The sequence below is a fragment of the Triturus cristatus genome, chromosome 1_1 (genome assembly GCF_964204655.1).
Source record: "Triturus cristatus chromosome 1_1, aTriCri1.1, whole genome shotgun sequence".
In the NCBI taxonomy this organism is placed as follows: Eukaryota; Metazoa; Chordata; class Amphibia; order Caudata; family Salamandridae; genus Triturus; species Triturus cristatus.
The window spans coordinates 70,244,249-70,532,606 of NC_140579.1; the positions used below are offsets into that span (position 1 = coordinate 70,244,249).

The window sequence follows — 288,358 nt, forward strand, 5'->3', positions numbered from 1 at the left end:
AAGCAAGTGGAGAGAAAGTATGGGTAAGTTGGATGAGAATGGTTGTTGGATTGATCTGACAGAACATAGGCGATGGTTGTTGCCTGACGCATATGTGCTCCCAGTAGTTACTATGGCACATGGAATGGCACACATCAGTACGAAAGGAATTTGTAAGTTGTTGGCTCCAGTATGGCAGAATGCTGGGATTCCCAAGTGTGCAGAGAATGTGGTCAAGAATTGCATGGTATGCTTGAAGTATAACCCTGGTAGGGGAACCCCAACTCCAGCTGGTCACTTTGCACCCCCATCATGTCCATTCGAAGTTTTGCAGCTGGACTTTATTCACATGGAAAGATGCAACAACCTGAAATATGTACTGGTGGTTGTTTGTGCTTTCTCAAAATGGATAGAGGCTTATCCTCTGAAAGATAACACTGCCCTATCCACAGCCAAAGCCCTTGTGAAAGAATTTTTCCCTAGGTTTGGAATGCCAAGAATGGTGTGGTGTGATAATGGAAGTGAGTTTGTGGGTAAAGTGATGAAGAATGTATGTGAAGGGCTAGGGATAAAGCAGAAGTTCCATGCTGCAAATCACCCCCAATCAGCTGGACTAGTAGAGCGCTACAATGGAGCCTTAAAGCTCAAGCTGGCCAAAATCCAGGCGAGCACCGGTCTTAAATGGCCTGACGCTCTGCCTTTAGCACTCCTGTCCACCAGAATGACCATACACTCACGAGTGGGACTTAGCCCTTACGAGGTCGTCTTTGGCCGCCCAGCCAACGTATGGGGTGTACCGAGGCCTACGAAGTTTAGTGAGATTGAGCATCCAGTACTACTCGATTACCTGTATGATTTGACTGTTAAACTGCGTGTTTTGCACCAACAGGTACATGATACTCTTCCCCAAGCTTCTGAACCTCCCGGACACCCTATCAACCCTGGCTCGTGGGTCCTGGTCCGAAATTTCCAGCGTAAGAGCAACGACGAGCCTCGCTGGATCGGCCCTCACCTTGTACTTCTGTCGACAAGGTCAGCGGTGCGAGTAAAAGGGAAGAAGCACTGGATCCATGGTACCCACTGCAAAGTAGTCCCCTTGCCTCTGCCATATGACCAGTGGGTCCAGGAGGGTATCGCCGACTCTGAGACAGACACTGTGCCTCGTTTTGTACCATTCAGTGACGCACGCCTAAAAGACACAGTTTCAAACCAAGAGAGTGACAATATTCTGCAAGAAGCTGTGCCACTATCAAATCGACTGGACACCACTGAGCCTGAACTTTTGTTTCAAGACCAAACAGCACCTGGCCGTCTCCGCTATAATTTGAGACCAAGACCCATGGACAAATAAAGATTTCCTTACTATTTCCTTTTTGACATTTTTTTTGCTCTCCCATCTGAAGGACTTTCTTGATTTTTGTTTTTCGAACCACCATCCGGGTTCTGCCGCAGGGTCGCGGTGCCAAGACTTTGGGGTACAGGCCGAAGACATTAGGTCAACGGTTCTGGTTGGTCTAGGGCGTTTCCCTGGACTGACAGGCGTACTCCTTAGCAGAAGAAACTCATCCGCCGCGAGCGGCCCGTTTAGAGGATGGAGTTTTTTAAGATGGAGAGACCCGTTGAGGAAATGAACTTCAAAGCAAGGATGTGTAGAAATGTTTTGTATTTTTGTGCCTTTTTACACTGTGTAGTATAATGATGTTTATTGTAGGATTTGTGTTCTTCTCCGCTCAAAAGCCCATTGCACCCACTGAACAGCCTACACCTCTTTCTACTGCCTCCTCTCACTCTTTTCACCCTTTGCCTGAGCACGAACAGACCAGACGATCAGAGTTTGTAAATAACTCGTTTATCCAGCTCTTGCACCAGCACCAACTGGTAATGAATACGACTAATTGCTGGGTGTGCGGGTTAATGCCACATACCATTAACAAGGGTATTCCTTATTTGGTGCTGCCGTATAGTTACAATGGATCGTCATGGGCATTCCAGACCATGTTTCTCTATGCTCTAGATACGTACTCCCCTCGCCAACCGCGTTCCATTAGACCTATCACCAATAATAAGGCTTTGATGAAAGGAGTTGCCGATATGAGTAGGGATATTGATGCATACTCATCCATTCCCAAAGAAGAGCTGAGACCTTATGTAGGATGGAACGCGACGGGGTATAGTATTAGTCTGGGTGAAAGACAGCGAAAAATCTCATCTCCAATCTGGGTCGTACCCCACATGGGTCGGTTCTGCTTACAGGGTAATGGTCAGAATCCTAGAGCTCAGCTGGGAAGAAGTGACTGTACTGAAACGTACACTTTCCCGTCACAGTTCTCCCCTGCGTTTTTGGCTGCCAAGGGCACATATTTCATCTGTAATGACCGAGCATATACATGGCTGCCCCCTGATTTCTCGGGCACATGTTATATTGCGAACTTGCTACCGCCGACATTTACTGCTGCCTCTGACTATCACAAGACCAGAGTTGTGAGAGGTGTGATTAGTAAGGAGGATACTGCCGGTCAGGAAGCGGGAGACTTCTTCTTGGGTTTCCTGCCGTTTTGGGGACCTATGGTAAATAGTAGGAACCTGAGACAACTGACTCGTGTGGTTGAATCCACTGTAAATGTAACGGCTGGTGCCCTTGGTAATCTGACGGCTGAGCTCCAAGCGGATCGCCTTATGACTTTGCAGAACCGCATGGTTCTAGACGTTATTCTTGCAGACCGCGGTGGGGTATGTAAGGTTATTCAATCTAGTTGCTGCATTTTCATACCAGATAACGCTCCAACAGTATATCAAGCCATCTCCAAACTCCATAAAATATCTGAATCCATACACGTGGATAAGGGAGATTGGTCACTGGTGGGGTGGTTCTGGGAATTGATATCTGCCTGGGGTTGGAAAGTTCTGATGGTCATTGGAATGATCTTAGCCATTCTTTTCCTGTTCTGTCTGTGCATACAGTGTGCTCCTGCGATATGTGGCCTCTGTGCTACCTTATGTGTAAGGAAACCTGTATCGAGGGACGAGCTAAGTAATAGGATGATGCTACAGCAACATCTCCATGACTTCGTGAACATTGACCTAGACTCGGATTAAGATGAGTATAGTGATTGCCTATGTAAGGGCAAAAGGAGGGTCTGTCGTACTTTAATCTCTGCCACCGCGTAGGGGACAGGGCCCTACCCCTGTCTATCTTGGTATTAGCAAACCGCAAATGGTAGATGCGGTATGTACGAGTGCTTTATATATCGTTCTAGCTATGAATGCACTGTGTACACGTTATTCTGCTTCACTACGCGGGTTCCATTTTGGAAGCGGTGGCCATCTTCTCATTGCCCTCACATAGGCTATAATGGAACAAATACGGGCCTCACAGTACATGTGCTTTTCCTTTGACTTCTCTGTGACCTGGGCAGCTGGCTCTGCTGCCCCGGGTCAAACTGGTCTCACGAGCTCCCCTTCCTCCGTCCACCTGTGATTAGCATCAGGGCTTGACCCGTCATAAAACCCTTTCATTCTACACAATCCTCCGGCTAATCTCTTTCACACCTGCTTGTTCCTGCTTTATGACTTGTTTCCCAAAACAGGAGATGCTCATGTTTATTGGGGGGTCTATTGACATCCGATGTGGGATCTGAACCTTACTGTGTAAATCATTGTGGGCTGTCCGAACTGGAATGTGGGATGGTCATCATGACTCTGCTTTTTCGTTTGTAATGTATACTTGTAATGGCCATATCATAAACCTAGGAATGTATGCTTGAGGCAGGAAAAAGTGTATTTAAGATGAAGTCCGTTCCTATGATTTTCAGCAGTCTCCTGAGAACATACACGCTGTTGTACTTCTAGGATACCTGTAATTGGTCTGCAGCCAATAAACGAATCTTTGACTTCACCCAGAAGACTCTGTGTTTCTGTAGGTCTGGAACAGGGTGAACCCAGAAGTCATAGGGTGTGTGCCCCTGCACCGCTGGGACTAAAATACCCAGTACTTCAATGGGCCGAGGCCATCCACTCAAAAACCGAGGAGAGGCACCTCTGCACAAGGGCCACCGAGGTCCCATGCTTATCCCAGGTAAACAAAAGCTGTGTGTCGTCGGCATATGCAATGACCTTAACCCCCAACCCTTCTGCTAGGAAAACCAGAGGAGTGAGGTAAATATTAAACAGGAGGGGGCTAAGGGAGGAACCCTGAGGAACCCCCGTGCTCACTTGAAGAGGTGACGAGGCCACCGGGGGTATCCAGACTTGCTGGAGCCGGCCATCTAAGAAGGATTTAATCCAGCCCCAGGCCAAGCCCGACACCCCAATCTCCGTCAGTCTGTCAAGCAGCAGTGGGTGGGGGACAGTGTCAAAGGCCGCGGACAGGTCGAGCAGCACAAGGGCTGCCTTCCCGCCGGCGTCTAGACACTCTCGAATAGCTTCTGAGACTTCCACAAGAGCACCTTCCATGCTAAAGGAGGGGCGGAAGCCAGACTGGGCAGGGTGAAGAAGACCCGCACTCTCGACGAACTCCGACAGCTGTCTATTCACTATTTTCTCACAGACCTTAGACAAGCTAGGGAGGAGAGAAATAGGTCTGTAGTTTCCTGGAGCTGAAGGGTCGAGGGTGGGTTTCTTCAGTAGAGGGAGGATTTTGGCCTGCTTCCAGCAACTCGGAACCCTAGCTTCCTGCAAGGACAGGTTAATGATGTAGTTGACTTCCACATTCACTGTCTCAGCCACAGAGGCCAGAAGTCTTGCCGAGCATGGGTCGTCCGGAGAGCCGGACTTCAGGCGTTGAAGGATTCTGAGAGTGCAGGACAAATCCACCGGGGAGAAATTAGACAGGGAATGATTGGAGGGCCGAGCTGCAGGAGCGGTAGCCGCTGAGTCCAGAAGAACAGTGGGCCCATCAGAGACAACCGGGCGAGAGAAGCTGCTTTGTATCTTAAGAATCTTATCCCGAAAGAATGTAGAAAGTGACTCGCACCAGTCCACTGTTGCCGGCAGGATACTGCTCTGCGCTGCAGGGGACATAAAACTTTGAACAATAGAGAAAATCTCCTTGGAGTTGGTCTGGGCCTGATCAATCCGGGTGGCAAAGAACGTCCTTTTAGCAGCGGAGATAGATTTATAATAAGTTTTCTGACCCTGCCTGAGCTGAGCTTTAGCTGCCGGACAATAGTTACTGAGACACCAAGAGCGCTCCAATTTCTTGCAGCCCTGCTTGAGATGACGCAGGTCCTCCGTGAACCACGGTTTGGAGGGTGAATCCCTTGTTTGTCTAGCCGAGGTCGGTATTGCAATTGCCGCCAAAGAGCCCAAAAGGCAGTTGGAGAAGGCAACAAGACACCGATCTTGGTCTTGTGGCAGGGATGGCCTGTTATCATCCAGTGCCCTGGTGTAGAGGATTGGGTCAGCCTTCTTGAACGCTGGTTTATGACTGACAATAGGTCTAGTACTGGGCGAGGGCACAACCCATGAGAAGCCAATTAAAAAATGATCGGACCAAGAAACCGGAAGCGGAGCTTTGATTGAAATAGGAAAGTTGGAAAGGATGGGATTGAGAATATGGCCCCCAAGATGGGTGGCCTGATCGACCCATTGAGAGAGCTGTGCAGAATGGCAGATATCAAGAAACTCGCATGAGTCCCTTGAGTTCTTTTGGTCAAGGTGGATATTAAGGTCGCCTAGAATCACATAATGGGAAAAATGCAGGGCTCTCATGGAAACCGCCTCCACACAGGTCTGGAGGAAGGCATGAGCCACTCCCGGCGGGCGATAAATCAGAGAACCGCCCAGAGTGAAATGGGCAGAGCAGCGGATACTGAAATCCAGAACTTCGCAGCCGACCCAAGTGCTGAGAGAACACTCAGTCAGCTCCCACATCTCTTTAAAGATGACAGCCAACCCCCCTCCTCTCCCTGTCGTCCGGTCTAGCCTACTGATTTTAAACCCCAACGGGATAGCCATGGAGACGATAGGATCAGAGGTGTTGTCAAGCCAAGTTTCTGTGACAAAAAGCAAGTCCAAAGAATTGTCAGCAAGGAGCTCGAACACCTCAGAATGATGCTTTTTCAGGGAGCGCACGTTAAGCAGCGCCGCCGAAATGACAGAGGCATTAGGGTATTTAGTAACGACTGTGGAACCCAACTCAAGTTGAAAGCCACACGTCCCACACACAAAGTTTCGAGCCCCGTAGAGGTTGGGGAAGCTCAGAGAGTGACAGCACGACCACCGCAGCTGTTTAAGGCACTCACTTGAGTACGGCCGGATGCGGGGATCAGCGAACCTGAGTTGGGCAGCATGACTGGCCCCGGCTCCCAACGAGCTGCTGACGGGCGCAGATGGGCTTGCCTTAGGCGCGCCAGCGGCGCGAACGCACAGCGTGCATTTAAATGTGGCAAGCAGAGCTTTCACTAGGAGGCTGACTGTGCTCATATGTGAAGCGCAGCGACAGGTAATGGCGTTGAACACCACGGATCACCTCATTAACTAAAGAAATTTAAAAAGTAAAGAGGAGCAGACAACACTGATGTGAACACAGTTCAGGCTTTCCTAAGGACTGCACCTAAATAGTTGTCACTGGTGAACTTGAGTTGAACAACAACTGAGGAGCTCATGACATCTCCACAATACAGTCCAAGAACAAGATTCCCCTGGAAGATCTCCTTCGATTCATCCAGAGCGGAAGATGAGGTTTGGACCAACATCAATAGGGCAGGGGCTATCTCCCACCAATATGGTTCAGAATTTAGAGATCATGAAAGATTCTAAAGTCTCACTAGCTTGGTGCACCTCCAATTTGGTGAAAGAAGTTCTTGTTGAAAATGTGACGATTTCTTTCAGCGTTCCTCTTTTTACTGTGTTAAATTAAGATATAATAGGAAATGTTTTAACACTCATTTGATATTTGCTATGATTTCTCAATTAAAGTAAGGGAAAGGTTAAATATTTTTAAAAAGTCAAATGAAGGAAATTAAAAGGCTACGAACTGTCTGCAGGGAGCTTTCTTTTATTTCTACCCTGACCAGTGCTGCAGTGATAAAGAGGAGGCAGGGAGCAGAGCCAAGGAAGGCAGGGGTAAGAGGGCAAGGGAGGGAAGGAATAGGAGTGGGATCTGAGAGATGGCCATATGCGGAGCAGGAGGAGGTTTAAAATAGGAGAGTGGGGGTTATGTGAAGGGAGGATGGTGGGGACATGAGGATAGGGATGGTACCACCTTTATTACAGGATTAAAGTTTAGTTTCAAAAATAGTAAAACAGCAAAGAAAAGGATGGAGGGAAATAAAACAATAATTGGAGGAGAGGGAAAGGAAGATATCATCTCAGGGGTAGAGAGGGGCAAAAGGTGAGCAGTTCAGGGAGTCACGCCTCTACAGGGGTATGGAAACAAGCATTGAAAAAACCAATAGGTGTGGTTTTAATATGCTACCACTTGCAAATACTGAGATTCAAAAGACTGTTTGCATGTGTTCACAAAGTAATGTCTAACATTCAACAAGGTGGGCTAGCTCCATTCAACATTTATAAGATGGTTATTGAGATCTTCTGAATATAGACTGAAAAACCCGATCCAGCCCTCATGAACACCCTAGATCAGGAAATTAAAGCCAGACTTATTGCTTTGCAGTGCTTGTTACATGAACATTACTTCTGTCAATGCTGGAGAAAAGACATAAGTCGACCTTAGCTTTAGAAATAGGGTGAATATAAGAGTGAGTTATACTCATTAGACATTAAACCACTTTACAGTACTGTAAAGCCAACTTGAACAAGCCAGTTATCAAGCGCCCAGCCATACTAACAATTAATAATTTATTGAAACAGGCTTTTATACTTATAACTGTTGTACGTAACTTTCTCTGACATGAGTGTACCCATCAATAGTGCAGCAGGTGGAGTGGTACCGAGCATAGCCCTATCTAGGGCCCCGCCACTTATGGCTGTCTTTTACTACCCAATCAGTCGAGTGGGCATTTTTCTTCCTTCCTTCTTAGCTGTCTCTAGGCCAGACCTAAAAAGGGCAGAGGGACCGACAGCTGAACTAGTTTATGATCTGTCCACCCTGGTTTCCAGTGACTACAAAGATCCCAAGAGATAACCACTATCATCTATGGTATTGACCATCTAACTGTCCTCCCATGTTAGACCTTCTTCAGGACCCACACGCGCTCATTCAATTCTATGCAGAGCAGATGACACATACTTATGCTTAAGTTTTATTACTAACTACTTCCATCACAGAATTGTAAGAACACATATCAAAGGTGGAAAGTTGGATGCATGACAGCAAGTTGCAGCTTGGCAACTCAAAAACATTGCTTTCGATTTAGAGTTACAGATCATGGCAGAATTAGCATTTTGTGTGGCAGCAAAATAGTACCCCAAAATTTAGACCCCCACAAATTTACTTCATTCAGTCGTCCCACAGATTACTGGATCAGAGACGGTATTAAACCACATTTTCGTAAGGTAATGCATCCCCGCGTTCAGGCACCTCCCTTAATATCAATTTAGCAAAGTACAGTAATTTTATAAAATAATGGGGACCCCTCAATAAATGAGTTTGAGATCAATGAAAGCTAAAGAGTTTTGTTACAAAATTCAAAAATATGCAATACAGAGTAAACACCATGAGGGCTCTCAAAAGCAGAATTATAGAGAGCATGTTAAATAAGAAACTATTCCCAGATGGGCAGCAAAATCAGTAAATAGTCGTGCAGCATCCCTAGTACAATAGGAAAGTCTTCAAAAATCTCTGGGTCACCCCCCAAATCAAGTGGCTTTTATACGCAATTCTTGCATAGAATATTATCATTTTAGCACATTCATCATAGTGTGAGCAAAAGAATCATTTTTTTAGCAAATCAGAACATAAGAACAATAAATGTCATTACCTTAACACATAAGCACCATCTAATTTCTGTAAAATATTATTCAACACCCTCAATAATAATGTCATCCGGAGGCATTCTAACAAATATGAAACATTTAATAATAAGACTTTCTGGGGGGCGTGGCTTGGAAGGCCAAGATGGCAGATGCGAGTTAGCGTTGTTGCCAAGGGACCGTTATCCTGGGTGCGGACGTAGTCCGGTGGGTCGGCACAGGCCTGTGGAGCTCCCCGACCTCACAAGAGGGGCCTGGTGGATGCAACTCTTGGGAGGCTTGAGAGATGAGCTGTACGCAAGTTGTGTCATACAAGGGCCGTGGGGTCTCACAATCGTGGCCCAGGAGTGTAGTGCGGCCTTTATGCCCGGTACACGGTGAGTGTAAGAAGTGCAACGAGAGGCTGCCGCCCTGGCATACCAGCATGGGGCCAAGGGATTGAGGTGGTGTAAGGCACAAGGACTGGACAGGTTGGCCTGCGACCTCTGAGGGCAGAGGAGCCGTATTAAGCCGGGCCATCAGGCTATGTGGTGACATAGTAGAGGGCTCCAGTTGGGCCCGAGGGCTCTGTGCACCCTGCCTTGTCTGAGGGTACCTCAAAGAGGGGGGTGCCCACTGGTCCCCCCAGTGCTCTCTTTGGTGCCAAGCCAGACCACGAGGCCCCCACAGAGGAATTGCAGCCAGGAGCCTGGGAACAGTGCTGGGGCAAGCGCTGATGCAAGGAGTTGGATTCTTGCCCCAGTCACTGCCTGCAGAAGATCACCTGAGTGGGCGGTGGTGAGGCCTATGGTGCACTGTGGAGAGAGGAGGCCTTGGACTCGCTGGAGGAGCCCGACTGCTCGTGCTGTCCTGGTGGGTCTTACTTGGGCAATCGGTTTGGGATCTGGTGACTCCTCGCTGAGGGCGGCTGAACGGAGGAGTACCTTGGGCCCAAATCTCCAACTACTTAATCAGCAGATGGGCGAACTACGCACTTGGACAGGATGGCCTGTGAGAAGGCCCCACAGGCTCAGGCAAAATGGACAGGTTTACAGTGCCAGTGGTAGAGCAAAGGGGACACCTGGTGGCGAGCATGAAGCTGTACATCCACAACAGCAAAAAGAACAAATGATGGGTGTAATGCTGAACAAATCAAACGTTCACCCCTTGCCACAGATCTGTGTTTAATTCATCGTTTTCTTGCTCACCATGCCACCCCAGTTTGGACCGGACCATATGCTAATTATTTATGACCCTGCTCCCCATGGAACAGTCCAGCCCGAACTGGAATGGCACGGTGAGCGAAAAAACATTGGATTTAGGTTCAGATCTCTGTTCTGCAAGTGAATGTTTGACATCGTTCAGCATTCCGTCCATCAATTGTTCTTTGTGCAAATACAAGACATTTACAGTATAAATAATAAAAAGTAAAACTCCCTCCATGGCTTGCACATTTTGGAACAAGAAATAAGTTAAAAATGACTTACTGCTAAAAAGTTGAAATAAGAGATTGAGCTGCAAGCCTTGAATGTGAAGTGGACTTATTTTAAGATGGACGTGACAGAACAACATGTTGTCATTAACAATAACGGAGAAGTGGGCTGAGGCATTGTTCTATGCTGTAGGCCTGGGTGGGCAAAAACGAATAGTAATTGACTGTTGGACCAGTCAGCCTTAGAGTGGTCTCCCCTGAATGTTCTGCCTTTCTCCCCCCTTTTTGATGATCTTGTTGTTGTTGGCCATAGGACTCTGTGCTCTTTACCACTGCTAAGCAGTGCTAAAGTGCTTGTGCTCTCTCCTCTAAACATGGTAACATTTGCTTACACCCACACTGGGTGCATTTAATTTACTTGTAAGTTTCTGGTAAAGTGGTACTACATGTTTCCAGCCCTGTAAATGTAATGGTACTAGTGGGCCTGCACTGATTGTGCCTCCCACTTAAGTAGCCCTTTTTGAAACATGTCTCAGGCCTGCCATTGTAGCCTGTGTGTTTAGCTTTAAACTGCCATTTGGACCTGATAAAATACACCTTTTGCTAGAAAGAAATCTTCATTTTGAGGTCACTTCTCAGCCTCCAGGCAGAGGGCGGGCTCCTGGACAGAGTGGGCGGACTAGGGTATGTTTTTTAAACATTGATGAATTGCGTTTCACTGTTTATAGGGCCACTCAGGCTGTTATTGTTCCATTTACACCAGTGACTGTCCGTAGAACCTTCTCATAGAGAGAGTGACATTTCTACCCCAGGTGGCGAGCATTGACCAGAACATGATCACCCACACGCAGCTTGGCATGTGTTGCTTGTCAGCGCCTGTTCATTGGTTTTCCTAGTTTTCTGCTGCAGTCACTGGTGTTTAGCAAGTGGATTGCCACTTGGGGGGCACAGATGGTGTGCCTCGGCAGCCTACCAAATAACAGGGTCTCAGGAGCACTTGGAGTGTTCATATTCTCATTAAAAGCTATTGGCATTGTCAATGATAATGCCTTTATTTATGTTTTAATTAGCAAAACAGATAAATAAAAGGAATTGTCATTTACAATGCCAATAGCTTACACTCTTACAAATGCAACGCCTATTGCATGGCAAATGCTTTTCATACATAGCTCATGGTGTACGCTAGTGGCGAACATTCCGATGGCTGTTTTCGAAAGCAGATACTGGTGCACGCTTGTGTCACAGGCTGCACAGCACACATTCCGGCACTAGTTCCATTACTGCCTTTGTTCGTGCATGGATCCTGGTGCACGCTGGTGGCTCACGGTACACATTCTGGTGCTGGCTTCCTATGTGGCAGGTTTTCATACAGGGATTCTGGTGCATGCTCATGTCGCATGCTGCACAGTACACTCTAATGCTGGTTTTCCACATGTCTGGTTTTCATGCACAGATGCTGGTGCATGCGTGTGCCTCAGACTGCACAGTACACTCTAATGCTTGCAGTACTGCATCCAGACATTCAGTGCTGTTGCCTTACTCACTAGGGACCCCTAGGAGCAGCTTGCTGTACTGCACCAAGAAATACAATGCTGGTTCCTGGCTCACTACGCAAGCATTTGCAATGCACTAGGTCTCGCATTACTGAAAGTATGAGCTATTGGTGTTGCCATATTATTCGCAATGACAATACCTCAAACTATCAATAATGCAAGACCTATTGCATTGCAAATGCATGGTAATGCATGTAAGTCACCTATAGGAGAGGCCCTACACCGCCCATAGGGCACTTAAGGTTGGGCACGTACTTTTAACTCTTACATATCCTGATAGTAAAAAACTTTTTAATTCATTTTTCACAACTACAAGGCTTACCTTTCCTATAGAATAAAATTGGGTTACATTATTACATTTAATAAGTGATAACTTTCAAATTAGAGAATGTCATGTTTGGTGTCTGAGAATTTGTAAATAAAAATTCTCTTTAATGGTCAGATTTTAAGTAACAATGCTGATAAGGTCACTTTTAGAATGCTGATATTTTCCTGCCCAAACTGTTTGGTGCTTTAGTTACCTGAAATCCTTAAAGTTGCATATCTACAGTTGATGTCAAATTATTAAATTGTACTTTACTTTTCTAAATTTATGTGGGATTTTTCTTATGATGTGTTTTGACTTTATTACTGTTTGAATAGCTGCATAAATACTCTATACATTAACTCTAGGATAAGCCTGTCTGCTCTTGTGCCGAGCTACCAGAGGGCTAAGGACAGGTTAATTTGAAGTTGGCTTGTGTTTCACCCTGCAGAGACTGGGGTACTGCTTGAGTAGTGTTTCACTCACCACAACCAGTAACTCAATTTACAACAATGACATTTGAACTGACTCCTGGATGAAGAGATCTCACTGAAAGGCGTTCTATGCATATATGTTTAGGCCATTTTATTATGCATTTGCTGAAAATTTGAAGATGGCGAAACAGCTAAAGCCATCTGTAGTACAGACATAAAAAAGGTGGAGGGAATCTGAAATAAACAGGAAAAATGCCCAGTCATAAGAAAGGGGTAACTCAAAGCACTCTATATATATATATATGTTTTGTATTGTATTGTAGTCAACAGCTCTTCGACAACAGGCAGGTAAAACTGTCTGTGGATCAAAACCGGATAATAAAATCATTTTTACTTTGCGCACAATATATAACTGTCTCACAAGCTATAGTACATAGCTGGAGTCAGGATTAAAATCAAATCTTCATTTTCTATGACAAAAATATTAAATAATTTAGTGCCCATTTTCTGACAGTTCTGCTGAATTTATTCCACTTATGAGACTAAGGTAACCTCCATCCCTCCTCACACATCCCCACTAGGCATTGGCCTTTGCCTTTTGCCTCTCTCATATGAATAAAAATCTCCTTGCAGAACACAGGCCCTCTAACCACTCGACCGGACAAAACAGCAGATCACCTCTCCCCCATATAAGCCAACAGAAAAGCAATCGCATAAACAGCCGAGACCACTGACCCACCATAAATTACATTACCTGATTTTAATTTCCAAATAACGGTATGTACATATCGCCTCCCTTACCCCAGCCCACAGACCTAAAAGTCAACCGGCCCAGAAACTTGAGTAGTTTGCTTAGCAGTTAAACATCCTGAAAGTCTATTATTGATTCGCGTGCCAGAGTGTAGTGTTAGACACTACTACTACATGTGAATCAAGTGTGAAAATGAAGTGTAAAAATTACGAGAGAAACTCTTCAGTGTCAAGGATATGGAAAAAGAAGATGGCACAAATACAGACAGTAAATGTGTCATTGTAGTTGTTCCTATGTTAGCCTAACTGTGCATGATATATGCCGCATTTGCTCTGATCATGTTACAAGACAAACACGCTTATTTTTATGCTACATTGTACTTTCACACAGAACTTGCAGTGTTTTCGCTTTCTTTTCTTTCATGGGATTCAGTCTTGAACACAGCAGACAAGGTCAGACAACAATGTCCCTTGTAATTTTGTTCTAGTCAGGCACTAGCAACTAGACACAACACATGAGTGCAGCTGTTATTTGTAAGCATATGAGCCTGGCCATATAGGTATGCACAGTAATATAATTTACATAGAGAGAGAGGGACTTTCTGAGAGGAGATCACAGCTGTACCTGAGATGTAGAACAACCACCTGTGTACCCTAAGTTACGGGGTCCGCTACCAATCCCAGAGTTCTTTCTTGTATAATCATTCTGCTTCTGTAAAAGGGGAGGGGGGTAAGCTAATCTGTTTTATAATATGACAGGACTTTTCATACTATATGGTTTACTGACGAGGCAGACTGTATTTTCGTTAAGCATTTGTTTTCTGATTGTGGCAAAAATACTGGATACTACAGCAAGATAGTTTAAATAAACATTTCAAACTTCCTTTGTCTCTCGGTTATATCTTATTGTGGATAAGTAAGAGGGTGAGAGTGAAAGTGGGTGTCCTGTGACCGCGATCCCTGAGAGTGTTGTGTTCTGGGGTGTCAATTCACTTTTCTCTCTGGTTATGGCAGGAAGGCAAGTAAGACACTATAGCTAGTTGGATTCAGGCTCATGGTTACTGAGGTGATATGGTGACTCACTCCCTGCCTACTGATGTTCAATGGTCACAAGCATGGTTCTGTTCCTGAGCAAAATACCTGCAACAAAAGTAAACAACTGCCTCTAAACTAGCATCAGCTCTGCTTCCCCCCAAAGGCAGAAAAATGGGAGTATCTTCTCAGAAAAGGAGGCCTGCGTAAAAGTGTAGAGATGCCCCTTGCTGCCAGCATTGTATAATGACAATTGTCCACCCTCATAGTCCAAATAAACGCCTATCGTCCTGGGACTCTCACTCAAGGATAGAACAGTGGGAGGGTTGGTTAGAGCCTCATATAGACCTTTACATGTCACACCCTTACAGTAGTAACAATCAATAGCCCAAAGACCCCCCTCTGGGAACCACTGAACCTCTTTCTTCCTGTTCACACTTTCTCGAATGACCCCGACACGCCATCCTCCCTTCTTTAGTTCCTGCACCTCCCAGTAATGTCTCCCAGAGGTGAAGCCCTGGCTTCCCAGCACACAGGGGGAGTACTCGTCAGTGAATCTCTTAGGGTTGCCCAGCACCGCCTGCTCTGTTTCTGTGCTTCTCATGTGCCGATGGTCCTCTGAGATGATCAGCCACTGACTTGCTGTGTCTGGATCTAGAGTCATCACCACTGCAGAAAGAGGATAAAGAGGTGATTGGCTGTGTGTGTGTGTTCAAGGCTGACATCTACAACACATTATACATATGTTCCCAATCTAGTAAAAGGACCAACATAATTGATCAATCAGATATATAGTTCCTAAGAAAGATGCTCTCGTCACTACAAGGGCAGACCTCAGTATTTTAGACTCTCTAAAGGGAACTTCGGCAAGCAGTCAAGGCTTACTATAGGAAGTGGCGATTCATACACAGTAGGCCTACGGCACATACAATTATGCGGCAATGGAGAGCCAAGTTACGAGGCAGGAATGATTAAATTATGAAGGAAGGAAAATATCAGTATGTGGCAAGCAAAGGCAAGTTACAGCAATTTTGACATTTTAACATACAGTGATAGAACAGGGATTCCAATTTTGTAAAACAAAAAACCCACAAGTATCTTGATAAAATGATATTCGGCAGATCTTACTCAAGATGTTTCGAACTAACAATCATTTTGTTTTGGCAGGGAAGCAAGCATATGAATACCACTTTATTACCCCTGATGTTTTTACCTCCCACAGTAAAATAGCTATGTAAAATTCTGTGGCACCCTTCAGAAAAGAATCCTACAAACACATGCTTCTTGTGAGAATATCAACAAGGGAGGTGGATTACAACGGATGCCATTGATGGCCTTTTTAAGATGGGAACAACAGTCATATGCCTGGGAACTAGACAATGTAACAGTAGAAAAACACAATGGTTCCTGTGGGAAGAACCGCTACACGAACATGAAGAGTAATTAGGTAACTAAAGAATGATTTGATTGCATACAATAATTTGATGCCCAGCTGTTATTTGCAGACGCTATAAAAGACACAAATTAAAAAACAGCAATGTATCAGATTCCAGATATTTTCTCATTGATTCAATCATACATTAAATATATTATGAATACATAACTGATAAACCAATGTGCTACAGAGAACGACGCAGTGAATCATGCAGTGCATGGTGTACAAGAACAATGCAAAGCAAGTTTTAAAATGATGGTCCTTCACATGGAAATGAATATTAGAAGTTTGCGTCAACGTTTCGACCCCGTGGCAAACTAGGCCAAGGTCACCCTCAGGACTGTCGGTTGCTTTTGTGGTAGCAACTTAATGGAAAATGGGCAAAATTCCAAACATAAATACAATCGGGTGTACTAACATGGGTTGGAAAGAATTCACAAATTCTTATGTTCTCACGAGAGGCTTACATACAGACACCTTGCTTAAAAGCAATTAGTTATTTGTCAGAAGTAAACTGAATGAACACAGTCTTTGTAACGGTGAATGTATCACTGACAGAAGCCCGTCTGCCTTCCTGCAGGCTCTTCAATGTCCAAGGTAAAGAAGGAAAATCCTAGAGTGTAGGCTGTATTATGTATCTAGAGTGCAAAGTATTTAATATTTGTTGATCAGACTTGAAATGGTTTAGGCAAAAACTACAAATTTTGCAACAGAAGGTTTTTTTGCTTTTTTTTTGGAAGGGTGGCAAAACACTATTTGCAGGTAAGAATTCAGCCATGTAGTTACATAGTTCCAGTCATCGTGACTATGACAGCACTCACACATAATAAATTCAATGTCCAGTCAGTGCAATATCTTATGAAAAGACTACGTCGTTATTTACAGTAGGAAAGGGTATATTAGGTAAATGCACTCAAAACTAAATCAGAAGGCCTTACCGTCTTCTGGGTTCAGATACGTTCCCAAAGGTCATTCAATGCTTACACAGTTAGATGCAAATATTAATTTACCACTGCAGTCTATAGCCTATGCTATTCTGCGGTCAGCGGATCCACAGGCCTCAGCAGACTTCAGATCCTCTGCACCATTCGTTTTTCTATGGGGATCCATCTTCATAATCCAGTCAATGGAATCCAGCTATCAGGAAGGGGTAGAAGACTTCTCATGGGCCACAATTCGTCTGCCCTTTGGGCTAGTTTCTCCGCTACACAACCTGTGTCAACCCTAAAAATGAAACATAAAAAAGTGTACGCAGCCCTCCAAGGCAACTGTAAGACATTGTTAAAGGGATGTCTGCTTTATAAGGGTATGTAGTGATGTGTAGTTAAAAGGGCACAGTTCTTTGGACCCGTACAGACTCCAAAATGGCCCAAGCCATGTGTGGGCTACCAGAAGGCAGGACAGTACTTTGCGCATGACACTCAACAGTGTTTTAGATCTTAAGGAACATTAATCATGGTACAAATCAGTCATGTTTAAGATGCTCTCCATGAGCAGACATCCATGCGATTGAAGGTATTTCCATATAGAATGATTCCCTCCTCAAGCAGGAACACCATATTTTGTGGCCAAGGGACCCCAAAAAATCTAAGCACAATAACTCTGGATTTATGTGCTTATGAATTAGGTCTCACCAGCCAGACAGTGCAAGCTGTCTGGCGGCGAAAATCCTATTGTGGAATTAGAGTGGGTCTAAGGCCTGCCCATTGCTTGGCTTTATTGTCACTCGTTTACTTGCTTCTCGTTCAATGGATTGCCTTCCTCATCTTTTGTTCGTCCCTCCCTTGAAGCATTGCCTCTAAATCCTTTTGATTGACTGACTTGTATCCTTCCACTGCTCACATTAAGGAAACTTATTTTTCTTTTCCATTCAGCACTCCATGACAGTGCATATGTTCTCTAGCTCTCTCCTGCATGTTGCTCCTCACCCCTTCCCAAACTGTCAGCAAAAGTACACCCACGCGGATATTGGTGCTGGGGGTAAGGGCTAAAGAGCAGACTTTCAGGGTGGTTTTCCTTTATCTCCTGTATGTCACATAATGCATGAAAGCCCAGGCTTTGGCAGGCAAATCCTTTGTATCACCGGGGAAAGGGCCATCTGCTGCACTAACTTAGCTGGTGTCTGAGGGAGAAAGTGGACTTATTATGACACTTCTCCAGGAAGCCCATAAATCGGCTTCCTGGACCATTACAGAAAACTAAGTGGCTGAATCCTATGGAACGTAAATTAGGCCTTGACCAGCATTTCCTTTTACATTCTGACACTTCCTTATCCTTTTTTAATTCTATTTTGAAAAACAAACAATATCACTTTTACAGATTCGAACATTGAATTAAATTTACAGTTTTGGGATACCATAGGATGTGTGCTTGCTTTTCACCCAGTTTTTCTGAACCTTCTTTTCTTTTACTTTTTTAAAACAATATTTTACAGACAAACATTGGAAAAGCCAACAGCTCATCTCCCTCATTATGAAGGTGCAACCTGTTGCCTTTGTCAATGCTTGTTTACCTTTACTGTCACCCGAGTCAATTGTCGCTTGTGGACTCTACTACTGAGAGGCGCTGCGATGTCATTGTATGCAGCCTCGGTGTTGTGATTAACAGCTTGCTTTGTCCTCCATTGATATGTACCTTACTGTTAATTTTCCACAGCAGTGTGGCAAGTGTGTTCTGCTGCTCCCACTGACACTCTCGTAAGAGCCCCACTTGCTTTCATTCAGTCTTCTCCAAGGAGTTGCTCGTGAGCTACTGGAAGCTCACTGCTATCTGTATGTAGCTCTGCTGTGTGCAGCCTAGTCTACTAAATGCTAAGCTTTTGATTGGTTGAATTAATAGATGTGTATAACTAAATTGAAAATGGTGTTTTCAAGACAAAAATGTGTATATTATCAGAAATCATTAGCTGATGATTGGAGAAAATGGACTGAATCTTCAAAATACATTTACAGCTTCTATTTGTGTGATAAATCATGTGGCGTTGGGGAGACCTATTAATAATAATAATATTATTACCTTTTTAGGTCGAGCCTCGATCGACCTGTTGTATCCTCTTTTATGGGCTCTGGCAAACCCACCAATTGCCATTGGCTGTTATCTGTGTCCTTTACAAATGCTAGCATGTTATTGGTGCATTTGTTTAAATGTCCCTTCTTTGTGGGCTTAGCTCCCACACAGGCGATTTCAGAGAACAGTGTGTGATGGCCCCTCCTCCCTTCTGGGCATTGCGAGATAGACTGTAGGAGGCAGTTCCTGGCAGGTGGGGGCCGTGCAAGGGCCGCATTTCACTCTACGGTGCTAGGAAACTACTTTTCTTTTTTACCAGTATCTGAGTTTTATGCCATTGCTTTTTAAAAATAATTATTAGTATTTCTTAGAAAACACGGTTTTCCAACAAAGAATGGCCACTGTTAGGAAACGTAAGTGGTTCACTTTCAAAATGGCCGATAAGATTTCAACCTCCTAAAAGCTTCCTTTGCTTTTATAGTTCTCTTTTCGTTTCTTCTTTCGGCATTACTTGCACGGGTAGCCTTGCAGCAACATGTTGCCGTTCGCACCTTAGCATTCAAACTGAAACTTTCATTTGTCTACACTAGCGTCCAATAAATATGGTGACTTTGAAGGTAAGTACCTATCAGTTTTTAATTTGACGTGTCATCAAATAGCATGCTTCCCCAGTGCAATGCCATTTCCTGTTCAAGCCATATGTCTTGATCTAGTAGTCTCAATATAACGGTACTTAAAGAAGCCGCAAAGCTGTATGAACCGTTTATTTCTGTTGTTTAGAGGGTCTGTGAATCAAGAATTAAAGAGTCGACTGAAAACTCAGTATGTGGTATGCACCATTTCCCCTGACTCGCTGCTGCCGAATACTGTATGGTTCACTTTGCCTAGCGTTGCTTCACTTTTTTTAACACCAGCTCAAAGTTGTTTTTTTCCATTTCACTGATGCCTCCTGTGACAAGTGTGATTCAACTGAGAAGGATGAAAATTATAAGTTTGTATTAAACTCCTTTTAGAACAAAGCGCCCCCATGGCGCACTAAACATTCTGAGAAAGTGGAAATGTAATATGTCTGATTGTGAAGCATTGATACGTTTTTTTCTTTTTTGGTTCATACGAGTATGTTAATAGTGTGCATTTTATTGCTCTTCTGTCAGTCTTTGGACTTGTTCTGATACTCTGATATTGTGTACTTCACAAAACACACACTTTTTGAAACGTGCAGCAAAAATAGCAATTACTACTTCCCAAATGTTGAAGTGTAAGTGATCCATGTTTTACTTGCTGACATTCTGTTAGGTGCTTTAAAATAATCTCTTACACAAAATATTTTTCATAGTTAAGAGATGCCAAATTGCTTTAACATTGCCTATAATCTTGAAAAGTACCGAAGAACAGGATTACAAATGATATAGTGCAGATCATGGCCCACAATTATTTGCATTGTAGTCACGTGCATTACAAGAGGTTAGAGCACTGGCATATAAAGCGGACGTAATTTTGTTATGTGCATTTATGAAGCATTAAGACGCCACAGGAGCAATCAAGTACTTTATAACAGGAGACTTCCAAACTCAAGAGAAGTGGTCTGTGACTAGCTATGTCTTAAATGGCTTTTTAAAGGCTAGTCGCCCAATGCTGTTTGCAGGGCTCCTCTGCTCCAGGTGCCAGCAGCTACAGGGATTGCCAGCTTGTGGGGGATTTGGAGAAACACACTTTAGTGAAGTCACCAGTTATGCAGTATCTCATTGAAGAACATTTCGTCAAAAATTAGATTTGAAATGTGACAATGGTTGATTTGTGATATAAGCTCTTTAGTTTATTTTTCAAATTGGAAACAAAGCTCAATAAATGTATACGCGGAGAGGTAAACAGACTACACGAGCAAATCAGTAAAGGAATTATAGATTACATGAGAGTAACTCAGAAATATCTATGTACAGACCCTATAAAACCTGAAAGTCACGTTCATTTTGCCCTTGCGTTCGTGCAACGAGTGCACTGTAAGCTGAGCGTTCATTTATTGTATAAAACCTGAAAGATGCGTTCATTTTGCCCTCGCGTTCATGCAACGAGCGCACTGTAAGCTGTGCTTTCATTTATTGTATAAAACCTGAAAGTCGCGTATATTTTGCCCTCGCGTTCATGCAACGAGCGCACTGTAAGCTGTGCTTTCATTTATTGTATAAAACCTGAAAGATGTGTTCATTTTGCCCTCGCGTTCATGCAACGAGCGCACTGTAAGCTGTGCTTCCATTTATTGTTATAAAACCTGAAAGTTGCGTTCATTCTACCCTTGCGTTCATGCAACGAGTGCACTGTAAGCTGTGCTTCCATTTATTTTTATAAAACCTGAAAGTCGCCTTCCTTACCTGCACCCATCTGTTCAGGGGTCAGTGGGTACAGGGTATGTGGGGACCTCTGCTTCAGAGTACCTGCGGCCATCTCTGCAGGAGCCAGGTGGTGCCATGTGCAGCTCAGTAGCTTTGTAAAGCGACGGAGGACATGTGGGTGCCAAGTGTTGCTCATTACACATGTGAAGCTGTGCAGGTGTGAGTGTGGCAGGGCCGTATTGGCCTATATGGCAATTAGGAAGTGAACGATGGGCTGGTATGAGGGATGAGTGTGTGGACCTGTTTTTTTTTTAGCAGTTTGAGGGCCTGTTTTATGACGTGGTGGGCCGGGTTTTACTTTTGATTTCCCAAATACTGCCACAGACATTGCCTGCAGCGACTACACATGCATTCAGTATCCCAGGCCTTACAAATACCCATACAGTGTGACTTTACAAGTTCAAAGCTGGCTTGCTTTGCAAATGTGGGCCACTTTTTAAGCTATCTGGTTTGGTAATGGGGGTCCGGGTGTGTGCGCAGTGCAGTGCAGGTGCCAGTCGGTGCCAATGACAGCTCAGTATTTGTGTGCAGCTGTGTGGAGAAATCTGGGTGCCATATGTTGCTCATTGCCTGTGTAAAACTGTGCTGGGGTGTATGTGTAAGGGGGGGGCGTCTATCTTTTCCATTGTGTTCATCTGTGCAGGGGGTCAGTCGGAGCCATGAGCAGCTCAGCCCTTGCGTACCGTTGTGCAGGAGATGTGACGGGCACCTTTGCAGGGGGTCAGTCGGTGCCATAGTCAGCTCTGTAACTGTGTAATGGTGTGCAGGGGGTGTGAGAGGCACCTGGCAGGGGGTTTGTCGGTGCCATGGGCAGCTCAGTGCCTGTGCAAAGTTGTGCAGGGCACGTGAGAAGCACCTGTGCAGGTGGTCGGTCAGGGCATTGTGCAGCTCAGTACCTGTGTAAAGTTGTGCAGGGGGCGTTTGGGGCATGTGTGGGGGTAGGTCGGGGCATTGGGCAGCTCAGTACCTGTGAAAAGCTGTGCAGGGGGCGTGAGTGGCGCCTGTGCAGAGTTCAGTCGGTGCCATGGACAGCTGTCTATAGTTGTGCGGGAACTAGAGGGGCATAGCCAATAGGTCTCGTCTTTGGGACCTTATAAGTGTTTAGCCATGCAACACTTGTTGTTGTTGCACCAAGGATATTGTGCTGGATAACTAAACACTTATATCAATCAATCAATCATAGCATTTGTAAAGTGCACTACTTATCCGTGAGGGTCTCAAGGTGCTGGGGGTGGGGAATGCTGCTACTGCTCGAAAAGCCAGGTCTTGAGGAGTCTTCTGAAGGTCGCCGAGCTGGCGAGTGGGGGGTGTAGAGGCTGAGTCGTCTGTTGAGCTACACTGGTCCGGTGTTGTGGGGTGCCTTGTGTGCGTGGGTGAGGAGCTTAAAGGTTATTCTCTTGTTGACGGGGAGCCAGTGCAGGTCTCTCAGGTGGGGTGTGATGTGGCTGCGGCGAGGGATGTCGAGGATCAGGCGTGCAGAGGCGTTCTGGATGTGTTGAAGCCGCTTCAGGAGTTTGGCCAAGGCTCCTGTGTAGAGGGCGTTTCCGTAGTCCAACTGCTGACTAGGGCCTGGGTGACCGTTCTTCTCGTTTCGGTGGGGATCCACGTGTAGATCTTGCAGAGCATGCGGAGGGTGTTGAAGCAGGAGGAAGAGATGGTATTGACCTGCTTAGTCATGGAGAGGGTGGAGTCGAGGATGGCCCCTAGGTTGCGTGCGTGGTCGGTCAGTGTTGGAGCTGTTCCCAGTGCGGTCAGCCACCAGGAGTCGTCCCAGGCCAAAGGGGTGGATCCGAGGATGGAGACCTCCATCTTGTCCGAGTTCAGCTTCAGTCGGCTGTTCCTCATCCATTCGGCTACGGCCTTCATTTCTTCGTGGAGGTTGATTTTGGCGGTGTGGGGGTCCTTGGTGAGGGTTGAGGATCAGCTGGGTGTCATCGGCGTAAGAGATGATGTTGAGGTCGTGCAATCGGGCGACGTGGGTAAGCGGTGCCATGTAGATGTTAAACAACGTTGGGCTGAGGGATAAGCCCTGGGGTACGCCGCAGATGATCTCAGGGGCTTCAGAGCGGAAGGCGGACACTCTGTGTTCTGCCAGAGAGGAAGGAGGTGGTCCAGTCCAGGGCCTTCGCCACTCAGCTGATTGCTTGCTGACGTGGACAAGGTCTTACCAGCTGCCGCGACGTGATTGGCCTGTTGCCAGGACACGCCCACTAGCGAAGCCACGCCCCCTTTCACACAAAACGCGCGCTGACTACGAGCGCAGCGTTTTGCTAGCTTTAGCTCCTGAGGCACAGCCGGGAGCAGGGACAAACAGCTAATTTTACTTATTTCTAATAACTATTGTGAATTGTTTTAAAATCGCCGATTCTGTTGATCCCTCGCCACTCAGCTGATTGCTTGCTGACGTGGACAAGGTCTTACCAGCTGCCGCGACGTGATTGGCCTGTTGCCAGGACACGCCCACTAGCGAAGCCACGCCCCCTTTTAACCCCTCCCCTCCTCCGCCACAAAGCATGAGCCCCCACCGGAAGCGCAGCGGACGAGCGCAGCGGGCGCGACGATTGCGCGCCGAAGGCGCGCCTAAGGCAAGCCCGTCTGCGCCCGTCCGCGACCAGACGGGGCCAGGGGCCATAAACCCTGATCCCCACACTCTTCTGGTCAAGACCTATTCCTCGGCGGCCCTTCGTAGCATAGGCAGTGGAGTCGGTGCTCACTGTACCCATATCTACGCCCCTACAGAGCTTCCTACTCAATGCCCATTCTGTAAATATTCCTTCCGCCATCCCTATAAGTCTATTTTGGCACAAACATATCGCATGTTTGCCCTAAATTGCCGCTCCCTACCCAAACATAGCACGCAGATTGCTATGTTGCTAGAGGAACAAAAACCAGACGTCCTTTTCCTGACGGAGACATGGCTTAAGGCGCACTCCGAGCCAGACGTCGTATCAGCTCTACCTACAGGGTATCATATTGTCCGGCTAGACAGATCGGAGGGGGAGGTCTGGCGATCGTATTGAAGACCCAGTACCAATGCCGCACCTCAACAGAAACCATTCCCGAGTGTGAGAGCATGGCTTTCTGCATCGAGATGAATGCTAATAGCTCTTTCTCCGGCACCCTGATTTATCGCCCCCCAGAACAACCTAAAATGTTCCACAGATCTCTTCCAGAGATTATAGCAGAAAGAACTATGGCTGCGGCCAACCACACGGTTTTAGGGGACCTTAATTTCCACTTTAACTCCCCCTCAGACCAATTCGCTAAGGAAATAACAGAGGACCTTGGAGCTCTTCAAATGTCCCAGCTGGTGTCAGCTCCAACTCACGAAAAGGGCAATTTGCTGGACCCCATATTCAGCAACTGCCCGGGTCTGACGGTCGATTTACCTATTCCCATCCCATGGTCGGACCACTTTCTGGTCCCGTTTACTTGGACCACACAAAAAGTCCCCCAGTTACCACCCCAATCCACGACCAGAAGAAATTGGAAAAAGCTCCCTTTGCATGCCTGGGTACACATTCTGGACGCTACTCGTCCACTACCCTGCCCAGACCCTAATGTGGCAAATAGTAATTTTGTAGACTGGATTACAAATTCATTGGACCCGATCCTCCCTCTTCGCAGATCCTCCTCAAAGAAAATACACAAATCTGCACCCTGGTTCTCCGAATCCCTGAGGGAACTAAAACGCCGTTGCAGGCAACAAGAGAGAGCCTGGCGACTAGATTTCCTTCCGGACAAAAAGGCCGCCTATAAAGAGGCGATTAAAACTTATAAAACAGGAATCAGGCTCGCCCAAGCAACCTACTACTCAGATAAAATTTCTGAAGCTAAATCTAAGCCGAAGGAAATCTTTAGTATAATAAAGCTATGCACCAGCCCCAATACAGCAACCCCGCCCAATAAAACCCAGGACCAATGTAATGAGCTTGCTAACTTTTTTCATGACAAAGTTGTAAAAATCTACTCTACATTCCCATTAGTAGCTACAAACCGGGACGCGACTGCCTCACCTCTTCCTAGATCGCACCTTCATCCCGAGCAGCCCTCCCTTGAGCACTTCCCTCTTCTGGATCTCGACACCTTAGATAAGGTGGCACGCCAAGTTAAATCAGGCTCCCCATGTGACCCTGCCCCCCCAGATGTCCTGCTGCAGGCATCTAAAACCACCTTGCCAATAATGCTGGAACTTCTCAACTCGTCCATCTCTGCATGCGTAGTCCCCACGACATGGAAGCAAGCCATGGTGCGGGTGCTGCTAAAAAAACCTAGCCTAGATCCCGATGATAACGCTAGCTATCGCCCCATCTCACTTCTCCCTTGGGTCAGCAAGGTCCTGGAGAAGTTTGTAAACGCCCAACTCGTTCAGTTCCTGGAGAACCATTCTCTGCTACACACATCGCAGACAGGCTTTAGACCAAAGCACGGTACTGAAACCGCCTTGCTAGCAGTCACAGAAGAATCTCGAAGGGTACTGGATCAGGGGGGATCAGTGGCAGTGATCCTCCTTGATCTAAGTGCCGCATTCGATACGGTCAGCCATAACACCTTGCTGAACCGTCTCCATGACATCGGAGTATCTGGCGACGCACTAAGGTGGTTTGAGTCTTTCCTGTCGGAGAGATCCTTTCGGATCTTTGATGGCGAGACAATGTCCTCCAGGAAAACCCTCAGCTGCGGAGTACCACAGGGCTCTTCCCTGAGCCCTGTGCTGTTCAACGTATACATGAGGCCGCTGGCGGGTGTCGTCGAACCGTATGGCATCAAAATTGTGTCATACGCCGACGACACTCAACTAGTGGTCTCATTGGCCGCTAGCAACAACAGGCAATGCCCGGCAGATCTGCTAAAATGCTTAGAGGATGTCAAGGGATGGATGACCTCCTCCTCCCTAAAACTGAATGGGGACAAGACGGAGCTAATGCTCCTAGGCCCAACCCCCCCAGTACCTTTCACCTCTCTATGGCCCTGTACTCTGGGTCCCCCCCCCACCCCCAAGGAAAGTGTGAAGAGCCTAGGAGTGTGGCTGGATAACAAACTCTCGTTTACCACCCAGGCCACGAAGTTGTCCGCCACATGCTTTGGCCTACTAAGAATTCTCAGAAAGATCCTTCCACTTCTACCGTTAGAAGCTAGAAAGGTGGCGGTACAAGGCCTCATTCAGTCTCGTCTGGACTCGAATAATGCCCTGTATGTTGGGGCTCCTGAAATGACCCTCCGGAAATTACAGATCGTGCAAAACTGTGCAGCTCGCACCCTGCTACAGATTCCACGATCCCAGTCAGCCAGACCTGCTCTGAAGAGTCTCCACTGGCTGCCAGTGAGGCAGAGAGTAGCATTCAAGGCGTTATGCATGGCACATCACGCCTTTTGGAAAACAGGCCCACCCATTAACAACGACCTTGTAACCCCCTATCACCCAAACAGGAACCTTAGGTCGATGGAAGCCTTTCTTGCTGTTGTTCCCAGAGTGAAGAGAGCCAGGTCGGGTGGCAGGCTGTTCTCTCTAAACACTGCCAAACTCTGGAACGCCCTTCCCCTCTTACTCCGATCGAATCCAAATCTGCTTTCATTCCGGAAAAACTTGAAGACACTACTGTTCGCTAAATCCTTCGTGTCTTAATTCCTCCGTTCCTGGTCTCTCCGCCTCAGCACAACTTAGCGCTTGGACGCCCCCGGGCAGCAATCGCGCTCAATAAATTTATTTTCATTTTCATTTTCATTTCCTTCTCTTGGATACCGGCGTCGTGGAGGCATGTTCGTAGTGTGCGGTATATGGTCCCAAAAGAGAGACCTATTAGCTATGCCAATGCTTGTTATTTTTGCACCAGTGGAAACGTTGTGTGGAAGGGCGGCCTCTTGTACCATCACTACTGGAATTTGTTTGCATCCACTGTTTTCGTGTGTGGGGGGCGAAGGAGGAGCGTTTCTAGGCAGACGTGAAGTGGTGCTGAGTGGCAGACTTTGCACAAAATTGTGAGATTTCCTTCAGAGTATCTACTTTCATGGAAAACCATTTGTTTCTAGACGTCCTAAGGTCGCCACTCGTGTCCTCCTTAATAGAAAAGCCCAGCTTAACTTGCAAACTTCGCATTATCGCATAGACTCAAGATACAGGATCAATCCCTGCACTTTTGAAACAGGCCTTCATCCTTCTAAGGTCCATCATGGAGTTTCATGAGCTGGAGATACATAGCATGGTTACTCCGGCACTTTCTGAATGTGGTGATTTACGATTCTGTCTTGATTGGCTGAGAGTCGAATGCCCCCTGTTGGTACCTGCCGTGACCTGTATGTCACTAGTACAAAGTGTACGAAGGCTCAATAAGTGTATCTGCTTCTGAGGGAAGTGAAGCGACTAGAATTCAGTTTAGAAACATCTGCTGTTCACAACGATTAGAAACAGTGAAATTGTGCACTTCAGTGTTAGATCAGTATAAAAGATCAGTATAAAGTTAATACTGTTATTGCTATGAATTCCACTATATTCATTATTGTTATTATCATTATTAATAATATTATAGGAAATCAGGAGTTTAACGATGTAATTAGATTTAGCTGCACTTTATGTGGCGGGCTGTGGCAACTCCTGGGAGGATCAGGCGAGCTGTGCCTGTCAGATGCAAAGGCTGAGGATCAGGCGAGCTGTGCCTGTCAGATGCAAAAGCAGAGGACAAGGCGAGCTGTGCCTTTCAGATGCACAGGCCGAGGACAAGGCGAGCTGTGCCTTTCAGATGCACAGGCCGAGGACAAGGCGAGCTGTGCCTTTCAGATGCACAGGCCGAGGACAAGGTGAGCTGTGCCTGTCAGATGCAAAGGCCGAGGACAAGGCGAGCTGTGCCTTTCAGATGCACAGGCCGAGGACAAGGCGAGCTGTGCCTTTCAGATGCACAGGCCGAGGACAAGGCGAGCTGTGCCTTTCAGATGCACAGGCCGAGGACAAGGCGAGCTGTGCCTGTCAGATGCACAGGCTGAGGACAAGGCGAGCTGTGCCTTTCAGATGCACAGGCCGAGGACAAGGCGAGCTGTGCCTTTCAGATGCACAGGCCGAGGACAAGGCGAGCTGTGCCTTTCAGATGCACAGGCCGAGGACAAGGCGAGCTGTGCCTTTCAGATGCACAGGCCGAGGACAAGGCGAGCTGTGCCTTTCAGATGTATAGGCCGAGGACCAGGCGAGCTGTGCCTGTCAGATGCAAAGGCCGAGGACAAGGCGAGCTGTACCTGTCAGATGCAAAGGCTGAGGATAAGGCGAGCTGTACCGGTCAGATGCAAAGGCTGAGGAAAAGGCAAGCTGTGTCTTTCAGATGTACAGGCCGAGAACAAGGCGAGCTGTGCCTTTCAGATGCACAGGCCGAGGACAAGGCGAGCTGTGCCTTTCAGATGCACAGGCCGAGGACAAGGTGAGCTGTGCCTTTCAGATGCACAGGCCGAGGACAAGGCGAGCTGTGCCTTTCAGATGCACAGGCCGAGGACAAGGCGAGCTGTGCCAGTCAGATGCAAAGGCCAAGGACAAGACGAGCTATGTCTTTCAGATGCACAGGCCGGGGACAAGGCGAGATGTGCCTTTCAGATGCACAGGCCGAGGACAAGGCGAGCTGTGCATTTCAGATGTACAGGCCGAGGACAAGGCGAGCTGTGCCAGTCAGATGCAAAGGCCTAGGACAAGTCGAGCTATGTCTTTCAGATGCACAGGCCGAGGACAAGGCGAGCTGTGCCTTTCAGATGTACAGGCCGAGGACAAGGCGAGCTGTGCCTTTCAGATGCACAGGCCGAGGACAAGGTGAGCTGTGCCTTTCAGATGTACAGGCCGAGGACAAGGTGAGCTGTGCCTTTCAGATGTACAGGCAGAGGACAAGGTGAGCTGTGCTTTTCAGATGCACAGGCCAAGGACAAGGGCGATGTGTCTTTCAGATGTACAGGTCGAGGACAAGGCGAGCTGTGCCTTTCAGATGTACAGGTGGAGGACAAGGCAAGCTGTGCCTTTCAGATGTACAGGCCGAGGACAAGGTGAGCTGTGCCTTTCAGATGTACAGGCCGAGGACAAGGCGAGCTGTGCCTTTCAGATGTACAGGAAAAGGACAAGGCGAGCTGTGTCTTTCAGATGCTAGGCCGAGGACAAGGCGAGCTGTGTCTTTCAGATGCACAATCCGAAGTCAAGGTGAGCTGTGTCTTTCAGATGCACCGGCCGAAGACAAGGCGAGCTGTGCCTGTCAGATTCACAGGCTGAGGACAAGGTGAGCTGTGCCTTTTCAAATGCACCGGCCGAGGACAAGGTGAGCTGTGCCTTTTCAAATGCACAAGCCGAGGACAAGACGAGCTGTGTCTTTCAGATGCACGGGCCGAGGTCAAGGCAAGCTGTGGAGGTCAGATGCACAGGCTGGGGAAAAGGTGAGCTGTGCCTTTCCAGATGCACAGGCTGAGGAAAAAGTAAGCTCTGCCTTGCAGATGCAAAGGCCGAGGACAAGACGAGCTGTGCCTGCCAGATGCACAGGCTGACATCTCATTTTCAGGGCCTGGATGTCCCCTGCATGGTCCTGGAGAGTGTACACCTCCATCCTATGTTCCAAGTGACTCAGTGTTTTGAATTTTACTTCAGTGAACACAGCAATCACATGTTGTCTTAGGGATTTCCCATTTACAAGGGCTGTGACCCCTCTGTGATCGAAGGAGCACCCAAAAAGCACCCTTCTTTTGCCCTCTCTACAATTTGTGGGACTAGTAGTAATAGTAGTTCTCATTTGGATCTTCATCGGGGTAAGCTGCCTACCTTCCTCCCCTATTTAAAGGGCTCTGGCAGTTTCTCATAGCTGGCGTCTTCTACTTCCATCTATGAACAAGCATTGGCAATGGCAACAGATTTCATCTTTTCGACAGCTATTGGCTTTGCCACTGTCTTACAGTCATGTTGGAGAGGAGTGGGGCTCTTGTGCAGCATGGCTAACAATTAGAAAAAGGTGCTACGACATGGCCAGTGCTGGCCGTGTCAGTCCTTTTTTTTCTTACGGTGTGTGGGGGTGGACAACATGGACAACAGCAGATAAGATGGGAGGCAACAGGTAATCAGACAATAAAAAACTATGATGCATCCAGCGCTGGCTAGATCACAGACATTTTTCTTCTTCTTGTGGGTGTGGGGACAACATAGACAAGGGGCGAGAGGGAGGGAGGAAGCAATACGGGCAATGGGAGGGTGGGGGGATTAAGCAATACAAACAAGAGTGGGAGAGGAAGAGGCAACACGTAAAAGGGGGAATGGAAGAAGCAGCATGTACAAGGGGGTGGGAGTGGAAGAAACAACACAGAAAACGAGATGGGAGTAGAAAAATCAACAATGGGGGGCGAGAGATGAAGAAGCAACACAGACAAGGGGGCTTGGGAGGGGAACAGGGAAGCAAGCAACATTAAAAGGGGGCATAGGAAGTGGAAGAAGCAACACGGACAAAGATGACAGGAAAGAAGAAATGGAAAATGGTACCTCAATCACAGCACAAGAAGCAGAAGGACATAAAACAAGATGAAGCAGTCAGTACTTGGTCCATGCACCACACAAAGAAAAGGAGGTGAGGCGGACACGCTGGTCAATTAAGGGACAGTAGAGAAGAATGACAATGAAGCCAACAAATGGTAAACAATGGGTAGCAGTACTGTATTCCAGCACTTCAAGGAGGAAGGTGTCTCAGCTTCTGAGTCTTCTTGAGCTACCAGAAAAGGTGAGTACGTCTGCTCAGTAGCCGGAATTGCTGACATAAATGGTCTATAAGACTAGAGAGCAGGATTTAAATTCCATTCTGCATGTTATGGGGAGCCAGTGGAGGTCCTTAGGTATGGGGTGATGCGACTTAATTTGATAGAGTAGAGGAAAATCTAGACCACTGAGTAAAGCGGGGGAATCGCAGGGGTTTCTGAAGGATGGCGTTTCCAAAGTTCAACGGGTGGCTGTTTAAAGATGGGCGACTTGAATGAGGTAGTTGATTTTCTTCAAGAATGGATATACAAGTTACCTACCTTTGCCTCATTCTTAACGTGTAAGAACCGTGGGAACGTTTATAGTGATGTTACGGTGTCTTTAAGAATTATCCTTGCGGGAATCCATTTGTGAGGGTAATGGACCTCACTTTGGACCCCAGCCAGACTCCAGTGACTGCTCCTTCCCCTCTTAACACACCCTTTTCTGTGCCTGGGGAGCGGAGGTGCTTTGAGGATGGGGTCTTTGGATCTATTTTGGGTGCAGGGTTGTTTTTGGGCCCGAAGAAGACTTCTGCAGGGCTGCGCAGGGGTCTGGCTCGGCCGTGGTGCACAATCCCCCAGGAAGCCGCTCTACCGCCAACCACGGCAGCATGCTGTGACTACACGGCCATTTAAAAAGAACGTGGAGTATGCATACCGGTAAACCATCAGGGCCACGCTAGCGACCCACGACATCTGAAGTATCAGCATGTCCAGAATTGGAAACAATGAACAGACGTCTTATGGGTAAGCCTAAACGTAACTTATATATTGAGGTTAACATTAAATAACGGACGTGCTGTAAAGCTATTTATTTCCTGTATTTATTGTGCTTTTCTGAATTTTGAGTGGTTAACCAACATCACCTTCCTGAATAAGCCTCGAACTCCTGTGTCTTGTTACCCACAGTGTCAAGTGCTAAAAGGGTGAACATGGTATTCAGCTCAGATCCAGTAGTAAGGAAGCTGAGGAGCGCCAGTGATAAACCACCCTAATTATTACAGTCCGGTCATCACGGAGTGTCCTGGGACCCCCACCAACCTGCTCTTACCTTCATCAATCAGTGTCTCCCCCTTCCTCCCTTAATGGTCTCACAATGAAGGGTTTTGTTCACCTTTAAGTTCTCGCATCCACTCCTGCAGGCTGGTATCCGGAGTGCTGCGGCTCTGCAGACCCCGCTCCTTGTCAACAGCTTCATCCATGGGAACGAGTTCCTTCCCAATCCAACACCTGAGAGTAATACAAGGAGATTTAACATCAGTGTCTGGCTCCAAAATGTAAGCAGGAGAGGAGGATTGTATGTCGGAATCACACAAGCGTTTAGAGCGCATGCCTTTTTAACACCAGCATTAGTACGAACGCGTCGTAATGACACATTCCTTTCGCACGCAAGTTGTTACAAATACTTGCCTTAGGGGGGCGCTGGACTTTGGTTTAGTATAATTCACTAACCAAACTCCAGTCTGCGCAACAGTAGGGAAGGTGTTGGACTTTACATGCAGCACTTCTCCAACACTGCGCCCCCTTACAACAAGTCGTTGTAATGACTAGCCTGCTAAAATAAGACGTGTTAACGATACATTCGTTCTATTGCCGGCGCAGTAAAGGCACAGTGTCCCCTGAAGAAGGGAGTGTGATCCCGAAATGCATTGGGCACCAGACATGTGATTGGACATGAAACTTTCATTTGTCTTATAGGCCACATAATGTTGATGTGGAATCTAAAAATCAGTGAACAAATGTTAGTAATTTGATAAATTGTTTGATTAAAAACAAAGACTGAAATGAACAGTAATGTTGGTCATAATATTAATGTTTAAATTTGTGATGAAGAATTGTTGATAAATTCATCAGCTGTACAGCCAGGTCACAAGTGATGAGTGACACTTGAGGTATAGTTGCATTATCGTACGTGTGCAGAGCAGTTACACATTCCTGACCAGCACGCTATACCTGAAAACTTAGGTTCATTAATTAATTCATTTGCAGTTGTACTCAGTGAACACATAAAGAGGTGTGTGCAATACACATACAGCTTGTGTGCCATGCTTGCAGACACTGCGTGCAGTATAGGTAAGTAACGTCTACAGCAGGCCTTACAGCACTAATGCATGGTGCACTATACTACATGTGAGAGCATTACTGCACGAGTTAGATATGCCCCTGTGCTAGTCAGTTCCATTGTTGACAGTACAAGTGATCAACGACGCCATTTTAAAAGCATGTGCTGGACACTGGTGAAAACAAGTTCCCAAGCTACACGATGGCTTCACTGAAAATAGGGATGTTTGGCATGAAACATCTTGTATTAATAAACCCACACTTATGTCAGCCTTGGATTTAATAATACATGCACACAGAGGGCACTTTAGCGGTGCTACTGGTTTTCGCCAGTCATCCACCAATGATAAAATGTCTGAACCCCAAGGCTGAGGGCCTTTGATCTCAGGAGGTCAGAAACAAAGCCTGCTCGGGCAGAGGGTGTTTACACCCCATCCCACTGGATGACCTGCAGAGTAGCATTCCAAGGCAGGCAGCTTCAAAGAGCCCACCAGCTTTGGTATGCAAATCTGGCTTCCCTCACAGGAGAGAGTGCCGCCCCCTTTGTCCAGAGCCCTTTGGCACCTGGACAGGCGGGAAAATTAGCTAGCCACATAGAAGTGTTCACCCTCAGGCTAGTACCACCCCTAAGGTGGGCTACCTGAGGTGGAGGCAACTTTTCAGAGTTAGCCATCTTGGTGATGGCAAATTTAGGATCTCTGGGGCAAGGTTAAGCCCTATTCCCACAGGAAGTGGTAATATAGGCGGCATAGTGACCCCAGGAGTAGGTAGCCCAAACTCCCCTAAAGCCCCTAAGTTCAGTATTCAGGGGAGACCCTGGTGCCGGAAAATCTGATCCTGCCGACCAAAAGAAGAAGAAGGATCAAAGAGCTGGGAAAGCAAGAACAGCAGAAGAAGCAACTCACTTGGCACCAGCCCTGCCGGCTGTTCACGTCTCCTCGACAACTGCCCCAAAGTTGACTCACCCTGCAAGCTGCTAATCCTCCAAAACCTGCGAGGACTGCCAGCCCTTCTCCAGAAACACAGGAACTCTCGTGGAGTAGCAGAGCTGCTTCCCTACATCCCGCAGATACCAACAAAAGAACTGCGAGACTCCAAGAAGGCAAAAACCAAATGCCAGAAAGCACTAATGCACCCTTGCTGCCTACCCCTTGCAGGAGTGGGCCAATGGTGCCAAAGTGGTCCCTAAACCCTCTAAACCCAAAGCCCACCTTGAATTTCCACGCTGTGGACTACGACGCCACCTGCAGTCTCTGTTTGTAGGCCCCCTCTACCACGACTGCTCCCAGTGACAAAAAACCGATGCCTAAGGACACCTCTATACCTGTCGCCTGTGAAGAAGAGGACCAAAGGTGTTCCTACGTCCCCAGGCATCGTGAGCCATGAGCCCCCCTGTTGGTGCAGCCCGACTGGCCTCCCAGTCCACACCTGCAGCCCGTTTTCACGCAGACAGATCCCCGTTGACTTACATCGGGCAGCCGACGCTGCATTGCACCCCTGCACGTGGCTACCATAGTGCTGCTCGAGGTGACTTGCAGGTGCTGTCTGGAACCTTGCCCCATACTCACCTTAAGACCAGGAGATTGGTCTTGTTAGGTCGCTGTACTCTACCTGAATGCCGTACTTGGTTTTCCTCCCATAGGATAACATTGCAGCTTCTGAAAAAACGTTGTCAACTTTGTAAAACGTAAAGTATTTCTCTTGCAAAACATACTTACCAGACCGTATGGATTCTAGTATAGTATAAAGATATGTGTTATTTTTATAAATTGGTGTGGATCTCCTTGAGTTATGTGCATCATTTATTGGCTGTGTGTGTATTCTGCAGATGTCTAACACTCCTCTCTGGTAAGCCTAAGGCTGCTCGACCACACTACCCCCTAGAAGAGCTCTGTGTGATTGCTAGAGCAAGCCCCTGTCCACTGATAACAAAATACCTGGACTCTGTGCATGCTATACCTCTTTTTGGCATATCATATAAAGAGTCAGCTTTCTAAAGTGGTATGTCCTGGAACCCCTATCTTTACAGACACGATGGCCAAGCAGGAGTGGTGATGTGCAAGGTGTCTCTAAGATCAAATATATGGACAACAGCACCTGCTCCAGCAGTGCAGATGTACAGTGGCACTGCCTGTAGGGTGATGAATGCTGAGGGAGACGTACAAAAGCTAATATATCTACTGTAAGATACATAAAGAACGAGAAACCACCCAGATCAAGGTTGGGCCGGGAGCTTCTACTGTCAGATGAAGCAGTGAAGATGGGCAGGGAAATGTAAGTCAAAGCCTCACAACCACAGGGCAAGGAAAGAAAAAAAAGATGCTGACGTGTTTGGAGTACACCACCGTGCCCAATGGAGAGGAGATTTGGTGCCCCCCGCCCAACCAATGCCATCTGGTAAAATGAAAATACATCAGTGGGGCAGCTGTCCTGACCCACTTGACTGCACAATGGTGTGGGCAAAATAGTACCCAAACTGGTGCAGCTGCCCAACGGGCATGTATTAGCTATTCTGGTCCTCCCGACATTCCTTTTTTGAGAATGAATAGAGTTGGCTCAGATGGCAGCAGCTGCATTGCCAGTTTGCAATTATGATCACACCATTAGGCAACTGTGACCTGCTCCAGCATTTTATTTTTATTTTCAGAATCTTCCACCCTTAGGCAATGCAAAAGTAGTTTACAATAAACCCTGGAACTAGGCAAAGCAGGGTCTATTAAATACCACAGTTTTCAGATAACGAGAAGGAATTAGGGGGGGTGGGGGGCTATATAGCCCTCCGCACATGGACACTGCGGGCATACACAAGAAATACCATTCTGCATTTGGGCAATGAAGGGGTGTCAGAATCCATTCAGGGGGGCCACAGGGCAGACAGAGACTGCAGAGACCCAAGTTTATCGGTTGAGGCCATTTATCAATGGTGTTCTGAGCCTGTCCTTCCACGGCTCTACAAACTGGGCCAAGTACAACTCTTTTTGCAATTGACTCTCATAGTAGCAAGAGCGAACAGTCTAGAGCTTCTCAGAGAGGGAGGGGGGGCAAAAACTCTGATCTTTCTGAAACCCTGAGAATAGGCCAACTATTGGCCAATTTCACAGCTGCGGGAAAAAGCTATCTTTATCCAACTTTCTAAGTTCATCGAAGCTAACCATCTTTAATCCTGCTCATTAGTGTTTTTTGCCCTGGGTTTAGCACTGAATGAACCATTTTATCGGCCTTGGACGTCCTTCGCCGCTGTGCCGACCAAAAGATCTCTACAGTCCTGATTTTATTAGATCTTTCAGCAGCTTTTGATACCATCTCACGTCTGGCCCTTTTATCAAGACTATCAAAACTGAGATAAAGGAAGTAGCTCAATTTTGTTTCACTAACTTTCTATCAAATTAATCCTTTGAGATATCTCTAATCACATTAAAATCTATCTTTCAGATCTTGTCTGTAGGGTGTCCCCCAAGGATCCATTCTTTCACCACTACTATTTAACAATTATATGTCCCTGCCAGTTTAAACTATTGCATCTCCATATACCTTCATCTTCCATCCTGTAAGATTCAAATGTTGTAACTGATTCAAAATTGGACAACAAGACTAGTTTCCTAGGTTTAGGCCCCCAAGCTCATATTTCAAGACCCGGGTCGGCTCCAGCTTTGGACCCTAAGATGATCTCTCTTTACACCTCGCTGTCATCAAACTTCCTGAAGAAGTTATCACGAACAGACTGGCCCTGCCTACAAAATTCCTCACCTTGTACAACTGAAACTGCAGCCCTCACTCCTACCATCTACCAGATGGCAGGGCTCAGGAAGAACTAATCAGCCGTCTTTTGCTAACCAGGACTTCCTGGACTGTCTACAATTCACCCTTCAGCCACAGGAATGCATGCACTATATTTCCACTATGCGGGGAAGATATTCTCATCCTCCTTGTGTTACGCTTTACCAGGCGCATCCAAATGGATCCCACTGGCTTCAGTGCTCAAGAACACACATGCGCCATGCACTCACTGCACATCAAGCACTCGGCATGCACATAGGATGTGAGTGCAAGGCTCTGGGTTTCAGATCAGAACTGTACATGAGACGGGTCAACAGACCATGTTCTCTGTTGATGCATAGAAACAGGCCTGATAACATTAGAGAATCACAAACCACAGTCCGCTGCCATCGGTGCTTTATGATCAAAACCCAAGGCGCGGACAGGAGCTCACTGCCCTCTCCAAGGGTAGGCTTGGTGCATCCCTCCAGATCATACGCTAGATCAACGTGATGCCATGGCCAAATCAAAGTGTCTATACCAGTACTGCACTCAGGGTAAGGGAAGATACCCGCTTAAAGTGCAAGGACATTCCTGTCCCGGGGGGAGGGGGTGGGGGCGTATAATAAATTCCCTCCACCTTTGCAAGCACATGAGGGCAACAACTTGAGAAAGTTAGAGGCACAAAATACCCCCCCCCCCTCCACACACAGACACTCTTTGGCAAGGTATCCAACAACTGCCCTCCACCCCCTTTTAAGCAAAACGTGAAGCCTCTCGGGGCCACTCGCTCTGCCAATGACAAGGCCCCACCAGCAAAACCATAAGGTGCCCCAAAATGGACTTTTTGTGAATTCGCAACACTTACATCAATAAAGAACCTGACAATACACAACTTTATTAAGTAATGAGAAATATCCAATCAACGACATTATACTGTGTTCATAGCGCTGAATAAGTTATTCTGTGTGTCATGGACTATAACTGGTGACGGTGAGGAGTTTTCAGGTTAGGTTTTTAAACCATAACTTCGATTTCAATGTGTTTTTGGTGTGAACCTCCAAAGTTTCTGTTAATAGGAACATTAGCATCTGGACGGATGGCGTCCACCTGTACATTAAGGTCCGGCTGCGGCCTGGGCGATGCATGGCATGGCTGGACGCAGGACCCGCACTCGCCCGCCTGGGCGATGCATGGCAAGGCTGGACGCAGGACCCGCACTCGCCAGCCTGGGCGATGCATGGCAAGGCTGGACGCAGGGCCCGCACTCGCCCACCTGGGCGATGCATGGCAAGGCTGGACGCAGGACCCGCACTCGCCCGCCTGGGCGATGCATGGCAAGGCTGGACGCAGGGCCCGCACTCGCCCGCCTGGGCGATGCATGGCAAGGCTGGACGCAGGACCCGCACTCGCCCACCTGGGCGATGCATGGCAAGGCTGGACGCAGGACCCGCACTCGCCCGCCTGGGCGATGCATGGCAAGGCTGGACGCAGGACCCGCACTCGCCAGCCTGGGCGATGCATGGCAAGGCTGGACGCAGGGCCGCACTTGCCCACCTGGGCGATGCATGGCAAGGCTGGACGCAGGACCCGCACTCGCCCGCCTGTGAGTTCAGCCCTAAGGGTGTCGATGTGATGCTGGGCCTAGCCTTTGGTGGTTTGTGGTACCACAATGTTTGGGCTGTGCCTTTCTTCGTCCGCCCGCACTCTCTCGGTCTTTCAGTCTGGCTGGCAGATGGACCTTACATGTGCAATTGTTTTTTGTCTTCATGAGCCTCGGGCTCGGGGAGAATGGTTTATTGTGGAATGCACTGTAGAAGGGATGTACCCTCATATTATTTTGTAATTCGCAAGTTTATTATTGACCAAATGCAGGTCTCTCGTTTCTTCGTGCGATGATAACATTCCTATGGATACCTGTACACCCACTTTTCAGGCCCGTCAATAATCAGTCTTATTACAAGAAAAATTCAAATGTCATTGAAAGAACATGCAAAGTTTCTGATTACGACTGTAATAGCCAAGATATACAACAAAATTAAACCTACTAAGGCCACCTGATATATTTTTTTAAAACACTTTTGTATCAGAAACTAGTAAACAGATTTATGGATTTAGAGCATTTGCCGTATAATCTGCCACATCATTTTCAAAATGTGCAGATTTCCCCAAAGATGTTATTTCTAGCCCAAATAGATGAGCATAGAATTGTCAGATAATTTTCATTTTATGCCCAATAATTTAGATACCTTTACCGCATTATTTTTTCCACAATGGCACAAAACTCTAGTAGTCTTAACAATGCTGATTGGTTCAGGAGGCTGACATTATGATGATGAAACCCGTATTCGACAGGCAACGGTGAAATATTTGCGTAATTCATTGTTCACGGAGATAAGCAGTTTTTGTTTTGTTTATACCACTACATTTTTTGCAAGAAAAGCACTCAAACGCGGGTGTGGTGTACTGTGACGGTAAGCCATCTTGAATGATTTATGTTCTAAAGAATCCCGAAGTAATCAAGCATTGGCAGAGGCAGTAGGTCTAAGGTTAAATATTAAAGGCAAGATTTTCTGTCTTTGCCTGGGTTTGTTTTTTATTGCACCCAGTGGCCATTAATGGGACTGGGGCTGCAATCACTGCATTTTGCAAATGTGGAGGTGGTGATGGGTGTCTGAGGTTCCTCGTAGTTTACTATCTCTGCATTTGCAGACTGTAGGTCCCGGGTCATAAGATGTGCGGAACCGTCTTCCTGAGTGCGGTACCGCTCAATTCGAATAAACGCTACTGGTTCTCACACTGGCCCTCCTTCTAGAATCAGGTGGTAAACCAGATATTGACCCGGTACATCTGGGTTCTCATGTTATTCCTATTCCATGGACACATACTCCCCACAGCTGAGTTTACGTTCAGGGAAAGCTGCCAGTGTGTATCTGGGGGTCGAAGAAAGATTCGTAGAATGAACCCGGCTTCATCAATGCACATGAGACAACATTTCTTTAAATCCTACCGAACGGCCGTTTCGGGTTGTGACGGATCAGCACAAACAGAATGGGATTATTGCATCGCAGCGCTGTGAAATAACCAGGTCTTCACTAATAAAGGAGCGCTACCCCTCTAACCAAGGGGTCGGGGTTGAAAGAAATGCCCCCCTTGCCGCCGTAGTCCTAATAACTGTATCTGCCGTGCTGCCCACTCGTTTATGCATCAGTGCCAAAATCTTTTACAATCATAAGCAGACATTTTGTTTTGGACCAAGGGCCTTGAACAGCTCTGTTACGCGTACATCTGTCGTTTACAGAACTCTTAACTTGAAAATCTGTGCGCTGAATTTGGAAGTCAAATTCGCAAGAGCTGCTGGCAACCTCCCGAGCGTCTCTTGTCTTCCAGGCGCTTTCGAAGGTGGGGGGTCAAACTCCAAATCCCAGAATGCAAAGTGAGATAGGTCGAAAGGCACTACTGTCTAATAATCAGCAGGAGCGATTCCTGCGTAAAACACCATGGGCACCCCGCGGATTAACGTCTCAGCGCCCCGTCAGGTGTAGTAAGCACTACTTAAATGCTGTTACCTTTAGGGACACAACATCGGCCGTGCTCCTCATTGTTTGGTTGTGCACAGCCATATGTAGAATTAGAAACGTCAAACTACAACTACTGCGACGCAATCCGAGCCATTTGTAGGATTAGAGAAGTCAAACTGCAGGCCCCAGCATACTTATTCAGGCGAGTTGAAAAAAAAACAGAACTGGCTGTAAGAAGCAGACGCTTGACAGATGTGCAAGATCACACTGTGCGCTGCACCTCGATGTCAAACACCATCAGCCTGTCCTGGCTTTGTAATAAACAGCATTCGCATGCCTGGGATTTCTAAACTTAACTATACTATGTTAAAGGCGAAACTACAAGTCCCGCAATGCACCTTACTGTTGTACGTGATGTAACGTACTAGTCGGCATCAAACCCCGTAGTCCTGTTTCTGCTTGCACGCCGCCTGACGTCACTGGCCAATCCCGTGTCGAGGATGGCTGTGACGTCGGGGGGCGGGTAGGCAGAGGAGAAGAGCGCGAGGACGCGAGCCGGCGGTTTTGTCTCCCGCTGCTCCTCGTGGGCCGTAACTTTGGATATATATTATAATACACGTTCTGAAGCACATAATCCTGTTTCGCCTCCCTCTTTGGTTCCACTACAAATGGCGACGAGGGTTAAAACGAACGTTACGGCCCGCGAGTGATTTAATTGCTGCCTGATGTCCCCATGTGCTGATTCTACACGCTGGTCTCGCCTCGCTGATTCCCATGCTCAAGATTCCTTGCTACTGATTTCTGCTGCCTGCCTTTGCCTCCTGCCTCGAGGCCCTGCTGGTGTGCTGCTGGGTGCTGCCTGCTGTCCTGTGGTGCTGTCTCGCCCCGACGACTCCGTGAGCTGCACTGGTGAGCTGCTGTGAAGGGAGCGCCTTCTCTGCTGGTATTGGTTGCTTCCATCTCCTGAGGCTGCGTTGATTGCTGCGGCGCCTGACCTCTGCCTCCCTGCGATCGGGGTGTCCTTCCGAGCTTGGTGGGGAGTGTCCAGGATCTGCGCCGCTGTCCCACGTGTACCTGCTCTCCTGCTATGGCGCAACCCATCAACATATGTGTGCCGCCCCTCTTTCTGGACTCACCTGGTAAGCCGTGTATGAAGTGGAAGGGGTGGCTGCGCGCATTTGAGAATTACATCGTCTCCATTGACGGCGAGGGATATAGCGCTGCACGCAAGAAGTCGCTTCTGTTCGGACTGTTGGGGAAAGCAGGCCAGGAGGTTTTTGACAGCTTGCCCGTCTATACGGACCCTCCGGGGGCCCTTGCCCCTCTAGACGTGTACCAGGAGGCGGTTAAGCGGCTCGAACTACAATACTCTGAGGAGGGTAACATCATGGTGGGGCGCCATAAATTCGCTTTGCGGAAGCAGGAGGAAGGTGAGACTATCGAGGAGTATATTGCCTGTCTACGTGTGTTGGCACAAGACTGTGAATTCGGGGAGATGACTGATACTTACCTCAGGGACCAGGTGGTGTTCTACTGCCATTCCAAGAAGGTGCAGGAACGGTTACTTTCTTGCAGGAATCCGTCGCTGAAGGATGTGGTGGCCATTGCGAAGGCCGTTGAACGTTCCATGGTGTCCACCAAAGAACTTGCGAGCACGAGCCAGGCTTCTAATGTGTTCTTTGTGCAGGACAAACATAGAGGTGCATCCAGAACCCCAGACAGGGTGGCGAGCGAGAAAGGGGGGGGGGCAGGAAGCCACTCGCTTGTTTTAGGTGTGGGTCAAGGGATCACCTGGCGGATAGCAGGACATGCCCAGCGCTGTCCAAAAGTTGTTCTAAGTGCAGGAAAGTGGGCCACTTCGCGGCAGTATGCAAAGCCAGGAGACCTGGTGGGAGCATGAAAGTGAGCTCGGTGAGCGACTGCGATGCTGATACTGATGCGGACATTGTATTGTCCATTGATGCTGAAGATGGGAGAGTGAAGGGGCCTATTGGCTCCGTTCTGATTGGTGCAGTTGAGCTGCCATTTACGGCCGATTCTGGTTCCCCCATTACCCTGATTTCTGACACCACGTATGAGTTGAAGTGGCAAGGTGTGAAATTGCATGAGACGGATGTGAACCCGAAGGCTTTTGGGGAGAAAGACATAGAGATGATGGGGTACTTCTGGGACTTCCTCACCTTCAGGGGGCGAACAGTGAGAACGAAGATCTATGTGGCTGAGAAAGGGAGGAGCCTGGTGGGGTGGAAGGATCTGGCCAAGCTGGGGGTGATGCTAGTCCCGGGGGCGGATGATCCCATAGTCCTGAGGGATGATTGGGTCGGCTACGTGCAGCCGGATGATTTACATGAGGGCTTAGCTGAGGTCATCGGCAAATTTGAGTCTGTGTTTGAAAACAAAGTAGGGCGTGTGAGAGGATTCGTGCACGCTATACGACTGAAGGAGGATGCCGTGCCGATAAAACACAAGGTCAGGTCTGTTCCCCTCTCTGTCAGGGGGGAGCTAAAGACTGTTCTAGATAGGTTGAAGTCGGAGGGAGTGATAGAGGAAGCAGGCGCATCAGAGTGGGTGTCCGCAATCGTGGTGTCCAAGAAGAAGAGGACAGGGGACATTCGGCTATGTGTGGACCTGCGATCTTTGAACAGAAACATTCTGGTGAACTGCCACCCTCTACCCAACATCCAAGAGATCCTGTCTTCTACATCTGGGTCGCGATTTTTCACCTTGATAGATCTGAAGTCCGCATACCACCAGGTGTGCCTCACGGAGGAGTCCAAGGCACTTACCACCTTTGTTACCCCGTTCGGAGCCTACAGGTACGTCCGCCTTCCGTTCGGCCTCGCCTCAGCTTCCGGTGTCTTCCAAAGGTTGATGGATTTGCTCTTCGGCGACATGAAGGGGGTTGAAGCCTTCCAGGACGACATTCTAGTCCACACGGCGGGTGAAGAGGAGCACCTGGAGCTGCTGGGAGAAGTGCTGGGGGTACTACGCGACAAAGGGATGACAGTCTCCAAGGACAAGTGCAAGTTCATGGAGGGCAGGATCGACTACTTGGGACACGTGCTGACCGCGGAGGGCATTGCGCCTAAAGATGATTTGGTGAGGGCCATACGTGATGCCCCGTGTCCCGGAGACAAAGACGCCCTACGATCGTTCCTGGGGCTCAGCGAATACTACTCCAAATTCATGCAGGGATATGCGACCATCGTGGAGCCCCTAAGGAAGAACGAAAAATTCACGTGGGCGCATGCCCAACAAGCTGCTTTTGATGCCGTCAAGCAGGCCATCGTGGCTGCTCCCGTGCTACAGCCATACAACAGGGCATTCCAGAATGTGATCACAGTCGACGCAAGCGCCAAGGGTATCGGTGCGGTGTTTTGCCAGTTCCATGGGAAGACGGAGAACACGGTCGCTTTCATTTCCCGGTCACTGAGTGACGCTGAGAAGCATTACAGCACCATTGAGAGGGAGACGCTTGCATGCGTATGGGCCGTGGAGAAACTGAGGAGCTATTTGTGGGGCATGGAGTTCGAACTGGTCACGGACCACAAGCCTTTAATCTACATGATGGACGGCGAAGGCCGCGGCAACGGGAAGGCCAGCTCAAGGCTTTTGCGGCTGATGTCCAGGCTGCAGGAGTATCATTTCACCATTAGACACATCAAGGGCGGCCTCAATTGCAGGGCGGATTGCTTGTCGCGCTTGCCGGTCAGCGGCGAGGGGGACGGATCCATGGATGACACGGAGTGCGTAGTGGCGCTGGTGGACGCTACGGCCATCTGCGAAGGATCCATTTCGGAGGAGGAATGGATGGCGGCCCAAGAGAAAGACACGACTATGCGTAGGGTGATGGATCACATAATGGCTCGCTGGCCCCCGATCCGGAACTTGAACGGTGCGCTCAGAAGTTTCCAGCAGGTTAGCCCCGAACTCTCCATCGAGGGCGGCTTCGTGAAAAGACATGAGCTGTTTGTGCCGCCGGAAGGGTTGAGAGATAAACTAATCCGGTTAGCTCACAAAGGTCACCCGGGCGCTACCGCCACAAGGAACTTACTCAAATAATACTACTGGTGGCCAGGGATGTGCGGCGATGTCAGCAGTTTTATCGACCGATGCGGACCATGCTTGAGGGCCGACAAGCACTGGAAGACGGCGAAAAGTGCGCTGCAGCTGGTGGACATTCCTGCTGGTCCATGGATCAAAGTCGCTATTGATTTCGCGGGCCCGTTTACCCTGCTGCCTGACGATTGCAGACATCTCATTGTCCTTACGGATTACTTTTCCAAATGGATCCACTACAAGTTCGTCAGGTAGGTTACCACTGAACGAGTGATCAGGGAGCTGAAGAGGGTCTTCGCTAGTGAAGGACAGCCGAAGATTTTGATGTCCGACAACGGCACACAGCTGGTCTCCAGGCAGATGAAAGACTTCCTGTCCAGATTGGGGATCAAGCAGGAGAAACCCCCGCTCTACAGCCCTAAGAGCAATGGGCAGGTCGAGCGCATGAATAGGTTCCTGAAGGAGGGTGTGCAGCAGGCAATTGCCTCCAATTTGGATGTAAAGGCATTTCTGGCGGACAAGGTACACACATTTCACAACACGCCCAATGCTGTCACGGGGCACACTCCGTTCTACCTGATGAGGGAGAAGGTGTATGAGCGAGCTTACTCCCAAACTTGATAGGTGGTATGACATGAGGGAGGAACCTGAAGATGTATCCGATGAGAGGCTGAGGGTCAAAGAAAGGATTGTGGCCAAACAGGAAAGCAACAAGCGGTACGCTGATGTGGTGAATAGAGCCAAAGTCAAAGAGGTAGCGCAGGGGGATTGGGTGTTGGTGAAGAAACCAACCAAAGTGTTGAAGGGAGAGTCTGTTTTCCAGACCCCTGCACGAGTGCAAGGAGTGACTAAGGGAGCTGTCTGTTTGGAAGGTGGGGGATGGCGGAGCAAGGACGACATTGTCAGGCTCAAGGCAGGTCAAGAGGAGATCATCATGAGAGGCAGCCAGGTGCATGAGAATGAGGTCGATGATAGTATGTACGAGTGGCAGGTGCAAGAAGACATTGATGGGACCACTGAGGACGGTACGAGTGCGTGCCATGGCCTAGCGGATGCTGAAAGCCATGGCGACAGCAGTCCCATGTCAGTGAGGAATGACAGTCGCAATGTGATGAGTGCAAGCCAAGGTGGTACGGGCAACCGCAGCGCGGGGGCCAATCTGCAAATCACTCCCCACAGACCTACAAGGCATATCAGGGCACCAAAAAGGTTCGAAGATTTTGTTATGAGATGATTGTTATGTATAGTTCTCTATTTTGTTAAGAAAGGGAGATGTTGTACGTGATGTAACGTACTAGTCGGCATCAAACCCCGTAGTCCTGTTTCTGCTTGCACGCCGCCTGACGTCACTGGCCAATCCGGTGTCGAGGATGGCTGTGACGTCGGGGGGCGGGTAGGCAGAGGAGAAGAGCGCGAGGACGCGAGCCGGCGGTTTTGTCTCCCGCTGCTCCTCGTGGGCCGTAACTTTGGATATATATTATAATAAATGTTCTGAAGCACATAATCCTGTTTCGCCTCCCTCTTTGGTTCCACTACACTTACTGACTGCTAATTACGGGTCTCGCTTGCGCAGTAAGACACACCCACTTCATAAAGAGAGAAACTGACACGTTACTTCCTGCATTTCTGCATCATGGCGGCAGCGTCTCAGCTCCGGAAGCTGCAGGAAGAGGCCACGTGCTCCTTCTGTTTGAAGTATTATACTGATCCTGTAATGATAGATTGTGGGCACAGTTTCTGCAGATCCTGCATCACCCAGAGATGGGAGGAAAAAGATGAAAACTTGCCCTGTCCAAAGTGCAACGAAATATCTAAAAAGAAAAAACTCCGCCCAAACTCTCAACTGGAAAACATGGTGGAGATTACTAAACAGCTTGATCTGCCCCCCATGCAGCCCCAGGAGGAGAATCTTTGTCAGATCCATCATGAGAAACTAAATCTGTTCTGTGCGGACGACGAGAGGCTGATATGTGTGGTGTGCTGGGAGTCGAAGGAGCATATAAAACACTCCGCAAGTCCTCTAGCGAAGGCTGCAGAGGAGTACAAGGTATGTCTATAGGCAGTGCTCAGGGGCGTAACACAGGCCCCCCGCAGTGCGGGGGCCTCCCACCCTCCAGGGGCCCCCTCATTCAGAAACCAGCCGCCTTCCATGCAATCACTTACTTAGGCATGTAGGTCAGCAACAAAAGATCTCCACTTCTGGCTGTCTTGGACAGATTTATGTACAGTGCCCCAGCTGTAGTTCAGGGTCCTCGTTTGTTTTCACAGTTCACTCCTTGGTGTCCTTTGGCCTGCTTTCTTCCATTTGTCTTCTGGAGTCCAGTGGAGAGCTGTTTTTGTGATGGAGTCTTCTGATGAGCGCTGCCTCACGCCCTGAGTTGTCACCAGGAGTGTAGGCATTTATTCCCGATTCAAGACGGGTACATCATGAGAACCCCTGCAGTTCCACTTACCAGTAGATGAGTGGGTACATCTGCTGGAGGTATCGTTCCGATTTTATTCGGGTTTAGACTTTTCTCACCTGGTGTTGTGAATCCAGAAAAAGCTCGTGACACATACCTGATCCCCGGTGCTTCTCCTGGCTTCCCACAGAGCCCTCCTGCCGCCGCCGCAACAACACCACCACACCGCGGCCGCAGAGCGCAGGACCACAGCCCCCAGGAGCCTCAGCGGCGGAAGTCCGCCTACGCAATCAGCGCGCACGGAGGCGCATAAATTTGAACCTCGCCCCGGCAGAGCGGGTGAATCCAGAAAAAGCTCGTGACACATACCTGATCCCCGGCGCTTCTCCTGGCTTCCCACAGAGCCCTCCTGCCGCCGCCGCAACAACACCACACCGCGGCTGCAGAGCGCAGGACCACAGCCCCCAGGAGCCTCAGCAGCGGAAGTCCGCCTACGCAATCAGCGCGCACGGAGGCGCATAAATTTGAACCTCGCCCCCGCGACGCGGGACGCGCGCGGGTGGGCGCCGGGCTAAGCCCGGGCAAAGGGCGGGCCGTCTGAGGCCGTCCGCGGTTGGACCAGGTTGGGTTGGGCCAGGGACTCTGCCCGAAACTTCCTCTGTACCATCTACGTACACACGAGCTGTGCGGTCTATATAGGGTAATTATCACATCTATCTGTATACTGTGCTCTAAGCGTACTGATTATTGTGGCCACTTTTTTGGTTTTACTCATGCCTGGGAAAAAACAAACCCCAGCAAATAATACCTTAGACAACTATTTGATTCAAGTTGTGGCTAAAATTAATAATGACAGGAGATCCTCATTGGGACTGGATTCATCTAATCAATCCCATATGGCCGAGAAAGAGTATGGGGATTCTCTGGCTCTACACAATAGTAGTGTATCCTGTGTGGCTCATGTCCCTCTACTTGATACTGACCCCATCCTGCCTAGTGGTGTAGTCGCACTTACAGAAGCCAATAGCGATAGTGAAGAGGTATCAGTTATATCTACTAACATCGAGTCCCCTCCTTCTATAATTCCTGTACCAGCTCCGAGGGTCACTCGAGGTAAAAGCAAGGTTATTCAGAAAAGAGGGGGTCTAAGATCAGGCAGAAATAAAATTGTAACCCCTTCGAGGAGAATATCAGTGGATGAGGAGGAGGAGGTTGATCTGTTTAGTGAAGCTCATGTTACCCTTTCTAACGCTCAATTTACTAAACTATGGAGTATGATGGATACAAAAATTAAAGGTATAGTCAAACCCCTGGTTAGTAAAATTGACAAATTAACCGCCGAGGTCAATAGACTAGGTGGTTTATTAGAGAAAACTTTGGCGAAGGTAGGGAATATAACTGAAGTTGTTGCAGAGCCAGCAACGAGCAAAACAATTCTTGCTGAGAATAGGGGATCTGTCTCCAACCCTGTACCACTGCCTAATGTATCTAGTGGTGCCTTTGCTGATTCACCCCCGGTCGCTTCCACTAATGATTCTAATATGGGAAAAGGGTCTTCCGAGCTTGTAGTTGAAGCCTCTCCATTAGTTCTTGTTCTTGCAAATGTACCCCCTTTGGCTTCTGGCGAGGTCGAATCTGTTCCTTCTCTATTAAACATATCTTTATCATGGCTTACTAACAACATGATAATAACACCGCGGGGGAAGCAACAATTAGCTGTTGAACTCGCTAATGCCAGAAGAGTTGAATGGATTGGTAACAGCACCAAAAGGTTCAGAGGGGACTGTGTTATTTTAACCTTCACTGACCCTGAGGTTTTGTCAAATATTTTACCTAACATCTTGCCTCCACAGCGAAGGTCAACTTCAATTGTACCACTGACCCTGGACTTTTTTTATTCACGGAAAGGAAGAGGCATGAACCCTAATATTCTAAGAACTAAATGGAATGTTGTGACCAACAGGAGTTGTAATGATGTCAGATTTCGTGATTGGGGTCTATGTGTGATAAATAGGTTTTCTGCTCTGTCAAACCTGAATGCTTGCGATTGACAACCATCCCTCTGTTTATCTGATTCACTCTACATTGTTGAGCTGGGCCAACGAGAAGGTTCCTGTCCTGTGGCTGTTATGCCGGAGGCCATAGCTGGCTTAACATCTGATAATCTAACACATAATGGTTTAAATGATAATGTGATGTGTACTTACTCCTAGCCCCAATCCCGTAATGGCACATGATTCTGGAAACTTATTATCTTGGAATGTGGCCGGGCTAGGCTCAAAGCAGGGTTTCGGTGATTGGTCTAATTTTGTTAGTAATTTTGATGTTTGCATCTTTCAGGAAACATGGGCTTGCGACCCTGTTTTCGCTTTGGGGTACCTAAACTTTTGTGTTCCAGCTTCTAAGGGCCCTAAAGGGCGCCCGATGGGGGGGTCTTACCATTTGGATTAAACAATCTTTAAAGGCCGTTGCAAAAAACATAGAGACCGGGCAGAAAGATATCCAACTCATTAGATTCACGAGTGATTTATCCTTATCCATCGATATTTATAATATCTATGTCAGAGGTGGAAATGTAGGAAAATCTGAGGTTCTTCTTGCCCTGTATAATCTCCTCGAGACACACTCAGATGGTAAAAACATAATAATTGCTGGGGATTTAAACCGTACGTTTGAACCTCTTGATACAGGTGAAGCCTTTCTAGGTGCAGAGGAAGATAAACAATGGGATATCCCCTCAATAGACACCATTCCAGTAACTCGTTGGACAGAGGATATTTTGGGTTTGAATGCAATGTGTCTTGAACAAGGATTAAGAGCTTTAAATGGGAGGACAAAGTCAGACAGGGTACCAGCTATGACTTTTGATAACGGGAGAAGCAAAAGTCGCATTGACTATATTATCTGTAGCTTTTCCCTTTGGCCTACTGTTAGAGATATGGTCGTGACAGAAATGCCAGAGAGTGACCACAATCCGTTATGGGTCACTCACAAATGGTGGCTGTCTGAATCTAACGCCTCTATTTCTCTTGATGATCGCCTACCCCCGCTTATTGTACCAACGAATGATATGCGCAGGTTAAGATGGACTAGTGTTAGGACAGACCAGCAAGCTATCGATAATATAGGAGCTGCGACCGATAAGGCCATTATGGCCCTAGATGGCGAAGCAGGGATCACCACAAGCAAAGTTAACATCATTGAAGTTCATGAGTCCCTTTTCCAAGAAATCAAACATTATTTCTTGAAACCAGTCAACCCTAAGGTGACTCGAGTTCACAGAGTGGCCAAATGGTATAATCATGCTTGTAAGGTGGCACGAACTTCTCTAGGTGCTGCAATTAAGTGCAAAAACCTGGGGGCTATTCGCTCTGCAAGAAAGTCATATAAAACTTGCATTGCTAAAGCGAAAAAAGATTGGGATGAAGCCCACTGGGAAAAACTGAAGTGTGCTAGTGATCGAAAAGATTCCAGATTATTTTGGCATATTGTCAAATGGGGGCAAGAAAGGCCTGAAGAGGCTTGCAATAATTATGTCCCGCAGGAAGCCTGGGTAAACTTTTTTAGTGATCAATATGCTAATAGGGTTCAGATTGTAAATAACATTAGCCCTATCTATATAACTCCTGAGGACAATGTCTTTACGATGGCCGAAATTCTGTCGGCCCTTAAAACTGTACACAGAGGACGCGCTCCTGGCATCGATGGAGTGCCAGCGGACGTTTTCTTAAACGACACTGATAGGTGGTGTAAATATATTCACTTACTAATTAACCACATTGCGAGGGGAGCAGCTATCCCGGCTTCATGGCGGGGTGCTGTTATCATCCCTGTGTACAAAAAGGGTGATCGTTCCCAGCCTTGTAATTACCGCCCGATCAGCCTGATCGACACAGTGCAAAAAATCGTTGGGCGAGTGATTGTTAATCGATTGCTCGATTGGGCGGAAGAATTTGATATTCTATCTCCATTTCAGGCTGGGTTTCGTAAGGCCACTAGTACCGTGGATCAAGCTTTTCGGTTCCAGCTGATCCAGTGGAGGACTGTGGTGCTAGGCGGGGGCAGTCTTTATGCGGCATTTGTCGACTTGAGGGCTGCCTTCGACCTGGTTCCTAGGACGAAACTGTGGGAAGTACTTGCGGCCCTGGGGGTCCCAGGAGTCCTGTTGACAATGATCATGAGATTACATGAAGGCACCTATGCTAAAATTCAATGGGGGGGGAATACGGTAAAGACACTGCCGATTTTCCTGTTGAGCGTGGGGTTCGGCAGGGGTGCTCAATGGCACCTACCTTGTTCACCCTTTTTATTAATGGCATAGTCTCCTGTATTCAATCACAGGCAGTTGATGCTCCCTCTCTTGCAGGTGTAAAAGTTCCGATTTTAATGTTTGCCGATGACACGTTAATCTTATCTAAAACTCCAAGTGGATTGCAAAAAGCATTGGATATTTTTGATAAGTTCTGTGGGGATCACGGTCTGGAGGTGAACGCATCTAAAACAAAACTCATGGTTTTTAATCCGTATCGTAATTTTAAATCTAATATTACCATGAGTGGACGAACTCTCGAGGTCGTATCATCTTTCACATACCTGGGAATCCTTATTTCTAATGATAATAGGTGGAACCAGCATTTAACCATTGCAACTTTGAGGCACAAGCAACTGGCCGGAACTATCTTAAAGGAGCACAGGAAATCATTAACTAAACCGATTAAACCACCCCTGATCATATATGAGGCAAAAGCAATTGGGTCGGCATTATATGGGGCTGAGTTATGGGGGCATGATAACCTACAGGAGTTGCAAACCTCAGAGAATAAATTCCTTAGGAAATTAACGGGTACACCCCAAAGTAGTCCGTTATTACCCCTGAGATATGAGCTTGGAAGGAAGAAAATCTCGGAAATGGCCAAACTACGACCAATTTTATATTGGCGTAGGTTATGGACTACACCTGAGCTCATTCATTATGCATCCGGGTTCATTGACGTTGTTAGAGCAGATTGCTTTAACAAAATCAGATGGTTCAAATCATTAAAATCAATATTATTTGAACTAGGCCTGAATGCACTATGGTCCGACCCAGCAGGGGCATCATTCCCGACCAAGGCAACCCTAAAAAATATTTTTTGGGATAATGTCGATAACAAAAGCCTCCTCAGTATCAATTGTGGGGTCATGACTGCTAGTTTTCTCGAGGTCAAATTGTACCCCATGTATGAACTGTATTGGGATTATATATCCAAACCTTTGGATAGGAAATTTCTTTTTCAATTAAGGGCGGGCTCTCTCCCTCTTCGTTACCTAACATCTAAATGGAGGGAAGGAGGCCCTGCTACATGCCCAGCTTGTGGGGAAGGTAATGAAACACTTGGTCACTTTTTGTTTTCCTGTAAACCATACTCTACTCCAAGGCGTGTATGGTTGGCACCTATGAGTAGGAATTTGGGCACCAGGAGTAGTATGGTGGCTTTGCGCATAGTAAGATCGACTACTTTAACTTGGATTATAATCGCCACCGCCAAGTACTTGGGGTGGGCTTGGACAATCAGGCAGAGATTGCTAGTCCGGTGATTACTCTCTGCCTAGTTGAACAGAGACTGCTAGAGTATTGTCTATTCTCTGTGTGATGTATCTCTTCGTGTCATCGGGACAAAACAATTTTAAATGCTTTTTTTTAGAATAATGATTTTATAAAATTATATTTAATTGTACTAATTACATTAATGAACGTTACACCTGCGAACTGTATGTCTAAGAGGCTCTGTCACTAGCACAAAGAATATATAAATTGTATATAATTGCAGTACCTCCAACTATGAATTGTATTATTGTGATGAATTTTAACTCTTCTTTGTAAATAACTTGTATTCTTTTTTTATGAACTGTGCGTTTGTCAAAATGACATTTCAGATTTAATTGTTCTTTATTATATGTTTGTTTGTCTGCTTTTATGAGTAAATCTCGAATAAAGCACTTTTTGAATTGAATTTGAATTGTATAGTTCTCTATTTTGTTAAGAAAGGGAGATGTTGTACGTGATGTAACGTACTAGTCGGCATCAAACCCCGTAGTCCTGTTTCTGCTTGCACGCCGCCTGACGTCACTGGCCAATCCGGTGTCGAGGATGGCTGTGACGTCGGGGGGCGGGTAGGCAGAGGAGAAGAGCGCGAGGACGCGAGCCGGCGGTTTTGTCTCCCGCTGCTCCTCGTGGGCCGTAACTTTGGATATATATTATAATAAATGTTCTGAAGCACATAATCCTGTTTCGCCTCCCTCTTTGGTTCCACTACACTTACTGACTGCTAATTACGGGTCTCGCTTGCGCAGTAAGACACACCCACTTCATAAAGAGAGAAACTGACACGTTACTTCCTGCATTTCTGCATCATGGCGGCAGCGTCTCAGCTCCGGAAGCTGCAGGAAGAGGCCACGTGCTCCTTCTGTTTGAAGTATTATACTGATCCTGTAATGATAGATTGTGGGCACAGTTTCTGCAGATCCTGCATCACCCAGAGATGGGAGGAAAAAGATGAAAACTTGCCCTGTCCAAAGTGCAACGAAATATCTAAAAAGAAAAAACTCCGCCCAAACTCTCAACTGGAAAACATGGTGGAGATTACTAAACAGCTTGATCTGCCCCCCATGCAGCCCCAGGAGGAGAATCTTTGTCAGATCCATCATGAGAAACTAAATCTGTTCTGTGCGGACGACGAGAGGCTGATATGTGTGGTGTGCTGGGAGTCGAAGGAGCATATAAAACACTCCGCAAGTCCTCTAGCGAAGGCTGCAGAGGAGCACAAGGTATGTCTATAGGCAGTGCTCAGGGGCGTAACACAGGCCCCCCGCAGTGCGGGGGCCTCCCACCCTCCAGGGGCCCCCTCATTCAGTCTCAGCGGAGCCATCGAAGCAAGCCTTAAGTCTGTGCGAGAAAACGCGCACCATTTAATTCATGATTGAAGTTCAATCATAAATTAAATGGTGCGCGCCGCGCACGCCAAGGTCAGCCGCACGGCTTCTTCATTATTTAAAGGGTACCGTTTTTAGTACCGTGGCGGCGCGGCCTCTATTTGGTTGGTACGCACGCGCATGCCCGCCCCCGAGGGACTTTCATTTCTTGCCGCGCGCGGGATGATGAAAACTGTGAAGACTACAAGTGGAAATAAAACAAAAGCGGACCTGGGGGGCCCCTGGAATTGTTGCTGCTTCGCAGGTAAGCAGGCCCGGTTCTAGAGAGGGGGCCGGGTAGGCCAGGCTCACCCCACCCAAACGTGAGCCTCTGCCCTCGCAGTGACATCGCAAAGGCCAATACAAAATGACATCTTTCATTTAAAACGTTACTCCTAACGTTGTTTTCTCTCCTGTTCTGGGGGTTGAGTGATTTGGGCTGCGCTCTTTCTCACACCCATCCCCAATCACCCAACTCCTTTTAGAAATGTGGGCGGTGTCCTGCATGTACAATAGGGGCATAGCGAAGGGGACACATTCTTTATTTGGCACTTTTGCCTACCATCCTGCTGTATGGATATTTCCTTTTCTGTTCATCGCTAGAGAAAACACGTTTGTTTATTCCTATTCACGTTTCCTGACCCCTGCAGCTGCATACCAGATCAGGCTGTGACACAAAGTTTAACCAATGGAGTAGGTAAGAGAATGTGTTACTATTTGCTTTTATTTTTTAAATCTGCACATGCTTCGTGTATGCTTCATTTAAGTAGTTTTTATCATCATCATGGCCATGGATGCAAGACAACAATAAAAATTTCCAGATAACTGGTGATTAATGATCCTGCTGGAAAGCAATCTTTTGCCTATTGGTAGTTTTAGAATGCAAATAGGCTGTATTTTATATGGATAGCTCAGTGGGTTACTGCTTTTGTCACAGAGATTCTTGTGTAAAAAGAGTTTGGCCCGATATACATTTTTATTAGTAAAGCCAACACCCAACCACTGGGGTATGCTTTCTATCCTGAGTTTGTGCCTCCCTAGCCCAAACCCTCTTTAAGTATACTGCCCACCAGTATGGATGACATGTGATTCTTACACCTTGTAATCCTCATTGGCTTATGTGGCATTCCCTATAGACTGATTTACATATGATTTATTGTCTCTGTATAATGTGTGCGTGGTGTAAAGTACTGTGACACCCTAGACTGATATGAGTAGATAGATAGATATTGAGCTTTATTCGATATGTAAATACAATATCAAAAAAGTACACATGAATAAAAATCCTTAAAACAGCTAAAATTACATGCAGTCAATAACGTAAGTAAAATCACAAAAGTTAAAAAGATAGGTACAGCTAAGCAACAAAATTTAAAACAGGTTAGGGTTGCATTGATGACCTCAGCCTCATCGTCATTTTCAGGTAAGATGACATAGCTGCCAGGACTAAAGGGGTTTCCAAAGATTTTAATTTGCAGTATGCCAGTTTGCATGTGCGTATACCCCAAGATCTCAGCAGTGGTTTTAAAAAGTAGTCCTTGGCAGGTGATAAAATCTGCAGAAAAGGATGCAATGGATGTTGGATTGGGGCGAGAGGCCATCACAGGGGCATTTTTGTAGGTCCTGTGTCCCAGCAATTTGGATTAGGGAAAGTAAGGAGTCTGAAGAAAGTGTTAGTGCGAAGACGGGTCAGGAGCATACGAATGAATGGAGATGGTTCTAGTAATAAGTATTGCTGTATGCCAGTCACAGTGATCGAATTTTGGTAATCAACAGTGGTGGACTTCTGTGATTCTAAGAGCCAGCGTTTACGGTGCAGATGATTTAAAACAAGTCGCTTAAGCTCGGCTTTGGATATGTGAGATAAGGTTGATGGATCAGCAAAAAATTCCGGATGCCCGGTGTCAGTGGATAACCCTTTTACATAGTTCAGCCATTTAATGTTCCTGACCTCTGTCAGTTTTAGACAGTCTACTATGATTTCCCTGTTAAATGATGTATCTTCGTTGATCCAAATTTTATGCCATAGGATGAGGGGAGAGGAGTTAATTGTGTCTGCAATGTATGTGAGGCCCAGTTCTGTATGCACCATATGGGTAGAGGTGCCGGGGGGAACAGCCAAGAGATAACGTAGAAAAGCGTTCTCGAGGCGCTGAGGATGTTCGACAGATTCAATCCCCCAGATTGAATCGGTCCGGTCTGTGCCGGTTGAGGTGCACTTCGCCCGATAGATCTGGAGTAAGGGGCGTAATGGGCGACCCCCTAATTTTTTTGAAAAGTTTGTCAGTGCACCTATTGCTTTAGTCATTGCTGAGCCTCTGGCTTGGGCCGCAGCTCTCCAGGTGCCCCTCTTATTAAAAGTAATGCCCAGGTAAAGGAAGCTATCGACATTGGATAATTTGTTGCCATTCAAAAAGATAGTACATGGCTTTTTCCCAATCCCTGGGCCACAGGACATACTATGGGTTTTGGAGGTGTTAACTTTTAGGCCTCTCTTTGACATAAAGTCAGAAAATTCAGAAACAGCCCTCTGAAGCCCCATGGGAGTCTGGGACATTATTGCCGCGTCGTCGGCATAAAGCAAGATGGGGATCGATTTACCATTAATTGTTGGGTAATCGTGGTAAGTTCTAGACAGGTGGTGACTGACAGAGTTGATATAAAGGGTGAAAAGTAAAGGGGCTAATATACAACCCTGTCTTACACCTCGCCTAATAGCGAAACTGTCGGAGCATTCCCCGTTGATGCCATATCTCACGCGGGCCGATGCATCCCTGTACAGCTCTTTAATGAATAATATAATGGTAGGGTCTAAGCCAATTTCTGTGAGGGAGTCCCATAACTGCCCATGATCAACACAGTCAAATGCTGAGCTGAGGTCAACAAAGGTTATGTAGAGGTTACCTTTTTTTGCCTGAGTATATTTGGCTATAATAAGGGACAGATTAAGACCCTGTTCAATGGTACCTTTGCCTTGCCTAAAACCATATTGCATTTCGGAAATAATATCTTGAGTGCTTAGCCAATCGTGTAATCTATTTAAAATAATTCGCCCGGCTACCTTCATGAGGGAGTCTAAAAGTGAGATAGGGCGGTAATTGGCGGGATTATCCCTCGCGCCTTTTTTAAAAATCGGGACGACAACAGCCGATGGCCAGGTGGAAATGAAACCAGTGGAATTCAGAGAGTTCAAAGCGTTAGTGAGCAGTGGGGCCCATAAGTCAGGGTGTGACTTAAAAACGTCTATAGGGACGCAGTCAGGGCCTGGGGCTTTCCCGGAGGGGCTGTCATTTAAGGCCATTAGTACTTCATCATGGTCAGAAACAATATTTAGGGGAAAAGAAAAGGGGGTAGTTGAATCAGGAGGGGAAATGGATACAGAATCAGTTTCAGAAGGTAGAGTGACCAAGTTAGTAGGATTGTATAGAGAGCTGAAATGAGTGACCCAGGTTTCGGGGGTGATGGCTGAGTCCAGGGTCGAAGGCTTGGAAAATCGGAAAAAGGGGGCATTGACTGCCCTCCAGAAGGCGGTGTTATCTTTCTTTTCGGAGGCTTCCACCAGGGCTGCCCAGGCCGACAATTTCAGCTGTTTTTTCCTTGCCTGGCGTTTGGTACGGTAGTTATGTCTAGCGATCTGGATCTCATGACGGTTTCTAGGGTTGGATTTCAGAGCTGCTTTCAACACGCGCAAGGCTTTAGAGCAGTCCCTGTCAAACCAACCGTGGGGGGAAGGGGCAGATTTCTTTGGCGCGCGCGCAAGAAGGTTTTTGATTTCTGTCATGATTACGGAGAACGAGCTGGATATTGTCTGTGGGGTTTCCGTAGATGACAGGCAAATTTGGAAGTGATCATAATTATTGGTAACCAGGTTTATTAGGAAAATGGAGGGGACTACTTTGTCCCATTTGAGGAAAAGGCCCATGGTGGTGCCCAGCTGCAGGGGAGGGGAATAAGTGGTGTTCTGCCTGGCCGGGACTTTAATATTCGGGGTTAGCTTTAAGGTAACCTCGATGGGGTAGTGGTCACTGATAGGAATTTCAAGGGTCTCCCAATTGGTTATCAAGCCTGAGTACCTTGTGGATATGAGTAAGTAGTCGATCGTGGTATGACAACCTCTCCCATTATAGGTGGGTTTAAAGGACTTAGGGGGAGAACATAAATCATTAACAAAGGATAGATTGAAATAAAATAATAATCCGTTTAACAAGTCTCCCAATTTAGAGTGACAGAAATGGTTAGGGGAATCATCCATTTCAGTCATCCGACCACAAGTGCCTCTGATATTCTGAGAACAAAGCGGGCAGTTGAAATCGCCTGCCAGGATAATTAAAGTATCAGAGTTGTTTTGGGACTCTTTGTTTATTAGGTCGGATTTTAATCCATTAAACACCGGGTCCAAGTATGCATTTGGGATGTTATTATAGAGATTGACCAGAACGACATTATGAATGGAGCCGCCGGACAAACTGATTAATTGGTAGTAAGAAGACTGTGTAATATAGGTTGGTTTTAATCGGAGTTCTACAGAGATGTAGGTCGTGAGTCCTCCCTTGTGTCTGCCATAAGGACTGGGGGAGGCTGGGGTGTGAAAGGTCTGATAACCTGGAAGATGGAGCTCTGTAGGGGTCCAGGTTTCCTGGAGGCAGATTATACTGTATCGGGAGACGATTTGAGTCCATGCAGGGTTAGACAGCTTGTCAAGGAGACCTGCCACGTTCCAAGACAAGAGACTGTCTCCCTGCAAGGGCTCAAACGTCCAAAGAGTACCAGGCAGCGAGTCTGTTACAGCCTTGGCAGTTTCTATAAAAGGCGGGGAATTTATCAAGAGATGAAGGTCCCTGTGGATCAAATGGGGGGAATGGAAGGTGGTAGTCAGGGCAACCGGCGGAAACGGTAGCACTGGAAGTGAAGGATGGGAAACAGTGGCAAGAGATGATTTCCACCCCATGGTGGTACTAGGCAACGTATTAATCGTGATGTTAGGGTTGTCTGGTACTAAGGAGGGTGACTGAATACTCATTTGAGATGAATTGTCAGCCATCGGTCCAGGGTGAGAGAGTCAGTCCTGTTCGTTTAAACCCGAGAGGGTAGCGTAGCTGTTAGAAGTGGGAATAGTGAAGTGACATATCTCGGGAGTGGCCCTCGATAAGAGGTATGAAGGTGTGGGATGTGTCAAAAGGGAGCGGGGGTAAAAATAACTTAAATCGGCCGTTGAAATTCCGGAGCCCCTACGCGGGGAGTACCAGTCCACAATATGAGGGAGCACTCTATGATCTCGAAAATTAATGATGATGACGTCTCCCTGTTTGTCCTTGGGTCTAGGGCCCAGCCAATTTAATCTCCTGACGTGTAGAATCTCACCATTGATTTCAGGGGGGAGCGGTCTATTCTGAGTCAGCCAGTGTACTACTTTATTTTTGAGTTCCTGGAAGCTCTCCGTTTTACCCTGGGCAAGAACTGGGACGCCAATGAGGGTGACTACATAAGGTGCTGCTGCAGGGGGCAAGTCAATGTGTGAGCTTCTATCTAATTTGTCAGCTGAGGAGGACTGCCTATAGAAGTTAATACCCCGGGGGTCTGTGGAAATGGGAGTTGGATCTTCTCGAATTGCTCCTTTGACGGAAGATTGTATCTGTAGGGTAGACAGGGAAGCTTGTGAGTTCTGTATTTGGTTGGATGGGTTGGTCTGGGTAGTCGTTAGAGTGTGAGGTAGAGAATGGGTGACCGAGGGGTTTTTACGTAAATGGGAATTCAATTCTGTGTTTGAGGCAAGAAGAGACGCGTGCGAGACTTCCAAAGGACTGATATGAGTAGCGCTATACAACAAATGAAATGCATATGAGAGAGGCTACGGAAAGATGAATGGCAGTGCTGGAGGGTGGTAGTAATGGTATCTGCAGAGAAAGAGGTAATTGGTGGGGCGCCATAGAAGACTTTCGCACTAGCGCTAAAGCCGGCCCTGTCATGGCCTTTCTGGTTTTATTTAATTAGCAGTCAGGTCATTAGTGCAACTGTGGAACATGTTAAAGTGAGTGCTAATTATATTTACTACTATAGTCAATGTTTTTCAAGTTTGAAGGTGATTTTACTAAGGTTTTATATGGGAATAAGGCAAGTGGAGCTGGGTGGTGGCTGATATGGGGCTTGGGGCCCAAGGTCAGCTGTGAGATAAGCTGCACAGGAGAGGGATGGTAGAAAAGTAGATAATCGGGCCTGGAAGTACTTGTTTTGAAGCCGGGCCTGTTGGAATTTGAGGGTTTGCACTTAGGTCCAGACATTGCTCTTACTTTCAAATAACTCTCCACATGCTCTGTATACACACAGAATCGATCCATTGTATCAATCCATTGTAGCATGGTGACTGTTTGCAAGTAGATATGATGTAATCTAGGGCTTGTAGGCTACAACAAGAAGCGACAAATTGGGCCCGGAGTGGGCCCAACTAAATGCATCCTTGGCCCACCCAAAAAAAGAAATCCTGGAGCCGGGCCTGCAGGTAAGACTGTGGCATTGGCTGATGTGTCGCTTTCGACACCTACCGCTGGCTGCAATGTCCGTGTCCTGCTACTGTTGTGTACAACCGTTGCTGCTGTGCTACCACGAAACTGTAAATTTCTAGAAAAAACTCGCCAGGGTTTGATGTTATATCACCTTTACGCCCTGTAGAAATATATTTACTCCATTGTCTGTGCAATCAAATATCTCTTAAAAAAATTCCGGCCTGTAAAAAAGATCTTTAAAAAAAAGTTTGTTCTGCAATGGGGCTGCACTGATGTAGCAGGCGTTAGCATGTATTCTTTCACTCTTGCTTCTATCAGTGTAAACAGAGCAGATGGTGCAAAAAATGTGTGACATCAAGATGTTTCTTGGTTTCCAGACTGTAGTGTGGACAGTATCAACACATTCTTTCACTGGCCACTAAAGACACTATCACGTGTGATGCAGGAACAGGGCTACTGTAATTCTGCAAAAATTTCCAACACTGCAGGTGTTCAGTAATTCTGTAATGTAAATGTAACATGCTATTACAAGTCTTCGAATGAGGAAACCGAGGTTGTGGACCAAGATTCTGACATTTCAGATATCATTTATGGACCCATTCTGTCAGGTTTCATCTGGTGAAATCTGTGTGTGGAAATCCCAAAGTGTGTGGAAATCCCAAAGTGTGTGGCATTACCGCACTTCTAGTAATACCAGCGTGGGTAGAAATTCACGTTTGCGCCCAGAACCATATTAAAACAAAACCGGGGATGAGGCCTGGGACTGTTCCAGTTTCTTTCATGTTTGCTATTTGGACACTAGATGAAATTGGCCATAAAAGTAGACTCCTGCAGTGTAGACTTTATTTTCATCACCATGTGTGCCTTGAACCCTGTTGCCCGATATTTTCTAATTCCACAACACAACGCACACATTTTGGCAGCTATTGCACCCTTAATAAAAAAAAAATCACATTTCATTCAATTTGTAATTACCTCCCTGTGTAGCTGTAGCTCAGCTCTAAAGCTAAATTATCTCCCTCGCCCAATCCCACTTATCATATCATCCCCAAGCCCCCCTACCTCCTTCCACCCTTACTCTTGCCTCTTGAGATAATACAGCACGTCAAGCCAATTCACTGTAACTATCTGGGGAAGGGTCTCTTTGCCCCTAGTAGCCAATCTACTACACAATCTTTCAATTACTTGCTCCACTAAAAGGTATGATAATCTCCACGGAACCTGCTACCATTAAACGAAACGGAGAGCTCTGATTGGTAGTTAGCTCATCTGAAAACTACACTAATAGGAAAGCACCTACGAAAGATAAATGTCTAAGTACACTTTGGTTGTCCATAATTTTAGTGTGGGCAGCTCTGTGTCCTTTTGGTCTAAAAAAAAGAAGCTTTTTATCCTGTTCCAGGAATATGTTTAAAAACGAACAAACCTGCTAATGCATACCTGTGGAATTACGTTGTATACATTGTTTTTTTCTTTATTTTTCTTCTCAGGCAGCGCTAATAAAACCTCATGCCAATCCCGTGCAAAATCAATCATGTCTTTCAACAGAAAGCGTGAGACCCGAAGTGCTCGAAATTAGAAAGGCAGGACATTTCTGGTTTTGCCGCTGGATTATGTTAGGCTGACACATTAATTCAGGTTTTATTTCGAAGCTGCTTGTCTGTTTAATGTGGAAAGGTTAGAGAGGTTGTTTGTGGCTCATCGTGTTGCAAGCTGTGCTCTTTGTAGGAGAGAGGTGGCTTTGCCCAGAGGGCCGCTTCATAATGCTGCTGCTGAGGAAATAAAAAGTCAAATCCAGAGGTATTCTAGCAGTAACAGTAGTTTAACGCAAAACTATAGGCCCCCCCAGAATGTGAGAGGGGCCCCTAAATCTCCTATAGCTCCTAGATAATCATGGGTTTAGGTTGAATGGGACTTCCCTGAAGGGATGCGGACCCTTGAAGGGTTGGAGTTTCCTGCACCACAGGGGTTATCCACCCTGTGTTATGCTCCTGAGTGGGAAGGAAGGGAGGAGAACAATCTTTTTAATGGAGAAGGGCAGTTGTCCACCAGGGTTCCTCCAATGTTTCAGTGTTAATTACCACCACCACCGATAATGCCACCACCCCCATGGAACATCTCAACTTCAAGCTCCACACGGACAGCAGGAAAACCATCAGACGCACCCTGGCATTTCAACCTCTGGACCCGCAATCTAACGTCTGCAACAGCATCACAGACTTCATTGCACCCCTAGCCATGGACTCCAAGGATTACATCTTCCTTGGTGACCTCAACTTCCACAACAATAACCCCAAAGACAACAACACCGCCCACCTCCTCGACAGCATGAGCAATCTCGGGTTGACCCAGATCATTGACGACCCCACGCACACTACGGGACACACACTGTCTCAAAGATACTTTGGCCTTTACTTACATCTGATCGGCCAATGTACTGACTTTATAGTTACTGGCCGAGATCGCTGACCCTGACCCTTGGATTTAAACAAGCCGTGTCTGGTTTCTCCTTCAAGCATACCACCTGGCCTATCAGCGCCTTGTGTGGTGAAAAACATAGCTGCATCTATGCAGTGTGTTGATTGGCCCCTTATTGAGCCAGTGGACAGCAGCTTCCCTTTTCATTGCTGCACCCACCACCCGTGCATTATAGTCCTGAAGGGTAGCTGTGGAGGTCTGGTTCATTTTGGCAGTATGTAGCCCGAATGGGTCTTTTGTTCTGAGTTTTAATGATGATTTCCCCGATCTTACAGCAAAGCCTGAAGCAAGCTCAAATGCATGGCGTGATTACTGAAAAGTGAAAACACCTATAATGTGTATGAAGTGGTAGAAGGCAGCTATCTTATTTTCTTTCTTCACCCACTGCCGATAATGTCCGTCCACAAAGGCTATGTGTGACAGGTCACAGTGTAGGATGATTTGTTTTGGCTGTTTGTGGGCATGTAGGGTCTTGTGCATTGAGTTTTCTTGCTTATTTCTCTGCTATATAAACCTTGCCGGAGCAAGCTTAAATGCAGAGTCGACATCTCTCATACCCAAGTTGTGAAACATATATAGAGCATATGGGTGGCAGCTTCCTTTTTCATTGCCGGCCTGCCACCTGTGCCGTACAGTCCTATGGGGTAGCTTTGCAGGTCAGTGTGTCAAGTGTCTTATTTCAGCCTGTATGGTCTGGTGCTCTGGGTTTTAACAGGTGATTTTTGGATAATACAACAAACCTTGCCTGAAGTATCCTTAAATAAACTCAGTCGCACATTCCTTGCTAAACAAGTGGCAGCCTTCAGCTAAGAGCTTTCTTTTTCCTGGCCTCTCCCACTGCTAGTACTGTCCCCAAAAGAGTAGATGTGACACCTCAGAGAGTGGGCTGAATTGTAGGCTGTTTGTCGGCCTGTTGAATCTGGCATGATGGGTTTTACTGTTGATATCCATTATATTACCACTAACTTTGCACTGCAGCAAGCATACATTCATGCAGTCTACCATACCTTGAAATCACATATATAGCATGTCTTGATGAGATAAAAATGATATCCCTATTTGTAAAAGGGCTGCTCTTTTAGCTGTCTGATTTGCTAATGAGGGCCACTTTTATTTTCGTGCCAGGCTTACTTTCTGTCCCAGTGAGTTGCCAATCTATGAACACTTAAGGGCACGCTGGATGACAACAGGAGACGCTGCGACAATATGTACATTTATAACCGGAGGCAGTAAAGTACAGGAAGTCCCTTGGGAGACTGTAAGGCTCCGCAATCCATTGGTAAGGATGGCATTTAATGTGGTGAGAACGGGGGGCCTCTACATGCAGACATTCAGGCCAGCAAGCAATTCAGAGTAAGATGGGGTAACACAGGCAAGGTGATACCATGAAAGGAGGAGCAGAGAGAGAGAGGGGGGTAGAGACTGAGAGAGAGAGGGAGGTGGGAGAGAGAGAGAGGGAGGTGGGAGAGAGAGAGAGAGAGAGGGGAAGAGAGATAAAGAGAGATAGACATGTTGATTTCTGAGACATATGCAGGGTAATGCCGTGGACGAACATGAAAGATACAGTATCCGTACAACCAAGGTAGCCTCAGCGAGTGCAGGTAGGTGGGAGTAGGAGAGCGTAGGCTAGTAAGGCATGACTAGAGAAGGCAAGCAGCGCAAACCATGGGCCTAAGGCAGGTTGACACCCGGAAGCCTAGGCATGCTGTGACCAAAAAAAAGAGGGCCCCCACTCTGCCTATTCCTTACATTTGAAATTTACATTTACTGCTGTAGGGTGAGAATGCATTTCATGAAAAGGAATACAAAGTAGGGTTGCCACAAGAAAAATGCCAGCCATGTGTTGTTTAAAGACCCTGAAAGACCTCGCCTTGACACTAAATAGGGGTATAAATAAAAAGGTATGTATTTATTTGTAATGTGACTTTTCTGTCTTAGTTCCGTTTAATTATCAGTCATGGATCCTTCAGGCAGCCCTAGAACACAATTAAAGCGCATCCTATTTCTATTTGCTGTTCGAAGTATGCGCAGATAAGTGCTGAAAATACGGCTTTAGGCGACTGCTTATTTTTGGCAGTGGGGCAAAGTGGTAGGTGGTGGGCCGGGCCGCTGGGGGGGCCCCCTCATTGTGCTTTGCAGGGGGGCCCCCTCAAGTTTCGTTACGCTACTGCCCTCCTGTAGTTACCTGTACCAGTGCAGGATTTAACTACAATGTAGCTGTAGGGTCCCCAGCCTCCTTTAAAAAGAATCAGTCACTGCATTCAGACGCCATCCACCCAGTCCTCCATGCCGCTGTCTTAGGTCAGTGACCAAGCTTTACACTTTTTTCTCGGTGCCTCTTAAGCAGGATTCTAGTTGTTCGTCAGTAGTTCTACAAACACAGGGTCCAGCTCTCACCTCAGACACACACTGATAGAAGACGGTGGTTCTTCGAGTGAAGAAATCAGGAGCCTCGTCACAGAGGGAGCCCGCTTAGCATAAATAAACAAACATTGGCAAAACCAATAGGCCGCGCTTATGAGACCTGTGGGCTTTGTCAAACGTGTTTAGCCTTGTTGAACAGCGATACAATTGCCGTGCAGCATGACAAAAAATAATAATAATAATAAACTCTGTGACACGACTGGTCTGTCATATAGATGCGGCAAAAGACGTGTGCCTGCAAAATGAGTTATACATGTGTTTTCCCTTTTAATGACCAATCTGAGATGGATAGGTGAATAAAAGCTAACGTCAAAAGTGTTTTCTTTTTTAATGCACAAAAACGCTTAAAAACAACAACAAAAAACAGTGGAGTGGGCTGGGGTGCGGAGCGGGTGGGGGCCCAAGCAACATGGAGAGAAGGCCGGTTAGGGGGGGAGAAGAATGTATGAGACAGAACATGGCGGCGGCTCAGGGCAGAGAAGGACATGGGGACAACGTATTATCAGGGAGTAAGCTGTGCTCCGAACTTACGGATCACTCGGACAGTCCGGCTCTGCAGCCCTCGATCTCAGCCCAGCCACTGACACTCCCTGCTGCGCTGCAGACACTCCCAGATCAGCCTCACAGGTACGGGCAGTTCTGTATATGTGCAGGAGCCAATGAAAGTTGGAGGGTGTATAAGGAAGGAGAGACAGACACTCCCCCTTTACAAAACAGAAAGAAACGAAACTTAACTTCTCGTGTACCTATTCGGGACGGGCGACATGGCTACGGCAGCTCATCACCGGAGCCTGAAGGAGGAGGCCACCTGCTCCATCTGCCTGGAATATTTCACAGACCCCGTGTCTGTGGAGTGTGGACACACCTTCTGTCTGTCCTGTATCACTCGATGCTGGGAGGGGCTGCAGACAGACTTCCCCTGTCCTCAGTGCAGAGAAATATCTCAGAACAAATCCCTCCGGCCCAATAGGCACTTGGCGAACGTGGTGGAAATCTGCAAACAGCTTCAGGTACCGAGTGCCACCCCCCAGGAGGCGAATCTGTGCCGAGAACACGAAGAGAAACTGAAACTGTTCTGTGAAGATGACCAGGAGCCCATCTGTGTGGTCTGCAGCATGTCACGTGATCACAAGCAGCACACGGTGCTCCCCATTCGAGAGGCTGCCCAGGAGTACAAGGTATGTGTGCTGCAGAGCTGGGCCAGGGGTGGACCCAGTACACATGGCACTCCAAGAGGCAGCCAAAGAGGTATGTGTGCTTTAGAGGTGGGGCAGAGGCGCAACTAGAGCCACATTTCGGGGGGCGGGGGGGGCTAATTCTTCCAGCAATAGGCAGAGTGGAGATGCAGGGGCTCTAAGAAGGGGTGAATAAACAACAAACCCTCGTTATCAAGTGAATGGTCGTTTAAAGAACTGTGAAGTACTGGGGTGCGGCTGCCAGCTCAACAAGCATTAAAAATGCAATAGATCTCGCCTTTGATTAAGTTAAAGCCATTTGCTTTGCTATACAATACCATTAGCAAAGCAAATGGCTTTCTTAATCAAAGGCGAGACCTATTGCATTTTCAATGTTTGTTTGAGAAGGCTACAGTGTAGGAATGTGCACACGTTGTTTCCTGTCCTGGGGCAGAAACTCTGCTGTTCCCAGGCAACATTTGGAGGTGCAAACCTGCTTGCTTAATCTTGGCTTGCCTTTATTTCTCGTGTATTTTTTCACCTGACTTTCTCGTCCACTCCAAGAAGTCCAGAAGATGGCAAAGGATTGCCCTGTGCCTTAAAGTGACCAAACGCCAGATACTGCGCATAATGACTTCTGCCACAATAATGTACAGGCGAGGAGACCCTGCAGCAGTGACGTCTGCAGGGAAACACTCCAGCACCACCTTGTAACTTTTTATTAATATGGCAAACACCTCTGTCTAACCCCCCAGAACTCCTAGAACCCCTACACCCCCCTAGATTTGACTCAACATGATGTACACATGGACCTCTGCCAGCCTTGCGTCTGCATGCCAGTGTCGCCACACGAGCTCCATACCTTGCAAGGCCCCCGACACCCCCCTAGATTTGACGCAACATGATGTACACATGGACCCCTACCAGCCTTGCGTCTGCGTGCCAGTGTCACCACACGAGCTCCATACTTTGCCAGGCCCCCTACACCCCCTAGATTTGACTCAACATGATGTACACATGGGCCCCTACCAGCCTTGCGTCTCCGTGCCAGAGTGTCACCACACGAGCTCCATACCTTGCCAGGCCCCCTACACCCCCCTAGATTTGACTCAACATGATGTACACATGGAACCCCTGCCAGCCTTGCGTCTGCGTGCTAGAGTGTCGCCACACGAGCTCCATACCTTGTAGGGCCCCCTACACCCCCCTAGATTTGACTCAACATGATGTACACATGGACCCCTACCAGCCTTGCGTTTGCGTGCCAGTGTCGCCACACGAGCTCCATACCTTGCCAGGCCCCCTACACCCCCTAGATTTGACTCAACATGATGTACACATGGGCCCCTACCAGCCTTGCGTCTGCGTGCCAGTGTCGCCACACGAGCCCCATACCTTGCCAGGCCCCCTACACCCCCCTAGATTTGACTCAACATGATGTACACATGGACCCCTACCAGCCTTGTGTCTGCGTGCCAGTGTCGCCACACGAGCCCCATACCTTGCCAGGCCCCCTACACCCCCCTAGATTTGACTCAACATGATGTACACATGGACCCCTGCCAGCCTTGCGTCTGCGTGCCAGAGTGTCACCACACGAGCTCCATACCTTGCCAGGCCCCCTACACCCCCCTAGATTTGACTCAACATGATGTACACATGGACCCCTGCCAGCCTTGCGTTTGCGTGCTAGTGTCGCCACACGAGCTCCATACCTTGCCAGGCCCCCTACACCCCCTAGATTTGACTCAACATGATGTACACATGGGCCCCTACCAGCCTTGCGTCTGCGTGCCAGAGTGTCACCACACGAGCTCCATACCTTGCCAGGCCCCCTACACCCCCCTAGATTTGACTCAACATGATGTACACATGGACCCCTGCCAGCCTTGCGTTTGCGTGCCAGTGTCGCCACACGAGCTCCATACCTTGCCAGGCCCCCTACACCCCCTAGATTTGACTCAACATGATGTACACATGGGCCCCTACCAGCCTTGCGTCTGCGTGCCAGAGTGTCACCACACGAGCTCCATACCTTGCCAGGCCCCCTACACCCCCCTAGATTTGACTCAACATGATGTACACATGGAACCCCTGCCAGCCTTGCGTCTGTGTGCTAGAGTGTCGCCACACGAGCTCCATACCTTGTAGGGCCCCCTACACCCCCCTAGATTTGACTCAACATGATGTACACATGGACCCCTACCAGCCTTGTGTCTGCGTGCCAGTGTCGCCACACGAGCCCTATACCTTGCCAGGCCCCCTACACGCCCCTAGATTTGACTCAACATGATGTACACATGGACCCCTACCAGCCTTGTGTCTGCATGCCAGTGTCGCCACACGAGCCCCATACCTTGCCAGGCCCCCTACACCCCCCTAGATTTGACTCAACATGATGTACACATGGACCCCTACCAGCCTTGTGTCTGCGTGCCAGTGTCGCCACACGAGCCCCATACCTTGCCAGGCCCCCTACACCCCCCTAGATTTGACTCAACATGATGTACACATGGACCCCTGCCAGCCTTGTGTCTGCGTGCCAGAGTGTCACCACACGAGCTCCATACCTTGCCAGGCCCCCTACACCCCACTAGATTTGACTCAACATGATGTACACATGGACCCCTGCCAGCCTTGCGTTTGCGTGCTAGTGTCGCCACACGAGCTCCATACCTTGCCAGGCCCCCTACACCCCCTAGATTTGACTCAACATGATGTACACATGGGCCCCTACCAGCCTTGCGTCTGCGTGCCAGAGTGTCACCACACGAGCTCCATACCTTGCCAGGCCCCCTACACCCCCCTAGATTTGACTCAACATGATGTACACATGGAACCCCTGCCAGCCTTGCGTCTGCGTGCTAGTGTCGCCACACGAGCTCCATACCTTGCCGGGCCCCCTACACCCCCCTAGATTTGACTCAACATGATGTACACATGGACCCCTACCAGCCTTGTGTCTGCATGCCAGTGTCGCCACACGAGCCCCATACCTTGCCAGGCCCCCTACACCCCCCTAGATTTGACTCAACATGATGTACACATGGACCCCTGCCAGCCTTGCGTCTGCGTGCCAGTGTCGCCACACGAGCTCCATATCTTGCCAGGCCCCCTACACCCCCTAGATTTGACTCAACATGATGTACACATGGACCCCTGCCAGCCTTGCGTCTGCGTGCTAGAGTGTCGCCACACGAGCTCCATACCTTGTAAGGCCCCCTACACCCCCCTAGATTTGACTCAACATGATGTACACATGTACCCCTACCAGCCTTGTGTCTGCGTGCCAGTGTCGCCACACGAGCCCCATACCTTGCCAGGCCCCCTACACCCCCCTAGATTTGACTCAACATGATGTACACATGGACCCCTACCAGCCTTGTGTCTGCGTGCCAGTGTCGCCACACGAGCCCCATACCTTGCCAGGCCCCCTACACCCCCCTAGATTTGACTCAACATGATGTACACATGGACCCCTGCCAGCCTTGCGTCTGCGTGCCAGTGTCGCCACACGAGCTCCATATCTTGCCAGGCCCCCTACACCCCCTAGATTTGACTCAACATGATGTACACATGGACCCCTGCCAGCCTTGCGTCTGCGTGCTAGAGTGTCGCCACACGAGCTCCATACCTTGTAAGGCCCCCTACACCCCCCTAGATTTGACTCAACATGATGTACACATGTACCCCTACCAGCCTTGTGTCTGCGTGCCAGTGTCGCCACACGAGCCCCATACCTTGCCAGGCCCCCTACACCCCCTAGATTTGACTCAACATGATGTACACATGGACCCCTACCAGCCTTGTGTCTGCGTGCTAGAGTGTCGCCACACGAGCTCCATACCTTGTAAGGCCCCCTACACCCCCCTAGATTTGACTCAACATGATGTACACATGTACCCCTACCAGCCTTGTGTCTGCGTGCCAGTGTCGCCTCACGAGCCCCATACCTTGCCAGGCTAAGCTGGAGTCTGACAACAGGGAAACCGGTGAAGTCCCATCTTTGATACAACTCCAGAGTCTTGGACAAAGATCCTCCATTCTTTGTAGCGGCCTTATGGGGGAAAGGGCTGTAGAATGGTGACTGCCACTGGACAGCAGCCTCCCTGTTCATTCGAGGTGGGATCATGTGACTGCTGGGGGGTGGCATACAGTCCTAGAGTCTGGTCCGTCTCTTCCCAGATTGTTGAGATTCTTAAATCAAGGCATCACTAGAAGTATCTCCTAGCCGTCCATGTTCAAGGCATCACTAGAAGTATCTCCTAGCCGTCTGTGTTCAAGGTATCACTATAAGTATCTCCTAGCCGTCCATGTTCAAGGCATCACTATAAGTATCTCCTAGCCGTCCATGTTCAAGGCATCACTATAAGTATCTCCTAGCCGTCCATGTTCAAGGCATCACTATAAGTATCTCCTAGCCGTCCATGTTCAAGGCATCACTATAAGTATCTCCTAGCCGTCCATGTTCAAGGCATCACTATAAGTATCTCCTAGCCGTCCATGTTCAAGGCATCACTATAAGTATCTCCTAGCCGTCCATGTTCAAGGCATCACTATAAGTATCTCCTAGCCGTCTATGTTCAAGGCATCACTATAAGTATCTCCTAGCCGTCCATGTTCAAGGCATCACTATAAGTATCTCCTAGCCGTCCATGTTCAAGGCATCACTATAAGTATCTCCTAGCCGTCCATGTTCAAGGCATCACTATAAGTATCTCCTAGCCGTCCATGTTCAAGGCAACACTATAAGTATCTCCTAGCCGTCCATGTTCCGGATTCTGAGCTCCTTTTCTAGAAAGCTGAATGGCTGACCTATGTCTCAAGGGCTCATATAAATCACAAAACTAAACATGCACATGGGAGTTGAGTTGTAAATGGGGAAATGCATTTGAGTTTGCAAAGTTTTTTTTGTTTTTTCCCTTTTGTTAACTTCCTTTGATTCTTGTGAACACTGTGGTTATGTCTGTAGTTTGTGAAGTTATGTGCCCGCTGGTTAGCATCAAAATCTGGAATTTTCGGCAGCTTTTAAATTGTTTCAAGTTAAAAAAAGTTACCAGTATCCGCACAGTTTTAAAGTTACCTCATGAGGAAACCGTGCACCCCTTTTTCAGCGCTAGCGAGCATTTGTGATGAAACGCAGCCCCTCTGTGGGAGGAGAACCGTGCTAGAGAGTGAGACCAAAACCAGGAAGACTCATACTTGGGATTTTGTCAGATTTTGCTCCTCTGGTGCTTGAACCATTGATGGCGAACACATACACATTCCACTCATACTTTATTGTCCCTGGTTCAGGCTCCTTCAGCCATCGATGGTGAACACATATACATTCCACTCATACTTTATTGTCCCTGGTTCAGGCTCCTTCAGCCATCGATGGTGAACACATATACATTCCACTCATACTTTATTGTCCCTGGTTCAGGCTCCTTCAGCCATTGATGGTGAACACATATACATTCCACTCATACTTTATTGTCCCTGGTTCAGGCTCCTTCAGCCATCGATGGTGAACACATATACATTCCACTCATACTTTATTGTCCCTGGTTCAGGCTCCTTCAGCCATTGATGGTGAACACATATACATTCCACTCACACTTTATTGTCCCTGGTTCAGAATCCTTCAGCCATTGATGGTGAACACATATACATTCCACTCATACTTTATTGTCCCTGGTTCAGGCTCCTTCAGCCATCGATGGTGAACACATATACATTCCACTCATACTTTACTGTCCCTGGTTCAGGCTCCTTCAGCCATTGATGGCGAACACATATACATTCCACTCATACTTTATTGTCCCTGGTTCAGGCTCCTTCAGCCATTGATGACTCTGGCTTAGGAACCCTTAGCTCTTTGGCTGCGGCTCTGTTATTTGCATCTTTAATCCATTTCAGAATAGTTTCGTTTCAGCTGCTTTCTATTCGTTTTTTGGGTGTATCCTTCTAAGGCCACTGGAATTCATGACATTTGAAAAGTACACTCTGTCATCACACACTTATTTCATATTTTTTCCTTGCATTGTACAAACAAAATTAATATTTTGGGGGTTTTGCGCTGCAGCAGGCATTTTTGAGTTGCTTTTGTCAGGACTCGAATGCAAGCGTCACATTTATTGGCATTGTCAATGCTGGTTTTTAATTTAATAATGCACACATCACCAACTAAATCCTGTGGCTCAAGCCAACCTTGTCAATTGCAACGTCATTGCCTTTAGAATGCCTTATGGTATTTGAGGGGAAAGTTGTATAAGTTAAAGGCTGCTTTGTAACCTGCATGAAAAATAACGGATGTCTGCTTCCTGCACCTTCAAGGGTGAGCAGGCACCAGGCCAGGAGGAGCTTTTTTGTTCTGTGGGACCCCTTGGACACAACCTGAGGTACTTAACGCAACAGGAAGAGGAAGATAGTTGCGCTTGTTTTATAATGGACATGTTCCGTTATTCCTTAAACTATGCGTGCTGAGCTCGTGGCCACATCTGCGGAAATCCATGTACTAATGTGTGCTCGTCGAAAAACATTAACAGTAGTAGAGGATACAGTACAACTGTTGCTGCGTTTAGTCACGCGAGGAAAACAGTTGCATTTGTTAAACAACAAAATTACAGTAGCTTTAAATGGATTTTCGCTCTGACAGGTAGGAAGTGTGAGGTATTTAACTGCAAACACCGCTGTGGCCTTGAGGGTGGCAGGAGTTGAATAGGTTGCCATTCCACGCTTGTCAAAAAGGGTCACGCCTGTAGTGCACCGCGTACACTCAGGAAGTAACAATGAACTGGAATTTACAAAGTGTCTTTTGCATGAAAGTACTCAATGCTGCCGGACACGCTGCAATTGTACAAGGCTCGCGCCTACACGGATATCCGAGGAAGCTCGCACGAGCCTTTTAGTACACTGTGGATTTCTCGTGCGTACCCAGTCTTCTTTATGCATCGGAAACCTGCATCAGACAAATCATCACACACACATCTACCAACCAGAGCACGGATATCCCACTTAAGTGGCTATTCACGATCTTGCAAGAGCACTTACGATGCACCATCTAGCAAATGCAACGGTACATTATGATACGTGCACGCCAATGAGGTGATTTATGCATAACATTTTAGAACAAGCGCGGCCTGTCATGGGACGGACAGAAGATGTGCACGCGGGGACTGCCTTTACTGGCGGCGAAAAAAAAAAATGTCCCCAGTGTATCACACCGCCAGTAAAGCATCCAATCCCCGCATGCACATCTTCTGTCTCTTTTGTCTCCCTGCGTGCACCCTGGAATCGTATCAATTCCAAAAGGCCTCTGCATAGCAGGGCAACGCATGCGCTGCTTTCGCCAGGCCGAGACCTAAAAACTGTCTGTGTGTGCCCGTGAAGCTGTCTCAGCCCGGGCTGACACCCACGGAGAGGGGTGGGGGTGGCTGAAGCCCTTTGAGCCCTATGGGCGTTGTGCACCTGGTCAGAGGCCGGGACAAGCTATGTGCTACTCTCCATTCGAGAAGCTGCCCAGGAGCACAAGGTAAGTATACATTAGTTCTAGAGATGGGGTGATCCAGCCTCATACTGTGCTTCTGGTTGCCAACTGGCATGACCAATAGTTTATTATCCCAGCCGGTACAAAACTTGAGAAAATAACTTCTGTGTGTGTTTTTGTTTTACCCGTATTAGTACACACTTTAACCAGTAAACATAAGAAGAGAGCACTTTTAAAATGTCACTCAGCTGCTGTAATGATCCCTGACTGATGATAAAAGTAAACAAAGACAGAAAGGCCCTGAACATAGACTATTTTCTATAAAGGTGTGTGTGGGCCTTTGCAGAATATTACAACATGAACAAATGGCCGGTATTTTTCTCTGAGAAAGGTGTCAACCCTAACTGTGCTCCCCACTGGAGCACAAGAGTATAAGGAGTGTGTGCTTCTAGTCTGAGCCAGAGGCTGGGGAAGGATACGCAGCGCTCCCCACTGGAGCACAAGAGTATAAGGAGTGTGTGCTTCTAGTCTGAGCCAGAGGCTGGGGAAGGATACGCTGCGCTCCCCACTAGAGCACAAGAGTATAAGGAGTGTGTGCTTCTAGTCTGAGCCAGAGGCTGGGGAAGGATACGCTGCGCTCCCCACTAGAGCACAAGAGTATAAGGAGTGTGTGCTTCTAGTCTGAGCCAGAGGCTGGGGAAGGATACGCAGCGCTCCCCACTGGAGCACAAGAGTATAAGGAGTGTGTGCTTCTAGTCTGAGCCAGAGGCTGAGGAAGGATACTCAGTGCTCCCCATTCCAGAGGCTGCAGAGGAGCACACCGTGTGTATACAATACGTCTTAGGAAGGTGTAGATCCGCCTCTCACATAAGGTTGGGTGGAGCTTGCAAAGTGGAACTCCGCGGAGTTTCACAGAGATACTAGAAAACTCAGAGTAATTCCGTGGAGTTCCGTGACCTGGTGGAGTTACCCCCCCCCCCTCCCCGTCCAGGTAAAGCCCCAGCCCCTCACCCCCCCATCCCGCATAGTCTAAGTAAGGAACTAAAGAAGACTTACCCTCCTCCCATATCGGTGTCCTCTGTCCTGCACCTGCTGCTGGGCCTTGTCCACTTCCGCTGCTCCGGGAGAATTACACTGTTCCGGGAGGATTGCAGGAAGAACTGTAATTCTCCCGGAGCAGCGGAAGTGGTGCCAGGCCCAGCAGCAGGAGCAGGACAGAGGACACTGATCTGGGATGAAGGTAAGTCTACCACTACTGCACCGGTGAACTCCGCTCCACTGCGTAGGTGGAGTTTTGGAAAACGTTGCACTCCAAACAGAGTGCGGAGTTACTAAAACTCTGCAAACTTTGCTGGCGGAGCGGAGTTCACCGCCCGCCCTTACTCCCACAGTACTTCCCTTCAGTGGTGCTGGAACAGTATCCAGAGTGGGGGTGCTCCCATCAATGTTTCATCACTAAAGTCCTAGGGATTGTGAAAAAGCCAAGCTTCACACAAAGAACAAGTGTAGCAAATGAGCCAGACCCATTCAGCAGGGGAGTGGTAAGGGTGTGGTGTGTAGCTGGTGGTGCATTGTTACAAATATATTACTAAAGCATGGGGTGGTAGTGTGTTGTCACATGAAGACAGCATGTTTCCAATTGAAATGGCCACTAAAACGGCACAGAACTAAACTAAATTCATTAGATTAAGATACCATCTAACACGCAACTGGTCAACCGGAATGTCAAACACGGATTCAAACTAGGGGATCTCAAACTACTGTTTACTTATAAAGCAACCCTTGTGTAATTTTTCATGACAGTCTTTAGTATATAAACATAAAACAAACGACGGCATTTAAAACACACAGAGTTAACAACATACCCCACAATACTGAAACCATGTTATCTCTTTTTACATTTTTTTTTAGTGACACTGGGTTTTAATGAACCCGCTTTGAGGAAAACTTGCTTCTCCATCTGCCTCTACATCGCTCTCCAGCTCTTTGCTGCTGCCCTCCACCCTGTCCTCCTTGTTACTTCCTCTGACCCACACTCTCTCTCCATTGTCCGTACCTTCTCCTCCCCCCACTGCCCTGTATTGTGGTAAATAAAATTCCTTTACCTGGACTTAATTTGATACAGAAACATAATAAAATAGCTCAGTAAAATGAGAGGCAGAATCCGTGGTATTAGAGGTTCGGAATGGGCTTTATTCCAATGATCGATTATAATCGGTTGCTCCAAGTTCCATCACCACGGGGGTTCAGGAAGTGAAGTACATACATTATTGACATGAAATGACTTTTATAGTACATACATTACAATGAAGCGAATGCAGTAGGCGTAATAATTGATAAGGAAAATGACGATTTATCTGCGTAACCAAAAATGGGTGTAATAAGGAGTAAAAAGGAACATAATTGGTTATGATGTCATATATAGGTGGATCTATAAGATAATACTTGGCATAGATGCGCGCGCAGCAGTATGACGTGTAATTGACGTGCAACTAGGGGGTGAAGGGGACTTGACATTTAGCTCTACATGTGGAGACAAAAAGTCTGGGGGGTCAAGTCAACCTAATCCCAAATCATATCTAACATCCTATGTTTAAAGAACTATGTTATCCACAAAAGAAGGACTCTCGGACAGAATCTATTCTATACTGACTGTGCGTGTGTGTACAAGCGTCTAAGTGTCTACACTGAATGCGAGGGGGTAGAAATATTCCATGGTAACAGGACTATGAATTACTTGCATAAGGGCAGAGAAGCCGGGCCTTTCGCTCGGTAACTGGAAGAATGTTTACTTAAACTACTAGGCAGGAATGCATCGGCTGAGGGGGAAGCAGATAATTCGAAGGTGAAATACAGTTCTTGGCAGAGAATAGGCTGATGTCAGGCTTCGTGAGTCGCGCAGAGAATGAGACAAAGTTCATGGTCACAGATGCAAGCTCAGACTGGAGCTTTCAGAGGCAGAAAGCAAGAGGAGTTTGATGACAGAATCAGGGCCTACTTGCCTGGACTGTAAAATGGCATAAGTGAACCATATAAAGCCGGTGGCCTTTCATATTTAGGAATGGAATATCCGGCCTATTCATGGCGGATCTGACAGAGGACATGTTGACGGTGGACGCACATGTATTTGCGTCTTCATAACTGGAACTGGAGGGAACATACATGTACTTGTGACATGCTCATAGAACCGTTGGGGTCCAAGATAGGGGACATAACTGACCAGAAAAATCCATATTTCCACATTCCCTCCTTGTCCCCTACTTGCCCGTTAAGAGATATCAATCTTCATTAATCCATTGATCTGTTCATATAGCATCATTTGTTCTTCTTTCTTCTTCCGGGATCTTGAATGAAATCTTGGTGGTGGAATACACGATGTGGCACACAGACCACAGATCGCTGGTCCACATTGTAGACATAGACAGCAACTGAATAGTATGAGAAGGCCAATACCTAGGAAGGATAGAACTCTCCATCCCCAGGCTGATATCACACTCCAAAACCAACTGGACCAAGTCCAAGTGCCTGGGTTCTGGTGTATCTGGTTTACAATCTTATGAAGGCGAGTGATGGCTTTATATACAGATGGCGAATTTTCTGGTATGAATACGCAGCAGCTTGATCCGATGACCCTACAAGCTCCGCCCCTATCAGCCAGGATGACGTCAAGGACAAGACGATTTTGAAGCACAACAATCCGCATAGCAGACTGCTCTTCTGTTAAATTGCCTAGGGCGGAAATAGTTTCATTCACTACTGCTTCAAGGGTTCTAGTTAATCTACGTATCAGTTTACTATTAGTAACAGTACCTATATAGGGAAAGATGCCTTTATTGAAATCTGTGTATTTTTCCCATGCTGTTTCAGTGTAATCGGCAATTGGGAGATCTCTCCGCTCTCTGTTGTGTACTAAATGAATATTTCTGTAATAATCAGGAGGAGCTAGGAAAACAGGTGGCAAAAGGAATGCAATGTAGCAGGTACCATCCCAGTCTAGAGGTAGACGCATATATGCGGTCTGACCACATATAAAGTAGGAGTGGCGATAAGCTCTAAATGAAGATTTGCCTTGATCACTGAATTCTACTATAGTGGTGCATTTACTATGGCCCATATGTATGGAACCAACCTTTCTTACACACAATTCACCCTTCGCTGGGAATACTGACATGGTGGGTAAGACTAGTTCAACTTCGGATTCGACATTTAGAATCATGAGATTAGGTATAAAATTACCTAATCCATATACTTCATTTTCTAGATCAGTTCCTGTTCTTTTGGGGCGACCCTCCTTGTCAGGGTAGCAGACCTTGAGTAAAACTAGGTTCAGGTTTCCCCATACCCAATGATCTTGGTAAACTGCTGTGTCTGAGTCTATGGAATTGATTAAACTGAACCATGCTCCACAGGAGCCATTATGTGTAAATGGGTGTGGAAAGAATGGCAGGACTCCTTCATAATTCTGATAGGGAGGGAGCCGACCACACACCCAACAATTGGTGGCATTACTAGTCTGATGGGAATGATGTAACATACTAATGAAAGTGTTATTGCGCAGCGCAAGTCTATAAGACAATTCATGCGGAGGTAAGTCACTAAAAGAATGTTCTACGGTAACATTGTAAACATGTCTAGAAATAGGGTAATATATGTGCAACAATATACTTGCAGTAATTATTAAAAGACTCAAGAAAAACAAGATTAATAATGTCACTATACAATGGCTACGCAGTGATTTACAATACGCCTGTCGTTTCAACATTTTCCGCGACTGTCCATGATTCAGGTCTAGAGGATACATGTCAGAGACAAATTCAACCGCTTCACCTAGGAGAGGACTTAAACAATCAAATTGTCTGACGTTCTAGGCCTCAATTTTACTTTATAGAGTTCGGTTTCAGTCTTTTCAACCAAAGGAAGTTTTGAATCAGTCTGTGAGGGAGTGCAGGGCACAATGTCTATATCCGGGGATAGTCCATGAAATTTCTTGATATGACTTGAATGAATCCAGCCCTTGCGGCCCTCGATCTTCACGGCTGTTCTTGTGGTCAGCAGAACCAACTTGGGTGTCTTCCACCTGGGCTCCAGCTGAGTCTTTCGGTCGAAATTTCTCACAAACACGAGATCACCCGGGACTACGTCATGGGGTTTCACCTCAGTGTTGTCGGGAAAGGCTGCAGCTACCTGTGAACGACAAGATTGTAGTGCAGACATCAAGGAAGCCAAGTAATCTGTCAGCATATTACAGTCAACATCAGTTATTTTGCGTGGTATAGGCGTCCCCCACATATTTGGTGGTCTGCCGAAGATCACCTCATACGGGGATAGCCCTGTTCGAGAGTGTGCTACCATTCTCATGTAAAAGAGTGCAACTGGTAACGCTACTACCCAGTCGACACCTTTCTCTCTGCATATTTTGGACAATCTGATTTTCAGTATCTGATTATGTCTTTCTACGAGACCTGCTGCCTCGGGGTGTCGGACACAGTGGAATTTCCACTGATATCCTAACAGAAGTGAAACATGTTTCATTAATTCGGATGAGAACGGCTGGTCGTTATCTGAGTAGACAACACGTGGTAAACCGTATCGTGGGAAGAATTCTCGAACCAACTGTTTGGCAGTAGTCGGGGCAGTGTAATCTGAAACCGGGTATGCCTCCGTCCAACGGGACAGAGCGCAGACAACTACGAGAACATATTTGAATCCTCGACATCGTTCCATCTGGATATAGTCCATCTGGAGGGCTTCAAAAGGGTGATCAGGAGGATGAAATCCACCCTGTTCTACGGGAACGCTTTTTCCTGGGTTAAACTGGCAACAGATCATACAGGTACGGACTTTTTGTTTGGCTGCTGCTCGTAAATGTTTATTGAACCAAATGTGTTGAATGCTGTCTAGCATAGCTTTTTCTCCTAGATGTGCTGGACTATGTATAGTGTTAATTATAACTTGGACCATTGAATCAGGAAGGAACCACACAGACTTTTCCTTCATCATCCATCCTTGATCCGTTTGGATCCCTCCTAATTCAGTCCATTTCTTTATTTCGTCTGGTGTAGCATGTGTCTGTATGTCAATTACGTCAAGAGTAGGATCTTTAACTGTCATACACTGTGTCGGTGTCGGGACTATTGTCTTTATCATGTCGGGGGTTTGAGTTTGAGCAGTCTGTTTAGCTGTTCTGTCGGCTAGATCATTGCCTTGGGAAATGATATCAGTAACCTTCGTATGAGCTTTACATTTCATAATTGATATTGCCGTGGGTAGATGTATTGCATCTAATAAGGCATGAATGAGGGGTCCGTGCTGAACGTGGGCACCGTGGGAAGTTAAATAACCTCTCTCTCGCCACAGCACGCCGAAGTCATGTACAACTCCGAATGCATAACGTGAATCAGTGTATATGTTGACTTTTTTATTTGTGGCTTGAATACAGGCTTGTGTCAGAGCGATGAGCTCTGCGGCTTGAGCTGACAAAGTATTTATACGATTAGTTTCAATGACTTTAGTATCTGTGGTGACTGCGTAAGCAGCCACTAACTCTCCTGTACTTGTTCTCATACATGAACCATCTACATACAATGTCAGGTCTGGATCTGACAATGGAACATCTGTCAAGTCTTGTCTGGGTTTCGTCGTGATTGTAATAACTTCAATACAGTCATGAGCTAGTGGGTCTGTTCCGGTTACTGGCAAAAGTGTGGCAGGATTCAATGTGTTACAGCGTCTGATTTCTATATGTGGCTGAAACAATGTAAGTTCGTACCCTGTAAGTCGCGCTATAGTCAAGTGTTGTGTTTGCGTTCTATTTACAAGAACCTCTACTGCGTGTGGTACTTGTACTGTCAATGGATGTCCTAACACTATGGCATCGCTTTGTCTGATTGCTAAAGCTGTCGCTGCTACTGATTTCAGGCATGCAGGCAAAGCCTGAGCTACGGGATCTAATGTACTAGAAAAATAAGCACATGGTTTGTGTGCTCCTGCTTGTTCCTGTGTGAGTACCGACAAGGCAGTACCTTCGCGTTCTGTAACAAAGAGTGTAAACTGTTTTCTGTAACATGGCGTTGCTAAAACAGGTGCTTGACATAAAGCTTTCTTTAGGCTTTCAAAAGCTTGTGTATGTTCCTGAGTCCAAGGGAGAACAGTCGATGTGGCTGCCTCCTGTGTGGTTAACTGAATGAGTGGTTTTGCTAGAAATGCATACTGAGGGATCCACTGCCTGCAATATGAAGTGAGGCCTATGAAAGCCCGCACCTCCTTTTGTGTCTTGGGTATTGGCATGTTAGCTATTAACTGAATGCGGTCGGGTGTAAGCTGCCTTCCCTCCTTGGACAGCGAGTGTCCAAGATAAACAACTCGCTGGACACAGAATTGCAGCTTAGAAGGGGACACCTTGTGCCCCTTTTCGGCTAGAAATTGTAAAACTGTCAGTGATGCTTTTTCACATTCCGGTTCGCTTCTTGCGGTGATCAGCAGATCATCGACGTATTGAAGCAGGGCAGTGTTAACTGGCATGTGGATACTGTCGAGTTCTCGTTTTAGTGCTTGGCTATAGATGCTGGGGCTTTCTGTAAATCCTTGAGGTGCGCGTGAGAATTTAAAGCTACGCCCATTTAAACTAAATCCGAACAAATATTGGCTCTCCGGATCTATTGGGACGCTGAAAAAGGCATTCTTGAGATCGATTACAGTAAAGAATGTTGCTTCGGAATCAATGGCTGTCAGTAATGACGAGATATCTGGGACCACAGGGAATTGTGGCACAATGCATTTGTTTAACTCGCGCAGATCAATAACCAATCGATATACTGGCGGGGCCTTAGGATCTGTTCGTTTAAGAATCGGAATTATCGGTGAATTACATACATTGGAGTCTGTTTCCACAACTACTCCTTGGGCAATGAGCTCGTCAATGATTTGTAGTAAAGCCACTACAGCATCTGGTGGTAACTTGTATTGTCGCATTCGTGGTAGCACCACTCCTGCCTTTAATGTGACTCTATATGGTGTAATATTCATGCAACCAACATCAGTAGGGCCTCGTGCCCATAGATGTGTAGGTAAAGTCTGCAGTCGGGGATCCATGTCTCTAGACACATAGTGACCTTTAAAATCACGTAAAAACAACCTTACTCCTTCCGGAGAACAACATATTATGGCTCCTAGAGCTTTTAATGTTTTTATTCCTAGCAAGTTTTCTGGACATGATTTAGTAAGCAATAAATCTGTAGTTCGGGTCAGAGGTCCTATCGTAAGTGGCAGAGGTTGTGATACTTCATTAACAATAGGTTTTCCTGAAAAACCAAGGGAAATATTCTGTGAGCCTGAGAGGGGTGCCCCTGGAACTTCACTACGTTTTATAGTTGTTCGACTTGCCCCTGTATCGAGTAAAAATTTTCTATCTTGGCCTAATAATTCACTATGTACATAAGGTCCTTCTTGATCTACAGGAATCTCGATAAGGGGTAAGTCAACTTCCCTCTCTAGGCTAGTTCATGCGTAACGCTGATACTCAGGATATTCATACTGTGCGGTCTGATACATTTGTCGTGTTGTTGTCTGTGTGGCAGCAACAGGCAACGGTGGTGCAGCTGGCACAAACTGTATTGGCTGTTGTGCGGCTGGCATGGCCTGTGCATGCTGCGGAGCTCCTTGTTCATTCTGCTCTTGTCTAAATGGCCGTGATCTTTCTTGTGTTTTACCTATGGCGATATTATGTTTTAAAACTGGACAATCGTGTACGTAATGACCTGGCTTTTTACAATAATTGCATGTCCCTTTTACAGGTCCTGTTGAATCGGAATGTGTCATACCCTTTTTATGTCCTTCAGCTGGAACTGTCTGGGAAACTAGCATTTTCATTTTCGTGTCTTTCATGCGTCTGTGTTCATGTTCTTGTTCCTCTCTAATTCTATTGTGATGGTACTGTAACATTTGTAACATTTGTGATGGAGTGTTACCTTGCCAGGTACTCTCGAATTTTAATACTCTATTCTTTACTGGGGGCAGGGCATTTTCCACTAATTTTGTCACAAACAGATGTGGGTATGATTCGCTACTTGCTTTTATGCCACTATTTATACCAAAACATTTTTCAAATCGGGCATAGTAATCACTAGTGTCTTCATCTTGCTTCTGCTTACAGGCTGAAAATGTACCCCAATCTTCCTTTTTCGTAGTTAATAAACGTGGCAGTACCTGTACTAATAAACCTGGTAATGCTTTAGTTTTATCCCCCAGTCCTGCTCCTGCAGTTCGGGCCTTTTCTTCCGCTTCTAACACTGACCATTCTATCTTTTGGTCTCCTACCTCCCACTCTTTTTCCTTGAGTTTCTCATAAATACCAGCAGGCATCAATACCTTTAATATAGTCATAATGTCGGGATAGGTATACTCTCCCATGAGTAACATGTCTTTAATTTCTCGGTGAAAACCCGCTGGATCTTTGTCATGACTGGGTACCACTTTCTTCATTTGTAACAATTCTATTTTTGATATGGGCGTATATACAAATACGCGCTTAAACTCGTTGTCCTCGCCCTTTATTGGGTGCACTTCTCGTAAGGGATTCTGTCTATCCATGTGATACGTGGTTCTTTCCTTGACGGGCAATGAGACATGCTCTGCGCATACAAAAAGAATATACTGCTTTCTTGATTCTAGAATTTCTTTAATTAATTTAGTACCTGCACCTCTCCATTTATTCATAAGCAATTCAGTCAATATGTCAGGTAAGGGACCAGGGTCCGAACGCTGACTCCGATATAGTATAATGAGTTGTTGAATCATATAAATCCCAGCTAACCTCTGTTCATCTGGGGTGAGATTCAAAAATGTGCGTACTACTGTATCATCACTATATTTTCCGGGACTGTCCACCCAATGGACAGCTGCCCTGGCTAAATCTTGTTCATCCATAGAATCGAGAAAATGATAACCCCTTCGTTCTCGGAGTAGTTTGTCGGCGGTTTGGAACGAATGCTCGTTAGACCTTATATTAATTATAGGTATTTGGAAATTCCTGTTATTATCTGGACATATCGGACGTATCGAGTCAGTAAGACGTCTATTACTATTACAAGATCTTCCTCTTCCTACATAGGCTATGGTGTCTGACTGTCCTGTGGGCAGTCCTGACCCTTCTTCCTCGCTTTGTTCGAACTCGTCTACCTCTAATCTCTCTTCGTGTAGGCGTTCTATTTCTTTACGGATCTTTCGGCACATGGCTATTATACAATTTTGTTTATCATGTCTCCCTTCTGATATATTCTGGCTCCATCTGGTAAGAATTTGCATTGCTTCCGGGTCTACCCCCGGTCGGTCTTGATTTCTGATCACACAATTTATGAGGAAACGTAACAGTTCCCCCTGTATCTCTACTTTCTGGTATTCCATAGCTCTGTTAATACATTCTGGATCTCGCCCTGTTTGGACAAAATGATATATTTTATCTAGATGCGCAGTCATTCCTGGTAACTTCCCTAAATACACTGCGGCTCGTCTGATACGCAATGATGCCAGGGTCATTTCGTCCTCTTTACCGGGCACAGGGTCATATCTGCAATCTATAAGAAGTTCCTTAAGCGTACGGGCACTTATGAGTTTGGGTGTACGTGAATGTGCTGACTCTTGAAAAGTAAGTTTATTTATTCTGGGTGGCGTAGAAAAAATATTGGTAGCACCTCCCGTGGCCCCATCTGGGCTATCGGGTGTGAAAGGATTCGTTGAACGTGACACAGCTACTACAGGTGTGGACACAGCTATAGAAGTAGCTGTAGGAATGGATGCAGAAACAGATGTGCTTGCCGGAACTTGTGACTCGATTTGTTGCTGTAGGGATACGGGTACTGGATCTTGGCGTTGGATCTCCCTGGTATGCGGTCTATGTGGGGCGGAATTAGCATACTCGGGAGCTGCGTCATCTAAATATGAGGAAAGAAAAACATCTTCTGCGGTTCTAGGATGCCCCTTAGGATGTACCTTGATTGGGAATAATGGGGGTGGCAAGTCTTTCGGTATTTCTGGAGTAGCCTTAGGTAATCCTTCGGCCAGAAGGGGATACATACCATTCATAAGGGCATTTCTTTGTCTGTCTACTTGTTCTGATTTCACTCGGATACCTTCCTCAATTAATAGATTTTCTCGAACTTTGTTTGAACTCTCTTTACTCTTCTCTTCCTGTCTACGTGCTTTTTCTGTACGTCTATGAGATTCTTTACGCCATAACTCAACGGCGTCTTTCTGTGACTGTCTGACTTTCCTTTTCCATAACTCTTCCTCGACTTTCATGATGCACTCTGCATCCCAGGTTCCCGCTGCGGGCCACCTCTGACTTTCTGGTAATCCCTTGGTGTAATCTACCCATAAATCAAGAAATAATATAGCGTCTAAGCCATGTTTATGATACATGAAGTGCCCTGGAGTGTCCCTAGGAGGAATAGGGACGGCTTCTTCGAGAACCCCTTTTCTAGTAGTGATCTGTCTTAATTTCGAAAAGAGCGGCATATTGACAACTGATCCGATACTTAATCTTGAACACACTTAATACAAAAGCACAATAATGAACAACCATTCATACCACAATATGCAAAACGTTTAACACATTAAACATTAAACAGTAAACATTTTTTCTACCCTTTAAAATAACCAACAATGATGATCGTCTGCATAACTAATCACCAAGCTTAATTCTTGACAATAACTAGATACTTCGGAATACTTGATATACTGCTAAACAGTACAGATACACTGCTAAAACAGTGCAGACCGGATTTGTGTACCCAAACCCGTCTTGACCGGCACAACCTATGTGCACGTCAGAAATGCCTCCCCAGTAATGGTACTCACCGGGTAGCTTCGGAAACGGAAGGCCTCGGAAACTTGAACTTGAACCGGACTGGACTCGACTCGACTCGTCGGAAACTGGGCTTGACTTCGAACTGGTGGGTCTCTGTATACCTCGGATCTTGCTCTCTCAGCTAGGCTCTGGTCGGGATACTTCGCACTTCTCACCGCCTCGTCTGGGTGTTGATCGCAGTCTCAGTCGCCCCCGCTTGACCGGAGGGAGATACAGGAAATCCTGTTGGTACGCGTTATTGTCCGTCCAGCTGTGGCAGGAGACCGGGCCTGCAACTCACCGCCGGCGCGTGAGATGAGAAAGTGTCCCTGTTCGGGCGCCATTCATGTGGTAAATAAAATTCCTTTACCTGGACTTAATTTGATACAGAAACATAATAAAATAGCTCAGTAAAATGAGAGGCAGAATCCGTGGTATTAGAGGTTCGGAATGGGCTTTATTCCAATGATCGATTATAATCGGTTGCTCCAAGTTCCATCACCACGGGGGTTCAGGAAGTGAAGTACATACATTATTGACATGAAATGACTTTTATAGTACATACATTACAATGAAGCGAATGCAGTAGGCGTAATAATTGATAAGGAAAATGACGATTTATCTGCGTAACCAAAAATGGGTGTAATAAGGAGTAAAAAGGAACATAATTGGTTATGATGTCATATATTGGTGGATCTATAAGATAATACTTGGCATAGATGCGCGCGCAGCAGTATGACGTGTAATTGACGTGCAACTAGGGGGTGAAGGGGACTTGACATTTAGCTCTACATGTGGAGACAAAAAGTCTGGGGGGTCAAGTCAACCTAATCCCAAATCATATCTAACATCCTATGTTTAAAGAACTATGTTATCCACAAAAGAAGGACTCTCGGACAGAATCTATTCTATACTGACTGTGCGTGCGTGTACAAGCGTCTAAGTGTCTACACTGAATGCGAGGGGGTAGAAATATTCCATGGTAACAGGACTATGAATTACTTGCATAAGGGCAGAGAAGCCGGGCCTTTCGCTCGGTAACTGGAAGAATGTTTACTTAAACTACTAGGCAGGAATGCATCGGCTGAGGGGGAAGCAGATAATTCGAAGGTGAAATACAGTTCTTGGCAGAGAATAGGCTGATGTCAGGCTTCGTGAGTCGCGCAGAGAATGAGACAAAGTTCATGGTCACAGATGCAAGCTCAGACTGGAGCTTTCAGAGGCAGAAAGCAAGAGGAGTTTGATGACAGAATCAGGGCCTACTTGCCTGGACTGTAAAATGGCATAAGTGAACCATATAAAGCCGGTGGCCTTTCATATTTAGGAATGGAATATCCGGCCTATTCATGGCGGATCTGACAGAGGACATGTTGACGGTGGACGCACATGTATTTGCGTCTTCATAACTGGAACTGGAGGGAACATACATGTACTTGTGACATGCTCATAGAACCGTTGGGGTCCAAGATAGGGGACATAACTGACCAGAAAAATCCATATTTCCACAGTATATTGCTTTCCATCCAGCTGAACGCTGACCCCACCCACCACCATATTACTTTTACAACACTCTGGCCATCCTTGTTGCTCGCCCCACCATCCTGCAATTTGCAATGCAATAGGTCTTGCATTTTAGAAACTTTGACCTATTGGAATTGTAAATGAAATGGCCTTTTAGGTGTGTTTTAAACACATAAACAAAAGGCATTGTCATTTAGAATGCCAATAGGTTAAAATCTCGCAATTGCGAGACCTATTACATTGCAAATGTTTGTTTTAAAGAGTGCCAGCAAACACAGACTCTGCTCTTTGGGGGCTGGGCGATTCCAGCAATAGTCAGAGTGGAGCTGCAGGGGCTCTAAGAAGAGGTGAAATACAACAAAGCCTTATTAACAAGTAAATGGTCTTTTAAAGATCTGTGAAGTACTCGGGTGTGGCTGTGTGTGTGCCCGGGAAGCTGTCTCAGCCCGGGCTGCCACACAAGCAGGGTGAGGTGACAGAGGACAGCAGGGTGTGAAAGCCGGGTGAGGTGACGGAGGGCAGCAGGGAGTGAGAGCCGGGTGAGTTGTGCGTTAAGAGCCCGTGATGTGATGTTTCCCGCCGGTCTGTAGTCAGAGGGTTGAGCCAAGGCCAGGGAGCTCAGGCCTGGTCTCCGCTCTCGCAGCGCACAAATGCTCGCCGCCAGGTTGGCGCTATATGTAATTGATGCATGCATACCTACACGGACGGGTGACTGGCGCCAAAGGGGGGCTTTGATCTGACAGCTCGGGGGTGAGTGTCAGAATTAAAGCCAGCGACAGATGTGACCCCAGGCCCAGTGGTGGGACACACACCCCACGAAGCAGCAAATTCAGAGCGAAAACGAGTTTGCTTTTACATTGTACAGGGAGAGGGGGGAAGTGGGGGGGAGCTGTCTCTGGGCTGCTGACAGTGACATGTAGACGCAGTACGTGTGCACTGCCCGAGGCACAGAGCTAGAAACAGGCAGACAGATGGAGATAGAGACAGAGATAGACAGGGACAGACTGACAGATAGAGGAAGAGACAGATAGAGGCAGAGACAGATAGAGACAGATAGAGGCAGAGACAGATAGAGGTGGGCAGACAGATAGAGGCAGAGACCTGGACAGATAGAGGCAGAGACAGATAGAGACCGAGACAGACCGCGATAGAGACAGAGGCATCTCCATTACGAGTAATTCCATAATTTACTACATGTGAGTATTCTTTCCTTGTGTAAACACATTTCATTTTTCAAAATTGATTGCTGCTCGGATATTGACCACTTTCTCAAGGTGACTGGTATCCACTAGGACTCTTCTCTGTCCTCAAGCAAAGAATCTAATTCCTCCTTCACACACAGCAGTTGTGTAAGAGATAGAATGGTCTGCTGATAAAGGATATCCAGGTGCAGTGCACACTCCTCTGCTGGTAATCGTATACAAGATTGGGAGAAATTCAACAAGAAACCTCTTCAGCTGTATCCTAACACCACTTCCAACACAGCACCATTTACTTGTTTGACAAACAATGAAATTCAATGAATCACTCAGGTCCTCAAATAGAGATAAAAAAGATCAACTGAGAATTATGAGTGATAAAGAAAAATCCATGTCATCTACCACAAGTAGTGAAACGCAAGGAGATAAGACAAAAAAACAAAAAAGAGGTTTGGGCAGTAAAAAAAAGGAATGCTATGATCAATTCAGCTTGAGCTGTATACGCCAGCCACAGTAAATGTTTGAAGGAATTTTGGAAAACTATCAACCCTATAGAAAGAGGAAGTTTCTCTGCAAACAACTCTGACATCTTTACAGGGGTAACTTACCTCCGCTCGCAGTACATTGCAGAGTAGCACGATACCAATGTACTTGCTGGCAGAGAAGACAAACGGTGTCATTCTCCAGAAAAGTTAGTCCTTCTTTAGGAGCGAGGTCAACGACAAGAAGTATTTTCTGCGCACATCAGAATAACAACGTCTTGATGGCTTCTAAAGAAAGACAATTGACAAAAATAAGACTAAAAAGCTCTGCAGAGGGAGCTCCAGGACCCAATGGGCCTCCTCAAGTTCTTTTAAAACAAACCCTACATTCTGGTCGTCAAAATTGGTGTTGATGTATAATCGCGTCTTGGAAAATGAGCAAATACCAGACTCCTGGAGGGAGGGCAATCCTACACTCAATATTTACAGGTCAACTCAAGCAGACGATCTATGGTAACACATCAATCATCATAAATTCTGTAGAGAACTAATCCTCAAAATTCCTTTTCCAACATGTCATGATCAATCATGTGCCCTATAAAATGCCCATTATGTTGTGGGATGTTACCTGAATTTATAAAGCGCAAACAATTACCCAAAGGTGTCAAGGGGCTGGCACCATGGAAGAGGAAACCAAGGAAACCTGATGGCAATTACTTACGGAGCGCCACATTTTTAAGGCGTTTCTGAAATTTAGTAGGTTATAAATGGATCTGATGTGGGGCAGAAGCATATTCCATTCCTTGGCTGTGGTGTTGACAAAATGTCTGCATCCCCAATTTGTCCGTTTATACCACTGGATTACCAGTTGCCCATAGCCACTGGACCGGAGGTTCCTGCCTGGAAGGTACCACTTGAAAGATTTTTGCAGACAGTCTTGGCCAATCCCATGGAGAGCCTTATGGGCCACGCAGAGGGATTTGCATTTTGCCTGACAGGAAGCCAGTGAAGCTGTTTGATGGCAAGGGCAACAGAATTGTGTCTGGGTGTCCTAGTAAGGGCTCTGGCTGCCGCATTTTGTAATACCTGAAATTTATTGAGATGTTGTTCCTGCATGTTTAGGTATAGAGCATTGCAGTAAACTAGTTTGGCCAATACAAGAACAGAGATAACTGTTCTCTGGGCACAGATTGGAATACAGCCAAATATATTTTTAAGCTTTCACAGGACAAAGAAAGTGGATGTGGTGACCTCCCTGATCTGTGGTTTGAAAGTCAGGTTAGTGTCCAAAACCGCACCCAGATTTCTGACGTTCTTTACTGGAGCGGGAAGGCATGTTGCAGGGATTCTGCTCATGCACAGAAATATGTGCAGGAAACCAGGACCTCAGTGAATTGTGGTGTACCAAAAACTCACCTCAGAACCCAGAACCCCTATACGACCAGCATCAGTGTCCCATTCGTTATCCATATCATCTCGGAGGTCCCGATGTATAGACAACCCAGAACAAGCGACTTAGAGTACTCTCAGGAATGGTGGGAATTAGAAATACCTGTTTGTTATTATTCTCATATTTGTCCACAACAAGAGTAAACAAAGACACTGTAAAGTTTAAGGAGTTTATTTTATAAACCTTGTGTCCTAAGATGCAGTACTTTGGCTAACATAAGCAGGCAAACGATTAAAATGAAAACCATCAGCATTGTTACAATACCATAGAAAATGAAAGGAGAAATCATAATACAAATGATAGTGGAATACAACCACCTTCCTTTCGCTAGTAAACTAATATTATACTAATAAAAGGTCTCTAGGCTTGAATGGGGAACCCCATACCGTAAAGATCAGCTTAGTGAGATCACATCACAGGATCAGGTGTGCTCTGCTCCTGGGAAAGCTCTTCTTCAGAATGTGTGTAAAGCATGCAGACTGCAATATTAAAAGCATTCGACTTTCAGGTATTTGCAGCTGCGTGCGTGTTATGGCTAAATAGTGGGTCGATCAACCTGAATTCAAAAACATGCATTGTCTGGCGACCCAGACTGTTTCTGTACACAATGTTCAGACCAAGGTCGCAGCTCACGGCTAGGGATGTGAACAACAGACAGTTCTCATGCGAGCAAGCAGTTTTCAAATGACAACATGTAACTGCAGTGTTGTGTGCAAAAGCAGCAAGATGGCTTTCTAATATCGAACGCGGTTATGCTAACTTAGCAATGTATGTAAAGGGCAGCCCTCACTACACCCCCCTTTGATCGGACCACTAGCCAATAGAGATACAATCAGGGAACACAGAGTTCAAGTTCGATAGAACGGAATCAAGTGCGCTAGTTGGAAATCCATATAAAGGGTAGTGAAAGTTCGAAGAGAAAAAACCAAGAAAAGGAAAAAAAAATTCGAATGGGAAGATTAATGGCAAGGCTCAGAGAGCCTCAATGACGGAAAAAAAATTTAAAGAAAAAAATCTGTGCAAAGAAAAGTCGGATGACCTCCAGTTAATCCATCAACGTGTATGCACAGTAAGTAGCAACGGCTTTCAAGAGGAAATCATTGGAATGTTCTGCAAAAGTGTCTGCCATCCAATTCAATAAGGGAAACGAACATACATGTTCCTCAACAATCGGAGCCTCTAGTACCATCAGAGGACAACCGATGTGTACTTCAAGATAACTTCTTGCCAGAAAGTCATATGCAGCCGTACCGATGTCCCAATTTCCTAGGACTCCATGTGCCGCTCCACAGGCAATAATCCTGACACCAGAAAAGTCCAACTCATGAGCCACTAAGGGACTCATTAGTCGATCATAATCCGGGAAGGGAGACACCGAGTTTGACAAGCACAAATCCAGAGCCCATTGGAAGGGACAATCTAGGCAGTGAAAGACAGGTTGTACGCACGTAAAGTAGGAAAACCGGAAGGACAATCCATAGGCTATGCTTAAAGTTGCCAATGGTAATGTACCATAGTATTGAAGCATCCGGTCACGGAGATGTAGCAGCCGAGGCAGGCTGTCGTGTGACACAAATCGTGCATCCATTGCGAAGTAAGCAGAGTAACAACAGCACTCCTGCTACGAGGGCCAGAATCAACGGGAGACCGCCAAAGACGCTGGAAAAAATAGAATGAAAAAATGCCGGGATCACACCAAAAATAGTTTGGAAGGAGGCCACGAGGCCAGAGCCCACAATTTTGAAAAAATGTGCCAAGCCACTTGTTGACGAGGCATTAAAGATAGTTTGAATCAGGGCCCCAAAATGCAGGGGGAGATCAGTATTCAAAAGCGCCTGCACCTCGGTGCGCGTATTTGCTACGTGAAGGAAAAATGTTTCTCGGGAAGAAGTCAGCGCGACTTCTTTTTGAGACAATAGAGCCCTTATTCTGCTCATCTTGTTGAACTCTGCTTTTGAGGTTGGAATGGAAGGCCAGATGGATACATCCAGCCGTCCATGCGGGGGTGGGAAAAGGACGTTGTTACAGCAGACCACTCTCTGTGATACAGTCACTATGTAGGGAATTCCCACTAACATCCCACAGCAAGCTTCATTATTTAAGAGTAAATAACTACCGTTAGCCAGCAATGTGAAAGAGGGTGTAATAACTGGTACAGGAATCCCTTTCAGGACGCAAGCTAAATTAGGAGCGTGCACATTGCATGCGCCATGCAATTGAATGTGCCTACACACCACAGAGTGATCAGGTGTGGAAGTGCATTCCTCACCCTTTAAGTAGACTTCTTTACCGTCTCTAGTACACCTGTATGTAAATGGGAGTGACCAAACTTCATGCAGGAAGGCAGTACCCAGTTGTTCATATCTACCTACGGCATAATGTTTCATGCATGAACTGAATTTAAACAAAGGAAACGGCAATGTGATTAACCCGTGGATAAGCCACACAGCAGAATTCAATTTGGCTACTGAGAAAGGTAAAGGTTCTAACTTTTCAATATGCAGCAATGAGTATGTTGCATCTTTCATGGACATAAATTGTTGTTTTGCAGTTAGATTAAAGGGAAGAAACAAAGATAAAGTATTCATGTAGTCCCATGGGACTTTCCCAGCCTTTAACGTTTGCAATGTCCATGCAAACTGCATTACAGAACGCAATTGATTTTGACCATGATACAAAACAGACACATCGTCCTGTACAATATCAACAACAGAAGAAACAATATTGTCTAAAGTGTAAATTCTGGAAGAAAGGGTGTTAATGCTATTATCTATAACAGCTAGTACTTTTTCCATATTGGCTTGATCAATAGCCCTCAATCTGGAAGCAGCTTCAATTTGTGACAATTTCCAAATTTCGTTATAAACAGCATACACCCATCTTTTGAACCTGCCACCCACAGGACCTTTAACAAAATCATTCAAATCTATTTTGTCATGTAATTTAGATAAATGAAGTTTAACAGACACCAGGGCGGAATGTTGCAGCCAAGATTGGCACAACTTCCCTACAGAGTAGGTAGTAACTGAATGAGAAGATTCAAAACGAGGATCCACGCGAACTTGCGTATATCCAGGTCTTAAACCCAAAAAACGATGCTGACAGGAATCTGAGCTCGTCTGCCATACGAACCATCCTTCCGGATCTAATTTGGAAATATTGAAGGATGTATTCGAGATAGATGACTGCAACGCATTAAGTTAAAGATCTGTATGATTATCCCAATTCGGATAAGCACCCAGATCCGGAGTAGAGAGAACATTTAGTTTTTTCGATGTAGCCAATCCAAGGCAGGTGGTTTGGAAGATTGTTGAATTTAAAAACAAAATGTGATTTGGTATAAGGCAGGCACGATGCAAAGCTTCTCTTCCTTGTACCTGCCACGGTTTGGTGCCCCAAACCAATTTAAGATCAATAGCAGCCTTCCACAGATCATAACCTCTGATTGCCAAATCATCCATAAAGGATTTAGAATATAATAATTTTGTGTGTGTCAGTCCAACCTTTGAGGCAGATTCAGCTGCCACTTTGAAATAAAAGGAGGCAGGATTTGAAACACTGAAATCAGAAAAATATGTGAATTTGTCCACCAACGTGGTGGAGCTACCCTGGATTGGCGTTGGACAATGTTCCCATTGGGTAAAATTTACAAAATTTCGAAACGTATTTGCTTTATGTAGGAAATGATTGCCATAATGTTGATAGCAAAACTGTTCACCGTAATTAGCAGTGTCTAAATACAAATCCTCTGCCTCAAACGCAGCACAATATTTCAAATCAGAAAATAGTGCTTCTATGGCCTGAACATCCCAATCATCAGAACGGATGTTTTGTGTAACTACATCCCCCATAGAAACACGAAATACATTTGGTACATTGATAACCTCAGTTGGACCATGTATCTGAAATTTAACAGCATCCCACGCAATCCCATCTAACACTGGCCAGGCAGTAATGTTCACAAAAGTCTGGTCCCTTTTCATGATGTGTGATGAGGAGTGGGGGGCCAAAGTTCCATCAATTAGTCTAATTGTCGATCTTTCTTTGAGGTAGTGTCCATTCACAAGTTGAAAAAAGACCACCACAAATCCAATGGACATGAACAAAAAAATACATATGAGCAGCAGCCAAATGCAAGTCCAACGGGGAATCAAAAAATGTCTTTTAAACCAGACAGCAAAAATAGAAACTTTCGATGGGGCATTGGAAGTCATGGAGTTAGTGTCAAAGAAGAAACGGGACTGATTAACTGCTGTGGATTGTAAAGCAGGCAATTGTACATCCGCAGGATAAGCATACTCAGTATCTTCAGGCAGACCACCAGCTGGAAGTAGTAACAAAGGTTCAGTAACTGTATGCATCTCGATGGCAACATCAGACAAGGTGGTAGAAGCTGGAGCCAAAACAGAGTTTCTCAGCATCGCAGGGCAAGAAACAGCTGGAGTCCTACTAAGAAGAATCGGCCACTCGCTGTAGTTTGACATTGTCAATGGAGATGTACCTGTTATCCTTGCGACCAGGAAGTGGAGGTAAAATGACTGTTCATTTACCCTGAACGCCAAGCACTGGAACCGGGGCACGATAAGAGGGGCCGAACTCCTTCTTGTTCTCCACCTTCTCACAGACCAGGTCACCAACTCGAGGTAGCCAGCCGACTACCGGAATCTGAAGCGCAGCCTCAGATGTGGAGGGCATATGTTCCTTCGCGAGACTGTCTCTGGCTTCTTGTAGAGTCTGCAATACAGCACAGTGATCATCTACGTCAAAGGGTGCGGCTAACGCCGCCATGTCTAGACCATCAAAGTCCGGGACAAACATTCTTATGCCAAAGAGCATCATGTATGGGGTCCGCCCACCCAGAGACCTTCTAGGGAGATTATTATGTGCACGTTGGACGTTCTACAAATGGGCTAGCCAGTTCCGGCCAGTGCCTAAAACCCTAGCTGTCAAAGATTGCTTTAAGTCATGGCTCATTCGCTCCACCACACTATTGCCCTCAGGCCGGTATGGAGACGAAAATTTGACTTGGACCCCCAAATTTCTCATGGCTTCTTTGTACGCCTTCGAGGCAAACGCAGGGCCCTGAATCAGCAAAACTTCCCACAAAGACACGCAAATCCCTGATGACAGTACGGACATCAGCACTCCTTTGTGGCCATACCCACAGAAAACGTGTGCACGAATCCACTGCAACCAAGATGAACTTGAAGAACCGGGGTTTAACCCAGCGGCGTCAGGGGCACGCCTAAGATCTTCGAGTTCACCTGTCTTGGTATACAGAGACACGGAATACTTCTGGATGGCATCAGAGACCAAGTTTATTAGCTGCAGCTAGTAACAGTGATCCTAGAAATACATCAAAGTGTAAATTCTCAGGAGACTGCTCATTTTACTAAGGCAAGACGTCTCCTTTTATACCGAATATTCACATTATAAATGTACACCCACTGCACAAAATTCTAGCCAATAAGGCACATTTTCAAGCAAAGTGTCACATAACAAAAACTCAATTTACAGTATCCCAACCCAAAAGTTGATTATTAGGAATGTCCCAAATTCAATCTCCACAAGCCGGACAAACCTATAATTGAAAGCATAACCCATGTAATGAAGAAACATAAAAAAGAAACTGTAACAGATGCTGAACAAGATAAGGCATGTGCAAGGAAACTAAAAGTTAACGATGTCCTGAACATTGATTGGCAATCTCAGACAAAGATCGATCAGGGAAATTGGCTTTGGGGGGTCAGTTTAAGGTGCAGAGGTCAGTTTCTTACAGTTCATTTCGGAGTCAAAAAGAAACCTAGTTAATGTATACATGAACTAAGAAGGCCAGGCCACTTTATTCGCCAGGCTACCTTCACAGGCCTACGTGAGGGCAACACAAAATGGTGGCACAGAACAAAATGGAGTCAGACTCGAGAATTACAGAACCTCAGACTTGTACGCAGTATCAGAGAAAAAAGGACCACAGTGATCTAAATAAACGCACCCAAGTGGTTTATTAGATATATACAACTGAGTTTGTGGTGGGCGCGCAGCAGTTGAAGGTTTAATCTGCTGGCAAATGTCACAAATAAGAACATAAGGGCGAGCTTGTGAGGTTCTGGACTTTTAAGAGTCCAGAGGTGTCAGGGAAACAACACCCGAAGACCCCTGAGTTCCACCTGTCTCGGTGCACAAATAAACAGAGACACGGGCTTCTCGATGGCGGCGTCAAAGACCAAGGTTTATTTACTGCAGGGACACAGAAATCATAGGAACCACACAGAGGCAGAATCTACGAGACTGTTCAATTTGTATCAAGTGGGTAGCGCCTTAAATACAAGAAAAATGTCTCGGGGCAACATTACACAAATATTTCTCATGCCCAGCCCGGTATCCCAAACAGACAATAAATAAATATCAAACAATGATTAGTTGTAGGTTTTCGGTATTCGATCAGGTTCCCTCGACAGTTCTCCATTCTTCGCCCGATCCTCCCCATCATAAAAATCGTAACCTCCCCATTGTAAAAGCCCAGAAGGAAAGGAGCAGAGCCAGGTGCAAAGGATTGAAATGTAGGATAAGAGGTGTTTATGGATCGTAAACGGGCAGGGCAATCGTCTTCGGCCTTTCAGTCAGGACAACGGACACAAGAACCAGTATAGCAGGACTGGCCTCAGGCAAGGGAGGCAGCTTGATTCTGCCTAGTCATGCAGCGTCAGCCTTTCTCGGGCTCGAGCTTACGTGTCCTTAACAAGGTGACTCTGCCGGGGTCATCGTCCGTTCATTGACTATGTGAGGGCAAGAAACAAGATGGATGCCGTAACTAAAATGGATGCCACGGCTTTACAACAGAATGCCCTACTTCTCAGTGAATTCATGCTAGTTGCGCAGCGTAAACACTGTCACGTATACAATGGATCATTTGCGGTTCATTGGTACCAAAATCGTGTCAGTACTACGATACCGAATTCACGGGTTCGGATCGCTACAGAACCTCAGACCGTCCTTTTGCCCTTACATAGGCAATAACTCATTCTATGTCAGAGTCCAGTTCTATGTTCATCAGGTCACTGATATGTTGTTGTAGCATTACTCTATCCCGTGGCATATCTCTGGAAACAGGTGGTTTTCTTATGCATGATGAAACACAAACGCTACATAAGGCAGGGCCACACTGAATAATGAGACAGCATGAGAATAAAAATACCAACGCAACACCAATGACCATTAGAACCTTCCACCCCCATGCAGATAACAGATTCCAGAACCATCCCATAAGTGACCAGTCACCTTCCTCTACATGAATGGAGTCGGAGATTTTGTGTAACTTAGAGATGGCCTTGTATACTGTTGGCGCATTATCTGGAGTAAAAACGCAGCAACTTGATTGGATCATTTTGCATACCCCACCTCGATCTGCAAGTAACACATCAAGAACCATACGGTTCTGTAACGTCATGAGGCGATCTGCTTGAAGCTCAGCCGTTAGGTTACTAAGGGCACCTGCAGTTTCGGTAATGGTGGATTCAACTACTCGTGTTAGTTGACGCAGGTTTCTACTGTTGACCATAGGCCCCCAGAACGGAAGGTAACCTTTGAAAAAGTCTCCTGCTTCTTGGCCAGCAGTATCTTCTTTACTGAATACACCTCTCACAACTCTTGTTTTATGATAGTCCGGTGCAGCAGTGTATGTCGGAGGTAACAGTCGAGCGATATAACATGAGCCTGAGAAGTCAGCGGGCAACCATGTATATGCTCTGTCTTGACAAACAAAATAGGTACCCTTAGCGGCTAAGAATGCTGGGGAAGATTGTGACGGGAACACGTATGTTTCAATACAGTCACTCTTCCCAAGTCGAGCTTTCTGGTTCCTCCCATTCCCTTGCAAACAGACCTGACCTTGGTGGGGTACGACCCAGATCGGAGTTGAGCTCTTACGTTTGTTCTCGCCCAGAGTAATGCCATATTCTGTAATGTTCCACCCCATGTAAACTCGCAACTCATCCTTGGGAATGTACGGAGTATTATTGACATCTCTCACCATGTCAGTGATTCCTTTTACCAAGGCTCTATTAGCAGAGTTATACCGGGTGGAACGCGGAGGTCGTGGAGGGTAGGTCTCTAGAGCATAGGCGAACATGGTCTGAAATGCCCAGAATGATCCATTATAACTGAAAGGCAGAACCAAATAAGGGATGCCCTTGTCCATGGTATGTGGTATCAGACCACATACCCAGCAGTTTGTTGTGTTAACCACTAGTTGATGTTGGTGCAAGAGCTGAATGAAAGTGTTATTTATAAACTCAGAGCGTCGAGCTTGTTCGTGAGCAGGAAAAGGGTGGAAAGAATGAATAGTACCAATAGTTGGGGAAGCAGAAATATGGGGAGATACTGTAGACATAACAGGTGCAAAGATCAATTGAATACCAAAAATAATTCCGCCTACTAGAGTTATAAAAACAATCAGAAGTGTCAGAGCACATTGCATTAGGAAACATTTGCTATATAGTATATCATACAGTTTGGTCTTGTGCACATTTATGACTTCAACCCGTCGTAATTCAGGAAGCTCCATCTTCTATAACCGTTCGCAACGGATGGTTTGTACCTGTTAAAAACTTACCTCTGTCTATCCTGGGAGTTCCCAAGATAAACAGAAGAAACCGACCTAATGTCTGATTCCCTGTAAATTAAAACAAGGCACACGTTACGACCCTACGGTAACCCAGACGGCAAGGTAAAAGGATAGCAAAAAACAAAAATTAAAAAAAGGCAAACTTCCTGACAGTACGGGATGTAATGCAATCAAAACAGTTTTACAGTTTCCAAACAAAATGTAGTAATGCAATGTCATCAGTTCTTCACATGAGAACGAAGATTGTATCTGTACTTTCCAGGTCTGGTTTGGTCTGGAAATAGCTGGTCCACAGGTGCAGAAATGTTCGACTCCACAGATGACAAATGTTCACTTTGTGCAATACTTGGTTCAGGGTTCAACGGAACGGTTTCTGCTGAAGTGTCAAAGTTCTGCGTTTCAGTTCGTGGATGGTCCGTTAGATACTCTGCATCACTGAATGGGATGTGTCTAGGAACAGGTTCTGTCTCGGATACACCAATTCCTCGTCTAACCCAGTTGTCATAGGGAAGTGGAAGAGGGACACGCTTTGTGTGGCTGGCATGCACCCAATTCTTCCTGCCGGCCAGGCGTACTGCAGTTCTGGTTACAAGGAGGACCTGGAACGGGCCTACGAATCTCGGCTGAAGGTTTCGGGTGCGTTCGAAATTCCGCACCACGACCTGGTCCCCAGGTTTCAACGTGTGGCCTGGACTCTCCGGCAGTTTAGGCAAGGATTCGAATACCTGTTGATGAATAAGGCTCAGTTTAGCAGTCAGATCATAAAGGTAATCAATCAACATTGGGTATTCAATTTGCCTAAATTCCTTTGGCCTAGGGACTCCCCAAACATTAGCAGGGCGGCCGAACACAATCTCATATGGGCTAAGCCCTACTCGAGAGTGTACAGTCGCTCTTGTGGACAGTAAAGCTAAAGGCAGGGCGTCTGGCCAAGAGAGACCAGTGGAAGCTTGAATTTTCGCAAGCTTCAGCTTCAGGGTGCCATTGTACCCTTCCACCAAACCTGCTGACTGTGGATGATTCGCACTGTGGAATTTCTGTACAATTCCTAGACCTGCACACACACTCTTCATAACTTTCCCTACAAACTCACTTCCGTTGTCTGACCAAACAATCCGTGGCATACCATACCTAGGGAAATATTCTTTGAGGAGGATTTTGGCAGTGGACATGGCAGTGTTATCCTTTAATGGGTATGCCTCAATCCACCTTGTAAAGGCACATACTACCACTAGGACATACTTAAGATTGTTACACCTGTCCATGTGGATATAATCCAACTGAATCACTTCAAAGGGACAAGAAGGGGGAGCAAAATGACCAGTTGGGGTTGGGGTTCCCTTGCCAGGATTATGCATCAGGCATACCATGCAGTTTTTCACCACTCTTTCCGCACACTTTGTAATTCCATCATTCTTCCATACTGGAGCTAACATTTTACAGATCCCTTTCGAACTAATGTGCGCCGCTCCATGCGCCATCGTGACTACTGCAAGTACATACGCATTGGGTAACATCCAACGTTGCTGTTCAGACAGATCAACCCAACATCCACTCGAATCCATTTTACCCGTTTTCTCCTTCCATTCATTCTTCTCATCTTCAGTTGACTCATTTTGGATTGCTTTCACACTGTCAATCGTATTCTCACACATTCCTGATTCAGCAATCCATCTTGCAGACGTTGCAATATACATTCTGCTCATCATGTTCTTGGCCGTTTCTTTAGCGACCTCATCAGCAAACGCATTCCCTCGGCCAACATCATCCGTAATCTTTCGATGTGCACTGCACTTCACAATCGCAACTTCATTCGGTAGGGTCAGGGATTCTAATAGATCGCTGACTAACTGTCCGTGTTGGATCTTAGTTCCATGGGACGTGAGAAAACCTCTTTCTTTCCAGAGACGTCCAAAACTATGTGCAACGCCGAAGGCGTACTGGCTGTCAGTAAACGCATTCACTCTCTTTCCCTCAGCTAAAACACACGCTCTTGTCAATGCAATTAATTCTGCTGCTTGGGCAGAATTCTGACTCACTCTTGCAGTCTCAACAATCGTACTCAAAGTCGTAACTGCATACGCGGCCGTTACATCACCATTCTGGAGTTTGAAACAGGACCCATCGACATATAACGTGCCGTCTGGGTCTGATAACGGAGTATCTTTTAAATCGATTCTACCTTTTGTCTCTTCCTCAGTTCTGAAACAACAATCATGGGGTTCTGAATCACTCGACTCCTGGGCAATCGGCAACAGCGTTGCTGGATTCAATATGTTGCATCGCTTGATCTGAATGTGACTTGCCAAAAGTGTCAGCTCGTAGCCTGATAATCTAGCACTGGTGAGGTGCTGAGTTTTCGTTCGATTCATGAGTGTATCCACAGCATGAGGAACCATGACTACTAACATGTTGTTCATGACTAATCCAGCAGACTGTCGAATAGACACTGCGGCTGCTGCTGTGGCTCTCAAACAACTTGGCAATGCTCTGGCTACCGGATCTAACGTGGATGAAAAATATGCACAAGGCCGCTGTTTGTCGCCAAATTGTTGCGTTAAAACACTCAACGCACAACCTTCTCTTTCATGGACATATAGAGTAAATGGCTTACTGTAGTCAGGAGTACCCAACACAGGAGCTGAACACAGCGCATCACGTAAGTCAGAGAAACTCTGTTGACATTCATCAGACCATGGCAAAGGGCTCGGAACACCTTTTCCAGTCAGGGCTACCAATGGTTTTGCCATGAGAGAAAAATTTGGGATCCATTGCCTACAGTATGACGTAATACCCAAAAACGCACGCACTTCTCTCTGTGTGCTTGGTACAGTCATCTGCGAAATTGCTTTGATTCTCTCTGGGGTCAACCTTCTTCCCTCCTTTGACAAAAGATGACCTAAGTAGGTCACTTCTTGGCAACAATATTGCAGTTTAGAAGGTGACACCTTGTGATGTAAGTCTGACAAATGACGCAGTAAAGAAATTGTAGCTGCTTTGCAAGTTTCCTTGTCATCAGCGGCTAGTAGGAGATCGTCTACGTATTGGATCAGAGCAACACCAGGAGGAAGTACAAGAATATCTAGTTGACTCTTTAATGCTTGGCTGTAAATTGAAGGGCTTTCACAATAACCTTGTGGAGCGCGTTTGAATCTGAAACTGCGTCCTCCTAAGGAGAAACCAAAAATGTCTCTACTTTCTTCGGCTATCGGGATGCTGAAAAATGCATTTTTCAAGTCAATTACCGTGAACCATGATGCCGATGCAGGAATCAACGTTAATAATGCAGTGATATCTGGTACCACTGGAAACTGTGGAATCACAATTTTGTTAACCTCTCTGAGGTCGATCACAAATCTGTAGATTGGAGGTTTGGAAGGATCAGTGCGTTTCAAAATCGGCAGAACAGGACTATTACAAACGTTTCCTCTAGTTTCCTCAATCACATCTTTCTGTATCAAGTCCTTTACAATCAGTAAAAGTGCTTGTTCACCTTCATTTGAAATCCGATACTGTGGGATTCGTGGAAATTTAACATTCGCTTTTAGACTTACCACGTAAGGCGGAATTTCCAATAGACCTACATCGTTAGGACCAGTTGCCCAAAGAGTATCAGGGAGAGAACGCAGCTCCGGTGGGAGCTTGTCCATCGACATGTACATCGGAGAGATGACTCTTTTGCCTAATGTGAGCTGTACTCCCGAAGGAGAACAGTACAGTGTCGCATGCAGGCGTTTCAACAGGTCTAAACCAAGCAGATTCTCATTACAACCAGTAGTTAGGATAAGGGGTGCTTCTAGCTTGCATGGCCCAACAGAGATAGATAAAGGACTAGACACAGGATTGTGAACAGGGGCGCCTGAGAAACCTACTGAAATGTTCGTTAAGCCGGACAAAGGTGCGCCAGGGAGTTTTGCACGCATGATTGAACTTTTTGCCGCACCATTATCCAACAGAAACGGTTCGACCACGCCTGAGGTAGCTACTGCGACATAAGGTCCACTCTGATCAACTGGAACTGATACTACTCCCTCTCTCTGTCCTCGGCTGTCCTCTTGCTCACTTCTATGGATATCTTCATTATGATCGTAGTAATCTTCAACATGGTACTGTGGAGATCTACCTAGTTGCGTAGGTTGTATATTTCGCTGGTCGAAATAATTCGATTGGCGATCAGCCTGTGGTGTCATCGTACCACGCCCTCTACCTCTAGGAGCTTGCGTAAATCCAACATTTCCTCTCTGAGCTGGGATACCACTAGTTTGAGGGTGTAGTACTGGACACTCGTTCTTATAATGACCCTCCTTTTTACAATAGGCACACTGATTCCATGCTAATTGTTGTTGGGGAAAGTTATAATTAAATCTTTGGGCCGTCCCTTGCTGAAATTGTGGCTGCGGTTGAAACTGAGGTCGCTGCTGTGAATCTGACTGATTCGAACGAGGCGGATATGCTTGTTGCAACAGAACTTTGGTTTTTAAATCTTTCGTTTTCTTTTCTGATTTTTCCTTCTCTTCTTTCTCTCTATTCTCGTAATACTGAGCAGTTGCAAGTATCTGTGCTGTCGTTGACACTGCCCATGCACTTTCAGAATCCTTTAACTTATTACTAAGCTCAGGTAATAAATTAAACACAAACTTATCAACAAACAACCTCTGACCTCCCTCGGTACTCATATCTTGCCCACTGTGATCTACGAAAGTCTCTTCAAATCTAGTGAAGAAGTCCGAGACGCTTTCGTCCTTCTTTTGCTTACATGCTGATAGTTTATCCCAATTTACTCGCAACGCTGGCATCAGCGTTTTCATCAGATTAATTATTCTGCCAGGTAAGTCAGCAATCAGGGGTTCAGGTTTGGCTCCGCCAACCTGTTGTGCGTCTGCCGCTACGATAGCTGGCCAATCACCTCCTAAGGCGACTGGGTGGTTCTCTTGCCGAATCTTGGCCCATATAGGCTGTGGCACTACATTACCAAATAGCATTTCAATGTCTGCCAAATTCATGATACATGCTTGAACTGTCTGCGTTAATTCTTTGTAATAACCAGCAGGATTTTTACGAGGATCTGGCAATGCTTGCTTTACTGCTAATACTTCAGCTCGCTTCCAAGGGATATGTATCCATACTCTCTGGAATTGCGCTGGGGCAGCTGCAATACCCAAATTCCCGTCAGCGGCAACTGCTTCGCGCCATATGGGCGGAACTTCCCTCATCGGATACTGACCTCGTCTTTTTCTAGTTACCGGTGTACCATCAGGGTCTCTTGTCACCCTTAAGGGGGACTCATCCCTATAAGCTAAAACCAATTCTACCGCTCTCCCTACTTCTGAACCTATCACCATTCCTGCGGCGAATTTCTGCTGAATATTTATTAAATCAGAGGGAACTGTATCTAAGTCATCATTTTCCCATTCTTCACGCACAAGAGAACACATCACGTCAAAAACATAACGTTGAGTCGGTTCATTCCATTGCATAAATGTGTCTAACACTCTTCGTGCATCATACTTCGCAGCTTTCGACATCCACCTAAGAGCTGTCGAATCTAACGTGTCTCGTTCCTCGGGACCAGGAAGCTGGCTACGTCTCTGTATAGAGTCAGAAACGGGGGTCCCAATTAAAGACCTGTAGAGAGGAGTTAAGATATTAGTCACAGAGTCGGTTATCTTCCGACGAACGGAAAGCGGAGTCAAAATGATAGGGCTCGGGGACAGGGCAGCTGAGGCAGATGAAATAGTAAGGGTGGGAGTAGTAGGTAAAGCAGTTTGTGAAACGATAGGCAAAGGCGGAACAGGCAACCCGGGGAGAGGGGGTGCCGTAGGATCATTGATCACGGGAAAGACAGGAGCTGGATTCAAAGGAAGTGGAGCACCTATTCCATGCTGACCAGCAGCTGGCTGTACAACAGGTAGTAACTGTGGTGCTGTAATACCCTGTGCATACGGTGGAGGTGAACTCAACAGATAAGACAACAGGGGATCCTTTTCGGGATCCTCTATCGGCTTAGCAGGACAAGATGGCAAGACAGGGTAGCATTTATCGATCGCCAGATTATGTCTTCTATTCGCTATTTCTATTGCTTTTTCGGTCTCGTTGACATGCAGCTGCCTAGCAGACTCCATTAAGGTCAACCCTTTCTCTTTCTGCTCTTTCTTCGTTTTCCTAATTTCTCTCTGTTTGGCTTCTTTGCGCCATACGCGAAAAGAATCAAACATTGCCGGCCGGGCTTTTTTCTTGAACAACTTCATTTCTAAATTATCTAGAATTTCACTTTCAAAACTACCATGCGGTGGCCAACTAAGGACACCATCTTTCTTGGTATAACGGACCCATACTTCATTGTACGTAATAGGACCCACGCCATGTTTACAATAGAGCTCATATGTAGGAGTTCCAATCGGAGGAACCGAACACGAATCCTCCAACCGGGAATCCCCGTTGCAACGTAATAAGGACAAGAAACAATTTTTACTCTTAATCATGATTATAAAGACAAATTCCAACCAAAATGCGCAGAGAACTTAGGCCTACCAAAATGAACCAATACCAAAACAAAGATTATCCTAACAAGAGCAACCAATGATAATCTACAAATCCAAAAACAAACGTATCCAAATGACCAGACTGAGCACTACCCAATTAATACTTAACTGAAATGTGGAAGACGTCACCAAGGAGAACCCGTCTACGTCTCGCCGTACTAAGGTCTGCACCTCGGGTCCAAGACAGGGCGACAGTCAAGGCAGCGGTCCTCTGTAGCCGTCTGGGAACGGGAACCCTCGTGGAAGAGATCGTCGGGCCACTTTTACGACATGCAGGGATCGATGAAGCGGGGTACCTCCCTCCGGAATCTTCACACGAAACTTCTCGAACTTTTCAGGCTTTGGACCGGTACCGGATGACGCTGCCCTACGTTGGGCGCCAATTTGAGGTTCTGGACTTTTAAGAGTCCAGAGGTGTCAGGGAAACAACACCCGAAGACCCCTGAGTTCCACCTGTCTCGGTGCACAAATAAACAGAGACACGGGCTTCTCGATGGCGGCGTCAAAGACCAAGGTTTATTTACTGCAGGGACACAGAAATCATAGGAACTACACAGAGGCAGAATCTACGAGACTGTTCAATTTGTATCAAGTGGGTAGTGCCTTAAATACAAGAAAAATGTCTCGGGGCAACATTACACAAATATTTCTCATGCCCAGCCCGGTATCCCAAACAGACAATAAATAAATATCAAACAATGATTAGTTGTAGGTTTTCGGTATTCGATCAGGTTCCCTCGACAGTTCTCCATTCTTCGCCCGATCCTCCCCATCATAAAAATCGTAACCTCCCCATTGTAAAAGCCCAGAAGGAAAGGAGCAGAGCCAGGTGCAAAGGATTGAAATGTAGGATAAGAGGTGTTTATGGATCGTAAATGGGCAGGGCAATCGTCTTCGGCCTTTCAGTCAGGACAACGGACACAAGAACCAGAATAGCAGGACTGGCCTCAGGCAAGGGAGGCAGCTTGATTCTGCCTAGTCATGCAGCGTCAGCCTTTTTCGGGCTCGAGCTTACGTGTCCTAACAAGGTGACTCTGCCGGGGTCATCGTCCGTTCATTGACTATGTGAGGGCAAGAAACAAGATGGATGCCGTAACTAAAATGGATGCCACGGCTTTACAACAGAATGCCCTACTTCTCAGTGAATTCATGCTAGTTGCGCAGCGAAAACACTGTCGCGTATACAATGGATCATTTGCGGTTCATTGGTACCAAAATCGTGTCAGTACTACGATACCGAATTCACGGGTTCGGATCGCTACAGAATCTCACTTGTTTATATAAACCGCACCACCAGTAACGTTGTTGTAACAGATATACAGTAGCTGCAACGCCGGCGTGGGCAGAGGCCATACCCTTGTGAGCTGCTAATATCAAAGATGGTCTGCAGTCCGCGTTGGGAATCAATCTGTCACCAACATCGTTAATCCTCACTAACGGGACGTTATCAGGACTTAAGTGATAATGGTAACGAGAAGGGAAACCTCTCGGGTAATTAGTTCCCTTCTCCGTAGCAGCGATAGCTGCCAAGAAGTCATCATCGATCTTAGTTTTGGATCTTGTAACTGCTGCTACTAAGTGCGTCGCCACTGCTGTTTTTGCTGCCTCGTCAGCCAAGCTGTTTCTGACAGCATGGACACCAAATTTTTGGTGACCAAGAGTGTGAATTACATTCACGAGTGGCAGTCATTCTTTAAGTTCTGCCACTCGAACCCAAAGCATTTTATGGTTAATAGTGCTACCTTTCGAATCCCGATATTCATTTTTCGACCCAAAATGTAGATTGTCGTTGTAGGATTGAACACAATAAAACGAGTCACTTACTATAAGAGTAGTCACACGAGGGTCAGCTAATTCCAGTGCAAGCACCAGAGCACGAAGCTCCGCTAATTGTGCGGTACAATCACCCAATGACTGCGTATGCACGACATCAGATTGGAATTCACCATTTACGAATGTACCCACCACAATTGCGCAGGCTGCTGAATAGGCATGTAAATGACACAATGGTAATCTTCGAGCGGGCGCAAAGACAGAGGAGCTGGATGAACGAATTCATACTGCAAGTACTCCTGAGTCTGTAATGAGGCATCAAAGATATAGGTGACATCAGGCGATGTCAAGGAAGTGGCCCATTGTATCCACCGTGGATGCAAAGCTTTAGAATTTGGTACACTCGCTTTTGTCACTGCCTCAAGGGCAGGATATGGTGTGACAACCAACATGCGTTTTCCTTGCGACAGCGCTCGTTCTTTAAGAATCGCCATCTGCACCGCCGTTAGAACTTTCTCGACAGAGGAAAAACGCAGTTTCAGTCGAAGTGTACAGGTGTGATTTGTAGGCAATGGGGACGGTATCGCCCTCATTGAACGTTAAGTACGTGAAACCCACTGTGCCTGGCACAATTCTTTTCACCAGGCTAGTGCAGTTGTCACGTGTCAGTAAGTATTTTGAAGCAAGAAGATCTGCTTGCAGTAATTGCAAAATAGCTGAATGCGCCGGCAGCCAGCACGATTTGGAAAAAGTAGGTTGTACCAAGGCATAAAGCGGCTTGATACGCTGGGCATAATCAGGAATGTACGTACGACCGAAATTCAGAAAGCCCAGCAAAGATTGCAATTTCTTCAGTGTTGTAGGAGCGCGCAGGCATGCGCACTTCTCTAGAAAGTGAGGAGCCAAACCTCGACCTTCATTGTTGAGCTCATAGCCCAAGAACAGCACTGTAAACTCTGCAATGTGAGACTTTGCAAAGTTAAATTTGTAACCGAAGTCTGCTAACATAACAATGATGCGATCAACGCGACTCAGATGCGGCCAAAACTCGTCGTCTGTGAGATCGATATCGTCGACATACGAGTACGCATCAGGGTCAATGCTCTCTAAAAGAGAGACTACACGTGCGGCAAAGATGCCAGGGCTATTTTTGTAGCCCATGGCTAGTTTTTTAAACTGTTTTTGTTTGCCGCCCGAAGTAAACGCTGTCCACTGACTGCTAATAGAGGCTGTAAAAGCCATTGGAAATGTCAAGTGTGGTTTTAAACTTTTTTTGCATGAGACTATCGACGAGAGCCGAACTGTGAGTATTCTGTACCGCACAAGTCCGGCAATGAGAGTTTAAATGCCGGTAATCTAAAACTAGGCGGTACGACCCATCAGGCTTCGTCACAGTGAATAAAGGATTATTCATTGGTGACACACATGTTTCAATAACTCCTTGATATTCCAATTGTTCAAGGATTTCCGCGACGTGAGGTCTAGCTTCTCGGCGCATGGGATATTGGGGTTGTGGCTGGGGCTCAGACCGCAATGGAATCTCATGGTTGGGGGACAATTTATCCCAGCCGACTTGAGTACGATATAACTCTGGTGCAAGCACCAGAGCCCACTCCTCAGCGAACTTTTTAGCTTGGTCATTTGGCACTGTGTTCGCAAAGGACGGGAGGATTACCTCCTCCCCTCTAGGAGCATCTAAAATGAAAGCCGGGGGCCAGTCTGCCTCCGCTAAGAGTATATCATAAGAAGAGGTCAGATTATCAAAAAAAATCCCTTGAATTGTACGTTTTATGTCACCTTCAATTAAGAGGACTATGTCATATAGTCGGTCAGGGGGAGCCACTCTAGTGTCAGCAGTTTCAACAGTAATCAACGTGTCAGTGCTGTCGCCTCCAGATATGGACGCAGTGCTTGTCGCACTACTGTAACTTCCGCCGCGCTGTCGAGCAGCGTTATCGCCCATGTCAGCTTCAGAAGCTGCGTCCGCTCTATTTGTAGCATACCTCGCTGTTAGTGGAGCAACCTTCTTCTTTTGAAACGGGGGCCGTTGATGTGCAAACTAGTCTTGCTTGCCTTTACCGTCAGTCTGACGGGGTTGCTCACGTCCTTGTTGGGCACCCCGTCCTTTCCCACGGTCTCCGCCACCAGACTGTGAAGCCGATGTTTCCTGTGAAGAACGAGGAGAACGTTGTTCAGAAACCTGAAATCTGTCAGGTGACTTAATACTAGAGCGATCGCGCAGATCATATGTGCGTTCACTAGTTGACTGAACGGGTGAGGCAGGATGAGACCCCTGTTTCTGTTGCTGCTTCCCCTGTTTCTTTGAACGCCAATTTTGTTTCGGAAAATTTGGGCGTTTGTCGTCACCAGACGAGCTAACCGTAGTTTGCTGTATCAAATCAGGAACTTTCACTGTTGGTTTAACACCCAAGGCACTACGACCAACAGTTCTATAAGCTTCCGCAATAATTTTTGCGAATCGCTTGGGTCTGTCGAGTACGTCCACGGCGTCTAATTTATTAGCCACCTGGAATTGCATAGCATCTCCCTTGAGGTTGCCCATTACCATGGATGCAACCACATCGAACATCCCGACAAGTTGCATTCCCAATTCCACAGCTGCCTCCGCTCCGTTATTGTCTTGAACACGCTTAATGACGGAGGGGAGCACGGACATAGACGGAGTGCCAAAGCACTTCGAGTAGGTCGCAGCAAAGACCTTGCCCCAGTTGTCGCAATCGGCCATTTCTGGGACTAAGTCTTTCGGCAAACTAATGGTGAGTATCCTGTGTTTCTCCACAGGAGTAGTATTCGGAAAAACTGCTTCCAATTGGTCAAATTTCTCAGCAAGCCAAGGTAATTGATCCTTATTTTGGTGGCGCTTGCCCATTACCGAATTAACCATAACAGGACTAATAACCACTGCGTGGTGATCAGTCGGTTGTCCCGCAATAGCAGGTGCCCCCACCTGCACGTTGTGTGACACGTACTGCACTAAAGCCCTATGCACTGTAATAAGGGCTGTGTGGAGCACACGCCACTCAGCCACCGCCGCATGTAGATAGCGGGGATGAGGCGTAAATCCGGCTAGCACCGGCCATGTGGCTCCTGCTATGGACCAAGGGCCCATTCTAGCCGGTGTAACCGCATGGGGAAAAGGGCGCCATTAAACCAAATACTATGCTGCCAGGCAGAAATAGGAATTTCTTGAGTCCAATATGGCGTATAGTTTGCAGGTAGCTGCGTGGCCGTATAGGAATGAAACGTATCATCGTCTTCATCCACCGCCGGAAAAGTCACCCAAGAGTAAAACAACTCATAAGGAAACGCTGCGTCGGCACTAACCACAAAAATTACAGCCATTCCTTCGTCCGGCACCCCATACTGCGTCAAGTCACGTCGTAGAGATGCACGACTATGTGCCGGAATATCGACCGCCATATGGACACAGAAAGATGATCTACAACGAGTTTAATCAGTAGCACTAGAGTTCAGACACCTTTTGAATGATCAAGCTTGAATGAACCTATTACGTCAGTAATAGGTAGGTTAAAATCCATCACTCCCGTCATCTGGAAACAAGAGTGAGGGTGTCATGGACTAATACAAGCACTACTAAGGTGTTTCAAATCAATAGACCAAACGTTAGGTGCGCCATGTTGCAGGGATTCTGCTCATGCACAGAACTATGCGCAGGAAACCAGGACCTCAGTGAATTGTGGTGTACCAAAAGGTCACCTCAGAACCCAGAACCCCTATCCGACCAGCATCAGTGTCCCATTCGTTATCCGTATTATCTCAGAGGTCCCAATGTATAGACAACCCAGAACAAGCGACTTAGAGTACTCTCAGGAATGGTGGGAATTAGAAATACCTGTTCGTTATTATTCTCATATCAGTCCACAATAAGAGTAAACAAAGACACGGTAACGTTTAAGGAGTTTATTTTATAAACCTTGTGTCCTAAGATGCAGTACTTTGGCTAACATAAGCACGCAAACGATTAAAATCAAAACCATCAGCATTGTTACAATACCTTAGAAAATGACAGGAGAAATCCTAATACAAATGATAGTGGAATACAACCACCTTCCTTTCGCTAGTAAACTAATATTATTATACTAATAAAAGGTCTCTAGGCTTCAATGGGGAACCCCATACCGTAAAGATCAGCTTAGTGGGATCACATCACAGGATCAGGTGTGCTCTGCTCCTGGGAAAGCTCTTCTTCAGAATGTGTGTAAAGCATGCAGACGGCAATATTAAAAGCATTCGACTTTCAGGTATTTGCAGCTGCGTGCGTGTTATGGCTAAATAGTGGGTCGATCAACCTGAATTCAAAAACATGCATTGTCTGGCGACCCAGACTGTTTCTGTACACAATGTTCAGACCAAGGTCGCAGCTCACGGCTATGGATGTGAACAACAGACAGTTCTCATGCGAGCCTGCAGATTTCAAATAACAACATGTAACTGCAGTGTCGTGTGCAAAAGCAGCAAAAGTGGCAAGATGGCTTTCTAACATCTAACGCGGTTATGCTAACTTAGCTATGTATGTAAAGGGCAGCCCTCACTACAGGGAACCCATTTCTTGGGGCCACCAAGCTGGGTCCCATAAAATCTGGTTATTCCCAAACAAGATGTCTTAAGTTTTCGCGAAGTTACGTTATTGACAATTTTGGCTCATCCAGTGACCAATTGCTACCATGCAATTACTTAAATTTACGCCAGTGTGAATATTTTCGGGAGACATGGCAACCACAATCTGAGTGTAATCGATGTAGGAGGTCAGGTCAAAACCAAAGGATCTCATCAAGGCTGCCAGAGGTTTAACATGTACGTTAAAAAACGTGGGGCTAAGGGCTGACCCCTGCTGAACCACACAAGGCGGACTAAAGGGTTCTGATACAAAGGGATCAAGGGCCACCATCTATTTCCTTTCCGAAAGAAAGGATCCTAGAAGTTTGAGGGTAGACCCCTTGATACCGACAGCCCTGAGACAGTTGATCGAGATGTTGAGGTCGACCTTATCAAAGGCTGCTGATAAGTCAAGGAGCACCAAAGGTGCGCGACTACCGCCACCCACTCTAGTTCAGATTTCATTGGTAGTCTTTATCAGGGCTGTTTCGGTACTGTGACCACTCCCGAAACCGAATTGAGTGGTATCTAGCAACAAATGATGAAATAAGAATTGACCCAGTTGCTGATTCAATGCTTTTTTAATAATCTTGGCAGGTTGGGGTAGGCGGGAAATAGGTCTATAGTTGTTTGAATCCCCAGAATTGAGATTGGCGCTTTTTTAGCACAGGATGGGTGTAGGCCTCTTTCCAGACCAAAGGAAGAGTCCAGAAGACAACATAGCTTTAAAAATCATGGTCAAGTATTCTGACACCATTTCCGCAGCCATGTTAATGATAGAGGGAGGACACGGGTCCAAGGGAGAGCCTCATTCAGTTGTTTTAATAAGCGAAGTTACTTGCTGTGGAGTTAGAGGGGATACATTTGAAAAATATGGATTTTCCAGAATAGGCATATTTAGGGGGTAATCGTCCAGACTAACTGGTCCATTACAATGGCCACCGTAACGGTACACAGGACCGACCTCCAGAGTTGCGGCGGTCCCGCCATGGAAATTAGGATGCCACCACCACCCTGGCGGTGACATCCCGCATATATTACATTGTGGCGGGCGGTGCTGTAAGCAGCACCCGCCGCAATGCAATATATGCATGTTGTGCATTGGAATGCACAACGTGACAGGCACCGCGCAGTGCCTGCCACCTTGTATATGCCAATGTTGGGGGGTACCATGGGTACCCCCCAAGTGCAGCCCTCCACCCCCCCCCCCCCCGGGGGCCCACAACGCCCCCCCGAAGTGGACTCCGCATTCTTTTCCATGGCAGAGTCTCCGCCATGGAAAGGCACTGACAATGCACCACCATATTGAGGGCCTTTTCCGCCCGGCCGGGAATCCAACCGGCGGAAAAGCGGCGGACGGTCTTTCCGCCGTGATGCCCCTCCCCATACTAATATGGCGGGGGGAGAAGATGGTTAATTTGGTGGGTGGATCGCCACCGCCGGCCCGGCGGTGGCGATCCGCCCGCTATGCTAATAGGCCCCTAGATTGCTGCTTCTCTCCAAAAATGTTGTATATTTGGACTACTCTTATCCATGAAGAAATGAGCCAAAGTATTACAGAAGTCCTGGAAGTTGTTGTTCCGGGTACTCCTGGGAGGTGATGCCATACTAACCACAACCTTAAAAAGCTCTTTTGGAGAATTATTGGCATCAGTTATTTTTTGGGTAAAATATGTTGACTTTGCTTTAAGCACAAGGTTTTTATACATGGCTTGGCAGGCCTTATATTTGTCTTTTTCAGAGGAATTGTAGCCCTTTCCGCAGAGTCTGTCTTGTTTTCTGCGTTCTTGTTTCTGCTGCCTTGGGTTTTCAGAAAACCAAGGGGCAGTGGGTTTGTTTCTTCTAGGCTTCAAGGTTTTTAAAGGGGTGGATACTGCTAAGGCTGTTGTATTTATTCTGTGCATTTGCGAGAAGAAACTTCTGCATTCGTATGCCAGAAATATAAAATCATCACAGTGCGGCACCTAAGAACATGCCAGTAACTTAAAAAAATCCTGTACCCAGATAAAATGTCAGATGTACTGCCAAAATAGCATGCTTTAAAAGTTACTGCCCAGGTAGTGTACCCTTCTGGCATGCCTTTAGATGTGTTGCTCTGATAACTGCAAAAGGCATCTTCATGTACCTTTGGCACTAACACACTTTTTTGAAAAGACAAATATAAAATATGTATCTTAACCTATGCAGTGGCGTAGCAAGGTCAAGTGGTACCCGGTGCGGAAAATTTCTGGTCACATCCGCCCCCCCATTGCACCCTCACCCATTCCTTATCCAGAGGCTCTCCACTACACAGCCTCAAGTTCAGCCGCGTTTTGTTGCATTTGTTGACTGAGCTAGAGAATGGGTGGGGAGAGAGCTTTTTATTTTAAAACACATATTTTTGTCATTTTGTCACCCCCCTCAGTGATGAAACTCTGGGCGGCCCGCACCCCCCTTCCTACACCAGAGAACCTATGTAGGCAGTTGCGTAATATGTTTACGGTTTTGAAAATATAGACTTTCTTCTTTTAGGAGAAGTTTCAAAGTTATCTAGCATGTTTGAAGAAAGAACTGGAGAATACGCTAGAACTGCATCGCAAAGAGGAGACGAAAGTGACACAACGGGAGGTAAGAGAAAACTAATTGATAGACCAGTAGCTGGAGCAAGCACTCTAAATATTGTCTTGCTTTACAAGTTAACAGCAAGACCAAAGAATATGTGTCTGGGGGTGGGGGGGGGGGGGGGGGGGGGGTGTTTGCCATACCTAGATTTGGGTTTTCTTGACTGTACTTTGAAACTATCACCTGCAGCGTGCACACATGTAAAGGCATAAAGTCACTTTAAGACCTCGGAGTATTCAAGAGTTTTTCTCGGCTGTTGTGTAAAGGTGAGAAACTGTTATCCTGATTTGTCCTTAGATGTCTTCTCTGGAGAGGCGACCACTGTCCAAGGGGTGATGGTAACAAGGATATTATTAAAGTGCATTACTACCTGTTAAGGCAGAAGTCTCCATCCTTTGCTATAACAAGAGCTACTTCTGATCAGTGAAAATATTCCCAAGCTGCAAATGGCTTTGGCCATTGTTACAGTAGTGACCATGATCCAGTGGGAAAGGCAAATTTACATATTCTCCCTGTGTCACAGACTCGTCGTCACAGACACTAATTCATACACTTATTCATTGGTGGGGTCCATAACACCAACATGCACTCGCCTCACTTGAATCCGCACACAGGAGAAAAAGCACTGGACAATGTGGTGGGTACCTTATTATCTATCAGGATTACATTTCTTTACCTTATATACATCTGCGCCTATCAAATCCTGAGCTTAACATCAAGACACTCCACCACTTGGTCGACGGACCAATTAGTTGGACTGGTTGATGGTGATTTAGAACCTGTTAAAACACAGTTAAAGCCTAGGAAACATTTAATTAATTTTCAGTACTCCATTAAAGAATCACAAACTCATTTCTTATTAATTCAGGTCTCATTTATCCTGTATTAATTTTTCTCTACATTAGCTTTCAGGCTCTACAGTATTTAAATTTTGACCATTTATTCCCGGGAACAATAAACCTTAAAACCTAAGCATATATATAGATAGATATTATCTACTGGTGGTCGCCAGTAGATAGTTATAGTTAGGACCGAGTTTCCATAGGAAATCAGAAAATTCTATTTTGAATAACTTTGGCGCCGGTTGACAAATCCTCGTGAAATTTTCAAAACTAATGGGGCGCTCCACTCAGCTCCTACCCTGAAAGTCTCGGGGTGATTTGTCAAGCGGGGGCTGAGAAAAAAGGGGGGTCCCAAAACGCGTTTTCCCCATGCATTTTCCCATAGGACCTTTAGTCGAAGGTACAGCCCGAACGGCTGAACAGAATTACTTGAAATTTGGCAAAGAGGTAGTCCTCAGGTCAGGGATGTGCCTCTTGCATATATGGAGTCAATCTGTTCAGTAGTTCCTGAGAAAATTGCAATTAAAAGTACATAAATATCTATAGGCGTGCACCGTGCGCGCACCGTGCTCGCGCACCTTAACGTGCTCGAGCATAATTCTGATTGGTGGTTACATGTCAGTCAACGTTCGAATCGGTCAAAATCAGGAAGTGTCGGCCGCCATTTTGTGTGTTTTGTGTGTGACAGTGAAAAAGAAAGGTGGAGAACGTGAAAAGGGGGCAGGGTAGAGAGTTCCTGACCCACTAGTCTTTGTCAGGGGATCCCTGAAGGACCCCGAAGGGTGAAAAAAACATTTTATTTTTTTTTCAAAACTTCGCGGGGTGCGCGCATGGTGCGCGCACGGTGAAAAACCTTAAAAAAAAAAAAGATATAATAAAACATACATAACTTGGCATTTAAAAAACCTTACAAATTCACTTAAAAAACCATAGGTTTCACACACGTTATAGTTAGGAATTAGCATTTAAAAAACCTTGCAAATTCACTTAAAAAACCATAGGTTTCACACATGTTATAGTTAGCTGGACATTTCACTCGTAAAAAACCATTGAAATTCCCCCGTTATAGTTAGTTCAGATAACTATAACTCGCGCGACCGCCACTCTATCACAAGGATGATGTCATCAGTGATGTCATGAGTGATGCCACTGACCATGTCATTAGTGATGTAATATGTGACGTCATGAGCAGTGGATTGCGGGCGCGCGAGTTATAGTTATCTGAACTAACTATAACGGGGGAATTTCAATGGTTTTTTACGAGTGAAATGTCCAGCTAACTATAACATGTGTGAAACCTATGGTTTTTAAGTGAATATATATATATATATATATATATATATATATATATATATATATATATATATATATCTCATTTACATTTATAGTTATCCAATCTCAAAATTGGTGACCCTCGAATCGCATGGATGCAATATTCAAAGTCCCCACTACAATCTCCAAGGTAAATTGTGCGAACGCAGCAATAATCAATCATCAGATGGGATAGCTTCCCCAACTTAAAGAAACCCAAGGCAAACCAAGGAAATCTTCATCCGTTCAACGCAGACTCAACGCCATAGACAATCCTCCCAATTCCACACCCCCTCTGGGCAAATGAGGTCTTTTATACCCTTATACCCTTTTACCCTATTACTTCAGATCAATATGTAACAAATTTAGGGATAGAAAGTGTTCCGATTGGCTAATCCAATCCAATTTGTAAGTTCTCGAGAATTTCTCATGTTCGACTTGTTTCCCATGAGACCTGGCATGGCCAAGCGTAATTGTATTCTTTCGTCCATGGTTCACAGGCAAACGTTCCGGAGTTATAATAATGCTTTGTTCATTGAAGAGTTCATACTGTTCATCACTTGGCAGCCCTCCATGCTCCTATCCTTGACAAGGGACATACTGCTTACAGGAGTTGGGGTCACTTGAAGATCTCCATAGCCGTCCGATTCTGTGCAGTAGTCATCGCGCTCACATGACGGTGGCCATACCGGAGCTCCATCTTAATTACTGCGGCCTAGCAGGCCCGAATGCCAACTTAAGCAAAAACAGACATAAAGGTAATTAGAATATAGAAATAAAGATTCTAATGTTTAAACCCACTCTATTCCCCATATATTAGTAATTTCCTAGCAGGTAGCAACATTTAAAGCAATAATACTCACCATTCGGCAGCACTTTAAGCACAAATATCACAAAAGCCACATGAATCGTGCAATTCTCTATTTCACCACATTCTAGAGTTAGCTTGCATACCATCGTTAGTTATTTTAATGATTTTGCCATGCAATTTAGCATTTAGTCCCTCGTGTATCTTGTGTTTATCAAAGTGTAAATGTTGATTAGTCTCTTTTCACTTCAAACCAATTAGTACAAGTTAATTCTTAGAATGATTACATAATTAGTCTCATGCAAAATAGAGGAGGTATACAACATTTTGTTTTACCTGCTCCATCAACCACATCAAAGACAATCATCATAGTGGCCGCACCTTGCAAGATTACTAGCAGTGACCACCTGTCATTCCAACATATATCGAGAATATTGATTAATACAATAGCATGAAATTACGTAGGTGTAAGTAAGTATAGATTTACTATCCTTAACTCCATGTCTACATATATCTGCAAAAAAACTAGATGTGGAGTTAAGAATGTAAATAAAGTTAAACGCCCCTATAAATAATTACCGTCCTTAAAGTGGCCAGACCCTTTGAATTACTAACTGTCCTGGGCTGCACAGAGAGCTACTTCCAGGGCGAGCTACCAGTAACTAACGTGGTGTCTCGTGCAGTGTCTAGCTCCCCCTAGTATTTGGTGTATTTTCCTGTGTGTGTAATTTGACCGTGGTCACAGGGGCTGTCTGCATGGCTCCAGCTTCCACTGCAACTTCCCTTCATTACTGTTCTTAACCACCATGACATCCAAAGTTTGTCTTTGATGTCCAGCAGAGCTGGGATTTCAAAGGATGGGTCCATCCTCCGGTGCTGTAAATCCACCCATGGGTGCTAGGTAGGGCAGACGAGCAATCATAAAACCCAGATGCCGTAGTTACCTTTTTTCTTTACAGAACGTAAGCAATCGCGGCATATCTCCACCTCACCTGTTATTTCAGTGAAAAATATTTCTAATTATATTGTGTACTATTATTTGGAATTGCAGAATCCTCAGCCATCCGCTCATATTACTTATCATGTATACAATTTTGAAAAGTTACTTACATGGACTGGATTTTTTCAGTAATCGGATTTAAACAATTGATCACTCTATATCAACAGTGCCGTTGTATCACTGTTAATGTGTTTGAAACGGCCTGCCTTGTTCAGTCATATAGGTGCTTCCAACCACGTGACTAGAAGTGTAGAACTGGACTGAAAATCCTATCTTACCAGTTAGCCCATGCCCCATCTACTTCTTTCTTGTTATCCTTACCAAATTTGGTGAAAAAAGCAGCACTTTTCTTCAGAGGGCTGGCAAGCCAGAAATTAAATGAAAGGAGTGGCTACGCATTTTTAAAACTTTTACTTAACGGCAATTGATGCAAGTGGTTATGAGCCTCCAAGGAAATTAGCCTTGTTGTTTAATCATTTGGGCATTGTGGGCCAAAATGCCTTGATCATTTTCTGATAGTAGCTGCTCCCAAGGAGGAAAATTGTATTTGTAATGTTTACATTGAGGCAAAGGAGAGAATGAAGAAACAATATTCGGAGGAGTCCAATGTACTTGTAGTAAGGTAGTGTAGAATATTTTATTCTGATCTAAGAAAGGTATATAATGTTTGTTGGAGAGGCATCATTCCTTTAAATGGAAACAGTCAAGTGAAGAATCGGGGGAGGAGGCTTTGTTGCTTTACAAGTCTTAGCCTCTACCTGTGAATTTGAAACCATCAAAGATATCTCTGTAAGAGAACAGTTTGTGTTTAACTGTTATTATAAGAAAACACAGGAATGTCTGTTGACATGAAGCAATCCTACTCTGTTAGAAGTTATTGACATAGCAGAAGCATAGAAAGGTATATTGTTTGATCGTAAGCTTTGCCTAATCGAGGTGGTTTATCTCCCGTCAGTTGCATTTCTACAGAACATTCTGTTTGTGCAAGGAATCTTAAGACTGGGAGACATAGGAAATCCAAAATCACTAGTTATAGGTGCGGTTCTAGGAGTCATATTGGTAACAGTATTTTGTGTCCTGCTGTTGATAAGAAATGCAATAATTGGAGGAAGATTGGACATTTCCAATCAGTGTGTAGAGCCACTTTAAATGTACCTACCAAAGTGAAAATGGTAATGTGACCTTGCGAGAAGAATGTGTGGGTGCGTATTCGCAGGTGTGTGTAGGAAAATTTGACAATGTTCTTTTGACATTTGATACTGTGAAAGATTCTAGCAGAAGTAAGAACATTAAGGCACCATTATGTAAAGCACCTGTTGATGGAAGTTCACTGTTATTTATGGCAGAGTCTGGGGCAACCGTTACCATTATGTCTGAAACTACAGTTTTGGTGTAAGTCATGGCTTTAATCTACTGATGTTAACCCCAAAGAGTTTGGAGATTAGGACATTAATATGCTGGGGTATTTTGAAGCAACTTTGGATGTTTGGGCACAACAATTTGGGCAAAGATGTATGTGTCTGTGAGAGGTTGTTACATTGTGGGATGGAAAGATTTAGCATGGTTAAGTATCCTTTCAGGTCATGAGAATGCCCTTGTATTGGGAGACATTCCCATTTTGGTGGTGAGTCCTGATGAAGATGTTGTGCAAAGAGATGTCTAAGTATCCTGATGTATTTGCGTATGAAATGAGTATAATCTAAGGCTTTGAGCACAAGATTAGGGTGAAAGAGAAAGCTGTGCCAAATATACATAAGATTAGACCAGTACGGTTAAGTGTAAAAACGGATTTAGAAATTCTTTTATATAAAATATACGCTGAAGGAGTGATCAAACCTACTGACTCCTCAGAATGGGTATCCCCAGTAGTCTTGACATGTAAGTGGACAGGAGAATTATGCATGAGGATCTGAGATCTTTAAATCGGAACTACTTGGTGGAATGTCACGTTCTGCCAAGTATTGAGGAGATCTTAGCTAATGTTGGTGATGCTCAGTATTTTTCCACTATAGACCTGCATTCCGCATACCATCATATTCCCTTGAGCACGAAGTCACAAGAACTGACTATGTTTGTGACACCGGTGCTTATAAGTATTTGCGTTTACCGTTTTGCTTAGTATTAGCGGCCAGCATATTCCAGCGTATGATGGATGTTTCGTTTGGTGATCTGGAAGGGGTGCGATCTTTCCAAGATGACATTCTTGTTTTCACAGAAACTCTGGAGGAGCACATGGTAATGCTTGAAAAGGTGTTGGGTAGCTTGGTGGAATGAAGGATGACAGTCAAACCTGAAAAATTTAAATTACTGGTTCAACAGGTTGATTATTTGGAACATACCATTTCAAAAGAAGGTATTAAACCAAGGTTTTGCAATCTAGAAGCTATACAGAAAGCACACCACCTGGTGGTAAAGATTCTTTACACTCATTTCTGGGATAATGTGAATACTCTGCTGGCTTTGTCGAAGGGTATGCTTTAACTGTGCAACCATTGCAGTCACTTCTGCAGAAAGGTGCAAAATTAGATCAGGTCAAGCTAACCAAGCTTTAGAAAACATTAAGCAATGGTGGTGAATGCACCCACACCTCATCCATATGTACCCACGGGAAGATCCTTTATTACAGTTGATGTGAGTTTGAAGGGAATAGGTGCAGTGTTTAAGCAAACTGTGAATGGCAGAGAAATGATAGTTGCCTTTGTGTATAGAACACTCAAAGATGCAGAAGTCAACTGCAATACTATCAAACGTGAAGCCTCTGCTTGTGTGTGGGCGGAGCAGATGTACATTTGGGGTAGGACAATTGATGTGTTTATGAATCATAAGCCTTTGGTGTATTTTTTGAATGGAAATGGCTTGGGCAAGGCTTCTGCAAGTTTGGTATGTTTGGTACAGGAATATGATCTGTACGTTAAATATATTGAAGATGGAAAAGCTTTAGGGTAGATTACCTTTCTCGCTTACCTTTCCCTGATCCGGATTTGTTTGACTGCGGTGGCTGTGATTGATGCAATTCCTGAATAAAAGCAATATATCACCGAGGAAGAATGGAGTATTGCAACTTCCTGTGGTGTTGCACAAAGTGTTGAAATTCATAAAGGAAGGGCGGTCCCCTTTCAAAAGCCTGGATAATGAACTTAAGGGCTCTGGGCAGGTCTCTTCAGAGCTCACATGTGAAGATCAAATTTGTTTAAGAAACAGATTGTTCCTCCTCCGAGAGGTACGTTTGCGGAGTTATGGATAAAGGGGGCGTGGCCTTCAACCACCTCTCAGCAATCCCACTGTGTTGGGCTTACTGGAGGTAACTGGAGGACTGGTTGGCCCCTAAGGACCCTCAGCAGCCAAGGGGACTTCACCCCCAACCATGAGCGCACCAGGAGTAGCGTTTGCCGAGTGGTGGAGAAAGGAGGCGGGGCTTTTTTTTTCTTTTCTAGTTCAATTTTTTAGGAAGAGGGGCCATGTGGCACCCTTTCCCTGGACCATTTTGGGCCTCATCCACAAGGGCTTGTGTTGCGGTAGAATAAATATAATCTCCAGCCACAAGTGAGTAGTAAGCTTGAGAGTAATGAGCCCACGACCGCTCTTCCGATGTCCCCGGTGTCACTGCTCCAACAGAAACTGTTTGATCAGAACACCCAGGCCATGGACACGGAACCGGAGACATACTTCAAAAGAATAGATTTGTGCTCCTGAGCGTGAGCACAAAAATACATTTGTACTCCAAAACGGAAGCAAGGGACAAGAACAAGTTGTCCTTAACAAAGACAAAGTCAACTTGTTCACATAACAGCCAGCCCCTTTTGTTTATTTTTTATATTATTTCGGCCCCAGGGACCCCTTCCCCCCCCCCCCAGCCTTTCTTTTTTAAATATTTTTTTAATTTAAAGGCTAGGCTGCAGGGTCCCAAGCGGGTCCCCCGCTGTTTACAGCCCAGGGGAGGTAGTGGTCCGAGAGGGGCCCCAAGAGCCCCCCTGCTTCGTGCTCCCCGAATATGGCCCACCTGGGGGGGGCTTTAAAAAAAAAAGGCGTGCAGGAGGAACAGGGTCATGACTGATTTGCATATGGTTTGGTCTGAACTGGGGTGGCGAAGTGAGCTAAAGAATGATGATGGATTCAACCCAGATCTGAAACTGGAGTTGAGTGTCTGAAAAGATTCAGTGCTCCGTCCATCATCTCCTTGTGTTTGCTATGTTCTTCCGATACTTACATACTCTGGACTGCTCTATAATTGATTGCATCTTACTCACAGTGCACGTACAGATGATGTCCACATAATTTTTCACACAGGTCGATGAACTAACGGAGACGTTGCACGTGATAACCTCATAGTTTCACCACGTCTGTGGCACAGCACCTTGACCTGCTGTTCTTTGGGTGGATATTATAGTTGATCCATCCGGGCCTCGAACACATTAAGTTTACCAAACTATAAGACCTTGAGTGACCCATGATCACTGCCCAGCCTCACCAGACGTATTGTGGCCCACCCTGACTGCGTGAAAGTTAGACTGACAGAGGTTTTGGAGTTTTACGCATGAAGACTTTGTATTCCAGCAGTACAGGCAAAGGACTGCGGCAAGCAGTAGCTGCGTAAAACACAACAGTTCTCTTGTGTCTTCTACTGACTTTTTGAATGCAGGAGGGAGTGGTGGAGGATAGAGTCAGCACGGCACTGCCTGCGCTGCTCCATGCAGGAGCAAGATTCTAGATGGTGCCGAGGAAGGAGTGAGGTGCTTAACCTAAATGATAAAGAGACTCCTCCCTGCTGTGATTTAAGCTCCTTGATATGGGACCTGAAGGCCTTTATTGTAAGCTGAGCATGAACATATAGTACACACCCTCTTTTACGGTGCAGGACCTATTAGATTTGTTAATTCCTGCCTCAAGTAGCAAGTGCTCAGGTTTGTCTGTCACATAGATTTGTGGATGGATGTTTAGGGGGTTCATTTTGTAGCCCAAGTGGTTAGATATATTTTGTTTACTATTTGATCTGGGGTTTTTCCAGGCGTGGCTTTGTGCAAATACATAGGCTGTGAGGTTTTTAGGAAACCGATTGCATTCGCGAGTCAGTTTGTATTGCATGTAACATGTACTGTAAAGTGTGTATCAAGAGCAGTACTGCTGAGCATCATGTATGTTGATGAACGCCAAATGTCCCTCTCCCTAAAAGGACTCTTTCCTTTTCCATTATTCGTACTCTTGTTGGATGGACCAGACTGCCTTTGCTTCATACATTCTGTGGGTGGGAAATCTCTCTCCAGACTTTCAGACCCAGCTCTAGCTCGATGCCAAATCGTGGGATTTCAATCGAATCCCACCTCCTCCACTTCCAAGCAGTGTCCCGTTAAGTCTCTCCTCCATTGCTCTTGGGTCTCCCACAACATGCCATTGTAGGTTACACAAGGAGTACCCTTCTCTGCATAGACATCTGCTGTCTCCAGCCCTAGCACCACATCTGTCTTCCGTATTCCAATCAACAGATGCTGAAGCTAAAGGTCCTTTATTGGCTACAAAGCTGCAGCATCTCCCATGATCTCAACCTCTTCCCCAAATAGACAACGTACCGCACCCTAAGATCAGCATCTGATCCCTGTGTTGCCACCGTGCAACTCAAGACAAAGGGTCAGTGCTGTGGCACAATTACAACTTACCCATAAAGCTTGCGATTGAAGCTTGACATACAGTCCTTCCATTCTCTCTCAGACAACACAGCTCTGTCTTTGCTCCACAAAGACATCAAATAGTAGTACAGGGAATGTCCATGTCAGGAAACAAACTAATTCTATGCCTTCTGCTGTCCTACCGGACACCCCTGTCTCTCCTATAACATATATGATGGGCCTCAATCACCCAGTGAATGACAAGAAAACCTATGTCAGCCCCAGAGTCCTTGATAAGCCTAGTGCATCTTTCTGAGGTGGGAGCATCGTAAACATATGATTTCTTTTTATGTTTTAGGCCAAATTCAAGAGCCAGAGAGAGCAAATCACTAATGAGTTTGAGAAGCTCCAGCAGTTTTTGGAGCAGGAACAATGTCGTCACCTCAGCAACCTGGAGGAAGAAGAGAAGAAAAGTCTGCAGAGCACCAAGGAGACAGTAACAAAATTAGAAGAACAGCAATTTGTCCTCAGAAGCTGGATTACCGAGATTGAACTGAAGTGTCAGCAGCAGGATGTGGAGTTATTGAAGGTAAGAAAAGGTTCTAAATCTAGAGACCATGAAGATCACAAACCTTCATTAGTGCAAGAAAGTGCCAACATTGTAAGCCGGATCTAGTGGGAGCGATGCATGCCTCCACACCTCTCTGAACCCACCACAAAACATACACAAAGTAATGTGTTGGTTAGAAGTAAACCCAGTGTCAAGTCAAATAAAACTTTATTTGGCCATTTTTGACTATAAAAGCACATTTACACACACCAAGGATAAAAACTATGCAATGCATATTAAAAGGGCAGGTCCAATATTTCATATTGGACCTATACATGGCAATTGCCATGTATAGGTTTCTAAGCCCTAATATATGTTTCAATTATCGAGCTAGGACTACTGCACCGTCATAGACCTAGATAAAGTACATTTTCTACAGTACGAACACGTAATTAAAAACAATGCCCGCTAGAACATGACATTTCTAATCCCGGTTCAGTGCATGATCAAAAGTTTCCTTCGTCGTAAGGCTCCTGCTAAAAAACTCGTAACCCCACAACATATCAAAGCTGAGGGCAACGTTTGCAGATGCATCAGAGCTGGTCTCACTTGTGCAAAAGGATTTTTTTTTTAAAGTTGTAGGATATATTGTATCCAGGGATCGTTCTAAAAACCACAATGAAACATAAAATGTAAAAGATCTTGGTCCGAGAAGTCATCACAAGAGCAGGGCTCTGGGGCCCCTGGCTTAGACAAACCCTCGGGGACCGCGAGACCGCAGTGGATGTCATTAAACCTAAATCTGAAAACGATAGTGAAAACTTTTAATATAAGACAAAAAGGGTTGTTCTAGGGTCCTATGACTTAATATTATATGTTGTCTTATCGTGGGTTTATTAAGTTCGCTATTTTCCCTTTCCACCATCCTCCTGTTTAGAAATTGTCTTTTGATATCTATCAGCTCTCCAGGGTGCATTTGTCTGGGATGTGTAAAGAGCTCAGGGTGCCCTATTTTCGCTAGCTGCTGAGAGATGTAACCTAGCCGGGGACATCACCAGCTCTATCTCGCCTCATACAATCTTCTAAAATGAATTGGTCCAAAGAAGGAGTGGGGCTACACCATGTTTTTAACAACCATATTAAGGGTCCACTGCTATACGGTCAGAAATGTAACCCTGCCCTAGTTCCTCGTGCACCATATAAGAAGAGGTGCTGGGGGTACAGCTAATGTTTTCTGCAGATATTTATTTTTTGCCCCTTGCAGATCGCCGGCCTCGTTATAGACCTCGTTTCTCGTTATAGACCTTCAATAGTGGTCGTAATGGTTTACTCCCCAGTCTCCTGACAAAGTCCATAGTCGCTCCTGCTGCTCTAGACAGGGTGTTTTTCTTGAGTATTCGCTGAGCCACCCATGATCCCTTTTCATCAAACCGAATACCCAAATAAGGAAATGTAGCAACATTTGTCAGTTCTCCACCTTTACAAATAAGCGTACTCTTTGTGTTATCAGTTGACATTATATGGGACTCAGAAAAGTTAATAGAGAGGTCAAGTGAAACCATAAAATCAATAAAAGTATTTACAAGTCGTTGCAGCCCCATTGGTGTCCTAGTAAGTAAAACTGCATTATCTGCATATAAGAGAGCAGGGATGGGTTTAGAGCCTGCTCTAGGGATGTCTTTGACAGCAGTTGACAGGGCAGCCCACAGATTGTTAATGTATTAGGTAAATAAGAGAGGGACAAAAATACATCCCTGTCTCACCCCTCGCTTAACCTCCCAAGATTTTGTAAGGGAACCATTTTCATTATATCTGGCTGAAGTAAACCCAGTGAAAGAGGACTGGGATAAGAGATAAAACAGAGATGCAGGATATGGACACTGTGACTTGTAGCCATTGCACCAGAACTTAGACGGACCATCAACGCCTCCTTCACGTCCGGCATCTTCCCAGACAACTGGAAGTGGGCGGCAGTTAAACCCCTCCTCAAGAAGCCCACGGCCGACCCAACGGACCTTAAAAACTACTGGCCCATCTCTCTCCTCCCTTCCGCAGCCAAAGTCAGAGAGACTTGTGAACACTCAGCTGACCACCTTCATCGAATAGAACTCCATCCTAGACGCCTCCCAGTCCGGATTCCGCAGCAACCACTGCACCGAGACCGCTCTCCTCGCCGTCACAGATGACATGCGCCTGCTACTCAACCAAGGACACACCGCGGCCCTCATCCTTCTAGACCTCTCTGCAGCCTTCGACACCGTCTCCCATTGCACCCTCGCAGCCAGACTTCACGACGCTGGGATACAAGGAGCCGCCCTTGACCGGCTCCGATCCTTTCTCTCTGGCAGTTTGGAGGAGCTGCCATATGCTGGTCGCCCAGCTGGTGGCCTGAGGAGCTGAGTAATGCCCCGTCGCCTAAGGAAGTGGTCAAGAACCTAGGTATCAGAATCGATCAGAACCTCACTCTAGATGCTCATGCCATCACCACTGCTGGCACCTGCTACTATATTCTAGGTGTTCTTAGAAGGATCTTTCCCCTGCTACCCCCATCCACTAAAACGCTGATGCACGCCCTGATACTAAGTAGACTGGACTATTGTAACGCTTTGCTTCTATCGGCCAATGAAGCCTCCCGTAACAAGTTACAAGTAGTGCAGAACACGGCCGCTCGCCTTGTAGCAGGCGCCCCACCTAGAACTTCTTCTATTCCTCTTCTCAAAAAACCACTGGCTCCCCGTGAGAAAGCGGGTGAAATTCAAGATTGGCTGCACTGTCTTCAAGGCCCTAAATGACTTAGGTCCTTCCTATCTTTCTAATAAGCTAATCGAGGACACCCCCTCACGTTCTCTCAGATCTGGTTCTAAACTCCTACTATGCACCCCCAGAATTAAAAAAGCGCGCAGTGGTGGCAAAGCTTTCACTAATCTTCCCCCCGCTTTTTGGAATGAGCTGCCTCTTCAGCTTCGCAACTGTTCGAACTTTTCTCAGTTCAGGAAACTTCTTAAAACCCACCTTTTCTAGCTCTCTGTTCTGGCTGTTTAGACTACCGTCCCAGCACAGAGATACCCCCTTGGGGTGATTCAGCGCTATATAAACCAATAAACTTCAAACTTCAGAACCTAGAGGATCAGACTCCCTCCCCTCCTCTCCAAACCCACCAACATCAACTGCGGAGTGCCCCAAGGCTCATCACTAAGCCCCACGCTCTTCAACATCTACATGGCCCCCCTCGCCGCCATCATCAGACAGCATGGGCTCAGCATCGTATCCTACACAGACGACACCCAGCTCATCCTCTCACTCACGAAGAATCCCGAAGACACCAGACTCTGCTTCCAGGAGGGAATGAAGAACGTGGCAACCTGGATGAACGACGGCTGCCTTAAGCTCAACTCAGAGAAAACAGAGGTTCTCATCCTTGGACCCTGCAACTCCGCCTGGGACAAGTCCTGGTGGCCCCCCGCCCTCGGAAACCCTCCCACTCCTACAGAGCACGCACACAACCTCCGCATCATCCTCGACTCTTCCCTCTCCATGAACCGCCAGGTCAACGCCGTCGCTTCTACCAGCTTCAACTGCCTGCGCATCCTCCACAAGACCTTCAAATGGATCCCCCGACTGCAGAAAGACCGTCAACCACGCGCTCATAGCCAGCAGACTGGACTATGGCAACGCCCTATACGCTGGAATCAACAGATCTCTCCTACACAGGCTCCAGACCATCCAAAGAGCGAACCGCCAGAAGCGTCCTCGGGACTCCACACCGCGAACACATGACCCAACACCTACGAGACCTCCATTGGCTCCCTGTCAAGAAGAGTCACCTTCAAACTCCTCAACCATGCCTACAAATCCCTCAACAACATCGGACCCAAATACCTCAACGAGAGACTATCCTTACACGTACCCAAGAGGAACCTCCGCTCTGCCGACCTCGCCCTGGCAGAAGTCCCCCGCATCCGCAGAAGTAGAACAGGCAGTAGAGCCTTCTCCTACATCGCAGCCAAGTCCTGTAACAAGCTCCCCGTGAACATCAGATGCTATCCAACCCTGCACACCTTCAGGAAGGACCTCGAGACCTGGCTCTTCGACTGATCCAGAGCTTCCCCTCTCCCCCCACGCGCATTGAGACCCTCACGGGTGAGTAGCGCACTATATAAACCCCTGATTGATTAATTGATCCGGTGCTTTCTGAAGTTTTGCTTCTGGTCAATAAAGGGTGACATTCCAAAAAGCAGGCCTCTGAGGAAGCTGGGAAATTTTGGGGTGTGAAAGATGAGTTGGGGGTGTGTAGTGATCTTTTTGTTTGTGGGACAAGATTGGTACCCCCTCTTAAGCTCCGCAGTAGCTTGATTGATTTGGTGCATATTTCTCATTTAGAGATGTTCAAAACAAAGGAGAGGCTTCGCTCCTCTTATTGGTGTCCTGGGATGGACATGCAAGTAGAAAGTCTGGTTAGAGATTGTTTGGCATGTGCATTGTGCGGGAAGTCGAAAGTTGTGAGAGTACAACCCATGGTGGTAGGAGAATTACCTTGTGGACCGTGGAAGGAAATACCCTTGGATATTCTTGGCCTCATTCATTCTGAAGGGCAACAGCTATTTGTCATAGACATGTTTTTGAGATGGCCTGAAGTTTGCTTCACGAGTGGGATTGAAACTAAAAACGTGATTGAGTTTTAGAGAACCTCATGGCTAGGGAAGGTTACCCAAACACCATCTTAACTGACAATGGTGTTCAATTGGTTTCACAAGAGATGGAATGAAGGTAGGGAGGAGGAGCCAGCTCCCATCATGGCCGCGCGGAGCTACTGCTCCATTGCAAATTTTCTTTCCAGCCACCTTTACGGCGTTCTACCGCACTGTTTTCCCACCCTTAACCAAGTTTCCGCAACCGAAAAAGCGGCCGGCTCACCTGGAGACCTGTTTTCGCTTTCCTCCGATCACGTCCTCCGATCGAGCACAGCCAAAGTATCTGCCGCCTGGACTGCAGGGGGAACAAGATGGCGCTGCGGACGTCTAATCCAGTGGGATTCCTACAACCAGCACTGACCCGTGGAGACTGCTTTGTATGCAGCGACTAAGGAAGCAGTTTCCCTATCTCCACAGAGGCTGTTAGATAGCCGGGGTATAGTCTCCCATGCTCATGATGAATTCCCCCTATGATGCCAGGGACGAAGACGCACAGAGATTGAAGCCGCAACGTGTGATCTCCCCGACGCAGTCAGCGCGACCGGGTGGTGAGCGAAGCTCTGGGGCCCACTTTACTGTCCAGCTGAGGTGATCCTGGGGTTAGTCACAAGTGGGGTCTCTCCCTGGGAGGACAATTTGGCAGAGTTACTTGAAGGTGGGTCAGGCAAGGGCATTGCCTGACCCTAAAATGGCGCCCGGAGCGAGGTTTTGGCGCTTACATCAGGGTCTTCACCGAATGACTGATTTCTCATCCACGGCCATCTTTATGAGAGGGATGCCTGTCTGTTCTTGGCGCTTTCAATCTGGGCTGTGGCCATCTGGTGGTGCTGTGGTATTGATACCGGGTGTTTTCACTCTCTGTTGCTCTAGGCTGGGAGTCCCTTTCATCTACACTGCCAGTTTCTTGGTAGACTGGCCTGCAGAGTTTATGCCATACCGCTGAAATGGGGGACAGAGTCTGCATGCTCCTCCCGCTGAGTGAGCTTCATCCAGCTAGTGAGAGAGGAGTACCGGATAGCTGGAGGTTGAGGCGGGCGGCGTTCCCCAATACCACCTGAGCCTGGTATGGCTGATGGAATTTTTGACAATGCCCTCTGACAGAAACCTTATATGTTATACTGACCGGGATGCCCGAGCAACATGGCTGGTGCCTGGTGGAGCTGTATTGGCAGCTACAGAGGAGATTGACTTTGGTTTCACCCCTTTAGCTGTCACCTACCCTGCCAGACATTGGACATTGTTTTTCCTCGTCTCTCCGCTGTGTCTCCTTTCCCTCCCCCGCCCTCTCCCTACGTGATCCTGCGGATGACTCCCCTGTACAGCCCTACACAACCTTGTTTGTTTTTCTCCTACACCCCTGTGGCCTTAAATGGCCCCCATAACTATGCCCTTGTCCAAAGCACTCCTACTCCCCTTGTTGGGGATGGATCCAGCATCGTTGCCCTGGAGTCTCAGAGACCCCTCTGAGAGAGTCCACAGTGACAAGGGTGTCACACATAGTGGAGGTCTGGGACTGATCTACTTACCACTCGGAGCCGTCTCCTACCCTTCCGGATGTCGGACACTGTGTTCCTGCTGGGTTTCCTACCCTCTCCCCCACCTCTTCCCTCCTTCATTCATCAGAGAGTACCTGTGACCAAAGGACTCCTCTCCCCTTGTTGGGGAAGGATCCAGCATCTTATGCCCTGGAGTCTCGGCGACCCCGCTGAGAGAGTCCACAGTGTCACACATAGTGGAGGTCTGGGACTGATCCACTTACCACTCGGAGCCGTCTCCTACCCTTCCGGACGTCTGACACTGTGTTCCTGCTTGGTTTCCTACCCCCTCCCCCACCTCTTCCCTCCTTCATTCATCAGAGAGTACAGTACCTGTGACCAAAGGACTCCTCTCTCCTTGTTGGGGAAGGATCCAGCATCTTATGCCCAGGAGTCTCAGCGACCCCGCACCGCAGAAATGGGAATCACACAAAACTGAGGACTGAGAATGATCCCTGTCCCACCCAGCCGAACGTCACTCAGTTACTTCCCCGTCTCCATGCTGTGTCCCCTACCCCCTCCACCTCGGCTTCCCTCCTTCATTCTTTGTCTACCTCCCCTTTTCCTTTCCTCTCACCCCTGAATTCCTCTCCACCTGCCTGCTTTGTCTATCCTTATGCCTATGCTCCTCTTAATTCTCCCTCCCCTCACCCTTTTCATTACCCCCTTACCCCTCTACTCGCCATTAACCTAAGAATGTAACTTGTAACTGTTGTACTTTCTGTAACAATGTGTAATTTGTAACCTATTTAACTCTCCTCCTGTAAAGCGCTCTGATTCCTCCGGGTCTAGCCAGCGCTATATAAAACTCAAGTAAATAAAAAAAAAAAAAAGAATGGAAACTTTCTTAAAGAATCATGGTATCAAGCACAAGAAGTGTTCCCTCTATCATCCTGAAACCAATGGCATGGTGGAAGGTTTAACAGAGTTTTGAAAGAGGTCATTGCCTTGGTCTCAATTAGAAGAAGAAAGTCACGAAGGTGGAGATTTATAGGTTGACTTCTCACAGTATAAATGGGAAATCTCCTTTGGTTTTGTTTAGAGGCAGATCTCCTTGTACTCTAGTGGAGCCATTATGGGTAAGAGACTTGGAAGGGTCTGCAACTAAGAAAGTACGCACTGAGTGACGTGAAAAAGAGGTTGGAAAAATCGTAGCAAGGAAATCTTATTTTAATTCTAGAAAGGCCACTGAGGATACTGTGGTTGCTGTTGGCGACATGGTGGTCATAAAACAGCCTGGATTCAGTTCGAAGTTTTCCAAACCCATTCGAGTAATCAAAGTGTTTAAGAAAACAATTAAAACTCAAGATCACCGCATTTGGAACCTGGGAAGAGTTGTTCCATAAAATGGGCCTATGTGTCTCTCTGATCCCTCTGTAAAAGGTAACGACAACCATGGTCCGTTTGTCATTCCTAGATTGTCCTCTAGGGTTAGCAAGAAACCATCCTTTTTGAAGGACTTTGTACAGTAAATGGTTAGTGCGAAGGACTTTGTACAATAGATTGTAAGTGCAAAGTATTTTGGGTTTTGTTGTTTTTGTTTGTTTTTCTCTTCTCTCCTTTTCTATTCTCTCTTCACTCTTGATTCTATCTTTCTTTCTTTTGTATACACTGGATTTTTGGGGGGTAAAGAGGGGATGTGTGTGGCATCTGTAGTTTGCTGTTCTGCAGTGCCATGGTAACCAGGGAACGTGTCCTAGTTACATGAGGGGTTGGAATGTTTGATTTCATGTTTTGATTTTGGGATTTATAGAGCGCCTGGTTACCCGAAGGCTTCCCGCTCTGACCAAGTGCTGTGGTGGGAGTGTAGTCCACTTAATGAGAGAGGGGAAACAGCCAAGTCTTCAGCTTCTTTCTGAAGGCCAGTTCATTTTGCAATACTCTCAGTTCAAGGGGAGGATCGTTCCACAATTTAAGAATCAGATGGGCGAGGGATCTACCCCTGTACTGCTCGATTTTCCCGGCCTTCTTGTGTTGAAGGGTGATTGAATGTGACTTCAGTCTCTTACCATCCAAGTCTAAGGGTTAGAGTAGTGAATGGAGCCTATTTACTAGGCACTTCGACATGATCCTGTGCTCTTCCCCATAGATCAGGGCTTGCGCACATAGCCTAGGGGATAGATTCGTTAGTATTAGGGATAACCTGTCCTGTAGTGAGGGTATTTAATGGAGCCGTGCTGAATTCAGGCCTGGTAGGCCTCAAACGGGAGAGACTCCATCTTTCTTTCTGCTCCGGCAGCTTGGGATGCTTCTAGGTCAAATGTAATGTTTTAGTTATGAGGTGTTATTCGCTTGGAGAGAACCGGTTCAGGCCAGCCCTTATCTAAGGATTGTATTTTTCTTCATGCCGAAGACACTACATCAGGCCGGCCGGCTGGGAACGTGTCCTTGGTATGGGGAGGTACAAGAATTTGGTGGGCGGCAGGTTACGGGCCGGAATTTTCCATGAGGAAACGCACCTCTATATTAGTGAAAGTCTGAGGCAGTTTCACGGCACTTGTTTTAGTCCGTAGGCGGCATCTAGCCGTTAGCAGTAAAGCTTCTACTTATTCCAGGGGAGACAGACGCCATCTTGAAGGCGGAGAAAAACCGAGAGACAGATACTCTCCTAGCAGAATAGCCAGAAAGGAGAGAGTAGCCGATACTGACCTGCTCCCTGCTGACGAGAGGCAACTACCTCGAAACACGTGTCCAGGGATGGCTAACGCATACACATACTGTACTTTTGACTTTGTGTGGCATAGGCGTACCCGCCGTCGCCACTACATTTCCCATGGTTCTCTGGGGTAACTCGCTGGTGTGACGAGCGGTGTGCGACCTACTTTCTCTCAATTTAAACGGCTTCGGCTGGCGGGCTGACGAGCCTTGAGTCTGCACCTGCGCGCCAGGAGAGGTACTTGACCTGCTTTTAATTACATGGCAGTCCACGCGGCACCCCCTTACACTGACCTGCTCCCTGCTGACGAGAGGCAACTACCTCGAAACACGTGTCCAGGGATGGCTAACGCATACACATACTGTACTTTTGACTTTGTGTGGCATAGGCGTACCCGCCGTCGCCACTACATTTCCCATGGTTCTCTGGGGTAACTCGCTGGTGTGACGAGCGGTGTGCGACCTACTTTCTCTCAATTTAAACGGCTTCGGCTGGCGGGCTGACGAGCCTTGAGTCTGCACCTGCGCGCCAGGAGAGGTACTTGACCTGCTTTTAATTACATGGCAGTCCACGCGGCACCCCCTTACACTGACCTGCTCCCTGCTGACGAGAGGCAACTACCTCGAAACACGTGTCCAAGGATGGCTAACGCATACACATACTGTACTTTTGACTTTGTGTGGCATAGGCGTACCCGCCGTCGCCACTACATTTCCCATGGTTCTCTGGGGTAACTCGCTGGTGTGACGAGCGGTGTGCGACCTACTTTCTCTCAATTTAAACGGCTTCGGCTGGCGGGCTGACGAGCCTTGAGTCTGCACCTGCGCGCCAGGAGAGGTACTTGACCTGCTTTTAATTACATGGCAGTCCACGCGGCACCCCCTTACACTGACCTGCTCCCTGCTGACGAGAGGCAACTACCTCGAAACACGTGTCCAGGGATGGCTAACGCATACACATACTGTACTTTTGACTTTGTGTGGCATAGGCGTACCCGCCGTCGCCACTACATTTCCCATGGTTCTCTGGGGTAACTCGCTGGTGTGACGAGCGGTGTGCGACCTACTTTCTCCCAGAAAGGAGAGAGTAGCCGATAAGGAAGAGGTCCCAGTGACTCGGAGAAGGGTGACTTCCAGGCGAGCCGAGGCACAGACGAGAAGGGAACCTAGATGACCACGGAGTGCAGGCTACACACTACTAAGGTGATGTCGACCCTTTCTTATTAGAGCGTACAACTTAACCTTTCACTTTTCTTTGCAGGTTATGTGTTATATTGTAATGTTATGTGATTGCGTATGTAATGAGTAATAAAGTATCCAGTTTGTAGTGAACCAACATGTGCTGCGTGTTCTTGTATGAGAGGGTAGCCTATTCCTCTAGTCAGCTGCGGCTATATGAACAGATGTTAACCCTGATCAGGTAAGTGGTAACTGAATAAGGGAGAGAGGAGCCCCTTGAACCGGAGAACAAGCTGTGCTCGAACTGGCAGTCCTTGTGTGATCTGATGAATAGTGAGACTGATTCCCTTTTTGTATGTTATGGTAATCATAGGATAAACTGTCGCCACTTGTGAGACTGCCGTCTGGGCAGAGAGGTCTGGATCCGTATGGGATCGCGAGGCCGCCACTTGTGTCTGAGACTGCCGTCTGGGTAGAGAGGTCTGGATTCGTATGGGATCGCGAGGCCGCCACTTGTGTCTGAGACTGCCGTCTGGGTAGAGAGGTCTGGATTCGTATGGGATCGCGAGGCCGCCACTTGTGTCTGAGACTGCCGTCTGGGTAGAGAGGTCTGGATTCGTATGGGATCGCGAGGCCGCCACTTGTGTCTGAGACTGCCGTCTGGGTAGAGAGGTCTGGATTCGTATGGGATCGCGAGGCCGCCACTTGTGTCTGAGACTGCCGTCTGGGTAGAGAGGTCTGGATTCGTATGAGATCGCGAGGCCGCCACTTGTGTCTGAGACTGCCGTCTGGGTAGAGAGGTCTGGATTCGTATGGGATCGCGAGGCCGCCATTTGTGTCTGAGACTGCCGTCTGGGTAGAGAGGTCTGGATTCGTATGGGATCGCGAGGCCGTCACTTGTGATACTGTCGTATGGGCAGAGAGGTCTGGATCCGCATGGGATCGCGAGGCCGCCGATTATAAGAGGTCTTGGTATATATAGTAGGAATTCCCTGTCCTTAGGTGGTATGTACATGTGGTTACTTATTGTGAATAGGCCCTAGGGAGGGGGTAACGTTCTGGCTGGGTTAGAGAGGCTCTGATGAGCGGGTTCTATCTGATCCGAAAACCCAAGCAGAACATTTGGCGTCACGAACCGTTTACGAAACCTGTGTGCGTTGTGGTTGTATCGTGTTTGCTTTCGGCGCGTGCGTGGTTTTGTTTGTATATTATTTGTGGTATAATTGTGTGTATAGTTTTTCTTCTTCTTTCTTTTCTTTTTCTTCTTTTTCTTCTTTCTTTTCCGAGATGTTTTCTAGAAAGTCGAAATCTACTTTTAAGTTGCCCGTTGATATTCCCGGCTGGGATTCAACGCCTTATGAAGCCTTAGCCCGTGAGTGGGCTGATTCTACTGGTTTGAGTAAGAATTGGAATTCTTTTTTGGAGCTGGCGGAGCCGGCTAATGTGATTACTTGTTTACAGAAGGCACCCGTATCGAAGGGTGATGAGATTCCCGTTTTGGGGCGCAGAGGTTGGATTGTTCTGTCTGCGTACAGGATTCTGCATGAGAGGTTGTTGAAGTTACAGAAATTGCATAAGGATGTGGAAGCGAACTTTGTTGAGATTCAGAATGCTCATACTTTGTTGCGGTGTCAAAATAAGTTGCTTGCTGACAAACTTGAGACGTACCAAGCTATTGCTGAGAGGGCGGCTGTGCGAATTGCTCGTTATAAATACAAGAATCGGCGTGGTCGGGTTTCGACGCGAAAGGTGCGTCTGGTCGTGGTGAAAGCCGGACTAGATTGGAATCCTGATGAATGGGATGGTAATATCTGGAACTCGAGTGATTCTTGTTCCTCGGGTGAGGAGTCTGCCAAGCGCGAGTCCTCTCGCTCCGGCCGTGGTTGTAAGTCTGCTTCTTGCGCCTCTGATGGTGCACCCCGTGATTGCGCTCGTCCTTCGAGTGGGGTCGATGCTTCTTGCACTGATTGTTCCTCTACGTGTACTGATCGAGCTCCTTGTGATGCTCGTCCCGCGGTCTCGGTGCATCCAGTGTTTCGACGGAAGTTGCAGCAGGTTCCCAATGCTCCGAATGGTATTTCTTTAGACTCTTTGGAGGATTTTACTCAACAAGAAATTAGTGATATTTTGCAGCGATTTCGGCAGCGAGCTGGTGAGACCTTACTCACATGGATGGTGCGCCTTTATGAACTGGGCGCTGCTGGCATTATGTTGGATGCTGGCGATTGTTTGAAGTTTTGTTCCTTGAGTTCGGATTCTACTGTACAGGATCATTTTCGTAACTTTAATGTTGGTGGTCAAATTTCTTTGCTTCAATTGGCGACTGAGGGTTGTAATCAAAAATATCCTACTGAGTCTGACTGGCCTGTGAATGACAAACAGTGGTATACTTTGCGCGACGCTGCACAACGTCTCAAAGAGGAGGTGATGAAAACGGCAATTTTTCTGGGTACTGCTGACAGGTTGCTTGATGGTTTGTTGACATCTTCTGTGCGGAATCGTATTATTCGTTCTTCCCCTGTTGCTTATAAGCAGGTCATGATGACTTTATTGATTAATCAGACTGGTACCACGTTATCTATGGTGCTGGAATCGGTACGCCAACTCGGTGAGTTGGGTGAGTGGTTTAAACCTGAACGTCAGTCCCGGCCTGACACTCGTACTCCTGGTGATAATAAACTTACTAGACGTGATATCTTTTCCGGTCTTATGGCCGATGGTGTGCGGAAGGAGGACATTGACGGTGAGACTACTACTCGTTTGTGGGAAATGTTTCGCAAACGTGGCTTGGATCGAAAGGAGGGTGCCCGGCGTGTTCGGACGACTGAGTGTGATCTTGGTTGTTCTGACGGGAGCGGTGATGACGACCGCCGTGGGCGCTCTGATCGTCGTGATGATCGACGTTATGTACGTGATCTGTCCCCCCGTCGTGAGAGAGAGAGAGAGAGGGGGAAAGAGAGAGGGGGAGAGATGATTATGTTAACAGCAGACGTAGAGATGATAGGGATCAATCCCCTGAGTTGAGAAGGAGAGAGGATCGACACAGATTGGCCGATCAAAACCCGCAGTACAATGCAGAGGACAGGAATCCATTTCGTAATGGAAATGGATATGAACAGGAGGTATCGATACCTAAGAAACGTGAGAGTCTTTATCCTGATTTATCCTGGTACACAGAATGCAGTAAACATGACTAGGAAATAGGTCAAGCTCCAGTACACAGATGGGCCCACAGAGATAATAGACCCTATGTAGATATTGATATTTATTGGAGACATCGTAATATCCAAAGGGCCCGAGCATTGGTAGATACAGGAGCGGAGGCCACTCTTATTCATGGAAAATCAAAGAAGTTTAAAGGTCAGCCTTTTACAATTACCGGATTAGGTGGAAAGGAAACTCCCGCAGTTCAAACTTTACTTGAAATGAGAATAGGTAGAATTCCTAGAAAAGAATACTCTGTATTAGTGGTGCCACTCTTAGAATTCATAATTGGAATTGATATTTTGAAAGGAATGACTTTGCACTTAGATGATGGATGTTACCAATTTGGAACTAAACATTATATATCGTCCAGACCTGTACGGGTTGGTCTTCTAAGAATGCCCCCCATAAAAGTTCCCCAGGCGACAAAAGTGGTTTGTCAGAAGCAGTATCGTATTCCAGGTGGTCATGAAGAGATTAGTACCACTATTCAGGAGTTGGTGGATGCAGGAGTTATAACCCCAGTTACTTCTGCCTGGAATAATCCTGTTTGGCCTGTACGCAAGAGTGATAATTCTTGGCGCATGACTGTTGATTATCGAGAATTGAATAAACACACACCCTCTTTGACTGTTGCAGTACCGGATGTTATTACCCTAATTGAAAGAATCCAAAAACATCCAGGTACATGGTATGCGTCCATTGATATTGCTAATGCTTTCTTTTCGATTCCGATTGCCCCTGAGTGTCAGGAACAATTCACTTTTACGTGGAACGGGCGTCAGATGACGTTTAGAAGTCTTCCCCAGGGCTATGTGCATAGTCCTACGATATGTCACCGGCTCGTGGCAGAGCATTTGGCTGAGGTACCGGTTCAGCCGCAAATTCAGATATGTCACTATATTGATGATATTTTGATCCAAGGCGAAACACAAGAGGAAGTTCAGACCCAATTGGACAGAGTCATTGAGTGCCTGCGTGAGAAAGGTTGGGAAATCAACCCGGATAAATTACAAGGTCCGTCCCAGGCTGTGAAATTTTTGGGTATTAATTGGCATGAGGGGCACCGAGAAGTGATCCCTCAGGTTAAACAGAAAATTCTTGATTTTGCAGTTCCGAGGAATAGGAAAGAAGCCCAAAGCTTCATTGGTTTGTTTGGTTTTTGGCGCCAGCATATTCCTCATTTGAGTCAAATATTGGCCCCTTTGTACCGTGTCACTCGTAAAAAGAATGCATTTGAATGGGAGAAACCACAGCAAGATGCGTTCAGTCTGGCAAAAGAAGCAATTCAGCATGCTCTGGATTTATGGCCTGTATGTGATGGTGATGTGGATTTGAATGTGTCTGTACAAGGCCTTTATGCGAATTGGAGTTTGTGGCAGAAACAAGGCAAGAGTAGAGTACCGTTAGGTTTCTGGACCAAAAAGTTACCTGATGCTGGTGAGCGTTATACACCTTTTGAGAAACAGTTACTTGCATGTTATTGGGCTCTGGTGGATACCGAGCAGTTGACTTTGGGACATGATATAGTTTTGCGACCTGAAATTCCTATCATGCAGTGGGTTATGAGTTCGCCGAAAACTCACCGAATTGGACACGCTCAAGAGGCGAGTGTGATTAAATGGAAATGGTATATACAAGACTGGGCACGTGTGGGACAAAAAGGAGTTGCATCTTTGCATGAGCAGGTGGCACGGGCGCCATCGACTGAGACTGAGAGTGAATGTTCCGTACCTTTAGTACAGGAGTCTCCTGTTAAGTGGGGTAGACCTTTTGATGATTTGTCCGCCGAGGACAGAAACCATGTCTGGTTTACGGATGGTTCAGCAAGGTTCATAGGGACGAAGCGGCATTGGAAGGCGGTGTCCTATAATCCGATCACACAAAAATTGCTGAGCACAACTGGTGAGGGTAAGAGCAGTCAATTTGCTGAACTCTATGCTGTTTATCAAGTTCTGAAACAAGAGTTACCTGGCACATGCCATATTTTCACCGATTCCTGGTCTACTGCCAATGGACTGGCAGTTTGGTTACCGACTTGGCATTCCCATAGTTGGAAATTGCATTCAAAAGAACTGTGGGGAAAAGAATTATGGCAGGAGATTTGGGAAATGCTCCCACAGAGTACTGTTACAATCTTCCATGTGGATGCTCATACCCCTATAGACTCTCTTGACAAATTTTTTCATAACATTGCAGATGAGAAATCTAAAATTGCCGAGGCAGTGGTGGACAGGCAAGATTCTGATATTGCGGGATTGGCGAAATGGGCCCACCAGAAAGCAGGACACTTTGGAGAGAAAGCCACTAGCAGGTGGGCTGCTGATCGAGGAATTTATATTCCCCTAGATTTAATCAAAAATGTTATTTTACATTGTCCCATTTGTCAGCATATCAGGCAGCGCAAAGTGCCCCAAATTGTTAAAGGTCATTTACATCGCGGGAAATTGCCCGCTCAAATTTGGCAGATTGATTACATCGGTCCACTTCCTATGAGTAGGAATTGTCAATATGTTTGCACTATTGTTGATACATACAGTGGCCTGTTGGTGGCCTTTCCCTGTAAGCAAGCTACCCAATTGAATACTATTAAAACATTGGAATTGATTATGATGTATTATGGTGTGCCATTCCAAATTCAATCTGATAATGCATCCCATTTTCGTGGAAGATTGGTACAGGAATTCTGTGTGGAAAACTATATTGAATGGGTGTTTCATATACCATATTATCCACAGGCCTCGGGTCTTGTGGAGAGGTTGAATGGCCTGCTGAAAGATCAGTTACGAAAGTTAACAGATGACAAGTATAAGAATTGGCGAGACTTTTTGCCCCAAGCGTTATTGATTTTGAATAACCGTCCTTTTCCAAATGCTGAATCCCCACTTATGCGTTTGTTTCCTCCGAATGTTGATGCTAAGCCCAATGAAATCAGAGAGACTGTGATGTACTGGGAAATTACTCCCGGAGCTTTGGCTCCATGTAGAGCGACCCCAGGGTCGGCAGGTTTAGACTTGCATGCCATGGATGACACCGTTATAAAAAGTAAGGATCGAGTCATCATTGAAACTGGTGTTGGTGTTCATATACCAACTGGAAATTTCGGATTAATCGCCCCTAGATCGGGGCTGGCTGTAAAAGGCGTTCAGGTGCTTGGAGGAATCATTGACAGTGACTATCAGGGAGAGATTAAGGTGCTCCTGCTGAATAGCAGTGAGGTTGACTTACTGATACATCAAACTGACCGAGTGGCTCAATTGCTAATAATGCCTGTTTTCAGTGGTGAGATCACAAAAGGCACTGCCCCAACGTTGCTAACTGTACGAGGCCAGAAAGGTTTTGGCTCCACAGATAATCCTGGGGCCAGAGTTTGGGTGCAGTCGCCTAAGAATCCCCCTGAACAAGCAGAGGTCATTGCAACCGGTCAAGACAACACCATTTTAGTTATGAGACCAGGGAAAGATAGCTGGGAAGCAGTCCCGGCTGACAAATGTTACTTACGAGAATGAATAATGCCTGTATTTGATTCTCTTTCAGATCATTCTTTGGACTGTTGCTGCAGGATGTGTCGGCGTTGGACTCCTTTTGGGCTGGTACGACGAGAGAGGAGGGATCCCATCAACCCGGGATGAGTTGAGAACCCGAGTGTCGCGTTCCTTCGCTGCGTGGGATTCATCGTCGAACTTTTGGACTACGTTAGCAAAACGAGTTACTAAAGCCCCTCATTTCTGCTTGACACCGATGAGATCGGTGACTGACATTCTAGCAACTTGTTTAGTTGCTGTCCCTGCTTCATTGGAGACTTTGACTCATATTTTCAATATATCGAATGCTCGCCCCAATGTTCTTCTGGGCGATTTTGCTACCCATGAGTATTGCCCCTTGTGTACTGTACTGTCAGACCCGATACCCCCCATCCAGTCCCGAATAGTTACCTATAATATCACACAGGGTGATTTGTGTTTTTTCCTTACTTGTGATCCTAGTGCGATTTCTGAATGTATGCGTTTAAGATTGAAAGGTGCCACTTCATTCACCGCTCATGAACGAACTTTGTGCTTTCAAAGGACACCGAAAACATGTGCTTCTGTTCAGAATAACATGACTTGCAAGAGTTTGGTAGTTACCCCCAGTCATTATCGCACGATGTTACTACCTGCCGGATGGCTTTTCTCATGTGGTAATACTTCCTGGCCATATATCCCCGCAAATATTTCTGGAGGCCCTTGTGCCATTACTAGACTGAGTTTATTAATGTTTTCATCACATCCGAATGCCAACTCTCGTGTGATTCGAGATACAGTGAGGTTACAGGAGGATTGTGACTCATCTTTGCATTTATATTCCAAGTCTGAATACCTTAGCCTGGCTATTTCAATTATTGGTGTTCCTGCTTTGGCAGTTTATAATGCCAAATCTATTGGGAAAATGGCCTGCTGGATGGTAAAATCCATTAATCATATTTCTACAGTCCTGTCTGACATGCTATTAGACGCCCAGGGTGAACGTAGAGCTATCTTGCAAAATCGAGCGGCCATTGATTATCTTTTGCTTAAACATGGACACGATTGTTCTGATTTTGAGGGTCTTTGTTGTTTTAACTTGTCTGATCATACAAAATCCATTCAAGCTCACATTGATAAACTACATGACTTGACAGAAGAAGTTAGAAAGCACATTGACCAGGGCTGGTTTGACTGGCTCTTTAATTGGTTACCTGATTTGCATATGTTACGTCAGATATTAGGAGGTATTCTGGTTACTATCGCCATTTTGATTTCTATCTGTTGCTTTATTCAGTGTATTCCTTCACTACTTCAATTCTGCACACCTGGTACTAGACACAGATCAGTTAATTTTGTTTCATATTATTCTTCCACAGATGTTAGTTCTGTTTAATGGATGTATAATAGACTGAAGTCAAGGGTGAAATGTACTGCTCGATTTTCCCGGCCTTCTTGTGTTGAAGGGTGATTGAATGTGACTTCCGTCTCTTACCATCCAAGTCTAAGGGTTAGAGTAGTGAATGGAGCCTATTTACTAGGCACTTCGACATGATCCTGTGCTCTTCCCCCTAGATCAGGGCTTGCACACATAGCCTAGGGGATAGATTCGTTAGTATTAGGGATAACCTGTCCTGTAGTGAGGGTATTTCATGGAGCCGTGCTGAATTCAGGCCTGGTAGGCCTCAAACGGGAGAGACTCCATCTTTCTTTCTGCTCCGGCAGCTTGGGATGCTTCTAGGTCAAATGTAATGTTTTAGTTATGAGGTGTTATTCGCTTGGAGAGAACCGGTTCAGGCCGGCCCTTATCGAAGGATTGTATTTTTCTTCATGCCGAAGACACTACATCAGGCCGGCCGGCTGGGAACGTGTCCTTGGTACGGGGAGGTACAAGAATTTGGTGGGCGGCAGGTTACGGGCCGGAATTTTCCATGAGGAAACGCACCTCTATATTAGTGAAAGTCTGAGGCAGTTTCACGGCACTTGTTTTAGTCCGTAGGCGGCATCTAGCCGTTAGCAGTAAAGCTTCTACTTATTCCAGGGGAGACAGACGCCATCTTGAAGGCGGAGAAAAACCGAGAGACAGATACTCTCCTAGCAGAATAGCCAGAGAGGAGAGAGTAGCCGATAAGGAAGAGGTCCCAGTGACTCGGAGAAGGGTGACTTCCAGGCGAGCCGAGGCACAGACGAGAAGGGAACCTAGATGACCACGGAGTGCAGGCTACACACTACTAAGGTGATGTCGACCCTTTCTTATTAGAGCGTACAACTTAACCTTTCACTTTTCTTTGCAGGTTATGTGTTATATTGTAATGTTATGTGATTGCGTATGTAATGAGTAATAAAGTATCCAGTTTGTAGTGAACCAACATGTGCTGCGTGTTCTTGTATGAGAGGGTAGCCTATTCCTCTAGTCAGCAGCGGCTATATGAACAGATGTTAACCCTGATCAGGTAAGTGGTAACTGAATAAGGGAGAGAGGAGCCCCTTGAACCGGAGAACAGGCTGTGCTCGAACTGGCAGTCCTTGTGTGATCTGATGAATAGTGAGACTGATTCCCTTTTTGTATGTTATGGTAATCATAGGATAAACTGTCGCCACTTGTGATACTGTCGTATGGGCAGAGAGGTCTGGATCCGTATGGGATCGTGAGGCCGCCACTTGTGTCTGAGACTGCCGTCTGGCTAGAGAGGTCTGGATTCGTATGGGATCGCGAGGCCGCCACTTGTATCTGAGACTGCCGTCTGGGTAGAGAGGTCTGGATTCGTATGGGATCGCGAGGCCGCCACTTGTGTCTGAGACTGCCGTCTGGGTAGAGAGGTCTGGATTCGTATGGGATCGCGAGGCCGCCACTTGTGTCTGAGACTGCCGTCTGGGTAGAGAGGTCTGGATTCGTATGGGATCGCGAGGCCGCCATTTGTGTCTGAGACTGCCGTCTGGGTAGAGAGGTCTGGATTCGTATGGGATCGCGAGGCCGTCACTTGTGATACTGTCGTATGGGCAGAGAGGTCTGGATCCGTATGGGATCGCGAGGCCGCCGATTATAAGAGGTCTTGGTATATATAGTAGGAATTCCCTGTCCTTAGGTGGTATATACATGTGGTTACTTATTGTGAATAGGCCCTAGGGAGGGGGTAACATTCTGGCTGGGTTAGAGAGGCTCTGATGAGCGGGTTCTATCTGATCCGAAAACCCAAGCAGAACAACCCCCCCACCTAGATTTTTTAATTCTGGTTGAACGTAGAAGGTGCAGGTGGGACGACCTCAGTAGTCTAGTGGGCTCTTGCGCGGTTATCAGGGTTTTGAGTTTGTCCGGGCATTTAATATTCAAGACCTTGTGGGCAATGCATAGGGATTTAAACTTTACCCTAGCATTGATTGGTAGCCACTGGAGCTGTGTAAGGGACTCTCGTACCGGGGTGTGACTAGGAAGATTAAGCAGGAGCCTCGGGGCTGCGTTCTGCACCATCTGCAGCCTTTTAATCACATACTTAGGAGATCCTAGGTAAAGAGAATTCCCATAGTCCAGTCGAGAGACTACGAGGGCCTGTAGGACTGTCTTCCTTAGCTGCTCTGGGATAAGATCCAGTATCTTTCTGAGCATTCTTAGAAGCCCGAAACAAGTGCCAGCCAGTTTAATAGCCTTTTGATTCATTGCAAGGGAACTATCCAACCAGATCCCTAGGTTTTTTACGACTGGTCTGGGAGTAGGTGGATTTCCCAAGCATGAAGGCCAGTTATTCAGAGGCCTGGGAATGGGCATATTCCCCAGAATCATGACTTCGGTCTTTTCTCCGTTTAATTTAGGTTAATTGTTTGACATCCAGTGGTATAATTTGGTCAAACATGGAACCAATTGAAGATTGTCTTGGTTGGGAGTGCTTGGCATAGAGCCGATCAGCTGCGTGTCGTCGGCATATGACACATGAAATGATGAACTCCTGCGTTATAGAGGCTGGTTGTCGCGTGGGGCTAAGGGAAGAGCCCTGTGGCAATCTGAATTTTATGGGCCAGGGGTCTGAGAGACAGTCCTATTCCATAACTTGGAAGGATCGGTCGTCCAGGTAAGAGCCGAGCCAATCCAAAGCTTTGTCCCTGATACCGATCTCCCTCAATCGATCTTTCAGTATGGCATGATTGACGGTATCAAAGGCCGCACTGAGATCCAGAAGGACGATGGCTGCAGCTCCTCTGTTATCTAATAAGGCTTTTAATTCCTCAGTGCCTGCCAGAAGAGCTGTCTCCGTGCTATGGAGGGCACGGAAACCCATCTGTGTTGGATGGAGTAATTTATTCTCTTCAAGGAAGTTAACTAAAATATGGTTTACATGCTTTTCCAACATTTTGCTAAGAAGGGGAAGAAGCGAGATATGTCACAAATTGCTGAAAGTTTCAGGATCCAGATGGGGCTTTTTGAGGATAGGTCTTATCACAGCATGCTTCCAAGATTGTGGGACCTAGCCAGACTCGAGAGATTTATTGAGGATACTCCTTTGTACAGGGAGTATTGTCTCCGTCACCTTGAGCAGGGCGTGCAGGGGTGCGGAGTCGAGCGGGGAGCCTGATTTCGTAGACTTGATTAGTTTGAGGATAGCCTCATCCTCTAGTGGAGGGAATTGTGAGAGACTTGGGGCTGATGCCGGTTCACAGGCTATGTATACCTCCTCCTGCATTGGCTGAGGGGGCTTCTGGAAGAGACTGTAGATATCTAACACTTTCTTGTGAAAGAAGGAGACTATTTCATTGCATCGATCTTTGGTGGGCTTTATGGATCCATTAGCATCCCGGGGTGATGTCAGGGTTTTAACTATTCTAAAGAGTTCCTTAGGGGAGTTCATAGACTGGGTGATTTTTTTCCTTAAGGAAATCTACTTGCACTGTTTCTAGCTCTTTGTGGTAGGATCGGATGACAGTTTTATATTTATCTTTTAGTACTGGACCATACTCCTTTCTCCAGTACCTTTCTAGTCTCTTGCATTGCTTCTTTAGTGTAAGCAGGAGATTATTGTACCGTGGGGTGTTCCTAGGCCGGGTGTTTTGGTTAGACCTCTTTTTTTAGAGGAGCACAAGACTCCAGCGACTGGCCAGTCCAGTTTTCCCATTGCTGGTTTTCCTCCTCTATAGTGCCCTCCACCAGTGGCATTGATTTCCTCAAGATGATTCGAATGAGCTGAGGGACTGTTGGTGGATCTAGTGGAGGGACCTGGATGGGATCTTCTTACTAAGGAAAACACTACAGCTCCTACCTACAACCTGCCTTGAGTGATCCTTTCTGCTGGTACCAGGACCTCACAGATGTTCTGCTCCATATTTAGTCCAAAGGTCCTGCAGAAGCTGAGAAACTGATTACGCATCATTTAGAAATGACTCTGCCCCCTACAATCATCTTATCTTTATGTATGTGGTCTAGTCCTTTCTTCAGGAAAGGACCATTTATAACTTTTGTTAGAGCTCGATTTAACTGAATGCATTCATGGGTTAAAGTAAATCTGTGCTTGATGCTTGGTCTGCGAAGGTCAGTAATAGAAATGTATGTTCATTATTAACATATTTGTTCATATTTGTATGTAGTTATTTGTAATTAGTCAACTTGTGAAAAACTTTTTTAAAATGTGAATTTTACTGTGAACATAAACTCTATTGTCACGTGTTAATCTGTTTGTGTTTCACTCCCCAGGATGCGAAGACCGTTTTGAGCAGGTACGATTTCCTTCTTTAACGGCGGACCATATAAAAAAATTAAAGTCATTAAAATTACTTTTATGTTATGTTATGGGAACTTATAGAGCGCAGCGATTACCCGGAGGTGTCCTGGCGCTGGTAATTATCGCTAAGTAAAGAAACTGTGAACTGCTATTACAGGTTAAAAAAACAGGTCTTAAGACTCTTCCTAAAAGTCAGGAGGTCTGTGCTATTTCTTAGGTGGAACGGAACGGAAGGTCATTCCAAGCTTTTGTGGCCCACACGACAAAGCTTCTTCCGCCCCAGGAGGCTTTTCTTAGAAGTGGTACAGTAACCAGCTTGGCTTCCATGGAGCGCAGGTTCCTTTTAGGCCAGTGCCATTGAATGTTCTGTTTCAGAAACTCAGAGCCTATGCCTTGAAGAGCCTTGAACACTATACACCAGGCTTTAAAGCACACCCATGTCCTGACTGGCAACCAGTGGAGTTTACTAATTTCCTTGGAGATGGATGCAAATTTGGGTGTGCCTGACAGCAGCCTTGCTGCTGAGTTTTGCAGCATTTGGAGTTTGTTCATTAAGCGTTCCTGTAGGTTCAGATAGAGGCCATTACAATAATCGAGCCAGGACAGGACGAGCGCTGTGACCACTGTTCGCTGGCTGTCAGCCGGTAAAAAGGGGAGAATTCTTTTGATCATCCTAAGTACATGGAATGTGGCAGATGACATTAAATTGATCTGATCTCCAAAATTGAGCTTGTCATATATCATGATGCCTACGTTTTTTACCTTCCTTGACGGTGTGGGAAGGATACCTAGTGTTATTGGCCACAGATTAGGGGTCCAAAAATTGGTGTAATTCCCTCCGTCTTGCCTGAATTTAATTTAAGGCAATTTTAGGTCATACACCACCACCACCTTATCCCACTGCAGTCTTCTTCATGTTTTTGCCCCTTGTGTGACCTCATTTTTCAATAGCTCTAGTTGGGTGTGAGGAGCATAGAAACATGCGATTCTACAGGGAGATGTAGGATCATATTTTTTCTTTATATTTTCTTTGTTTTTTTATAATTTTGCCCTCCTGTATAGTTTTTTTATGGTCTTTGCCATCTTTTTATTCATTTTCTTTTTTCCATTTATATCCTCTTAATTTGTTTACTTTTCATTTTATAATGTTCCTTTATTTTTTCATAGTTTTCTTTTTCCTTTAATTTCATGCACTAATTTCCATTCTCTTAGTATAGGTTCCCAGACAAACACTTCCCTTTGGGAGATCCCTCTGTTTATTCCATTGGCATAGTTGAACTTCTTCTCCATTACTTTGTTATCAGAGGTCATATTATCCTTATTTATCCCACCATCATGACCAACACCCCACTTATCTTGCAGAGGAGGTCATTATATATGGTGGTTCTCGGCACAACCACAGCAGGACACCATCAGACTGCAGATTAAGAAGTGTAAAAAAAAAAATGCAGAAAGCCGTTTCCATATATGCACCCAGTATTTACTATATTCTGGTCTCTGACCAAGTACATCTCTCCTCTGCCTATTGGCTTTGATCGTGCTATAGATATACCATAATTATACATACATACATCTTTATAGCCCATCCTTATACGTAGTGGCATTTGACAGGGGTGCGTGCTAGTGCCTTCCTTATTTTCTCTCTTCATTTACGGGGTTGTTGACCATCTTAACACCTGGAAAATTGACAACCCGATGTTGAGCGAACTCCAGATCTCTGCCCTCCTCTTCCCAGACGATACTGTTCTCATTTCTAGGACCACGTCTAGCTTACAAAATCTCCTATCTAAATTCGAGGATTTCTACCTCTCTGGGGGGCTTGAAATTAACTTGCAGAAGACTAAATTAATAGTTTTCAGATCCCATAAGAATCTCAAGTATAAATTCACTTTAGGCACTACCGCACTACAGACGGTACAAACGTTCATCTATCTTGGGGTTGGAATCACTAACTTCCTCTCGTGGTCCCCCCCCAGATCCTCAAAGTAGTTTGATCATCCCTCATACTTCTGCTGGCATCTTGAAAATGCATAAATCCTCCAAATTTGAGACACTTTCTCCTGCCTTGATCGTTTATAGGACCAAAGCTCAATCAGCGGCTCTCTATGGAGCTGAATCATGGGGACCTGCCAACCTTAACTCATTAAAGGTCAAGGAGATGAAGTTAAATTACTGCTCAAATTACTCAGTCTGCACCGTCCATACTCATAATTATTGATACTCTCCATAAAAGTATTGAACATCCTGCATACTACCCATAAAAGTATTGAACATCCTGCATACTACCCACAAAAGTATTGAACATCCTGCATACTACCCATAAAAGTATTGAACATCCTGCATACTACCCATAAAAGTATTGAACATCCTGCATACTCTCCATAAAAGTATTGAACATCCTGCATACTCTCCATAAAAGTATTGAACATCCTGCATACTACCCATAAAAGTATTGAACATTCTGCATACTACCCATAAAAGTACTGAACATTCTGCATACTACCCATAAAAGTACTGAACATTCTGCATACTACCCATAAAAGTATTGAACATCCTGCATACTACCCATAAAAGTACTGAACATCCTGCATACTACCCATAAAAGTATTGAACATCCTGCATACTACCCATAAAAGTATTGAACATCCTGCATACTACCCATAAAAGTACTGAACATCCTGCATACTACCCATAAAAGTATTGAACATCCTGCATACTACCCATAAAAGTACTGAACATCCTGCATACTACCCATAAAAGTACTGAACATCCTGCATACTACCCATAAAAGTACTGAACATCCTGCATACTACCCATAAAAGTATTGAACATCCTGCATACTACCCATAAAAGTATTGAACATCCTGCATACTACCCATAAAAGTACTGAACATCCTGCATACTACCCATAAAAGTATTGAACATCCTGCATACTACCCATAAAAGTATTGAACATCCTGCATACTACCCATAAAAGTATTGAACATTCTGCATACTACCCATAAAAGTACTGAACATTCTGCATACTACCCATAAAAGTACTGAACATTCTGCATACTACCCATAAAAGTACTGAACATCCTGCATACTACCCATAAAAGTATTGAACATCCTGCATACTACCCATAAAAGTATTGAACATCCTGCATACTACCCATAAAAGTACTGAACATCCTGCATACTACCCATAAAAGTATTGAACATCCTGCATACTACCCATAAAAGTACTGAACATCCTGCATACTACCCATAAAAGTACTGAACATCCTGCATACTACCCATAAAAGTATTGAACATCTTGCTGCCCTTAAACTGCTTCTACTCTGGCTCAGGCTCTAGTCCCATTGCAAATTGAATGTATATAGAAGAGATCTTCTAGAAGTCATGAATCTCGAAACGGAATAAGATGAAGGAGTTCTTGCACCTTAATTTAATGAATAGTTTGCGAAGTTTGGTCCCATTCAATTTACACCTCCCCTGAGTCTATTAATTCAAATTCAAACATACTTTTAGTTAAAACTGGCTGGGATTTTACAATGGCCCAGTGGCACTACTCTACTAACCTGGGATCTATTTCTTCCCAATTCCCATAAACCATTTCCGAAATTAGAGGCTTTCCTTGATGAGATTGCCTCTCCCCTTGCTAAAATTCTTTATATTAAATTACATGTGGGCATTCTACCTCTAAAAGCCCTTCCCAATAAATGGCCTCTAGTCTGTCCTTCCTCGGCTGAGTGCAAACTATGCGAGTATAAATCTGAGGACATTGACCATTTCCTCTTTTTCTGTCCTTACTATGCCGGCTCTAGACACAAAGGGATTTATCCTTTGTGTCTCAGTCTGGGCCTAGACAGATTCCGGACTGCCCAGAGGATCATCACCCCTGATTCCACTGGGATTCTAGTGTTTATTATTAGTAGATACTTGCTTGCGTCTTGATGTATATGCTCTAGACTTTCTCCAACTCTGATCTAGAACCCCTTTTGGGAACCGCACGATCACATTTTATAATGTACTTAATTAAATTGTTAATTGTTGTACTCATTTAATCCACTTTCTATGCACATTTTAAGTGTATTTTGGTTGATTTAGTTAGGATAGCCTTTATTTTTTTTCTGTCACTTATTATAGGAGCCGGAGGTGCGGTGTGATGTGGGTTCATTATGGAAGTCTAATTCGAGCAATGAATTCCCTTTGAGATTTCCATGCATTAGCACTATGCACCTTGACTGTTTCCTGCCTCTGCCTATTCATTGCACTTTGTGTGCTCAACCTTCTCATATTTTATTGCTGCTTTATTTTGTGGCTTTTATGCTGTGCATTTGTATCTGCTGTGAAGAGTATTTGTTATGTCCTGTATTTGTCCTTTTATGGCCTTTGGCTCAAAATGTTTTCTACTATATACATTTTTTGTTTGTGGCTTGGTGTTCCATTCTTCATTTTTCTCTGAGTAAATACTCCCTACTCACTGCATACCTCTTCTTTTTTATTTTATTATTTCTTTATATTTTTACTGGCTCAATGCATAAATTCTGTCCTACCCTTACCGTCTGAGCAGATGGGAATTTCATAGCATCTCTATTGGTCTGTTTCCAAGGTATAAAAATATGAAACCTCCGCAAACTGATGGTGATACCTTAACGGACAACAAAGAGGAGGAGGAGGAAGAGGAAGAGGAGGAGGAGGAGGAGGAGGAGGAGGAGGCAGAGGCAATGGAGGAGGAGGAGGAGGAAGAGGTGGATCTGCAGATGAAGATAATTGAATCGTTGGGTGAGAAAACACAAACTTGTCATTAGTGTTAACTATAAAAATATCCAGTAAACTTTGAATGTCCATATTTGTCATCTCACCAATATATTTAGTTGTTACATGGGGACATATGTATCAAAGAATGGTATTGCGTTTCTCAAATAGCGATTTTTAGAGAATCACTATTTCAGAATCGCAAATTGAGATGTAAACAAAAATTAGCAAATATTTTGCGATTCCTTCGCATTCCTTAATTGCAACTCGCAAATTGCGAGTCGCAATTAGGGAATGGCCTCCCATTCATTGCTATGGGCCAAGAGACCCAAATGAATGAATGGGAATTGCATTCCAAAAGGACACCGTGTTGCACCCCGGAAATGTGCATGTGTGCACATGTGGCGCACATACATGCCTTACGGGCATGTATGTGCGCCACATGGCACTTTGAAAAATGCAAAAAAGTGTTTTTTTCAAAGAAATATCAATTTACCACCAACTTAAAGTTGGTGGTAATTTGCGATTTCTTATGCCAAAATCTCACAATTGGGTGCTTCCTACTTTGCATTTAAGGAAACGCAATTTGCAATTCCTTAAATGCATTCGCAAAATAGAGAATCGCAAATTTTGCGATTCCCTATTTTGCGAGGGCCTTTTGGGATGATACTTTTCCCGTTCGCAATCAGCCCGTTTGCGAACTGGAAAAGGGCTTGATACACATGCCCCATGGCCACTTAAATGCCAACCTATGAAAGACCTTAAATGCTGATGATAAAATGAATGCAGTAATTAAAGATGACTTTATAAAACATGCAGGCATTTTTAAATAGTTGTAAAATACCTGTTTATTTATCTATCCACTGTTCTGGACTTTGGAGTACCAGCATCGTAAGGAAAAGCGGCAGAGTGGGCGTGCTGTGATTTGACTTGTGGCCTTTTGAGCACAGATAGTTCAGTGACTGACTTAACTCTCTCTGCTGTCATTTTACGGCAAAACATAGTTAATTGACAGGAATCTATAATAAAAAATTAATATTAGTCGTACAAAGGATGCATAATTCCCCCAATACCATAGTAGGGGTTTCTTGAATAGGACTTCGGGGCTCCGCCTCCTCACATAATTTGCAACCCCATTATCGGTTTTTACGTTTTGCGTGAGTTATATTGTATTTATTATATCTTAAAGTACTCATCCAAATCGGCTTTAGTGTATTAATTTTTTTTTCATTACATTAAGGCAACACAGCACGTACTATTTACAGATACTTCTCTTCCCCTGGCTGCACTCATTTATGATACTTACCTTCTACTAAAGTTATTCACACGGTTTAAGCCTCATCCACTGTCCAGACTTCAGGGACTGTTAAAACCATAGGATAAGATCTCTTCCTAGGGAAAACGCAGACCGCTTGTAACAGTATGCGGGAATGCTTGCTTTTTAATTAAGTTTTGAACATTTGTGGCATTTCCTATTCATGCATCAGTACCTTTCTTTGCACTTAATAGGCATTATCGGATTGATTTTACTGCTATACAGGCAGGCTATATGTATCCTCGGGCGTTGCAGAGAGAAGCCCTGCGTGTGGCTTTATGTCACTCCGCTCAGATTGGGCTTATATTATGCAGCCCTTCACATCAGTGGGTGGTGCCGGGGAGGAAGCAGCAATGCAGCACCTAGATGTATCCTCGGGCGTTGCAGACAGAAGCCCTGCGTGTGGCTTTATGTCACTCAGCTCAGATTGGGCTTATATTATGCAGCTCTTCCCATCAGTGGGTGGTGCAAGGGAATAAGCAGCAATGCAGCACTTAGATGTATCCTCGGGCATTGCAACGTGAAGCCCTGCGTGTGGCTTTGTCACAGCTCAGATTGGGCTTATATTGGGCAGCCCTTCACATCAGTGGGTGGAGCAAGGGAGGAAGCAGCAATGCAGCACCTAGATGTATCCTCGGGCATTGCAGAGAGAAGCCCTGTGTGTCGCTTTATGTCACTCTGCTCAGATTGGGCTTATATTATGCAGCCCTTCACATCAGTGGGTGGTGCAGGGAAGCAGCAATGCAGCACCTAGATGTATCCTCGGGCATTGCAGACAGAAGCCCTGCGTGTGGCTTTATGTCACTCCGCTCAGATTGGGCTTATATTGGGCAGCCCTTCACATCAGTGGGTGGTGCAGGGGAGCAAGCAGCAATGCAGCACCTATATGTATCCTCGGGCGTTGCAGAGAGAAGCCCTGCGTGTGGCTTTATGTCACTCCGCTCAGATTGGGCTTATATTATGCAGCCCTTCACATCAGTGGGTGGTGCCGGGGAGGAAGCAGCAATGCAGCACCTAGATGTATCCTCGGGCGTTGCAGACAGAAGCCCTGCGTGTGGCTTTATGTCACTCAGCTCAGATTGGGCTTATATTATGCAGCTCTTCCCATCAGTGGGTGGTGCAAGGGAATAAGCAGCAATGCAGCACTTAGATGTATCCTCGGGCATTGCAACGTGAAGCCCTGCGTGTGGCTTTGTCACAGCTCAGATTGGGCTTATATTGGGCAGCCCTTCACATCAGTGGGTGGAGCAAGGGAGGAAGCAGCAATGCAGCACCTAGATGTATCCTCGGGCGTTGCAGAGAGAAGCCCTGTGTGTCGCTTTATGTCACTCTGCTCAGATTGGGCTTATATTATGCAGCCCTTCACATCAGTGGGTGGTGTAGGGAAGCAGCAATGCAGCACCTAGATGTATCCTCGGGCGTTGCAGAGAGAAGCCCTGCGTGTGGCTTTGTCACTCAGCTCAGATTGGGCTTATATTATGCAGCCCTTCACATCAGTGGGTGGTGCAGGGGAGGAAGCAGCAATGCAGCACCTAGATGTATCCTCAGGCGTTGCAGAGAGAAGCCCTGTGTGTGGCTTTATGTCACTCAACTCAGATTGGGCTTATATTATGCAGCCCTTCACATCAGTGGGTGGTGCAGGGAAACAGCAATGCAGCACCTAGATGTATCCTCAGGCATTGCAGAGAGAAGCCCTGTGTGTGGCTTTATGTCATTCAGCTCAGATTGGGCTTATATTGGGCAGCCCTTCACATCAGTGGGTGGTGCAGGGGAGCAAGCAGCAATGCAGCACCTAGATGTATCCTCAGGCGTTGCAGAGAGAAGCCCTGCGTGTGGCTTTATGTCACTCAGCTCAGATTGGGCTTATATTGGGCAGCCCTTCACATCAGTGGGTGGTGCAGGGGAGGAAGCAGCAATGCAGCACCTAGATGTATCCTCAGGCGTTGCAGAGAGAAGCCCTGCGTGTGGCTTTGTCACTCAGCTCAGATTGGGCTTATATTATGCAGCTCTTCCCATCAGTGGGTGGTGCAAGGGAATAAGCAGCAATGCAGCACCTAGATGTATCCTCAGGCGTTGCAGAGAGAAGCCCTGCATGTGGCTTTATGTCACTCAGCTCAGATTGGGCTTATATTATGCAGCCCTTCACATCAGTGGGTGGTGCAGGGGAGGAAGCAGCAATGCAGCACCTAGATGTATCCTCAGGCGTTGCAGAGAGAAGCCCTGCGTGTGGCTGTGTCACTCCGCTCAGATTGGGCTTATATTGGGCAGCCCTTCACATCCGTGGGTGGTGCAAGGGAGGAAGCAGCAATGCAGCACCTAGATGTGTCCTCTGGCGTTGCAGAGAAGCCCTGCGTGTGACTTTATGTCACTCAGCTCAGATTGGGCTTATATTATGCAGCCCTTCACATCAGTGGGTGGTGCAAGGGATCAAGCAGCAATGCAGCACCTAGATGTATCCTCAGGCGTTGCAGAGAGAAGCCCTGCGTGTGTCTTTATGTCACTCAGCTCAGATTGGGCTTATATTGGGCAGCCCTTCATATCAGTAGGTGGTGCAGGGGAGGAAGCAGCAATGCAGCACCTAGATGTATCCTCAGGCGTTGCAGAGAGAAGCCCTGCGTGTGGCTTTATGTCACTCCGCTCAGATTGGGCTTATATTATGCAGCCCTTCACATCAGTGGGTGGTGCAGGGAAGCAGCAATGCAGCACCTAGATGTATCCTCTGGCGTTGCAGAGAGAAGTCCTACGTGTGGCTTTGTCACTCCGCTCAGATTGGGTTTATATTACGCAGTCCTTCACATCAGTGGGTCGTGCAGGGGAGGAAACAGCAATGCAGCACCTAGATGTATACTCAGGCGTTGCAGAGAGAAGCCCTGCGTGTGGCTTTATGTCACTCCGCTCAGATTGGGCTTATATTGGGCAGCCCTTCACATCAGTGGGTGGTGCAGGGGAGCAAGCAGCAATGCAGCACCTAGATGTATCCTCAGGCGTTGCAGAGAGAAGCCCTGCGTGTAGCTTTATGTCACTCCGCTCAGATTGGGCTTATATTATGCAGCCCTTCACATCAGTGGGTGGTGCAGGGGAGCAAGCAGCAATGCAGCACCTAGAGAAGCCCTGCGTGTGGCTTTATGTCACTCCGCTCAGATTGGGCTTATATTATGCAGCCCTTCACATCAGTGAGTGGTGCAGGGGAGCAAGCAGCAATGCAGCACCTATATGTATCCTCGGGCGTTGCAGAGAGAAGCCCTGCGTGTGGCTTTATGTCACTCCGCTCAGATTGGGCTTATATTATGCAGCCCTTCACATCAGTGGGTGGTGCCGGGGAGGAAGCAGCAATGCAGCACCTAGATGTATCCTCGGGCGTTGCAGACAGAAGCCCTGCGTGTGGCTTTATGTCACTCAGCTCAGATTGGGCTTATATTATGCAGCTCTTCCCATCAGTGGGTGGTGCAAGGGAATAAGCAGCAATGCAGCACTTAGATGTATCCTCGGGCATTGCAACGTGAAGCCCTGCGTGTGGCTTTGTCACAGCTCAGATTGGGCTTATATTGGGCAGCCCTTCACATCAGTGGGTGGAGCAAGGGAGGAAGCAGCAATGCAGCACCTAGATGTATCCTCGGGCGTTGCAGAGAGAAGCCCTGTGTGTCGCTTTATGTCACTCTGCTCAGATTGGGCTTATATTATGCAGCCCTTCACATCAGTGGGTGGTGTAGGGAAGCAGCAATGCAGCACCTAGATGTATCCTCGGGCGTTGCAGAGAGAAGCCCTGCGTGTGGCTTTGTCACTCAGCTCAGATTGGGCTTATATTATGCAGCCCTTCACATCAGTGGGTGGTGCAGGGGAGGAAGCAGCAATGCAGCACCTAGATGTATCCTCAGGCGTTGCAGAGAGAAGCCCTGCGTGTGGCTTTATGTCACTCAACTCAGATTGGGCTTATATTATGCAGCCCTTCACATCAGTGGGTGGTGCAGGGAAACAGCAATGCAGCACCTAGATGTATCCTCAGGCATTGCAGAGAGAAGGCCTGCGTGTGGCTTTGTCATTCAGCTCAGATTGGGCTTATATTGGGCAGCCCTTCACATCAGTGGGTGGTGCAGGGGAGCAAGCAGCAATGCAGCACCTAGATGTATCCTCAGGCGTTGCAGAGAGAAGCCCTGCGTGTGGCTTTATGTCACTCAGCTCAGATTGGGCTTATATTGGGCAGCCCTTCACATCAGTGGGTGGTGCAGGGGAGGAAGCAGCAATGCAGCACCTAGATGTATCCTCAGGCGTTGCAGAGAGAAGCCCTGCGTGTGGCTTTGTCACTCAGCTCAGATTGGGCTTATATTATGCAGCTCTTCCCATCAGTGGGTGGTGCAAGGGAATAAGCAGCAATGCAGCACCTAGATGTATCCTCAGGTGTTGCAGAGATGCCCTGCATGTGGCTTTATGTCACTCAGCTCAGATTGGGCTTATATTATGCAGCCCTTCACATCAGTGGGTGGTGCAGGGGAGGAAGCAGCAATGCAGCACCTAGATGTATCCTCAGGCGTTGCAGAGAGAAGCCCTGCGTGTGGCTGTGTCACTCCGCTCAGATTGGGCTTATATTGGGCAGCCCTTCACATCCAAGGGTGGTGCAAGGGAGGAAGCAGCAATGCAGCACCTAGATGTGTCCTCTGGCGTTGCAGAGAAGCCCTGCGTGTGACTTTATGTCACTCAGCTCAGATTGGGCTTATATTATGCAGCCCTTCACATCAGTGGGTGGTGCAAGGGATCAAGCAGCAATGCAGCACCTAGATGTATCCTCAGGCGTTGCAGAGAGAAGCCCTGCGTGTGTCTTTATGTCACTCAGCTCAGATTGGGCTTATATTGGGCAGCCCTTCATATCAGTAGGTGGTGCAGGGGAGGAAACAGCAATGCAGCACCTAGATGTATCCTCGGGCATTGCAGAGAGAAGCCCTGCGTGTGGCTTTGTGTCACTCAGCTCATATTGGGCTTATATTATGCAGTCCTTCACATCAGTAGGTGGTGCAGGGGAGGAAACAGCAATGCAGCACCTAGATGTATCCTCGGGCATTGCAGAGAGAAGCCCTGCGTGTGGCTTTGTGTCACTCAGCTCAGATTGGGCTTATATTATGCAGCCCTTCACAACAGTGGGTGGTGCTGGGGAGGAAGCAGCAATGCAGCACCTAGATGTATCCTCGGGCGTTACAGAGAGAAGCCCTGCGTGTGGCTTTATGTCACTCAGCTCAGATTGGGCTTATATTATGCAGCCCTTCACATCAGTGGGTGGTGCCGGGGAGGAAGCAGCAATGCAGCACCTAGATGTATCCTCAGGCGTTGCAGAGAGAAGCCCTGCGCGTGGCTTTATGTCACTCAGCTCAGATTGGGCTTATATTATGCAGCCCTTCACATCAGTGGGTGGTGCCGGGGAGGAAGCAGCAATGCAGCACCTAGATGTATCCTCAGGCGTTGCAGAGAGAAGACCTGCGTGTGGCTTTGTCACTCAGCTCAGATTGGGCTTATATTATGCAGCCCTTCACATCAGTGGGTGGTGCCGGGGAGGAAGCAGCAATGCAGCACCTAGATGTATCCTCGGGCGTTGCAGACAGAAGCCCTGCGTGTGGCTTTATGTCACTCAGCTCAGATTGGGCTTATATTATGCAGCTCTTCCCATCAGTGGGTGGTGCAAGGGAATACGCAGCAATGCAGCACTTAGATGTATCCTCGGGCATTGCAACGTGAAGCCCTGCATGTGGCTTTGTCACAGCTCAGATTGGGCTTATATTGGGCAGCCCTTCACATCAGTGGGTGGAGCAAGGGAGGAAGCAGCAATGCAGCACCTAGATGTATCCTCGGGCGTTGCAGAGAGAAGCCCTGTGTGTCGCTTTATGTCACTCTGCTCAGATTGGGCTTATATTATGCAGCCCTTCACATCAGTGGGTGGTGCAGGGAAGCAGCAATGCAGCACCTAGATGTATCCTCAGGCGTTGCAGACAGAAGCCCTGCGTGTGGCTTTATGTCACTCCGCTCAGATTGGGCTTATATTGGGCAGCCCTTCACATCAGTGGGTGGTGCAGGGGAGCAAGCAGCAATGCAGCACCTATATGTATCCTCGGGCGTTGCAGAGAGAAGCCCTGCGTGTGGCTTTATGTCACTCCGCTCAGATTGGGCTTATATTATGCAGCCCTTCACATCAGTGGGTGGTGCCGGGGAGGAAGCAGCAATGCAGCACCTAGATGTATCCTCGGGCGTTGCAGACAGAAGCCCTGCGTGTGGCTTTATGTCACTCAGCTCAGATTGGGCTTATATTATGCAGCTCTTCCCATCAGTGGGTGGTGCAAGGGAATAAGCAGCAATGCAGCACTTAGATGTATCCTCGGGCATTGCAACGTGAAGCCCTGCGTGTGGCTTTGTCACAGCTCAGATTGGGCTTATATTGGGCAGCCCTTCACATCAGTGGGTGGAGCAAGGGAGGAAGCAGCAATGCAGCACCTAGATGTATCCTCGGGCGTTGCAGAGAGAAGCCCTGTGTGTCGCTTTATGTCACTCTGCTCAGATTGGGCTTATATTATGCAGCCCTTCACATCAGTGGGTGGTGTAGGGAAGCAGCAATGCAGCACCTAGATGTATCCTCGGGCGTTGCAGAGAGAAGCCCTGCGTGTGGCTTTGTCACTCAGCTCAGATTGGGCTTATATTATGCAGCCCTTCACATCAGTGGGTGGTGCAGGGGAGGAAGCAGCAATGCAGCACCTAGATGTATCCTCAGGCGTTGCAGAGAGAAGCCCTGCGTGTGGCTTTATGTCACTCAACTCAGATTGGGCTTATATTATGCAGCCCTTCACATCAGTGGGTGGTGCAGGGAAACAGCAATGCAGCACCTAGATGTATCCTCAGGCATTGCAGAGAGAAGGCCTGCGTGTGGCTTTGTCATTCAGCTCAGATTGGGCTTATATTGGGCAGCCCTTCACATCAGTGGGTGGTGCAGGGGAGCAAGCAGCAATGCAGCACCTAGATGTATCCTCAGGCGTTGCAGAGAGAAGCCCTGCGTGTGGCTTTATGTCACTCAGCTCAGATTGGGCTTATATTGGGCAGCCCTTCACATCAGTGGGTGGTGCAGGGGAGGAAGCAGCAATGCAGCACCTAGATGTATCCTCAGGCATTGCAGAGAGAAGCCCTGCGTGTGGCTTTGTCACTCAGCTCAGATTGGGCTTATATTATGCAGCTCTTCCCATCAGTGGGTGGTGCAAGGGAATAAGCAGCAATGCAGCACCTAGATGTATCCTCAGGCGTTGCAGAGAGAAGCCCTGCATGTGGCTTTATGTCACTCAGCTCAGATTGGGCTTATATTATGCAGCCCTTCACATCAGTGGGTGGTGCAGGGGAGGAAGCAGCAATGCAGCACCTAGATGTATCCTCAGGCGTTGCAGAGAGAAGCCCTGCGTGTGGCTGTGTCACTCCGCTCAGATTGGGCTTATATTGGGCAGCCCTTCACATCCGTGGGTGGTGCAAGGGAGGAAGCAGCAATGCAGCACCTAGATGTGTCCTCTGGCGTTGCAGAGAAGCCCTGCGTGTGACTTTATGTCACTCAGCTCAGATTGGGCTTATATTATGCAGCCCTTCACATCAGTGGGTGGTGCAAGGGATCAAGCAGCAATGCAGCACCTAGATGTATCCTCAGGCGTTGCAGAAAGAAGCCCTGCGTGTGTCTTTATGTCACTCAGCTCAGATTGGGCTTATATTGGGCAGCCCTTCATATCAGTAGGTGGTGCAGGGGAGGAAACAGCAATGCAGCACCTAGATGTATCCTCGGGCATTGCAGAGAGAAGCCCTGCGTGTGGCTTTGTGTCACTCAGCTCAGATTGGGCTTATATTATGCAGCCCTTCACAACAGTGGGTGGTGCTGGGGAGGAAGCAGCAATGCAGCACCTAGATGTATCCTCGGGCGTTACAGAGAGAAGCCCTGCGTGTGGCTTTATGTCACTCAGCTCAGATTGGGCTTATATTATGCAGCCCTTCACATCAGTGGGTGGTGCCGGGGAGGAAGCAGCAATGCAGCACCTAGATGTATCCTCAGGCGTTGCAGAGAGAAGCCCTGCGCGTGGCTTTATGTCACTCAGCTCAGATTGGGCTTATATTATGCAGCCCTTCACATCAGTGGGTGGTGCCGGGGAGGAAGCAGCAATGCAGCACCTAGATGTATCCTCAGGCGTTGCAGAGAGAAGACCTGCGTGTGGCTTTGTCACTCAGCTCAGATTGGGCTTATATTATGCAGCCCTTCACATCAGTGGGTGGTGCCGGGGAGGAAGCAGCAATGCAGCACCTAGATGTATCCTCGGGCGTTGCAGACAGAAGCCCTGCGTGTGGCTTTATGTCACTCAGCTCAGATTGGGCTTATATTATGCAGCTCTTTCCATCAGTGGGTGGTGCAAGGGAATAAGCAGCAATGCAGCACTTAGATGTATCCTCGGGCATTGCAACGTGAAGCCCTGCGTGTGGCTTTGTCACAGCTCAGATTGGGCTTATATTGGGCAGCCCTTCACATCAGTGGGTGGAGCAAGGGAGGAAGCAGCAATGCAGCACCTAGATGTATCCTCGGGCGTTGCAGAGAGAAGCCCTGTGTGTCGCTTTATGTCACTCTGCTCAGATTGGGCTTATATTATGCAACCCTTCACATCAGTGGGTGGTGCAGGGAAGCAGCAATGCAGCACCTAGATGTATCCTCGGGCGTTGCAGACAGAAGCCCTGCGTGTGGCTTTATGTCACTCCGCTCAGATTGGGCTTATATTGGGCAGCCCTTCACATCAGTGGGTGGTGCAGGGGAGCAAGCAGCAATGCAGCACCTATATGTATCCTCGGGCGTTGCAGAGAGAAGCCCTGCGTGTGGCTTTATGTCACTCCGCTCAGATTGGGCTTATATTATGCAGCCCTTCACATCAGTGGGTGGTGCCGGGGAGGAAGCAGCAATGCAGCACCTAGATGTATCCTCGGGCGTTGCAGACAGAAGCCCTGCGTGTGGCTTTATGTCACTCAGCTCAGATTGGGCTTATATTATGCAGCTCTTCCCATCAGTGGGTGGTGCAAGGGAATAAGCAGCAATGCAGCACTTAGATGTATCCTCGGGCATTGCAACGTGAAGCCCTGCGTGTGGCTTTGTCACAGCTCAGATTGGGCTTATATTGGGCAGCCCTTCACATCAGTGGGTGGAGCAAGGGAGGAAGCAGCAATGCAGCACCTAGATGTATCCTCGGGCGTTGCAGAGAGAAGCCCTGTGTGTCGCTTTATGTCACTCTGCTCAGATTGGGCTTATATTATGCAGCCCTTCACATCAGTGGGTGGTGTAGGGAAGCAGCAATGCAGCACCTAGATGTATCCTCGGGCGTTGCAGAGAGAAGCCCTGCGTGTGGCTTTGTCACTCAACTCAGATTGGGCTTATATTATGCAGCCCTTCACATCAGTGGGTGGTGCAGGGGAGGAAGCAGCAATGCAGCACCTAGATGTATCCTCAGGCATTGCAGAGAGAAGGCCTGCGTGTGGCTTTATGTCATTCAGCTCAGATTGGGCTTATATTGGGCAGCCCTTCACATCAGTGGGTGGTGCAGGGGAGCAAGCAGCAATGCAGCACCTAGATGTATCCTCAGGCGTTGCAGAGAGAAGCCCTGCGTGTGGCTTTATGTCACTCAGCTCAGATTGGGCTTATATTGGGCAGCCCTTCACATCAGTGGGTGGTGCAGGGGAGGAAGCAGCAATGCAGCACCTAGATGTATCCTCAGGCATTGCAGAGAGAAGCCCTGCGTGTGGCTTTGTCACTCAGCTCAGATTGGGCTTGTATTATGCAGCTCTTCCCATCAGTGGGTGGTGCAAGGGAATAAGCAGCAATGCAGCACCTAGATGTATCCTCAGGCGTTGCAGAGAGAAGCCCAGCATGTGGCTTTATGTCACTCAGCTCAGATTGGGCTTATATTATGCAGCCCTTCACATCAGTGGGTGGTGCAGGGGAGGAAGCAGCAATGCAGCACCTAGATGTATCCTCAGGCGTTGCAGAGAGAAGCCCTGCGTGTGGCTGTGTCACTCCGCTCAGATTGGGCTTATATTGGGCAGCCCTTCACATCCGTGGGTGGTGCAAGGGAGGAAGCAGCAATGCAGCACCTAGATGTGTCCTCTGGCGTTGCAGAGAAGCCCTGCGTGTGACTTTATGTCACTCAGCTCAGATTGGGCTTATATTATGCAGCCCTTCACATCAGTGGGTGGTGCAAGGGATCAAGCAGCAATGCAGCACCTAGATGTATCCTCAGGCGTTGCAGAAAGAAGCCCTGCGTGTGTCTTTATGTCACTCAGCTCAGATTGGGCTTATATTGGGCAGCCCTTCATATCAGTAGGTGGTGCAGGGGAGGAAACAGCAATGCAGCACCTAGATGTATCCTCGGGCATTGCAGAGAGAAGCCCTGCGTGTGGCTTTGTGTCACTCAGCTCAGATTGGGCTTATATTATGCAGCCCTTCACAACAGTGGGTGGTGCTGGGGAGGAAGCAGCAATGCAGCACCTAGATGTATCCTCGGGCGTTACAGAGAGAAGCCCTGCGTGTGGCTTTATGTCACTCAGCTCAGATTGGGCTTATATTATGCAGCCCTTCACATCAGTGGGTGGTGCCGGGGAGGAAGCAGCAATGCAGCACCTAGATGTATCCTCAGGCGTTGCAGAGAGAAGCCCTGCGCGTGGCTTTATGTCACTCAGCTCAGATTGGGCTTATATTATGCAGCCCTTCACATCAGTGGGTGGTGCCGGGGAGGAAGCAGCAATGCAGCACCTAGATGTATCCTCAGGCGTTGCAGAGAGAAGACCTGCGTGTGGCTTTGTCACTCAGCTCAGATTGGGCTTATATTATGCAGCCCTTCACATCAGTGGGTGGTGCCGGGGAGGAAGCAGCAATGCAGCACCTAGATGTATCCTCGGGCGTTGCAGACAGAAGCCCTGCGTGTGGCTTTATGTCACTCAGCTCAGATTGGGCTTATATTATGCAGCTCTTTCCATCAGTGGGTGGTGCAAGGGAATAAGCAGCAATGCAGCACTTAGATGTATCCTCGGGCATTGCAACGTGAAGCCCTGCGTGTGGCTTTGTCACAGCTCAGATTGGGCTTATATTGGGCAGCCCTTCACATCAGTGGGTGGAGCAAGGGAGGAAGCAGCAATGCAGCACCTAGATGTATCCTCGGGCGTTGCAGAGAGAAGCCCTGTGTGTCGCTTTATGTCACTCTGCTCAGATTGGGCTTATATTATGCAACCCTTCACATCAGTGGGTGGTGCAGGGAAGCAGCAATGCAGCACCTAGATGTATCCTCGGGCGTTGCAGACAGAAGCCCTGCGTGTGGCTTTATGTCACTCCGCTCAGATTGGGCTTATATTGGGCAGCCCTTCACATCAGTGGGTGGTGCAGGGGAGCAAGCAGCAATGCAGCACCTATATGTATCCTCGGGCGTTGCAGAGAGAAGCCCTGCGTGTGGCTTTATGTCACTCCGCTCAGATTGGGCTTATATTATGCAGCCCTTCACATCAGTGGGTGGTGCCGGGGAGGAAGCAGCAATGCAGCACCTAGATGTATCCTCGGGCGTTGCAGACAGAAGCCCTGCGTGTGGCTTTATGTCACTCAGCTCAGATTGGGCTTATATTATGCAGCTCTTCCCATCAGTGGGTGGTGCAAGGGAATAAGCAGCAATGCAGCACTTAGATGTATCCTCGGGCATTGCAACGTGAAGCCCTGCGTGTGGCTTTGTCACAGCTCAGATTGGGCTTATATTGGGCAGCCCTTCACATCAGTGGGTGGAGCAAGGGAGGAAGCAGCAATGCAGCACCTAGATGTATCCTCGGGCGTTGCAGAGAGAAGCCCTGTGTGTCGCTTTATGTCACTCTGCTCAGATTGGGCTTATATTATGCAGCCCTTCACATCAGTGGGTGGTGTAGGGAAGCAGCAATGCAGCACCTAGATGTATCCTCGGGCGTTGCAGAGAGAAGCCCTGCGTGTGGCTTTGTCACTCAGCTCAGATTGGGCTTATATTATGCAGCCCTTCACATCAGTGGGTGGTGCAGGGGAGGAAGCAGCAATGCAGCACCTAGATGTATCCTCAGGCATTGCAGAGAGAAGCCCTGTGTGTGGCTTTATGTCACTCAACTCAGATTGGGCTTATATTATGCAGCCCTTCACATCAGTGGGTGGTGCAGGGAAACAGCAATGCAGCACCTAGATGTATCCTCAGGCATTGCAGAGAGAAGCCCTGTGTGTGGCTTTATGTCATTCAGCTCAGATTGGGCTTATATTGGGCAGCCCTTCACATCAGTGGGTGGTGCAGGGGAGCAAGCAGCAATGCAGCACCTAGATGTATCCTCAGGCGTTGCAGAGAGAAGTCCTACGTGTGGCTTTGTCACTCCGCTCAGATTGGGTTTATATTACGCAGTCCTTCACATCAGTAGGTGGTGCAAGGGAGGAAACAGCAATGCAGCACCTAGATGTATCCTCGGGCATTGCAGAGAGAAGCCCTGCGTGTGGCTTTGTGTCACTCAGCTCATATTGGGCTTATATTATGCAGTCCTTCACATCAGTGGGTGGAGCTGGGGAGGAAGCAGCAATGCAGCAACTAAATGTATCCTCAGGCGTTGCAGAGAGAGGCCCTGCGTGTGGCTTTGTGTCACTCAGCTCATATTGGGCTTATATTATGCAGTCCTTCACATCAGTGGGTGGTGCAGGGGAGGAAGCAGCAATGCAGCAACTAGATGTATCCTCAGGCGTTGCAGAGAGAAGCCCTGCGTGGGGCTTTATGTCACTCAGCTCAGATTGGGCTTATATTATGCAGCCCTTCACAACAGTGGGTGGTGCTGGGGAGGAAGCAGCAATGCAGCACCTAGATGTATCCTCGGGCGTTACAGAGAGAAGCCCTGCGTGTGGCTTTATGTCACTCAGCTCAGATTGGGCTTATATTATGCAGCCCTTCACATCAGTGGGTGGTGCCGGGGAGGAAGCAGCAATGCAGCACCTAGATGTATCCTCAGGCGTTGCAGAGAGAAGCCCTGCGCGTGGCTTTATGTCACTCAGCTCAGATTGGGCTTATATTATGCAGCCCTTCACATCAGTGGGTGGTGCCGGGGAGGAAGCAGCAATGCAGCACCTAGATGTATCCTCAGGCGTTGCAGAGAGAAGACCTGCGTGTGGCTTTGTCACTCAGCTCAGATTGGGCTTATATTATGCAGCCCTTCACATCAGTGGGTGGTGCCGGGGAGGAAGCAGCAATGCAGCACCTAGATGTATCCTCGGGCGTTGCAGACAGAAGCCCTGCGTGTGGCTTTATGTCACTCAGCTCAGATTGGGCTTATATTATGCAGCTCTTCCCATCAGTGGGTGGTGCAAGGGAATAAGCAGCAATGCAGCACTTAGATGTATCCTCGGGCATTGCAACGTGAAGCCCTGCGTGTGGCTTTGTCACAGCTCAGATTAGGCTTATATTGGGCAGCCCTTCACATCAGTGGGTGGAGCAAGGAAGGAAGCAGCAATGCAGCACCTAGATGTATCCTCGGGCATTGCAGAGAGAAGCCCTGTGTGTCGCTTTATGTCACTCTGCTCAGATTGGTCTTATATTATGCAGCCCTTCACATCAGTGGGTGGTGCAGGGAAGCAGCAATGCAGCACCTAGATGTATCCTCGGGCGTTGCAGACAGAAGCCCTGCGTGTGGCTTTATGTCACTCCGCTCAGATTGGGCTTATATTGGGCAGCCCTTCACATCAGTGGGTGGTGCAGGGGAGCAAGCAGCAATGCAGCACCTATATGTATCCTCGGGCGTTGCAGAGAGAAGCCCTGCGTGTGGCTTTATGTCACTCCGCTCAGATTGGGCTTATATTATGCAGCCCTTCACATCAGTGGGTGGTGCCGGGGAGGAAGCAGCAATGCAGCACCTAGATGTATCCTCGGGCGTTGCAGACAGAAGCCCTGCGTGTGGCTTTATGTCACTCAGCTCAGATTGGGCTTATATTATGCAGCTCTTCCCATCAGTGGGTGGTGCAAGGGAATAAGCAGCAATGCAGCACTTAGATGTATCCTCGGGCATTGCAACGTGAAGCCCTGCGTGTGGCTTTGTCACAGCTCAGATTGGGCTTATATTGGGCAGCCCTTCACATCAGTGGGTGGAGCAAGGGAGGAAGCAGCAATGCAGCACCTAGATGTATCCTCGGGCGTTGCAGAGAGAAGCCCTGTGTGTCGCTTTATGTCACTCTGCTCAGATTGGGCTTATATTATGCAGCCCTTCACATCAGTGGGTGGTGTAGGGAAGCAGCAATGCAGCACCTAGATGTATCCTCGGGCGTTGCAGAGAGAAGCCCTGCGTGTGGCTTTGTCACTCAGCTCAGATTGGGCTTATATTATGCAGCCCTTCACATCAGTGGGTGGTGCAGGGGAGGAAGCAGCAATGCAGCACCTAGATGTATCCTCAGGCGTTGCAGAGAGAAGCCCTGCGTGTGGCTTTATGTCACTCAACTCAGATTGGGCTTATATTATGCAGCCCTTCACATCAGTGGGTGGTGCAGGGAAACAGCAATGCAGCACCTAGATGTATCCTCAGGCATTGCAGAGAGAAGGCCTGCGTGTGGCTTTGTCATTCAGCTCAGATTGGGCTTATATTGGGCAGCCCTTCACATCAGTGGGTGGTGCAGGGGAGCAAGCAGCAATGCAGCACCTAGATGTATCCTCAGGCGTTGCAGAGAGAAGCCCTGCGTGTGGCTTTATGTCACTCAGCTCAGATTGGGCTTATATTGGGCAGCCCTTCACATCAGTGGGTGGTGCAGGGGAGGAAGCAGCAATGCAGCACCTAGATGTATCCTCAGGCGTTGCAGAGAGAAGCCCTGCGTGTGGCTTTGTCACTCAGCTCAGATTGGGCTTATATTATGCAGCTCTTCCCATCAGTGGGTGGTGCAAGGGAATAAGCAGCAATGCAGCACCTAGATGTATCCTCAGGCGTTGCAGAGAGAAGCCCTGCATGTGGCTTTATGTCACTCAGCTCAGATTGGGCTTATATTATGCAGCCCTTCACATCAGTGGGTGGTGCAGGGGAGGAAGCAGCAATGCAGCACCTAGATGTATCCTCAGGCGTTGCAGAGAGAAGCCCTGCGTGTGGCTGTGTCACTCCGCTCAGATTGGGCTTATATTGGGCAGCCCTTCACATCCAAGGGTGGTGCAAGGGAGGAAGCAGCAATGCAGCACCTAGATGTGTCCTCTGGCGTTGCAGAGAAGCCCTGCGTGTGACTTTATGTCACTCAGCTCAGATTGGGCTTATATTATGCAGCCCTTCACATCAGTGGGTGGTGCAAGGGATCAAGCAGCAATGCAGCACCTAGATGTATCCTCAGGCGTTGCAGAGAGAAGCCCTGCGTGGGTCTTTATGTCACTCAGCTCAAATTGGGCCTATATTGGGCAGCCCTTCATATCAGTAGGTGGTGCAGGGGAGGAAACAGCAATGCAGCACCTAGATGTATCCTCGGGCATTGCAGAGAGAAGCCCTGCGTGTGGCTTTGTGTCACTCAGCTCATATTGGGCTTATATTATGCAGTCCTTCACATCAGTAGGTGGTGCAGGGGAGGAAACAGCAATGCAGCACCTAGATGTATCCTCGGGCATTGCAGAGAGAAGCCCTGCGTGTGGCTTTGTGTCACTCAGCTCAGATTGGGCTTATATTATGCAGCCCTTCACAACAGTGGGTGGTGCTGGGGAGGAAGCAGCAATGCAGCACCTAGATGTATCCTCGGGCGTTACAGAGAGAAGCCCTGCGTGTGGCTTTATGTCACTCAGCTCAGATTGGGCTTATATTATGCAGCCCTTCACATCAGTGGGTGGTGCCGGGGAGGAAGCAGCAATGCAGCACCTAGATGTATCCTCAGGCGTTGCAGAGAGAAGCCCTGCGCGTGGCTTTATGTCACTCAGCTCAGATTGGGCTTATATTATGCAGCCCTTCACATCAGTGGGTGGTGCCGGGGAGGAAGCAGCAATGCAGCACCTAGATGTATCCTCAGGCGTTGCAGAGAGAAGACCTGCGTGTGGCTTTGTCACTCAGCTCAGATTGGGCTTATATTATGCAGCCCTTCACATCAGTGGGTGGTGCCGGGGAGGAAGCAGCAATGCAGCACCTAGATGTATCCTCGGGCGTTGCAGACAGAAGCCCTGCGTGTGGCTTTATGTCACTCAGCTCAGATTGGGCTTATATTATGCAGCTCTTCCCATCAGTGGGTGGTGCAAGGGAATACGCAGCAATGCAGCACTTAGATGTATCCTCGGGCATTGCAACGTGAAGCCCTGCGTGTGGCTTTGTCACAGCTCAGATTGGGCTTATATTGGGCAGCCCTTCACATCAGTGGGTGGAGCAAGGGAGGAAGCAGCAATGCAGCACCTAGATGTATCCTTGGGCGTTGCAGAGAGAAGCCCTGTGTGTCGCTTTATGTCACTCTGCTCAGATTGGGCTTATATTATGCAGCCCTTCACATCAGTGGGTGGTGCAGGGAAGCAGCAATGCAGCACCTAGATGTATCCTCGGGCGTTGCAGAGAGAAGCCCTGCGTGTGGCTTTATGTCACTCCGCTCAGATTGGGCTTATATTATGCAGCCCTTCACATCAGTGGGTGGTGCCGGGGAGGAAGCAGCAATGCAGCACCTAGATGTATCCTCGGGCGTTGCAGACAGAAGCCCTGCGTGTGGCTTTATGTCACTCAGCTCAGATTGGGCTTATATTATGCAGCTCTTCCCATCAGTGGGTGGTGCAAGGGAATACGCAGCAATGCAGCACTTAGATGTATCCTCGGGCATTGCAACGTGAAGCCCTGCGTGTGGCTTTGTCACAGCTCAGATTGGGCTTATATTGGGCAGCCCTTCACATCAGTGGGTGGAGCAAGGGAGGAAGCAGCAATGCAGCACCTAGATGTATCCTTGGGCGTTGCAGAGAGAAGCCCTGTGTGTCGCTTTATGTCACTCTGCTCAGATTGGGCTTATATTATGCAGCCCTTCACATCAGTGGGTGGTGCAGGGAAGCAGCAATGCAGCACCTAGATGTATCCTCGGGCGTTGCAGAGAGAAGCCCTGCGTGTGGCTTTATGTCACTCCGCTCAGATTGGGCTTATATTATGCAGCCCTTCACATCAGTGGGTGGTGCCGGGGAGGAAGCAGCAATGCAGCACCTAGATGTATCCTCGGGCGTTGCAGACAGAAGCCCTGCGTGTGGCTTTATGTCACTCAGCTCAGATTGGGCTTATATTATGCAGCTCTTCCCATCAGTGGGTGGTGCAAGGGAATAAGCAGCAATGCAGCACTTAGATGTATCCTCGGGCATTGCAACGTGAAGCCCTGCGTGTGGCTTTGTCACAGCTCAGATTGGGCTTATATTGGGCAGCCCTTCACATCAGTGGGTGGAGCAAGGGAGGAAGCAGCAATGCAGCACCTAGATGTATCCTCGGGCGTTGCAGAGAGAAGCCCTGTGTGTCGCTTTATGTCACTCTGCTCAGATTGGGCTTATATTATGCAGCCCTTCACATCAGTGGGTGGTGTAGGGAAGCAGCAATGCAGCACCTAGATGTATCCTCGGGCGTTGCAGAGAGAAGCCCTGCGTGTGGCTTTGTCACTCAGCTCAGATTGGGCTTATATTATGCAGCCCTTCACATCAGTGGGTGGTGCAGGGGAGGAAGCAGCAATGCAGCACCTAGATGTATCCTCAGGCGTTGCAGAGAGAAGCCCTGCGTGTGGCTTTATGTCACTCAACTCAGATTGGGCTTATATTATGCAGCCCTTCACATCAGTGGGTGGTGCAGGGAAACAGCAATGCAGCACCTAGATGTATCCTCAGGCATTGCAGAGAGAAGGCCTGCGTGTGGCTTTGTCATTCAGCTCAGATTGGGCTTATATTGGGCAGCCCTTCACATCAGTGGGTGGTGCAGGGGAGCAAGCAGCAATGCAGCACCTAGATGTATCCTCAGGCGTTGCAGAGAGAAGCCCTGCGTGTGGCTTTGTCACTCAGCTCAGATTGGGCTTATATTGGGCAGCCCTTCACATCAGTGGGTGGTGCAGGGGAGGAAGCAGCAATGCAGCACCTAGATGTATCCTCAGGCATTGCAGAGAGAAGCCCTGCGTGTGGCTTTGTCACTCAGCTCAGATTGGGCTTATATTATGCAGCTCTTCCCATCAGTGGGTGGTGCAAGGGAATAAGCAGCAATGCAGCACCTAGATGTATCCTCAGGCGTTGCAGAGAGAAGCCCTGCATGTGGCTTTATGTCACTCAGCTCAGATTGGGCTTCTATTATGCAGCCCTTCACATCAGTGGGTGGTGCAGGGGAGGAAGCAGCAATGCAGCACCTAGATGTATCCTCAGGCGTTGCAGAGAGAAGCCCTGCGTGTGGCTGTGTCACTCCGCTCAGATTGGGCTTATATTGGGCAGCCCTTCACATCCGTGGGTGGTGCAAGGGAGGAAGCAGCAATGCAGCACCTAGATGTGTCCTCTGGCGTTGCAGAGAAGCCCTGCGTGTGACTTTATGTCACTCAGCTCAGATTGGGCTTATATTATGCAGCCCTTCACATCAGTGGGTGGTGCAAGGGATCAAGCAGCAATGCAGCACCTAGATGTATCCTCAGGCGTTGCAGAAAGAAGCCCTGCGTGTGTCTTTATGTCACTCAGCTCAGATTGGGCTTATATTGGGCAGCCCTTCATATCAGTAGGTGGTGCAGGGGAGGAAACAGCAATGCAGCACCTAGATGTATCCTCGGGCATTGCAGAGAGAAGCCCTGCGTGTGGCTTTGTGTCACTCAGCTCAGATTGGGCTTATATTATGCAGCCCTTCACAACAGTGGGTGGTGCTGGGGAGGAAGCAGCAATGCAGCACCTAGATGTATCCTCGGGCGTTACAGAGAGAAGCCCTGCGTGTGGCTTTATGTCACTCAGCTCAGATTGGGCTTATATTATGCAGCCCTTCACATCAGTGGGTGGTGCCGGGGAGGAAGCAGCAATGCAGCACCTAGATGTATCCTCAGGCGTTGCAGAGAGAAGCCCTGCGCGTGGCTTTATGTCACTCAGCTCAGATTGGGCTTATATTATGCAGCCCTTCACATCAGTGGGTGGTGCCGGGGAGGAAGCAGCAATGCAGCACCTAGATGTATCCTCAGGCGTTGCAGAGAGAAGACCTGTGTGTGGCTTTGTCACTCAGCTCAGATTGGGCTTATATTATGCAGCCCTTCACATCAGTGGGTGGTGCCGGGGAGGAAGCAGCAATGCAGCACCTAGATGTATCCTCGGGCGTTGCAGACAGAAGCCCTGCGTGTGGCTTTATGTCACTCAGCTCAGATTGGGCTTATATTATGCAGCTCTTTCCATCAGTGGGTGGTGCAAGGGAATAAGCAGCAATGCAGCACTTAGATGTATCCTCGGGCATTGCAACGTGAAGCCCTGCGTGTGGCTTTGTCACAGCTCAGATTGGGCTTATATTGGGCAGCCCTTCACATCAGTGGGTGGAGCAAGGGAGGAAGCAGCAATGCAGCACCTAGATGTATCCTCGGGCGTTGCAGAGAGAAGCCCTGTGTGTCGCTTTATGTCACTCTGCTCAGATTGGGCTTATATTATGCAACCCTTCACATCAGTGGGTGGTGCAGGGAAGCAGCAATGCAGCACCTAGATGTATCCTCGGGCGTTGCAGACAGAAGCCCTGCGTGTGGCTTTATGTCACTCCGCTCAGATTGGGCTTATATTGGGCAGCCCTTCACATCAGTGGGTGGTGCAGGGGAGCAAGCAGCAATGCAGCACCTATATGTATCCTCGGGCGTTGCAGAGAGAAGCCCTGCGTGTGGCTTTATGTCACTCCGCTCAGATTGGGCTTATATTATGCAGCCCTTCACATCAGTGGGTGGTGCCGGGGAGGAAGCAGCAATGCAGCACCTAGATGTATCCTCGGGCGTTGCAGACAGAAGCCCTGCGTGTGGCTTTATGTCACTCAGCTCAGATTGGGCTTATATTATGCAGCTCTTCCCATCAGTGGGTGGTGCAAGGGAATAAGCAGCAATGCAGCACTTAGATGTATCCTCGGGCATTGCAACGTGAAGCCCTGCGTGTGGCTTTGTCACAGCTCAGATTGGGCTTATATTGGGCAGCCCTTCACATCAGTGGGTGGAGCAAGGGAGGAAGCAGCAATGCAGCACCTAGATGTATCCTCGGGCGTTGCAGAGAGAAGCCCTGTGTGTCGCTTTATGTCACTCTGCTCAGATTGGGCTTATATTATGCAGCCCTTCACATCAGTGGGTGGTGTAGGGAAGCAGCAATGCAGCACCTAGATGTATCCTCGGGCGTTGCAGAGAGAAGCCCTGCGTGTGGCTTTGTCACTCAGCTCAGATTGGGCTTATATTATGCAGCCCTTCACATCAGTGGGTGGTGCAGGGGAGGAAGCAGCAATGCAGCACCTAGATGTATCCTCAGGCATTGCAGAGAGAAGCCCTGTGTGTGGCTTTATGTCACTCAACTCAGATTGGGCTTATATTATGCAGCCCTTCACATCAGTGGGTGGTGCAGGGAAACAGCAATGCAGCACCTAGATGTATCCTCAGGCATTGCAGAGAGAAGCCCTGTGTGTGGCTTTATGTCATTCAGCTCAGATTGGGCTTATATTGGGCAGCCCTTCACATCAGTGGGTGGTGCAGGGGAGCAAGCAGCAATGCAGCACCTAGATGTATCCTCAGGCGTTGCAGAGAGAAGTCCTACGTGTGGCTTTGTCACTCCGCTCAGATTGGGTTTATATTACGCAGTCCTTCACATCAGTAGGTGGTGCAAGGGAGGAAACAGCAATGCAGCACCTAGATGTATCCTCGGGCATTGCAGAGAGAAGCCCTGCGTGTGGCTTTGTGTCACTCAGCTCATATTGGGCTTATATTATGCAGTCCTTCACATCAGTGGGTGGAGCTGGGGAGGAAGCAGCAATGCAGCAACTAAATGTATCCTCAGGCGTTGCAGAGAGAGGCCCTGCGTGTGGCTTTGTGTCACTCAGCTCATATTGGGCTTATATTATGCAGTCCTTCACATCAGTGGGTGGTGCAGGGGAGGAAGCAGCAATGCAGCAACTAGATGTATCCTCAGGCGTTGCAGAGAGAAGCCCTGCGTGGGGCTTTATGTCACTCAGCTCAGATTGGGCTTATATTATGCAGCCCTTCACAACAGTGGGTGGTGCTGGGGAGGAAGCAGCAATGCAGCACCTAGATGTATCCTCGGGCGTTACAGAGAGAAGCCCTGCGTGTGGCTTTATGTCACTCAGCTCAGATTGGGCTTATATTATGCAGCCCTTCACATCAGTGGGTGGTGCCGGGGAGGAAGCAGCAATGCAGCACCTAGATGTATCCTCAGGCGTTGCAGAGAGAAGCCCTGCGCGTGGCTTTATGTCACTCAGCTCAGATTGGGCTTATATTATGCAGCCCTTCACATCAGTGGGTGGTGCCGGGGAGGAAGCAGCAATGCAGCACCTAGATGTATCCTCAGGCGTTGCAGAGAGAAGACCTGCGTGTGGCTTTGTCACTCAGCTCAGATTGGGCTTATATTATGCAGCCCTTCACATCAGTGGGTGGTGCCGGGGAGGAAGCAGCAATGCAGCACCTAGATGTATCCTCGGGCGTTGCAGACAGAAGCCCTGCGTGTGGCTTTATGTCACTCAGCTCAGATTGGGCTTATATTATGCAGCTCTTCCCATCAGTGGGTGGTGCAAGGGAATAAGCAGCAATGCAGCACTTAGATGTATCCTCGGGCATTGCAACGTGAAGCCCTGCGTGTGGCTTTGTCACAGCTCAGATTAGGCTTATATTGGGCAGCCCTTCACATCAGTGGGTGGAGCAAGGAAGGAAGCAGCAATGCAGCACCTAGATGTATCCTCGGGCATTGCAGAGAGAAGCCCTGTGTGTCGCTTTATGTCACTCTGCTCAGATTGGTCTTATATTATGCAGCCCTTCACATCAGTGGGTGGTGCAGGGAAGCAGCAATGCAGCACCTAGATGTATCCTCGGGCGTTGCAGACAGAAGCCCTGCGTGTGGCTTTATGTCACTCCGCTCAGATTGGGCTTATATTGGGCAGCCCTTCACATCAGTGGGTGGTGCAGGGGAGCAAGCAGCAATGCAGCACCTATATGTATCCTCGGGCGTTGCAGAGAGAAGCCCTGCGTGTGGCTTTATGTCACTCCGCTCAGATTGGGCTTATATTATGCAGCCCTTCACATCAGTGGGTGGTGCCGGGGAGGAAGCAGCAATGCAGCACCTAGATGTATCCTCGGGCGTTGCAGACAGAAGCCCTGCGTGTGGCTTTATGTCACTCAGCTCAGATTGGGCTTATATTATGCAGCTCTTCCCATCAGTGGGTGGTGCAAGGGAATAAGCAGCAATGCAGCACTTAGATGTATCCTCGGGCATTGCAACGTGAAGCCCTGCGTGTGGCTTTGTCACAGCTCAGATTGGGCTTATATTGGGCAGCCCTTCACATCAGTGGGTGGAGCAAGGGAGGAAGCAGCAATGCAGCACCTAGATGTATCCTCGGGCGTTGCAGAGAGAAGCCCTGTGTGTCGCTTTATGTCACTCTGCTCAGATTGGGCTTATATTATGCAGCCCTTCACATCAGTGGGTGGTGTAGGGAAGCAGCAATGCAGCACCTAGATGTATCCTCGGGCGTTGCAGAGAGAAGCCCTGCGTGTGGCTTTGTCACTCAGCTCAGATTGGGCTTATATTATGCAGCCCTTCACATCAGTGGGTGGTGCAGGGGAGGAAGCAGCAATGCAGCACCTAGATGTATCCTCAGGCGTTGCAGAGAGAAGCCCTGTGTGTGGCTTTATGTCACTCAACTCAGATTGGGCTTATATTATGCAGCCCTTCACATCAGTGGGTGGTGCAGGGAAACAGCAATGCAGCACCTAGATGTATCCTCAAGCATTGCAGAGAGAAGCCCTGTGTGTGGCTTTATGTCATTCAGCTCAGATTGGGCTTATATTGGGCAGCCCTTCACATCAGTGGGTGGTGCAGGGGAGCAAGCAGCAATGCAGCACCTAGATGTATCCTCAGGCGTTGCAGAGAGAAGCCCTGCGTGTGGCTTTATGTCACTCAGCTCAGATTGGGCTTATATTGGGCAGCCCTTCACATCAGTGGGTGGTGCAGGGGAGGAAGCAGCAATGCAGCACCTAGATGTATCCTCAGGCGTTGCAGAGAGAAGCCCTGCGTGTGGCTTTGTCACTCAGCTCAGATTGGGCTTATATTATGCAGCTCTTCCCATCAGTGGGTGGTGCAAGGGAATAAGCAGCAATGCAGCACCTAGATGTATCCTCAGGCGTTGCAGAGAGAAGCCCTGCATGTGGCTTTATGTCACTCAGCTCAGATTGGGCTTATATTGGGCAGCCCTTCATATCAGTAGGTGGTGCAGGGGAGGAAGCAGCAATGCAGCACCTAGATGTATCCTCAGGCGTTGCAGAGAGAAGCCCTGCGTGTGGCTTTATGTCACTCCGCTCAGATTGGGCTTATATTATGCAGCCCTTCACATCAGTGGGTGGTGCAGGGAAGCAGCAATGCAGCACCTAGATGTATCCTCTGGCGTTGCAGAGAGAAGTCCTACGTGTGGCTTTGTCACTCCGCTCAGATTGGGTTTATATTACGCAGTCCTTCACATCAGTGGGTCGTGCAGGGGAGGAAACAGCAATGCAGCACCTAGATGTATACTCAGGCGTTGCAGAGAGAAGCCCTGCGTGTGGCTTTATGTCACTCCGCTCAGATTGGGCTTATATTGGGCAGCCCTTCACATCAGTGGGTGGTGCAGGGGAGCAAGCAGCAATGCAGCACCTAGATGTATCCTCAGGCGTTGCAGAGAGAAGCCCTGCGTGTAGCTTTATGTCACTCCGCTCAGATTGGGCTTATATTATGCAGCCCTTCACATCAGTGGGTGGTGCAGGGGAGCAAGCAGCAATGCAGCACCTAGAGAAGCCCTGCGTGTGGCTTTATGTCACTCCGCTCAGATTGGGCTTATATTATGCAGCCCTTCACATCAGTGGGTGGTGCAGGGGAGCAAGCAGCAATGCAGCACCTATATGTATCCTCGGGCGTTGCAGAGAGAAGCCCTGCGTGTGGCTTTATGTCACTCCGCTCAGATTGGGCTTATATTATGCAGCCCTTCACATCAGTGGGTGGTGCCGGGGAGGAAGCAGCAATGCAGCACCTAGATGTATCCTCGGGCGTTGCAGACAGAAGCCCTGCGTGTGGCTTTATGTCACTCAGCTCAGATTGGGCTTATATTATGCAGCTCTTCCCATCAGTGGGTGGTGCAAGGGAATAAGCAGCAATGCAGCACTTAGATGTATCCTCGGGCATTGCAACGTGAAGCCCTGCGTGTGGCTTTGTCACAGCTCAGATTGGGCTTATATTGGGCAGCCCTTCACATCAGTGGGTGGAGCAAGGGAGGAAGCAGCAATGCAGCACCTAGATGTATCCTCGGGCGTTGCAGAGAGAAGCCCTGTGTGTCGCTTTATGTCACTCTGCTCAGATTGGGCTTATATTATGCAGCCCTTCACATCAGTGGGTGGTGCAGGGAAGCAGCAATGCAGCACCTAGATGTATCCTCAGGCGTTGCAGACAGAAGCCCTGCGTGTGGCTTTATGTCACTCCGCTCAGATTGGGCTTATATTGGGCAGCCCTTCACATCAGTGGGTGGTGCAGGGGAGCAAGCAGCAATGCAGCACCTATATGTATCCTCGGGCGTTGCAGAGAGAAGCCCTGCGTGTGGCTTTATGTCACTCCGCTCAGATTGGGCTTATATTATGCAGCCCTTCACATCAGTGGGTGGTGCCGGGGAGGAAGCAGCAATGCAGCACCTAGATGTATCCTCGGGCGTTGCAGACAGAAGCCCTGCGTGTGGCTTTATGTCACTCAGCTCAGATTGGGCTTATATTATGCAGCTCTTCCCATCAGTGGGTGGTGCAAGGGAATAAGCAGCAATGCAGCACTTAGATGTATCCTCGGGCATTGCAACGTGAAGCCCTGCGTGTGGCTTTGTCACAGCTCAGATTGGGCTTATATTGGGCAGCCCTTCACATCAGTGGGTGGAGCAAGGGAGGAAGCAGCAATGCAGCACCTAGATGTATCCTCGGGCGTTGCAGAGAGAAGCCCTGTGTGTCGCTTTATGTCACTCTGCTCAGATTGGGCTTATATTATGCAGCCCTTCACATCAGTGGGTGGTGTAGGGAAGCAGCAATGCAGCACCTAGATGTATCCTCGGGCGTTGCAGAGAGAAGCCCTGCGTGTGGCTTTGTCACTCAGCTCAGATTGGGCTTATATTATGCAGCCCTTCACATCAGTGGGTGGTGCAGGGGAGGAAGCAGCAATGCAGCACCTAGATGTATCCTCAGGCGTTGCAGAGAGAAGCCCTGCGTGTGGCTTTATGTCACTCAACTCAGATTGGGCTTATATTATGCAGCCCTTCACATCAGTGGGTGGTGCAGGGAAACAGCAATGCAGCACCTAGATGTATCCTCAGGCATTGCAGAGAGAAGGCCTGCGTGTGGCTTTGTCATTCAGCTCAGATTGGGCTTATATTGGGCAGCCCTTCACATCAGTGGGTGGTGCAGGGGAGCAAGCAGCAATGCAGCACCTAGATGTATCCTCAGGCGTTGCAGAGAGAAGCCCTGCGTGTGGCTTTATGTCACTCAGCTCAGATTGGGCTTATATTGGGCAGCCCTTCACATCAGTGGGTGGTGCAGGGGAGGAAGCAGCAATGCAGCACCTAGATGTATCCTCAGGCGTTGCAGAGAGAAGCCCTGCGTGTGGCTTTGTCACTCAGCTCAGATTGGGCTTATATTATGCAGCTCTTCCCATCAGTGGGTGGTGCAAGGGAATAAGCAGCAATGCAGCACCTAGATGTATCCTCAGGCGTTGCAGAGAGAAGCCCTGCATGTGGCTTTATGTCACTCAGCTCAGATTGGGCTTATATTATGCAGCCCTTCACATCAGTGGGTGGTGCAGGGGAGGAAGCAGCAATGCAGCACCTAGATGTATCCTCAGGCGTTGCAGAGAGAAGCCCTGCGTGTGGCTGTGTCACTCCGCTCAGATTGGGCTTATATTGGGCAGCCCTTCACATCCAAGGGTGGTGCAAGGGAGGAAGCAGCAATGCAGCACCTAGATGTGTCCTCTGGCGTTGCAGAGAAGCCCTGCGTGTGACTTTATGTCACTCAGCTCAGATTGGGCTTATATTATGCAGCCCTTCACATCAGTGGGTGGTGCAAGGGATCAAGCAGCAATGCAGCACCTAGATGTATCCTCAGGCGTTGCAGAGAGAAGCCCTGCGTGTGTCTTTATGTCACTCAGCTCAAATTGGGCTTATATTGGGCAGCCCTTCATATCAGTAGGTGGTGCAGGGGAGGAAACAGCAATGCAGCACCTAGATGTATCCTCGGGCATTGCAGAGAGAAGCCCTGCGTGTGGCTTTGTGTCACTCAGCTCATATTGGGCTTATATTATGCAGTCCTTCACATCAGTAGGTGGTGCAGGGGAGGAAACAGCAATGCAGCACCTAGATGTATCCTCGGGCATTGCAGAGAGAAGCCCTGCGTGTGGCTTTGTGTCACTCAGCTCAGATTGGGCTTATATTATGCAGCCCTTCACAACAGTGGGTGGTGCTGGGGAGGAAGCAGCAATGCAGCACCTAGATGTATCCTCGGGCGTTACAGAGAGAAGCCCTGCGTGTGGCTTTATGTCACTCAGCTCAGATTGGGCTTATATTATGCAGCCCTTCACATCAGTGGGTGGTGCCGGGGAGGAAGCAGCAATGCAGCACCTAGATGTATCCTCAGGCGTTGCAGAGAGAAGCCCTGCGCGTGGCTTTATGTCACTCAGCTCAGATTGGGCTTATATTATGCAGCCCTTCACATCAGTGGGTGGTGCCGGGGAGGAAGCAGCAATGCAGCACCTAGATGTATCCTCAGGCGTTGCAGAGAGAAGACCTGCGTGTGGCTTTGTCACTCAGCTCAGATTGGGCTTATATTATGCAGCCCTTCACATCAGTGGGTGGTGCCGGGGAGGAAGCAGCAATGCAGCACCTAGATGTATCCTCGGGCGTTGCAGACAGAAGCCCTGCGTGTGGCTTTATGTCACTCAGCTCAGATTGGGCTTATATTATGCAGCTCTTCCCATCAGTGGGTGGTGCAAGGGAATACGCAGCAATGCAGCACTTAGATGTATCCTCGGGCATTGCAACGTGAAGCCCTGCGTGTGGCTTTGTCACAGCTCAGATTGGGCTTATATTGGGCAGCCCTTCACATCAGTGGGTGGAGCAAGGGAGGAAGCAGCAATGCAGCACCTAGATGTATCCTTGGGCGTTGCAGAGAGAAGCCCTGTGTGTCGCTTTATGTCACTCTGCTCAGATTGGGCTTATATTATGCAGCCCTTCACATCAGTGGGTGGTGCAGGGAAGCAGCAATGCAGCACCTAGATGTATCCTCGGGCGTTGCAGAGAGAAGCCCTGCGTGTGGCTTTATGTCACTCCGCTCAGATTGGGCTTATATTATGCAGCCCTTCACATCAGTGGGTGGTGCCGGGGAGGAAGCAGCAATGCAGCACCTAGATGTATCCTCGGGCGTTGCAGACAGAAGCCCTGCGTGTGGCTTTATGTCACTCAGCTCAGATTGGGTTTATATTATGCAGCTCTTCCCATCAGTGGGTGGTGCAAGGGAATAAGCAGCAATGCAGCACTTAGATGTATCCTCGGGCATTGCAACGTGAAGCCCTGCGTGTGGCTTTGTCACAGCTCAGATTGGGCTTATATTGGGCAGCCCTTCACATCAGTGGGTGGAGCAAGGGAGGAAGCAGCAATGCAGCACCTAGATGTATCCTCGGGCGTTGCAGAGAGAAGCCCTGTGTGTCGCTTTATGTCACTCTGCTCAGATTGGGCTTATATTATGCAGCCCTTCACATCAGTGGGTGGTGTAGGGAAGCAGCAATGCAGCACCTAGATGTATCCTCGGGCGTTGCAGAGAGAAGCCCTGCGTGTGGCTTTGTCACTCAGCTCAGATTGGGCTTATATTATGCAGCCCTTCACATCAGTGGGTGGTGCAGGGGAGGAAGCAGCAATGCAGCACCTAGATGTATCCTCAGGCGTTGCAGAGAGAAGCCCTGTGTGTGGCTTTATGTCACTCAACTCAGATTGGGCTTATATTATGCAGCCCTTCACATCAGTGGGTGGTGCAGGGAAACAGCAATGCAGCACCTAGATGTATCCTCAGGCATTGCAGAGAGAAGGCCTGCGTGTGGCTTTGTCATTCAGCTCAGATTGGGCTTATATTGGGCAGCCCTTCACATCAGTGGGTGGTGCAGGGGAGCAAGCAGCAATGCAGCACCTAGATGTATCCTCAGGCGTTGCAGAGAGAAGCCCTGCGTGTGGCTTTATGTCACTCAGCTCAGATTGGGCTTATATTGGGCAGCCCTTCACATCAGTGGGTGGTGCAGGGGAGGAAGCAGCAATGCAGCACCTAGATGTATCCTCAGGCGTTGCAGAGAGAAGCCCTGCGTGTGGCTTTGTCACTCAGCTCAGATTGGGCTTATATTATGCAGCTCTTCCCATCAGTGGGTGGTGCAAGGGAATAAGCAGCAATGCAGCACCTAGATGTATCCTCAGGCGTTGCAGAGAGAAGCCCTGCATGTGGCTTTATGTCACTCAGCTCAGATTGGGCTTATATTATGCAGCCCTTCACATCAGTGGGTGGTGCAGGGGAGGAAGCAGCAATGCAGCACCTAGATGTATCCTCAGGCGTTGCAGAGAGAAGCCCTGCGTGTGGCTGTGTCACTCCGCTCAGATTGGGCTTATATTGGGCAGCCCTTCACATCCGTGGGTGGTGCAAGGGAGGAAGCAGCAATGCAGCACCTAGATGTGTCCTCTGGCGTTGCAGAGAAGCCCTGCGTGTGACTTTATGTCACTCAGCTCAGATTGGGCTTATATTATGCAGCCCTTCACATCAGTGGGTGGTGCAAGGGATCAAGCAGCAATGCAGCACCTAGATGTATCCTCAGGCGTTGCAGAGAGAAGCCCTGCGTGTGTCTTTATGTCACTCAGCTCAGATTGGGCTTATATTGGGCAGCCCTTCATATCAGTAGGTGGTGCAGGGGAGGAAACAGCAATGCAGCACCTAGATGTATCCTCGGGCATTGCAGAGAGAAGCCCTGCGTGTGGCTTTGTGTCACTCAGCTCATATTGGGCTTATATTATGCAGTCCTTCACATCAGTGGGTGGTGCAGGGGAGGAAGCAGCAATGCAGCAACTAAATGTATCCTCAGGCGTTGCAGAGAGAGGCCCTGCGTGTGGCTTTGTGTCACTCAGCTCATATTGGGCTTATATTATGCAGTCCTTCACATCAGTGGGTGGTGCAGGGGAGGAAGCAGCAATGCAGCAACTAGATGTATCCTCAGGCGTTGCAGAGAGAAGCCCTGCGTGGGGCTTTATGTCACTCAGCTCAGATTGGGCTTATATTATGCAGCCCTTCACAACAGTGGGTGGTGCTGGGGAGGAAGCAGCAATGCAGCACCTAGATGTATCCTCGGGCGTTGCAGAGAGAAGCCCTGCGTGTGGCTTTATGTCACTCAGCTCAGATTGGGCTTATATTATGCAGCCCTTCACATCAGTGGGTGGTGCCGGGGAGGAAGCAGCAATGCAGCACCTAGATGTATCCTCAGGCGTTGCAGAGAGAAGCCCTGCGTGTGGCTTTATGTCACTCAGCTCAGATTGGGCTTATATTATGCAGCCCTTCACATCAGTGGGTGGTGCCGGGGAGGAAGCAGCAATGCAGCACCTAGATGTATCCTCAGGCGTTGCAGAGAGAAGACCTGCGTGTGGCTTTGTCACTCAGCTCAGATTGGGCTTATATTATGCAGCCCTTCACATCAGTGGGTGGTGCAGGGGAGGAAGCAGCAATGCAGCACCTAGATGTATCCTCAGGCGTTGCAGAGAGAAGCCCTGTGTGTGGCTTTATGTCACTCAGCTCAGATTGGGCTTATATTATGCAGCCCTTCACATCAGTGGGTGGTGCAGGGGAGGAAGCAGCAATGCAGCACCTAGATGTATCCTCGGGCGTTGCAGAGAGAAGCCCTGCGTGTGTCTTTATGTCACTCAGCTCAGATTGGGCTTATATTATGCAGCCCTTCACATCAGTGGGTGGTGCGGGGGAGCAAGCAGCAATGCAGCACCTAGATGTATCCTCGGGCGTTGCAGAGAGAAGCCCTGCGTGTGTCTTTATGTCACTCAGCTCAGATTGGGCTTATATTATGCAGCCCTTCACATCAGTGTGTGGTGCAGGGAAGCAAGTAGCAATGCAGCACCTAGATGTATCCTCAGGCGTTGCAGAGAGAAGCCCTGTGTGTGGCTTTGTCACTCAGCTCAGATTGGGCTTATATTAACCAGCCCTTCACATCAGTGGGTGGTGCAAGGGAGGAAGCAGCAATGCAGCACCTAGATGTATCCTCAGGCGTTGCAGAGAGAAGCCCTGCGTGTGGCTTTATGTCACTCAGCTCAGATTGGGCTTATATTATGCAGCCCTTCACATCAGTGTGTGGTGCAGGGGAGGAAGCAGCAATGCAGCACCTAGATGTATCCTCAGGCACTGCAGAGAGAAGCCCTGCGCGTGGCTTTATGTCACTCAGCTCAGATTGGGCTTATATTATGCAGCCCTTCACATCAGTGGGTGGTGCAAGGGAGGAAGCAGCAATTCAGCACCTAGATGTATCCTAAGGCGTTGCAGAGAGAAGCCCTGCGTGTGGCTCTGTCACTCCGCTCAGATTGGGCTTATTTTCTGCAGCCCTTCACATCAGTGGGTGGTGCAAGGGAGGAAGCACCAATGCTGCACCTAGATGTATCCTCTGGCATTGCAGAGAGAAGCCCTGCGTGTGTGTTGGACCCGGCCTCGTAGCATGGCTCTACTTGTCCCCGCACCACCTAACCTGGTACCTGCAGCCCCAAGCACACGGCCTAGCCGATCTTTCTCACCAGAACACACGCACCCGACCCGGACATCCTCGTCCATGGCCTCTCTCCTTTCGGCCACCCCGGGCCCGCGTGCCCACTTCATGCACCAAGATGGCCGCCCGGCCTCAGCGCGACCCGGGCCTAGAGGCGCCACTCCGGCTGGAGGACATCACGCTTCCAGGGGATGAGAGAGGGAGGAGCAGTTTCTATCGCACCTCTGAACTCCCCTGGGACGATGGGTTTCGATCGGCCCTCCGGCCTCCCTGAGGGCTGGCTCCACGCCTGCTGGGTGTCTGGGACTCCTCCCGACCCGGCCCTGAAGGGATCAAAAGACAATGGCAGGAAACCCCGACAAGCGACCCCCAGGTGACAAGACCCCTGCCTGCACAGATTCCGGACATCAAAGAGGGGTCGACCTATAACAAGGGGTGCTCTGGGACTGTCCGGCAGATTCTACGCTGGAACAACGAGAGCCTGCTGACGCGGTCGCGGCTCCTGGAACTTAGAACCACCTGAGCCCTGCTGAGTGACTCGCGGCTCCCTGACGATCGTAAGACCTCCGAACTGTACCTGAGCCCTGCTGAGTGACTCGCGGCTCCCTGAAGATCGTAAGACCTCCGAACTTGTACCTGAGCCCTGCTGAGTGACTCGCGGCTCCCCGAAGATCGTAAGACCTCCGAACTTGTACTTGAGCCCTGCTGAGTGACTCGCGGCTCCCTGAAGATCGTAAGACCTCCGAACTTGCACCTGAGCCCGCTGAGTGACTCGCGGCTTCCACAGACTCCACCGGTCCCGCCGGACCCCAACGACAACAAGCCTACCCCCCAGCTCGAGGATTGTGAGCTGTGCGCCGGGTACGTCCTTGCCTTGAACCTTTTTACCAGAGACTGTCCCGCTACCCCCTATCCCTTCCGAGACTCATTGAGCCCGTGCTCTCCTTGTACATATTTGCAGTGCTAACCTGTTTGATAAAGATTGATTCCTAAGAACGCACGGTGTGGTGTTTCTGTGTCGTGGGGTGCCAGAAGTACGATCCTCGATACGAGATTCCCCCTCCTGAGGAGTCTCCCGCCAGTGCCCGGCTACGATACTTTGAGGGTGGGTCTCAGGGTAGTCAGGACCCCCTTTCCGGGCTCCTCTGAGGTCGCCGTCTAACAGTGTGGCTTTGTCACTCAGCTCAGATTGGGCTTATATTATGCAGCCCTTCACATCCGTGGGCGGTGCAGGGAAGCAGCAATGCAGCACCTAGATGTATCCTTGGCTGTTGCAGAGAGAAGCCCTGCGTGTGGCTTTATGTCACTCAGCTCAGATTGGGCTTATATTATGCAGCCCTTCACATCAGTGGGTGGTGCCGGGGAGGAAGCAGCAATGCAGCACCTAGATGTATCCTCGGGCGTTGCAGAGAGAAGCCCTGCGTGTGGCTTTATGTCACTCCACTCAGATTGGGCTTATATTGGGCAGCCCTTCACATCAGTGGGTTGTGCAGGGGAGGAAGCAGCAATGCAGCACCTAGATGTATCTTCAGGCGTTGCAGAGAGAAGCCCTGTGTGTGGCTTTATGTCACTCAGCTCAGATTGGGCTTATATTGGGCAGCCCTTCACATCAGTGGCTGGTGCATGGGAGGAAGCAGCAATGCAGCACCTAGATGTATCTTCAGGCGTTGCAGAGAGAAGCCCTGTGTGTGGCTTTGTGTCACTCAGCTCAGATTGGGCTTATATTATGCAGCCCTTCACATCAGTGGGTGGTGCAGGGGAGGAAGCAGCAATGCAGCACCTAGATGTATCCTCGGGCGTTGCAGAGAGAAGCCCTGCGTGTGGCTTTGTCACTCAGCTCAGATTGGGCTTATATTATGCAGCCCTTCACATCAGTGGGTGGTGCAGTGGAGCAAGCAGCAATGCAGCTCCTAGATGTATCCTCAGGCGTTGCAGAGAGAAGCCCTGCGTGTGGCTTTATGTCACTCAGCTCAGATTGGGCTTATATTATGCAGCTCTTCACATCAGTGGGTGGTGCAAGGGAGGAAGCCGCAATGCAGCACCTAGATGTATCCTAAGGCGTTGCAGAGAGAAGCCCTGCGTGTGGCTCTGTCACTCCGCTCAGATTGGGCTTATTTTCTGCAGCCCTTCACATCAGTGGGTGGTGCAAGGGAGGAAGCACCAATGCTGCACCTAGATGTATCCTCTGGCGTTGCAGAGAGAAGCCCTGCGTGTGGCTTTATGTCACTCAGCTCAGATTGGGCTTATATTATGCAGCCCTTCACATCAGTGGGTGGTGCCGGGGAGGAAGCAGCAATGCAGCACCTAGATGTATCCTCGGGCGTTGCAGAGAGAAGCCCTGCGTGTGGCTTTATGTCACTCAGCTCAGATTGGGCTTATATTGGGCAGCCCTTCACATCAGTGGGTGGTGCAGGGGAGGAAGCAGCAATGCAGCACCTAGATGTATCCTCAGGCGTTGCAGAGAGAAGCCCTGCGTGTGGCTCTGTCACTCCGCTCAGATTGGGCTTATTTTCTGCAGCCCTTCACATCAGTGGGTGGTGCAAGGGAGGAAGCACCAATGCTGCACCTAGATGTATCCTCTGGCGTTGCAGAGAGAAGCCCTGCGTGTGGCTTTGTCACTCAGCTCAGATTGGGCTATATTATGCAGCCCTTCACATCCGTGGGCGGTGCAGGGAAGCAGCAATGCAGCACCTAGATGTATCCTTGGCTGTTGCAGAGAGAAGCCCTGCGTGTGGCTTTGTGTCACTCAGCTCAGATTGGGCTTATATTATGCAGCCCTTCACATCAGTGGGTGGTGCAGGGGAGGAAGCAGCAATGCAGCACCTAGATGTATCCTCGGGCGTTGCAGAGAGAAGCCCTGCATGTGGCTTTGTCACTCAGCTCAGATTGGGCTTATATTGGGCAGCCCTTCACATCAGTGGGTGGTGCAGGGGAGGAAGCTGCAATGCAGCACCTAGATGTATCCTCGGGCGTTGCAGAGAGAAGCCCTGCGTGTGGCTTTATGTCACTCAGCTCAGATTGGACTTATATTGAGCAGCCCTTCACATCAGTGGGTGGTGCAGTGGAAGAAAGGAGCAATGCAGCACCTAGATGTATCCTCAGGCGTTGCAGAGAGAAGCCCTGCGTGTGACTTTATGTCACTCAGCTCAGATTGGGCTTATATTATGCAGCCCTTCACATCAGTGGGTGGTGCAGGGGAGGAAGCAGCAATGCAGCACCTAGATGTATCCTCAGGTGTTGCAGAGAGAAGCACTGCGTGTGGCTTTGTCACTCAGCTCAGACTCTAATAACGTTTCCATCTCAGTGGGATGAATCCGAAGCCTCACTGACCCCACCACACACTGTGATGATATGGGGATGGCAGACTTCAGAAATGTCTCCATCACATTTTGTATTACCAGGCTCCGTCTTCTTGGGAGGCGAGGGATAGTAGTGCCATGGAAGTCATAGAGGGTCGGCTGTGACCCTTGGTTTGCTCACTGCGTGGCCTTGCGAGGCTAGATACATCGAGAGTAAAGTAGCGCATATCACTGTGTGGCGTTACTCTGCCCCAGGGAGACATTCTATGGGGGGGAGCATAGGTGTTCCCACGCATCCACCCGTATTTTGCCGTATTCCCAGATTTGTCATTACTGGTAGACCTGGTAATGTCTAAATTCTACTCCTCACCAGGTGAGGCGTAATGAGGAGAAAGATCTTTATTTCTCCTCGTTACTTCCTGTAGGTGTGCTGCATTATGCCGCACGCATTGAAAAAGGAAAATGCCTCAGTCAATGTCCCTTCCTGCACAAAAACAATCCTGCCTATAATACAGACACGCTTGCACCATAGTGCACTTGTGCACCTGTGTTGGTGTTAGGGAGCACACTGTGCACCAGTACAGAGAGAAGACAGGAATGCGCTGTATAATGTTAAATGCTGTGCATTCCTGCCCTTACCCTGTCACGCAGCGCAGCAATGTGACGTGCTGCGCTGCATGATTTTTTGTAATAAATCTGCTCGTTATTTCAGCTGAGTGGTAAGTGATGGAGGCCCAGTACAATGTACCGTATCCTTACGGGATGTAGGTGTTCCGCCTTCCAGACACTGGCATATGATGCACAGCATCTCGAATGACATTCAATTGATGTATGTGTTGTCCTCAAAACTTTACGTAAACTAGAACCAAGATAAGCCCATATGGTGCCGCAGAAATGCGCAAGGACAAAAAACAGGGAATTCAAGGGCTACTCCATACGGTCCGGCTGCCAGCCAGGGTGCCAAGGAGCAGAACTGAAGCAGCGTCACTGCCCAGGACACCGAAGTGAATTTTTAGTGACTTAGATTTCAGAACATTTCCACATAAAATATATTTTTGCATAGTAAACCCTGTTTGTAGATCCAAATTTGTGTATTTTTCATATGTGTTTATACTGTTTTAATTTCCTGTGTTTGTCTTCTAGAGTGGAAATGGGCCCGCTGCTTTGCAGGTAACTACAGATTGTCCTTCTTTTGGTTTCCTTACTTAATTCTCTTTCATTTCTCTGTGTTATGTGTTTTCAAGGAGTTGCATCTGAGAGTCTCTCTGTGCATTCATTTGATATCATTCACTTATTAACAATGTGCAGCATGTCGTAGGGTCTCTCCTGTTGGTTAGATGGACTCTTCTTTCTTGCTTCGGTATTATTCATGCTTTGGCAGTAGAGCTCATCAGAGCACACCGCCGCTCTCTGGGAGAGAACAGACAACGAGCACTGCTGCAGGGGCCCGTAACTCTGCTGCAGGGGCCCGTAACTCTGCTGCAGGGGCCTGTAACTCTGCTGCAGGGGCCCATAACTCTGCTGCAGGGGCCCGTAACTCTGCTGCAGGGGCCCGTAACTCTGCTGCAGGGGCCCGTAACTCTGCTGCAGGGGCCCGTAACTCTGCTGCAGGGGCCCGTAACTCTGCTGCAGGGGGCTGTATCTCTGCTGCAGGGGGCTGTATCTCTGCTGCAGGGGGCTGTAACTCTGCTGCAGGGGGCTGTAACTCTGCTGCAGGGGGCTGTAACTCTGCTGCAGGGGGCTGTAACTCTGCTGCAGGGGGCTGTAACTCTGCTGCAGGGGGCTGTAACTCTGCTGCAGGGGGCTGTAACTCTGCTGCAGGGGGCTGTAACTCTGCTGCAGGGGTCTGTAACTCTGCTGCAGGGGTCTGTAACTCTGCTGCAGGGGCCTGCAACTCTGCTGCAGGGGCTTGTAACTCTGCTGCAGGGCCTGTAACTCTGCTGTGGTCTGTGCCATTGCTGGGCTTTCATTGCTTCTAGGATCTGCACCACTCTTGGAATCTGCACCTCTGCTGGGATTGCACCTCTGTTGCGGTCTGTATTCTGCTGTGGTCTGTGCCACTCCTGGTGTCCGCACGGCTTCTGGGGTCTGCACTGCTGCTGGAATCTGCACTGCTGCTGGAATCTGCACTGCTGTTGGGATCTACTCTACTGCTGGGATCAGTAGTGCTGCTGTGGTCTGTGCACTGCTAGGATCTTCAGTGCTTCTGGGATCTGCAGCACGGCTGGTATTGGGATCTGTAGTGCTGCTTGGTCTGTGCCGTTTCTGGGGGCTTCACTGCTTCTAGGATCTGCACCACTGCTGGGGTCTGCAGTACTGCTGGTATCTGTGCTGCTGCTGCAGTCTGTGCGCTCCTCGCTGGAGTCTGCAGTACTGCTGGTATCTGTGCTACTGCTACAGTCTGTGCGCTTCTCGCTGGAGTCTGCAGTACTGCTGGTATCTGTGCTGCTGCTGCAGTCTGTGCGCTTCTTGCTGGAGTCTGCACCACTGCTGGTATCTGTGCTGCTGCTGCTGCAGTCCGTGTGCTTCTCACTGGAGTCTTCACCACTGCTGGTATCTGTGCTGCTGCTGCAGTCTGTGCGCTTCTCGCTGGAGTCTGCAGTACTGCTGGTGTCTGTGCTGCAGTCTGTGCACTTCTTGCTGGTATCTGCAGTACTGCTGGTGTCTGTGCTGCTGCTGCAGTCCGTGCCCTTCTTGCTGGAGTCTGCAGTACTGCTGGTGTCTGTGCTGCTGCTGCAGTCCGTGCCCTTCTTGCTGGAGTCTGCAGTACTGCTGGTGTCTGTGCTGCTGCTGCAGTCCATGCCCTTCTTGCTGGAGTCCGCAGTACTGCTGGTATCTGTGCTGCTGCTGCAGTCCGTGCGCTTCTCGCTGGAGTCTGCACCACTGCTGGTCTCTGTGCTGCTGCTGCAGTCTGTGCGCTTCTCGCTGGAGTCTGCACCACTGCTGGTCTCTGTGCTGCTGCTGCAGTCTGTGTGCGCTTCTCGCTGGAGTCTGCAGTACTACTGGTATCTGTGCTGCTGCTGCAGTCTGTGCGCTTCTCGCTGGAGTCTGCAGTACTGCTGGTATCTGTGCTGCTGCTGCTGCAGTCTGTGCGCTTCTCGCTGGAGTCTGCACCACTGCTGGTATCTGTGCTGCTGCTGCAGTCTGTGCGCTTCTCGCTGGAGTCTGCAGTACTGCTGGTGTCTGTGCTGCTGCTGCAGTCTGTGCGCTTCTCACTGGAGTCTGCACACCTGCTGGTATCTGTGCTGCTGCTGCAGTCTGTGCGCTTCTCGCTGGAGTCTGCAGTACTACTAGTATCTGTGCTCCTGCTCTAGTCTGTGCGCTTCTTGCTGGAGTCTGCACTGCTGCTGATGCAAATCCCTTTCTGTGAAAGTTAGTAGATGTGGTTTAGCGTCCATCAACCCCCCCTTACCCCATGGGACACATCCTTGCCGTAAAGTAGTGCATAGTGCTACAGTGTTACTTTCAGGCCACCACCGAACACTATTCAGGATTTGCACTGGAAGATAAGACCCGAAACAGCACTTTGCACCAGGTGTGCATCCCTGTTTTAACGCAAACCGAGTGAGAAAGGATTAGTAAATCTGCCTGTAAATTCGGGATTTAAAATGTAACACAAGTGGAGGTGTTCTATTTATTAATTTGTATTACTACTCAAAGAAACCCTTTTAGACAACCGTAAAATAACAAAACATTGAGAGAAATAACAATAAGGTTCTAAACCTGTGCCTTTCAATCGGATCAGTAGTGCTGCTGGGATCTGTTCTACTGCTGGGGTCTGTAGCATTGCTGGCATCTGAGGTGCTGCTGGGATCTGTACTGCTGCTGGGATCTGTACTGCTGCTGGGATCTGTAGTGCTGCTGGGATCTGTAGTGCTGCTGGGGTCTGTAGCACTTCTGGGTTCTGTAGCATTGCTGACATCTGAGGTGCTGCTGGGATCTGTAGTGCTGCTGGGATCTGTACTACTTCTGGGGTCTGTAGCATTGCTGGCATCTGAGGTGCTGCTGGGATCTGTAGTGCTGGTGGGATCTGAAGTGCTGCTGGGATCTATAGCACTTCTGGGTTCTGTAGCATTGCTGCCATCTGAGGGTCTGCTGGGATCTGTAGTGCTGCTGGGATCTGTACTGCTGCTGGGTTCTGTAGCACTTCTGGGTTCTGTAGCATTGCTGCTATCTGAGGTGCTGCTGGGATCTGTAACGCTGCTGGGATCTGTTCTGCTGCTGGGATCTGTACTGCTGTTGGGTTCTGTAGCACTTCTGGGTTCTGTAGCATTGCTGGCATCTGAGGTGCTGCTGGGATCTGTAGTGCTGCTGGGATCTCTACTACTGCTGGGGTCTGTAGCATTGCTGGCATCTGAGGCGCTACTGGGATCTGTAGTGCTGCTGGCATCTGTAGTGCTGCTGGGATCTGTAGTGCTGCTGGGTTCTGAAGCACTTCTGGGTTCTGTAGCATTGCTGCCATCTGAGGTGCAGCTGGGATCTGTAGTGCTGCTGGGATCTGTAGCACTTCTGGGTTCTGTAGCATTGCTGCCATCTGAGGGTCTGCTGGCATCTGAGGTGCTGCTGGGATCTGTACTGCTGCTGGGATCTGTAGCACTTCTGGGTTCTGTAGCATTGCTGGCATCTGAGGTGCTGCTGGGATCTGTAGTGCTGCTGGGGTCTATAGTGCTGCTGGGGTCTGTAGTGCTGCTGGGGTCTGTAGTGCTGCTGGGGTCTGTAGTGCTGCTGGGGTCTGTAGTGCTGCTGGGGTCTGTAGTGCTGCTGGGGTCTGTAGTGCTGCTGGGGTCTGTAGTGCTGCTGGGATCTGTAGTGCTGCTGGGATCTGTAGTGCTGCTGGGATCTGTACTGCTGTTGGGTTCTGTAGCACTTCTGGGTTCTGTAGCATTGCTGGCATCTGAGGTGCTGCTGGGATCTGTAGTGCTGCTGGGATCTGTAGTGCTGCTGGGATCTGTAGTGCTGCTGGGATCTGTACTGCTGTTGGGTTCTGTAGCACTTCTGGGTTCTGTAGCATTGCTGGCATCTGAGGTGCTGCTGGGATCTGTAGTGCTGCTGGGATCTTTTACACTGCTCGGGGCCTACGGCGCTTGTGGGGTTTGGAGCACTACCTGTCTGTCTACCTACCTATCTGTCTATGTATCTTTCAGTCTATCTACGTATACATCTAGCTATCCGTACATCTATCTTTGCAACCATGTCTGTCTGTCTACCTACCAATCTATTCAGGCAACTCTCCATATGTCTGCTTCCCTCTCTATTGAGTTCTCTTTCTATGCAACGGTCTATTTGTCTGTCTTGTCTATATCTTTTTCTGCCTGACAGTCTATCTAACAACTCTCTCTACCTTTGCAAGCCTCTCGATTCTTTCTATCTTTTCATCGCTCTTTATAAAATTGTAATGAAGATTTACAAAAACATTACAAAAAAGCACAAGCAACGTCAAGAGTCTGACAGCCAACTTCTGACCATTTTTGTAGCTGTTGTGCCAGCCAAGACATTTTGTTTCTGCTAAAACTATGTCTATAACATAGCTCAGTCAAATTCAAAATACTTGTGATGCCTTTCATCTTTTGTCATACACATTGCCTCTCTTTAGACCTCAGTGAAATGTGTGCAGAGACCCTATTTCTGCAGCATTACAGTTTGTACTCAGTGAGTTTAGAGATTAAAGCGCTTGTATGACACATTTGTCCCACACAGATTATAAGGTAAAGCTGCAACACAGCACACAAACATCTGCATTACATCTGCACAGGCTGGAGGTGACGAGGAGTTATAAATGTGTGAAATTGTGTACTGTGCGAGTGTATGTCGAGCCTCGTTTTTGTTGATGTCTGTTAGTGGCTTTTACCTCCTGATTTAGCACTGGGCAGTAATATGGAACCTTTGAGATTCTTACCGCTTCTATTTATCCTACGTTATATTTTTTCTATTTTTTGCTGTTTCCGTCCATTTGAAACATTGGACAGAAGGTGCATTAACCCACTGAACTAGGTCTAGTCTTTACCAAGCTCACACTGGTAGGTGCTACAAACAAGTATTTGCAATGCAATAGGTCTCGCATTTCCGAGAGTCTAAGCTATTGGCATTGTATATGACAATGCCTTTTATTTATCTGTTTTAAATACCAACACATGAATAAAAGGAAGTGTCATTTACAATGCCAATAGCTCAAACCCTCGCAATCGCGAGACCTACTGCATTGAAAATGCTTGTTTGCACTGGGACAAATCACCAGAATGAGCTTAGTTCTGGTGCTTTTGGGAAACCACAGATGTTGTGATTGTTACATGAGAGATCAGTGTGCTACATGAAATGCCTTCTATTACCGATCAGATTGTATTGTGTGCAGAAGTGAAAGAACTGCCCGAACAATGATTTATTGAGCTATAAGTTTAAAATCGCACACAATGTATCCGAGTAAACCTTAGGGTGCTTGGCCTCTCTAGCATGAGGGTCAAGGGGTAAAGTTGATGCCCAGTTTGCGGATCAAGGGTATGGTTAAGAGCCACAACACAAAAGTAAAAAATTCCGATGGTCACAATCTGAACCCAGTTTCCTGCGTCTGCCTTGGGACTCCTGATACATGTCCCGCATTGAAGCAGAAAAGTTAGCCCATTAATGTTTCACCAGACCCTGTCTCAAATGCGAATTGCTTCTCACGGTCGGTGGAAGACAAGCGATCAGGAGACAACGGCAGCGTTGCCACCTGTGCGAGCTTTTTTCACTGAAACGACAAAGTTGCCTCCGTGATGCTTGCCTGGGCATTCTGGAGTCCTTTCTGCTAATCTCTCTCCTGCCACTGTGGCCCATTCGCGTTTCAGTTTCTCGCCACTTTTCACCCTTGCAATTTGTTACAGTGATATTTGCCACCCCTATCAGCCAAGCAATCTGACCCCTGCTATGTAGAGTGGCAGCATTTCGTTTTACAAGAGAACTGGTGATTTCACATGCTGGGCTCGCACTCCACTTTGTAAGCAGTAGTTCACCTTAGCAGGCGAACACAAAATTGCTGCCAGCAGAGTGGGCCTAACGTTTAATGGAGGCACGGGGTGAGCGGATGATTAAAAATAGATTCTGGCCTATGCTGTCTAAGCAAAAGCAGGAACTAAATGTGGGACAACTCAAATCTGTCCATGGATGTTTTGGTTTCGCTTTGAGATAAAGACAACTGGCTAAAAAATATTTTTAAAAATATTGCGGAGGAGTCTGTGACTAAGAAAACATCAGCGTGAAAGACCGCTTTTGCTTATGTTGCTTCAGAGAAGGGATGGGACAGATTGTCGCCTTACGGCCAAAGCTGCCGACTTTGGAGCTGAGGAACCGAGTTCGAGCCTCCGCGTCCACTCAACATCTGTGGATTTTGGCAAATCACTTAATCTCCCCACCAACTCCCCCCCCACCACCAAAAATGAATGTGTCCTTGTGTAACATCATTGGTGCTCATGTAAAGTACTTCAATACCTTCCAGTCGAATATGCGCTAAATAAAACTGCAAAAAAAAAAACAAGCCGGAAGTCAGGTGCCCTTGCCCGGAACGTGGGCGGGGCCTGCTCCGGCAAGAACAGAAACCGGCGTGCCGTGCTAACGCGGGGCTCCCATGTTGAAGAGAGAGCCCCGCGCTGGCGGCCGGAGTGCAGAGAAGCCCCGGGTCTCAGGAGGGGGCCCGGGTGAAGAATGCGGCGGCCGAGGATGACCACAGCAGCGCGGGGCTCCCACCACAGCAGCGCGGGGCTCCCAGGAGTGTAGGGAAGCCCCGCAACAGAAGTGCTGCAGCCGTGAGAAGGAACCCCCCCCCCCAGAAGAGCAGCCCGGTGAGTAAAGAAGGGCTGGGGGGGCTCCGTGTGGGCTATTGTTGCTCAGAATTACACTTTACGCCAACAATAGCCCACACGGAGCCTCCAACGGGGCTGGCATGTTATCGGAAGCGGGACAGGAGATGTGCACATTGCGTGTGTGCACGTGCGTGTTCACATGCGCGTACACCGGCTCAAATCCGCCAAAAGCCTTGCGCGTGCCCATCTCCTGTCCCACTTCCGAGGCAAGTCAGCAACAATAGATCTCGCTGCGGACAGCAGCGCTTCGCGCTGCTTTCGCAAGGCGAGACCTAAAAATGAAAACACATTTCATGCCATAGTCTTTAGCAAGAATCAGGGAGTGGAGTTTACACTTTTATTATACTAAAAATAAAAACAAAACCTCAGTATGAAATGCAATCTACAGAAAAGCACAGTAACCTTATATTCTACATTTATCACAGCTCGTGGGTGACCAGGAAGGCTGAATGAGTTGGTATGTGGCTGCTGATGTCAGCACACAGGGGTCTGTCCCTGCTACCAGCCCTGGCTCCTGTGCATTGACGGTCATTGAGCAGTGGTGCTGGTCAGCATAGGCCGGGCTTGGCATCAGTTCTGCCCCTGCTACCAGCCCTGGCTCCTGTGCATTGACAGTCATTGAGCAGTGGTGCTGGTCAGCATAGGCCGGGCTCGGCATCCGCTCTGCCCCTGCTACCAGCCCTGGCTCCTGTGCATTGACAGTCATTGAGCAGTGGTGCTGGTCAGCATAGGCGGGGCTCGGCATCAGCTCTGCCCCTGCTACCAGACCTGGCTCCTGTGCATTGACAGTCATTGAGCAGTGGTGCTGTTCAGCATAGGCCGAGCTTGGCGTCAGCTCTGCCCCCGCTACCAGCCCTGGCTCTTGTGCATTGACGGTCATTGAGCAGTGGTGCTGGTCAGCATAGGCCGGGCTCGGCATCAGCTCAGTCCCTGCTCCCAGCCCTGGCTCCTGTGCATTGACGGTCATTGAGCAGTGGTGCTGTTCAGCACAGTCCGGGCTCGGCATCAGCTCTGTCCCTGCTCCCAGCCCTGGCTCCTGTGCAATGACGGTCATTGAGCAGTGGTGCTGGTCAGCATAGGCCGGGCTCGGCATCAGCTCTGCCCCTGCTACCAGCCCTGGCTCCTGTGCATTGACAGTCATTGAGCAGTGGTGCTGTTCAACATAGGCCGGGCTCGGCATCAGCTCTGTCCCTGCTCCCAGCCCTGGCTCCTGTGCAATGACGGTCATTGAGCAGTGGTGCTGTTCAGCATAGGCCGGGCTCGGCATCAGCTCTGTCCCTGCTCCCAGCCCTGGCTCCTGTGCATTGACAGTCATTGAGCAGTGGTGCTGTTCAGCATAGGCCGGGCTCAGCATCAGCTCTGCCCCTGCTACCAGCCCTGGCTCCTGTGCATTGACGGTCTTTGAGCAGTGGTGCTGGTCAGCATAGGCCGGGCTCTGCATCAGCTCTGCCCCTGCTACCAGCCCTGGCTCCTGTGCATTGACGGTCATTGAGCAGTGGTGCTGTTCAGCATAGGCCGGGCTCGGCATCAGCTCTGCCCCTGCTACCAGCCCTGGCTCCTGTGCATTGACAGACATGAAGCAGTGGTGCTGGTCAGCATAGGCCGGGCTCGACATCAGCTCTGCCCCCGCTACCACCCCTGGCTCCTGTGCATTGACAGTCATGAAGCAGTGGTGCTGTTCAGCATAGGCTGGGCTCGGCATCAGCTCTGCCCCTGCTCCCAGCCCTGGCTCCGGTGCATTGACGGTCATGAAGCAGTGGTGCTGGTCAGCATAGGCCGGGCTCTGCATCAGCTCTGCCCCTGCTCCCAGCCCTGGCTCCTGTGCATTGACAGTCATTGAGCAGTGGTGCTGGTCAGCATAGGCCGGGCTCGGCATCAGCTCTGCCCCTGCTACCAGCTCTGCCTCCTGTGCATTGACAGTCATTGAGCAGTGGTGCTGGTCAGCATAGGCAGGGCTCGGCATCAGCTCTGCCCCTGCTACCAGCCCTGGCTCCTGTGCATTGACGGTCATGAAGCAGTGGTGCTGGTCAGCATAGGCCGGGCTCGGCATCAGCTCTGCCCTGCTACCAGCCCTGGCTCCTGTGCATTGACAGTCATGAAGCAGTGGTGCTGGTCAGCATAGGCCGGGCTCGGCATCAGCTCTGCCCTGCTACCAGCCCTGGCTCCTGTGCATTGACAGTCTTTGAGCAGTGGTGCTGGTCAGCATAGGCCGGGCTCGGCATCAGCTCAGTCCCCGCTACCAGCCCTGGCTCCTGTGCATTGACGGTCATGAAGCAGTGGTGCTGTTCAGCATAGGCCGGGCTCGGCATCAGCTTTGCCCCTGCCACCAGCCCTTGCTCCGGTGCATTGACAGTCATTGAGCAGTGGTGCTGTTCAGCATAGGCCGGGCTCGGCATCCGCTCTGCCCCTGCTACCAGCTCTGCCTCCTGTGCATTGACAGTCATTGAGCAGTGGTGCTGGTCAGCATAGGCCGGGCTCGGCATCAGCTCTGCCCCTGCTACCAGCCCTGGCTCCTGTGCATTGACGGTCATGAAGCAGTGGTGCTGGTCAGCATAGGCCGGGCTCGGCATCAGCTCTGTCCCTGCTCCCAGCCCTGGCTCCTGTGCATTGACAGTCATTGAGCAGTGGTGCTGTTCAGCACAGTCCGGGCTCTGCATCAGCTCTGCCCCTGCTACCAACCCCGGCTCCTGTGCATTGAGGGTCATTGAGCAGTGGTGCTGGTCAGCATAGGCCGGGCTATGCATCAGCTCTGCCCCTGCTCCCAGCCTTGGCTCCTGTGCATTGAGGGTCATTGAGCAGTGGTGCTGGTCAGCATAGGCCGGGCTCGGCATCAGCTCTGCCCCTGCTACCAGCCCTGGCTCCTGTGCATTGACAGTCATGAAGCAGTGGTGCTGGTCAGCATAGGCCGGGCTCGGCATCAGCTCTGCCCTGCTACCAGCCCTGGCTCCTGTGCATTGACAGTCTTTGAGCAGTGGTGCTGGTCAGCATAGGCCGGGCTCGGCATCAGCTCAGTCCCTGCTACCAGCCCTGGCTCCTGTGCATTGACAGTCATTGAGCAGTGGTGCTGTTCAGCATAGGCCGGGCTCGGCATCAGCTCTGCCCCTGCTACCAGCCCTGGCTCCTCTACATTGACAGTCATGAAGCAGTGTTGCTGGTCAGCATAGGTCAGGCTCGGCATCAGCTCTGTCCATGGTTTGCAGTGTTAGGGTTGTCAGATCTCCCACCATGGCCCATGTCAGGAGGGCACCCTGTCCTGGATTTACCTTTAAAAACTAGGTGCATTGTGGGAGTTGTATGTTCATTTGCTTTCAGTGACACCACGTGACTAACACACCTGACAGTTAAGTTCTGCAAAGGAGAAAAACTGGAAAGTGGTGCCTGCTTTAAAGGATCAATGTGTCAGCCTTTTGAGGGGTCACTGGGGAGGTGGGGGGGGGCAGTTGTGAGGCCACTGCTTCCCCTGACCCAGTATTCATGCTCTGGTTCAGTGTTTCTAAATTAAACTATTTCATAAACTACACAATGGGCAGAATATATTTCTATTGGAAATACAGATGTTTTGGAGGAACCAAAAGTGATGCATCAGGGGCTTGCTATAAAATGTCCATTATTGGATGATTTCTTGAGGTCACTCTTCTGTTTTTCCCATTATGTGGGGGTTTGGTGCCTGCTGAAGAGGGGTCTTTAGTGGGGAATGGGAATTATTACAGCTCGAGCTACAGAATTATGCAGATAACTCCCTAAATCACATTAGCAATGGAATTTGATACCCTGCCCCTTCATTTTCTACACCTTCTATGCTTTGGAGAACAGGTGTGAGACCGGCCTCGTGGCGTGGGCCCTCCCGACCAGCAAGTTACACGACAACCACGCCGAACCTCGTGGACACAGCCTTCCGGCTCCCGTAGACCAACATCCCCAGGGCCGACCAGATCCCCAACACGCATGCCTGGCCGAGGGAGAGCGAACCCCCCATCCCAGACCAGACCGAGAGGCGCCGACCCGGTCACACCTCTGGTCTCTTCCCCGAGGGAGGTTTCGATCGACCACCAGGCCCCCGGTGAGCGGGCGCCTCGCCTGCTGGGCGTCTGGAGTCCCTCCCGGACACACCTGAACAGATCAAAGCGCCGAGCGACGGGAAAACCCCGACACACCGCCCCCAGGCACCAGACCCCTCTCTGCGAGGACTCCGGACTGCAAAGAGGAGGGGAAGTATAACAAGGGGTGCTGAAGGGACGGGAGGCAGAGAAGACCTGGACTGACGAGAGCCTGCGGACTTGGTTGCGGCTCGATCGCTCCCCGAACCGAAGAACGCTACCCGAACCATCTGAGCCCTGCTGACGCTGTCGCGGCTCCCCGAACTCTGAACCATCCGAGCCCTGCTGATGCTGTCGCGGCTCCCCGAACTCTGAACCATCTGAGCCCGGCTGACGCTGTCGCGGCTCCCCGAACTCTGAACCATCTGAGCCCTGCTGACGTTGTCGCGGCTCCCCGAACTCTGAACCATCTGAGCCCTGCGGACGCTGTCGCGGCTCCCCGAACTCTGAACCACCTGAGCCCTGCTGACGCCGTCGCGGCTCCCTGAACTAAGAACCTCCGGTGCCTGCTGAGTGACTCGCGGCCCGCTCCTCCAAGAGAATCGGCAGAGATCGCCGAGAGAAACAACATCCCCTCAGCTCGAGGATTGAGAGCTGGGCGCCGGATACCTCGCAGAGACAATGATTGAAAGACTGTCCCGCTACCCCTTTACCCCTCATCACAAGATCGCTGCCGCTTGTGGCATTAATTCTGCACCTGCCTGCCGGATCATAAAGATCCCTGATAACCATCGATCAAAGTGTATTCTCTTACAACGAATTACTGTGTGGTGTCCCTCTATCCGAAGAAGAGAGTAAGCGCAGCGTGTGCGATCCTAGGTACGAGACCCTTCCAGGAAGGGCCTCCCTGTTCTTGCTCGGCCTAGCTCTGGGAAAGGTGGGCCTCAGGGTGGTCAGGAACACATTCCGCAGCCTCCCCGGGGAACGCCTTCCAACATTTGGTGGCAGGCGACGGGATCCGAGCCAACACCTAGAGATCGTACAGTAGACGGCGTACGCACTACCAAGAAGAATGAAAGGAGAAACTTCCCTAGGTGCCGCAGGCACCAACCCGAGCACGGCATTCCAAAAGGACCAGTTAGAATATTATACGCACCGAGAACTGAAACAATTTTGCAAAGACTTTGGAATCGCTACCACCGGACTAAGCACGAAAGAGGACTTCCAGGGGGCATTAAAAACATGGGTCGAGGCGGAAACTCCCCGGACACAAACAGAAGGAGAACCCCCCAACGAACCACGAAGCAACCTGGGGAGGAACGGCACCCCCGAGAGGGGCCTATCCCCAAAGGAACTAGCGGACCGAGAAAGAGATCGCCACCACGAACTAGAACTAGCAAAACTGAAAATCGAAGGAGAGCTAAAACTGGCTGAGAAAAAGCTGGCGGTGGAACAGTTACGCCTACAAGGAGAAAAAGAGGAAAAGAAACGACAGAGAGAGCACGACGAAAAAAAACTCCAACTAGAGCACGAACGTAGCCTAAAAGAAATCGAGCTCAAGGCTAGGAAGGAGGGGGCCCAACCCTCGGGAACACAACCCATATCCTCCACCGTGGAACCAAAAGTCCACATCCCCAAGGATGTGGTAAAAGAATACTATAAGAACGACGATATTCAGCAATGGTTCAAGGCCTACGAAGTCGCCATGACCTCCCACCGAGTCCCACAGAAAGACTGGGGGGCTGGGCTGTGGGGCCGGTTCCTGAGCGAGGGAAGAGACACCCTGCTAGACCTGCCCTCCACCGTGATGAACTCCTATAGTCACATGAAAGAGGCTCTAGTAGCAAGATATGGGCTCACCCCTGAAATGTACCGGCAACGGTTTCGAGACTGTAAAAAGATACCCGGTACCACCTGGGTGGAGTACGTAAACTTCTACAGCCGGGCCTTGGACGGGTGGATCAAGGGCAGCAAGGTCTCCACCTTTGAGGAGCTGTTCGACCTAATCGCATGGGAACACTTGTCCGCTAATTGCTTCGTAGAGCTACGCCAGCACCTCCTGGACAGCAAACTCACAGACCCTCGAAAACTGGCCGTCGAGGCTGACCGATGGGTGAACACCCGGGCCTCCCGGGGCCCCGTGGGAGACTACGGTCGCCACAGTCAGGGACCCCCCGCCAGACGGGCGGAGGGAATCAAGGCCGGCAACGGGAGCTCCCGGGGGGACCCCCGCTCAGCCCTCCCAGAGGACCATCTCCGCCCTTTCCAGCTCCACCTCCGGCCAGCACCGGGCCACCAGGGAGGCCGGGGCCCCGAGTGAGGATCACCTGTTTTCGCTTCCAACAGACCGGACACTATGCCAGCGACCCTCAAAGTCCCATGTACCAGCAAACCGCCACAACAACCCCGCCGGCTCGACAGATGGCCTCCGTAGCCCTGGGGGAAGAGATAGAAGACCACGAGGAATGGGAACCAGCCGCCATGGCCTTGGTCTCCCTAGGGGATCGGGAGATGGTCCCCGGAACGTCCCTGCCCGCCAATACGAAGAAGTACCGACAGCAGGTGACGGTCAACGGTCACCGCATCGAGGGCCTCCGGGACACAGGGGCGAGTGTCACGGCGGTCCATTGTCACCTGAGATCCGAAGACCAGATCCTGCCTGACGCCTTTTGCCCCGTTATATCCTCAGACAATTCCGAGAGCCTCTGCCGGATGGCCCTAGTCCCCTTCGAGTGGGGGGGAGTCACCGGCAAGTTAAAGGTGGCGGTCCGAACCTCCCAGCCTGTGGACTGCCTCCTGGGCAACGACCTCGAGAACTCCCCGTGGAGACAAGTGGAACGGAGAGCCCATCTCGAGATGATGGGTCTACCCGAATGGGTATGCGCCACCACGCGCTCCATGACTCTCAGGGCGCCTCCCTCCGAGGGGGAAGAGGCCCGGCCGCTGGACACCGCCACCACCCCCGAGATCCAGAATGCACCACCAGGGGCCAACAACCCCCTTCTGGACGAGCCGACCGCTCCCGACGAAGGGTCAGTGCCTTCCGACCCAAAACCCTGACCCACCTCGAGGACTTGCCAGAACTGGCCCAGTGGCCCTGCGAAGGGGGCCCCTCCCGTGAAGAGTTCTGCCAAGAACAATCCACCTGCCCGTCCCTCATCGGACCCCGACAACAGGCCGAGGCCCAAGCAGCAGGCGACCAGACTGGCACCCACTGGATATACTGGGAGGACGGCCTCCTGTACACGGACAGAAGTCGGCCGAGTTGGGATCGGCCCGGGTACTGGTGGTACCCCTACGCTTCCGAAGTCTCCTCCTGGGCCTGGCCCATAATGTACCTCTGGCCGGACACTTAGGCCAAGATAAGACCTACCAACGACTCGTCACCCACTTCTATTGGCCCAAGATGCGAGCAAATGTGGAGGCCCACTGCAAGTCCTGCCCCACGTGCCAAGCCAGCGGAAAGAGTGGGGGCAAGCGCAAGGCTCCGCTACAACCCTTCCCCGTCGTCAGTACCCCTTTTGAGCGGGTAGGAATAGACATTGTGGGGCCGCTGGACCCCAAGACCGCCCAGGGCCACCGGTTCATCCTCGTCCTAGTGGATCATGCCACCCGTTACCCCGAAGCCATCCCTCTCCGCACCGTGACGGCCCCCGTGGTAGGCCGGGCCTTGATGGGGATCTTCTCCCGCATGGGGTTCCCCCGCGAAGGTGAGTGACCGGGGCACGAACTTTATCTCCCGATATATGAAGTCCCTCTGGCAGCAGTGCGGAGTATCGTACAAATTCACCACCCCGTACCACCCCCAAGGAAACGGACTAGTCGAGCGCTTTAACAAAACACTGAAGGGGATGATCATGGGCCTCGAGGAACCCCTACGCCGGAGGTGGGACGTCCTCCTCCCATGTCTCCTGTTCGCATACCGGGAGGTTCCCCAAAAATCCCTGGGATTCAGCCCATTCGAACTACTATATGGGCACCCCGTCCGAGGACCCCTGAGCCTGGTCAAGGAGGGGTGGGAAACAACCCCCCGGGGGACCCCTCCGGATGTGTTCCGGTACATCTTGGCGCTCCGCAACCAGACCCGAAAATTCTGAGAACTCGCAGAAGCAAACCTCGAAGCCAGTCATGAAGAAATGAAGCGCTGGTATGACCAGAATGCTACGCTGGTCGAGTTCCAGCCGGGCCAACAAGTCTGGGTCATGGCCCCGGTGAGACCCTGCGCTCTCCAATATAAATGTACTGGGCCCTTCAAGGTGGTCGAGAGGAACAGCCAAGTCACATATCTCATCGATATGCAGTCCCCGAGGAACCCCCTCCGGGTTCTCCACGTGAACCGCCTCAAACCTCACTTTGTACGGACCGAATTAAGTTTACTCCTGGCCACCGACGATGGGGCCGAAGAAGACACCGAGCCCCTTCCAGACCCCCTGGGGGCGAAAGAAACCGATGGATCCGTGGAGGGAGTGAGACTGTCAACCGCCCTCACAGCCCAACAGACCGACGACTGCCGCCGGCTACTAGGGCAGTTTGCGGATCTCTTCTCCCTGACCCCCGGGGTCACCAACTGGTGTGTCCACGACGTGAACACCGGGGACAGCCCGCCAGTGAGACATCGGGCCTACCGGGTCCCTGATCGAGTCCGAACCTGCATCCAGACCGAGGTGGCAAAGATGTTAGCCCTCGGGGTGATCAAACCCTCTGACAGCCCCTGGGCCAGCCCGGTAGTCCTGGTTCCGAAAGCAATGACCCCGGGTGTTGCCCCCGAGCTGAGGTTTTGCGTGGACTACCGAGGCCTCAATGCGGTCACCCGAGCGGATGCTCACCCTATCCCCCGTGCCGACGAACTCATTGACCGCCTTGGGGCCGCTCGCTACCTCAGCACCTTCGACCTGACCAGTGGGTACTGGCAGATTGCACTCACCGAGGGAGCCAAGGAGCGCTCTGCCTTCTCCACCCCGGATGGGCACTACCGCTTTAGGGTGATGCCGTTCGGAATGAAGAATGCCCCGGCAACCTTCCAGCGGCTGGTGAACAGGGTCCTGTCCGGACTAGAGGGGTTCAGCGCAGCATACCTCGACGACATAGCGGTCTTCAGCTCCCAATGGGCCTAGCACCTCCAGCACCTCCGTCAAGTCCTGCTGGCTCTGCGCCGGGCTGGCCTCACCATCAAAGCTAGCAAATGTCAAATTGGGCACGGCTCCGTAACCTATCTGGGGCACCAGGTGGGAAGTGGGCAGGTCGCCCCCCTCCAGCCGAAGATCAACGCCATCTTGTCCTGGGAACCCCCTGCAACCCAAACGGAAGTCCGAGCCTTCCTGGGCCTCACCGGCTACTACCGAAGGTTTATTAAGAACTATGGCAGCATCGCAGGCCCCCTCACAGAACTAACCTCCAAAAAACACCCCAAGAGGGTACACTGGACTCCCTCCTGCCAGAAGGCGTTCGACACCCTAAAGGCCGCAATGTGCGCGGCGCCAATACTCAAGGCATCCGACTACGCCCGGGAGTTTGTGGTCCAGACGGACGCCTCGGAACACGGCATAGGGGCAGTCCTCTCTCAGTTCGACGACACGGGCATAGATCGACCCATAGCCTTCATCAGCCGAAGGTTACTGACCCGGGAACAGCGGTGGAGCACAATTGAACGAGAGACGTTCGCAGTAGTCTGGGCCCTCAAAAAGCTACGTCCCTACCTGTTCGGAACACACTTCCGAGTGCAAACAGATCATCGACCCCTGCGGTGGTTGATGCAGATGCGAGGAGAAAACCCCAAGCTGCTACGCTGGTCCATCTCTCTCCAGGGGATGGATTTCACTGTGGAACATCGCCCCGGGACGGACCACGCCAACGCGGACGGCCTGTCCCGATTCTTCCGCTTCAGCGAGGAGAACTCCCATGTGGATGGGTAGTTCTCCCCGCCTTTCAGCTGGGGGGGGCACGTGTGAGACAGGCCTCGTGGCGTGGGCCCTCCCGACCAGCAAGTTACACTACAACCACGCCGAACCTCGTGGACACGGCCTTCCGGCTCCCGTGGACCAACATCCCGAGGGCCGACCAGATCCCCAACACGCATGCCTGGCCGAGGGAGAGTGAACCCCCCCATCCCAGACCAGACCGAGAGGCGCCGACCCGGTCACACCTCTGGTCTCTTCCCCGAGGGAGGTTTCGATCGACCACCAGGCCCCCGGTGAGCGGGCGCCTCGCCTGCTGGGCGTCTGGAGCCCTCCCGGACACACCTGAACAGATCAAAGGGCCGAGCGACGGGAAAACCCCGACACACCGCCCCCAGGCACCAGACCCCTCTCTGCGAGGACTCCGGACTTCAAAGAGGAGGGGGAAGTATAAATAGGGGTGCTGAAGGGACGGGAGGCAGAGAAGACCTGGACTGACGAGAGCCTGCGGACTTGGTCGCGGCTCGATCGCTCCCCGAACCGAAGAACGCTACCCGAACCATCTGAGCCCTGCTGACGCTGTTGCGGCTCCCCGAACTCTGAACCATCCGAGCCCTGCTGACGCTGTCGCGGCTCCCCGAACACTGAACCATCTGAGCCCGGCTGACGCTGTCGCGGCTCCCCGAACTCTGAACCATCTGAGCCCTGCTGACGTTGTCGCGGCTCCCCGAACTCTGAACCATCTGAGCCCTGCGGACGCTGTCGCGGCTCCCCGAACTCTGAACCACCTGAGCCCTGCTGACGCCGTCGCAGCTCCCTAAACTAAGAACCTCCGGTGCCTGCTGAGTGACTCGCGGCCCGCTCCTCCAAGAGAATCGGCAGAGATCGCCGAGAGAAACAACATCCCCTCAGCTCGAGGATTGAGAGCTGGGCGCCGGATACCTTGCAGAGACACTGATTGAAAGACTGTCCCGCTACCCCTTTACCCCTCATCACAAGATCGCTGCCGCTTGTGGCATTAATTCTCCACCTGCCTGCCGGATCATAAAGATCCCTGATAACCATCGATAAAAGTGTATTCTCTTACAACGAATTACTGTGTGGTGTCCCTCTATCCGAAGAAGAGAGTAAGCGCAGCGTGTGCGATCCTAGGTACGAGACCCTTCCAGGAAGGGCCTCCCTGTTCTTGCTCGGCCTAGCTCTGGGAAAGGTGGGCCTCAGGGTGGTCAGGAACACATTCTGCAGCCTCCCCGGGGAACGCCTTCCAACAACAGGGAATTGCAGGATTCCCGTAAGTCGGAGACAAAATCAGCTCATTCTCCAAAGTGTTGAGGATATTTTAGTGTTTAGGTGCAGGAATACCCAAATACGGAACACACTCCTATCACAAGTGGCTCTGAGACCACCTGACGCACGTCAGATGCTTCCATGGACCAATCATTAGTGCCCTTGTTGGTGGCTTGTTGGTCAGACCACAGGACCTGTTCATGTCAGACCCCAGGATCTCCAGCCGTGGCTTTAAGCCAATCACAGCCACTGAAAGTGATCAGGAACTTGCTTCTCCTGAGTCTCAACTGAGTTTCAGCCCAGTGGTTGCTTTGGGTGATTTAGTTGCACATAAGTGTCATTTCTAAGGAGTCTGATGACATTGATATCTCTCATTACTCTACCGCACCACATTTAGTAATATATCTGTGTCGGGAGATACTCTCTAAATGCTCCACTGGATCCTGCACCGGGAAGCTCTCTGTCCTACGGTGTACTGGCGCCATTTTCTAAGCTCCTTTTGTAGGCGCCGGTTGGATTTTTCCCAGACCCTGTGTATTGGGGTGACGTCTGTGGCTGGCCCCTCCACATTGAAAATTGTACCAGCACCTCTGCAACCAGTGCTTAATTTGTAAAACATGAAGTGCCAGGGTCCTTCTCGGAAGGCCGCTGCAGCATGCAGCACCCATGCCCTGCCAGTGCTGCCAGTGGCAGTACCAACATAACACCTAACCATCGCACTCCTACAAGTGTGACAATTCAGACTACTTCAGGGCCCACACAGCTATAATAATGGCTTGAGAGGCTGGTATTATTCATGTATATTGACTTAATAAACACGGTTGTTGTGCTCATCTCAAAATAAAAAAAAAGACACTGCCACCATGTGTTGGACCCTCACGCCCCCGTTCCGTACACAGCCACGCACACTCTGCACAGCCACACTCTCCACAGCCCTCACGCTCCCGTTCTATAGACAGACACCCACACTCTGTGTTAGACGGACCGGGAGGGTCGGCCGAGGATAAGGGGAGAGGTCTCCGGGGAGAGCCGCCTCCAGCGATCGCACAGACGAGTAACTTCCCCCCCACAGATGTACACCACACAAGGATAGGATTTAACGTTCTTTATAAGCGATTTCTTAAGGTACGGTGGAATGGTACAAGGAGGTCTGGACTCAGGGGTCCCCTCGATTCTAGTCTCTTGGTTTGGGAAAGGGGGTAGCGGGACAGTCTGGTTACCAATCTGGTAGATGCGATGATGGATAGCTCACAATCCTCGAGCTCGGTGTTATAGCTGGGATGGGCCGCGGCAGCAGGTCCCGGTGAAGGTGGTCGTTACACGGTCCGCGGCAGCGCCAGCAGGTCCCGATGAAGGTGGTCGGTACACGGTCCGCGGCAGCGCCAGCAGGTCCCGATGAAGGTGGTGGTTACAACGGTCCGCGGCAGCGCCAGCAGGTCCCGTCAAAGGTAGTAGTTACAACGGTCCGCGGCAGCGCCAGCAGGTCCCAACGAGGATGGAGGATGTAGAAGGCCGCGGCAGCGCCAGCAGGCAGGACGACAGTTCACAAGGCAGGGCTACGGCAGCGCCGGTAGTCCGTCAAGGATGTGTTCTTCTCGGTGTCTCTCGACTCCAGGATACAACTGCCTTCCTGCTCTGGAGCCGCCCTAGTTATAGGTCTGGCGCCCTTTGATGTCCGGACCCTCGCACTTGGAGGTCGGGAGGTCCGGGATGAGGGAGTCCAGACACCCAGCAGGGGGGTGGAGCCAGTGCCCGGGGGAGCTGGAGGGCGATCGGCACCTGGCGGGGGAGAGCCATCGACACTTCTTTCTCCCATCGACCTGCCAAGTGGTCCGTTCACCTCCTGGGTGGATGGTGGTGCCGGGATGTCGGGGCCTGGCCAGGCCCAGGGTTAGGGTCGAGCGGAGGCCACGCGGCCTCGTGGTGCAGTGTCCAAGATGGCGGCTGGTCCGGCCGGGGAAGCCGGTAGTGGTTCGGCCCCATGATACATAGATGTCCGGGGGCAGGAGTTCCGTCGGGAGACGGGGTGCGGGTTGTTTCTGTGGGTAACACCTGGAGGGCCGGGGCTTGGGCCTTGTCATGCGGGGAGGGAGCAAGCCCTTCATGTGGCCTGTCCAACATGCGTCCCCCCCAGCTGAAGGCGGGGAGAGTCACCCATCCTCTTGGGGACTCTCCTCGTCGAGGCGGAAAAAGCGTGACAGGCCATCTGCGTTGGCGTGGTCTTGGCCCGGTCGATGTTCCACAGTGAAGTCCATCCCCTGCAGGGAGATGGACCAGCGCAATAGTTTGGGGTTTTCCCCCCGCATCTGCATTAGCCACTGCAGGGGTCGATGATCTGTTTGCACCCGGAAGTGGGTACCGAAGAGATAGGGCCGGAGCTTTTTGAGGGCCCACACCACTGCGAAGGCCTCCCTCTCGATTGTGCTCCAGCGCTGTTCTCGGGCCAGGAGGCGTCTGCTGATGAAGGCCACCGGTTGGTCAAGTCCCTCGGAGTTCAGCTGGGAGAGGACCGCCCCGATGCCATGGTCGGAGGCATCCGTTTGCACAATGAATTCCCGACTGTAATCGGGGGCCTGGAGCACAGGGGCGGTGCACAGGGCGGCCTTCAGCGTCTCGAAGGCCGCTTGACAGTCTAGGGTCCAGTTAACCTTCTTCGGGTGGTTTTTGGATGTGAGCCCCGTGAGGGGCCCCACAATGCTGCCATAGTCCCTCACGAACCGCCGGTAGTAGCCGGTGAGCCCCAAGAAGGCTCGGACCTCGGTCTGCGTGACTGGGGGCTGCCAGGACTGGATGGCAGCGATTTTGAGTTGCAGAGGGGCCACCAGACCGCTTCCCACCTGGTGTCCGAGGTAGGTCACTGATCCCTGACCAATTTGGCACTTGCCGGCCTTGATTGTGAGGCCGGCCCGCTGGAGGGCCTGCAGGACCTCTCGGAGGTGGTGGAGGTGGTCGGACCAGTGGCGGCTGTACACAGCAATATCGTCCAGGTAGGCGGCGCTGAACTCCTCGAGCCCCGCCAAGACCTGGTTCACTAGTCGCTGAAAAGTAGCGGGGGCATTCTTCATGCCGAAGGGCATGACCTTGAAGTGGTAGTGGCCATCGGGGGTAGAAAAGGCGGACCGTTCTTGGGCCCGGGGTGTGAGACCGATCTGCCAGTAGCCCGCTGTCAGGTCGAAGATGCTGAGGTAGCGGGCAGCCCCCATGCGGTCGATCAATTCATCCGCTCGGGGGATGGGATGAGCGTCGGTCCTGGTGACAGCATTCAAGCCCCGATAGTCGACGCAGAATCGGAGTTCAGGAGTGGTGCCGGGGGCAGCAGCTTTGGGGACCAGCACGACCGGGCTGGCCCAGGGGCTATCCGAGGGCTCGATGACCCCGAGCGTGAGCATCTTGGATACTTCTTCTTGGATACAGGCCCGCACCCGATCTGGTACGCGGTATGCCCGGTGTCTGATAGGGGGACTGTCCCCAGTGTCCACGTCGTGCAAGCACCAGGGGGTGACCCCTGGGGTGAGGGAAAACAAGGTAGCAAACTGCAGCAGGAGGTCCCGGCAGCCTTGGCGCTGCTCTGGGGTGAGGGCATCGGAGAGCCGGACCCCGTCCACGGAACCATCTTTCTCCTGAGTCTTTAGGAGATCCGGGAGAGGCTCGGAGTCTTCTTCCGCTCCACTGTCCGTAGCCATCAGGAGGCTGAGCTCCGAGCGCACAAAGTGGGGCTTGAGTCTGTTAGTGTGGAGGACCCGGAGGGGGTTCTGGGGAGATTCCATATCGATGAGATAGGTGACGGGGCTCTTGCGTTCGACCACTTTGAAGGGCCCCGTCCACTTGTCCTGCTAGGCACATGGTTCGGTGGGGGACATCACCCACACTTGTTGACCCGGTTCGAATTCGACGGAGGAGGCATTTTGATCGTACCATTTTTTCATGTCCTCCTGGCTGGCCTCAAGATTCGCTTTTGCCATTTCCCTGAATCGCCGGGTCTGATTGCGTAGTGTCAGGAGGTACTTGAAGACGTCTGGAGGGGATTTGAGGGGGGCCATCTCCCAACCTTCTTTGACTAGGCTGAGGGGCCCTCGCACAGGGTGCCCGTACAAGAGTTCGAAGGGGCTAAAGCCGAGGGACTTCTGGGGAACTTCTCGATAGGCGAAGAGGAGACACGGAAGTAGTACATCCCACTGGCGACGGAGGGGCTCTTCCAATCCCCCAATCATTCCCTTGAGCGTGCGGTTGAATCGTTCAACTAGTCCGTTTCCTTGAGGGTGATAGGGGGTCGTGAATCGGTAGGTGACCCCGCACTGTTGCCAGAGGGACTTCATATATTTCAAAATAACGTTTGTGCCTCTGTCGCTGACGACTTCTCGGGGGAAGCCCACCCGGGAGAAGATCCCCATTAAGGCCCGGCCGACCACCGGGGCTGTTACAGTTCGCAGGGGCACAGCCTCGGGGTAGCGGGTGGCGTGGTCCACCAGTACCAGGATGAACCGATGTCCTTGTGCTGTACGGGGGTCCAGGGGCCCCACAATGTCTATTCCCACCCTCTCGAACGGGGTGGGGACAACTGGGAAGGGTTGCAGAGGTGCTTTGAGTTTGCGGCCGCTCTTCCCGCTGGCCTGGCACGTGGGGCAGGACCGGCAGTGGTTGAGGACGTCGTTCCTCATCTTCGGCCAGAAAAAGTGGGTCACCAGGCGACTGTATGTTTTGTCCTGGCCCAGGTGTCCAGCCAGAGGGACATCGTGGGCCAAATTTAGCAGGAAGTCTCTAAAACGGAGGGGCACCACCAGCACTCGACTGGCCCCTAACTCCGCGATTCTCTGTTCACTGTATAACAGGTCGTTGTCCCAATAGATCCAATGGGCACCGGTGGTGTCCCCTGCGCTCTGGGCGAGGGCTTGCTGGCGGAGTCCCTCGAGGGAGGGACAGGTCTTCTGCTCTTGACGGAACTGTTCCTGGGTGGGCCCCCCTTCTTGACGCCACTGAGCCAGGTCGGGAAGGTCCGGGGGCTGGGCTACCCCTTCGGGGGTTTGCTCTGGGGGGTCGGTGTAGTCGGTGTCTTCTACTGGAGCGATCGGGGGAGGAGGTGCAGGCCATTCTGGTTCTTCGGGTCGGGGGATGGCACGGGCGGCCATGGACCGGGTGGTTACGCACGCCCAGTCCGGGAGGCCCAACATCCCCAGGTGCTCTCTTCTCTCGACGGCGGCCCACGGGGAACTCTCAAGATCATTCCCCAGGAGACAGTCCACAGGGGCATCATCCCGGACCGTCACTTTCAACATGCCTGAGACTCCTCCCCATTCGAAGGGGACGCAGGCCATCCGACATAGACTCTCCGAATTGTCGGCTGAACGGACGGGGCAGAGAATGTTCGGCAGGATCTGCTCTGGTTTTACCAGGTGACAGCGGACGGCCGTCACACTGGCCCCCGTGTCACGTAGTGCTTCGGCCCGGCGCCCATTAATGTTCACCCACTGGCTATATTTCCTGGTGTTGGCGGGTAGGGGAGCCCGCGGGACCATGTCTTTTCCCCCTAGGCACGCTAGAACCATGGCGGCCGGTTCCCACTCTTGTTGTGCCTGCTCGTATTCTTCTTGTTCTTCAGAGATTTGTTCTCCCCCCAGGGCGGCGGCAGCTACCTGGCGGGGTTTTGGAGTTTGGTTCTGTGGACAGTTCGGGTCATTGGCGTAGTGGCCGACTCGTTGGCATCGGTGACACGTGACGTTGGCTCGGAACCCCGGGCGCATCGGGGGTTGCCCCGACTGGCCGGGGGCGGGGTGCTGGCAGCGGGAGCGGCCGGGACGGTGTCTCTTCCTCGTCCCTGGCCTCCTCCTCCTCCTCGGGGACGGTGCTGACCTTGGTGGTTCCGGTTCTGTTCGTGTGCCCCTCTCCGGCCCACTCGGGTGCTTTCCCACCGGTCAGCTTCGGCGGCGAGTTGTCGTGGGTCAGTCAATTTACTGTCGAGGAGGTGCTGCCTGAGCTCGACGAAGCAGTTGTTAGAGAGGTGCTCCCACACCATGAGATTAAAAAGTTGCTCGTAGGTCGTTACGTGGCTTCCCTTGATCCAACCCTCGAAGGCTCGGCTGAAATAGTTGACATATTCCACCCAGGTTGTACCCGGGATCCGGGTGCAGTCTCGAAACCTCTGGCGGTACATTTCGGGTGTGAGCCCATATCGGGTGAGTAGGGCAGGCTTCATGTGGTCATAGGATGACATCTGATGGTCTGGGAGCTGTAGCAGGGCATCGCGGCCTTCGTTGACGAACCTCCCCCACAGGCCGGCTCCCCAGTCACTTCGATCGATCCGGTGGGAGGTCATGGCGATGTCGTAGGCCTTGAACCACTGTTGTATGTCGTCCTCTCGGACATACTCTCGAACGACATCCTTGGGGATGTGGACTTTCTTTTCTGTCGCTCCCGGGGTGCGCGGTCGCTCGGGCACCTCCGGTTCTTTGTTCTGCTTCCGTAGGTCTATTTCTGCCAGTTTGCACTCGTGTTCGTATGCTAATCTCTTTTCTTCAAGCTCTCTCTGCCTCTGTTTCTCTTCCCGTTCTTCTCGGAGCCGCAGATGTTCTAGGTTCAGTTTTTGCTCGGCTAATTTTAGTTCACCGTCCATTTTGAGCCGTGCCATTTCTAACTCATGTAGTCTGTTTTTTTCTCTTTCTTGGATTTCTTCCTGCGAGAGGCTTGTTCCTCGCTCCTCGGGAGCCGTGGTGTTCCTCTCTGATGCTGCAATGTTTCGGTCTGGGGATCTGGCGACCCCGGTTTCTGCCCACGACTCAATGGCGTGCTTGAAATCGTCCTTGGTACTTAGGCCGGTGGTAGCAATGCCTAGTTCTATGCAGAATTGTTTCAATTCACGATGGCTGTATTCTTCCAATTTCTCCATCTGGAATTTCTCGGTGGATCCGCTCTCTTTGGTTGACATTGTGGTTTTGTCGTGGGGTGAGCTACTCTCTGTACGATTACGCGTTGATTCGGATCGCGCCGCTGGCCACCAATGTTAGACGGACCGGGAGGGTCGGCCGAGGATAAGGGGAGAGGTCTCCGGGGAGAGCCGCCTCCAGCGATCGCTCAGACGAGTAACTTCCCCCCCACAGATGTACACCACACAAGGATAGGATTTAACGTTTGTTAGACGGACCGGGAGGGTCGGCCGAGGACAAGGGGAGAGGTCTCCGGGGAGAACCGTCTCCAGCGATCGTATAGACGAGTAACTTCCCCCCCACAGATGTACACCACACAAGGATAGGATTTAACGTTTGTTAGACGGACCGGGAGGGTCGGCCGAGGACAAGGGGAGAGGTCTCCGGGGAGAACCGTCTCCAGCGATCGTACAGACGAGTAACTTCCCCCCCACAGATGTACACCACACAAGGATAGACTTTAACGTTCTTTATAAGCAGTTTAAGGTACGATGGAACGATACAAGGAGGTCTGGACTCAGGGGTCCCCTTGATTCTAGTCTCTGGGTTTGGGGAAGGGGGTAGCGGGACAGTCTGGTTACCAATCTGGTAGATGCGATGATGGATAGCTCACAATCTTCGAGCTCGGTGTTCTAGCTTGGACGGGCTGCGGCAGCGCCAGCAGGTCCCGGTGAAGGTGGTCGTTACACGGTCCGCGGCAGCGCCAGCAGGTCCCAATGAAGGTGGTCGTTACACGGTCCGCGGCAGCGCCAGCAGGTCCCGATGAAGATGGTGGTTACAACGGTCCGCGGCAGCGCCAGCAGGTCCCGACAAGGATGAAGGATGTAGAAGGCCGCGGCAGCGCCAGCAGGCAGGACGAGGATGAAGGGTGTAGAAGGCCGCGGCAGCGCCAGCAGGCAGGACGACAGTTCACAAGGCAGGGCTACGGCAGCGCCGGTAGTCCGTCAAGGATGAGTTCTTCTCGGTGTCTCTCGACTCCAGGATACAACTGCCTTCCTGTTCTGGAGCTGCCCTAGTTATAGGTCTGGCGCCCTTTGATGTCCGGACCCTCGCACTTGGAGGTCGGGAGGTCCGGGATGAGGGAGTCCAGACACCCAGCAGGGGGTGGAGCCAGCGCCTGGGGGAGCTGGAGGGCGAGCGGCACCTGGCGGGGGAGAGCCATCGATACTTCCTTTCTCCCATCGACCTGCCAAGTGGTCCGTTCACCTCCTGGGTGGATGGTGGTGCCGGGATGTCGGGGCCTGGCCAGGCCCAGGGTTAGGGTCGAGCTGAGGCCACGCGGCCTCGTGGTGCAGTGTCCAAGATGGCGGCTGGTCCGGCCGGGGGAGCCGGGAGTGGGTCGGCCCCATGATACATAGATGTCCGGGGGCAGGAGTACCGTCTGGAGACGGGGTGCGGGGAGTTTCTGCGGGTCACACCTGGAGGGCCGGGGCTTGGGCCTTGTCATGCGGGGAGGGAGCAAGCCCCTCATGTGGCCTGTCCAACATGCGTCCCCCCCCAGCTGAAGGCGGGGAGAGTCACCCATCCTCTTGGGGACTTTCCTCGTCGAGGCGGAAAAAGCGTGACAGGCCATCTGCGTTGGCGTGGTCTTGGCCCGGTCGATGTTCCACAGTGAAGTCCATCCCCTGCAGGGAGATGGACCAGCGCAATAGTTTGGGGTTTTCCCCCCGCATTTGCATTAGCCACTGCAGGGGTCGATGATCTGTCTGCACCCGGAAGTGGGTACCGAAGAGATAGGGCCGGAGCTTTTTGAGGGCCCACACCACTGCGAAGACCTCCCTCTCGATTGTGCTCCAGCGCTGTTCTCGGGCCAGGAGGCGTCTGCTGATGAAGGCCACCGGGTGGTCCAGTCCCTCGGGGTTCAGTTGGGAGAGGACCGCCCCGATGCCATGGTCGGAGGCATCCGTTTGCACAATGAATTCCCGACTGTAGTCGGGGGCCTGGAGCACAGGGGCAGTGCACAGGGCGGCTTTCAGCTTCTCGAAGGCCGCTTGACAGTCGGGGGTCCAGTTAACCGTCTTCGGTTGGTTTTTGGAGGTGAGTCCCGTGAGGGGCCCACAATGCTGCCATAGTCCCTCACGAACCGCCGGTAGTAGCCGGTGAGCCCCAAGAAGGCTCGGACCTCGGTCTGCGTGACTGGTGGCTGCCAGGACTGGATGGCAGCGATTTTGAGTTGCAGAGGGGCCACCAGACCGCTTCCCACCTGGTGTCCGAGGTAGGTCACAGATCCCTGACCAATTTGGCACTTGCCGGCCTTGATTGTGAGGCCGGCCCGCTGGAGGGCCTGCAGGACCTCTCGGAGGTGGTGGAGGTGGTCGGACCAATGGCGGCTGTACACAGCGATATCGTCCAGGTAGGCGGCGCTGAACTCCTCGAGCCCCGCCAGGACCTGGTTCACTAGTCGCTGAAAAGTAGCCGGGGCATTCTTCATGCCGAAGGGCATGACCTTGAAGTGGTAGTGGCCATCGGGGGTAGAAAAGGCGGAACGTTCTTGGGCCCGCGGTGTGAGACCGATCTGCCAGTAGCCCGCTGTCAGGTCGAAGATGCTGAGGTAGCGGGCAGCCCCCAGGCGGTCGATCAATTCATCCGCTCGGGGGATGGGATGGGCGTCGGTCCTGGTGACAGCATTCAAGCCCCGATAGTCGACGCAGAATCGGAGTTCCGGAGTGGTGCCGGGGGCAGCAGCTTTGGGGACTAGCACGACCGGGCTGGCCCAGGGGCTATCCGAGGGCTCGATGACCCCGAGCGTGAGCATCTTGGATACTTCTTCTTGGATGCAGGCCCGCACCCGATCCGGTACGCGGTAGGCCCGGTGTCTGACAGGGGGACTGTCCCCAGTGTCCACGTCGTGCAAGCACCAGGGGGTGACCCCTGGGGTAAGGGAAAATAAGGTAGAAAACTGCAGCAGGAGGTCCCGGCAGCCTTGGCGCTGCGCTGGGGTGAGGGCATCGGAGAGCCGGACCCCGTCCACGGAATCATCTTTCTCCTGAGTCGTCAGGAGATCCGGGAGATCTTCTGCTCCACTGTCTGTAGCCATCAGGAGGCTGAGCTCTGAGCGCACAAAGTGGGGCTTGAGTCTGTTGGTGTGGAGGACCCGGAGGGGGTTCCGGGGAGATTCCATATCGATGAGATAGGTGACGGGACTCTTGCGTTCGACCACTTTGAAGGGTCCCGTCCATTTGTCCTGCAAGGCACATGGTTCGGTGGGGGACATCACCCACACTTGCTGGCCAGGTTCGAATTCGATGGAGGAGGCATTTCGGTCGTACCATTTTTTCATGTCCTCCTGACTGGCCTCAAGGTTCGTTTTGGCCATTTCCCTGAACCGCCGGGTCTGGTTACATAGGGTCAGGAGGTACTTGTAGACGTCTGGAGGGGTCTTTAGGGGGGCCATCTCCCAACCTTCTTTGACTAGGCTGAGGGGCCCTCGCACAGGGTGCCCGTACAAGAGTTCGAACGGGCTAAAGCCGAGGGACTTCTGGGGAACTTCCCGATAGGCGAAGAGGAGGCACGGAAGTAGTACATCCCACTGGCGAGGGAGGGGCTCTTCCAACCCCCCAATCATTCCCTTGAGCGTGCGGTTGAACCGCTCGACTAGTCCGTTTCCTTGAGGGTGATAGGGGGTCGTGAATCGGTAGGTGACCCCGCACTGTTGCCAGAGGGACTTCATATATTTCGAGATAAAGTTCGTGCCTCGGTCGCTGACGACTTCTCGGGGGAAGCCCACCCGGGAGAAGATCCCCATTAAGGCCCGGCCGACCACCGGGGCTGTTACAGTTCGCAGGGGCACAGCCTCGGGGTAGCGGGTGGCGTGGTCCACCAGTACCAGGATGAACCGATGTCCTTGTGCTGTACGGGGGTCCAGGGGCCCCACAATGTCTATTCCCACCCTCTCGAACGGGGTGGTGACAACTGGGAAGGGCTGCAGAGGTGCTTTGAGTTTGCGGCCGCTCTTCCCGCTGGCCTGGCACGTGGGGCAGGACCGGCAGTGGTTGAGGACGTCGTTTCTCATCTTCGGCCAGAAAAAGTGTGTCACCAGGCGACTGTAGGTTTTGTCCTGGCCCAGGTGTCCAGCCAGAGGGACATCGTGGGCCAAATTTAGCAAGAAGTCTCTAAAACGGAGGGGCACGACCAACACTCGACTGGCCCCTAACTCCGCGATTCTCTGTTCACTGTATAGTAGGTCGTTGTCCCAATAGATCCAATGGGCTCCGGTGGTGTCCCCTGCGCTTTGGGCGAGGGCTTGCTGGCGGAGTCCCTCGAGGGAGGGACAGGTCTTTTGCTCTTGACGGAACTGTTCCTGGTGGGCCCCCCTTCTTGACGCCACTGAGCCAGGTCGGGAAGGTCCTGGGGCTGGGCGACCCCTTCGGGGGCTTGCTCTGGGGGGTCGGTATAGTCGGTGTCCTCTACTGGAGCGATCGGGGGAGGAGGTGCTGGCCATTCTGGTTCTTCTGGTCGGGGGATGGTACGGGCGGCCATGGACCGGGTGGTTACGCACGCCCAGTCCGGGAGGCCCAACATCCCCAAATGCTCTCTTCTTTCGACGGCGGCCCACGGGGAACTCTCAAGATCATTCCCCAGGAGACAGTCCACGGGGGCATCATCCCGGACTGTCACCTTCAACATGCCGGAGACTCCTCCCCATTCGAAGGGGACGCAGGCCATCCGACATAGACTTTCTGAATTGTCGGCCGAACGGACGGGGCAGAGAATGTTCGGCAGGATCTGCTCTGGTTTTACCAGGTGACAGCGGACGGCCGTCACACTGGCCCCTGTGTCACGTAGTGCTTCGGCCCGGCGCCCATTAATGTTCACCCACTGGCTATATTTTCTGGTGTTGGCGGGTAGGGGAGCCCGCGGGACCATGTCTCTTCCCCCTAGGCACGCTAGAACCATGGCGGCCGGTTCCCACTCTTGTTGGGCCTGCTCGTACTCTTCTTGTTCTTCGGAGATTTGTTCTCCCCCCAGGGCGGCGGCAGCTACCTGGCGGGGTTTTGGCGTTTGGTTCTGCGGACAGTTCGGGTCATTGGCGTAGTGGCCGACTCGCTGGCATCGGTGACACGTGACGTTGGCTCGGAACCCCGGGCGCATCGGGGGGTTGCCCCGGCCGGCCGGGGGCGGGGTGCTGGCAGCGGGAGTGGCCGGGACGGTGTCTCTCCCTCGCCCCTGGCCTCCTCCTCCTCCTCGGGGACGGTGCTGACCTTGGTTGTTCCGGTTCTGTTCGTGTGGCCCTCTCCGGCCCACTCGGGTGCTCTCCCACCGGTCAGCTTCGGCGGCGAGTTGCCGTGGGTCAGTTAATTTACTGTCGAGGAGGTGCTGCCTGAGCTCGACGAAGCAGTTGTTAGAGAGGTGCTCCCACACCATAAGATTAAAAAGTTGCTCGTAGGTCGTTACGTGGCTTCCCTTAATCCAACCCTCAAAGGCTCGGCTGAAATAGTTGACATATTCCACCCAAGTTGTACCCGGGATCCGGGTGCAGTCTCGAAACCTCTGGCGGTACATTTCGGGCGTGAGCCCATATCGGGTGAGGAGGGCAGCCTTCATGTGGTCATAGGATGACATCTGATGGTCTGGGAGCTGTAGCAGGGCATCACGGCCTTCGTTGACGAACCTCCCCCATAGGCCGGCTCCCCAGTCACTTCAATCGATCCGGTGGGAGGTCATGGCGATCTCGTAGGCCTTGAACCACTGTTGTATGTCGTCCTCTCGGACATACTCTCGAACGACATCCTTGGGGATGTGGACTTTCTTTTCTGTCGCTCCCGGGGTGCGCGGTCGCTCGGGCACCTCCGGTTCTTTGTTCTGCTTCCGTAGGTCTATTTCTGCCAGTTTGCGCTCGTGTTCGTACGCTAGTCTCTTTTCTTCGAGCTCTCTCTGCCTCTGTTTTTCTTCCCGTTCTTCTCGGAGCCGCAGATGTTCTAGGTTCAGTTTTTGCTCGGCTAATTTTAGTTCACCGTCCATTTTGAGCCGTGCCATTTCTAACTCATGCAGTCGGTTTTTTTCTCTCTCTTGGATCTCTTCCTGCGAGAGGCCCGTTCCTCGCTCCTCGGGAGCCGTGGCGATCCTCTCTGATGCTGCACTGTTTCGGTCTGGGGATCTGGTGACCCCGGTTTCTGCCCACGACTCAATGGCGTGCTTGAAATCGTCTTTGGTACTCAGGCCGGTGGTAGCAATGCCTAGTTCCATGCAGAATTGTTTCAATTCACGATGGCTGTACTCTTCCAATTTATCCATCTGGAATTTCTCGGTGGATCCGCTCTCTTTGGTTGACATTGTGGTTTTGTCGTGGGGTGAGCTACTCTCTGTACGATTACGCGTTGATTCGGATCGCGCCGCTGGCCACCAATGTTAGACGGACCGGGAGGGTCGGCCGAGGACAAGGGGAGAGGTCTCCGGGGAGAACCGTCTCCAGCGATCGTACAGACGAGTAACTCCCCCCCCCCCACAGACGTACACCACACAAGGATAGGCTTTAACGTTCTTTATAAGCAGTTTAAGGTACGATGGAATGATACAAGGAGGTCTGGACTCAGGGGTCCCCTCGATTCTAGTCTCTGGGTTTGGGAAAGGGGGTAGCGGGACAGTCTGGTTACCGATCTGGTAGATGCGATGATGGGTAGCTCACAATCCTCGAGCTCGGTGTTCTAGCTTGGACGGGCTGCGGCAGCGCCAGCAGGTCCCGGTGAAGGTGGTCGTTACACGGTCCGCGGCAGCGCCAGCAGGTCCCAATGAAGGTGGTCGTTACACGGTCCGCGGCAGCGCCAGCAGGTCCCGATGAAGATGGTGGTTACAACGGTCCGCGGCAGCGCCAGCAGGTCCCGACGAGGATAAAGGATGCAGAAGGCCGCGGCAGCGCCAGCAGGCAGGACGACAGTTCACAAGGCAGGGCTACGGCAGCGCCGGTAGTCCGTCAAGGATGAGTTCTTCTCGGTGTCTCTCGACTCCAGGATACAACTGCCTTCCTGTTCTGGAGCTGCCCTAGTTATAGGTCTGGCGCCCTTTGATGTCCGGACCCTCGCACTTGGAGGTCGGGAGGTCCGGGATGAGGGAGTCCAGACACCCAGCAGGGGGTGGAACCAGCGCCTGGGGGAGCTGGAGGGCGAGCGGCACCTGGCGGGGGAGAGCCATCGATACTTCCTTTCTCCCATCGACCTTCCAAGTGGTCCGTTCACCTCCTGGGTGGATGGTGGTGCCGGGATGGCGGGGCCTGGCCAGGCCCAGGGTTAGGGTCGAGCTGAGGCCACGCGGCCTCGTGGTGCAGTGTCCAAGATGGCGGCTGGTCCGGCCGGGGGAGCCGGGAGTGGGTCGGCCCCATGATACATAGATGTCCGGGGGCAGGAGTACCGTCTGGAGACGGGGTGCGGGTTGTTTCTGCGGGTCACACCTGGAGGGCCGGGGCTTGGGCCTTGTCATGCGGGGAGGGAGCAAGCCCCTCATGTGGCCTGTCTAACATCCACTCTCTCCACAGCCCTCCACTCTCTCCACAGCCCTCCACTCTCTCCACAGCCCTCCACTCTCTGCACAGCCCTCCACTCTCTGCACAGCCCTCCACTCTCTGCACAGCCCTCCACTCTGTACAGCCCTCCACACTCAGAACAGCCCTCCACTCTCTGCACAGCCCACCGCACTCAGAACAGCCTTCCACTCTCTGCACAGCCTACCGCACTCACAACAACCCACCGGTCTTCACTCTTTACCTCCTTCACTCTCTGTAAAAGCCACACTCTTTATTTATTTGAAGAGTTTTATATAGCGCTGGCTAGACCCGGCGGTATCGGACTCTGCCCAGTCCTCAAAGCTCTGCACACTTCCTTCAGAGCACAAACCTCCTCGCTCTGCACAACCTTCCACACTATACGGTCTTGTCTTCTTTAAGTTTTGTGTTTTGCTTGGCAGCCTCCGCATTTCTAGATAATTCAGTAACTCTGCTCATGCGTAATTCGTCTATTTAAGCTGATGTAATTGTGTAATTTGTTGCTGTTCTTAACCCATGTAATGTTCTTTAGTAAACTGCTTGAATGCAGTAGCATCTGTTCATATGTGAACTACTCGGGTACAAATGTGGGGCTTTTTCATGCTAGATAACATTGTAATGAAATAAATAAACAGCCCTCAAACCTCTGCACACTTTCCCAGATTACAAACCACCACACTCTGCACTGCCCTCCACACTCTGCACTGCCATCCACACTCTGCACTGCCCTCCTCCACACTTTGCAGAGCCCTCCACACTCTGCAGAGCCCTTCACGCTCTGCACAGCCCTTCACGCTCTGCACAGCCCTTCACGCTCTGCACAGCCCTCCACGCTCTGCACAGCCCTCCACGCTCTGCACAGCCCTCCACGCTCTGCACAGCCCTCCACGCCCTGCACAGCCCTCCACGCCCTGCACAGCCCTCCACGCCCTGCACAGCCCTCCACGCCCTGCACAGCCCTCCACGCCCTGCACAGCCCTCCACGCCCTGCACAGCCCTCCACACCCTGCACAGCCCTCCACACCCTGCACAGCCCTCCACACCCTGCACAGCCCTCCACACTCTGCACTGCTCTCCACACTCTGCACGGCCCTCCGCACTGCCCTCCACACTGCCCTCCACACTCTGCACTGCCCTCTCAGCAGTGCCCTCTCAGCACTGCCCTCCGCACTCTGCACTGCCCTCCGCACTCTGCACTGCCCTCCGCGCTCTGCACTGCCCTCCGCGCTCTGCACTGCCCTCCGCGCTCTGCACTGCCCTCCGCGCTCTGCACTGCCCTCCGCGCTCTGCACTGCCCTCCGCGCTCTGCACTGCCCTCGGCGCTCTGCACTGCCCTCGGCGCTCTGCACTGCCCTCCGCACTCTGCACTGCCCTCCGCACTCTGCACTGCCCTCCGCACTCTGCACAGCCCTCCGCACTCTGCACAGCCCTCCGCACTCTGCACAGCCCTCCACACTCTGCACTGCCCTCTCAGCAGTGCCCTCCACGCTCTGCAGTGCCCTCCACGCTCTGCAGTGCCCTCCACGCTCTGCAGTGCCCTCCACGCTCTGCAGTGCCCTCCACGCTCTGCGCGGCCCTCCACGCTCTGCGCGGCCCTCCACGCTCTGCGCGGCCCTCCACGCTCTGCGCGGCCCTCCGCGCTCTGCGCGGCCCTCCGCGCTCTGCACTGCCCTCCGCGCTCTGCACTGCCCTCCGCACTGCCCTCCACACTCTGCACTGCCCTCCACACTCTGCACTGCCCTCTCAGCAGTGCACTCTCAGCAGTGCCCTCCACACTCTGCACTGCCCTCTCAGCAGTGCCCTCCACGCTCTGCAGTGCCCTCCACGCTCTGCAGTGCCCTCCACGCTCTGCAGTGCCCTCCACGCTCTGCAGTGCCCTCCACGCTCTGCACGGCCCTCCACGCTCTGCACGGCCCTCCACGCTCTGCACGGCCCTCCACGCTCTGCACGGCCCTCCACGCTCTGCACTACCTTCCACGCTCTGCACTACCTTCCACGCTCTGCACTGTCCTCCACGCTCTGCACTGCCCTCCGCACTGCCCTCCACACTCTGCACTGCCCTCCACGCTCTGCACTGCCCTCTCTGCAGTGCCCTCCACGCTCTGCAGTGCCCTCCACGCTCTGCAGTGCCCTCCACGCTCTGCAGTGCCCTCCACGCTCTGCACTGCCCTCCACGCTCTGCGCGGCCCTCCACGCTCTGCGCGGCCCTCCACGCTCTGCACTGCCCTCCGCGCTCTGCACTGCCCTCCACACTCTGCACTGCCCTCTCAGCAGTGCACTCTCAGCACTGCCCTCCACACTCTGCACTGCCCTCTCAGCAGTGCCCTCCACGCTCTGCAGTGCCCTCCACGCTCTGCAGTGCCCTCCACGCTCTGCAGTGCCCTCCACGCTCTGCAGTGCCCTCCACGCTCTGCAGTGCCCTCCACGCTCTGCACAGCCCTCCACGCTCTGCACTACCTTCCACGCTCTGCACTACCTTCCACGCTCTGCACTGTCCTCCACGCTCTGCACTGCCCTCCGCACTGCCCTCCACACTCTGCACTGCCCTCCACACTCTGCACTGCCCTCCACACTCTGCACTGCCCTCTCAGCAGTGCCCTCCACACTCTGCAGTGCCCTCTCAGCACTGCCCTCCACACTCTGCACTGCCCTCTCAGCAGTGCCCTCCACACTCTGCACTGCCCTCTCAGCAGTGCCCTCTCAGCAGTGCCCTCTCAGCAGTGCCCTCCATGCTCTGCACTGCCCTCCATGCTCTGCAGAGCCCTCCACGCTCTGCAGAGCCCTCCACGCTCTGCAGAGCCCTCCACGCTCTGCAGAGCCCTCCACGCTCTGCACGGCCCTCCACGCTCTGCACGGCCCACCACGCTCTGCACGGCCCTCCACGCTCTGCACGGCCCACCACTCTCTGCACGGCCCACCACGCTCTGCACGGCCCACCACGCTCTGCGCGGCCCACCACGCTCTGCGCGGCCCTCCACGCTCTGCACGGCCCTCCACTCTCTGCACGGCCTCACGGCCCTCCACTCTCTGCACGGCCCTCCACGCTCTGCACGGCCCTCCACGCTCTGCACGGCCCTCCACTCTCTGCACGGCCCTCCACTCTCTGCACGGCCCTCCACTCTCTGCACGGCCTCACGGCCCTCCACTCTCTGCACGGCCTCACGGCCCTCCACTCTCTGCACGGCCCTCCACGCTCTGCACTACCTTCCACACTCTGCACAGCCCTGAACACAGCCCTCCACGCTCTGCACTACCTTCCACGCTCTGCACGGCCCTCCACGCTCTGCACGGCCCTCCACTCTCTGCACGGCCCTCCACTCTCTGCACGGCCCTCCACTCTCTGCACGGCCCTCCACTCTCTGCACGGCCCTCCACTCTCTGCACGGCCTCAGGGCCCTCCACTCTCTGCACGGCCCTCCACTCTCTGCACGGCCCTCCACTCTCTGCACGGCCCTCCACTCTCTGCACGGCCCTCCACTCTCTGCACGGCCTCACGGCCCTCCACTCTCTGCACGGCCTCACGGCCCTCCACTCTCTGCACGGCCCTCCACGCTCTGCACGGCCCTCCACGCTCTGCACGGCCCTCCACGCTCTGCACGGCCCTCCACGCTCTGCACGGCCCTCCACCCCCTGCACAGCCCTCCACCCCCTGCACAGCCCTCCACCCCCTGCACAGCCCTCCGCCCTTTGCACAGCCCTCTCTGCTCTGCCCTCCACACTCTGCACTGCCCTCCACACTCTGCACTGCCCTCCACACTCTGCACTGCCCTCCACACTCTGCACGGCCCTCGGCCCTCTGCACGGCCCTCGGCCCTCTGCACAGCCCTCGGCCCTCTGCACAGCCCTCGGCCCTCTGCACAGCCCTCGGCCCTCTGCACAGCCCTCCGCCCTCTGCACAGCCCTCCGCCCTCTGCACAGCCCTCCGCCCTCTGCACAGCCCTCCGCCCTCTGCACAGCCCTCCGCCCTCTGCACTGCCCTCCACACCCATCCCTCCACACCCATCCCTCCACACCCATCCCTCCACACCCATCCCTCCACACCCATCCCACCACACTCATCCCTGCCCTCCACACAGCCCTTCACACTCTGCACTGCCCTCCACACTCTGCACTGCCCTCCACACTCTGCACTGCCCTCCTCACTCTGCACAGCCTCAGGAAACGAGGGGATGATGGGTAGAATCTTGGAACAGTGGTGTGAAGACGAGAGGTCGGGTGCGCTGAGGGGTCCCCATTCTTCTTGAACTCTTTGTGTTGGAAAGCGTTCCCCGGGGAGGCTGCGGAATGCGTTCCTGACCACCCGGAGGCCCACCTTACCCAGAGTTAGGCCGAGCAAGAGCAGGGAGGCCCTTCCTGGAAGGGTCTCGTACCTAGGATCGCACACGCTACGCTTACTCTCTTCTTCGGATAGAGGGACACCACACAGTAATTCGTTGTAAGATAATATGCTTTTATCGGTGGTTATCCGGGATCTTTATGATCCGGCAGGCAGGTGCAGAATTAAGGCCACAGGCGGCAATGATCTTGTGATGGGGGGAAAAGGGGTAGCGGGACAGTCTTTCAATCGGGGTCTCTGCGAGGTATCCGGCGCCCAGCTCTCAATCCTCGAGCTGAGGGGATGTTGCTTCTCTCGGCGATCTCTGCCGATTCTCTTGGAGGAGCGGGCCGCGAGTCACTCAGCAGGCACCGGAGGTTCTTAGTATAGGGAGCCGCGACGGCGTCAGCAGGGCTCAGATGGTTCAGAGTTCGGGGAGCCGCGACAGCGTCAGCAGGGCTCAGATGGTTCAGAGTTCGGGGAGCCGCGACAGCGTCAGCAGGGCTCAGATGGTTCAGAGTTCGGGGAGCCGCGACAGCGTCAGCAGGGCTCAGATGGTTCGGAGTTCGGGGAGCCGCGACAGCATCCGCAGGGCTCAGGTGGTTCAGAGTTCGGGTAGCGTTCTTCTGTTCGGGGAGCGATCGAGCCGCGACCAAGTCCGCAGGCTCTCGTCAGTCCAGGTCTTCTCTGCCTCCCGTCCCTTCAGCACCCCTTGTTATACTCCCCCTCCTCTTTAAAGTCCGGAGTCCTCGCAGAGAGGGGTCTGGTGCCTGGGGGCGGTGTGTCGGGGTTTCCTGACGCTCGGCCCCTTGATCTGTTCAGGTGTGTCCGGGAGGGACTCCAGACGCCCAGCAGGCGAGGCGCCCGCTCACCGGGGGCCTGGGGGTCGATCGAAACCTCCCTCGGGAAGAGACCAGAGGTGTGGCAGGGTCGGCGCCTCTCGGTCTGGTCTGGGTTGGGGGGTTTCGCTCTCCCTCGGCCAGGCATGCGTGTTGGGGATCTGGTCGGCCCTCGGGATGTTGGTCCACGGGAGCCGGAAGGCCGTGTCCACGAGGTTCGGCGTGGTTGTAGTGTAACTTGCTGGTCGGGAGGGCCCACGCCACGAGGACGGTCTCACACATGCCCCCCCCCAGCTGAAAGGCAAGGAGAACTACCCATCCACTTGGGAGTTCTCCTCGCTGAAGCGGAAGAATCAGGACAGGCCGTCCGCGTTGGCGTGGTCAGTCCCGGGGCGATGTTCCACAGTGAAATCCATCCCCTGGAGAGAGATGGACCAGCGTAGCAGCTTGGGGTTTCCCCTCGCATCTGCATCAACCACCGCAGGGGTCGATGATCTGTTTGCACTCGGAAGTGTGTTCCGAACAGGTAGGGCCGTAGCTTTTTGAGGGCCCAGACTACTGCGAACGTCTCTCGTTCAATTGTGCTCCACCGCTGTTCCCGGGGCAGTAACCTTCGGCTGATGAAGGCTATGGGCCGATCTATGCCCTTGTCGTCGAACTAGGAGAGGACTGCCCCGATGCCGTGTTCCGAGGCGTCCGTCTGGACCACAAACTCCCGGGCGTAGTCGGGTGCTTTGAGCACTGGCGCCGCGCACATTGCGGCCTTTAGGGTGTCGAACGCCTTCTGGCAGGAGGGAGTCCAGTGTACCTTCTTGGGGTGTTTTTTGGAGGTTAGTTCTGTGAGAGGGCCTGCGATGCTGCCATAGTTCTTAATAAACCTTCGGTAGTAGCCGGTGAGGCCCAGGAAGGCTCGGACTTCCGTTTGGGTTGCAGGGGGTTCCCAGGACAAGATGGCGTCGATCTTCGGCTGGAGGGGGGCGACCTGCCCACTTCCCACCTGGTGCCCCAGATAGGTTACGGAGCCGTGCCCAATTTGACATTTGCTAGCTTTGATGGTGAGGCCGGCCCGGCGCAGAGCCAGCAGGACTTGACGGAGGTGCTGGAGGTGCTCGGCCCATTGGGAACTGAAGACCGTTATGTCGTCGAGGTATGCTGCGCTGAACCCCTCTAGTCCGGACAGGACCCTGTTCACCAGCCGCTGGAAGGTGGCCGGGGCATTCTTCATTCCGAACGGCATCACCCTAAAGCGGTAGTGCCCATCCGGGGTGGAGAAGGCGGAGCGCTCCTTGGCTCCCTCGGTGAGGGCAATCTGCCAGTACCCACTGGTCAGGTCGAAGGTGCTGAGGTAGCGAGCGGCCCCAAGGTGGTCAATGAGTTTGTCGGCACGGGGGATAGGGTGAGCGTCCGCTCGGGTGACCACATTGAGGCCTCGGTAGTCCACGCAAAACCTCAGCTCGGGGGCAACACCCGGGGTAGTCTCTTTCGGAACCAGGACTACCGGGCTGGCCCAGGGGCTGTCGGAGGGTTCGATCACCCCGAGGTCTAACATCTTTGCCACCTCGGTCTGGATGCAGGTTCGGACCCGATCAGGGACCCGGTAGGCCCGATGTCTCACTGGCGGGCTGTCTCCGGTGTTCACGTCGTGGACACACCAGTTGGTGACCCCGGGGGTCAGGGAGAAGAGATCCGCAAACTGCCCTAGTAGCTGGCGGCAGTCGTCGGTCTGTTGGGCTATGAGGGCGGTTGACAGTTTCACTCCCTCCACGGATCCATCGGTTTCTTTCGCCCCCAGGGGGTCTGGAAGGGGCTCGGTGTCTTCTTCGGCCCCATCGTCGGTGGCCAGGAGTAAACTTAATTCGGTCCGTACAAAGTGAGGTTTGAGGCGGTTCACGTGGAGAACCCGGAGGGGGTTCCGCGGGGACTGCATATCGATGAGATATGTGACTTGGCTCTTCCGCTCGACCACCTTGAAGGGCCCAGTCCTTTTATCTTGGAGAGCGCAGGGTCTCACCGGGGCCATGACCCAGACTTGTTGGCCCGGCTGAAACTCGACCAGCGTGGCATTCTGGTCATACCAGCGCTTCATTTCTTCCTGACTGGCCTCGAGGTTCGCTTCTGCGAGTTCTCTGAATTTTCGGGTCTGGTTGCGGAGCGCCAAGATGTATCGGAACACATCCGGGGGGGTCCCCCGGGGGGTTGTTTCCCACCCCTCCTTGACCAGGCTCAGGGGTCCTCGGACGGGGTGCCCATATAGTAGTTCGAATGGGCTGAATCCCAGGGATTTTTGGGGAACCTCCCGGTAGGCGAACAGGAGACATGGGAAGAGGACGTCCCACCTCCGGCGTAGGGGTTCCTCGAGGCCCATGATCATTCCTTTCAGCGTTTTGTTAAAGCGCTCGACTAGTCCGTCTCCTTGGGGGTGGTACGGGGTGGTGAATTTGTACGATACTCCGCACTGCTGCCAGAGGGACTTCATATATCGGGAGATAAAGTTCGTACCCCGGTCACTCATGACTTCGTGGGGGAACCCCATGCGGGAGAAGATCCCCCATCAAGGCCCGGCCTACCACAGGGGCCGTCACGGTGCGGAGAGGGATGGCTTCGGGGTAAAGGGTGGCATGATCCACTAGGACGAGGATGAACCGGTGGCCCTGGGCGGTCTTGGGGTCCAGCGGTCCCACAATGTCGATTCCTACCCGCTCAAAAGGGGTACTGACGACGGGGAAGGGTTGTAGCGGAGCCTTGCGCTTGCCCCCACTCTTTCCGCTGGCCTGGCACGTGGGGCAGGACTTGCAGTGGGCCTCCACATTTGCTCGCATCTTGGGCCAATAGAAGTGGGTGACGAGTCGTTGGTAGGTCTTATCTTGGCCTAAGTGTCCGGCCAGAGGTACATCATGGGCCAGGCCCAGGAGGAGACTTCGGAAGCGTAGGGGTACCACCAGTACCCGGGCCGATCCCAACTCGGCCGACTTCTGTTCGCTGTACAGGAGGCCGTCCTCCCAGTATATCCAGTGGGTGCCAGTCGGGTCGCCAGCTGCTTGGGCCTCGGCCTGTTGTTGGGGTCCGATGAGGGACGGGCAGGTGGATTGTTCTTGGCAGAACTCTTCAAGGGAGGGGCCCCCTTCGCAGGGCCACTGGGCCAGTTCTGGCAAGCCCTCGAGGTGGGTCAGGGTTTCGGGGTCGGAAGGCACTGACCCTTCGTCGGGAGCGGTCGGCTCGTCCAGAAGGGGGTCGTTAGCCTCTGGGTGGTGTATTCTGGATCTCGGGGGTGGTGGTGGTGTCTAGCGGCAGGGCCCCTTCCCCCTCGGAGGGAGGCGGCCTGAGAGTCATTGAGCGCGTGGTGGCGCATACCCATTCGGGTAGGCCCATCATCTCGAGATGGGCTCTCCGTTCCACTTGTCCCCACGGGGAGTTCTCAAGGTCGTTGCCCAGGAGGCAGTCCACGGGCTGGGAGGTTCGGACCGCCACCTTTAACTTGCCGGTGACTCCCCCCCCCCCCACCCCCCCATTCGAAGGGGACTAGGGCCATCCGGCAGAGGTTCTCGGAATTGTCTGAGGATATAACGGGGCAAAAGGCGCCAGGCAGAATCTGATCTTCGGAGATCAGGTGACAATGAACCGCCGTGACACTCGCCCCCGTGTCCCGGAGGCCCTCGATGCGGTGACCGTTGACCGTCACCTGCTGTCGGTACTTCTTCGTATTGGCGGGCAGGGACGTTCCGGGGACCATCTCCCGGTCCCCTAGGGAGACCAAGTCCATGGCGGCTGGTTCCCATTCCTCGGAGTCTTCTATCTCTTCCCCCAGGGCTACGGAGGCCATCTGTCGAGCCGGCGGGGTTGTTGTGGTGGACCGCTGGTACAGGGGACACTGAGGGTCTCTGGCATAGTGTCCGGTCTGTTGGCAGCGAAAACAGGTGATCCTCACTCGGGGCCCCGGCCTCCCTGGTGGCCCGGTGCTGGCCGGAGGTGGAGCTGGAAAGGGCGGAGATGGTCCTCTGGGAGGGCTGAGCGGGGGTCCGCCCGGGAGCTCCCGTTGACGGCCTTGATTCCCTCCGCCCCTCTGGCGGGGGGGTCCCTGACTGTGGCGACCGTAGTCTCCCACGGGGCCCTGGGAGGCCGGGTGTTCACCCATCGGTCAGCCTCGACGGCCAGTTTTCGAGGGTCTGTGAGTTTGCTGTCCAGGAGGTGCTGGCGTAGCTCTACGAAGCAATTAGCGGACAAGTGTTCCCATGCGATTAGGTCGAACAGCTCCTCAAAGGTGGAGACCTTGCTGCCCTTGATCCACCCGTCCAAGGCCCGGCTGTAGAAGTTCACGTACTCCACCCAGGTGGTACCGGGTATCTTTTTGCAGTCTCTAAACCGTTGCCGGTACATTTCAGGGGTGAGCCCATATCTGGCTACTAGAGCCTCTTTCATGTGACTATAGGAGTTCATCACGGTGGAGGGCAGGTCCAGCAGGGTATCTCTCCCCTCGCTCAGGAAGCGGCCCCACAGCCCAGCCCCCCAGTCTTTCTGCGGGAATCGGTGGGAGGTCATGGCGACTTCGTAGGCCTTGAACCATTGCTGAATATCGTCGTTCTTATAGTATTCTTTTACCACATCCTTGGGGATGTGGACCTTTGGTTCCACGGTGGAGGAGATGGGTTGTGTTCCCGAGGGTCGGGCCTCCTCCTTCCTAGCCTTGAGCTTGATTTCTTTTAGGCTACGTTCGTGCTCTAGTTGGAGTTTTTTTTCGTCGTGCTCTCTCTGTCGTTTCTTTTCCTCTAGTTCTCCTTGTAGGCGTAACTGTTCCACCGCCAGTTTTTTCTCAGCCAGTTTTAGCTCTCCTTCGATTTTTAATTTTGCTAGTTCTAGTTCGTGGTGGCGATCTCTTTCTCGGTCCGCTAGTTCCTCTGGGGATAGGCCCCTCTCGGGGGCGCCGTTCCTCCCCGGGTTGCTTCGTGGTTCGTTGGGAGGCTCTCCTTCTGTTTGTGTCTGGGGAGTTTCCGCCTCGACCCATGTTTTTAATGCCCCCTGGAAGCTCTCTTTCGTGCTTAGTCCGGTGGTAGCGATTCCAAAGTCTTTGCAAAATTGTTTCAGTTCTCGGTGCGTATAATGTTCTAACTGGTCCTTTTGGAATGCCGTGCTCGGGTTGGTGCCTGCGGCACCTAGGGAAGTTTCTCCTTCCATTCTTCTTGGTAGTGCGTACGCCGTCTACTGTACGATCTCTAGGTGTTGGCTGGGATCCCGTCGCCTGCCACCAAATGTTGGAAAGCGTTCCCCGGGGAGGCTGCGGAATGCGTTCCTGACCACCCGGAGGCCCACCTTACCCACAGTTAGGCCGAGCAAGAGCAGGGAGGCCCTTCCTGGAAGGGTCTCGTACCTAGGATCGCACACGCTACGCTTACTCTCTTCTTCGGATAGAGGGACACCACACAGTAATTCGTTGTAAGATAATATGCTTTTATCGGTGGTTATCAGGGATCTTTATGATCCGGCAGGCAGGTGCAGAATTAAGGCCACAGGCGGCAATGATCTTGTGATGGGGGGAAAAGGGGTAGCGGGACAGTCTTTCAATCAGGGTCTCTGCGAGGTATCCGGCGCCCAGCTCTCAATCCTCGAGCTGAGGGGATGTTGCTTCTCTCGGCGATCTCTGCCGATTCTCTTGGAGGAGCGGGCCGCGAGTCACTCAGCAGGCACCGGAGGTTCTTAGTTCAGGGAGCCGCGACGGCGTCAGCAGGGCTCAGATCGTTCAGAGTTCGGGGAGCCGCGACAGCGTCAGCAGGGCTCAGATGGTTCAGAGTTCGGGGAGCCGCGACAGCGTCAGCAGGGCTCAGATGGTTCGGAGTTCGGGGAGCCGCGACAGCGTCCGCAGGGCTCAGGTGGTTCAGAGTTCGGGTAGCGTTCTTCTGTTCGGGGAGCAATCGAGCCGCGACCAAGTCCGCAGGCTCTCGTCAGTCCAGGTCTTCTCTGCCTCCCGTCCCTTCAGCACCCCTTGTTATACTCCCCCTCCTCTTTGAAGTCCGGAGTCCTCGCAGAGAGGGGTCTGGGGGCGGTGTGTGGGGGTTTCCTGTCGCTCGGCACCTTGATCTGTTCAGGTGTGTCCGGGAGGGACTCCAGACGCCCAGCAGGCGAGGCGCCCGCTCATCGGGGGCCTGGGGGTCGATCGAAACCTCCCTCGGGGAAGAGACGAGAGGTGTGGCAGGGTCGGTGCCTCTCGGTCTGGTCTCGGTTGGGGTGTTTCGCTCTCCCTCGGCCAGGCATGCGTGTTGGGGATCTGGTCGGCCCTCGGGATGTTGGTCCACGGGAGCCGGAAGGCCGTGTCCACGAGGTTCGGCGTGGTTGTAGTGTAACTTGCTGGTCGGGAGGGCCCACGCCACGAGGCCGTTCTCACACTTTGTAAATAGCTTTCATTTAATTAGTGGCATACACTTACATTAATTTAAATTAGTTACTTATGCTGATTAAATTGGGAACCTGTTTACTTACATTTTGTATACAGTTATTCTTGAGGTATGTAACGTTTTCCAGCAATGCTAGAGCCTAGAACCGACAGTCTAGAACCAGGCACTGGGTGCTTCAGAACCCGGCAGTCCAGAACCAGGCACTGGCTGCTTCAGAGCCTGGCAGTCTAGAACCAGGCACTGGCTGCTTCAGAGCTGGGCAGTCTAGAACCAGGCACTGGCTGCTTCAGAGCCGGGCAGTCTAGAACCAGGCACTGGCTGCTTCAGAGCCCGGCAGTCTAGAACCAGCCCGGCATTCTTGAACCAGCTCGGCAGTCTAGAACCAGGCACTGGCTGCTTCAGAGCCCGGTAGTCTAGAACCAGGCACTGGCTGCTTCAGAGCCCGGTAGTCTAGAACCAGGCATTGGGTGCTTCAGAGCCCGGCAGTCTAGAACCAGGCATTGGGTGCTTCAGAGCCCGGCAGTCTAGAACCAGGCACTGGCTGCTTCAGAGCCCGGCAGTCTAGAACCAGGCACTGGGTGCTTCAGAGCCCGGCAGTCTAGAACCAGGCACTGGGTGCTTCAGAGCCCGGCAGTCTAGAACCAGGCACTGGGTGCTTCAGAGCCCGGCAGTCTAGAACCAGGCACTTGGTGCTTCAGAGCCCGGCAGTCTAGAACCAGGCACTGGCTGCTTCAGAGCCCGGCAGTCTAGAACCAGGCACTGGCTGCTTCAGAGCCCGGCAGTCTAGAACCAGGCACTGGCTGCTTCAGAGCCCGGCAGTCTAGAACCAGGCATTGGCTGCTTTAGAGCTCGGCAGTCTAGAACCAGGCACTGGCTGCTTTAGTGCCCGGTAGTCTAGAACCAGGCACTGGCTGCTTCAGAGCCCGGTAGTCTAGAACCAGGCATTGGGTGCTTCAGAGCCCGGCAGTCTAGAACCAGGCACTGGCTGCTTCAGAGCCCGGCAGTCTAGAACCAGGCACTGGCTGCTTCAGAGCCCGGCAGTCTAGAACCAGGCATTGGGTGCTTCAGAGCCCGGCAGTCTAGAACCAGGCACTTGGTGCTTCAGAGCCCGGCAGTGCAGAGCCACAGACTCTGCCACTCGGACTCCTCTCCAGAGCTGGCTTGTGTCTTTTCTTTCTTCCAGTATTAGAGCTATTTATTTCTGGTAAAGAAGCCAGACGGATAGTGCAAGGCCTGTCTGTTTGTAGAGTGCTTAATTTGAGCGTGTGGTTTCCGGTACTCTGCAGCGGCACACCGGCGCTTGTGACAGTTTGCGCATGCGGTCTGGCTAATTTCGAGATGACCACAACAGCAATCATTTATTCATTCAATATACATTATGACTATCACCTGCCGCCCTAGCACTCTTAGGCCTGGTATAATGCGGTTTGTCACACTTGTAGGCGTGTGATGGTTGTAGTGGTGTTTGTAGGCGTGTGATGGTTGTAGTGGTGCTTGTAGGCGTGTGATGGTTGTAGTGGTGCTTGTCGGCGTGTGATGGTTGTAGTGGTGTTTGTAGGCGTGTGATGGGTGTAGTTGTGTTGTTCCTTTCAGTGACGGCGCTGCCAGGGGCAGTGTGTGGCGCCAGCTGCAGTGGCCCCTGATGACAATCCCGGCACTTAGCACTGGTTGTGAGTGCCTGCCTGTGGGTCCTCCGTGGCTGGGTGAGTTATTGTTACTACTAGGAGTGGTTGATGACCTCTGACCTCTGCTTCTCTCTCCTGCAGCTGCGGTGACCCTGGACCCGGACACCGCTCATCCCTGGCTTGTCCTGTCCGAGGACGGAAGGAGCGTGAGGCTGGGAGACACAGACCAGGGTCGGCCCCACACGGACCAGAGATTCACGAAATACATCATTGTCCTGGGGAGGGAGAGGCTGAGCTCCGGGAGGCATTACTGGGAGGTGGAGGTGGGGGGCAAGACGGGCTGGTACCTGGGGGTGTGTGACGAGGCTGCGAGCAGGAAGGGGGAGATCACAGCATCACCTGAGGATGGATGCTGGAGAGTGTTGCTCAGAGATGGTGAATACAAAGCTGCCACCTCCCCCTCCACCCTCCTGGCCCCCCGTGCGCCCCCCACGGCTGTGGGTCTCTTCCTGGACTATGAGGCGAGCAGGCTCTCGGTGTACAATGTGACTGACCGGTCTCTGCTCTTCACCTTCTCCGGGGCCTCCTTCCCCCCCACCCTGCGGCCCTACTTCATGCCAGGTCTCAAGGATGGAGGGAGGAATGCGGGGGCGCTGCGGGTCCTGCCGGGGACAGGGGGGAGTGAAGAGAGTGTCTGCAGCGCAGGTGAGAGAGCGCTGTAACCAGGGAAAGGAGCGCTGTGTAATGGAACTGGTGCTCAGTCGTGTTCGCGCCATATAGAACTGCAAACACAAACTCGGTGTATGTGCCCTGCAGGGAGCAGCTGAGGAAGAGACAACAGACCTGCTCCCACAGAGACTGACTTCTGTCGCCCGAGGGCCTCCTTCCCTCATAAACACTGAGGGAAGGAGTGAGTCAGTCCCTAGATGACACAAAACGATTGGCGATGTGACGTAATGTTACTTATTTAGGAAGGAGGAGAGAAGAGCGAGCAAACGTGCATGACTGAAACAAGAACCCAGCTGCAAAAAGCCTTGTCTAACATTGCTGGGAAGTCTTAGGTTTTATTCAGAACTTACCAGCAAATTGCATTATGGGACATGTAGTTTCCTTTTACAGGCTCAAAGAAAGCAGCACACAAAGTGATATTGGGTAATACATCAGCATTGGCTGAAGGTGTCACATATGACACGGTGTCACTTAGCAGCTATGGAAAAACAAGCATAGGCAAAGCCAATAGTTCTTACATTGATTTAGTTTAGGAGTTTTATATAGCGAGACCCGACGGTATCGGAGCGCTTTACAACATTTGTCACGTTAGTCATACAGTCTGGCAAAAAGTATGTATGCTGGCTCAGGGCGTTTTGACAGTCTCAGCGCGAGGTAGATCCTGAATGCATGGATGTCTGGTAGTATTCCCGTTGTGCGCCTGTTGACTTTGACTCGACCTCCTGTAGTGAGGCAGGATAAAGTCCGGGGTGGTGAAGGCGCAGGAGGTAGAAGACTTAATGTCCCACTAATAGTGCCCTGCGGTGCGCTTTGGCTTGCGGACGGTAGCTGTCGGTACGGGAGAGAGCGCTCAAGGAAGAGGTCTTTGAGCTGTCTTTTGAATCTTACAAAGGAGGGGGTAGTCCTAATATGGACAGGAATGGAGTTCTGGATTTTGGGTGCGTTTCCAGCGAAGGAGCGGGCTGCGTTTTTTTGTTTGCGTGATTTCAGGGGGAGGAGGAGTAGAGTGTTGGTGCTCCTGAGGTTCCTTGTCTGGCCGACTTGTTTGAGTTTGGAGGCCAGGTAGTCTGGTTTCCCTGTGTGCAGGGCTTTGTGCGTGAGGCAGGCAGTTCTGAAGCGGGCACGCATTTCAACCGTGAGTCATTTTAGTTCTCGGAGTGCGGGGGAGATGTGATCATATTTCTTAATTCCGGTGACCTTTCTGGCTGCTGCGTTGAGGGTTGTTCTGAGGGGTGGAAGTGGGTTTTTGCTGTACCTGTGAGGACTGCGTTACCGTAGTCGAGTCTAGACACCACCAGTGATTGAGTCGCTTGCTCGAGGTCCTTGGGTGGGATGAAGGGTTTTATTTTGTACAGTACTTAGTTTCAAGTTGAGGAAGACGCTCTTTGCAGAGTTCTTGATGTGCTTTGCCATGTAAAGTTTTGATAAACGCATGTGTTTTTATCTTTTGTTACTTTTTGTATTGCCAGCATATGCCACAAATATAAGAAACAAAAAAAACATGCAGCGGCCTGACTACGACGCCCGAATTATAGCAATAAAGTTTCATTTTCAAAGGAACAACCACAGTAGAACCGTGTGAATGCTTCATATGAGGCCGTTGTGAGGCTGAAGTGGGCCGACCGATTCCACTATGTTGTAAGCTGCAGCAGAAGCAAGATATGAATGAGGGAAAAATAGACCAATCTATGAAGCTTTTCACCATCTATATGTATTCTTTACTTGTATATTGCTTGAATACAAGAGGCTGGCAAGACCGGTACAGCCATCTCTGTGCAAGACTTAAAATCATGTACGAAGGCCAGTAAAGAGGGGACTACAGAAACAACAGAGAACAAGCATTGAGAAAGCCAATAGGTACAGTGCTGGCCGCCGGCCTTTTGGCTTTGTGAATGTTGGTTTTGTCATGTTTATTGCAGAAACGTTACTGTTAGGGTTGCTGCTGCTTCCTGGTCATTAATAAAAACACTGGATAAAAGTAAAAATATTTCTCAGTCTCAAAGTGCCCGCAATGCCATAGTAGTGACCGGCTCTGACGGCAGCGACTGTGTGGGACCGATATAGATAGATGGGAGGCGGCTATCGAAACAGTAAAGTACAGTGGAGAAGGTGCTGCAAGCATAGTACAGAGCTGCATTAAGGCAAAGTAGCTGTTGTTGAGAAGCCATTCCAAGCACAAGGGATAACTTATTGAGACAACCATTAACCCCTTCGCTGCGGTGGGAATTCCGCCGCAGCACTGGGGGGTGTGGGGAGGGCAGCGCGGTGGCGCTGTGCTCATGACGGAGCCACTCCATCATGAGCCACGGTTGAGCTGTGCTCATGACGGAATGGTTCCGTTATGACTCCGCCCAGTTGCATTGTCCCCCCGCACAGGCGGGGAAACAGCGCCGCGTGGGCGGAGCGGCCGCCAACGGTCGCGGCATGACGGAACCGCTCCGTCATGAGCACACGGCAACCGTGGCTCATGACGGAGCGGTTCCGTCATGAGCGGGGAAGGGGTTAAAATCACTTCTACAGACCCAGTAGCAGGAGCTCTCTTACCATGTATGTCGGATCAAAAGAGACAAATAGAAAACGATAATGGTCTGATAGGCACCAAACCTTCCGGGCCTTCAAGCACACACACTTCTCGTGTAGTAATGTGAATTATTATTGTTAGCCTAATATTCTCATGTGATTAGGAATTCCACAAATGTCACTGAGATGTTTCAAACAGCCTCGCGTGTAATCTAAGATGTTGCCTTTACATAAAGGCTAGCCTAGCGACTCAGCGACTTTAATGGTATTAGGGATGGTGTGAAGCTCCTGGGCCTGTTTATCCTGATCACAGATTGGTCGATTCAGTTACTGATTTCAAGCCTATCGATGGGACAGAATTGGGAGGGATTCAGGCCGCAGCCGGCTCTTCAGCCCAATGCCGTGTCATGAAATGGAAGGTGGATTTGTAGAGCGCTGCTTATCACCCATGAGGGTATCCAGGCACCAAGACGCATTGTAGACAGCATTGTCTGTCGGCCTAAGGACTATTCGATTAAATTAACAAATGCATAGTGTGCTTCCTCCAAGAATATATACTCCTGTCATATTAATTTGACCTGTAATATGCAAGTGTAAATTGAAAAACAAAAACCTCATGAAAATCTCAGATTTTGGAAAAAAACTAAAAGTGAAGTTCATGGACAGCCAGGATTTCTGAGCATTGGATACAGTATTTTCTCTAAATCCCAAAAATGATTCCATTCCCAACTAAATGTTCAGAGTGAAGAAATGTCTTTTTTATTTCCTTGCTGAAGATCAAGGCACCAGACTGCATTCCAGGGCAGCACCAGCCATTACCAGTTGTGACGGATGGTCTACGTTTATCCTGTTTTCTTTATTTTATGATTTAAATTGTTCTTTTGAAAAAAAGAAACCTCTGAACCTATTTCTATCTTGGGGTGGGACTGCATGCAAGAAACACCGAAGAGTGAGAGTAACAGGCCACTTTATTGGGACAGGTGTGCAGTGATCTCAAAACATCACAAAAATAATATGAATCCCACATCACTAATACATATTCATCCTCATCAAGATCTTTATTCGGATAATTATTTATCCATAAAAGCAACTTTAAAACTACTTCGCTTAAAAAAACTCCACATAAATACATTTGTTTGTGCTCGATATTACACTGCATAAGCAATCCTAAAATGTCAATAAAAGTCCATTTCTTAAGAACAGTTGTACCAAAGTATCCTCGGGTTCAAGGTACTGCAAACTCTAATCTTCAAATTCCAAATCATCCGGTGCTGTTAATTGTTGTCTTCTGGCAATAACACGTGTAATATATGTTGAGACCGTGTAACAGATTAATTCATTCTCAAGGGGGCGTGGCCTGGTGCCGATGGTGTGAGCAACACAGCTTGAGAGCTCCGATTGGCTGGCTGCCATCCACCTCGATCCTGATGGATCCCGACTGACATTCTGCCCCGGAGAGCGATCCCCAAGCTCCCCCCCCCCCCCCCCCAAGGTACGACGGAGCAACTGAAGAGAGTTGCACAGAGGAACTGCAACAGGGGAAGCAGGCACATCCACGGAGAAATGACAGCCACGTTCCTGAGCTGAGGTAGGCCTGTCCTGGACAGAACTGATCGCGTGAGCGAAGGCGCGCGAGGCCCAGAACCCATGGATCCAGACAGAGGACTGACCATAATCAAGATATCTGACTTGAGCCCTGCGGGCCTGAGAAGTGGGAAACCCAGCAAGAAGAGGAGCCCCAATGCAGAGGGACAGAGCAGCGGGGAGTCCAGCGGAGAAGAGGGGGCCGCTGACGGGGCAGACTGTGAGTGCGACCCCCTGAACAGAATGAGACTCTGGAAGGGGCCCCAACCATCGGAATTAGAGCATGAGACCCCATCCCCCCGCCCTCCCGACTGGTGCCGCCATAAAGGTGAGGCCGAGAGGGGCATAGATTGGAGAAGCGAGACCGGTGCAAGAGAGAAGCGAGGCACTGTGCTGCCGCAACCCCAGGAGATGAGACAGCCTGGCTAGGGTGAAGAAAGAGCATCAGCGGAGCAGCCCTGAGACGCTGTAGCCCACAAGATAGGAAACCGCGCCAAAGAGAAGGGATACCTCAGAGATACTTGACGATAGACCCCCAAAACCGGAGCAGTCGGGTGGCGCCGTAGGACTCTGCTGCACGCAGAGTAAAGCGCTGGCAGGCCCAGGAGCCTTGAGAGGCACTCCCCATGCAGATTAAGCCGTGAACTGCGCAAATAGCGACATACGTCACCCAGGCACGACACAGCAAACTTCTGAGCAGGCAAGTAGGGCTGGCAGGGTGAAATAGTTAATAGCGCATATTCTTCGAAGAGTGGAGAACCCTGGTCAAAAGGCACAAACTAACAGGGGCATAAAGAATAATACAGATCTGGAGGGAAAGATGGGGAAATCCCAAAGAAGCGGGACAAAGATGGAGCCTCCGCTGAAAGAACCATGGAGGAGAACGATGATCCTACTACAGGCCATAACTTTCTCCAGTGACCGATTAGAGGCCAAGATAGACTCCATAGGTGTGTATCTGGGCATACTCACAGAAGATCACAGACTGACAGAAAGAGTGTCATCGAACGAGCGCCAGCTGACACAAGCCTCTCCAGAAATAGCAGCTATGAAAAAACAGTTGGCTACCCTCGAAACAAAACTGCACACACTTGACTTGCGAGCGGAGGTCGCCGAAAAGAGGGCTCGCAGAAATAACATTAGAATAGGGCAGTACCTGAGAAAGTAGATGGCGCCAACATGGTAGACTACCTGGATAACTGGATGCGCACAGAGGTAGCGCCGGAAGACTATCAGAGTTCTATGTATTAGAGAGAGCCCAGTGGGTACCAGCGAGACCGCCTATACCCGGAGCCCCTCCACGAGTAGTGATAGCAAAGCTGCTGCACTACAAAGACAGGAACCATATATTAGCCTAGGCGCAGCAAAAGGGGGATATCAAGGTGAATAATGCATCAGTAAGACTCTTTCCGGATTTCTCGAGAGAAGTACAGAGGCAAAGAGGCTCCTTCCAGAGCGTAAAGCAAAAACCCCGCCAGCTGAACTATAAATATATAATGCTCTATCTGGCCCAATTGCGAGTGACCCTGCCAGATGGAGCTATGTTCTTCCGAACCCTGCCAGAGACCTGGGAATGGCTGGAGGCACGAGAGGGAACAGGACTGGCCCACGAGGCACCCTAGTCAAGTAGACAAACAAACAGACCTCGCCTATGCAGAACTAAGAGAGACGCATTGGCCCCATGCAGGAAGAGGCGCGAATGTAAAGAAAAAAGGTGATGTAGGTGGTAGCATTGATAAGCGGGAAGGAGAGGGGGAAAGTGCAATCTGAAGACGGCGATGCAATGATGGAGACGGACTCCGAACAGGGCTCTTGCGAGTCTGAGACCCGGAGCACAGTACTCCCAGAGGCGACACCGCAGACTGCTGATGACGTTATTTGAGGGATAAACGGATGCGGGAGCTGAGAAGAGACTCTGGGGGACATTTGATGCAGCTGGCCCATTTGATGCAGCTGGCCCAAAGACAAGGTACTGGGGTTGCTATGGGGGCAGCTTGGCAAGGACTTTATGATATGAGCGAGCTGGGTGGCGGCCATAAGGGCTGACTGAGCAGATCCCCCCCCCCCCCCCGCAATCTGCAAGCAACCACTTGCTGGACTAAGTTAGCAGTTTGGATGGGAGGCGTTTACCTACTTGTCCTGGGGAGTGGGAGTTGGGGGAATTGTTTACAGTTTATACAAAGGGCAGGACTTGAGTTGCACCGTTTACAGAACCTGCTGCAGAACAAAGAGCCCAAGCCGGTTGAAGTGACGGACAGGGGGAATGACAGGGATGCCTACCCCCCATTCTTAATATGACACCTGATGACAGGCACACAACCATACAAATGCATGACTTGGAAAATTAGAGGGATGCATACAATGGCCAAGAGATATAAGGTATTTTCTTACCTCCGACGATGGGGCGTCAAAATATCCCTGCTTCAAGAAACTCACGTCACGCAAAAAGAGGGGATAGTGAGGCAAAGGCGCTGGAGGGGACAAGACTAACTTACCAAATACTCTGCTTCTGCGTGAGGGGCTATGATATGGATCCAGGCAGGGGTCCCCTTCCAACTCATAGACTTCCTAGTAGACACAGAGGGCAGCTTCGTGGCCATACGAGGACGGCTGGAGGGTCGCGAAGAGCATAGTGAGTGTATATGCCCCCAACACTGACCAACCTGCTTTCTTTAACCAACAAAACCATCTCCTGGCTCCGTACCTGACTGGCACAACGATCGTGGGGGGAGACTTTAACAGCGTGGGTGTCATCCATCTAGATAGGTCCCATCCCTCACTATGGGATTCCCGGACAGTACACGTATCACAGGCATTTAATAACTTGCGACATTAATGGAAAATCCTTCACCCTAGGGACAGGGGTTACTCTTACTACTTGGCAGTACACTAGCCACACACGAGATTAGATACACTGCTATGCACGGCAGATGTACAGAGTTTAGTACACACTGCAGAATATTTGTCACGTACAATCTCAGACCACAATCCAGCACTAATAAGTTTTAAATGGGTGCGCTCTAGACCTGCGATTCCCACCTGGAGACTCCACCCAGACACCCTAGAAGACCAAGTATTTCGAGAAGGGATTGGGGACAAAGTAACCCAATACTTTACTGAGAATGAAGGGACAGCCTCTTCCCCACAGGTAGCGTGGGACGCCTTTAAGGTGATATTGAGAGAGGTCATTGTATAGCAGAAGCTATAGGGGTCAGGCGTACACTCCTCAAGGAAGTTGAGGAGGCAGACGAGACTCTCAAGGGTTCGCCAATAGTAGACCTGGACGATGGGGAGGGCAACAGACAATACCCGCAGGAGAAGATTAATTATATCTTCGCTGGATACTATGCTGGGCTATATAAGAGTTCGGCGCAGTGTAATAGAGTGGAGACCCGAGAATATTTGGACGGATTGTGGATGAGACGCTTAGCTCCCGAAGAGACCACAGAGTTGGGAGGAGACATTACACTACAGGAAGTGCGAGCGGCCATTAAACATATGGCATGCAATAAAACGCCAGGTACAGACTGGTTGCCGGAAGAATTGTACGCCACATATGTGGAAGAATTGGCCCCTGGCTTGGTCAAGTTGTATGCTGAAGCCCGGGACGCAGGGATACTGCTCGAAAGCTCTAGAGAAGCCCTCATAGTTCCGGTGCTGAAGCCAGGGAAAGTGGCTAAACATGGATTACAAGATCTTAAATTAAATACTGGCAACCCGGCTGTTACTGCACATGTCTACGTTGGTCCACTTCGACCAGGCCGGATTTATACCAGGGCGGAACCCAGCCACAAACATACTAAGACTCCTAACTTTTATGGACGCAGAGGACTATAATAAGCCTGAAGCAGTGGTCTATGCTGTAGACATTGAGAAGGCCTTTGATAGTCTTGAATGGCACTTCCTATACAAAGTGATGACTGTGACGGTCCTGGGGGGGGGGTCCTTGACATGGGTAACTGCTCTACACAAACCCAACGGCCAGAGTGCATATGGGGAAGACTATTTCTTCCAGACAGACGGTGGAACAAGGGACGAGGCAGTGATGCCCACTGTCCCTGCTGCTATTTGCTCTTGCTATGGAGCCACTAACTTGCAGAGCGAGAAAGAGGCAGGATTACAGAGGTCAGATGATCAGAGAGACACATCATCGCAAAGCCCTATATGCGGCTGACCTACTACTATTCCTCTGAGATACGACTGCGGATCTGGAAGGGGCGCAGGCCATGTTGGAGCAATTTGATAGATTATCTGGCCTCAAGGTCAACAGACAGAAATCGAAGTTAATCCCTTTGGCGCCTAATAGACCCCCACCAATAGGCGAGATGCTGGGCAAGGTAGCGGAGGCGAGTGGGTAGCAGAGTGCCCTATTCTCCGGGCCTGCTTTGACACTTTCCAAGGTGGGCACCGTGCGGGACTCGAAGCTTGGGAGGAGGCAGGACTGAGAGTGGTTAGAGATCTCTACTAGGACTCCAAGAAGCTCCCTTTCGGAGAGTTACAGGCTGAATATGACCTGCAGGAGGCCATGTAGTGTAGTTCCTATAGTACCCCTGCAGGACCTGCGCTTTTGGATAACATACACTGTGGGTCGGGTGGTAGACTGACTCTGAGCACCCCCATCGCGTATGTTAGCCTTGTTTGCATTAGCTAGCTCACAGTGCCACTAGAATATCCTTTTATCAGAGAGATTAGTTTTTGGCAACCTCAAAAAATAACAAACCCTGATTCCTTAGACTCGTGGAAACAATATACTACTTTTCACCCCGTCACTCGTGGTTGCTCATTTGGCCTCAGAGAGATGCACAGAAGTGTTTACAATAAGAATTTATTGCACTGTTGTTCTTCTTGTGTAAAATATATGCGCTGCTACAACTGTTACACAGTAGCAGAGATATAGGATCGGCAGTACAGTGAATAAAAAGGAATAGTACAGTTCTACCATTTTGCAATAGTCATGAACATACACATGAATATAAAACGCATTTATAAAATAAAGCGCATACTCCTACGATGCCTGTCTAGATGTACCTAAGTGTACCTAGCATGTGAGTAGGTGCGGAAGAGCTAATAAGCCTAAGAGCCAAGACTCCTGCTAGGATTTAGTCGAACCCCATTACCTGAATAATGAGAGTTTGGGACCTCGTCCTGGTCTTGACTTGGATACCCCACAAGGGATGGTTAGACCACTGTCAGTTGGAGCGCCTGCATGCAGTAGCCTTGTTATCTCTGGTCAGTGTGTCGGCCTTGAAGTCTCGGCTCCCTCCTAACTACTGATCGGAAGAGGTGCTGTATTTATACAGAGTCCCGTTGCCCCTTGTGCATGCGTTAGCCATTGTTTAGTATGAGGATGATGAATGGGATTAAACCTTGTGCGTAGGTAGAGGAAGGTGAAGCACACCCCCTGGGTAGCGTTCTCATAAATTATTCATATGTGCTAAGGATGACATCTTAGCAGTATTGATTGGGAAAAACCCTTCCTCTGCATGGAACTAGGTGAAAGGTTTAGTCCATAAAAGGCGTCAATCCTTATAAGGCGTTCTGTCCCTATAAGGCGTTCTGTCTTTATTAGGTGTTCTGTCCTTTCAAGGCGATATGTCCCTAAAAGGCTCGTTCATGTGAAATGAAGGGGAGATGATGTAGGAAAAAGGGTACGATGTTCCCTGGACCTAGATTAGAGTACCGATATGAAACATAACACCCACTCCTCCTAATACTCAACAATAATTATACACAATTGAGATCCACATTTTTAACTAGGTGACCGTGCATAAAACTATCAATGAGTAATTTAAAATGTTTCTAAAAACGTTAAAAAATCATTTAAAAACAGTTTAGAAAAACGTTGACAGAAAAAATGTTCTCTTGAAATGACTTTTGTTTTAAAGATCCGCAAATCACAGTCCTAAATGAGTTCATTCGTACACGTTGAACTACTGCATGCATACTTAGAAGGCCATGCTTTTGTTATTGAAATTGTCAATTTGAGGAATTTTGTTGAAATGAAAGGGGAAAAATCTGAATTCGTTTCCAGCACACGATGAGCCAGATTTAGATTAAATGTCCTGGCTGGGAGATGGAACATTATCGCTGACAGCTGCCGCAGGGGACAAACATTGTAATACCTCGCATAGCACGTCCAGGGTGCATAGATGGAATTCAGCGCTGCCAACAGCTGGTGGAGAGGCAGCCGGTGCTGTAGTCGATACCTCAGTGCTAACGGTGGAGCTGAAATTCAACTCCGTTGTAAAAGGCACCAGCGGATCCTCGAGGAATGCATGTGTCAAGATGGGAATACGCTGAGGACAGAGTTGAGCATGGGACCGCAGTTGTTCCAGCCTGGAGTCTAAGTCTGCTGGCGTCTCCGTTTGAGGTGTCAGACAGATGTCCAACTCGCATTCTCCTCCGCAAAACAGGCATCGGGAAAACAAGTATGATGCAGTCTTCAAAGACTGGTCTGAACGATAGGAACTAAGAAGCACTTAGTTCCCAGAGGCGAGGTGTACCAGATCTTGCACTATGCGCTCACAGTAATATCTCTCCAGGAGAGCTTTTGTCATCTTGCTGGTGGTTGGTCCGTCCAATACATAGCAGGTAAACGACAATCAGGATTCCAGCTATTGTGAGCAGGATCAGAGGTAGACCCCTGAAAATGCTTCCAAATACGGAGTGTATAAAGTTAAGGAATAACTCCAAGGATTGTCTGGAAGGTGCTATGAAATCCTGACCCTATGGTCTTAAATAGGTGTACAATACCACTCGTATCTGACATATTAAAGATACGACCCACCATTTCTACGAAATGTAGGGGGCAGTTTGTACGAGTAAGTGCCTGTATCTCTGTCGAGGTCCTTGCGATTTGAAATTCAACGGTTTCTCAAGCAGAGGTTAAGGGTACGGTCTGCTGTAAAAGCATGGCTTTCATTCTTCTCAAAGCATCAAACTGTATAATAGCAACATTCAGTGAAGGCCATAGCGGCGCTTCCCTGACTGTATTTGTCGGAGGAAACACTACTTGCATACAGCAAGTAACCCTGGTGTTCACGGTGACCAGATAGGCAATGCCTGGAAGCATACCACAGCAACCTTGATAATTTAGCTTCACGTAACTCCCATTCAAAAGTAACTTGAACACTGGCGTAATCACGGAAGCTGCATTTCCTTTCATGTGGCAAGCTATTGAACGATTACATGCTCCGTGCAAAACATTATCTCGGATTCCCAGAGGTCCTTTTTGTGTCCCGGCTCTTCCGTAGGGTGTTATTCCTCTCTCAGTTAGTTATCTTTCTGTAGATGGTTATACTCTAGGGGAGAGTTGAGATCTTGGTCTTCGCTCCCGTGGATGCTGGCATTCGCCTTTGGCTAATACAAGTAAGACAAGGTTCAAGAGTGACATCGATCCCCACTCCGGCATCAAAATCTATATGATAAATCCCAGGATTTCTTAATGTATTCTTTACCCAATTTTTCATATCTGCCTGCCTGCCTTTGATCAAGGTAATAGTGAAACTGAAAGGCCGTGACCAGGAGAGTGATTTGGCCATGAAGTAGCCATTCTGTTGATGGTAATTCAGCCACTGTGAATGGCAGCTTATCCAGTTTTTCAATTTGCAGCATTGTATATCTAGCTCCCCTTTGTCCCATTTCTATCTGTGTATCAGTTAGATTGTATTTTGAAAACAGAGACGTACTGTTTATAAAACGCCAAGGCACAAAGCCTGCACGCAAAGATTGCAGCGTCCAGTAACTGAGATTGGCCGTGCTGTAATATGGCTAAATCCTGTTCCAGTATGTCAATAGCGGAAGATACAGTGTTGCGCAATGAATATATCCTGGAGGTCAAAGTTGTTAACCCATTGTCCACCACAGCTAAAGCTTTTTCTAAGTTTATAGGGTCTATTTCCTGTATTCTCTCTGCAGCTGCCGGTTGGGAAGTCTTCCAGTTTTCATTATAGGCAGCATAAATGCCTGCATATATGAAACATTTTTTACGTTGTTTCCTCGGTCCTTGTAAGAAGTCCCTAAGATCCATGTCATGTGAGAGTAAAGACTAAAGTGTTGATTCACTACTGCAAAGCGTTCTTGCAGTTTGTACCACTAAGAAACACTTCTCAATTGTTACACGATCCTCTACTTGTGCAGTAGTGAAGCTCTACTCACACACTACAACTCCCATAATGCAACATACTTGAAGTTAGGGTTGTGTACCGCCCCAAGCCTCCCTCGAGCGAGCTCATTGGTCAAGGAGCTCGTTTAAACTGAAGTCCCTCCCTGAATCCCTCGCTTGGCTTCCGAAGCTCTTGTGCACTTCGCTGGAACCCTGCCTCGCCCTGGAACCTTGTGCTGTACTTGCGGAGTACAGCTGAACCGTCGTCATTGGATTAGATCGAGTTACTCCTAGTATCTGTTCCTGCATCCTTCGTTGAGAACGTCATCATCGTTAGATGAGCATTGGTCGTGTTACCGTGAACCTAGTTACTTTGGCAGTGAACTACAATCTGCCTGGAATACCTTCCCTCGAGACCCTCCGAGAAGCACACTCGCCAAGGACTCGTGCTGAATCCTACCTCTCTGCCTCGCAGACACGCTCTTCCTCACCCGAGCTCAACGTGCACTGCTTGCACCCGTACCCGTGTCCATCCACACGGAAAAGAACCTTGAACCAAGACAACTTCTACGGGTACGTTACACGCGCTGCTCGCGTGTTCCTTTTTTTTAACTTTCTTTATTAAAAACCGGGACATATCAGACGCTACCGCATTTCTGCTAATAGCAGGTCACGGACGGCAACGAGGCTTTCCTGAGTAAAGTGTGCCTCAATAACATTGTCAGAGCCATCTTTAAGCTGCTTGGTAAACACTCTAGCCTTTTCTGTGGAATTATTGTTTTGATGCTAAAAGCCTCAACCGGGGCAATCGGGACACATGAACAGTGGATTTTTATTTCTTTTTGAATAGCAGAACTTTATGGCATCAGACCTGCTTCTGTACAAGCCTGTGTGAGAAGGAATTCTCTGTTAATGTTCCTTTTTGTTTGGAGCCTCTCTCTGCGTAAAGAACCCACCCTATTACTCCTGTGGGGAAAAGTACTGATTGAAGCAAAAGCATAATCTCTCTGTACTATTGAGGAGCCTGTGGAGGTACACAACCATTCTTATTGTAGAGAAGTGGTACATTGTCTATTGTTTAATCTTGCCTGAACAGGAATAATATTATCTTCTCTTTTCTCCCTGTTTATTGTTTTGTCTCCCCTGCAGCACTGCTCCTTAGTTCCCTACACCTTCCTCGTGAGAGACTTCCGCCTTCCTGGTGGGCTTCCCAGAGGTCCTTTTCGTGTCCCAGCTCTTCCGTAGGGTGTTATTCATCTCTCAGTTAGTTATCTTTCTGTAGATGGTTATACTCTAGGGGAGAGTTGAGATCTTGGTCTTCGCTCCTGTGGATGCTGGCATTCGCCTTTGGCTAATACAAGTAAGACAAGGTTCAAGAGTGACAGAAAGCCAAGCCCACGAATAGAAACATCCCCCGAGCGAAGATGGATGCTGTACACATGGACGCTACCCTGTCCAGTGAGACACCCGAAACAACCATGAATGAATTGGCCTCCGCTGTTGTAAATCTGCAAGCGGAACTTAGTCTATTACGGTCTGAAAATCAAAGATTAGTTACAGAATTAGACCAACTCAAGACACAAAGACGGTTTGGGGCCAGTGTAGACGAAGTAGCCTCAAAATCCAAGAGGAGTTATATACGTCCAGCCCTCTTTCATGGCCCTTCACATACACCTGCCCTTCCAGATCCTGCTCTCAGGGACAGTGAGGCTCCTCCGGTTAATGTAACAGTAGTAACCCCGTCTCCTACTCCATTGGCCATGCCAGAACGATTCAATGGAGACAGCAGCAAATACGGGGTGTTCATAAATCAGTGTCACCTTCAGTTTCTTTGTCGAGCCGCCTCTTTTCCAGACGACGCAGCTAAAGTGGCCTTTATCATATCATACCTAACTGGTAACGCTATGGGCGGTGCCGCTAGTGGAGAATGACGACCCCATCTTATATGATTTAACGCTGTTTAAAGACAAGATACGGAATCTTTTGCACGTCATTCCTACATGCAAGCCGGTGATAACGAATTGCTGAGTTTGAAACAGGGATCTAAAGACCTCTTAACGTACATAACCACATTCAATAGATTGGTCACTGAAACCCATTGGCCTGAAGAAAAGAGAACCTCTTTGTTCTATAGAGGGCTAAGAGATGAATTGAAAGACATTCTATCGCAAATAGTAGACCCTCCTGAGGACTGCTCCATGTTCATAGACCTGGTGGTTAAATTGGAGCACCGGCTTAATGAAAGACGAGGTGAAAAAACCAAAGGCGACTACCCTCGCTTTGTTTTGAGCCGAACTGAGAAAAAAGAGCAAAAGGATCTAGGTGAACCGATGCAGATTGGGGGAATCAGAGGTCCTTTATCTAGTATGGAACGAGAGAAACGACAAAAACTCAATTTATGTCTGTATTGTGGAAAAGGGGGTCATTATGCAAGAGAGTGTCCAGGTAAACCTAAACCTGCTGGAAAAACGTCTCCCATTCAGAACAGCTTGGCTACTGCCTCGGAAAACTAAATGACTTGGAGGACCAAGAAATCGATCCTTCAAGTCTTTCCTTGAAACAGATCTCACAAGTGTTGGCCAACACGGTTCCCCTGGTACCTAGGCATTTTACCCTAATGATAGTATTGGTTTTGCCTTCTCAATATCGAAAGACTATGCCTATACTCCTGGATTCAGGAGCAACGGGTAACTTTTTAGATATCTCCTTAGCTAAATCCCTAGGAATAGAGTTTGTGTCCAAGACTCAACCTGAGAAAATCAGAGCAGTAGATGGGACTGAGTTGTCTTCAGGGTTACTCGCTTTTCAAACACCTCCACTGACTATGGTGTGTGACAATGGACACTCGGAAACCATTCAGTTTGATTTAATCGACACACCCAATTTTGAAGCAATCTTAGGAGTACCATGGTTACAGGTACATAACCCCCATATTGATTGGGTCTCAAGAAAAGTCACACTACGGTCCCACTATTGTCTGTTACACTGCTACCAAGAGTCCCCCACCTTGCACAAGTCTTTATGATGTGCTATGGAGACCTCTTTTACGACTGAACTGCCCTCTCAATATAGTGACTATAAAGATGTGTTTGACAATGTAAAAGCAGTAGCTTTGCCCCCCCATAGATCCTATGACTGTAGGATAGATTTAGTTCCGGGAGCTGTGCTGCCTGTAAGCAGAATATATGCCCTCACTGAGCCAGAAAACAAGTACCTGTTTGACTATCTACAGGACATGCTAAAAAAGGGTTTCATCCGTCATTCCACTTCTCCAGTCTCTTCTCCTATTTTTTTTATTCCCAAGCGGGAAGGAGGATTGAGAGCCTGTCTGGATTATAGAGCCCTTAATAAAGTCACTATTAAGAACAAATACCCTCTTCCCCCTCATCTCCACTCTTCTCGATCAGGTTCGGAAAGCTATGATCTTCACCAAGTTGGATCTTCGTGGTGCATACCATTTAATTCGTGTCAGACAAGGAGATGAGTGGAAGACTGCTTTTCGCACAAAATTCGGACTCTTTGAATATTGCGTAATGCCCCTTGGCTTATGTAATGCCCCAGCAGCTTTTCAGTTTTTTATTAATGAAATTCTCAGAGAATTTCTAGACATTTTAGTAATCGTCTATATTGACGACATCCTGGTGTTCTCTCAAACTTAAGAAGAACATGTGCAACATGTTAGACAGATTTTGCAAAGACTTCAAGATAACCATCTCTTTGCAAAACTTGATAAATGTCTTTTTCATACCACTAAAGTGGATTTCTTGGGGTTTGTCATCTCTCCTGAAGGAATACACATGGATTCTTCTAAAGTGTCTGCCATAAGCAATTGGTCCAGCCCCACTACTGTAAAAGAAATACAATCCTTTCTGGGATTCGCCAATTTCTACAGAACATTCATTGAGCACTTTTCTGACCTCATCTCACCCATCACTAGACTCCTCAAAAAGGGAGTGGTGTTTCAGTGGGAGGACACCGCGGAAACAGCCTTTCAAACACTAAAAAAGAAGTTTGTGACAGCCCCTGTTCTTAGACATCCTGATACAGCTCAACCTTTTTATTTGGAGGCCGACGCATCACAATATGCTGTCGGGGGGGGGGGTTCTTTCACAAAGACATCCCCGGAATGGGACAATGCATCCAGTGGCCTATTTTTCCAAAACTCTCTCTGCTGCTGAACAAAATTACACCATAGGTGAAAGAGAGTTGCTGGCCATAAAACTAGCGTTTCAGGAATGGAGGCATTATCTATTGGGGTCACCTCACACTATTACCATATTCTCAGACCACCGCAATTTACAGTTTTTTAAATCAGCCAAAGCTCTCACTCCACGGCAAATGCGGTGGGTTTCATTTTTTTGTGAATATGACTTTGTGATACACTTTCAACCAGGATCCAGACATGGCAAAGCCGATGCACTATCAAGATTAGGGAAAGAGAACAAATACACAGAAGAAATTCCTCCGCTTATCATTCCTGACTCTAAGATAGCAGCTGTAGGAGACGCAGAGGGTGAGTGCGATTTCCTTAAAACTCTAGCCACTGAATACGCCTCACTTAAATCTGAAGACTGGTTATTAGATCCCAAGAATTCGATCATCGACGGCTTATATTATCATCAAGGTCGTTTGTATGTTCCCTCTACAGAGTTGTGCGTTCTGATTATGGACTGGTGTCATTCGTCCCCTTTGGCAGGCCATCCTGGGGGAGACAAGACGCTACATTTATTTATTTATTTATTTATTTATTTATAAAGTTTTATATAACGCGTACAAGATCCCAGGGGATATCAGAGCGCTTTACAATCCAACTAGAACAGGAAACAACCACAGGAAAAAAAAAAAACAAAACAAAAAAAAAACACAAATTAACCATAAAGTGCACGAAAGTTCGCATTGAAGTTAAGTTAAACAAAGTACAGTGTAAGGACAGCAGAACAAAGAATGTCAATGGAGGAAGGAACAATGTCAATGGGCCAAGGTGAATAGCCCAATTACTGAAGAGTTTGTTCATCAGGAATCTTTTGACTTCCAGTTTGAACACCGTTGTACTGGTGATTCTGCGTATTTCTGGAGGCAGAGAGTTCCATATCCTTGGAGCCGCACCGGAGAAGGCTCTGTAAGAGGTTCTCTTTTTGTTAAAGATAGGTGGTTTCAAAAGTAAGGTAGTAGCACTTCTAGAGACTCTTGCACCACCAGATAGCTCGAGTTTTTGCTCCAGATACCTGGGCGTCTTGAGGTGGATTGCTTTGTGGGTCATCGTGGCAATTTTGAGCTGGATTCGTGCTTCAAAGGGGAGCCAATTTAGCGTTTTGAGGACTGGCGATATGCGCTCATTGCGTTTGGCGTCTGTAACCAATCTAGCAGCAGCATTCAGTGAAGCCCTTAGCGGAGCCAGGGTGTATTTGGGCAGGCCACAGAGGGTAGCACTGCCGTAATCTATTCTCGGTAGGACCAGCGCTTGAACCACCTGCTTGAAATCCTTGTCAGAGATGGTTTTGGTGGAAGGGGATGACACAGGACATATTAGATTATGTAAAAGCTTGTCCCACTTGTGCAAGACAAAAGGCCCTTCATTGTGCTCCCACGGGTTTACTACAACCGATGCCCATTCCACATACCCCGTGGTTGACCATTAGTATGGATTTTATCACTGATTTACCTGTTACCAGAGGGTATCATTCCATCCTAGTTGTAGTGGATATGTTGTCCAAAATGGCTCATTTTATTCCACTGTCAAAGCTACCTACGGCTAAAGAGCTTATAGACATATTCATTCAACATATTGTACGATTACATGGGTTACCTTCTATAATTGTTTCAGACAGAGGTCCCCAGTTTATTTCTAGGTTTTGGCAAGGACTGTGTAAATCCCTACGCATTGACCACCATTTGTCTTCAGCCTATCACCCCCAAACCGACGGGCAAACGGAAAGAACCAATCAAACCTTAGAACAGTATTTAAGGTGTTTATTAGGGACAGTCACCGGTGATTGGGTACAAGCCCTTCCGTTAGCAGAGTTCGCCTACAACAACACCTGTCATGCTGCCACTCAGGTTTCCCCTTTTTATTTCTTGAATGGGTAGCATCCCCTTTGCCTACCCGTACATTTCCCTCTCACTTTATCAGAAATACCTGCTGTAGCTGAACACCATACACGCCTCTCCTCCATAGGGAATATGGCAAAACAAAAACTACAAGAAGCCAAAACACATATGAAGGAGCAAGCTGATAAACATAGACGTCTGGCCCCTACGTATGTTGTAGGAGAACAAGTGTGGTTGGCCACAAAGAATCTTAGATTATCCGTACCCAGGAAACTCCAACCTCGATATATAGGGCCTTTTCCTGTATCCCGCATTATCAATCCTGTAGCCCTTAAACTAGAGTTACCTCCTGAGTACCAAATACATCCTGTTTTTCATATTTCTTTACTCAAGAAATACGTACAACCCACTTGTCCTGAAGTTCCCCCTCCCCCCATTACTGTAGAAGGGCAACTAGAGTATGAAGTCAAAAGGATTGTGGATTCTAGACGACAACGTGGCAGACTACAGTACTTAGTTGACTGGGTGGGATATGCTCCCGAAGATCGGTCTTGGGAACCTGCAGATCAGGTACATGCACCCCGTCTAATAAGACGATTTCATGCCTTGCACCCGGACAAACCTCGACCTGTGAATAGGCCTTTAGGGGGGAGAACTGTTACACGATCCACTACTTGTGCAGTAGTGAAGCTCCACTCACACACTACAACTCCCATAATGCAACATACTTGAAGTTAGGGTTGTGTACTGCCCCAAGCCTCCCTCGAGCGAGCTCATTGGTCAAGGAGTTTGTTTAAACTGAAGTCCCTCCCTGAATCCCTCGCTTGGCTTCCGAAGCTCTTGTGCACTTCGCTGGAACCCTGCCTCGCCCTGGAACCTTGTGCTGTACTTGCGGAGTACAGCTGAACCGGCATTATTGGATTAGATCGAGTTACTCCTAGTATCTGTTCCTGCATCCTTCGTTGAGAACGTCATCATCGTTAGATGAGCATTGGTCGTGTTACCGTGAACCTAGTTACTTTGGCAGTGAACTACAATCTGCCTGGAATACTTTCCCTCGAGGCCCTCCGAGAAGCACGCTCGCCAAGGACTCGTGCTGAATCCTACCTCTCTGCCTCGCAGACACGCTCTTCCTCACCCGAGCTCAACGTGCACTGCCTGCACCCGTACCCGTGTCCATCCACACGGAAAAGAACCTTGAACCAAGACAACTTCTACGGGTACGTTACACGCGCTGCTCGCGTGTTCCTTTTTTTTTTACTTTCTTTATTAAAAACCGGGACATATCAGACGCTACCGCATTTATGCTAATAGCAGGTCACGGACGGCAACGAGGCTTCCCTGAGTAAAGTGTGCCTCAATAACATTGTCAGAGCCGTCTTTCAGTTGCTTGGTAAACACTCTAGCCTTTTCTGTGGAATTATTGTTTTGATGCTAAAAGCCTCAACCGGGGCAATCGGGACACATGAACAGTGGATTTTTATTTCTTTTGGAATAGCAGAACTTTATGGCATCAGACCTGCTTCTGTACAAGCCTGTGTGAGAAGGAATTCTCTGTTAATGTTCCTTTTTGTTTGGAGCCTCTCTCTGCGTAAAGAACCCACCCTAGTACTCCTGTGGGGAAAAGTACTGATTGAAGCAAAAGCATAATCTCTCTGTACTATTGAGGAGCCTGTGGAGGTACACAACCATTCTTATTGTAGAGAAGTGGTACATTGTCTATTGTTTAATCTTGCCTGAACAGGAATAATATTATCTTCTCTTTTCTCCCTGTTTATTGTTTTGTCTCCCCTGCAGCACTGCTCCTTAGTTCCCTACACCTTCCTCGTGAGAGACTTCCGCCTTCCTGGTGGGCTTCCCAGAGGTCCTTTTTGTGTCCCGGCTCTTCCGTAGGGTGTTATTCCTCTCTCAGTTAGTTATCTTTCTGTAGATGGTTATACTCTAGGGGAGAGTTGAGATCTTGGTCTTCGCTCCCGTGGATGCTGGCATTCGCCTTTGGCTAATACAAGTAAGACAAGGTTTAAGAGTGACATCGATCCCCACTCCGGCATCAAAATCTATATGATAAATCCCAGGATTTCTTAATGTATTCTTTACCCAATTTTTCATATCTGCCTGCCTGCCTTTGATCAAGGTAATAGTGAAACTGAAAGGCCGTGACCAGGAGAGTGATTTGGCCATGAAGTAGCCATTCTGTTGATGGTAATTCAGCCACTGTGAATGGCAGCTTATCCAGTTTTTCAATTTGCAGCATTGTATATCTAGCTCCCCTTTGTCCCATTTCTATCTGTGTATCAGTTAGATTGTATTTTGAAAACAGAGACATACTGTTTATAAAACGCCAAGGCACAAAGCCTGCACGCAAAGATTGCAGCGTCCAGTAACTGAGATTGGCCGTGCTGTAATATGGCTAAATCCTGTTCCAGTATGTCAATAGCGGAAGATACAGTGTTGCGCAATGAATATATCCTGGAGTTCAAAGTTGTTAACCCATTGTCCACCACAGCTAAAGCTTTTTCTAAGTTTATAGGGTCTATTTCCTGTATTCTCTCTGCAGCTGCCGGTTGGGAAATCTTCCAGTTTTCATTATAGGCAGCATAAATGCCTGCATATATGAAACATTTTTTACGTTGTTTCCTCGGTCCTTGTAAGAAGTCCCTAAGATCCATGTCATGTGAGAGTAAAGACTAAAGTGTTGATTCACTACTGCAACCGTTGAGGTTTCTAGCCAATTGAGGCACAACTTCCCAACCCTATAGGATGTCACTACCCCTGGATATTCTCTCTGCACATAACGTGGGTCTGGCCTATGGATACTGAGTCCCTCGATGATGTTCAGGAATCGCTTATGACATATGTTCATGTCTAAGGGTCAAACCACCCACTCCTTCCAATTTGGGTCTGTTCTATTGTACTTTAGTATGTCTTCCACTGTTGCCCCCTCAATTGTAGTTGAATTCTGCCACCCCTGTGTTGGTGTTGGAAACTTAGGAGTGTTCAGGTCCTTGTTCTTGGCTAATCCAAGACAGGATGTCTGTTGCACAGTATCATTTATAAAGATCATCTGCTGTGGAATGAGGCATGCTCTAAATAGTGCCACTGTACTCTGGACTTGCCAGTCCATCAAAAACCCCAAATTGATTTTGAGTCAATTTCGTCTTTCCATAGATTGAAACCCTGTTCAGATAATTGAGCCAAAAAGAATGCAGAGTAAATCTGTTTAGTGTTTGTCAACATAATTTTCAGTGCTGATGTTTGTGCAACCTTATAGTAATATGAGGCTGGATCTGTGGTGTTAAACCCTGAAATGTATGAAAATTTCTGTGCAAACGCTTGTGAACTACTTTTTGGTGGTGTTGGGCAATGTTCCCACTGATGGTACTCAAAAACATTCCTAGCTGAAATGGATTTGTGCAGGAAATGATGACCATAATGTTGGTAACAGTACAATGTGTCATAGTCTGAAGAACCCTCTTACATTTCATTATTAGAAAATGCAGCAGTTTTCTCTAAATCAGACAACATGATATTGATTGTCTGTGTCCCAATCATCAGAAAATGTACTTGAGTTAATGATATCACTTAATGATATTTAAAATACATGATTAATTCTTAAAAGTTCGATCGGTCCGAATATGTTAAAATCAACTTTGTCCCATACTATACTATCCGGTATAGGAACTGCTGTAATGTTCACTGATGACAAGTCTCTTTGTTCACGATGTGATGATGGATGTGGCTTCAGTAGGATGTTGACCTTTTGGGCTGTGGAACTTTGTTGAAGATAGTGTCCATTAATAAGCATACTAAAAGTTAGTACTAAGCCTAGCCAGAAAAGAAAAATTAATATCCCAGAAATTAACCCAGAGTTCAATCCAAGGTGCTACCAGGCATGTATTTTGAAGAAAGTGAAAAAGGTTCTTTAATAGTTGCTTGAATGGTGTTTTGGCTGTCATCGATTCCGGCTCGCTTTGATCCAGAGAAAATGTATCTAAGTTAATGAAATAGCCAGAAGCAGTTCGATCAATTGTAGGAATTGCATCGGGATTAATTGAAATGATATTTTCCTCTCGACAAGGCAAGTTGATGAAGACTTCTGTATTCGGTCTAATTGAAAAATGTGAATTATTCTGATGTTCATTTTGAATTTGAATGTCTGGTTCAAGTGGAACAAGTTCCATAGCATTGTTTCTTAGTCCTTCATTCCTTACAGGTGACTCTTCAAACGTGATGAGTCTTTCTGTTTGAACTTCTTGGATTGTAGCTAGTGGAGGGTGTCTGCTACAGCGGAGTCCACGAGGCCTACTGTTTAGTATTGGCCACATAGTGTGGTTTGATTAAGTCGATTGAGACAAATCTTTTCTCCTTTTTTCCAGCAAGAGGCGTGAGCAGCACAGTTCTTGTTCCTTGTACTGCAAGGACTGGTACAGGTTTTCTGTATGAAGGTCCAAATTCCTTTTTGTCCGCTATTTTCTCTCTGACCAGATCCCCGACTTTTGGGATCCAGACAGGTCTTGCCGTGACTGCCTTGACTTCCCCAGTGGCGGTCTGCTTTAGATGGACATTACTTTATTTTGTCCTGGATTAATTTAGATCCTGTAAAACAGCCAAACAATCATGGATATCAAATGGTTTTTCATCCACCACTGCGCCTTCACAATCAAGATCAGGTACCCACATTCATGTCCCAAAGAGGACCTCATATGGAGTGACACCCCCTTGAGAGTTTCTTGGCTGGTTGTTTAACGCTCGCTGTATCCCATAAAGTTGTGTGACCCAACTATCGCCCCTGCCTAATAACCTAGCTGTTAAAGATTGTTTTAAGTCCCGGTTTTTCCTCTCCACAACAGAATTTCCTTCAGGATGGTACGGAGAGAAATACCGCAATGCTATGCCCATTCCTTCCATGGCCTCTTTGTAAGCCAGAGAGCTAAACGCAGGACCGCGGTCAGTATGAAACGTGCTAACTGCGTATGTGCCGATAAAGACTCGCAAATCTTTGATAACAGTTCGAGTGTCAGCTGAGCGCTGAGGCAATACCCATAGGAATCTAGAGCAGGAATCCACTGAAACCATGATATATTTGTAAGTCCTGTCCGTTTGTAAGGGGCCGCAGTGGTCCATGTACACACATGCGAGAGGTTTGTCTGATTTTAATAATAGCGTTTGCTTTGGTTTTCCTTCCGTGGAGTCTTTCATCTGCTGGCAGATGTCGCAATTGAAGACATAGTCCTTAGTTTGCCTAATTAACCCTGGCAACCGATAGCGCTGTTTCAGTAAAGAAATAGTTGCTGTAACGCCTGTGTCCACAGAGCCCAAACCCTCGTGTGCAGCTAGTATTAAACCTTGTCTACGATCCATATTTGGTATTACTCTATCCCCCACTCCAGGAATCTGAGCATATGGAATGTTTTGTGCATCTAACTTGTAGGAGTATTTGAGTGGAAATGTTTTAGGTACTGCTGTGCTGCCTTTGCGTGAAGCATTGGCAGCTACCATAATATCTCCGTCTATTCTCGTTTTTGAATGAGTGAGTGTAGCTACGGAAGCCGTACGAACAGTCCCCTTTGCGGCTTCATCAGCCAACGAATTCCCTGCAACGTGAACGCCATCACGTTGATGACTCGGTGTATGGATCACGTGAGTCCTTGGTAGCTTGTTTTTTTAATTCTGCTACCTCTTCCCATAGCATTTTATGCTCAATTGTGACACCTTTCGCATCCTTAAACCCGTTTTGTTCCCAATGTTGTAAGTACTCATTGTACGACTATACACAGTAGAAGGAATCACACACGATAAGTGTGGGGAATTCGTGATCTGTATTTACAAGTGCCAGTATTAGTGCTTTTAATTCTGCCAACTGAGCCGTGCAGTCTCCTAGAGATTGCGCCTTTGTGCAACTAGGATGGAGCTTGCCATCATGCATGAGACCTCGAACGATAGCACACGCTGAACTGTATTGCTGCTTACTTCCTATGGCCGGTTGTGCAGATCCGTCAGTGTAAATAATGTATTCATACTGATCTAGAGGCAAGATTTCATTTGGTGGAGGATATTCGTGTTCGTATTGCAGGAATGCTTGTGTTTCTAGACTTGGATTAAATCTGTGTTCAACGTCTGTTGCATTAAGAGAATTAGCCCATTATATCCACCTTGGATGTAAGGCTTTCGCATTTTTAAAGCTCCCTGAGCTATGGGTTGACGAGCCCGGATCCCGCACCCGCGCGCCGTGAGAGGTACTAGACCTGATAATTTTTGGCAGTCTACAGCACCCCGCATACGTACCTGCTCCCTGCTGACGAGAGGCAATTACCTCGAAACACGTGTCCAGGGATGGCATTTTAAACTTTTTACTCGTGGCATAGGTGTACCCGCCGCTGTCACTACATCCTCCAGAATCCTATGGGGCTATTTGCTAGTATGACGAGCGGTGTGCGACCCACTTCGCCTTTCGCATTTGGGATGCTGGCCTTTGTAACAGTTTCTAAAGCCGGTACTGGGGTTATGATACTAATGGGTTTCCCCAGAGCCAGTGCTCTTTCTCTTTCTACCGCAGTCTGAACAGCTATCAGAATTTTTTCTGTTGAAGTGAAACGCATCTCTGCCTTTGTGTACAGGTGTGATTTGAATGCTATTGGTACTGTTTCTCCTTCATTGAACGTTAAATAAGTGTACGCGCATTGACCCGCAATTATACGGATCACCAAGTGGCGTACGTTTACGCTTGTTTGTAAGTGTTTGGAAGCTATCATGTCTTTCTGGAGTGAACAAAGAATTTTTTGTATGTTCTTGTGTCCAATTTCTGGTTGAAAAGTCAGGTTTTATTAAGTCGTAGAAAGGTTTTACCCTTTGTGCGTAATCTAAAATGTATGTTCTGCCGAAATTTAGGAATCCTAGTATTGATTGTAAAAAAATGTAAACTTTTGGAGGCTGGATCAGCGCACACTTTTCTAAAACGTTTGCTGCCAGACTTTTGCCTTCACTTGACAGATCATATCCCAAAAATAGGACATTGAGGTGGGCTATCTTTTGATTTTTTAAAGTTACATTTGTAGCCCTCAGTGGCAAATCCCATAATAATGGTGCTTACCCTGGTCAAGTGCCTCTCCAAGTCATCGTCTGTCAGATAAATATCATCCACATAGGACAACGCTTTTTCATCAAATTTTTGAAGCAACTCTGCTACCCTTGCTGAAAATACCCCGGGGCTATTCTTATACCAGGACTAGTCATCAAAATTGTTGCTGGGACCCTAACGCACTGAATGCAGTTATATACCTGCTTTCAGGCGCTATATTTTGGCAGAAAAATCCATTTGAGATATTAAGTGTTTTGTATTTTTTGCTCAAAATGTTATTCATTAATGCAGCACTATATGCATTTTGGACAGCAAATGTCTTGTGTATGAGTTTAAATGTCTGTAATCTAAAACTAGACGATATGTTTTGTCGGGTTTAGAGACGGGAAACAAAGGATTTTTCATTGGAGAGGTACATTTTTCAATGACCCCCTGGTATTCAAGTTGATCTAAGATCTCCCTGAGCTGTTTTTTAGCTTCTTGCTTTATTGGATATTGCCTCTGAGCAGTAGGTGAAACTTTTAACGGGATCACTTGGTAGCTTGAGTTCTCATCCCACCCAGCGTGAGTTTTGTACAATGCTGAAGCTTGGGCTACTGCCCACTCCTGTGCATATGTATGTTTAAGGTGAATGGGAACGTGATCGGAAAATGCAGGAAAAAGTATACTTTCTCCTCTGGGCCACTCCGTTACGAATGCTGGCGGCCAATCTTGTTCTGCTAACAGGATGTCATAACCAGATGGTAAGTTCACCAAAAAAGAGCTTTTACTTTCCTGGGCTTATCCCCCTCCATCCGGAGTCTTATCTCATGTAACTCATGTGGGACGCAAACCCTGGTGTCTGGTGTTTCCGCGGTGATATAATCATTCAAGTCCGCTGCCACCAGAAATTCCTTCAGGTTCTGGCGAGCTATTGTTACTTCTGCCGCACTGTCTAGCATCGTCTGAGCCCATTCCCCGTTCAGAAGTTGTCCTTAGAATTCTGGGCATGTCTGATTTTCAGACCAGCAACTTTCTTTCTTTTTCTTAAATTGAGGTTTTGAGTTTTGCTTATCTTCTTTCTTAGAGGTAAAGTCTTGAGCGCGCTGCTTGCCTCTGGACTGTGTGCGCTCTTCTCTGTGTTCTGACCGTACTTCTCTTTCAGAGCTTTTCTTTGAGCCCTGAAAGGAACGAGAGGAAAGTGTATCAGTATCCTAATACCTGTCAGGTTTCCTAATAGTATCTCTCTTCCTAAGGTTGTACCTCTTTTCAGAGGGCTCCTGTGGAGGAGACCTACCTCGGGACTGAGATCTCTTGTCTTTAGAGTTTTGTTTTTTATCATCCCACTTCTTTTTAGAAGAAGTAGGTGTCTGCTTAGAAGAGTCCTTTTCGGGACTGCCCATTGGTTGATGTTTTAAAGCTTTTACCCCCAAGCTATCCCTGCCTAATTCTGCATATGCAGTTTCAATTATTCTGGGTAGTTCATTCACCTGTTCTAATGAAGAGAACTCTTGTGGGCGTTGGCGGATTGCCACTGATGCTGCTTCCCCTTTAATATTAGCTAGTATTATAGCTGATACCTGGTCGTAGTTATTTAATAACTTCATCCCTAAGTTTAGGGAAGGCTCTGCTCCGTACTCATTTTGTATTTGTCTTAATACATCTGGCATCACTGCTAATAAAGGAATACCATGAGTTCTGTTATATATGGCAGCAAAGACTGTACCAGAGGTACAATCCTCTAACTGTGGTGTAATCCCCATGGGCAAGCAGATTGTTAACATGCTGTGTTTTTCAAATGGTGTTGTATTTGGGAATACTGCTTCTAACTGGGTTATTTTCTGAGCTACCCAGAAAAGGAATTTGTTCACGTTTTGTGGGAAATTTACCCATTACCGCATGTAAGGTTTGTGGAGTAATTTTAGTGGCTGTGCTCTGTGTAGGAGCTGCATTTGGTGTAATTACTGTTGGTTGAACCGCTAGTGTCCTCAGGATGAATTGTCATGTTTCTGTAAAGTTTTATCAACTCTTTGTGTTGAACAAGCAGTTCATCACGTGGCATTGTGTCAATGTCAGGATGTGGTGCATAGGTCGCTAATATCGGCCATGTTGCTCCTGGTCTTCCTAAAGGACCAAGTCTTGTTCTTGTGTGGGGTAGGACGCCATTAAACCATAAAATATGTTCCTGGTAGGTAAGTGGAATTTTAATCTCCTCAGTGTGTAGACCGCTGGGATCTCTTCATGTGTGTAATAATCAAAAGTGTTTGTTATAGCTTTTGCTGCTGGGAATGTAACCCAGGAATAGAATACCTCTGATTGGAAATCTTCGTGTGCCTCTATCACGAATATTACTACACCTCCTCTGGGTGGTAACCCCTGTTAGACGAGTTTAACTCTCAATTTGGTTCTTACATTGGGTGCGATCTGTATTGCATCAGCATCGTCCTCACCTTCTGATTCGGGAAGCGCTTGTGTCAGTGGGTCTAAATCTCCGTTTACGGTAGTCATTGTGTTTAAGACACTGAATAACTGTCCAAGGAAATTAGGATATGGTGTTTATGCACAATTTTGGGAAAAATTTCCTTTCAAGCTTGATTAACCAACAACCAATAAAGAGGGTATTTCGCCTACTCAGCTGTGGCAAAGTTTTTGCCCATTCTCACCAGACGTCTCTGATTTTTGTGAGTAGGGGTCTCTGGGAATAAGCACAACTGAGCTACTCAGATTCTACTGTTAAATAAGTACTAAACCAAACGTCGGTTGTGCCACGTAGTGTAGTTTCTATAGTACCCCTGCAGGACCTGCAGTTTTGGATAACATATACTGTAGGTCGGGTGGTAGACTGATTCTGAGCACCCCCACTGCGTATGTTAGCCTTGTTTGCATTAGCTAGCTCACAATGCCACTAGAATCTCCTTTTATCAAAGAGATTAGTTTTTGGCAACCTCAGAACATAACAAACCCTGATTCCACAGACTTGCAGAAACAATGTACTACTTTTCACCAGTCACTCATGGTTGTTCATTTGGTCTCATAGAGATACAAAGATGAAACAGTCGAGCATGTTTACAATAAGGATTTATTGCACTGTTCGTGTAAAATATATGCGCTGCTACAACTATTACACAGTAGCAGAGATATAGGATCAGCAGTACAGTGAATAAAAAGGAATAGTACAGTTCTACCATTTTGCAATAGTCATGAAAATATACATGAATATAAAATGCATTTATTAAATAAAGCGCATACTCCTACGATGTCTGTCTAGATGTACCTAAGTGTACCTAGCATTGTGGAAGAGCTAATAAGCTTAAGAGCCAAGACTCCTGCTAGGATTTAGTCGAACCCCATTACCTAATAAACGAGAGTGTGGGACCTTGTCCTGGTCTCAAGTTGGACACCCCGCAAGGGATGGTTAGACCACTGTCAGCTGGAGCGACTGCATGCAGGAGCCTCAGCGTCTCTGGTCAGTGAGTGGGCCTTGAAGTCTCGGTTCCCTCCTAACTACTGATAGCAAGAGGTGCTGTATTTATACAGAGTCCCGTTGCCCCTTGTGCGTGTGTTAGCCATTGTTTAGTATGAGGATGACTTATGGGATTAAACCTTGTGCGTAGGTAGAGGAAGGTGAAGTATACCCCCTGGGTAGGGTTCTCATAAATTATTCATATGTGGAAAGGATGACGTCTTAGCAGTATTGATTGGGAAAAACGTCTCTCTGCATGGAACTACGTGAAAGATTTAGTCCATAAAAGGCGCTGAATCCTTATAAGGTGTTCTGTCCCTATAAGGCGTTCTATCCTTATTAGGTGTTCTGTCCTTATAAGGCAATATGTCCCTAAAAGGCTCGTTCATGTGAAATGTAGGGGAGATGATATAGGGAAAGGGTACGATGTTCCCTGGACCTAGATTAGAGTACCGATATGAAATATAACAACCACTTTCTTATACACAGAGCTGTCACGTTGAGCATCCGGAAGCACTGGGACATGGGCACCACAGAGCCCAGAGCATTAGAGGGCTGCAGATATGTAGCACTCTTGGCAGGAAGGATAAAACGGTTTCTTGCCTTTATACAGCCGCGGCCCGTGGAGGGAGTTCCGTGGGGCGGTAAGGCGGGGCGGGGGAGGGGCAGGGTGGGGGGTTCTAAAAACCGGAATATGGATAATTGCAGGTAAGTAAACAAGTAAATAAATAAAACAAATTTCGTAGCGCACGCTGCATCGCAAAATGCCATCGTGGCAGAGGCTCCGAGTCATGGCAGAGTCTCTACAGTCATGGCAGAGGCTCCGAGTCGTGGTGGAGCCTTCGTAGGCTTGGCAAAGAATCCGGGTCATGGCAGAGTTGCCACAGTCGTGGCAGAGGCTCCGAGTCATGGCAAAGTCTCTGCAGTCGCGGCAGAGGCTCCAAGTCGTGGTGGAGTCTCTGCATTCGGGGCATAGGCTCGAAGTTGTGGTGGAGCCTTCGTAGGCGTGCAGAGGCTCCGTGTCATGGTGGAGTCTCTGTAGTCGTGGCAGATGTTCTGAGTTATAGGGGAGTCTCTGTAAGCATAGCAGAGGATCCGAGTCATGGCGGAGTCTCTGCAGTCATGGCAGAGGGTCCAGGTTGTGGTGGAGTCTTTGTAGGTATGGCAGAGGGTCCGAGTCATGGCTTAGTCTCCGCAGTCGTGGCAGATGCTCTAAGCCATGGCGGAGTCTCTACAGTCATGGCAGAGGCTCTGAGTCATGGCGGAGTCTCCGTAGTCGTGGCAGAGGCTCAGAGTCATGGCAGAGTCTCCGCAGTCGTGGCAGAGGCTCAGAGTCATGGCAGAGTCTCCGTAGGCTTGGCAGAGGCTCCGAGTCATGGCAGAGTCTTTGCAATCATGTCAGAATCTCCAAGTCATGGTGGAGTCTCCGTAGGCGTGGCAGAGGCTCCGAGTCTTGGCGGAGTCTCTGCAGTCATGGCAGAGGCTCAGAGTCATGGCGGAGTCTCCGCAGTCGTGGCAGAGGCTCAGAGTCATGGCAGAGTCTCCGTAGGCTTGGCAGAGGCTCCGAGTCATGGCAGAGTCTCTATAAGCACCCACGCCGTAAAGGTAAAGGAAGGAGCACACGAGGACGCCGCCACGAAACTGTAATGTATTATCTGAATGTGCCTCTTATGTACTGCTCTTTCCTTCTTTCTATCATATCAAAGAGCGTGAACGACCTTCCTTATCACACGATGTAGCCCACAACCAGGGATACAAGGTACGAGTGCAACTAACTCGTTTCATCTGTACGCTATGAATGTGTATGTAATGCGTTTAAATTCTTTTTCGCTCTGTCCACATACACTCAAGGAGATTTGGCAGCAGTGTAGATCATCTAAGATGTTAAGCCGTTTGCAGACAGCGCAACTTGAATATGGCGCGTCATTATAAGCGTACATTTTTAACTGCTGCCGTTATGATTAGTTCTCACATAACGATAGTTTTTTTTGCAGTTTTTTTGTTCGGCATAAGATAGGGCCACACTGGTTTAGTCGGGTAGAGTAATAGAGATACATATTAGCTTTTGCATCTCACCGGAACTATCACGCATCAGTCTCGTAAACGATTCAATGAACCATTCAGATAAGTTTTACTGTTGGAAGCATCACCTTAGAAATACAAGAGAATCTAGCTAACTATACAAGCCCTCTGATACCATCATTACTAGTATGTTCATCCTAGTTTACCGTTAGAAGTAAATGGAAGCTATACTAGTGAATCACGCTCACTAAAAACGTCCTCTATGATATTCTGACCAGTATACTTGACTTTCCCTCACCAAAACCTCTTAATCTTCGAGCGGAACGGATATATTGGGATTGTGGACACGAGTACCTCCGTAGTGCCCTCATTTTGTTTTCCCTCTCACAATTACATGTAAATAGTGGTTTCAATATGACAAAATGGATTCTGTGTCATTTGTGTCCTTGCGGAAAAGAGGGTTGAGTTTGCCATAGTTGTAGCGAAGATGAGTGGTGTTGAATATTTGCCAGTAATCCTTAAAGTATTGCCATTTTCTAGTTGTTATAATGGTCAGAGCTTTGAGTTTTGTTAGCATTGAAACAGCACTTGCACAAACTTAATATAGTTTGTTTTTTGTCATCTCCCCTTTCCCCCCCCCGTTTTTCTTTTTTCTTTTATCAATGTAGGTTCAAATTGAACAGGACGTGTGGAACAATTTTTCCACTTTTTTCACTGGAGACCCGTGAAGATCAGGGTCCCCTTCACTTTGCTAGGTCCTAAAGAAAGCCCACTTGACCCTTTGGGGCATTATAGAGGGCTGAAACATGTCGACCTTTTTATGGACACTTTTTTAGTGCACTAGACTGTAACTAGTCTAACCTGTGCACACAGAGTAATTTTTTTAACCATCTCGAACCCAGTTTAATTAAAGGCACGTACTGGTTTTACGAGTTTTTTAATATATTTTTCCCTACACGTCACTTCACCATACACGAACACCTCTTTTTTTCAACGATCACTACTGTAATAACCAGTGGGACAACCTCCGGGCGGAGGAAGCATTTTAGTAACCCGATGATGATGCTGTCACGTTGCTAACGACAGAGCGAAGAATCAAAATATACCGCTTTATTCCATCTGCAAAAACGTGAATGAGGGTTTCTTAACAGTACATTGTACTGATATTGCATACCCTGGTTTTTTCAGGACCAGTTATTCACTCTCCTTTGCTATGCCTGCAGAGACTCCCCCATAACTCGGAGCATCTGCCATGACTGCGGAAATTCCACCATGACTCGGAGCCTCTGCCATGCCTACGAAGACTCCACCATGACTTGGAGCCTCTGCCATGACTGCAGAGACTCTGCCATGACTCGGTGCCCCTGGCACAACTGTGGAGACGCCACCATGACATGGATCCTCTGCCATGACTGCAGAGACTCCGCCATGACTCGGTGCCCCTGGCACAACTGTGGAGACGCCACCATGACATGGATCCTCTGCCACGACTACAGAGACTCCGCCATGACTCGGTGTCCCTGGCACAACTGTGGAGACGCCACCATGACATGGATCCTCTGCCACGACTGCAGATAATCCACCAGGACTCTGTGCCCCTGGCACAACTGTGGAGATGCCACCATGACATGGATCCTCTGCCACGACTGCAGAGACTCCGCCATGAGTCAGTGCCCCTGGCACAACTGTGGAGATGCCACCATGACATGGATCCTCTGCCACGACTGCGGAGACTCCGCCATGACTGCGGAGGCTCTGCCATGACTGCGTCAGGACAGATTGGGCCCCCTCCCACCTCATGGCCCTGGTGCCACTGCACCAGCTTCACCACTAATAGCTGCACCCATGCTGCCTAGCCTTAATTCCATCTTCTTCTACCAGTGGCGTAGCGTGGGTGTCATGGACCTTAAGGCAAGCAAAGAAGATTGCCCTTGTCAAACCTCTCCCTGACCCCCTCAGACGGGCAATATTAAAATGCATACCTCACTGGCGTCCAATGGGTCCCTCCAAGGACTATACCTGGGTGTCACTACACCTGCTGCACTAATGATAACTGATGCCCTACTAATGGGTCTTTCCTCCCTGCTATCTTCTCTTTCTCCTCTCAGCTGCTTCCTTTCAGTCTTTCCACCTCATCGTCTCGCTCTATCTCTCTGTTCCCATTCTCTGTCTCACTCATCCTAATTTACTTCCTCACTTCACTTTGTAACATTCGTATTTCTTTCTCCTGTCTCTTTCCTTGCCCGTTATGCTCTCTTATCTCCTTTTTTCTTCTTCACTACCCATTCTCCCATTCTGCCATTTTCCTCTCATTTCTATTCTCTCTCTCTCTGTCTCTCTCTCTCTCTCTCACTCTCCCTCTCTCTCTCTCTCTCTCTCTCTCTCTCTCTCTATATATATATATATATATATATATATCTCTTTTATCCTTTTTGCTCACAGTTGTTTCTGCATTTCCCACTTTACTTTAGGTCTTCTCTATGCGAGCAAACCTATTCAAGTTGGAAACAAAGAGCTAAGACTCAGGCAGGCTCTGTGCTTTTAAAAACAAATCTGAAATCACTCCAGCTGATGCAGGACAGTCTCCCCCTTCCCCGTGCCTGGTGCTACTGAACCGGCTGCACCATTGATAACTTCGCCCCTGTCTTCAACAGACCTGTATTTACTGTCTCTTTATTTCACTCTTGCAGGTCTATTTCATCCCTGTTTCCTCCCTTTGGCACTGTTTTCCTGTCTTTCGATTGCTCCTTCTTTCTTCCCTCCATTGCTCGGAGTCAGTCTGATGGTGAAATCTCAGGACCCAGCCCCAGTGCCCACCACCTACAACCACCCATACAATCTAAGAACTGGTGCCCCTAGTTAGAATAAAACATTTTATTGTGAGGTTGATGGCACCTTTTACTGGATCAAGGCAAATAATGTAATGCTGCTGCAGCCAGCTGTGTGAGCTCAGAGCAGGCTTCTCCAGATGTGCCTCAGTTGAGTTAGCAAATGATGTACTTTAAGATGGGGGCAGGGCTTCTAGAGAAAGGAGCATCATTCATTTCAAGAGGTATTCCTACATGAGTATAATAACACACCTGTGCTCATCCCTGGAGAAGGGAGGCATCCTGAGAACACTTCAGAGGTGTTTTAGACTTTATACCGATAAGGAAGGACTGGGGCATTTGTCAGACTTTGCGATGAATGTTCATTTTAATAATAAAAGCATAATACATGCTTGTAGTTTTTCTTGTTCCTCTCACTGTGTCTCATTTTTATTGCTTTCTCTATCAGACCTTCTCTCTCTCTTCGTGCCTCTTCCTCTCACTCGGTCCCTCTCCCAACCCAGTGTAGTTTTAAGTATTTTTTGGCACCGAGCAATACATATTTCAGCTCTTTTTGTGTGAATGTTTAAGTAGACTATTGTTTGGTATCATGCAGGCTTGAATTATAAAAAGAAATGGGTGATAAAAATACAGCTTGTTCTGAAGAGGGGACCGCAAAATATCTCTTGACGGGGGCCTCAAGAATCCTTAAGATGAAACTGCTGCATCCTTGTATTGTATTTTATTGTAATTGCATTTACATAGCGCTTCCTACCCCCGACAAGGCGTCAAAGCGCTTTTTTGGCGAGTAGCACGCTACTCCGGGACCCATAGAGGATTAGTGTTGAATTAGTATAGTGAAACATGCAAGTAAATTTTAAATAGTGGATAGGTTAGTCAGTTATCTGGAAGGATAGCAGAGGGATAGAAGAGGAAAAAAGGTTTGTATGTATATAGCGCTTGTTACCCCTGATGGGGTGTTGAAGCACGCTACTCCGGAAACCCATAAAGGATTAGTGCTGAATTAGTATGGTGAAATATGAAAGTAATTTGAGTGGTGGATATTAGTCAGTTATTCGGAGTGAGAAGGGTAGCGGGGGGGATAAAAGGGAAGAAAGGTTTGCATTCATGTAGCACCTGTTACCCCTGATGGGTGTTGAAGCGCTTTTCTGGCGAGTAGAACGCTACTCCGGAACCCATAAAGGATTAGTGTTGAAAATTAGTATAGTGAAGTATGAAGTAATTTGAGTGGTGGATATGTTAGTCAGTTATTTGGATTGAGGAGGGTTGGGGAGGGGTAGAAAAGGGAAAAAGGTTTGCATTTATACAGCGCTGGTAACCCTGATGGGGTGTTGAAACGCTTCATTGGCGAGTTGCACGCTACTCTGGAACTCATAAAAGATTAGTGGTGAATTAGTATAGTGGAGTATGGATATTGAGAAGTGAACATGTTAGTCTGCTATTTTGATTGAAAAGGATAGTGGAGGGACAGAAGAGTGAGATTTTTTTGATTTTTTTTTTTAGGTCAAAGCAGTATTAGGAGGCTATTGGATGAGTAATAAGGGGGTTTTGAGGGGAAGAGTCAGAGGGGAGAGTTTATAAAGGTTTGTTTTGTGGGATTGGTATAGTAAAAAGAGGTGCCAGATGATGCAAGGAGGGGTAGAGTAGGAGAGAGTCTAGAAAGGGTTATTTTCGGGATCATAGTAGTGGTATGGGGTTTGGTATAAATGAGAGAGTGGATGTAGAGGATATATTGATAGATGTTTAGGGTGAGAGAGAAGGTAGTGCATTGGAAAGAGTACTAGAAAGAAGTTTGAGATGCGTCAGAAGGTTGGGCCAGAGGATATATTGAGAGAAGTATAGGCTGAGAAATATGGTAGTGCATTGGAAATGATAAATTAGAAGAAAGTGATAAATATATAGATTCATAAGTACATTGAAAGTATATAGATGCATAAAGGAGGTGAGTATATATAGATTAAAGATATTGATAGAGGTATGCTTTTTCAGGAGAAAGGTAACAGAGACAGATCCAAGTACATGGAAGGTACATAGATGCACAATGGAAGTAAGTACATGTAGACCAAAGATGATTTTTATTTATTTATTTATTTACAACAACATAATTATTCGACCTGTTTATACAAAGCAATACACAAAGATAGGTACATATCTATAGTGAAAATAAATGCTTATATACAGAGGAGTATGCTGTAAATTTCTGTGTGTGTATGGTGCTTATGTGGGGAAGAGCCAATTCTTGAGTCGTTTTCTGAAGATAAGGTGGTTGTCGGTGGATCTTATGTTGGGGGGTAAAGAGTTCCATAGTTTGGCTGCTTGAACAGAGAAGGATGTACCACCCATGTTTTTTTCCTTGTACCTTGGGATTTTGAGGCGAGATTCCCCTTTCGAGCGCAGGTTCCTTTGTTGAATGTGTTTGGTGATTTTATTCCTGATGAAGAGCGGTTCCATTCCATGAATTGCTTTGTTGGTGATACAAAGTAGCTTGAACGTAGATCTTCTGGCAACCGGTAACCAATACAGGGCTTTCAAGGCAGGTGAGATGTGGTCTCGTGGTTTGATATGCAAGAATAGTCTGGCAGCCGAGTTCTGAATCCGTTGTAGTCTTCTTATTGTCGTTAAAGGTGATCCGTGGTAGAGGCTATTGGTGTAATCGAGTTTGAACAGAACAAGGGAGATGGTAGCTCTGACCTTGTGTGGACATCCCAAATGATCTAAAATTTGTTGCTGCGTTTTTATAGTGACAAAGCTTGATCTTGGTAGTTTGTCCACTTGCGCATTCGACAGCTTGGAGTCCATGGTCATTCCGAGGTTTCTTACTTCCTTCGATACTTTAGGTCGTGATCCCAGTTCATCAGGCGAGGCGGCAACTGAGTCGTAATGTTTCCAATCGCCACACGTGAGTATTTCCATTTTTGAAGCATTCAATTTGAGATGGCTCCAAGTCATCCACTGATCCACGGCTTTGAGACAACTGAAAATTGGGGATTTTTAAATGTCTTTGGGGCATTCCAGTTGAAGGAGTATTTGCGTGTCATCTGAATAGTTATAGCACATGAGGTGAAATTGATTGATCTGTACCGGTAATGACATCATATAGATGTTGAAAAGCATGGGCGAGATGATAGAACCTTGAGGGACCCCTACTTTTGTGGAGTATTGTTTGGACGAGAAAGGTGGGGTATGGATGATATTAGTTCTGTTTCGAAGGTAGGATGCGATCCAGTCTAGAGCAGTTCCCTCTATGCCGGCTTCATAGAGTCTTTGTTTCAGAGTGTCATGGTCAACTGTGTCAAAGGCAGCCGAGAGGTCCAAGAGGAGTAGCGCAGCAACCCCGCTGCGGTCAACTGTATTCTTTAGGTCATCCCAGATGGCAAGGAGGGCAGATTCAGTGCCTCTTCCCGGACGGAATCCTGTTTGGAAGCCTGAGAGTATGTCATTCTCTTCAATGAATTGTGACATCTGGGCGAACGCTGCTCTTTCTATCGGTTTACCCAAGAAAGGTCCATTTGTAATGGGTCTGTAGTTGCCAGGGTTCAGCGGGTCCAAGTTTGTTTTGTTCAGTAAAGGGCGTATGTGTGACTTTTTGAGTTCTTCTGGAAATATTCCGGTAGTTAAGGAATTGTTGATGATTCTTCTTACTGGAGTTACGGCAGAGGTTGTTAAAAGAATTGTCTTGAAAGTTTGTGGCGGACAGGGGTCATAAGGGCTGCCGGCAGGCCTGCTTGCTTTGACCAGGTCCATAAATTCATTGTGTGAGATGTGTTGGAAGGAACGGAGAGGCTGGGTTAGAGTATTCTTGGATTGTTGTTTTGTAAAGGGGTTAGTGCTGGTGCTTTGTTTCTGTTTTAAGTACGAGTCCAATGTGTCTGCTTTGTCTGTGTAATGATTTGCCAGTTTGTCTGTGAAATCTTGAGTAACAGGATGAGTTCATTCTAGGCAATTTGATTTGCATAATTCATTGAGTATTTTATAGAATTCTATATTTGCGCATTTCGCATTTTGAATTCTGTCTGAATAGTACCTTTTCTTAGCTTTTTTGATAGCGGACTTGTATAATCTGTTCATTTTTTGTCTTGTTTGGCGTTTGTTTTGAGCCAGGTACATTGCAGCTTTCTAATTTGTTGTTTTATGTCTTTTATTTCTAAGTTTCTCCAAGGCGCTTTTTTTCTTTTGTGCTATTGTGTGGTTTTGAGTGGTATCAGGATGTCAAAAGCTTACTGTAGCCCCTCATATACATTTTGAACCGAAGTTATTGTTTCCAGATTTGTACTTGATGTTAGTTGTGTTTTTAATTATTCCAAATTGAATTTGTTCCACGGCCGATAGGTGGATTGATGTAAGCTAGTTTTAGGTGAGTCCCTTAGTGTTGTTTTATGTTGGAAAGCAAGCAAGTGGTGGTCTGATCATGTGACTGGAGTTATAGTTTGAAAAGTAACTAGTTCAGCATTAGCAAAAATAACATCTAGGATATGTCCAGCAATGTGTGGGGGTTTGTGGACATTCTGATGCAGGTTCAGTGCCTCTAGGCCAGTGGTTATTGCTTTTGGATGGGTCATATTGGGTTTGTCAAACCAAATGTTGAGGTCACCCTGAATGCATAAGTTGGAGTGTATTGTTATCAGGTTTAAAACTGTGTCTAGACATGCGTCTGGGCATGTCGCCTTGCTAGGTGGAGGTCTGTAAAGGAGCAGGAAGTTAAAGGAGGAAGACGGTGTAGGATTGCATCTGGTGAGAAGAGCCTCACAATTCTTTATGGTGATGCTGTCAACTTTAGTTATATGTAATGTTTGCCTGAACACAACAGCTAGACCACCTCCTTTTTTGCCTATACGATTTTGGGTGATTGTTTGATAGTCTAGAGGAATGGCTTCATTGAGGACTGGAGCCTTATCTCCCAAACATGGTTCAGTTATGAATAGTGTGTCTGGTTTTGCATCTGTGAGAAGGTCGTAGATATGATGTTTGTTTTTAGAGAGGGATCAAGCATTTATTAGTAGACAGTTTAAAGAATGGCCTTTGGTGCTAGTGAGACTTTGTTATGTAGTAGAGTGAACAGTATTGTGTGTGTTTGTAGCCGATGTGTTTTTAGTGCTGGCGTTAGCTGTATTAGGATAGCAATCGTGTAGCTGTTCTGTATCATGTTCCTCATCCAGCATGCTAAGAAGGCATTTTGATGGGTCTGCGTGTGTATGTGGTGGAGATGGTGTTTGAGAGTGAGTTGATGTACTGTGTTGTTTTCGTGGTGTTACATTGTTGTGCAGTAGACATGGGGAAGCAAAGTTGTGAGGTGTGGCACGCGCTTATTTTGTTTGCGTGTGTTTTTGGCGGAAGGTGTATGAGTCAGGGATGGTGGTGCAGCATGCGCGTCATGTAGTAAGGTTCTAAATTGTCCAATGGATGAGAGGAGGTTAGAAGGGAGTTGCTGCGTGGCTGTATCTGTGTTAGGTGTGGTGGAAGAGAGAAAGCTTGACGTTGGAGTTTGTTCCTTTGTGTGGTTTGAAAGGTGGGTGGATGTTTATATTTTGTGAAGGTAAGTATTTTGACGTGTTGCGCTTAGAAGATCTTGTCGTGCTGGTGTGTGTAATATGTTTTGTTTTGAGGAGTAGTGAAAAGGGGTGCTGGTGTATTTGTTTCATGCAATGTATTTGGTTGTATAGCATTGTTTGTGAGAGGAGGTTGTAAGGTAGAGGGGGTGGTGATGTGTTTGATTAGAGTGTATGTTGTGTGTAGGAGGGAATGAAGTAGAGGTAAGAGTTTTTGTCTTAGACTGGTTTGTTGCATGAGTTCAAAAGTGTGGTGGTGTGCAGTGAGTGTGTTGTGCATTAGTGTTATTATGGTAGAAGGGAGAGGAAGTTGTTGGTTGGACAAATGATGGGAGGATGAATATATGTTAGTGATAAAAGGTGGTCTGTTAGGTGTAAATGGAGCAGGGAGCGTGTGTCTGGATGGGATGTAGTTATGTATGGTGTTGAATGGCAATGTGCTAGTGATGAGTGGATTAGTTAGTGGTATAGGATAGAGTTGTGTACTGTTTGTAGGTGATGGTGGATATGTGTGGTAGTTGGGATAGAAGGGTGTATAGATGTGGTTTGGTTGGGTTTGTAGTGCATGCTGGTACATTGGTCCGTGCATAGGGTTGTGTGCGGTGTACAGTTGGTGTGAATGCGTTAGTATGTTTGTGGATAGTGGGGGGTAGCTATTACTGAATGTGAACATGGGCAGCATTTCTGGCCCTAGTCCCTACCAGTCTCGAACAGGCTCAAACGGGTAATTGCCCCTGTCCTCTCAGCCCTTAGCCTCAACACCCGGGCTGAGACGCCCTAAGCCAGACCTTTAATAGCCCTAGTAATCAGGTAACCCCTTCAGCCAATGGGAACCCTAGCCCTAACACTATCCAATCACTAGCCCTAAAATCTGTAACTAATAGGAGACGAGAACCTTACAGCCAATCTCAGCCCTAGTCCAAGCACCCAATAACTTTCAAAAACCCTGATCTCTACGCCCAATAGAGGCCCAAGCCCTACCAGTAGTCCCAACCCAGGTCCAAGCAACCAATGGCACAGGAAGCCCTAGTTTCTATTTCCAATAGAAAGCCTAACCCTACTCATAGGACCACACCTAGTCCAGCAAACAATCACACAGGAAGCCCTAGTCCCTATAGAGTTCCTAACCCTAGCTCCAACCCTACATTGATTGAGTCACAGACCCAGAAACCAATCAGAACCCTCAAATACCCAATCAATGAGGACACTCACCCTAATCCAATAGAAACATCAGATACAAACACCAATCAGTGTATATATGTACCAACCACTAGCAGACTATAAAAGGTCCCAGCGACCTCAGACAAGGTTTGCTGGCCATGGAGTTGGGAGCTGCTTCTCTTGTTCAGAATCTCCTAGGAGACAGACAGGCTCAATCCACACTTTGGACTTCTGCAGGTAAGGCCCCAACTTGTCCTCTGACAATAGTGTTTGTATACAAGTTTACTCCCTCTCCTGGCCAAAATACGAAGTGCACGGTTCAAATTAAACACAGTTTAAACAGAACACAGAAGGTCACTGCTGCCTCAGAGCACCCTCTGATGTAGAATATCCCTGTTGCTGGGTGGGGGAAGGAGGGGCTGGTGTCACTGACTTGTTAACACAAAATGGTGGCTGGGGGTGCACTGCTTAACATATAGGTCTTAGCACAGAGACACGGGGAAATTTGGAGGGAAAACTGATAGTCACCGGGAATGAGAGGGAAAAATGACAGAGATTTAGGACTGCAAGTCCCATAATTCAACATGTTAAATGGAAGCAATCATGGGCAGGAAAAACCACAAGTTTGAACACAAAACAAGTAATATAATATGCAGTACCGGGCAGGTTAAAACTACAATTTTAGACTGTAACAGGCACAGACAGTAATCACAGATAGGGAAAATCGTTTTTTAACTTTTTTAGGAAAGAGTCAGCACTAGTCTGCCTCCTTACCACGTGTGCTGCTCACTTCTAGCAATGACTTGTTACTAGGCCATAACAACCAGATGTATTAACTTTGCCAATGCTGGTTGGATTTGCAGCCAAGGAAAGTCTTTAGATGTTCTTTTTAAGTGCCAAAACAACTGCTTGGTATGTAGGTTTAGTATTTCTTACAGTCACTGTGGGTGGTCCTTCCACTAGGCCTCGGCGTGAAATTTTGCTTTTGTTCGCTGAGTTTTCCCCACTCTGTGATCTGCGTAGCATGCCGAGTTCCGAAACAAATCTGCGTAGCAGAGCAGAGTTTTTCTTAGCTCTCGCTCGCGTACATTAAGTTGGGGAGTGCGAGTGAGGAAAATCTTACTCCAGTCCGCCTCCCAGTAAGATTTCTTAATGCGGGCAGTCGCGGATGGCCGCTACCACTCACGATGAGCAACCTTCAGTTCACGTTGAGGAAGCCGCCGCCGAGTGGAATATCTACTGTAGTTTCAGAAGAAGCAGCGCTGTCTTGCGCCGCACGTGCTGTTCGCACTGATTTTCCAGCATGGAACAAACTCCCATCACTAACAATCTGCACAAACTGCACGACTCAACGCACTCTGCTGCTCGCAGAACTCTGCGTAGTGCGGTGGAGTTTTTGGGTCACTTAACTCCACAAACACCGCCAAGGCCAGTCCTACTTTGCACACTATTGGCAGCTATGACACATGGGCAGCTGCAACATACATGTCTCTGTGTAATGTGCTCAGCCTGAAAGAAGAATACAAGAAGGCATATTTTGGGGGCGGGTTTACAAACCTCCGAAATAAATGGATCCCTCCGCTTGGAGGGCTGCACTGGCACCCACTCATTCTTTTGTACAGAATAGCGAACAGAAAGTGTGATGATGGTGAGGAGCAGGAAATATGCAAGTGTTGTGCAAGTCAAAATAAACCAAACAGCCTCTCCACCCCTGTCCCCTTCCGCTTCATGACCACATCCTGTTCCTGCCCTACTCTAGGCCCCACAGAGGTGTGAGTCAGGCAAAGTCCCCCGCGGGATGCAACTCTCCCCCGCCTCTTTCGCACAGCCTTGGTGGTGACAGGAACAAGAAGAAAGTGTGCCACTAATTATACCACTAGATTCTAGCCAGCTCAGTGGGTGAAGCATGCCCTGCTCAAATCTGTGTCCTGCAGTCACAGGTTTGCATCCTGGTGAATCCAACACAGATAGACAGTCGTCCGAGGATGACAAATGAGGAATAACTGAAGTGAGCAGTATTTGATATGTGCAGTGCTGCTAAAAACACAAATCTGTAGCAAGGCCTGCATAAAACATGCCTTATTATTATCCTTAATGCGAATAAAAGCAACGTCCAGGACAGAAACCGAGATATTCCAGGTGTTATGAAACCATCGAGTGACCCTACATGTTACTTTCACTGAACACAGCTGTGTGTGGAGGGATCGCATCCTCAGTTGGCCCATAAGTCTTTCAGCCATGTGACTGCAGACTGCTCACAGATCTCTGCAGCAGGTGCATTGCCCACTGAGTAACGCTGTGAACCTGCAGAGACTCATGGCCTATAGAATTCCACAGGCTCATCAGGGGCCAGATGTCCTTAGGTAATCGTTTGCGACTACCAAACAGTGAATATTTGTGATTCGCGTTCAGCGGCGGCAGAGGAGCGTCGCCCCACTGAGTTCAAAGGAAAAATCGTGGAAACAGTACAGAACCTTTCGCTCAGTCACGCGTGCTCACTTATTTCAGAGTAATATACAGAGAATACACAGTGGGACGTTTTCAATAATATTTATTGACCCAAAGCTATTCTTGCATAAAATACGAGTCCCGCAATGATTAGTAGACAGAAGCAGATAAAAATGATTACAGGTACCAGAAGCATAAATAGTAGATATAGTTCCACAAAGGTCCGAAACAATTGTATATATGTAGGCATTTTAACAAGGCAGTAATCTGGCGTAATCCTTCTGTGCAAACCCTATTGTAAGTGTTCCTAGAGTGGGTGTAGGTATAGAGCCAAGAATCCCCCCAAGGGATGATCCAACCCCGTTGTCTGATGGGATAGAGTGAAGGACCCCGTCTTGGTCACAAACTGGACACCCCTCACGAGATGTCAGGTTGCTGCGTGGTGATTTCTCAGCATGCAAGGACCCTCGGTGTCAGCAGAAGTACCGCCTCTACTAATCTATCCGGATGCTCATCTTTTATAATAGAAAGCAGCCGTGCGATGTACGCATAGATTAGTGATGTTATGAATATGTAGATAGCCCTGTTGCCCCGTGGATGAAGGTAGTGATGACATTTGTACGTAGTGTGAAACGAGACCTTGTACATGATGTTGAGGGCGTTGTGATAAGGTTCTGCAAAGCTAGATGTAAAAACAAGTTTAGTTTCTGTCTACTAATCCAAAATTGCCGTGCATGTAAATGTGTGCCAAAGGTCGCCGATGGAAATGTTATTTGTAATGACAATGAAAGAAAATGAGCTGCTTTGAAACATGGGTCTAACTCGGGAATATAACACCCTCTGCCCCACCACTACATTTCCCCAGTGACCGCTCCTGTTCACTATTTTTTAATTGCAAACACCAATGTAAAAATGTGTCTTTAACACATTCTGCAATTCCCAGTGGGTCGCAAATAGACTTACATCATGAATATGAATGAGGTATGTCTTGGTTTGCGACCCATTGGGAATCGCAAAAATCACAGGGATGGTGGCCTGCTGAGGTCAGCATTCCACCATGTCTGTGATTGCTTTTAAGTGAAGAAATCTCTATTTTTAAATGCAGCCCGTTTTCCTTAAAGGAAAACGTAATGCGTTTAAAAAAAAAGGTTTTCTTTTAATTTTTTAAGAGTAGGCAGTGGTCTCTGGAACCACTGCCTGCTCTTAAAAAATGTTTTACAGACATTCACAAAGGGGAAGGGGTCCCTCCCTTTTGCGACTGGGTAATATTGGTAAATTGTGAATGTTTAGGAACCGCATTTTGGCCCAAAAACATTCCTGCATACCACTGTGATTCATTATTTAAAAGGGACGCCCTAAACACCCCCTTCCTGATACTGAATCGCAAACTCAAATTGCGATTCGGTACCAGGTTACCGATTCGCAGTTTGGCCTTTGTGCATTTCAAAATGCCTTTGTGCGTTTGCAAATGGCCCGATTCTGTGAATCGGGCCGCTTGCGACTGGACAAAGGCTTTGTACATCTGGCCCCTAAATCAGTAAACTATTCTGTTCTGAGCGCAAGTCTATACGGCGGGCACATTTATGTACTGAGTAATCTTATGAAAATTCAAACATAACTCTGAGGCTGTGCACTTGCCAATGCAGCTGACTTATTAACTCACTGAGCCATTTTATCATGATTTTGACCAATGTGGTGAGGGAGTATACATAGAATTGCATACACACAAACACACACATACATGCATTAGACGCAGGAACCTTCTGAGTCACTGTATCCAGATTCAAACCCATCACTGAGGAGTGCACAAACAATGCTGAAGCAGGCGCATTAACTCACTGAGACACCCTATCATGACTGTGACTGGCAGGCCACTGCTCTATCTTACCATGACTCTGACCGACTGTATGGCCCAAGGACACTGCTGCTGGTGCCTCTTCATTCTGGTGGGTCTGAAGTTTCCTGTGCAGAGGACATGTTTCACAAGTCCCCTGAGAGTTGTCCTACATGTTATGGATGCTGCTCACCAGCCGAGCTCGAGGCCCGTTCAGGCGGCAGAGGCACACCCAGCGTGGTACTCCATTTACCACGATGCCTGGTGTTACATCTGGTGCTCACTAGACAAGTTCATCCCCTGCAGGTATCTGAGGGTGACCTCAAGGTCACAAGTTCAAATGCATCGGGCCAACTCAGCTATTCATCCTTGCCAGGTCAACAGAATGAGTGCCTTTGAGTTGGATAATAATAAACATCTCTTTTGTTGTGAGTAGCGCCCTCTAGGGGTAAATATGTTCTCTACAAATATGTTTTTTGCAACACCACCCATGGCTGGTTGTAGATGATTCACAGTTGTAAGGTACCGGCTTTTCTACATGCACCCCAGAGGTGAGACTGGTTCTCACTATAAATCCATGTAGGCCCCATAATTCCCCCTGAGTGTAAGCAGTGGGTAAGGTAGTGCTTGGACACAGGAGGTGTAGCGCTACAACATTTTCTTGCCCCTCTGTATGTATGTAGCTCAAAGGCAGTGATCGAAGTGGGCACGACTGGTAGGGCAATGCATGCCCCTACTATTTCAATTTGATAGAATCCGTTCCCCTGCTATTTTATTTTTAAAATGCGCCCCAGTATGGCAGAACTAGCCAAGGCCTATAGATAAGGCTCGGCCATTCGGGGACGGGCTGGGTTGGCAGAGTAGGAAAAAGACTCGAGGGCATATCTAGAAGCCCCTAACGCCACAGGTGCGTCACTTTTTCCCACGCTTTAGTGGCGTTTCGCCATTCTCCATATTTACAACGTGGTGCTTAGCCACTTAAAGTGGCTTAACGCCACCTTGTAGATATGACCCTCTCCGCCGCAGTCGGCTACATCAAAGGGGTGGGCAATGGGTGTTGCTGTGGGCGTTCCACCACAACCCCCATTGATTGTTGACGCTGCCCCAGATTTACAAGGCTGGGGCAGCGTCAAAATCTAACACCAGGCAATATCTGGTCTTCGAATGGCAATACAAGGAAAAATTATTAATTTCTCCTCGTTTTTTGCAGCACCCATAGAAAGAGCAAATTGCCGTTATTGGTTGTTAATGTGCAGGAAGGTGTCCCTTCCTGCACATAAACAATCGCCCCTGCAGTACGGGCACTCTTGCAACATGGCACAATGCTGCCTGCAGTGGCGCTAGGCATCTTTTTTAGCACCAGCGCTAGGGGAAACACAGGGGTGCTTCATATTTTTGTAAATATAGCACATCCCTGTGTTTTGAAAATGTCAGATCGCGGCGTTGCCAAATTTGGCGTAACACCGCGCTCCAGCGTTTTCTTGTAAATTTCCCCTTCTGTCTCTTCCTTCTTCCAGAGAAAAGACAAGGACAGTTTCCACATCTCCTGCTGTGCCCCCGTCTCTCTCCCTTCCTTTCAGTCCATCTCTTTCTGTCTCTGTCTCACTCCTCCTCACTTACTGAATAAAAACCACATACCTCACACTCTTCACCTAACATTTACAATAAAGGTCAAAGCACACAACCACCCTTTAAACCATGCACCAAGCAGTTGATACAAATTGTGTGCATCAATATCCTTGTCACTGGTATGAAGCTGAATTTAAATAATGAAACCAGACCCCCATGAACCGTGATTTAGGCCACGCGAGGGACAGAGTCTTTGCTCTGTAAAAAACAGTACAATTTTCAATACAATTGTTTTCCAAAGTCAAAACTACATTTTAGGAATTCTAGCACAGTGTCCCAAACCCTGACTGTTTTTCTGCCTTCGTTCATCTTGTTTCTAGGTCCATTTATATTTAATGTAGCCCTGCATTGCGTGTTTAGTTCTAATCTGCAGTTCATGCATTCCTGAAAGTGATTCCCAGGCACACCTGCATTTGAATTTCTAGCTACAATACCCATGTGCACTTCTTGCTCTATTCCATATTGCATGTATTATACTTGTGAATTGTACAGTTCCCAGCCACTTATTGAACACAAATCATCACAGTCTGAAATCAGAGCGTTTAAACGGAAGAGGAAAACGGATTCGTTCATGTGATAAAAAGAATGCTAAGTTTTTTTCTTAAGAAATATTTATTCTTAACTGGAGCACACTTTAGCTTACATTCTGTTTCTCCTGAGATGAAAAATGTCTGGATGGTACTGAACATTTATTTAAAAATCACCATGGGATCTGCCCACTACCAAAGACATTTGGCGGGGCCAAGGATCAAGATGGGGGTGCCGATCAAATCCCTCTTTCCCCCCCACCCCCTCCCGGGCTACAGCCCTGACCGTGACTTCAATAAACAGCTCTTACCCTCTCTTTCGTCTCCTTTCCCTCATTTGTTCCCCTGTGAAATGGATCCAAAAGAGAAAGCAACACTTTTGATTGAAATGTCTTCTTTTTCTGATCTTTTTCTATTTCAAAGTGCTACCTCCGATGGAGAGAAAAAAAGGATAAAAACTGAAAAATAACTATATAACTAAATAAAACAAGACAGAGTGGTTGCAAAGTGACCAAATTGGTTTTATTCACACCTGAACGCGTTAGCGCCACTTTCCGGAGTTTGCCATTGAAGCGCTACTTTCATTTTCTCTTCTTTCTATGAACAGCATTGTTCTCCCTGGGTTGGGGAGGGCACCATTCCTGGAGGGACTGTAATACCTGGTTGATGTTCAAGTGGAAACATTTAACGTGATCCTTATCAGCTGTTTTCCTTATTTTAGTTTATAAAATGTGTGCTGGAGCTGTGTGTTCAGGAACAGGGTCTTTTTTTTTTTTAAAGTTTATTGAGAAAAATTAATTTAAACATAAGAGAACTTCATATACTATACAATATAACATTATAAACTTATAATTTAGCAAAACCAATTTAAGAAAAGGGGGATAGCAGAGGAAAGCAGGTAGGGAGAGATCAGGGAGGGAAAAGGAAAGAAGGAGGGGGAGAGGTCAAACATTAGAAATAACACCAGAGTTCAAACTTTATAAACATGAAAAAGAAGGTTCTTAAAATATATAGAGTAAATGTAATTAACAATACAACAAAAGGAGTAATCATGAAACCATATTCAGATGTAAAATAAAAGACTAACGGTTACCTCCAGGAGGCTTCTGCACATCATCGGAAGTGTTCGCTGATGTAGAGTTGGTAGATGCAGCGAGTGTAAGATAAGAGGATAAAGGTAGCCATAAAATATCTCTTTTAATGGAAAGCGATATAGGAGTAACATAACTAGTGTCCAGTCTATGGTGAAAACAAACAGCATTCCACCGTGCTTTAAAAGTGACTTTATCTGCCTGTTTCCAATTCGAAGTTATCAGGTGGAAAGCAATTGCTATTAATGAGTCAACCAATTTGGAGTTAGGAGATGCAGCAGACCATGAAGGTGATAGGGATCCTAAGAAAATATTGGTAAAAGAGAAAGGAATTTGAGTATGAAAGATTTTGTTAATTTGAGACCAAATTAAAAGCCAGAAGCGAGATATGGGAGGACATTGAAAAAGCATATGTTTTAAATCAGCCAATAAACAAGGGCAGGACCAGCAAGCAGAGGGAGTGTCAGGAGAAATAGAAGCTAGCTTAGCAGGAGTGAATAAAATACGTTTATAAATAAAATAAAGGGTTTGAGAAGTGTTAGCAGCTCTGGAAGTCTTGTGAATCTTTAGCCATAGTTTATCCCAAAGAGGGATAGGCCAACTTTCATCCAAATCTTTTTCCCAATTCAATTCAAACTTCTCCTCTAATAGAAGAGAAATATAGACACCTATATAAAGAAGATGCTGAAGCGGCAGATGAGAGTAAAGGAAAAACAGCAGAACATTTAGATGGAGGAGTAGAAAGAGACAGTAAAGAATGAAGGTATTGGGAAAGAGAAGAACACAATAAAACATATTTATCTTTACAGGAGGATGGCAAAGAGAATTTTGACTGTAGATCCAAAAAAAGAAAAAGGAATGTTATTGATTAGTAATTGGGAGATCCAAAGCAATCCTTTGAGACTCCATGCTTTCCAATAAAAGGCACGATTATTGATGCGTAGCAAATTATTATGCCAAATGGGCTGTTGATCTAAAGAGGACAATGAGGGATAAGAAGAAGAAAGAAGAGGTGCAAGGATTTTACGCGTATGAGAGATGACTGGGGAGCGAAAAAAGGGAGATGTTGTTAGTGATGGCAAGAGATTCCTTGAATTCAAAAGGAGATAAAACATGTTTTTCTATTTTTAACCAAATAGGAGGATGAATCTGTTGATCAACAGAAAGCCAGCGAGAAGATTGCTTTAAAGAGAAAGCAAGGTGATATGATTTAAAATCCGGAAATTTAAGGCCTCCAGGGGATTTATCTGCTTTTAAAGCAGACAGAGCAATTCGAGAGGGTTTATTCTTCCAAAGAAATTTAGTCAAAAGAGAATCAATTTTTTTAAAGTAAAAAACAGGAATATGAACCGGAATCATAGAAAGGAGATAAAGAATCAAAGGAGCGAGCATCATCTTGACGGAGTCTAAACGCCCCCACCATGAGAGAAACAGTGGGTGCCAGCGGTCAATAGAATCAGATAAAGTTTTAATCATACTATCAAAATTTATTTTTAATGTTTCAGGGATGTTAGAGGAAAACCACAAGCCTAAATATTTAATCTTAGAGATTTGCCAGGAAAAGCCGGTCTGTATGAAGTCATGTTTAAGACAAAAAACATTTAAAGGCAGGACTTTGCATTTGTCAGCATTAAGACGATACCCAGATAATTGAGAAAAAGTGTCAACCAGAGATAAAAAAGAAGGAATGGAGTTGGATGGATTGGAGCAGTAGAAGAGAATATCATCCGCATAGACGGATAATTTAATATGAGATGAATCAAGTTGAAAGCCAGTGATTTTTTCTTCTAATCTTATTTTAGTTAAAAAGGGCTCCAAAGCTATTATCAATAAAAGAGGGGAAAGAGGGCAACCTTGGCGCACTCCTCTAGAAAGAGAGAAGTAATCCGAACTCTTGCCATTTACAAAAATAGAAGATTTGGGCCCTGAGTATAAAATAGAAATAAGAGATATTAGCTTAGGAGGAAAACCTATCCATTTTAGTGCTTGGAACATAAAGTCCCAAACTATTCTGTCAAACGCCTTTTCTACGTCCAATGCTATAGCGGCAATAGGATAATCAAGAGAAGAAGCTTTACTAAGGATGTTAAAGAATACTCTGGAATTATCAGATGACAGGCGACCCTTTACAAAACCTGATTGTTCCGGCCCAATAAGAGTGGGTAAAACAGGATCTATGCGAAGCGCAAGAATTTTGGCAAAGATCTTATAATCCAAATTAACTAACTAAATTGGCCTGTAATTTTTACAGAGAGAAGGGTCTTTATTTTCTTTAGGTATTAAACAAATCATGGCTTCTTGGAAGGTTCCAGCTGAGGATCCGCTTGAGATAAAGGTATTGTAAAGAGATAGGAGGTGTGGGAGTAAAAGATTCGCAAAATGTGCATAAAATTCAATTGTAAAACCATCAGGACTTGGAGTTTTCCCTCTTTTCAATATCGAGATAGTACGAGTAATTTCAGATAAAGTGATATCTGCCTCTAAGGAAGAAAAATCTATATCGTGAGAAGAAGGGGGTTCGATGGAATGAAAATAAGTAGACAGATCTGTCTGATTTGGTTGATGTTCAGGGGTATACAGTTTTTTATAAAAAGAGACAAATTCATTCAAAATATCATTATCTTTAAAGCAAGATAAACCCACCTCATTCCGAATGGATTCTATCTTACTCCGTTCACGTCTAATGTTCAAGTATTTGGCTAAGAGTTTCCCCATCTTGTTTTGGCCTCCATAGTATCGAACGCTGCTTTTTAAAAGATAAGAGGAAGCTGCTTCCATGGATATTTTATTAAATGTAAATTTTGCATCAATTAGGTTTTTTAAGGCGGATTCGGAATTCGAATGGTAGTAAGTGTATTCAAGTTTTTTGATTTTAGCAAGTAATTGGGAGTTTTTATGTTCAAAAGCTTTTTTCTTTTGCGAAACAAAATTAATGATAAAGCCTCTGGCAGCAGCTTTAAATGAGTCCCAAATCATTACCTGAGATGAATTCAAGGTAGATTTAAGAGAAAAGAATTCAGAAGCCAAAGAGGTGAATTGGCTTGTGAAATTAGGATCCGATAATAACACATTATTAAAATGCCACCTTCCTGCATGAGGGAAAAAAGGGAGTAAGTCAAAATCAACTAGAACTGGAGCATGGTCCGATATTAAAATAGAACCAATTTCAGAGTGGGAAACTTGTTGGGTTAGGGATTTACTAAAGAAAAGATCATCTATACGCGATTGTGAGTGATGTGGAGGAGAATAGAAGCTGTATTCATGGGTATCAGGATTGCAAAGTCTCCAAACAACCACCAAGGATTTACGATGTATGGAGGAAATAAACTGTGTGTGCATCTTTGTATTGGAGAATTTAACCGAATAATGTCTGTCTAATATGGGATCAAAAACTTGGTTACAATCCCCACCAAAAATAATATAATCCTCATCAAACAAGAGAAGTTTATCAGAGATATGTATCCAAAAGGTATTATCCACATTAACCGGTGCATATACATTAAATAAAACTAAAGATATTTGGTTTATAAGAAGTTTAACAATCACCCAGCACCCATCCAAGTAAGTTTCTTGATGTACAACTGTAATCCGGTACTTTTTATGACATAAGATGGAAACTCCATTTTTCTTACCTAAAGCGGGGGAAGTAAAAACATTGCCTACCCATCCACGTTTCAATTTAGAAGCCGCGCTATCAGATAAATGTGCTTCTTGAATTAGTGCAATGTCAACATTTAGTCTAGCTAAATGCGTTAATACCCGTTGTCTTTTAATAGGATTATTTACTCCTTTAACATTCCAAGTTACAACTCTTAAAATAAAACATCCAATAAAACATGAACAGTTGATATGAAATCAGAATAAAAGTTAGAAATTGCATTATAACAGAGATTGGAATTGATGGAAAGAAGAGTAAGAGAGAAACTCAGGAAGGAAGGAAGGGAGAAGATAAACATAAAAAGATCGTTGTAAGGTGTATCCAAGTAAGAGGAGAAGGAAAAGGAGGAGAAAAAGAGAGAATGGAAAGGGAGAAAAACCAGATGAGGGAAAGAAAAACACAAAACAAAAATACAATACAAATCGAACAATTGACCATATAAAAAGGTGTCAAAAGGACATACCACAAAAAGACAATACGACTGGGGATGGTGGAGCCACATGAGGAAGGTAGCACACCAGACTGGAGACTCCATCAGGGCGCGGCAAAGGGAAAGCGACTTCCAGGCATATATGAAGAAACATACATGAAAGGAGCACGTAACAGCATCTAAAAGAGACCAAAAAGGAAAAACTATTAACCACGTAAACTCACAATGGAGCAGAAAACAGCAGACAGGATAGAATAACAAACTTCAAGACATAAAAAAGGGATGCGTAAGAACACAGAATAATTATGCTCGAGGAATGTCCATAGAGTCATTTCTACAAGAGTTCAAAAATTGTTCAAGCAGCTCCGGGTCTTCATAGTTTGTCGTATTATTGTTGTAAGTCACTTTAAAGAGGCAAGGGTGGAACAAGCCATAACGAGCATTCAGGGAGCGAAGAGCAGGTCTCATATCCAGGAATTTCTTCCGACGATCAGCAGTAACTTTGGCGTAGTCTTGTGCAAAGAAAAGATTAGAACCATTCCAGGTAATCTTCCCTTTCTGTTTGGCAGCTTGAAGAACTTTAAGTAGGTCGGTATATTCTAGGCAATACAGGATAACTCCTCTAGGTTTTGTTGAAGAAGAAGAAGAGGCAGTGGAGGAACGAGAGATTGAGCCTAAACAATGAGCTTGTTGAATATTTAAAGTTAGAGAACTTGGGAGACCAAGAAGCGTGGGTAAAAAGGATTGAAAAAATGATATAGGATTTGATCCCTCAAGGCCTTCCGCAAGTCCGTAAATACGTAGGTTGTTACGCCTATTTCGATTTTCTAAGTTTTCGACCTGTTGCTTAAGGTTTTGAATTGGAACTTGCTCTGTAACTGTTTGAACTGAAGCCACTTTTCTCTCCAAATCCTCTACTTTTTGTTCGGTGTGTCACCAGTTATCTTCGAGACTTTGAAGACGAGAATTTGTTTCTGTCATGTAGGGTTTGAGTGAGCGAATTTCTTCAAGTAAAAGTTCCATTGAGATAGAAGAGGGAGTATTAGTAGGAGAGGGAGGATTTGTCTTCACTAGCTTCCCTGGTGTAGAGGTAGAAAAAGAGGATATTTTGGACGAGATTTTAGAGCTTGGGCGGGAAGTTTGAGGAGAGGACGTTTTAGCGGCAGGGGAGTCACTAGTTGCCTCTACTATGCAGTCTTGTAGTACACTGAAAGGGTTAAAGTCTTCCAAAGGTGCTGCGGAGGCATTGACTGGCTGAGGAGCATTACGAGTATGCCGTGACGTCGCAATTGAAAAATTGAAAGGCGAGAAAAATTAGTAAATCAAGTTCCAGAGGCTTAAAATGACGGTAGAAAATTAATACAGGAAACGCTGAGGTGGAATTCCTGTATGTGGCAGTCAAAAATCAGCGTAACAATACAAAGAGACCTGTGACAAACAGCATACGAAGAGAGAGACCAAGCTCTAGCAATGTTTTAAAGAAAAAGATACTGCCTCAAGCTATTTGATATTATATGGCATAAAATGACTGAAAAAACCAGGGAGCGTGAAATAAAAACAGAATGCCAAGTATTTGCCAGTCGCTCTCTGAAAAGGCAAAAAGTGTAAGAAACAGCAAAAAAATACTTTTCTCTCAGCAACCTACTTTATAATGTCCACTTATGAAGCAAAACAGTTATTGAACCTCCTGCATGGCGTCAGAAAAAAGGCATTACATCTGTGAGGCTGCAGACATCACAATATGGCGGTTGGTCAGTGAAGGGCAGACATCCAGAGAAATTTCCATTATTAAAAAT

At 48.6% G+C, this 288,358-nt stretch overlaps 2 protein-coding genes across 2 annotated transcripts; one reads left to right on the top strand and one right to left on the bottom strand.

Annotated features, from left to right (window-relative positions):
- Nucleotides 1-8,170: 8,170 nt before the first annotated feature.
- Nucleotides 8,171-65,690, bottom strand: LOC146869448 (butyrophilin subfamily 1 member A1-like). Its single transcript, XM_085599853.1, has 3 exons — nucleotides 65,581-65,690; nucleotides 32,012-32,127; nucleotides 8,171-15,006 (listed from the first exon to the last, which is right to left on the bottom strand). Exons 2-3 carry the CDS (start codon nucleotides 32,097-32,099, stop codon nucleotides 14,471-14,473), a joined length of 624 nt encoding a protein of 207 aa, XP_085455979.1. The 5' UTR covers nucleotides 32,100-32,127; nucleotides 65,581-65,690; the 3' UTR covers nucleotides 8,171-14,470.
- A 74-nt stretch (nucleotides 65,691-65,764) lies between these two features.
- On the top strand, nucleotides 65,765-236,183 carry LOC146869449 (E3 ubiquitin-protein ligase TRIM39-like). Its single transcript, XM_085599850.1, has 7 exons — nucleotides 65,765-66,227; nucleotides 114,277-114,372; nucleotides 124,286-124,516; nucleotides 146,922-146,944; nucleotides 151,547-151,719; nucleotides 188,424-188,450; nucleotides 234,025-236,183. Exons 1-7 carry the CDS (start codon nucleotides 65,814-65,816, stop codon nucleotides 234,603-234,605), a joined length of 1,545 nt encoding a protein of 514 aa, XP_085455976.1. The 5' UTR covers nucleotides 65,765-65,813; the 3' UTR covers nucleotides 234,606-236,183.
- The last annotated feature ends 52,175 nt before the right edge of the window (nucleotides 236,184-288,358 follow it).

Excerpts from the sequence above, each read along its gene's own strand:
- LOC146869448 (XM_085599853.1), bottom strand. The coding sequence starts at position 32,099 with ATGGATGAAGCTGTTGACAAGGAGCGGGGTCTGCAGAGCCGCAGCACT. Across the intron at positions 15,007-32,011 it reads GTGGATGCGAGAACTTAAAG|TGGTGATGACTCTAGATCCA; the intron begins GTGAACAAAACC and ends CTCTTTCTGCAG.
- LOC146869449 (XM_085599850.1), top strand. The coding sequence starts at position 65,814 with ATGGCTACGGCAGCTCATCACCGGAGCCTGAAGGAGGAGGCCACCTGC. Across the intron at positions 124,517-146,921 it reads AGGATGTGGAGTTATTGAAG|GATGCGAAGACCGTTTTGAG; the intron begins GTAAGAAAAGGT and ends TTCACTCCCCAG. Across the intron at positions 146,945-151,546 it reads GCGAAGACCGTTTTGAGCAG|GTATAAAAATATGAAACCTC; the intron begins GTACGATTTCCT and ends TCTGTTTCCAAG.